Source organism: Hyperolius riggenbachi, chromosome 3 (genome assembly GCF_040937935.1).
Source record: "Hyperolius riggenbachi isolate aHypRig1 chromosome 3, aHypRig1.pri, whole genome shotgun sequence".
Lineage (NCBI taxonomy): Eukaryota > Metazoa > Chordata > Amphibia > Anura > Hyperoliidae > Hyperolius > Hyperolius riggenbachi.
This window is the reverse complement of record NC_090648.1, coordinates 101,309,870-101,596,576: the sequence shown is the minus strand read 5'-3', so window position 1 is coordinate 101,596,576 and position 286,707 is coordinate 101,309,870. Positions and strand designations below refer to the sequence as shown.

The 286,707-nt window shown below is 45.8% G+C and overlaps 2 protein-coding genes across 7 annotated transcripts in view; one reads left to right on the top strand and one right to left on the bottom strand.

Annotated features, from left to right (window-relative positions):
• LOC137562190 (V-type proton ATPase subunit B, brain isoform-like) overlaps positions 1–19,587 on the top strand; it is a 59,923-nt gene extending 40,336 nt beyond the window's left edge. Inside the window, exons 9-13 of the mRNA XM_068273522.1 lie at positions 2,785–2,935; positions 3,042–3,124; positions 3,201–3,305; positions 10,666–10,795; positions 16,070–19,587. Of these exons, the coding sequence (XP_068129623.1) occupies positions 2,785–2,935; positions 3,042–3,124; positions 3,201–3,305; positions 10,666–10,795; positions 16,070–16,212 (612 nt within the window). The 3' untranslated portion in view covers positions 16,213–19,587. The remainder of the gene's footprint in view (positions 1–2,784; positions 2,936–3,041; positions 3,125–3,200; positions 3,306–10,665; positions 10,796–16,069) is intronic.
• Positions 19,588–79,606: 60,019 nt separating this feature from the next.
• On the bottom strand, positions 79,607–195,652 carry LOC137562902 (leucine zipper putative tumor suppressor 1-like). Of its 6 annotated transcripts, none has more exons than XM_068274709.1 (6): positions 195,570–195,652; positions 180,454–180,542; positions 104,960–105,489; positions 98,242–98,868; positions 91,619–92,148; positions 79,607–82,115 (listed from the first exon to the last, which is right to left on the bottom strand). In XM_068274709.1, the coding sequence occupies exons 3-5, from the start codon at positions 105,377–105,379 to the stop codon at positions 91,645–91,647; spliced, it is 1,551 nt and encodes a 516-aa protein (XP_068130810.1). In that variant the 5' UTR covers positions 105,380–105,489; positions 180,454–180,542; positions 195,570–195,652; the 3' UTR covers positions 79,607–82,115; positions 91,619–91,644. The 6 variants fall into 6 exon arrangements, with proteins under 6 accessions (XP_068130810.1, XP_068130809.1, XP_068130812.1 ...); XM_068274708.1 differs by having other exon boundaries at positions 79,607–79,954; XM_068274711.1 differs by lacking the exons at positions 180,454–180,542; positions 195,570–195,652 and adding an exon at positions 161,536–161,586 and having other exon boundaries at positions 79,607–79,954.
• Positions 195,653–286,707: the final 91,055 nt, after the last annotated feature.

The window sequence follows — 286,707 nt, the reverse complement described above, 5'->3', positions numbered from 1 at the left end:
CAGGAGATTCTGATAAAAATGTTCTAATCCTGATAACGTTTTTGATTCAATGTTAATGAATATCTCCTGCACACATTTATGCATGCTTCTATTGATTTAGATGCCTATAGACAAATCATTCCATGTGAGTCAGCAAAGAAGGGTTTTGTTTGAACAAAGGGTTGCACAGCTATCTAGCAACAGGACTTTTTTGTTGGTTTGGGGGCATGTGTAATGGGGGGGGGGGGGGGGAGTGGTCTGCTTTTGAAGGAAACCATAAGGCTATGTTCACAGTGGTGCATTGGAGCATAATGGCTGCTTTAACGTGGCTTGCGACACTGCAATTATCTAATTTATACAGTGCGGCGGGTATGTTGTAGTGGAACGTTGTGCGGCATCTTGCAGTGCGTTACCACAAAATACTCAAGGTGACAGTGAAACATACTCTTCATTGATGGTATGCTTCATTGTAAGCAATGCAACGCGCGGAAAATGAGCAGCACCACTTTTCTGTTACATTGTGTTCTTGCTGTTACAGGGAACACAAAGCTGTATAGACGTTACTAGGACAAGTTGTGAAGTTTTCTGTTAATTGGTCCCTCAGGTATGATGGGTATCTCACATTTCATTCTTTAAAGCTGCAGGGATTACCCTACTGATTATTCATTATGGCTTTAGAGACTGTGCAATAATAGTACAATACAATGGACTGAACAGTGTGTGCAATATGCAAGGACGTCAGACACTGTTTAGAGCAGAGATGCCCAAACTTTTTCGGCTTGTCAGCTACTTTAAAAAAAATTAGCAAGTCAAAATGATCTACCTATCTAAAAGTTTAGGAGCACAATTGTATATACTGAGTTCGGCCTATCTGGACGAGCTTCCTCATCCAGATAGGCACTGCTGCTCCGCCCGCATGGTGCGAGCGATCGGGCGCGCTCCCGCCGCTAGCCCCCCGATCAATGAATGGGAATATAATTCCCATTCACCGATCTAACTTCCCCGCAGAAATACAGCCGCTTTCTATCCAGAGAGCGTGGTATTTCTGCCCCCAGGAAACTTCTTCTCTTCTTTTTAGTTCCTGGATGCGACATTGTTCGCATCCAGGGCTTTTTTGACTGTGGCCATCTTGTGGCCAAATAGTAAACTGCACCCACACAGTTTTAATTAAAGGACTTCAGAGGCCAAAATTAATAAAATCACACTACCTTTTTTTTTTTTTTGCAGAATCCACGGAGGACGTCCTGCCCGTCCTCCGCTCCGGTCCACCATCAATGCAGGTCTTTTCGTTCCCCTAGGGCTCGGCCCGACCCCACCGAACGGGTCGCATCGATGCCACCTCTAACATGGCCGCCGCCTTGCTCCGCGGCTGCGCAGTACGCTTTGTCGCTGACGTACGCTTGGGGAGCATGCCGGGACCTAGTACGCGTCGGGAGGCGGGCAATAGGCTGCGCAGTCGCGCTAGCGACAAAGCGTACTGCGCAGCCGCGGAGCAAGGCGGCGGCCATGTTAGAGGTGGCATCGATGCAACCCGTTCGGTGGGGTCGGGCCGAGCCCTAGGGGAACGAAAAGACCTGCATTGATGGCGGAACGGAGCGGAGGACGGGCAGGACGTCCTCCGTGGATTCTGCAAAAAAAAAGGTATAGTGTGATTTTATTAATTTTGGCCTCCGAAGTCCTTTAAACAATTACATTATCTTACATTTAAAATTAGCAATTTCCCTCCCACACCAAAAATTACACATACACTTTTTATTAAAAAAAAAAAAATTAAAAAAAAATACAATAAAAAACAAAAACCACATAAATAGTTACCCAAGGGTCTGAACTTTTTAAATATGCATGTCAAGAGTGTTATTATAATAATTAAAATTATAAGCTTATAAATAGTGATGGACGCAAATTGAAAAAATGCACCTTTATTTCTAAATTAAATATCGGCACCATAAATTGTGATAGGGACATCGTTTAAACGGTGTAATAACCGGGACAGATGGGCAAATAAAATACATGAGTTTTAATTACGGTAGCGTGTATTAATTTCAAACTATAATGGCCAAAAACTGAGAAATAATGAATTTTTTTTCATTTCTTTCTTAATCTTCCTGTTAAAATAGATTTAGAATTTTTTTTTTAGCAAAATGTACTACCCAAAGAAAGCCTAATTAGTGGCGGAAAAAACAAGATATAGATCAATTCATTGTGATAAGTAGCAATAAAGTTATAGGCGAATGGGAGGTGAACGTTGCTCGGATGCATGAGACTTTCGGACTGCGGTGCTGAACCGGTTAAACCCAACTAACTAGGAAGAGGTTAGGGATAAGGATGTGTCCTATTTGGAGACCTACTGCGACAAACGTGCAAAATCACCTGTAATGTAAGTCTAGGAAACGCACAAATTGGTGTTCGATTAGCAATGTGATTGTATGTGCTTTTTAATATTGCTCAGCCATTTCCTTTCCCCCTACATACTATAAGTGAATTGTGTGTGAATTTGCATACAATCCTTTCCTAGGGAGCCGAAAAGGTAAGTTTTTGTAAAAATCTCGTAATTTTTTTTTCTTTAATACTTATTAAATCTTATACAAAAACACAAATCCAAAAATGCAAACACAGTAACAAACATGCCAGATAACTCAGTTTTCGGCAAGGACTTAGTGGCTTTGTTGTTTTTGTTTTTTTTGGGTTTTGGACATTTTAATGTCTGGGCTTTTCTACAATGAGTGACAGTAATTTGCTGAAACCCCATATGAATAAATCCCATGGAAATGGTATATTAATTGTAATTCTTGTTTCATCCACTAGGTGTCAGCAGCGCGAGAAGAGGTCCCTGGTAGAAGAGGTTTCCCAGGTTACATGTACACTGACTTGGCCACAATCTATGAGCGAGCCGGACGTGTGGAGGGCAGAAATGGATCCATCACACAGATTCCTATCCTTACCATGCCTAACGATGGTTAGTGTTTGGATACCTCTTCATAAGAATACCATAGTGGTGTATCTGTAATCTGTATACAGCAGGTACTGTAGCTCTGTCTGATGGGTTTGGCTGTTTCTTGTAGATATTACTCATCCAATCCCTGACTTGACTGGATACATCACAGAAGGACAGATCTATGTAGAACGACAGCTACACAACAGACAGGTAAGAGGTGGTTAGATATGATCACCTATATGCTCTACGTTTATCGAGCCGATTCTAACACTGCTGTCTGTCTCAGATTTACCCACCCATCAATGTGCTGCCCTCTCTCTCCCGTCTTATGAAGTCTGCTATTGGTGAAGGCATGACCAGGAAGGATCACTCGGATGTCTCTAACCAGCTGGTGAGTCCTATTTGTACTGATGTAGTCTTTAGTATTCCTTGTTTCTGCATTGTACACCATAGCTAGCACTCAATGAGTGGTGTAACCGGGTAGCCAGTTATGTGCAAGGAGAAGCATAGCCAGTGGGATCTTTATAGCAGGCCTGTAGGAACCTGGAAGCCCCGGTACTGAGAACACTCTGCAAAGTAGAGTTTTTGCCTTTAAAGTGGATCTGAGATAAACTTTTACTCATTGTATAATTGTGTTCCTTTCATATAGTTTATAGGGCATTCCTATAGCCAAATACTTTTTTTTTGTTTTAATACTCTAATTCCCTATAACGAAACAAGCCTCACCCACAGCTTCTCCAGAGAGCCTTGGCACTCTGAGCCTTAGTAGCAAAGGCTTATGGGAGCTTAGTCTGGGGAGGAGGTTACTAGCCAGAGATTTCAGAGGCAGAGGGGAAGAAAGAGGAGGAGAGGAGTGAAGTTTTCACAGGCTGAGGGGAGTAGATGCACAGCAGCTTGCCTGTGTGTAATGTGGCAAACAGAACATGGCTGCTCTCATTGTATAACAGGAATAAATAATAAACTGTTGAAGCTGTTTGCAGCTAGATTGACAGTGTAAACGATCTATCTAAACTTTAAATAAAATATATAGACAAGTGATGTCGCTAGCACGACTGTGATTTATGAGGGACAGCAGAGCGCAGGGGGGGCCTGGGGGGGGGGGGGAACAGTATATCAACAGAAGCTGGGCATTATTTGCAAACCCAACCTCTGTGCGCTAATAGAATTGTTAGAACCCACTTTGGGTTCTCTTTAAGGCCTAGTGTACACCAGAGCGGTTCGGCAGCGTTTTCAGATCAGTTTGCGGATGTTGAAACGCTAGAGTAATGTATTTCAATGGGCTGGTGCACACCAGAGCGGGAGGCGTTTTGCAGAAACTCATACTCCCGGGCTGCTGCAGTTTTTGGATTACGGAGGCGTTTCTGCCTCCAATGTAAAGTATAGGAAAAACGCGAACCGCTCTGAAAAACTGCAGTTCAGAGCGGTTTTGCAGGTGTTTTTGTTACAGAAGCTGTTCAGTAACAGCTTTACTGTAACAATATCAGAAATCTACTACACCAAAAACGCTTCACAAAACCGCAAAATGCTAGCTGAAACGCTACAGAAAAATAAGTTTCAAAATCTGCTATCATTTTGCGGATCTGCTAGCGGTTTTTGGTGTGCACCAGGCCTAAGACAATGTGCATATTCAGTAGTATTGCATTGTGGGTAACCACAAATGTTCACTTATAGCTGAATTATTGCAAGTTTCCTTCTGTTTTAAGAAGGCAAATAACACCGAGCATTGACTTCCTAAAATTAATCCACTTCTAAAGTTCATTTCTGCTTTACACTCTGGTCAATAATGCCAAACAGTGGGGGAGACGCTGCTCTAGAAGGGAATGGAGTTGGCATCCTGAAAATTAGCCCATTTACTAATGATCTTTCTGCTTTTAAAGGACAACTGAAGTGAGGGTTTTGGAGGCTGCCATATTTATTTCTTTTTTAAGAAATACCTGTTGACTGGCTGTCCTGCCGATCCTCTGCCTCTAATACTTTTAGCCATAGCCCCTGAACAAGCATGCAGCAGATCAGGTGTTTCTAACATTGTCAGATTTGACGAGATTAGCTTTACTGCATGCGTGGTTCTGGTGGTGTTCAGGCACCACTGCAGCCAAATAGACCAGCAGGGATGCCAGGTGGTAGTTTAAAAAGAAATATATATGGCAGCCACCATATAGCTCTTTGATTCAGTTGACCTTTAAAGTGCCTAACTGCTTAATTTGCGTATTCTTTCAAAGATTTAAAGGGGCAGGGTGGGGAGAGGGGCGTATTATGTACAGGTCAACGCTGAGTATAATTTTAATGCTCTACCTGATAATTTCGACGCTCTGGTGTGCCTTTTTTAGTGTTTTTTTATCCATTATTGCTCCAGGAAAAATCAAATATGGCCGCCGGCTCATATCCCTTCTGCTTCCGGGTTATGAGTTGTTCTGGGTGTGCTGTCTAGGCTATATGAGACTAGGCTGCTATTTAGGCTATATGAGAGAGGCATCTGCAGCCTTTCATCTGTGTGCTTTCATTTTGGTATGATGTGCAGCTGGCTGTAGGAAGTGTCTCTCATAGGAATGAAACTGCAGTCATCATCATTATCTATGCAGACAGAGTGCACACAGATCATATTGCCACACGTGTTTGTTTCAGAGCTTCTCTCTCAGCAGCAGCAGCCCCTCCCATGTCATCACAGCTCTCAGTATGCAAAGCAGGAAATCTGAGCCAGGAGGTGGCAGGCTTGGGCTTGAAAAGACTCCACAGAAGAGTGACTCGGCTATAATGATTCAAACCTAGACTGAGCCAGTCGGGGATTCTTATCACATCTTATAATAGACTAAGCAGATAAGAATGAAACTAAAAGCAGGGTAGGTGTTTACTGTCATGTTCCCACTGATAAATGTAATAAAATACATGAGGGTGCTTCGTCTCTGGTTCTCTTTAAGTGAGTAACTGAGATTTTCCATGATGCATCACTCCCAAATATGCAAATTACCTCTGTCCTTGAAGCCAGGCTCACATCCGGAACTGCTAGTGTATAGCAGGCCTGTAGCTTGCCGGTATACATTTTACAGAACCACATCAACCCAACATGCAGACAGCCTGTTTTGGACTTTTTATGGTCCTCATCCGTGCATGGCAGAGATTGATATGGCTCTATGGCATAGGGCTTGGACCAGTACGCAGAAATACCCAGACAGCTACTGGTGACCCAGAACCACTAGGAAAGTATAGGGATCTAAAATATGCTCGGTGTTGCTTTTATTAGGTGGGCTTTTTGTGTCTTTTAGCCCCTTAGGCCTCATTCACAGTAGGGCCCCATCAGCCCATGTTTCACGGTTTGCTGATCAGCAGTGACCAGCAAAGAGCTGCAGCACAAGCAATTTTATGGGATTACTCACACTGCAGTGATTATGGCACGTTTGCGATTTCTACTGCATTTTCTCGCCGATGGTCACAATTCTCATTCACCGAAATTAGAAATGCATTCGCTGAAAAATCGTGGTAAATAGCAATGCAACATTGCGATTTCCAAGTGTGGATGTGGCAGCCTCCATATTTCTCTCATGTAGTCAGTTCTGCCTGCGCCGTATGCCACGGACAACGTGGGCTTTGACAGCAGCGCTTCACACAGGCGCAGTAAGGACAACCTCGCGGTCGTCCTCTGCACCGCACGGGGACCCTGGGCCGGTGGCTGCGAACGAAGCTGTCAGCGTGGGACAGGCAGATGCAAGGGGCTGGAGAAAGCCCCAGGTAAGTAAATTGGCTTTCCTTTACGTTGTCTGATGACTCCTTCAAGCTACATTGGCACTTACAGAAGAAAAAGGCAGCCTGTCATGATATGCTGTAATTTGCATTCTTAAAAAAGAAGGTATTAGCGATAATTCAGCTTTAAGTGAACAATTGTGGTTTCCCATAATGTATCGCCACTAACGATGCAAATGATCTCTTTATACACTTTGTTATCCTGAAGCCAGGCTCACATCCAGAACCACTGGTATATACAGATGGTCAAAAAGATGCACATAAGTTCTATTTGGATTTTCCTTGACCATCTCTACTGGTGTATAGCAAGCCTATAGCCTATACATTTTACAGAGCCATATCAATATTGGGCCTTGGACCAGTGATACAGAAAATCCAGATAGCTCATGGCGACCCAAAACCACTAGGAAAGTATAGGGGGCTAAAAGAGACCGAAACACTGAGTTTCAGTAGGACGGCTTTACGGTCTAGTGTTAAATACTTACCTGATCCAACATAATCTGCACGTCCTCTTTCCTCCCCACTGACTGGAACTTAGTATCGGCATGTTTCCAAAGTCTTCCACAGTTCTTCACAAGCCTGCGTTGCCATGGCCCGCTCCATCTCAGCATCCACCAATTAGGCCACGGCTGTCGAGTTAGGGAAGACCATGGCAACACTGAAGAGGTTTGAAAAAAAAATCAGTGGCTGCATTTCCTAGGGGGTGGAGCAATCACCTGTTTGGATAAAGTTCAGCTCATCTGGTAAGTATTTTTAACCCTTAACCTCCTGAGCATTACGCCGCTCAGGTTTTGTTACTTTTTGCAAAATTAATACAATTATTGTTCCAAATCAGTGTAAACCATTTAGCTAGCACTAGGCTAGCTAGTAAAGGTTTTGTGCACCCCCCGATCCCCGCAGCTCTTCCGTTTATACATTACCCAGCCTGGATCCAGCGATCGGCGCAGCCTCCCCAGACAGCTCCGCTCTTCACTATGGGGAGGATCGCACATGTCGCCGACGTCATGCGCAAACCCGATCATCCCCATAGACCGGAGCTGTGCAGGGAGGCTGCGCAATCGCTGGATCCAGGGGAGATAATGTATAAACGGGGGGGGGGTCGCAGGGGAAGTGGCGGGTGCCCGACACCTTTGCTAGCTAGCCTAGTGCTAGCTAAATGGTTTACACTGATTTGGAACAATAATTTTATTGAGGGACTCATGGGGTCACAGAGCGGTATGCCCAACAGTGTCGGGCATACCGCTAAGGAAGTTAAAGGGAAGGTCCAGGGAATTAAAAAAAAAAAATCTACCTCGGGCTTCACCCAGCCCCTTGCAGCCGTTTTGTGCCCTCGCCGCAGCTCTGGTGGCTTCTGGTCCCCGCTGGTGCACATGCCGACCTCGCAATGTCGGCATCTTCCTGCGCTTCAGCGTGTCAGCTCAGGGAGGTGCACTGAAATTATCCGGGCTGTATTGCGCAGAACTACTGCACCTGCGCAGTACAGTTCAGATGACGTCAGCGTGACTCTGAGAGCTGCTCGCGCAGTCGGCACCTTCAACCGGAGGGGACTCCAGGCCACCAGCGGTGAGCGGAGCAGTGGTGAGGGCACAGGACAGTTGTAAGGTGCTGGTGGAAGCCCCGTGTAAGATTTTTTTTTTTTTTTTTTTTTTTTTTTTTTTTTTTTTTATAGGAGCTTGAATATGTCCTTACACCACTTCAGCCCGCAGGTGTTTTCACCTTCAGGATGGAAGCAATTTCCCCTGTCAGCGCTCCTCCCATTCATTTGCCAATAACTTTATCACTACTCATCACACGTAAATGATCTATAATTGTTTTTTCGCCACAAATTAAGCTTTTTGAGAGCGATACTGGTTTTCAGTAGTTAATGTTCTATGCATTTTGAAGGTACATACACACACAAAAAAAAGAAAAAATACACTTTCTCCAATTCCACCCCCTATAGTTTTAACCTCCCTGGCGGTAAGCCCGTGCTGAGCACGGGCTATGCCGCCGGGAGGCACCGCTCAGGCCCCGCTGGGCCGATTTGCATAATTTTTTTTTTTTGCTGCACGCAGCTAGCACTTTGCTAGCTGCGTGCAGTGCCCGATCGCCGCCGATCCGCCGCTATACGCGCCGCCGCAGCCGCCCCCCCAGACCCCGTGCGCTGCCTGGCCAATTAGTGCCAGGCAGCGCCGTGGGGTGGATCGGAGTCCCCTTTGACGTCACGACGTCGGTGACGTCATCCCGCCCCGTCGCCATGGCGACGGGGGAAGCCCTCCAGGAGATCCCGTTCTTTGAACGGGATCTCCGATCGCCGGCGGCGATCGGAGGGGCTGGGGGGATGCCGCTGAGCTATCATGTAGCGAGACCTCGTCTCGCTACATGAGAAAATTTTTTTAAAAAAAAAACGTATTTGCTGCCCCCTGGCGGATTTTGCCAAACCGCCAGGAGGGTTAAAATAAGCAATGCTATTCTAAATAGAACCCACCCATTTTATTTGCCCATTAGTCCCGGCTATCACAACATTTAAATTATGTTCTTAGTACAATGTTTGGCTATAATATAATTGGAAACAAAGGTGTATTTTTTTTTCTATGTGGATTTTTTTGTCACAACAATTATAAACCCTTATCTACTAAAATTATTATAATTAAATAGCTTCCAAAGCCCCCTCCCCCAGTTACCAAGCAAACAATTTAAAGCAAAAAACAAAAAAAAAATCCATTAATAGTTGGCTTATGGACTTTTTTTTTAGGATGCATCATGAGGATTTACTGGTGTGTTTTTTTTTTTTTATTAATACAAAATCTGTGCAGGGCAACTTCACTTTTCGCCAGATGGCGATACACTCCTTAGGTTACAAGGAAGTGATTTAAGGCTTTATGAAGTAAAGTTATGAATGGACACGGCCTCTGATCGAGGTAATGTCCTTTCATCACAGGCATTGCGATTGGTTCAGAGAAGCTTTCTTTCTCTTCCCCAATCGCTGACACGAAAAACCGCCGGGAGCCTGCGCACCCTGCAGGTTCTGCTGTTTGCAAACTGGACGAGAATGCTCGTACAGTTTGCCTTTAGCTGCGCCTATCTGGACAAAAATACTTGCCCAGATGGGCTTAAGGTGAACCAGAGACGAAGCACCCTCATGTATTTTAACATGTATATCAGTGGGAACATTAGAGAAAATGCCTACCCTGCTTTGTGTTTCATTCTTCACTGCTCAGCTTGCTTGTTACAGCCCTGATAAAATCCCCGACTGAGCATTGTCTGGCTTTGCTCAGGAATCATTATAGCAGTCTCTTCTGTCTTTTTTCAAGCCCAAGTCTGCCCCCTTCTGGCTCTGCTCAGGAATAATTATAGCTGAGTCACTATAGCAAAGCCAGACTGAATGCTCAGTCGGGGATTTTATCAGGGCTGAGCAGTGAAGGATGAAACACAAAGCAGGGTAGGTGTTTTCTCTAATGTTCCCACTGATGGTAAAATACAAGAGGGTGCTTCGCCTCTGGTTCATTTTAAGTGGTTAAACCTCCTCAGTCCTGTATCAAGACAGTCAGTCTTGACCGGTTCTGTCATTTTTACTTTTAATTTCCTCAGCCAATACGGTTGTCCTTTATTGTTTTGGCCCAATCTAAAGTGTGTACAGGGGTCTCAACATTGCTTGCCTCTCTAGTAATGAGTCATCTGGTTTAAACACATGCTCACTTGCTACAGTAATTTCTCTTTTGTTGTCCTGGAGTTAACACAAGGTTTTGGTGCACATGTAAGCGACAAATAGTATATTTTGCTGCACCAAGGATTGCTGCTTTATCTTTTAATATTTCAGACAGGGACCAGTTATAACATTTATACTCTTAGTTCATAACCTTTAAAACATGGTCAATATCTTGAGCTTACAAGTGCCTTCCTCTAGTTTGCAAGAAATCTGCAAAAATGCCATGAAAAGAAACAATGTTGTCTTTGCCTTAGCTCTTTTATGGAATAACCTTTGTAGAAGCACTTTGTGCTCTGGGAAGTTGAGTGACTTTTCTTTGTTTCCTCAGTACGCCTGTTATGCTATTGGGAAGGACGTTCAGGCTATGAAGGCTGTTGTAGGTGAAGAAGCTCTGACTTCTGATGACCTCCTGTACCTGGAATTCCTGCAGAAGTTTGAGAAGAACTTCATCGCCCAAGGTTAGTGAGGAGATGTGACAGGCACTTGTGGCAAGTCTGGTAGCAGTCAACGTGATTTATTCTGCTATTCACAATTTAGCCACCAGGTGGCATTGCATTACAGGTGCCAAACAAAAGCCGATCGAATTCTCTAATCATCAAAATGGATGTTAATACACTTGCTGCAGAAAAATATGCTAGAGGCAAAGACAAAAGCTAGTTGTCTTTCCTAAAGGTGTACCTAAAGTGAAACAAAGGTGGTCATTTAAACATGCATGGGGCTTCTCCTGGCCCCCTGTAGTCCTTCCGGTCCCTTGCAGTCCTTTTTATCCTGCAGCCGTGCCCTTCTGAAAGCTGGCAGACTGAGCCAGATGCGGACTACTGTGCCTGCACAGCCAGGGCCGCGTGCCTCCTAAGATCGCGCTCCCATAGCGCTTGGCGCATGGCAGTCGCAACTTTAATGATCTGTGCAAATGCCGAACATGATTGAGGCGTGCGGTCCCTGGCCAAGCATGCAGCTTTCAGAGGGGATAGCTGCTGAATGGAGCAGAGCTGAACTGCGAGGGACCAGAAGAATTACAGAGGCTGGAGGAAGCCCCAAGTAAGATTAAATGGTCACCTTTGTTTCACTTTAGAATAAGACAACTCGTTTTTTCCTCTGAGTGTTCCGGCCCAATTCAAGTCTAGATGCATGAAGTATCTTCTGGTGTGCTAACTAGAGTGGGTTGAGTGAGGACCCGTTTTAAAGCGAGAACAAGGAGCAGATTTATCCAAACCAGTGCAAGAGGAATTTCAGGAAATATGGTGCAAAAGTGGAGCAGCTGCTCAGAACAACCAATTACAACCCTTGATCTGTGTATCTGCTTTTTTTTGTGTGTGCTGGTTTTGATAAATCTGCCCTATGGTGCCCATACATGGTACAATTGTTCATTTTTTTAATTAGATCATTTAGTTTGATTATTCTATTAGATTGCATAGAAAGATTTTTTCCAACATGTCTGATCGGATTTTTATAGTAAAAACAGGATAATCATTCATTTTTCTTGATTAAAAAAAAGGTTCTTTTCAACTTTTATTCAATTTGATTGTTTTGGTCGAAGAAAACTGGAAAATCAAATGTTTTTATTGTACTGTGTATGAATACCACTACTGTTGCCATATTAGAACTGGTCTCTGTTCTATCTGAACTGGATTAATTATTAAAACACTTTTTTTTTTCTTGTGTGCAAACTAGTCTAGTCATTTTTAGTGTTTGTTTTTTCTTACAGCTGTCTATGTATTTTTGAGTGCAAAGGGTTAATATTGGTATAGGTTTCACAGGAGGGAATTTAGTATAACCAAGCTAAGATCATGTGAAACTTCCAGATCCAGGTGGACAGACAGATATTGGCCAAATCAACCAGACATGGCTGTAGGATCAGAAGGCATCAGTGGTAATTAATACGGAAGTGTCAAATGACATCTACATCAGGGAAGAATAGTAGGAATAGATGGGTAAAGTGAAAAGCCAGAGTGGTTACTGTGGTGGGGAGGAGCACTTGTGGTGGCGACTCCCAAACTTTGAGGCAGGGAACACACTTGAAAGTTTTCGTACGCGTTTTCTGCACAGAAAAACTGAGAACTCATGTTGATCAATGTGCTAGTGCACACTTACTGTGCTGTTCGCACGCAGAAAAAAAACTGACATTCTGCATGATGACTCTGCACATTTTGGCAGTCTTCTCTATCAACTACATCAGCTGCTGTGAAAAAACGCGCGCGTTTTCCTGCATGGAAACACACTTGGTGTGCAGAAAAAGTATGCAGAAAAACGCGAGCGGAAAACTGAAAGTCAAGTGTTCCCTGCCTGAAGAATTTTAACTGATTCCAGGAACTACACCATAGCTCTTTCTAGAAGAGTGCAGTGCTCCCATGCTTGGGTAGATCTAAGGTATAAGACAGTTTGTGTGTTCTTGTGATTACCTGGATTTCTTCCCTCTTCCGAAAAACACACTAATAGGTTAGCTGGTCTGTCTGAACCTGTTTAAAGTGCTTCTACTCTACCATCAAGTCAATACTATACTTTCCCATCATAGTTTGGTATGTGGGGACCTCTGCGAGTGATGGTTATAAACAGTCATGAAGGCAGCGGATATATTATTCAGCACCCCCCCTCCCGCCACGCTTTCTCTACTCCTCCAGATTGCGTTCCAGGGCTGCCAGAATAGAAAAAAACCCTCTCACCCAGTAACCGATATCTCAATCTTCTACCTTCAGGCTGCTGCTACAGGTCTCTTATCAGGACCACCAGACAGACTCCTTCTACCCCGTCCAGCTCCTCAACCTAGCCCCCCCCCCCCCCCCCCCCCCCTCATCCCTTGTTCTTGTTTCCCCACTTGTGTAGGTGCCTGTCTATGCCACACCCCTGTATACTTCCCTGTCAGTCTTCTCATTTTTGTATTAATGTGCTTGTCTGTACCAAAAATAATTTTTGGTACAAACTGTGCTATAAACCTTTTTCTAATTCTGTCCCCCCAACAAAGATTACTCCGGTAAGGAAACATTTGTGAGCTCCTTTGTGGGACTGTAAGGGCCCTTTTCCACCAGCGCTGGCTGAATCGCAAAAACGCAAACCGCTAGCGATTTTACAATCGCTACGGTTTGCTTTTTAACATAGGAATCGCGGTAGGTAATTTCCACTACCGCGATTCGTTTTTTACTTGATCGCGATCGCGCCGCGGAGCGACTTTTGCCGCGATTTTGCTATGCAGTGCATAGCATAGCAAAATCGCGGCCGCGAACGTCGGGGAATCGCCGCTAATTGCGATTCAGCAATCGCTAGCGTTCAGCGTGAACGCTAGCGATTGCTAGTGGAAAAGGGCCCTAAGATACATTTGTTAAATTGAGTTTGTGAAGACCTGCCAAAGAGGTCTCTCTCAAATTGATTTTGTCAAGCTTTTACTAGTTTGTTAGATCTGAGTGATGCATGTTTTTATTCTTTGGTATTGGGAATGGGACCAGGCAATATCCTCTGTGTGGCTTGCTATTTGTCTTGCACTTACTTCTATGTATTTTATGAAGCTACTCTGTAGTTTTCCTCACTAAGGGCAGCCTGCTACTTTCCAATGTGTTTTTTTTACAGCTACATGTCCCAGCATTCAATGCTGATGGCTTTTAGTTTTTCACCAAGATGGGGAGAGTAGGATAACCTTCTGTTGCATGAATGTGTTAAATCTGTTCATAGTAGACCTGCTATGCTTCTGTCTGGATATATGCAGTGACAAGGCATTGTAATCGGCAGTGAAGGAGTTAGTGTTTGGCAGCGGGGTGTCTCTGGGTGGTCCCGAGCCATCACCCGCTATCAGTGCAGATCCTGCTGTTCAGCCCTCCTTTAAATAGCTTGCAAAGGACTGTCACATGGGGGATGTGTATGCGTGTGGGCGGCAGTCAGTTGCCAAGGTAACGAGTGGCTCGTTAAAGGATAATAGCAGCTTTGGCACACATGGATGGGAGCAGCAAGGGCACCAGGGGGGGTCTGACGTGGCCCGCTATTAACCCCACACATCCTCCGTTACAGCACATGATTGATGCTAGGCCGTTTTAATGGAGTAGGTGGTTAATGTTCCGACAGGTGACCACATGGTGGCAGCAGATTGCAGTCTGAGCGTGTTACGCAATGATGTAGTGGCTGCTTTCATCTACATCCATAATCACGGTTTTAATGTGATCGTGTATTCTCGCTGTGTTCTGGAAGATGCTAGCTCCCTGACTTTAATGCTAATAGTCATTCATTTCTAAATCTCTTGTCTGGTGACTTGACTTTTTTTGATATGCAAGCTTTTCTGAGGTGTAATTTAGAGTACCCCTAAACTGAGTGATGTGAACAGTACCAGTTGCCTGGCAGTCCTGCTGATCTTTGGCTGCAGTAGTGTCTGAAATAAATCACACCTGAAACATGCAGCTAATCATACCTCAGACACCTGATCTGCAAGCTTGGCCCGGTGTATGGATAGTTATTAGAGGCAGAGGATCAGCAGGACAGCCAAGCAATTCTGAGTGTGTTTGTGCGCAGTACAGAGCCACTTGTCCTTGGAAGTACTAGGAGATCCAAGTACTCCCAAACGCCTGTTGAGGAGATCCATTAAAAGGACAACTGAAGTGAGAAATACTAATTTATATATTTCCTTTTATGCAATACCTGGCAGCCTTGCTGCTCTATTAGGATGCAGTAGTGTCTGAATAATGCCAGAAACAAGCATGCAGCTAATCTTTCAGATCTGACAATGTCAGAAACACCTGATCTGCTGCATGCTTGTTCAGGGTCTGTGGCTAAAAGTACAAGCAGGAAAGGGATAAGCAGGATAGCCAGGCAACTGGTATTGCTTAAAAGGAAATAAATATGGCAGCCTCCATCACCCCTTGCTTCAGTTGCCCTTTAAAGTCACTGCTTGTGGTGGAGCTAGGAGACAGAGATCACTGGGAAGTCTCGAAGGCTGTATTCACAATGGTCACGTATGCATAAAGCAAATGTATGAACTGCAATGGAGGCTGGACATAGACTTCAATTCAAAGCCTGCATGCAGCGAACAACAATGTGGTCTGTTACAGTTCAGTACTGCAAACGGCCCCAAAGAATTGTATGGACAGTGAGATGGCATACAGGACTATTCCGCCACGTAACTGAGCACTGTGAACAAGACAAACATTTAGCTTTTGCTTTTCTCCTGGTGGATTCAAAGTACCAGAGCTGCAGTGATGGCTAGCCTTGGCACTCCAGCTGTGGTGGAACTACAAGTCCCATGAGGCATTGCAATACTCTTGACAGCTCTAAGCATAACTCGGGGAGCCAGAGACCTGATGGGATTTGTAGTTTTGTCACAGCTGGAGTGCCAAGGTTAGCCATCACTGCACTAGGGCATGCTCAGTAGGCAATAGCAGTGTTGGGGAGTCTAGCACAAGGACTCCTTGCTAAATAGGTGCTGGCTTACAGGATTTGAGCTGAGATTTGAACCCAGGTCTCATGTGTCAGAGGCAGAGCCCTTAACTATTACACTATTCAGCCCTAAGGGATTCATTGCCTTCCCTGTTACTTTTTTTTAATCTACAATGTCCTTTAAGATAAGAAAATGTCTTTGAAATCTATCTATCCTGGCTTGCATTAGTGCAGTCTTACAATGACTGGCTAGCTTTGTTGTTACTCGGGCTACCTCCCTATCTGTAGGGCATTGCTTCTCTTGTACTATTTCCATATGGTTATATTGGTGTTGCAGACGGTTTTCTCAGTGTGCTCCTCTAATGGCTGCCTTGCTTTCTCAGGTCCATATGATAACCGCACAGTGTTTGAGACGCTGGACATCGGCTGGCAACTGCTTCGAATCTTCCCCAAGGAAATGCTGAAGAGAATCCCTGCAAACACCCTGGCTGAGTTCTACCCCCGAGACTCCTCTGCTAAACACTGAAGTCCTCCGTTGTCCTCTCCCTCCATCATACTGCAGCCGCCCCACTGCCCTCAGTTTACAGTCTTCTACGGACCCCCCTAAAGGAGCAGGGCAGGAGAGGTCTCAGGAATTGTACCTGTTAATTTATAGCAAAGGCAGCCATTTTGTGGGTGAACCAGTGTGTTGCACGTTCTAGCAAATGGCTGGCTATTTGGAAGCACTCACAAAATGTCTCCCTACAGAGTGCCAGGTGCTGGTAATGTGTGTAAAATGGGAAAATGTTACTTAACATTAATTTTCTTCCCTTTTTTTTTTTTTTCCTTTCTGAAGTTCTTTCCATATGGAAGGATAGCAACACTCCTTTAGCTGTATACTTTATACTTTTTTTTTTAAAGTAAACCTGTGAGAAGAGAAAAAGTTAAATTCTTACCAAGATAGAGGGAGTCCTCTGGATGATCCGGAGGCTTCCCATGTTATCTTGGACACCACTGTCTGGGACCCTCTTCTAATTTGAGGCTGCACACCCATTCATGTACGGGCGTGGCCGGCTGCACAAGTGCTGTCTGTGCGGGTGCAGTAGCACAGAGCATAAATCTGTGCATGACCAGCTCCCATACTCCTGCGATGGTACGACTGGCTTAAAGTATACCTTAGCGATAAATATTTTTTCAAAAAGGACAGTGTGCAGATGCTTCCCGCATCCATGCACCGGCGTCTCCCGAAGTTTTCCCGTAATTATCCAAGTTCTATACTTCCTGCCTGTCAGTCAGTGCCCTCTGACCCAGATATACTACCCTGCGGCTGTCCTTGGATCGCAAGACGCCCAAGCAGACATACTGCGCATGCGCAGCGTAGAATGTCTGGGTTGGAAAGCACCGACCACACTGGCCATGAAGAAAAGAACTTGGATAATTACTGGAGAAGGGAGGGAGACGCCGGTGCACAGGAGGTGCGATAAGCATCTGCACAACTCCCCACTCACTAGGCATCCTTTTTGAAAAATATTTAGCACTAAGGTATGCTTTAAACACAGTGTGGCTGTACTCGTACATGGATAGGAGCCCAGCCACAAGAGCTAATCTAACAAACTCTTGATTTGTTTGGAGGGTCGCAGTGCTGAGTAGGGTGGGGTTGAGGACGATAGAAGCATCAGGACTAACCGAGGCTTCCCTCTACTAAGGTAAGTATCTAACTTTGTATTTTTTCCTTCAGGTACACTTTAAGCATTCAGTTGCATTCTACAATGCTGCTTATTATTGCTCAAGCGATGCACCAGCATAGGTAAACCCACCTTCATAGGCATGCTAAGTCTGTATCCTATTAGGAGAAAGTACAGCGCTGCTTCGTGCTTCTGTGCTTGCTTTCCTGTGGTGATGCAGTGACTGGAGCTCTCCCTATTGTGCAGTGCTATGCACATGGTTTTAGTGCAAGTTTCTTAAAGCTTTTTCGATGTCTCTAGTTACTTCCTGTCAGAAGTAATACATCTGCAACTTGGTTACGTCCAAACTGTTACCTCACAAATAAGGTACTAATGATGGACTTGTCAATTGACAAATTTGCAGGAATCTGATTGGTCAGTTACAATCGCACCCCCCTCTCAGGCAGGAAGCGAAAGCAACACATGATTGCAACCAGCCATTCAGAGACTTGGGACTCTTGATAAACTGATCCCATGCCTCTTCATGAATTCTCCTGAAGGAAAATGTTTGAATGTTAGCAGCAGAGAAGATCAAATCATTCTACAGACCAACGTAATAGGTGTTGGTTTTTGCTATGTAGGTGAGAAAGCAGCATGTTTTTCCTGAGCTATTTAATGTTGAGAGAATTGTGGTTGAAATGTCATTCGTGTTTAAAGGCATAGCAGGAAGTCAGCTGCGTAGGAAAATTATTCTCCACAAGCTCAGCTTGCACAATTGCACTGAATACCGTGGCTCACATGTCCGTAGAGATTGTGGTGTGTGAATCATCTTGTGTTAACTGTTTCATGCTATTTAAAGACAGAAGCCCATTGCTGTTTACTGCCTCCTGCTGCTTCTGAATGAAGCTGCATCGTGTAGACCATAGATGGCTACATGTTGCCAGTTTCAGGGTGACCACTTGTGGTCCTGTGCAAGGCTCAGCCAATGATTGCAGTGTAGGTCTACCTGAGGAAAGCAGTAATGGCACCAGTTTATCAAAAACCCAGTACATGGAATTCTGGAACAAACACAACGCAGTTGCTTACAGTAGCCAATCAGATTGAAGCTGTTAAATTTACACAAGGTGGAATTTGACCTAAAAATGCTTGCCTGCTAAGAGGAAAGCCTCTGGATCCTTCAGCGGTTTCCTGTGTCCTTGCTCCTACCATTACTGCTTGCAGCTCGGCTGTACAGCGCTTGCGCTAGTACAGCCGTGCCTGCACAGTATGTCGGAGCTGCTTGTCCACGAGACTCCATGCTACTGGGCAGGCACAGCTATAATCGCGCATGGTGAGACTGGAGGACGCAAACTACACGATGGTCCCGGGCAGTGGTCTGGAGGGCTTGCCTCTTCCTAGGCAAGTATGTTTTCTAGGTCACAACCCCCCTTGGGTTTCGTTAGAAGACTCCTGAAGTGAGAAGAATATGGAGGCTGCCATATTTATTTCCTTTTAAGCAATACCAGTTGCCTGGCAGCCATGCTGATCTGTTTGGCTGCAGTAGTGTCTGAATAACGCCAGAAACAAGCATGCCGCTAATCTTTCGGATCTGACAATATTGTCAAACACCTGATCTGCTGCAGCTTGTTCAGGGTCTATGGCTAAAAGTATTAGAGGCAGAGGATCAATAGGACAGCAAGGGAACTGGTATTGCTTAAAAGGAAATAAACATGGCAGCCTCCGTAGCCCTCTCGCGTCAATTGTCCCTTAAGTATGAAGTCTTAATATTGACCTCAGTGAGTGCTTCTGACTATAGCATGTGCTGAATGTAGCAGCGTCAGTGCAGTGGGACTGATTCTGCCCTCCTCTGAACTAGGAATCCATTTAGGGATACGCCATGGGGGGGATGGGCTGTCTGATGTAATTATTGGAGAGAACTGCCAGTCATGGGCAGCAGCATTCTATGCAGGTACTTGACCAGGAATGTTCCAGGGTTTCCCAGTAGAGGGCAGTGAGGGGACTGCAGCATCACCCCTGGTCATGTGACTGGTATGATTCTACCCTCTGTGATAAATAAACCTTTCTTGCCCACCCCTGTTAATTTATCTTCCTTTTCTGTACCCGGCCTCCTGCCCCACCCACTTCCAGGCGGCTCATCTTCTGCTGTGGGGGCCCATTCGGTATTTGTGAATTTGGTGCAATAGTTGGTCCATTCCATGTGTAAACGTTGTATACATTTATTGAAAAACAGCATATCTAAATAAATATTAATGTTAGGAGCGCTGTGTCTTGGTGTATTCATTGCATAGTGTACATTCAGCACTCAGCAGAGGAATCACGCATTCTGAATAACTGGCATTCTTCTTGAAAATGGACCTGTCAGATGTTGTAGCAAGTTTTTGGTCCAGTTTTCAAGCTGAATACAATTACCATAATTTTTGCATAAATTGAGTTATTTGCATTTCAGTGATGATCACTGGGGAAGCAATCAGTGGGAAGCAAATCATAGGTTTGGTATTCCCTGATCATTTAGCCAGCAGCTAGCTTATTTGTTGGTTTATTGATCATAGGCTATTGACTTTTGATGTAGGCCGGTTTTACACCTGGCCTGTGCATTTGCAGTGTAATGCCCCGCCCCATTGCACCGCAAAGCACAAAATGCCAATCATATGACCCTGCGCCAGAGTGCACCAACAGGGTCATATGCATAATGCCGTCCCTCCCCCTCTCCCTGACGTACTCCCTGCTGGTCAGGAAGTAAGTCACTGGCATTCCTGGGTTTCCCCCGTTGTACTCTCCTCATTCTGCGCATGAGTGGTGCCCCGCTGACACCAACATGTTTAAAAGTCTTGCATTGCCTATTGACTTGCATTACTTCTGGCGTCACTGGTGAAGTGGCCGATAACGCGCTGCTTTCTTTTTTTCGGGTCAGCGGTGGGTTGGGCACTTTGGCGGGATGGCGTAAGTGTGCTAGGCCCCAATGCCTTGCATTGTCATTGCGTTACCCTGCGGCAAAGCATGGTAAGGTAACACAGATTATCAGTGCAAGTGTAAAAGGGGGCCTTACACACTCCTGCTGTGTCCTGTACTATGAGGGTGGGCATTTTCAAATGACGTCATTTCTTTGTTCAACACATCTTGTGACCGAGGAATTGACTGTCTCCAAGTTGCACACAAATCACTCCTATTTACAAACAAGGATGTCACACGCAGAGGAGGCAGGAAAGGGAGGACATAAGATTCAGAGGAAGCTCAATAGGGGGACACAGGATGCTCGGAAGAGGCACAAGGTGACAAAAGGGGCACAAGTGAATGGAAAAATCATCTTTTCCAACTTGCATACAAATTCAACTTAAGAACAAAAGCAACATCTAACAGAATAAGCAGGAGGAAAGCAAACTTTTCACCAGTCTGTTGGTTAATATGAAGAAATGGTTTTTGTTTAGGGGTGCACACCTGCACCTCACTGATTACACCTATGAAAATGACACCTCTTCAGCATGCAGTCCTTGTTGTTTTGGACAGTGGTATTTTTTTGTTTTAAAAAACTCCCTAACCACCTTCCCAGACACAAGTGACTGGGATATGGAGGCTGCTCTAATTCCTGTTAAACAATGCAAATTAAAAACACACGATTGTTTCACACGATGGCCAGGGGCCCCGGACCTCTCTCACTGGCCGGGGCCCCAAGGCCAACACGTGATACCTGGAGGGGAGTGCAGGTGGGCCTGGACCTCTCACACCCAGGCTCTGGACCTCTTACATCCAGAAAACCCACCAACACTGCCTCCATACTGAATGCTAAATGCAACACACAAGCAATAGAACACAGCAGTACATGCATCCAGCTACATTTAAAAGTGGTCAGCAGGTGCTCGTCAGCCAATCAGGATGCACTGTCATACACCCTTTACCTGCCATACCACATCCAGCAGCCATTAGCATTCAGGTGGGGGGCTTCAGTTGGATGCCATCGCAAGATTGTGTCGCTAGCAGGACCGCCTCATGCAGGCATCCCTCCCACAGAGGTCCCTCCCTAACCGCTCACCTGTCCGCCATGTCCTAGAGCTGAAAGAAAACGTTTAAAAACACACGATTGGTTCACACGATGGCCAGGGGCCCCGGACCTCTCTCACTGGCCGGGGCCCCAAGGCCAACACAATGCAAATTGCCTGGCTGTCCTGCTGATTCTCTAGAGGCCTCTAATACTTTCAGCCACAGTTCCTGAACAAGCATGCAGATGAAGTGCTCTGGCTGTAGTCTGAATTACTCACATGCTTGTGTCAGGTGAGTGATTTAGACATTATTGATGCCAGGAAGATCAGAACTTCCAGGCAATTGGTATGGTTAAAAAGTAAAAAAAATATGGCAGCCTTCCTATCCTCACCTTGGGTTCTCTTGAAGTTTGACTGCATTTTTTGCATGCTTGTTTCAGACACTAATCATACATGAAAGATCAGCAGGATTCCAGGTAACTGGTATTGTTAAAAGGAAATAAATATGGCAGACTCCAAATCCCTCTCACTTCTGTTATACTTTAAAGAGAACCTGAGGCAGTGTGAGGGGGTAGATGGGGGACACAGAGGGAATGTCCTCTGCCTCATGACATGGTTTTGTCACCACACCACTGCTCTCTGCCCCACCACTATGGCCCCCTGAAATTAGCGATAATTGTCGTTATTTCGGAGGGTAATGGAAGGAGAGAGATTCCCTGCTTAAAACGCCCACTAGGGGTCTTCTTGCAGGCTTTCACCTGCTATTGGGCAGATGTCTCTCCCTGGCTGCAAACTCAGAGGCGTCTCTCCATAGGGAAGTATATTTTTGTGAACCAGAGCTTGGGGTCAGAAGCTTTCCATATATGGCCTGCAAGCAAGTCAGGCAAAAACTGCCCTGGAAATTTGAGTTCTCAGTCAGTAGTTTGGGTGCTGTTGAGGCAGAGCCCAAATTATGATGAAAACGGCGTAATGAGGCTGCCAGCCATTTGCATCTTACCCCACTTTCCTTGGCTGGTGTTTGCATGCTCTGTATGGCTGCACATTTTATTAAAAAATTATATAAAAATATTTTTTTCCCATAGGTAGAAAGTTGTCATCTCGCAGATCAAGTTTACTTATCTGTTTCATCGTTGTTCATAAAATATGGAGTGATCACCGCTGCAATTGCATGAGCCGATTACGTATAAATTAAGAACACCGGTTCATCGCATCCTCTGTCCTGTTTATATATTTCTCCTAAACTCTAATTGAAAAATGAATTATTTTGCAATTAGATTTTAATACCAGCAAAATATTGGAATTCTAAAGATTTAGATGAACAGGCTGTAACAAAGCAGCTACAGCTGGGAAGTGTGTGCAAATTAACTTGTGTAACACAGCCTACGAGGAACCCACACAAGTCCATACATCATAAGTGACTTCCTGGAAGAGTTCTAGTTTTGGACAGTTGCTGATGGCAAAAGCAAAGCACTATCATGGCCTTTTCTTTGCAACACTTATGTAACTGCATTCAGGTCTATATGGGGGTGCACAATTTTTCACAGCTTTTTTTTTTAAACTGATTCCTGTGTCCTCAAGGACTGATTCCAGTGTTTATGCCAACTTCTACTAGGCAGGAACAAAATAAATGAATCTATGCTGTTGAATAAACATGGGGCTTATTCATCTACATTTTTACCAGCATTCCAGTTTTTAACACTCCTTTTCATAGACACTTGGTGGCCTTTGTCTCTTAAACATGACTATGTTTAGCTTTAGGCCACATTCACAGTGGTGCATTGCGGTGTAATGGCCATTTTGTAATGTGGCTTACTGCACTGTAGTGCACCACCTATGGATTGGCATACAGCCCACGTTTCCCATTATTTAGGAATTTCCCATTATTTAAAAATCAGATCCAGGAAATTATAGACCTGTAAGCTTAACATCAGTTGTATGCAAACTTTGAGGGGTTACTAAGAGATACTATACATGACTTCATAGTAGAAAATAATCTTTTTTCTCAGCATCAACATGGGTATACTAAAGACAGGTCCTGTTTGACTAACATGCTCAGCTTTTATGAGGTAGTGAATGCTAATGTGGATATTGGGAATGCTGTAGATGTGATATACTTGGACTTTGCAAAGGCCTTCGACACTGTTCCCCACAAAAGTCTGGTGCAAAAGTTGATGCAAGGACTGGGGAAGTCTGTGTGCATGGATAGGGAACTGGCTAATGGACAGAAAACAGAGTTGTGGTCAATGGATCGTACTCAAAATGGGAGACTGTTAGCAGTGGGGTCCCACAGGGGTCTGTACTGGGTCCAGTGCTCTTCAATTTATTTATTGACCTAGTAGATTCAGTAGTGAACAATGTTGCTATTTTTGCAGATGATACAAAATTGTGCAGAATCATCAACTCAGGAAGATAGGGACACATTGCAACATGATCTGGATAGGATGGCTATATGGGTACATAAATGGCAGATGAAATTCAATGTTGGAAAATGTAAAGTCATGCATTTTGGTCATATTAATGGTCTAGCACCATACAAAATAAATGGGATACAGTTGGGGACATCAAACTTGGAGAAGGACTTAGGAGTACTCATCGACAAGTTAAAATAATCGCACTCAATGCAGGCAGCTAAAGCTAACAATTTTGGGATGCATTAAAAGGGAAATAAAAACTCGAGATGCTAGCATAATATTGCCCCTGTTTAACTCTCTAGTAAGGCCACATCTGGAATATGGAATTCAGTTCTGGGCACCACATTACAGGAAAGCTATTGCAGTTTTAGAGCAGGTGCAGAGACGAGCTACAAAATTGGTACGTGAGATGGAAGGTCTCACTTACCAAGAAAGGTTAGATAAACTGGGTTTATTTAGTCTAGAGAAAAGACGCCTTAGAGGGGATCTAATTAACATGTATAAATACATCAAGGGCAATATAAAAGCTTGGCGGATAAGCTTTTTGTCCCTAGGCCTTCACAAACGCACCTTGAACCCAAACAGAGGCTCTGCATATACACCAAAGGAAAACTATTAAGTGGGAGCAGCTGACCAGAAATAAATCAATCAAACATAGCAAAGAAATGAACAGCGCTACTTAAAAACAGATGAGTGCTTACCTGCAAAAAAGTGCACACCCCACTCATGGGATTCAAATACACAATGAGCATTACTGGTAGCGCGCCCAGGCTATGCATATGCATAGGTAGAATTTAGTTAGTGTTAGGTCCCCTCCCATGGAGGAAAGACTTCTTCGACAGTGGGAGGGACAAGTACCTAACAAATTGCAAATTGTTAGTGAAACTAACGTCCTCCAAGTGGTAGAAAGGTCATGTGTATGCTCATTGTGTATTTGAATCCCATGAGTGGGGTGTGCACTTTTTTGCAGGTAAGCACTCATCTGTTTTTAAGTAGCGCTGTTCATTTCTTTGCTATGTTTGATTGATTTATTTCTGGTCAGCTGCTCCCACTTAATAGTCTTCCTTTGGTGTATATGCAGAGCCTCTGTTTGGGTTCAAGGTGCGTTTGCAGTTTCTGGGGGGGCTCAGCGCATCTCTGAGCTGAGGCCATTCAGAGGCGGCCTGGTGATGCGCTGATCCCACTTTTTTTGCGCAATTACTAGGTAAGGCCTAATTATGTTGATCCAGGGATTTTATCTGATTGCCATCTGGAGTCGGGAAGGAATTTTTTTCCCTTTTGGGGCTATTTGGACCATGCCTTCTAAGGGTTTTTCGCCTTCCTCTGGATGAACAGGGATATGCGAGGGAGCAGGCTGGTGTTGTACTTTGTTCTTTGGTTGAACTCGATGGATGTATGTCTTTTTTCAACCATAATATCTATGTAACTATGCAACGTTCAGTGTTAAGGGTATAACTGGTTGCAGTATGGTAACTCACTGCATGCAGTACATTACCTCTAAACATTCGTTAACAGGTACAGTGATGCATATTTTTCATTTCCTCTATGCTTCATTGTGTGCAACGCGGCAGTAATGTGCGGTAAGACCTTTTCGTTGCGTTCCTGTTATACAGGAAACACAACTTCCCATTGTGAACGTGGCCTTGCACATTTCGTTTGACATAATTTGTGTTTCCAAATGCAGGATCTGGCATTTGAGCACCAACACTGTAGCATATTCACAGTTGTTCCACAATCTCATATCATCCTGTCAGCTGTGATCTTCTGAGCTCAGGTGTACAATCGTTTGAAGATGTCGGCCATGGCATTTCCTAACCATTGTGATACATTTTGGATGGAGTTCTGCAATTGGACCGCACCCATTCCAGTCTATGCAGGAGGTTACTATTCCCCACTGTAACATCTATTTTTATGTTTACTAAAATGAGGGCCAGTAAAAGTGATAAAATATTGTTTAATATAACGATGTTGTACTACTTCATTCATACAGTAAAAGATCTTTAATCCTTACTGATATTTTACTATAACCTAACCGCTCCCTACTCTCACACAGAACCCTCCCCTGGTGGTGCCTAACCCTTATGCTGCATACACACTTGAGATAAGTCTTTGGAAAAGGCAAAATCACAGACCAATTTTACCCCATTCCATGTAGTATGAGAGCCATACTCTTCACAGTCTATTCTATGGAGCTGCACTCGCCATCAGATAAAATCTTTGCAAGATGCTGCACACAAAGATGCCCGTACACATTCAAAAGATCATTATCTGCAAAAGATCTGTTCCTGCAATAGATCCATTCCTGCAAAATGCATTCATAGTCTATGAGATCTGCAGATCATCATACACACCTTGTTTAACAGGAAATCATCTGCAGATCAGATCCACCAGGATGGATTTTCAGATCTGCAGATGATTGCCAGATATGCAGATGAAGTCTGTTAAACCAGGTGTGTATGAGGATCTGCAGATCTCATAGACTATGAATGCATTTTGCAGGAATGGATCTATTGCAGGAAGAGATCTTTTGCAGATAATGATCTTTTGAATGTGTACGGGCATCTTTGTGTGCAGCATCTTGCAAAGATTTTATCTGATGGGGAGTTCAGCTCCATAGAATAGACTGTGTAGGTATGGCTCTCATACTACATGGAATGGGGTAAAATTGGTCTGTGATCTTGCTTTTTCCAAAGACTTTTATCTCAAGTGTGTATGCAGCATAAGACCCACCCCAAAGTGGTGGTGCCATCTAAACCTAAAGTTCCCCCCCAATGGCTTTAATTACCCATTTTGTTTGCGTAAAATAAATTTGCATATGAGGTTTTTATGGTTTTATCAGAATTAGAAAAAGGTAATTGAGTCAAATGTAAAAATAAACACTTCATATGGGCAGGTAAGTTTGTTTGTTGAAAGACGATAATTTGTAACATAGGTGTAATCGATTAAATTTGATATGGAAATAAAAGTTAGATCGTAAGCAATATGTTAGTTTTATATTTTTGCAAAGGATTTTACAAACCATATAATTATATCTATGCGGGACCCTTTTTATACACCTGACGCCAATAAAGAAAACCTTTGCATTGATGTGAATGAGGTGCCCTTTTTAATAGGCGCCATTATTACGTGATCACAGTATACAAGTAGTCCCCGGGTAACGAACAAGATAGGGACTGTAGATTTGTTCTTAACCTGAATCTTTTCTAAAGTTGGAACATTGTGCCGTCTCTGCCCACTGTACCTCCTCTGTGCCTCCAGTGTTCCACTCGGTGCCCTCACAAGTTTAAAAGACTTTTTTTTTTTGAATTTTTTTAAAATTGATTTTTTTCAATCTACAAGTCAGATTTGATTTTTTTTTTTTTAATTTTTCCCATAGCAACACAGAATCCATGTCATTCATATTGGCAGGTTGTTCGTAAGTCGGGGACTACCTGTAAATGCTTTTGTTTTCTCCTAATGTATTTTTTAAATGTTAGCAATTTTCCTGTGCTCCTTTACTTTTAAGTGCAAAGTATTTGTGCTGTAAATTATAGGATTGTAATGCAATGGTGATGTAAAGTCCCTGAAATGCGACCCGTATAGTGTGACAGTCTACAGACTTGTTTGCACTGTGCCCAGTAACACATGCATTGTTGTGGCACCACAAAATTACCAGTGTAAAAGCCCCAAAGAAAATTATAATTGCATCAGGTTTCGATTCAATTATATTGTCCATTGCAATGCAACTGACAGTGTGTAAAAGGAACCTTTACCGTTTCCCAACTACTGTATCGTGTATCTATGCCCCAGGAAACGTCACTTCAGCACCAGGGGCATAAATACACGTACTTGTTTGTTTACCTTGCTGTGCCTGATCACCGTGCCGCTGCTGCATGTTTTTGTCAGAATCCCACCAATCGGTGATCGGTAAATGGGAACAGCTTGTTTCCAAACTTGTCACCAAGATGCCGGTATGTCATTAACAAAAGTAAACGCTTAGGGCCCGTTTCCACTTGTGCGTTGCGAATCGCCACGGTAAAAATTCGCATGCGGATGCGAATTTCGCATGCGGTTGTATGCTAATTTTCGTGCGAATTCGCATGAAAATTCGCATGGATGACGCTGTATGCGAATTTAACCATGGCAGTGCCGGTGTGCTTTTCCATTGGTTTCCATGCGAATTCGCATGCGAATTCGCATGAAAATTCGCATACCAAAGCCACAGGCGATTTCCCTATTAAATACATTAGCGGCGATTCGCATGCATTCCACACGCAGGCGAATTCTGAGGGCTCTGCCGTGCAGAAAAATCCTGCACAGAAAAACGCTCAGGAAAACTGACAAGTGGAAACAGGCCCATCCACTTGTATTGGCTGTGCGAATCTGCATGCAGGAAACGCATGCAGATTCGCGATAGTGGAAACGGGCCCTAACTTATGTGGAGTAGTGCTGGGCTCACGAGTAGATAACTACTCGAATTTGTGATTCTAATGAGGCTTAATTGCCTCAGGTGTGTACATTGGAGACAGGAAGTTAATAACCCAGATGTCTGGGTGCTTCTATGCGTATCACACTCTCGCATACGTCCAATGGGACGCATTCCATGACTCACTACTGCGCACTTCCGGCTGAAGGAGGAAGTGTGCAGTAGTAATTTACACCTAAAGCAATTAAGCCTCATTACAATCATGAATTAGAGTAGTTATCTACGCGTGAGCCCATCACTACTGCCAAGTACTAACTGTGGCCAAAAAGTACAAATGCACCCCCATACTTTATTATATACTAGCTGACCTAAGCCTAATGGGCTCTAGGTCTGTCACTGCGCGTGCGCGCACTTGTCACGTACCCGCCCGTTGGCCCCGTCCGCCCCTGGAAGCTGCACATCACTCCCCCTCAGTATGTCTGCGCACATGCGCAGTTCGTTATGAGCAGGGACACACACGGACACAGAGACCCTTGGATACCATATAGGATAGAAATACCGGTACATACTTTACATATTTATTTTTTAACCCCTTACCCAATAGTTACCAAAATAAAACACTTGTACAAATAGACACCATTTAATTTTTTTTTTTTTTAAATATAGGTACTATAAGTATGGACTTTTTACTATGTATGTCATGAGGGTATATTACTGTTAATTTTGCAAATAAAGGCTTGTAATTGGTGATATAGTATTAAGTCACTAAACAGAAAAAAAAATCAGATAAAATATTATTGCCATATATTGTACTAGGAACACAATTTAAATGTTGTAATAACCATGACAAATGGGCAAATAAAATGTGTTCTATCCACAGCAGCACATTTTATTTTAAAATTATAATGGCCACAAACTGAGAAGAAATTACTTTTTCATTTTTTCTCATTCCTTTTAAAATGCATATAAAATAAAATAATTCATAGCAGAAAGTACCACCCAAAGAGAAAAAAAACTGTATACATCATTTCAGTGTAATAAGTAACAAAGTTATTGGCACATGAATAGGAGGAGAGTGATGTGACAGATGCTCTGGTTTTTAAGGGAAAAAAAGTTTGGGGCGAACACTGCTATTCCAGCGCAGGAGATTTGGGCGCAGCCGGCGCCACCATAGGAAGTAATAGAAATTACGGCCATAGCTGCACAGTGAGTAACTTTGGTGCTGTCAGTAATTCCCCCACTATCCACGTGGACCTGGGGGGGGGGGGGGGGGTCTGGGGGGAATAGTAATTAACGTCACTTGGAACTTGTGCAGAAGCAGGATAAGCCAATACCGGCTGTATCCTGCACCCAAGTTTCCCGGCGACGATTCCTCTCGTACACGTTTGAATGCATTGTTACCTTTAACCACTTCCCAGTGTAAATCAGGGGTCTCAAACTCGCCGCCCTCGATACAATATTTTGTGACCCTCGCTGGCAAAAGCTTCCTTATAGTTCGCTTCAGTGCTCCCAAGTAATCCGCCGCATCCCCGCCGCTAAACGAGGGCTGCAGAGCCCCCAAATCGCCCGGGGGGCAATCCGCTGGCATTTCCTGGAAGGGGCAGAGCTTTCAGCTTCAGCTCTGCCCCTCCTGACGTCAATCGCCGCACGGATCGCCGCCTCTCCCCGCCCCTCTCTGTGAAGGAAGAGTGAGAGGGGCTGGCAGAGGCGGCAATGCGCCGCGATTGTGAAATTCCTTATGCGGCCCAGCCTTATCCTGACTTTGCCTCCTGCGGCCCCCCAGGTAAATTGAGTTTGAGACCCCTGGTGTAAATAGTCTATTAGGGCCATTTTCCACTGGCTGTGACCCAATTCAAAAAGCGAATCAGTTTTGCCATTTGCTAAATCGCAGTGCCCATTTCCCAATAGTGCGCAACGCTTTTTTCCTGCACACAATCAGTCTTGCGCAATTCTTGCCGCGATTGTGCTCTGTTCCTGACAGCAATACGGGTGTGATCACTTTAGTGGAAAGAACTTATTGTGCGTAGCAGTGGAAAAGGGCCCTTACTCTTTGAGAAAGCAGTCAAATGGCATTTGCTAGATGACTACAGAGTGGAACTGAAGGGGAGTTTACACTGTGCTATCCTCTGTAACATTCAGTAGTACCAGTTGTGATATTATGCAAAACGTTGTATTAATGAATAAATAAAATATACTTTTATTCTTTTATATGGCTAACAGACTTGATTTATGTATTTAATTTATTTTTTTTATTATGTTCTAGTGTTAATGAAAGAAATTATAGGATTTTATTAGGTGAGAAATTATGGACCCAGAATTACCATTTAGTAAAAGAAAAATGATCTATCGTTATTGAAGATCAAATATTAGTAAACAGGCAAGTAAACCAGTTATTCCACAGGATAAGTTACAAGACTGATATTTCAATAGGTTAGTGCAGGTGTTGGAAATAAAGTAGCAAATTTGTAAGCTGCGTATACCTGCTCTTTTGAAGTTGCTGAAAACAAACTATGCATTTGCGATCCAGGCAGGGCTGGATTTGTAATCTTTACCGCCCTAAGCCATTGTCAGCAGCTGCCCCCCTTCAGTGTAGGTGGCAAGATGACCCCCCCCCTTCCCTCTAGTATAGGTAGCCTGATGACCCCCCCCCCCCCCCCCCAGTATAGGTAGCCAGATCACTCCTCCCCTTTCCCTCCAGTATAGGTAGCCAGATGACCCCTTCTCTCTAGTATATGTAGCCAGATGACACCTCCTCCCTTTCCCTCCAGTATAGGTTGCCAGATGACTCCCTTAATCCCTCCTTTTCCCACTCCCCACCTTTCAGTATAGGTAGCCAGCTCGCCTTCACACTGCAGCAGCCATCTGTGCCACTCATTTCTCCGCTCATCTCCAATCCAGAAGCTTCCCCTTCCTTTCCATCTCCAATGCTGCCCAAGTCCATAGGCGCCAGCCACAATGCAAACGTGTACAGAGAGCAAGGTGGCTGCTGTACAGGCAGCTAGCAGCAGAGTACCACGGTCTCCCATCTCCCTGCATTGCAGCATTTGCAAGCTTGCAAATGCTGCACCAGTTTAGACTGCTGCTTTGGTGCCCTTCCTCCTGTGGTGGCCTAGGCCTAAATCCGGCCCTGGATCCAGGGCAAACATCTTCAAATGATTGGTGTACACTGAGCTCAAAAGATTGCAACCGACCGTTCAAGATGGGATTGATGGCTGATATGCTACAGACTTCCTATTTTCCAAGCAGTCATACTTAGTGAGCACATTGTTGTAAATCTCTGTACGCACTGTTTATTACTATCAATTATGTGAGTTATTGCTTGCGGTTTTGCCGAAATTGCTGGGCAAACGCTCAAGTGTGAATGGGCCCTAAGGGTCAGAGCCCACTGACGCAGTTGTCCGCTTTTCAGTTGCACGTCAATGTTACAGATGCTGAAAAGCGGACAGAACTGCGTTAGTGGGCACAGACCCTAACTGACACTTCTCGTGCATTTTAAGCATTGTCTGCTGTTCTTATTGTGGATAATTTGCAGACCTGCCCTTTATTGCTTGTTTTGAGCAACTTCAATCTAGTGTGTATACGTAGATTTACTCTGCAACTCCTGCAGCAAAAGGGGAAGTTTCTAGGCTGTTCACATACCACAAAGAGTACAGATTTCTGGCTGGCAAATGAGGGGAGGTTTCATATTCAGATGGTTTTTTAATTTTATAGCTAGCTGCAGGTTGCATTTGGAAGAGCTCTGTATAATAACATTAACATTTGTTGCTGGATATGGTGACTGTGAGCAGCTGTATAAACTGTTACAAAGACCAGAATTAAATTGATAATGTACTTTATCCATTTAATGACCATTCCAAGTAATGCAAAATTGTGTGCCTGGGGAGACTTGTGATTTTTACACAGATGATATTACTGTGGGACAAATGCAAATACGATAACTTTATGGGCGATAAAGAGTAGAAAAACAATATTACCGATATTCTATTGCTCTACCTAATCTACCTCTCACAATAACCCTTCCTCTATTTACTCCTAACATTAACCCTTCCCCTACCTATGCCTAACAATAACCCTCCCCACCTGTGCTGTTATTGACTTTTCTTTCTTTACACCACTAGTTTGACTAGTTGCTGCCTTGCTCATTTGTATCCTAATGAAGCTGTGTAAACTCAGTGAGTATACATATATTTTTGATCAGCGACCTGTTTTACACCTGTTTATACCCTTACATTATGGATGCATTTAACAATGTGTTGCATTGCCTTTATAACATAAGTTATAATAGCATGGCAACACAAAGCAATGAGTGCATTCACAACAGAGTTGGCACTGTGATGCTTTTGGTGCCATCACAATGCAAGCAGATCTGTGTGCTACCAGACAACACTCACATTACGCACTGGTACAAATGACTGGTGATGAGATACCATGCCAGCAACGCATGCTTTGCCACGAGATGCAGTTTGAACTTGGTGTTTGAGTGCCCAAACCTTTTTATTTTTACACTTTTTCTACATTTCTGAAAAACTTTGGTGTGTCTTAGGGCCTGTTTTCACTACACGCAGATTGGATGCAGAATGGATGCAGAAAAACTGACTCCAATGAATGCCTATGGGTCTGTTTCCACTAAATGCAATTTTTACGATGCAGATTTTCCCATAGGCATTCATTGGAGTCAGTTTTTCTGCATCCAATCTGCATGTAGTGGAAACAGGCCCTAAGGGCCCTTTCACATGAAGTCTGTTATGCTGTGTCTCTATGAACAATATCATGGCATCACAACATGATGCAATGATTTTCCTATGGTGCTTTCACAACAAGCACAGTGCTGGGGGTTCCGACACAGTAATACACAGCATGTTGTGCGTTTACAGTGACAATGAAACAGTACTTATTGTACTGTATGCTTTACTGCACCATTAGTTAGACTTGCAGCAATGCATTGCGATCGTGTGAAAGGGTCCTAAAATGTTGGGTTTGGACTTTGAATGTCTTTTTATGGAGCAGTGTACACATGGCTGTATTTCAGGCAAGGCAACAAAAGCCATGGCCTAAGGCACCAGGAAAGCAGGGGGAGGGCTGTGGGCAGCAATGTGGCAGTAGCAGCCTGCCGAACATTCGTCCTGCTACACAGTTTGCACATAGCGGTGGGCAGCTACAAACAGCCGGATCTGGCACTCAGTGGATGAAGTGGCAGCGAACAGGCACTTAGAGTGATCTCTGAGCTGCCTGTCGCTCACCAAATGTGCCACTCGCCAAGGAGGGATGGATGTTGTCAGGCCAGGGGCAGGAGGTGCTAGTGGGCCTTGGGCAGTAAAAAGTACAAATCCAAGTGTACATCTGCCCTAGGAAGGAAACTGCATATCAGCTTCATGTAGTGGATTTCAGAGAGAGAGAGAGAGACCCGCAGAATGCTGCTAATTCTGCCACCTTGCCATACACCTAGAGGAAGTGACAGTTTAATTATCAGCAGTTATTCTTGCACATTGAAAAACAAAGCTGAAACATTTAACAAAGTGATTAGGGAAACGAGAACGAAGCGAGACTAATTATCCGCTGGTGAGAAGGGAGCAGCCGCTAAATGAATAAGTAAGTTCTGCTAACTCAGAAGAAGGAACATGTACAGGAGTGCTGAGCGTACCTAATGCCCCTGCTGCACTGAAATGTAATGGCCTACTGGAGACTATAGACCACTATAAAACTAGCTTCTTCTATTTATTTAACCCTAAGTGGTAAGCTCTTGGTTCATTGTGTCGGACTACTGGTAGCCATACATCTAGCGACTTGGAATCGAGCGACTAGAGCTATCGACAATACTAAAAATAGTTGGATGATCAAGTGAATCGAGTAATAGGCCACAGATTACAAGCGACATATGGTAGATAAAGTCCCTCTTTGTCGCTCTAATTGGTCGATCGGTTTATTGTACATGCCCCAGTAGCGCAAGCAATTGCGGAAGTGTGTCCGACAGTGATCCTACTTGATTCCACCCCTCACTATTGTTTGGCGACCCACTGTTCTCTTGTACGCGGTAATTTTCTCATTTTACAAGTGGATTTTCAAGTGAGAGGATGTCTCTTGATGAGTAACACTGAGACCGTGCTGTGTGCTTTCCTGTTGGCGGAGGCAATACAGGAGTGGAGGAAGAAGAAGAGAAGATGAATTTGGTGCAAAAATTGGCTTCAGCAAAGGTATACGTTTTCGGATCAAAGCCTTTTGCGTGAATTGCGTGACAACAACCCGTTGGATTATAGGAACTATATGCGGATGTTGGAGGCCAGCTGCTGCTGGGAAAAGTAGCTCTGTACATAACACAAAGCAATACGAAGTTCTGAAAGGCTATTTCGGCCCGAGGAGAGACTTTCCATGACATTGAGGTTCTTGGCTACAGGACCAAGCTATGAGGATCTGAAATTTTCCTCCGCAATTTCTGTGCAGTCTTTGGGCCACATTTTACTGGAAACGTGTCAGGCCATAGTCAATTCAATGCTTGTGAAGTACAGTATATAAAGGTATGTGACTTACTATATTACTTGTCATATTTTTAGGTCTTCGTGCCGTAGTACAACCTGGCTGCAGTGAATCGGGCTGCAATGCACGATTCCCAGACTGATTAATTAAGAAAGTAGATTATTTTTGAACATGTATCTGCCGATCACCATTGCAAGTGGTGGAGGGGAGTACTACCCTCTTTCTTGCTTCATTACTACAGAGAGCTACTTCTTAGCCCTGAGTGAGGACAGGTCTAATCTCCTCACCTGCCTTTATAGTGGTTGCCTGAATGGTAACCCATGTTTGTGAGTATAATTTCTCACACCTAAACATTTGACCAAATCATCTTAACATACTGCACCATATTGGGCTCTCTGTTCTTCTTTTATTTTTCCCATTGCAAGCCGATTCAACCCATGCCACGTGTGTCACAAGCATTCATGGCCTCCCTCATGGACAGGGGTGTGTTGGGTGTCCTAGTGCACTCGCTGTAGATTCTTGCTATTTGCACAGGCATGGTTCTCATTTTGTGTCCCCCACCCTGCAGCCACCTACGACAGCGGCAGAATGAAAAGATGTGGCTCAGCAGTTCCTTGATCTGTGGGACTTTCCTGATTGTGGTGGTGCCATTGACGGGAAATATGTGAGGATCACACAACCCCCAAAGTCAGGATCGTATTACTATAAAATAATTATAAGGGTTACTTCAGCATAGTCCTTATGGCGTTAGTGATCGTTTGCTACGAGTTCATTTTGGTGGATGTCGGGAAAAACCGAAGGATGTCGGATAGAGGTGTGATTGACCACACAGAGTTTGGACGGCATTTGAAAGAACAGTTAAATCTACCAGCCTCTGAGGACACGGTGGCCGGTATGAACTTTGTTTTTTTGGCTGATGAAGCCTTTGGTCTGGGAGAGCACTTGATGAGGCCTTTTCCAATGCATTCCTGCAGTAGAAAACGTAAGATTTACAATTATCGATTGTCATGCGCCGGACATGTGGTGGAGTATGCGTTTGGTATTCTGTCTCAGCGCTTTTGGATTTTCCACAAAAGCAAAAACCTACACCCTGATAAGGTTGAAATGATCATGATGGCAAGTTGCATTTTACATAACTTTCTATGCCGCCAAAATGCTGCAGCTTACATTCGCCGCGGACCATGAAGACTTCACTACTCTCCAATTCATCCCAGGTACTTGGCGTAATGAGCCTAATGCTCTTTTGCAAGTCCAATCAGTGAGTCAACCAGGACCCTGCACACATGCGCAACAGCAGCAAGAACTTTACGTGAACTACCCTCAAGAGAGCGACTGCATGTTGGTGGCATGATAATCTAATACCAATTTGTTTCTTGGATGCTCTTTTATGATATCCCCTTGTGCAAATAAATAATAATTTTAGATGGTTTTTGCTTCCCACACTGCTTGTAATCACTCTATACCCACTGGTTTGCAACTGCCCCCAATTTACCTCCATCTTTTTCTCTTCCAACAGCAAGGTTTGTGGCGTTCGTAGCTTGGTACGCTACCGCACAATGTAACCAATGTGCAATTGCTCAAGCACCGGCAGCTACATTAAACATTAGGGGGGACAGCATGGGAGGGCCCTATATCTTGCAGCATGTACGCCCGGTCAATCCAACTGATTTCGGCATGAAATTGGTTGCATTGTTGCTCGGTCATGCACTTGGCGGATTATATTAATCGCTTCTGATGGTCCGTCGGCCCCCAAGCTGCCTAATGTATGGCCACTTTTAGTTAGCTATGTGTCCATTGCTGGATGCGTTCCACTGCAAATATATGTGATGCTATTGCATCCGCTGTTTCGTTTAGGCACCCTTCTATGAGATTAGCCTTGATGCTGGCAGAGGGGCTTAACCACATGTTGACATGTGGGACCAATAATCTCCTTGGCATATAAAACACTAATGCCTATTGTTGCAAGTCACAGTCTGGGGACCAATACAAAGGAGGCAACAGTCGATTTCACAAGGAATGGGGGACACACTCTGCTGCAGGAAGAGGAGGGTGGGTTGTGGATATTGTGCACAGCACCCCCAAATCACCCGCTTCTCCCATGAGTGTGTCCCCCTTTCCAGATGGGACCAGTCACCAATGTTGTGAGAAATAGGCTGCACCTATAATGTGTATTGTTACTGTCCAAGGTACCAATAAAAGGGAGCCAACTGTCACTTTTGCAAGGAATGGAGGACACTTTCTTTGCAGGAGGAACAGGTGGGTGGGCTGGGGGTGCTGTGCACTGTGCCCACAATCCACCTGTTCATTCCCCCTATACTTGCGAGCGTGTCCCCCATTCCCGGTGAAAGGGACAAGTCAGCCTCTGACTGTTAAATGTAAATGTAAATACTAAATGCCACACAGGCAAGCCCATACAGTGTCAATGTCTCTTGTTGCAAATCCTGATCTGAGGACCTATACAAGGGAGTCAAGTGTCGCTATTGCAAGCAATGGCGAACATACTCTTTGCAGAAGGAAGAGGTGGATGGGTGGTGGGCGCTGTGCACAGCACCCCCAAATTACTTGTTCCTCCTCCCTCGACTCATAAACATGTCCCCCCTTCCAGGTGAAAGGAACAAGTCACCCAGTCACTGATAAATGTCATGAGAAATAAAAGGCTGCACCTATGTGTATTGTCACTGTCCGAGGGACCAATAGAGGGGAGCCAACTGTCACTTTTGCAAGGAATGGAGGACACTCTCTTTTCAGGAGGAACAGGTGGGTGGGTTTTGTGCGCTATGCACAGCACCCCCAAACCATCCATTCCTTCTCCAAGACAGAACTGAAATAGTGAAACTGAACTAGCTGTAGGTCCTGGCAACTGCCTCACAACAACCCCTTCCCCCCAGCAACGTGACAAGGAGTCTAAAATGACAGTGAGTATCCAAACATTACCTGGCAAGTCATTGCCAGGTCTTGTTTGTAAGTCTATGCGGATATTTTGTGCTTCATTTTGGTAATAATAGGAACTTTGGGAATCATGACTGTGCTGGGGTGCCTCAGCAAATGTTTGTCGTGGCTGCACAGGTTGCTGCACTGGTGGCTGCAGTGGATGTAGAACGGCACAGGGATTGTCCATATTTACTTCCCCATGTTCAGCCATGTACAGAACCTCTTGTATAATCATATTTGCAGCTGAAGACTGCTCAGCAGCCACGAGCCGCAACCTGTCCGCATAGGTTTGAGCCATCACATCAAAGCGGACTTTCTGTTTATTATTGAGGAATCTCTCCAACACTGTAGCCATCTCAGCAGTAGCAGCTGCTCCTGTCCGCCTATTCTTCCTGGGGTGACAATGTGTGCTTTCCAGGGGCCCAGTGGAGGCATCTACAGTATCCACTTCGTAGACATCATTGACAATGTACTGCAGCTGCAAACAGAAATAAAGAGTTGGTATTACTTGCATGTATTACGTGACACACCTAAAACACATTGAAGTTGACTGTATTATCTAGCGGTAAAGGTGATATTTGACCACGAGACAGCTCTCTCTCTCTCTCTCTCTGTGACTAATCTAATTGAACAGTAAATGCCAACTGCCCATACAGCGCAGGTCGCAGACAATCTCCCCGGTCACCATCCCTGTGCGGCCCATTGGAGCACACAGTACCCATGAATACTTTACTTGGTGGCCGGCGCCAACGGGTAAAGTATTCATGCAAGGTGCAGGGGGTTGGCTGTGGAGGTTCCTCTGAATTGAGCATTCATTCCAATAATGCACACTGTTAGCGACGGACACCCCCCTCCAAACACGCTGGACCCTCCAATCTGCCTGCCAACCAATAAATAGGGTACACCTTGAAGGCGCCCCCTATACACCTGCTGTACACATTTTACACTGGTTCCAATATTTTGGTGCCAGCCAAGTTTCTAATCAAGCCGTTCCTCCAAATGTCCTGGCTCCCATTCACACTGGTTGTACAACAAAACTGACATGCATAGTCATTAATTATTACACTTACTGAGGTTGCAATGTCATCGTCCACCAATTCTTCTGGCTCTTCAGCCTGTGGTGGTACTTCTTGCAGCACCAGGCTTTCTGAGGAGTTCTTTGGGACCACCTGACCTTCCACAAAGGACAGTAGTGGATAGTATCAGAGTTTAGTTTTATAAACTGTAAGGTACCACTACCTGAGCACTTGGAGGCCTCGACTTTCTTAAATTCTCTGTGGAACACAGTTCTTAAGTTTGCTATTATCTGTTTCACAAAGAGCACATTTGCAGAGGTGTGTAGGGTCCTGCACCATGCTGCCAGCTCTTCGTAGTCCACGTCCCTTCACAAACAGTTTGAATACTCCGGATTATCCACCTTCCATAGGGTTGGCCGCTCCTGATTACTCAATGAAACCCTGTCGCTGTTCGTGTTTGGGTGTGGGGGCCATAGCTTGCGACAGAACCTGTGGAAGAAAAAAAAAATAAACATGTTAGTAAACAGTACCTACTGACCATTACACTGATTTATACAAAAACATTTTAAAATTAATCTATGGCAAGCAGCAATACATACCGCAGATTTTGGGTGATTAGAAGGAAGGAAGAAGGTTCTCCTGTCAGTGTATCTCCAGTAGTCGCCTCTTGTCGTTGGAGGTTCAGTTGTCAGGTGGAATGAGGATCATTTACCTGCATGCTTATTTATAAGACCAAATATCTTATCTGGTAATCATACTGTACTACATGGCACAATTACAGCACTTTTCATACCTTGGTGGGTTTTGAAACCTAGCAACTAACCACTTCTCTTTTGAAGAAGTGTTCAAAAACAAATAGGAGTCAATATATGATTTAATTGGTGTATTTGTGTCTTGAAAACGAACAATGGCAGCACTTTTCAAATCGGCAGGATTTTCACACCTAGCACTAACCCATGGACACTTGTAACAACTTTTCCTTTTAATGTGTTTTTTTTTTTTTTTTTTAGAAATTGAACAATTAAGTTTGCCTTCAGAAACATGGGAGTCAAATATAATTTAATTTGTGGATTTGTGTCTTGAAAATGAACAGCACTTTTCACACGTGCAGGGTTTTCACACCTAGCAATGACCTATGGACACTTGTAACAACTTTTCTTTTGATGCTTTTTTGTAGAATTCCTACAAGACTACAAATACACAGGAGTCAAATGTAATATAATTTGTGTATTGCAATCACAAATCGGACTAAAAAGTCGATCGGCTCCCTCTAAAAGCAGAATAAACCTTTGGGGTTGAATTGGTAATAATTGTAGCTTCACTGTTTGTGCATGTGTGGAATCGGAATGCAATGGCGATTGGCACATAGAAATCTGAAAAAGCAGAATCAACTTTCATGGTAATCGGTGTGGAAATCGTCCGTTTCAGGCCGATTCTCAGCATGCCGCGATGCGTGGACCAATAGAGAGGAGCCTGTCCAGTGCCGTTATGTGGGCAGGAGGGGTGGCAGCGCATGAGGGGAGAGCATTGGCCACCCACAGCAGCGGGGAGGGGGGCATACTCCTCCCCCCTCACCTTGGGCTCTCCCTTCAGCGCTCCCCCATCCAATATTAATCGGTGGTAGAAGCAACAGGCAGTAACGCAGACATACCTCATTCATGCATGTGCCGATCTCTGTAAGCGCCTCACGCTACTTCCTGATTTACAGGAAGTAGGGTCAGACGCTTGCAGAGAACTTCATTTACGTGGAACGCATGAGAGAGGTATGTCCGCGTACCTGCCCGCAGCTCCTACCGCTGATTAATGCTGAAGGGAGAGCCCAAGGTGAGGGAGGTGTCATGCGCTGCCACCCTGCCCCCCAAAACAGCACCTATACCTAGCTATGCTGAGGGACCTATACCTAGCTATAATATGGGCACCTATACCTAGCTATACTGAGGGGACTTATACCTAGCTATAATGCTATATTGAGGGGACCTATACCTAGCTATACTGAGGAAACCTATAATGAAGGCACCTGTACCTGGCTATACTGGACGCACCCATGCCTGGCTATACTGTGGGCACCTACAGTATATCTGGAAATACTGTGGGCACCAAAACCTAGCTATACTGTGGGCACCTATACCTGGCTATACTAGGGCTGGCTATAATGGGGGCACCTATACCTGGCTATAATGGGGGCACCTAAACCTTAGCTATACTGAGGGCACCTATACCTGGCTATACTGGGGATAGGCACCTATACCTGGATATACTGGGGGTACCTATACCAGGCTATCTGTACTGGGGGCATCCGGCGGTGAGCTCTGTGTGCCGAAAACCCCCTGCTTTGGCACCTGTGTGGGTGGGGGCATCCAAATTTTCGCAGGGGGGTCAGTGATTTCTAGTTGCACCCCTGAGGGCAGGGATACATATCTGATTTTTTTTCATTAACAGAGTGATTGCCGTTGATGACACCATCTTTGTTTCTTCATTATTGGATGTTCCAGGGGACTAAGTGAGCTTCTGTGACTACCCACAGTAAGCACCAAGCTTTGTGAGGAAGGAGGATCTGCTGCCCACTTACTAGGCAGGCCACAGATGACAAGCATAGGATTGCTGGTAAAAAGAGCTGGGGGAGAAGGGGGTGCTCTATATCTAGAACGGACACGTTAATATGACTCGCAGGAAAGGGAACTAAACATTCAATAAGGTCTAGTAACCAGAAGTGTACATAGCTTAAGGGCATGCCTAAACACAAGGATGGCTGGTAGCTGCTAGAGACAATCCCATCCAATGTCCTGGCTCTGCAGTTGAGAAGAGGATTGTTGTTTTGATGTTTTCATATTTGATACTCGAGGATGAGCTGTATACAAAATATTCCCAGAAGGAGTAGGGGAAACGGGGCTATTTCTAATCTATTTTGTGCCCCAGTTAAGGCGATCTGTGTCACGCCACCCTTACACATTTACACTCTATGGGCTTGATTCACAAAGCGGTGCTAACTGTTAGCATGCCTGTGAAAACCCCCTTAGCACGTCTAAACAAGCTTTTCGCGCGCAAAACTTTATGTGCGCAAAACTTTATGTGCATAAAACTTTACGCGCGCACTGCACAGAGCGCAGGGCGCACAGCGCGAAGTGCCCATTAAAGCCTATGGGACTTAGCGCGCGCATAAGACTTTGAGCGCGGTACTTAGCGCGCGATCTGATTGAGAAAACCGGTGCTAACATACTTAGCACCCTGGTTAGCGCGCCTAAAGACTTTAGACGTGCTAAGTAGGTTAGCATAGCATAGTGAATCAAGCCCAATGTGTAGAGGGAGCGACGAAGATACAATCTATTGTGGGAACTTAAAGGAATACTGTAGGGGGGTCAGGGGAAAATGAGTTGAACTTACCCGGGGTTTCTAACGGTCCCCCGCAGACATCCTGTGCCCGCGCAGCCACTCCCCGATGCTCCGGCCCCGCCTCCATTTCACTTCTGGAATTTCAGACTTTAAAGTCAGAAAACCACTGCGCCTGCGTTGCCGTGTCCTCGATCCCGCTGATGTCATCAAGAGCGCACAGCGCAGGCCCAGTATGGTCTGTGTCTGCGCAGTACACTCCTGGTGATATCACCGGGAGCGAGGACACGGCAACGCAGGCGCAGTGGTTTTCTGACTTTAAAGTCAGAAATTCCAGAAGTGAACTGGAGGCGGGGCCGGAGCATCGGTGAGTGGCTGCGCCAACACAGGATGTCTGCGGGGGACCATTAGAAGCCCCGGGTAAGTTCAGCTCATTTTCCCCGACCCCCTACAGTATCCCTTTAAATAGCCAAGTTATTCATGCACTGAGTCATCTCTACAAGGAACCAGGGATATATAGTAGATTGCAATCCAACGATTTAGTCTGCTCAAGAGATCAATACACACGGGCAGATGTTAGATAATTATCTAACAATTTTTTTTTATTTATTTCTTCCCACTGCGGTGAGGCAGTGATTGTGGCTGAGAACTTTAGTGTGCTATATTTGCCCTTGCAAGTTTTTTATTAATTTTTTGCTTATTGCATACGCAAAACATTGATCACTATTAAAGATTATTTTTTACCTTTTAGTGCTGTGACTGTCTAGTTAAACTCTTTTTTAATATTTATAATAAGTGGGGAGTGTTTGGGGAAACTCCTTATCTAGATCCAGCTGCTTCAATTATATTATTGGTTCAACGCTGTCTTTTTAATTTTTGGAACTTAAATTGCATCAGCCAAGAATTACAAAAGTGACTGGGATGCCAGATTACACTATAAATGACCCTGGAAAGCTGCAATATGGCACAGGGAAACTGTAAAGCTGGAATATACTTTGCTTTACACTGACGTCTGTCTGATACAGAATTTAATGAATACAGAAGGAGCAGTATTGCACCCTGTACACTATAGGTCTTTGCCTGGACAGTCTGTGCTCAGAAACAGCCCTGGGGGTAAGATTGGAAACAATACCAAGAATAATTATTAGAGAGGGCACAGAGCAAGTAGAAAGAAAAGCAAAAGCCAAATGTATGAGCGCAAAAGGTATGAAAAGGGTCATCAAGTAAAAAGGGCAGCACATGCCATGTTTTCTAGTCACTACAGAATACAATGCAAAAGGTGTCTTTTCTCTTCATTGATTGTGCCTAGGGATACCTTAGCTCTTTCACATCTCTAGCAGCACCCGATTAGCAAACTGTTCTCCTAACCAGCAAATTCCCAGTGACCCACAGAGGGGAAAAAAATTGAGCAAAAAAGGGCAGCAAGTGCCTATCAATTACCTCCCTCCCTGGGTCCGCGTATAATGGCATGTAAAAGATGTTTGGCTCATCGGCACTCCGCCGGATTCCTGGCATAGGGACATTGGCATTCTAACTTTAAAGAGAACCCTAGGTGTGTTTAAAGAATGTTATCTGCATACAGAGGCTGGATCTGCCTATACAGCCCAGCCTCTGTTGCTATCCCAAACCCCACTAAGGTCCCCCTGCACTCTGCAATCCCTCATAAATCACAGCCATGCTGTGAGGCTGTGTTTACATCTGTAGTGTCAGTCTCAGCTGCTCCCCGCCTCCTGCATAGCTCCGGTCCCTGCCCCGTCCCTTCCCTCCAATCAGCAGGGAGGGAAGGGATGCAGGCGGGGACTGGAGTTCTGCAGGAGGCGGGGAGAGCAGCAGACTGACATTATAGATATAAACACAGCCAGCTCTGACAAGCTGTTTGTCAGCAGCGTGGCTGTGATTTATGAGGGATTGCAGAGTGCAGGGGGACCTTAGGGGGGTTTGGGATAGCAACAGAGGCTGGGCTGTATAGGCAGATCCAGCCTCTGTATGCAGATAATATTCTTCAAACCCACCTCGGGTTCTCTTTAAAATGAAAAAGCAGAACCCAGGAAACATTAGTCATCAGTAAAAAGATAAAATGAGACAAACTTAAAATAAACAGCGGCAAGGGCGTCACCACAGCAACAGCAGACCATGCGTTTGTTAGCGGTCCCAGCAGCACTTTGGTACCAGCAGTCTTTTGTTCCATGCTGATTTTCACAGATTGCAAATGTAAAATGCTGTATAAAATGAATATATAAATTGTATGGAAACTTTTGCACGATAAAAAACAAAGATTCAATATGCACTCCTGCTTTTTTTTTCTGCCTTGCCTTTTTATGTTTGAATGCACAGGTCTCAGATGGAAGTCACAAAGCCGGGAACACCACCATGCATATTTATGTGCCTGGCAGGCTTTGCAAAATTTGTTCACCGCCTCCCCACTTGATTTTCTTATTGTATAGAGGATTGCCAGCGGAGGAAGACAGAGGGATGGTACAACATGATCTCAAGAATAACAATAATATGCTTCCGTGTTCCTTTCTCATACATCCTCTATTGACTAGTGTAACCTCTTCCTCCGAGGTCTTCCAACGCCACTGTCATCTTTACAGAACTCTACTGCTCAGCAGGGCCGGCGCTTCCATAGAGGCAAAGGGGGCAGTTGCCCCAGAGCCTGTAGGGGGCCCCCAAGGTGTCTCCGCCCCCAACTTACCTGTGCTCCCCGGGGACCGTGAAGTGGAGCAATGAAGGACTGACAGAGGAGCATGCCTGCCAGCAAAGGCAATACTCTACTCTGCCGAAGACATTGCAGGGGCCCTGGAGAGCACAGTTAAGTTGGGGTGTAATCTGCGGGGAGAGGGGTAGCCAGCTCTGGGGGGAAATTTGGCTGCAACAAAGGGCCCCTAATACTGCTTTGTGGTCGGGTGCCCCATTGTTACTAGAACTGGCCTTGCTGCTCAGCTCATCCATCTCTCACTCTCTGTCCCTCTCTGACCAGTCCCTCCACTGAGATAATCTTCCTCAAATGTCTAACTTAAAGAGAAACCATGACCAAGAATTGAACTTCATCCCAATCAGTAGCTGATACCCCCTTTCCCATGAGAAATCTCTTTTCACAAACGAATCATCAGGGGGCTCTGTATGGCTGATATTGTGGTGAAAACCCTTCCACAGTGTGATGTCAGGACCATGGTCCTGACAGTATCCTGTCTGTGAACCTCATTGCATTGTGGGACATAACAGCTGTTTACAGCTGTGTCCAACTGCCAAAAAAAAAAGCAAGCACCAGCTCCTTCCACTGACATCACCTGCCAGCAGTACAAAATGTCACCATGTTGTAAATGTAAGTCAGGGAAGGGGAAGATTTTACAATGGGAAAACGCTGACTAAATCATTTACCAGTATACACATCTATTGTAAAAATGAAGCACTTTTTTATTACATTATTCTCATTATCTTTAAGCCGCCTAGGCTACCTACTGATTTGGGTCCATGAGGGGCTTATAATTCTGGCTTACCTGCAAATTGTAGGTCGATTGGAAATGGGCCAATCAAGGGGGTAACTACAAATCAAAGGGCCCCCCAGCATGAATTTGTATGGGGACCCTTAATGTTCACAACCCTTCCTTTGCCCCTTTTTGGTGACCGTCACAACACGGGGCCATCTTACAAGGCTCATACAACAAGTGTGTCCATCAGGATCTTCACACCCATAACATGTGTAGCCACAAGAACACCTGATCTGCATTAACAGAGAAAGGGAAGGTTAGTAGATGGGGCCTCTTTACACCTCTTGGCCCTCCTACAGTTGCAGGGACTGTTCCCTCCTAGTTATGCCCCGAGGTCAATCAGATGCACTTCCTGCCGCTTTGGATTGACATTTGCATGGGGGGGGGGGGGGGGGGGGTGGAAGAACGTGGGGTTGGACCTTTCTTTCTCCCTGCCTCTTCTTGTTTTATTTTTCCTTTATTTTCTCGTTCCTGGATGTCTTCTGGTGCTTTCACATACCAGGTCGCATTGTTATGGACACTGTTTAGTGCGCCATCAGGTGGCAAGTCTCTGAACAGTTCACATCTCATCAGATGTGGTGCAACTGATCCCGCTGGTACAGAACATGGATACCTCCCAACTTTTTGAGATGAGAAAAAGGGACACTTAAGCCACGCACCTGCCACACCCCTGACCACGCCCTGTCACACCCCTAGTCACGCATACCATAAAGATTTCCTAAGAAACATATGTTGTTTTAGAATTCAAACTACACTGGTCCTTTCAATCCTGGTTCATTTTCCTTCATAGTAACATTTTAAAATTAGTAATATATCAATTTAAAGGTTGGGAATAAAGTTTAGAGTCAATCAAACACATTTTTAGTATAGAAATATATATAAATTTACATAGAAAGAGGGACAAAGTCCTGAAAGAGGGACAAATGAGGGTGAAAGAGGGACAGAGCTCCCAAAAAGGGACTGTCCCTCCAAAAAAGGGACAGTTGGGAGCTATGAACATGCAGTGCGATGCTGGAATCCAACACATTGACGCACACAATGTTAGTAGTCAGTGTGGATGCACATTGGTCAGCGGCTTCTTTCCCTGCGTTACACTTCTGCAAAAGGTGCTTGTGGTTGTGTTATATAAACGCTACAGAGTAACCCCGGTGTGAAACTAGCCTTAAAGTGTACCAGAGATGAAGTAAATGAAAAGATTTATACTTACCTGGGGCTTCCTCCAGCCCCATCTGCACAGATCGCTCCCACGCCGAAAAAAAGTATGTACACATGTCCAACGACAAGTTGGTCGAAAAAGTTGGACGTGTGTATGTACCTTAGAAGTATTGGAGACAGAGGATCAGTCACATGTTTTCTAGAGTAATGCAGGGAAATAGAATTTTTCCTATGGTCTATTTTGGGAGTTGCATGGTCACTCCTCATTGTCACTGATCCATCCATCAGCTAAATCCAGGCTGGCCAGAAAGCAAGCCGTATTGCAATTCCAAGCAGGGATGCTCGGATGTGCCTCATCCACGAATTCGGCAGTCCGCGTGGTTGCAAAAAAAAATCCGCATTCGGCCCCGCCGCATGCGGATATTCGTCCGCGTCCACGCAACCACGCGGATTTTCTGCCGTGAATGACGTAATCACGCGTGGATTCCCGCCCGGAGGCGGATTTTCTTTTAACGTTAATAACAAAGCCCCCATACATGCTACAATCCCCCAAATTGCATGGATTATCGAGGTGATAAGGGGCAACATAACTTCAACATAAAAAATTCCCCAAATTTTTTTTTTTCTAGAGAAAATGGATTTTAAAGTGAAATCAACACTTTAAATGGGGCTATTAATTGGTAATAAGTGGTTTTAAAAAGGGATATACGCGTTAAGCAGTCAAAGAGGTGAAGGCGAGTTCCAATGGCACTTGGCGGCGAAGGTACCGCTGGAGGAGGATGAGTGGCTGACGCCAAAAAGGCCCCAGAGAGGTTTTTGTAAATTTTTTTTAGTTTTTTTTTTGCAGCAATTAGCAACAGAGTTGTCAGTGGACACGGGCAGTGTGAACGCAGAGTGCAGTGGTGGTAGCGACTGAGTCAGGAGAAGGACTATGCGGGCGGTCAGTTCAGCAGCACAGAAGGACCACGGCAACATACTGGTAGTAGTAGTAGCAGCACAGCGTCATAGTGCTGGCCAAAAAATTACATGCACCCGGTGACCCGGGCAGTGTGAACGCAGACAGAGTACATTGGTGGAAGCGAGTGAGTCAGGAGGAGGAGGACAATGCCGGCGGTCAATTCAGCAGCACAGAAGGACCATGGCAACATACTGGTGGTAGTAGTAGCAGCACAGCGTGATAGTGCTGGCCAAAAAATTAAATGCACCCAGTGACCCGGGCAGTGTGAACGCAGACAGAGTACATTGGTGGTACCGTGGTAGCGACTGAGTCAGGAGGAGGAGGAGGACAAAGCGGGCGTTCAGTTCAGCAGCAGCAGCAGCAGCACAGAAGGACTATGGCAACATACTGGTGGTAGTAGTAGCAGCACAGCGTCATAGTGCTGGCCAAAAAATTAAATGCACCCGGTGACCCGGGCAGTGATAACGCAGACAGAGTGCATTGGTGGTACCGTGGTAGCGACTGAGTCAGGAGGAGGACAAAGCGGGCGTTCAGTTCAGCAGCAGCACAGAAGGACCATGGCAACATACTGGTGGTAGTAGAAGCAGCACAGCGTCATAGTGCTGGGCAAAAAATTAAATGCACCCGGTGACCCGGGCAGTGATAACGCAGACAGAGTACATTGGTGGTACCGTGGTAGCGACTGAGTCAGGAGGAGGAGGAGGACAAAGCGGGCGTTCAGTTCAGCAGCAGCACAGAAGGACCATGGCAACATACTGGTGCTAGTAGTAGCAGCACAGCGTCATAGTGCTGGCCAAAAAATTAAATGCACCCGGTGACCCGGGCAGTGATAACGCAGACAGAGTGCATTGGTGGTACCGTGGTAGCGACTGAGTCAGGAGGAGGAGGAGGACAAAGCGGGCGTTCAGTTCAGCAGCAGCAGCAGCAGCACAGAAGGACCATGGCAACATACTGGTGGTAGTAGTAGCAGCACAGCGTCATAGTGCTGGGCAAAAAATTAAATGCACCCGGTGACCCGGGCAGTGATAACGCAGACAGAGTACATTGGTGGTACCGTGGTAGCGACTGAGTCAGGAGGAGGAGGAGGACAAAGCGGGCGTTCAGTTCAGCAGCAGCACAGAAGGACCATGGCAACATACTGGTGCTAGTAGTAGCAGCACAGCGTCATAGTGCTGGCCAAAAAATTAAATGCACCCGGTGACCCGGGCAGTGTGAACGCAGACAGAGTACATCGGTGGAAGCGACTGAGTCAGGAGGAGGAGGACAGTGGGCACAGCAGTGGGCACTGGATATACAACTAGGTCACTGAAGGATGCAGTGGGCACAGTACAAGGTCACTGAAGGATGCAGTTGGCACAGTACAAGGTCACTGAAGGATGCAGTGGGCACAGCAGTGGGCACTGGATATACAACTAGGTCACTGAAGGATGCAGTGGGCACAGTACAAGGTCACTGAAGGATGCAGTGGGCACAGCAGTGGGCACTGGATATACAACTAGGTCACTGAAGGATGCAGTGGGCACAGTACAAGGTCACTGAAGGATGCAGTGGGCACAGCAGTGGGCACTGGATATACAACTAGGTCACTGAAGGATGCAGTGGGCATAGTACAAGGTCACTGAAGGATGCAGTGGGCACAGCAGTGGGCACTGGATATACAACTAGGTCACTGAAGGATGCAGTGGGCACAGTACAAGGTCACTGAAGGATGCAGTGGGCACAGCAGTGGGCACTGGATATACAACTAGTGTTGGGCGAACATCTAGATGTTCGGGTTCGGGCCGAACAGGCCGAACATGGCCGCGATGTTCGGGTGTTCGACCCGAACTCCGAACATAATGGAAGTCAATGGGGACCCGAACTTTTGTGGTTTGTAAAGCCTCCTTACATGCTACATACCCCAAATTTACAGGGTATGTGCACCTTGGGAGTGGGTACAAGAGGAAAAAAAAAATTAGCAAAAAGAGCTTATAGTTTTTGAGAAAATCGATTTTAAAGTTTCAAAGGGAAAACTGTCTTTTAAATGCGGGAAATGTCTGTTTTCTTTGCACAGGTAACATGCTTTTTGTCGGCATGCAGTCATAAATGTAATACATATAAGAGGTTCCAGGAAAAGGGACCGGTAATGCTAACCCAGCAGCAGCACACGTGATGGAACAGGAGGAGGGTGGCGCAGGAGGAGAAGGCCACGCTTTGAGACACAACAACCCAGGCCTTGCATGAGGACAAGAAGCGTGCGGATAGCATGCTTTGTACCACCATGCAGTCATAAATGTAATAAAGATAAGTGGTTCAATAAACAGGGACCACGCGGCAACGCTAACCCAGCAGCAGCACACGTGATGGAACAGGAGGAGGCGCAGGAGGAGAAGGCCACGCTTTGTGAGACACAACAACCCAGGCCTTGCATGAGGACAAAAAGCGTGCGGATAGCATGCTTTGTACCGCCATGTAGTCATAAATGTAATAAAGATAAGAGGTTCAATAAACAGGGACCACGCGGCAACGGTAACCCAGCAGCAGCAGCAGCAGCAGCAGCACACGTGATGGAACAGGAGGAGGCGCAGGATGAGAAGGCCACGCTTTGTGAGACACAACAACCCAGGCCTTGCATGAGGACAAAAAGCGTGCGGATAGCATGCTTTGTACCGCCATGTAGTCATAAATGTAATAAAGATAAGAGGTTCAATAAACAGGGACCACGCGGCAACGGTAACCCAGCAGCAGCAGCACACGTGATGGAACAGGAGGAGGCGCAGGAGGAGAAGGCCACGCTTTGTGAGACACAACAACCCAGGCCTTGCATGAGGACAAAAAGCGTGCGGATAGCATGCTTTGTACCGCCATGTAGTCATAAATGTAATAAAGATAAGAGGTTCAATAAACAGGGACCACGCGGCAACGGTAACCCAGCAGCAGCAGCAGCAGCAGCAGCACACGTGATGGAACAGGAGGAGGCGCAGGAGGAGAAGGCCACGCTTTGTGAGACACAACAACCCAGGCCTTGCATGAGGACAAAAAGCGTGCGGATAGCATGCTTTGTACCGCCATGTAGTCATAAATGTAATAAAGATAAGAGGTTCCATAAACAGGGACCGGCAACGGTAACCCAGCAGCAGCAGCAGCAGCACACGTGATGGAACAGGAGGAGGCGCAGGAGGAGAAGGCCACGCTTTGTGAGACACAACAACCCAGGCCTTGCATGAGGACAAAAAGCGTGCGGATATAGCAGCAATGCTTTTTGCCGCCATGCAGTCATAAATGTAATACAGATGAGAGGTTCAATAAACAGGGACCGGAAACGCTAAACCATCCCAGATGTTCATCGGTCATGTTACTTGGTTGGGGTCCAGGAGTGTTGCGTAGTCGTTTCCAATCCAGGATTGATTCATTTTAATTTGAGTCAGACGGTCTGCATTTTCTGTGGAGAGGCGGATACGCCGATCTGTGATGATGCCTCCGGCAGCACTGAAACAGCGTTCCGACATAACGCTGGCTGCCGGGCAAGCCAGCACCTCTATTGCGTACATTGCCAGTTCGTGCCAGGTGTCTAGCTTCATGCCCGGTTTCAGGTCCAGCGGTGCCAGCCACAAATCCGTCTGTTCCTTTATTCCCCTCCAAATTTCCTCCCCTGTGTGCTGCTTATCCCCAAGGCAGATCAGCTTCAGCAACGCTTGCTGACGCATGCCAACAGCTGTGCTGCACTGCTTCCACGATCCTACTGCTGCTGGTGCTGGGTTAGCATTTCCGGATGAGGTACAGCTTTGAGATGCGTTGGAGGAGAAGGAGTCAGAGAGGTAGGTGCTGCTGTTGTTATCCAGCTGTTTGCGGCGTGGGCAACACCCGCGCCGTAGCAGGTGAGGAATCGCTGCCAGGCTCCACAAGGTTCACCCAGTGCGCGGTAAGGGAGATGTATCGACCCTGGCCGAACGCACTCGTCCAGGTGTCAGTGGTGAGGTGAACCTTGCAGGCAACGGCATTCTTCAAGCTTCGGGTTATTTAGCTGACCACGTGCTCATGCAACTCAGGCACTGCAGAGCGCGCAAAGTGGTAGCGGCTGGGAACCACGTAACGTGGGATGGCCACTGACATCATGCCCTTGAAGCTGTTTGTCTCCACCACTCGATATGGCAGCATTTCGCAGGCCAGAAGCTTGGCTATGCTGGCTGGCTGTTACTGCCACGGCCCGGGGGTCATTTGCTGGCAATTTCCTCTTGTGCTCAAACATCTCAGAGACAGACAACTCAACCGTAGCGCTGCACACCGAAGGGCTGTTGGTTGTTGTGTTTGATGAACACTGGGAGACCTCAAGAGCACTAGTCCGGAAAGTGACAGTGTCAGCATCGTCTGATGTTTGTGAATGTTGTGAACCACGCAATGGCTGGGCTACTGCTGCTGCTGAGGCGGGTCTGGTGGTGAGTCTGGTGAACCCAAGGGAGGCAGTGTTGCTGGTGGTACCCTGTCCTGCCGCGTTTGCCCACAGAGTGGGATGTTTGGATAGAATGTGGCGGCTCATGCTGGTGGTGGAGAGGTTGTTAATACTTTTCCCCCTGCTCAGGCGGGTCTTGCACACCTTGCAAATCGCCATGGTAACATCCTCAGTGCAGTCTTCAAAGAAAGCCCAGACTTTAACTGGCTGAGGACTCGGACCTCGTGCGTGATGTGCTGGTGCTGCTTAACCCACTGCTGGACGCTTGAGAGGTCATCCAAGTAATTATCTGGTCCTGTTCTTTTGGATCTGTGAGGGTTGTTGTCCTGGACAACATGGGCAGTATTGAGTGGGTTTTCTTGGGTGCTCCCCTGTGGCCTGTACGTGAACCGTCAGGGGAAACACCTCTTCCCTTGCCCCTCCCTCTTTCACCGGATTTCTTTCTCATTTCACTTATCCTTAAAGTACACGCTGACTGGCAGCAGTACAGTGGCAGTACAGAAATGCTATACAGTGGTGGGTGAGCGGTGTACCACTATTGTCAGCAGTGACACAGAGCACAATGCTATACAGTGGCGGGTGAGCGGTGTACTACTGTTCCCAGCAGACACAGAGTGGAAGTAAACACAATGCTATATAGTGTGGCTGAGCCGTGTACACAGAGTGGCATTAAACACAATGCTATATAGTCTGCTATATAGTCACCCCGAACAGGGTGATGTTCTGCAGAACCCGAACAGTGGCAAACACTGTTCGCCCAACACTACTGGGAGGGAACGCAGATTTTAGTACCTAAACACACGATACAACATGTTTTCCGGGGTCGGACTCTGAGGCACATACAGATGGTCCCGATCATCATCCTCATCATACAACTCTTCTCCTGAGTCTGACCCACCCACCACCTCTGCCACCCCAACATCCCCAGACACAGACCCCTCATCGTCCTCAACATTAACTTGGGATGCTGGCCTGAGCCAGACCTCCTCCTCCACATCAGGCCCCATCATCTCCTCAATGGCAGCCCTCATTAATCGCTCTGGCGACGGACTGATGGACACAACGTTCTCCTCCGGGGAGGGCTGCTGCTGACCACTGGCTGCTGGGGTGGATGTTATAGCTTGCGTGGGGCGTTGGCTGTTGCTGTTGTTGGGAGTGCTGCTCACAGCGGAGGTCTCTGGGGAACTCATGTTGAGCTCATATAGTGGTTGACGGTGAGTGGAGTATTACTGATCCCAGCAATATACACACTGACTGGCAGAGTACGCAATGCTATATAGTGTGGCTGAGCGGTGTACACAGAGTGGCAGTAAACACAATGCTATATAGTCTGGCTGAGCGAGCGGTGTACTACTGTTCCCAGCAGAATCAGAGTGGCAGTAAACAATGGTATATAGTCTGGCTGAGCGGTGTACACAGAGTGTCAGTAAACAATGGTATATAGTCTGGCTGAGCGAGCGGTGTACTACTGTTCCCAGCAGAATCAGAGTGGCAGTAAACAATGGTATATAGTCTGGCTGAGCGGTGTACACAGAGTGTCAGTAAACAATGGTATATAGTCTGGCTGAGCGGTGTACACACAATGCTATATAGTCTGCTATATAGTGTCAGTAAACAATGGTATATAGTCTGGCTGAGCGAGCGGTGTACTACTGTTCCCAGCAGAATCAGAGTGGCAGTAAACAATGGTATATAGTCTGGCTGAGCGGTGTACACAGAGTGTCAGTAAACAATGGTATATAGTCTGGCTGAGCGAGCGGTGTACTACTGTTCCCAGCAGAATCAGAGTGGCAGTAAACAATGGTATATAGTCTGGCTGAGCGGTGTACACAGAGTGTCAGTAAACAATGGTATATAGTCTGGCTGAGCGAGCGGTGTACTACTGTTCCCAGCAGAATCAGAGTGGCAGTAAACAATGGTATATAGTCTGGCTGAGCGGTGTACACAGAGTGTCAGTAAACAATGGTATATAGTCTGGCTGAGCGGTGTACACACAATGCTATATAGTCTGCTATATAGTGTCAGTAAACAATGGTATATAGTCTGGCTGAGCGAGCGGTGTACTACTGTTCCCAGCAGAATCAGAGTGGCAGTAAACAATGGTATATAGTCTGGCTGAGCGGTGTACACAGAGTTTCAGTAAACAATGGTATATAGTCTGGCTGAGCGGTGTACACAGAGTGTCAGTAAACAATGGTATATAGTCTGGCTGAGCGGTGTACACAGAGTGGCAGTAAACACAATGCTATATAGTCTGGCTGAGCGAGCGGTGTACTACTGTTCCCAGCAGAATCAGAGTGGCAGTAAACAATGGTATATAGTCTGGCTGAGCGGTGTACACAGAGTGTCAGTAAACAATGGTATATAGTCTGGCTGAGCGGTGTACACAGAGTGTCAGTAAACAATGGTATATAGTCTGGCTGAGCGGTGTACACAGAGTGGCAGTAAACACAATGCTATATACTCTGGCTGAGCGAGCGGTGTACTACTGTTCCCAGCAGACACAGAACAGTGAACAGAATGCTATATAGTGTGGCTGAGCGAGCGGTGTACCACTATTCCCAGCAGACACAGAACAGTGAACAGAATGCTATATAGTGTGGCTGAGCGGGCGGTGTACCACTATTCCCAGCAGACACAGAACAGTGAACAGAATGCTATATAGTGTGGCTGAGCGGGCGGTGTACCACTATTCCCAGCAGACACAGAACAGTGAACAGAATGCTATATAGTGTGGATGAGCGAGCGGTGTACCACTATTCCCAGCAGACACAGAACAGTAAACAGAATGCTATATAGTGTGGCTGAGCGAGCGGTGTACCACTATTCCCAGCAGACACAGAACAGTGAACAGAATGCTATATAGTGTGGCTGAGCGAGCGGTGTACCACTATTCCCAGCAGACACAGAACAGTGCACAGAATGCTATATAGTGTGGCTGAGCGAGCGGTGTACCACTATTCCCAGCAGACACAGAACAGTAAACAGAATGCTATATAGTGTGGCTGAGCGAGCGGTGTACCACTATTCCCAGCAGACACAGAACAGTAAACAGAATGCTATATAGTGTGGCTGAGCGAGCGGTGTACCACTATTCCAAGCAGACACAGAACAGTGAACAGAATGCTATATAGTGTGGCTGAGCGAGCGGTGTACCACTATTCCCAGCAGACACAGAGTGGCAGTAAACAGAATGCTATATAGTGTGGCTGAGCGAGGTACACAGAGTGGCAGTAAACAGAATGCTATATAGTGTGGCTGAGCAAGCGGTGTACTACTATTCCCAGCAGACACAGAGTGGCAGTAAACAGAATGCTATATAGTGTGGCTGAGCGAGGTACACAGAGTGGCAGTAAACAGAATGCTATATAGTGTGGCTGAGCAAGCGGTGTACTACTGTTCCCAGCAGTGACACAATGACAGGGGGGACCCTGGCTAGCGTGGCTGGAGCGCGAACTACCCTGCCTGCCTACCCAAAGCTAAACCCACAGACAAATGGCGGAGATATGACGTGGTTCGGGTATTTATTTACCCGAACCACGTGACCGTTCGGCCAATCAGAGCGCGTTCGGGTCCGAACCACGTGACCCGTTCGGCCAATCACAGCGCTAGCCGAACGTTCGGGGAACGTTCGGCCATGCGCTCTTAGTTCGGCCATATGGCCGAACGGTTTGGCCAAGCACCGTCAGGTGTTCGGCCGAACTCGAACATCACCCGAACAGGGTGATGTTCTGCAGAACCCGAACAGTGGCGAACACTGTTCGCCCAACACTATATACAACTAGGTCACTGAAGGATGCAGTGGGCACAGTACAAGGTCACTGAAGGATGCAGTGGGCACAGCAGTGGGCACTGGATATACAACTAGGTCACTGAAGGATGCAGTGGGCACGGTACAAGGTCACTGAAGGATGCAGTGGGCACAGCAGTGGGCACTGGATATACAACTAGGTCACTGAAGGATGCAGTGGGCACAGTACAAGGTCACTGAAGGATGCAGTGGGCACAGTACAAGGTCACTGAAGGATGCAGTGGGCACAGCAGTGGGCACTGGATATACAACTAGGTCACAGAAGGATGCAGTGGGCACAGTACAAGGTCACTGAAGGATGCAGTGGGCACAGCAGTGGGCACTGGATATACAACTAGGTCACTGAAGGATGCAGTGGGCACAGTACAAGGTCACTGAAGGATGCAGTGGGCACAGCAGTGGGCACTGGATATACAACTAGGTCACTGAAGGATGCAGTGGGCACAGTACAAGGTCACTGAAGGATGCAGTGGGCACAGCAGTGGGCACTGGATATACAACTAGGTCACTGAAGGATGCAGTGGGCACAGTACAAGGTCACTGAAGGATGCAGTGGGCACAGCAGTGGGCACTGGATATACAACTAGGTCACTGAAGGATGCAGTGGGCACAGTACAAGGTCACTGAAGGATGCAGTGGGCACAGCAGTGGGCACTGGATATACAACTAGGTCACTGAAGGATGCAGTGGGCACAGTACAAGGTCACTGAAGGATGCAGTGGGCACAGCAGTGGGCACTGGATATACAACTAGGTCACTGAAGGATGCAGTGGGCACAGTACAAGGTCACTGAAGGATGCAGTGGGCACAGTACAAGGTCACTGAAGGATGCAGTGGGCACAGCAGTGGGCACTGGAAATACAACTAGGTCACAGAAGGATGCAGTGGACACAGTACAAGGTCACTGAAGGATGCAGTGGGCACAGCAGTGGGCACTGGATATACAACTAGGTCACTGAAGGATGCAGTGGGCACAGTACAAGGTCACTGAAGGATGCAGTGGGCACAGCAGTGGGCACTGGATATACAACTAGGTCACTGAAGGATGCAGTGGGCACACAAGGATGTCACACTGTGTAATGAGATGCTCATATGCCAGCGAGCGAGCAGTGGGCACTGGGCACAGCACAAGGTCACTGACAGAATGAATGAACAGCGCTGGCAGAGAGTGGCGGCGCCGGCGGTGTGACTGGCTGCCTGCAAATAGTACAAGTGTATAACTGTCACTGGAATATGCAAGTGAACACTGCAGCTGTACTAACCTGCCTGCCTGCACTACACACAGATAATCCCCACTCCCACTACACTGACTACACTGCAGCACTGAACCTGCCTGCACTACACACAGTTAAATAATCACTAGACTCCCACACTCCCACTACACTACACTGACTACAACTAACTACAGCAATCACTCACTGACTAGCTAACTGTGTACAGTATAAGAGCAGTGTTAGCAAAAAAAAAAACGCTTTGTTTTTAACTCAATAAATGCACTTGCTCAAACAACAATGGCCTGGAGATAATCCTCTCAGCACCACAGTCTAACAAGGACAGAGCTTTTCCATCATGGCCGCCGCTTTATATTCAGGAGGGGAGGGCATAGCTCCCCTCCTGTGATTGGTTGCTAGGGCCTGGCTGGGGCACTCTGATTGGCCTGCAATGTGTCACTTCCGCATAGTTTGACGCATTTCCGCAAACCACGACTTCAGCACCGGGTTTCACGAGCGTGAATGCGGATTTCTGTCCGCATTCACGCGAAGCCGAAGTAGATTTTCGTGGTTGAAAATCTATTCACGGCTTAGCGTGTCCGAGGCGGAATGCGTCAAAATGGTCATGAATCCACGCGTAAGCGTGATCACGACCTGGCGGTGAGCACCACTGATTCCAAGCACATCCAGACCATGAAATGGGTATCCTGTCCAACACTTTGCTTCTGTACACTGCTTCTATCCACTTATTATTGTAGCTGTTAGAATTTGCCTTTTGTTTAGATAGGCATAAATATAGGGTGATTGTGCTACAGTAGTTACCCATCCATGTGGAAATTTACAGCTAAGGGGCATTGCAATATTTTATGTTGACTCTCAGCAGGATGGATAAATACAGATGACAACTGGGTCACACTTGGTTTTAATGAGAGATTGCGGATAGCAGAGGTGCCAGACAAGCCGTGCCTGAGGGAAATGGGATGACGGCTGCCTGACATGCAGGTCACTGAGAAGGGACAGGGCAGAGGTGTGCTTGTTTAACATCTTCTATTCCTGTCTTCCTCTCCCTACCTTCTCCCAGTAATCAGCTCAGTGAGAAGTTTCTCTGTGAAGAACAATTATAGCTCATTAGCATCTTCATCTGTCGTGTGTGGGCTGGTAGAAGCAGCAGAGCACAAGCTGTACACTGATCACAGAGCTTTACTATAGATGTGTCGCACACTGCTATATACAGCAACACTTTCATCTCACTGCTCTATAGAAATGGATGAACTATGTACTGTGTGCACATCATACTTGCAAAAGTTTAAAGGGACTCCGAGCACCTCTCATGGGCATGCCTTTAAGACTCCGACAAGTACTGCAAAGTACTTAAAGATGCATACCTTTCTGTAGCCTGTGCTCTCCTCTTTCATATACACTCTATCTAAACCAAATAGTTTTCGTTCGATTTCAGTTTAAAAATCGCGGCTGCCATCTTGTCTATGTTGTAACTTCCGGGTCACCCCATCTTCTCTATTAGAGAAGTGCATCATTGAATGAAGCAGGAAGAGGAAGTGACACGCATGGCCATTGCAAGAGGCTCCTCCAGAGGGGTCATAGTACAACTTTGTTGGAAGTCGTCTGGCTTAAAGGCATGCCCAAGAGAGGTGCTCGGAGTCCCTTTAATGCAGTTGAGAAAAAGTGCTATAAAGTGAGGTTGTTGTAAACCTAATGCTATCACTATTATTTTTTTTATTATCATTATTTAGTACTAGCTGGACGCCCGGCGTTGCCCGGGTATGTATTTGGCTAGTGTTGGCTCTGCCCACTTTTCCTAACCCTAACACACAATTACTTAATGACCAAGTATGTGAGCTTTGCGGTCTTTGGCATCAATAATTTGCAATGAAATAAAATTAATCTGATTGGATGTGGCTCCACCCCTTTTCTGAATTTGAACCCCAATGGCCAACTGTACCAGGTACAGGTGATTAACAGTGCAAGAATGGCAGCAATTAAATATTCCCCTTAAAAATCAATAGGTGGATTTTGATTGGCTTTTATAGGCTCCACCCACTTTTCTGAATATTAATCCCAGTCACCCAGGGACCAACTGTGCAAAGTTTGAGAACCCTACCATTAACAGTGTAAGAATGGCTGCAGTTTACATTTGCACAATGAAATTTGTATTTTTCTCCACCAACTGATCTCCTAACATTGTTCAGGTATGTATTTGGCTGGTGTTGGCTCCGCCTACTATTTCTAACCCTAACACACAATTACTAAATAACCAAGTTTGTGAGCTTTGCGGTTTTTAGCATCAATAATTTGCATTGAGATTAAACAAATCTGATTGGCTGTTTGTGTCTCTACCCCTTTGTCTAAATTTAACCCCAGTCACCCAATGACCAACAGTACCAGGTTTAAGGCTTGTGCCATTAACAGTGCAAGAATGGTAGCAATTACATATTCCCTCTTGAAAATCAATAGGTGAATTTTGATTGGCTTTCGTAGGCTCCACCCACTTCTCTGAATATTAATCCCAGTCACCCAGTGACCAACTGTGCAAAGTTTGAGAACCCTACCATTAAAAGTGTAAGAATTGCTGCAGTTTACATTTTCTCAGTGAAATTTACATTTGTCTCCGCCTACTGATGACCCGGCATTGCCCGATTATGTATTTTGCAGGTTCTGGCTGCGCCCACTTTTCCTAACCCTAACACACAATTAATCAGTTACTCAATGACCAAGTTTGTGAGCTTTGCTGTCTTTGGCATCAATAACCTGCATTAAAATGAAACAACTCATATTGGCTGTTTGTAGCTCCACCCCCTTTTATAAATGTAAACCCCAGTCACCCAATGATCAACTGTACCAGGTTTGAGGCTTGTGCCATTAACAGTGCAAGAATGGCAGCAATGAAATATTCCCCTGAAAAATCAATAGGTAATTTTTGATTGCCTTTTGTAGGCTCCACCCACTTTTCTGAATATAAACCCCAGTCACCCAGTAACCAACTGTGCAAAGTTTGAGAACCCTGCCATTAACAGTGTAAGAATGGCTGCTGTTTACATTTTCCCAGTAAAAGTTGTATTTGTCTCCGCCCACTTATGACCCAGCGTTGCCCGCTTATGTATTTGGCTGGTGTTGGCTGTGCCCGTTTTTCTAACCCTAACGCACAATTAATCAATTACTCAATAACCAAGTTTGTGAGCTTTGCGGTGTTTGGCATCAATAATTTGCATTGGAATATAACAAATCTAATTGGCTATTTGTGGCTCCACCCCCTTTCTGAAATTGAACCCTAGTCACTCAATGATTAACTGTACCAGGTTTGAGGCTTGTGCCATTAACAGTCCAAGAATGGCAGCAATGTAAATATTCCCCTTGAAAATCAATAGGTTAATTTTGATTGGCTTTTATAGACTCCACCCACCTTTCTGAATATTAATCCCAGTCACCCAGTAACCAACTGTGCAAAGTTTGAGAACCCTACCATTAACAGTGTAAGAATGGCTGCTGTTCACATTTTCCCAGTAAAATTTGTATTTGTCTCCACCCACTTATGACCCGGCATTGCCCATTTATGTATTTGGCTGGTGTTGGCTGTGCCTACTTTTCTAACCCTAACACACAATTAATCAATTACCAAGTTTGTGATCTTTGCGGTGTTTGGCATCAATAATTTGCATTGAAATGAAACAAATTTAATTGGCTATTTGTGGCTCCACCCCCTTTCTGAAATTGAACCCCAGTCACCCAATGATCAACTGTACCAGGTTTGAGGCTTGTGCCATTAATAGTGCAAGAATGGCAGCAATGTAAATATTCCCCTTGAAAATCAATAGGTTAATTTTGATTGGCTTTTATAGACTCCACCCACCTTTCTGAATATTAATCCCAGTCACCCAACGACCAACTGTGCAAAGTTTGAGAACCCTACCATTAACAGTGTAAGAATGGCTGCAGTTTACATTTTCCAGTGAAATTTGTATTTGTCTCCGCCCCCTTTTTGGTTATGGGAATAAAAAGTATCCTATACTTTATTCCAGGTAATGTACTATGTGTGTGCCAAATTTCATTCAAATCCGTTCAGCCATTTTTGCGTGATCGAGTAACAAACATCCAAACATCCAAATATCCAAACATCCGAACTTTCCCATTTATTATATTAGTAGGATTTATATAGCGCTGACGGTTTCTGCAGCGCTGTACAGAGTATAGTCTTGCCACTTAAAGAGACACTGAAGCGAGACTAAATCTCGCTTCAGCTCTCATATATAGCAGGGGCATGTGTGCCCCTGCTAAGACGCCGCTATCCCGCGGCTGCACGAGGGTCCCTGACCCCCCAACCCACCCCCCGCAAACCTTGGTCGCAAGTTGGTCATAGATTTTTGCTTCCTGGAGGCAAGGGCTAACGGCTGCAGCACTGTCTCCCAGCGCGTCTATCAGACGCGCATCGCCGCCTCTCCCCCGCCCCTCTCAGTGAAGGAAGACTGAGAGGGGCGGGGAAGAGGCGGAGATACGCGCTGACAGACGCGCGTGGGGCAGGGCTGCGGCGGTTAGCCCTGCCCCAATGCGGAAGCGCTCCCCCGCATTACGGAGGGGATTTGGGGGGACAGGGACCCCCTTTAAGCCGCGGGATAGCGGCGTTTTAGCAGGGGCACACGTGCCCCTGCTATATATGAGGTCTGAAGCGAGATCTATTCTCGCTTCAGACTCTCTTTAAAGGGAAGGTCCGAGCACCTGAAAAATAAAAAATCCACTTACCTCGGGCTTCCTTCAGCCCCTTGCAGCCGTCCTGTGCCCTCTCCGCAGCTACGGTGGCTCCGGGCCCCTCCGGTGCAGATGCCGACCTCGCCAGGTTGGCATCTGCTTGCGCTTCACCATGTGGCTCACTGAGTCGCACTGATGTCATCTGGACTGTACTGCGCAGGCACAGAACTACTGCGTCTGCAGGGGAAAACCCAGGATTTTCAAAGGGGGGATTCCTGAAAGGTCTCCCTCAGCCACGCACAATGTAGTATATTAATATAGTAGGGCATCATACTGGGTAAACATAATGCAATTTCCCATCCGACTGACAGGATCTGACAATTATTTCCTAAATGTCCAATCTGCTAGAGATCGACGACTGGATCAATCAGGATCAGTTTGGATACAGATAATAATGAGGACAGCTGACATTGCTAATGAAGGGGAAAGTGAAGCCTCCACACAGCAGGGGCACAAGGCTGTGTTCATACCTGGCTATGTGCACTGTAAAGTTCCCCAGTGCTGCTCGATGCTCTGTACACACGCTGCTGCTCCATCCAAAGTCAACTGTAGCAGGGCAAGAAAGGGGGCAGTGCTGTGAGCTGCAGGATGCCTGCAGATATTCTGGTGTCTTAACTTGTGCCTGTCCTCAGACACTGCATCGACTCTGGTCTGAGGGGGGGATTCCGGGCAGCTGTAATCCCCCCCCCTGCGTTTGCCTATGGCGTCTGTGCAGTACAGTCCGGATGATGTCAGTGCGACTCTGAGGGCCGCTCGTGCAGGCGCAGTGCACATCTTGCGCCGGAGGGGACCCCGGGCCACCGGCGTGAAACGGAGCTGCGGCGATAGTACAGGACAGCTGGCAGGAGCTGGAGGAAGCACCAGGTAAGTGGATATTTTTTATTTTTCAGTGCTCGGATGTGTCCTTTAACTGTCCCTCAGTGGAGCTCACAATCTGATTCCTACCATAGTCAAATGTCTATGTACAGTATGTATTGTGTAGTGTATGTATCGTAGTCTAGGCACAATTTTGGGTGAAGCCAATTAACTTACCTGTATGTTTTGGGGATGTGGGGGGAAACCAAAGTGCACAGAGGAAACCCATGCAGACATGGGGAGAACATACAAACTCCATGCAGAGTGCCCTGGCTGGGATTCAAACTAGGGACCCAGCGCTGCAAGGCAAGAGTGCAACCACTACTAAGTGCTAATCACGTAATCAATTTAAAAAAAAAAAACTAAGTAAAAATGCAAGAATGGAAAAAATAAACAAAAGAAAAAGAATATTTGTTGTGATCACCCTTTGATATTAAAGGGCACCTAAACTGAGGGAGGGGGGGGGGGGGGGGGGATCCTGAAACTGCAATATATATTTCCTTTTAAACAATACAAGTTCCCTCTTGCCTGCCACTGGCAGTCCTGTTCATTTCTTTGGCTGCAGTAGTGTCTTCCCCTGCTTCCTTAGTGACCCAGCGCGTTATTACGCAATAACATGCGCTGGATTGCTGAGAAGAGGCAGCTAGCGAGGATGATGAATGAATATACCGGACCAGCGTTGGGACAGGTGAGTTAATAATTTTTTTTGCTACACGCAGCTAGCACTTTGCTAGCTGCGTGTGCACTCCAATCGCCGCCGCTACCTGCCGATTCGCCGCTACCTGCCGCGCCGCCCCCCCCCCCCCCCGACCCAGGGCAACACTGAGGGGTGGATCGGGACTTTCTTTGATGTCACGACGTCGATGACAGCAGTGACGTCATCCTGCTCGTTGCCATGGCGACGGGGGAAGCCCTAATGGAAATACCGTTCAGAACGGGATTTCCGGACAGGCTTGATCGTCGGAAGTGATCGAAGAGGGTGGGGAGATGGCGCTGCACAGCAGCTATGATGTAGCGAGCCCTGGGCTCGCTACATGATTTAAAAAAAATAAAATAAAAAAAAACTGCTGCGCTGCCCCCTGGCGGTTTTTAATAGACCGCCAGGAGGGTTAAACAATAACAGTTGCCTGGCAGTCCCGATGATCCTCTATCTCTAACATTTTTAGCTATAGACCCTGAAGAAGCATGCAGAGCATGTGTTTCTGACTGAAGTCTGACTAGATTAACTGCACGCTTGTTGAAGGTTAGTGATCCAGATACTACTGCAGCCAAATAGATCAGCAGGATGTCAGACAATTGGTATTGTTTAAAAAGAAATAAATATGGCAGCCTCCATGTTCCTCTCAGTTCAGATGTCCTTGAAGTCTTACTGCATCAACAAGCTACTTCAGAGGCAGAAATCTCCAGATTTCCAGTTGTGAAAGTGGAACACATTTCTTCCTTTCTCAGCACATCCTAAATACATGTAAACATACAAATAAGAAGTATGTTTCTTCCAGAGTACGATGAGCCATAAATTACTTTTCTCCTATGTTGCTGTCACTAACAGTAGGTAGTAGAAATCTGACACTACATTTTGGACTAGCCCATCTCTTCATGGGGGGTTCTCAGGGTTTTCTTTATTTTTTAAAAGCACTCAGTGAATGGCAGTTGCTCCGTCCAACTGCCAAATAAGTGTGCAGCGAGCAGGGAAGCTGGCCAACAAGTGACAGCAACATAGGAGAAAAGTAATTTATGGCTCATTTTACTCTTGAAGAAATGTACTTCTTATTTGTATGTGTTTTAAGCTTTAAGATTTTCACGACCGTTCTTCTCTAACCCCCCCAGGACCGCCTCACGCCAAGGGGCGTGGCCGCGGTGGCAGCCCCAGGACCGCCTAATGCCAATTGGCGTCAAGTCCTGGGGCTGCAGTTTGCAGGAGTTTGCGCTCAGGCTGCGCGCACATCTCCTGCTCGGGTGGCGAAGCTCCGCCCCGCCTTCAGTCTCCGAGCAGCGATCGGCATTCGGGAGACTGTTAGACGGTGAAACCGCAGTCTAATTAACATGTACAGTGCTGAGATCAGCAGCAGCCCTGTACTGGGGACAACCCTGGTCTAGAAAATGGTACAATGATGGGTATCTGCTGCAAGCAACCGTGAAACATGGTGGAGATCCTTTACAGCAGAGTTCCCCAACCCTGTCCTCAAGGCCCACCAACAGTGCATGTTTTGTGGAAATCCAGAGAGGTGGTTAATCAGCTCTGCTGAGACACCAATTACCTCACCTGTGATTGTGTGCGGTATCCTGCAAAACATGCACTGTTGGTGGGCCTTGAGGACAGGGTTGGGGAACTATGCTTTACAGGTTTTGTGTTGCATTTCTGCATATGGAGGTGGAGATTTTGTCAGTTGTTAGTCTTCTCAATGTCGGTGAGCAGAAGCAGATACTTGTCTATCTTTCGATGTTATTACATAGGCTACTGAACTATCCCCAAATCATTCTGCAGTAGCCACTGAAGAGAAAAAAGAATTTGTCTTGCACTATAGCTTTAATGCAGTAGTAGCAAGTGTACAAGCATCTGTGGTAGCCACATTCACAAATACATTTTCAAGTGAAGTGTAAAGTACTTATTGTGCTCTGCTGGGGTGAGGGAGGCAGCTGTGGGCGCCAGAGGGTGCACGGCCTTATAACCGTTTCGCAATGGGGTGAGGCTGAGCCTTGCTTCCTCGGAGGCTAACGTGCACCATTCTGCAGTAGAACAATGACCACATAGAATTCCATAAACGCCTATCTTCAGTAAAAAAAAAAAAAATGCCTGGGAAAAAAATGCACGCCAGCATAAATATGGGGGCTAGGGAGCATCCCCCTAGAAGAAAGTAATCCCCCCCTTCCCTCTGGCACCAGAGTCAGATCATCCACAAGGCATTTCTAGGCAGTTGCCTAGGGCCTCTAGAGAGTCTAGGGGCTTGGTGTATGCTAGCCCCCACCAAATATTACTAAAAAAGCCAGGTGACCATCAGCAAGGGGCAAAAATTACTAACTTGCCTAATGCCCCATTTCATCTTAATTAGAGTGACCAGACGTCCCGGATTGCCCGGGACGCGTCCCGGATTCGGGGTCCGCTGTCCCATGCAGCAGGAGGTCCCGGGAAACGTCCCGCTTTTAGCAGCGGGACGTCCCGGCCTCGGGACTCTGGCCACTCTCCTCATGAACTGGCAGCGGCGTCTATAGACGCCGTGCCAGTTCATTGCCCGCAGCCCCGCTCCAGCCTCCTCTTCCGGTGTCTGTTCCGACACCGGCAGGTGAGCAGGGCTACGGCAAGATGGCTGCCGAAGCCCTGTACTGGAAACTATTTGTGTCTCCAGTACAGGGCTTCGGGCGCCATCTTGCCGTAGCCCTGCTCTGCCTGTCAGCGGGGGAGACTTCAGGAGGCAGGTGGTCCCGGGAGCAGCGCACCAGAGGCCGGAGACTTCTGCCAGGTGAGTAAATGCTTTCTTTTTCAGGTGAAAAGTTTGCCCACATTACGGGTTTTTTTTCCAGGTGAAATGTTTGCCCGCATTGCGTTTCTTTTCTGGTGAAATGTTTGCCCGCATTGCGTTTCTTTTCTGGTAAAATGTTTGCCCGGATTGCGTTTTTTTTTTCTAGGTGAAATGTTTGCCCGCATTGCGTTTCTTTTCTGGTGAAATGTTTGCCCGCATTGCGGTTTTTTTTCCAGGTGAAATGTTTGCCCGCATTGCGTTTCTTTTCTGGTGAAATGTTTGCCCGCATTGCGTTTCTTTTCTGGTGAAATGTTTGCCCGCATTGCGTTTCTTTTCTGGTGAAATGTTTGCCCGCATTGCGTTTTTTTTTCCAGGTGAAATGTTTGCCCGCATTGCGTTTCTTTTCTGGTGAAATGTTTGCCCGCATTGCGTTTCTTTTCTGGTGAAATGTTTGCCCGCATTGCGTTTCTTTTCTGGTGAAATTTTTGCCTGCATTGCGTTTCTTTTCTGGTGAAATGTTTGCCCGCATTGCGTTTCTTTTCTGGTAAAATGTTTGCCCGCATTGCGTTAATTTTCTGGTGAAATGTTTGTCCGCATTGTGTTTCTTTTCTGGTGAAATGTTTGCCCGCATTGCGTTTCTTTTCTGGTGAAATGATTGCCCGCAATGCATTTCTTTTCTGGTGAAATGTTTGCCCGCATTGCGTTTCTTTTCTGGTGAAATGTTTGCCCGCATTGCGTTTAATTTTCTGATGGAATGTTTGCCCGCATTGCATTTATTTTGTACTGACATGTTTGCCCGCATTGCGTTTATTTTGTACTGACATGTTGCCCGCATTGCGTTTATTTTGTGCTGACATGTTGCCCCTTGCGCTTATTTTCTGGTGTCCGGGTTAACTGTTACTGCATTTATTATTTAATGGTCATAGATGGCTATGTTTGCTGCATTGTGGTTATGGTATACTATTAGCATCACACAGTTTCTGCACACCCATGATGCAAAGTCTCGTTTGTTCACATCATGGCGTAAACACTGCTTTCTTATGCCTCGCTGTTACATCATTACGTTAGTTCCGCCCATACAATGACATGGCCACGCCCATTTTTCACCGCGCCACGCTGCGCGCGCCGGAGCCCCCTCCCCAGTCTTCGTTGATGCGCGCTCCTCAGTCATCCCCAGTTTTCGCCCCCCCCCCCCCCGCCCCCCCTCCCCGTCCCAGGTGGGACCCACAAAAATCTGGTCACTCTATCTTAATCCATTTCTGCCTGGCACACTCCATGTATGGACCAGCCTAAGGGTGGTGATAAATGGTTCCTTAGTTTCCAGTAAAGCTGTACAGTTTTTTAAATAAAGGATTAAAAATCCACCCCTATCTAAATATGTGGACTTCAAATGGGCAGCATTAAAAGCCACACTAATCTTTCAGCTCCATAGTAGTAAAATAATCAAAGTACACCTGTGGCTGACTTACAGTTTCCCCCACAGGCTTTGTTGATATTGGTCGGTTCTTTAATTCCTGTTATAGCTTCACAAATGAGTTTCCTAACTACATCAAAAACGTTACCTACAACACTCTACGTGTTACTCTGCGAGTTTTCAAACATCGTACGGATGAGCTTGAACTGAATGCCATTCATTTCTTTCTACTGAAATATTAAGCTTACAGATGTAAATAAGGAATCTAATTCCCTTAGCAGAGAGTCATCTGCTTAAACAGTGTCAGTTAACTGTATTTCTAGTGAGAGAAGAGTTGACAACCTTGCCTAAGGCGGCTTCTCTTAAGCCAAACCTTTGTTCACAATAAAAGTGATGCAGCAGAACTGAAAATCTGGCACCGAGAACAGCTGCTGCCCTGAAATGAACATTAAACATGTCATAACATTTTAAGAAAGAAGTGAGTTTGAAAGATAGTTACAGCTAACATAAAATGTCCAAGATATCACATTTTTTCAGACATCTTCCAATTCTTGAGCCTAGATTTCCAAATCATAAAATCAAAAGCATTTTTAATTTTTTTTAAGGACAGAGCATAGTTGACATTTTTGTTTCCAGAGGAAGGCACATGATCAACCTCTTAAAGTGACACTGAAGAAAAAAAACCTTATGATATAATGAATTGTATGTGTAGTATGGATAATTAATATAACATTAGTAGCAAAGAAAAGTCTTATATTTTTATTTTCAGTTACATAGCTTTTTTTTTTATAACATTGCAACATTTTATAATATATGCAGTTTACACATTATCAGCATTTCGAATGATTTCACAGAGCAGTGCTAATGATCTTTTAAACTTTCCTCTGCAGGAGAACCATAAACAAATGAGAAACAATGACAGACATTTTTGATAAGAGCTTCAAAAGACAGTGCTGTCCACAACCTTTTTGGTCCCAGAGCTCAGAGTAGCTCTTTTGCATAGATAACAACTGATGTTTCTTAACTCTTCCTGTACTGGAAACAATATCTGTGCTGCTAATGTTCTAACTCTTCGCTGTACTACACATACAACTCATTTTATCATAAGTTTATTTTCACTTCAGATTCTCTTTAAAGTAAACCTGAGATGAATCAAAAGTAAAAATTCATACATACCTGGGGCTTCCTCCAGCCCTCTATGGTTTGACAGGTCCCTCCTCCTCCTCCTCCTCCTCCTAGGTCCTGCTATGGCTCCTGGTAACTTTGTGAGTCGGGGCTTACTGAACATGCGTGACTTGGCTGCACATGCTTCCCTGTCCCGCTCCTGTGGCCAGGAGCGTACTGCGCTTGCACAGTAGTACTGTGCAGGCACAGAACGCTCCCAGCGAGTGCACATGTGCAGTAAGCCCTGAAGTTGATGGGAGCCATAGCAGAGAATTCAGGAGTTAGAGGATGGCGAGTGACTGATCAGGCCGAAGGGGGCTGGAGGAAGCCCCAGGTATGTATGCATTTTTTCTTTTGATTCATCACAGGTTGACTGTCTGCAGAAAGTATCTACCACAGAGAACATTTATTTCACAAAATTGTGAACTGAGTGGGATATGGAGGATGCCATATTTATTTCCCTTTAAAGAACAAGTGACACCCTTGCTAACCTAGAAATAAAAACACATATATAAGTAGATAAATACTAGTTCTACTTACATAACAAATGTACTGATCTATGTTATGATTCCTGTGAATTTTATAAAGGAAAAGCAGAGAATCCTATTCTAGACAGTTTCCAACTTGGTTAACTTTGAATGAAGCTAATCCTGACATCATTTCCTCCCTCGTTCTTTTTCTATCCTCTTGCTACGGCCCAGTGCACACAAAAAACCTCTAGCAGATCTGCAAAACGCTAGAGGTTTTGGAAGCAGATTTTCAGAGCGATTCTAGGCATGTGGAGAGAGTTTTTCTAAACATGCTTAGCGTTTTTTGGAGCGTTTTTGGGAACTAGTAAAAAAGGGCGCACAGGGATAGTGGACAAAAAGGGCGCCGCCATAGACTGCAATGCAAAATATCGGCTATTCGACGCCCGACAGGAAAAAAGGGCGCACGAGAAATAGCGGTTACAGGGATCGTGTTAACAAAGGTTTTCGTTTACAGGATAAAGTTTATAACAAATATCGTTTACAAGTTCGTTTAGACTTTGTATTATACTTATTTTTTGGTTTGTAAATTTCGCTTATATGGGTTTTAACTAGTTTTTTTTCGTTTTAAAAATGCGCTTATAAAACTATAACAACTAAAATTTCGTTTACACTTCTTTTATCATTTAAAATTCGTTTTCATATGTATAATGCTTAAATAACGTTTTTAAAGCTGATTGTATTAGAAATACATCGCTTATGGTATTAACTTTGTTTTTACACTTCTAATGCGTTGATTATAGTTACTAAAATATCGCTTTAAATATTACTGTTATTTTATTACAAATTACTGTTATTTTAAGATTTCTACGTGATTTTAAGGCTAGTTATTCTATTACAAATATATAAATTATTTTATTCATGTTATTTGGAGTATTACTGTTATTTTAAGATTTCTACGTGATTTTAAGGCTAGTTATACTATTACAAATATATAAATTATTTTATTCATGTTATTTGGAGTGAAGTATTTTAAGGATTAAATATATTATTGTTTATATGTGTTTAGCGTGTTTTGTGCAGTGGGGATGGTTAGGTTTAGGCATTACTAGGGGGTCTAGGGGTTAGGGATAGGTACAGGGAGGGTTAGGACCAGGGTGGTGGTTAGTTTTAGGCACCACCAGGGGGGTCTTAGGTTTAGGCACCAGAAGGGGAGTCTTAGGTTTAGGCACCACCAGGGGAGTCTTAGGTTTAGGCACCAACAGGGGGGTCTTAGGTTTAGGCACCACCAGGGGGGGTCTTAGGTTTAGGCACCACCAGGGGGGTCTTAGGGTTAGGCACCAACAGGGGGGTCTTAGGTTTAGGCACCAACAGGGGGGTCTTAGGTTTAGGCACCACCAGGGGGGGTCTTAGGTTTAGGCACCAACAGGGGGGTCTTAGGTTTAGGCACCAACAGGGGGGTCTTAGGTTTAGGCACCAACAGGGGGGTCTTAGGTTTAGGCACCACCAGGGGAGTCTTAGGTTTAGGCACCACCAGGGGGGTCTTAGGTTTAGGCACCACCAGGGGAGTCTTAGGTTTAGGCACCACCAGGGGGGTCTAGGGGTTAGGGATAGGTACAGGGAGGGCTCTGTATGAGAGTAAGGTTAGGTATAGTTATAGTACAATATATGTAATATATACAATTTATTACATTATGTGTATTTACACAAAGGGGGGTCTAGGTGTGAGGGATAGGGATAAGGAGAGATATCTGTGACCCTAAAGTTAGGTATAATTGTAGTAAAATACCTGTAAAACCTACCATTCTAGTACTATGCTTAATACAAGTGTAAATATCGTTTTTGCTATAGACGCTATTTGACGTTTCATTTCAGAATTCGTTTACTGTTATAGACGGTATTTTGCCATTTCATTTCCGTTTATTTAACGTATTTAGCACTAAATTATCGTTTATAACCTCTTCAACGAAAAATACGGTTTTGCATTCAAACTTCTAATTTCAGCTACACCCCGCGCCCTTTTTTCCAGGCGCCCTTTTTTTGATATACGCGCGTTTTTGTGTAGCAGAGTTCAAATATTGTTACAGTAAAGCTGTTACTGAACAGCTTCTGTAACAAAAAAAACGCCTGGAAAACCGCTCTGATCTAGCATTTTTCAGAGCTGTTTTCCACTTTCCTATACTTTAACATTGAGGCAGAAACGCCTCAGAAATCTAAAAAATGCTGCAGCCCCCGAGTTTGTGTTTGTGGAAAACACGAGCCGCTCTGGTGTGCACCATCCCATTCACTTTCATTAGCCAAGTGGTTTTCCCCCTGCAAGTGTTTTAAAAAACGCTTCAGAACCACTCTGGTGTGCACCAGCCCTAATTGTGTATTTGTTACACACTCTCCTCCCAGAGTCTTCAGACAATCCCAATGAGGTCTTTACTGGGAAGTGCACTTATGTCATTAGAAAGAGGGAGAAATAAAGGGAAAAGGAGGAATATATTATAGAAAAAAAGACCTCCCCCAGCATGCAACTGTTTGGCAATGGCAATTAAAGGGCCATTTAGAAAATTTAGAAAAATTTAGAAAAATTTTAATGCAGGATTAGCATCTTTATCACTTAATACACTCAGACCAGCTGCTGTTGAAATTTGATTTTTATGGGGACAATCCCGCTTTAAAGGGAACATAAAGCGAGAGGGATTTAAAGGTTGCCAGATTTATTTCCTTTTAAACAATGCACATTGCCTGGCTGTTCTGCTGATCCTCTGCCTCTAACACTTTGTCATAGAACCTGTAGTGGCTGGATTGTGTAATGATTAAGTTAAGGGCTCTGCCTCTTGACGCAGGAGACCTGGGTTCGAATCTCGGCTCTGCCTGTTCAGTAAGCCAGCACCTATTAAGTAGGAGACCTGAGGCAAGTCTCCCTTACACTGCTACTGCCTATAGAGCGTGTCCTAGTGGCTGCAGCTCTGGTGCTTTGAGTCTGCGAGCAGAAAAGCACAATATAAATGTTATTTGTCTTGAACAAGCATGCAGATCATATTTGACTTAAAGGATAACTAAAGTGAAAAAAGGAGCAGTTTAAAGAGACACTGAAGCGAACTAATTTTGCCCATTTTACCTTATAATCTACTTCAGTGCTCTAATGCCAAGTAAACCGCCATGTCCCCGCCGCAAAACGAGGGCTGCAGAGCCCCCAAATCCCTCTGCAAATATCCACGAACAACTTGGTCATGGATTTTGCTGCTATGAGAGGCAGAGCTATGAGCTGTAGCTCTGCCTCTCTTGCCGTCAATCGCCGCACTGATCGCCGCCTCTCCCCGCCCCTCTCTGTAAAGGAAGAGTGAGAGGGGCGGGGAGAGGCAGCAATCCGCCGCGATTGACATCAGGAGGGGCAGAGCTGAAGCTGAAAGCTCTGCCCCTTCCAGGAAATGCCGGCTGAATTGTCCCCCGGGGATTTGGGGGCTCTGCAGCCCTCGTTTTGCGGCGGGAACGCGGCGGTTTACTTGTCATGAGAGCACTGAAGCGAATTATAAGGTAAAATGGGCAAAATTAGTTTGCTTCAGTGTCTCTTTAAAGGGAATGTAAATTGAGAATATGAATTTTTCCTTTTAAGATAATACCAGTTGCCTGACCCTCCTGCTGATTCTGTGTCTCTCATACTTTTAGCCACAGACCATGAACAAGCATGCAGATCAGGTGCTCTGACTGAAGTCAGACTGGATTAGCTGCATACTTGTTTCAGGTGTGTGATCCTGCCACTACTGTAGCCAAATAGATCAGCAGGACTGCCAGGCAACTGATATTGTTTAAAAGGAAACATCCATATCCCTCTCAGTTTAGGTTCCCTTTAACTTACCTGGAGTTTCTTTCAGCCCCCTGCAGTCCTTCTGTGTCTTTGCCATAATTCTGTGACCTCTAGTCAGCCGCAGTGCCCCTCTGAAAGCTGGTCATTCACCAGCTACTGCACATGCGCAGCCCCAGACTATGCACCTCCTGATCGCAGTGCCAGACTATGTACCTCCTGATTGCAGTCCCATGGCCAGGACCATTCTATGCACGTGTAGTAGCAATTTTTACACACTGCGCAAGCACAGAGCTTCTTTTTTTTTTTTTTACCACAAGCTTCTTTCACTTTCAGGTGTGTGATTCAAATACCACTACAACCAAAGACATCAGCAGGGCTGCCAGGCAACTGGTATTGTTTAAAAAGGAAATAAATATGGCAGCCTCTATATCCCTCTCAGGTCAGTTGTTCTTTAAAGGAAATGAGAGGAACATGGAGGCTGCCATATTGCTCTCATGTTTAAAAAAAAAAAGGTATTTACATGATATCGATTGAAAAGGGCGCCTGAGCTGCCTGTATGAAAAGGGCGCCGCCATAGACATCAATGTTATTTCTGGAAATATGGGTTACAAGGTGTAGAAAAGGGCGCCCGAGTTTTGATATGGGCTACACCAGGCGCCTTTCTTGTAGCCGAAGTTTATATGGGCTACACCAGGCGCCTTTTTTTGTAGCCGAAGTTTTTATATGGGCTTCAAGCGCTGGAAGCCGAATTATTTCATTCCCCCACTATCCATGGCGGCCTGGAGGGGAAACAGTAATTAACACATCCCAGAGTTTTTTTGTAGCCAAAGTTTATATGGGCTACACCAGGCGCCTTTTTTTTTGTAGCCGAAGTTTATATGGGCTACACCAGGCACCTTTTTTTGTAGCCGAAGTTTATATGGGCTACACCAGGCGCCTTAATTTTTTTTTGTAGCCGAAGTTTATATGGGCTACACCAGGCACCTTTTTTGTAGCCGAAGTTTATATGGGCTACACCAGGCACCTTTTTTGTAGCCAAAGTTTATATGGGCTACACCAGGCACCTTTTTTTGTAGCCGAAGTTTATATGGGCTACACCAGGCACCTTTTTTGTAGCCGAAGTTTATATGGGCTACACCAGGCACCTTTTTTTGTAGCCGAAGTTTATATGGGCTACACCAGGCACCTTTTTTTGTAGCCGAAGTTTATATGGGCTACACCAGGCGCCTTTTTTTTTTGTAGCCGAAGTTTATATGGGCTACACCAGGCACCTTTTTTTGTAGCCGAAGTTTATATGGGCTACACCAGGCGCCTTAATTTTTTTTTGTAGCCGAAGTTTATATGGGCTACACCAGGCACCTTTTTTGTAGCCGAAGTTTATATGGGCTACGCCAGGCACCTTTTTTTGTAGCCGAAGTTTATATGGGCTACAACAGGCACCTTTTTTTGTAGCCGAAGTTTATATGGGCTACACCAGGCGCCTTTTTTTGTAGCCGAAGTTTATATGGGCTACAACAGGCACCTTTTTTTGTAGCCGAAGTTTATATGGGCTACAACAGGCACCTTTTTTTGTAGCCGAAGTTTATATGGGCTACACCAGGCGCCTTTTTTTGTAGCCGAAGTTTATATGGGCTACAACAGGCACCTTTTTTTGTAGCCGAAGTTTATATGGGCTACACCAGGCACCTTTTTTGTAGCCGAAGTTGGTGTATATGGGCTCCACCAGGCGCCCTTTTTTACAGGCGCCCTTTTCATATAAACCCATTTACATTGCTACTATGCACATCACTCAGCTTCAGGGTTAAATAATTATGTAATAACAATTGATATAACCAGGGCTGTTTCTAGAAATTGCTTCCAAGCCGAGGGTATGAACATTGTGCCCCCCCCCCCCCCCCCCACCATGGACTCAGTAATATTATTTGCAATGCAGTATTTAGTCCCCCAGTATAGGTAGAAAGGGATAGGAGCCCCCAGTATAAGTTAGCCAGGTATAGGTGCCCCAGTATAGGTTAGCCAGGTATAGGTGCCCCAGTAAAGGTTAGTCAAGTATAGGTTAGGTGTCCCCAGTATAGGTTAGCCAGGTATAGATTAGCTAGGTATAGGTTCCTTAGTATAGGTTAGCCAGGTATAAGTGCCCCAGTATAGTTTAGCCAGGTATAAGTGCCCCAGTATAGGTTAGCCAGGTATAGGTGCCCCAGTATAGGTTAGCCAGGGATAGGTGCCCCAGTAAAGGTTAGCCAGGTGTAGTTCAGGTGTCCCCAGTATAGGTTACCCAGGTATAGATTATCTAGGTATAGGTTCCCTAGTATAGGTTAGCCAGGTATAAGTGTTCCAGTATAGGTTATCCAGGTATAAGTGCCCCAGTATAGGTATCCAGGTATTGGTGCCTCAGTATAGGTTAGCCAGCTATAGATTAGCCAGGTATCAGTGCCCCCAGTATAGGTAGCCAGGTAAAGGTGCCTCAGTATATGTTAGCCAGGTATAGATGCCCCAGCATATGTTAGGCAGGTATAGGTGAACCCAGTATAAGCAGCCAGGTATAGGTGACCCCCAGTATAGGTTAGCCAGGTATAGATTAGCCAGGTATAGGTGATGGAGGAGGAGCTGCGGGCACACTGGAACTCCCTCCCTCTCCTCAGCCCCCTTCCATGCCCCCCCCCCCCCCCTCCATTGCAGAGTTACAGGCAGCGGGAAGCCTCGAAGGAACAACTCACCTCATTCCAGGCTCCAAGCCTGGTTCCCTCCCTATGTTTCCAGCACCACTCACTACTTCTGCTAATCAGGAAGTACAGTCCATGGTTAAAGTAGAGTCCCCAGTGGCCCTCTAGGGTGCTGGTGCAATTTCAAGCACTGCACGTTCATAACTATAAGATGTAGATGTGCAATGTGTATGATCCAGATACTACTGCAGCCAAAGAGATCAGCAGGACTGCCAGGCATTCAGGCAACTGATATGGTTTTAAAGGAAATAAATATGGTAGCCACCATAACTCTCTCAGTTCAGGTGTCCTTTAAGTCTTCTGAGTTGCCCTTTTGCTATAGAAGAAAAAGCACACCTGGTCTAAAGAGATGTGTACAGCACATTAATAATACAAGAAATTTCAGGATTTTTTCCCCTGTACAAGGCTGGCAAAGAGGTACCATACAGGGGCAAATGGTTGTTTCCTTATTCAGTGAAAAATAGTCATGATGGACAACGATCATTTACCACCCATATGCATCATTACTGTTGAGCAGAAGAAAAAGATACATAAAGTTCTGTGTAGAAAAAATAAGCATATAACTGAGCATTGTTTGAGAGGCGGTTGTGACTATCATTGTGTAAAGATGACAGTTGTCTGAGTCACAAAAGGACTCTATTGCACTGCCATTTTCAAACGAATAGGCAGGAAGCATTTACATACGGCCTGAAATGTGTGTCTTGCTCTAGTCTGAGAGGATTCAGCATTGCAGAGCTGGCAGCAGGAAAGCACAGCTCTTTATGAATAATGGATTATTCTGGTTATTGGCAGATATAGCCATTTAACAGAAACAAAAACCTGTTGTTATGTTTGGCCAACTGCATAAAAGTACAAGCTCCATGGCTACCATGCTGATCCTGGCACCTTTACCGTGTGAGTCACTGACCAGCAACAGGCAAGCAGGGCATAAGTCCGGCCTTTCTTATACTAAATGGCTACATGCTGGTCATCAAAGGGAAATTATGGGTGTGGGAAGCGTGGAAAGCCATCAGAAGCTATTGGGGTTTTTATGAATGTCTGTGCTACCACCGCAGAGATTTTCCTTGAGGCCCTGTTCACAGTGGTCAGTTGCATAATGCACACGTTAAAATGAGACTGAATTGCAGTAATTCTGTATGTCAACTCACCACCCACACACTTCTATGGGCCTGTGCACAGTACTACGTTGAAACAAACAAACAACAAACAAACACAGAAAATTTATATTGCGCTTTTCTCCTGGCGGACTCAAAGCACCAGAGCTGCAGCCACTAGGACGCGCTCTATAGGCAGTAGCAGTGTTAGGGATACTTGCCCAAGGTCTCCTACTGAATAGGTGCTGGCTTACTGAACAGGCAGAGCCAAGATTCGAACCCTGGTGGTCTGTGTCAGAGGCAGAGCCCTTAACTATTACACCATCCAGCCACAGAATAACAGATCATGTTATTCTGTCTCACTTAATGCAGGCTTTCTATTAAAGTCCATGCCCAGTCTCCATTGCAGTTCACACTCATAATGTGTAAGATATGCAACTGACCACTGTGAACCTGGCCCAATACAAAGTCTGTATGCAGCGAGTTAAAATAACACAATCAGTTATAACGCTGTACTGTGAACAGGCTCATAGAATTTTATGAGCAGTGAGCTGACATGCAGAATTTTAATAAATACATTGGAAAGGAAAGGACCTTGCATTAACCCTTGCAGGATCCAATGCTAACATTTTCCCATTTTGAAAATTCCCCTTTTTTTGCTCTCAGAAGCCATTTTCTGCTAGGAAAGTGTTTTATAGTTGCAATGTTTTATCAGTAGGGTCACACTGTAGTCACTTCCTGTCTGAGTCAGGACTGAGTCAGCCACTTACATACCTGATATTTAACTCTTTCAGGCAGAGAAAGAAAAAAGTAACACAGCATAGTTATTTATGTGCTAGGCACTGTACATACCCATGTCTATCTCATCATGCCACATGTCAGTTTGGGTATCTTCTAACCAGTTCTCTATCCACATACACACATTTTCCCCTAGCCCCTGTATCCTCAGCTTCTGCACCAAGCTATTTTGGGGAACAGTGCCAAAGCCTTTGCAAAGTCTAAGTACATACAGTATATGGCTTTCCCACGATCAAACTTTGCATTTGCCACTTCATAAAAACTTGTTAGTGAGGATGTTGGTGAGACAAGACCTGTCTTCACTAAACCCATGGTGCTAAACTGATATTATTTTATTCTCTGCTATGGCATTCTTTAGTATGCCTGCAGGGGCACTGCAATGTTAACCCTATGCGACGTTTACAGTGCAACGTTAAAGTCGCATTGTAAATGTTGCGTTTATTGTAACACATTGCTGATGTGCGTTACCTCTAAATGCAGACGTTACCATATACAGCAAAGCATATTTTTCATTGCCTGTATGCTCCACTGTATCTACTGTATGTGACAGTAACGGACCGTTAAGGTGCGTTGCGACTTTTTTGGTGCATTGTGTTGTAATGCTGTGTTGCGACTTTAACGTCGCATCACAACACAATTTTCCACTGTGAACCTAGCCTCGAACATTTTACACACAACTGATGCTAAGCTCACAGGTCGGAAATGCCAAATCCCGAATACGCCGGTATTCCAAATTCCCCCAGGTAATTCCGCTTTCGGAACGGTTCTGCCATTACATTATAGTCAATACCACTGACTTCTGCGGTTAATTGCAAAGCCCCCATAAATGCATTCTTCACCAAATTTGCCAGGTATCATCGGGAAAATAGTTGGAACAATTAAAAATATTTTTTCCAAAAAGATCCTGTAGTTTTTGAGAATCTATTTTGAATACTTCAAAGAAAAAATGGTTTTTAATCTGGGTAAAATTACAATTTGATTAGTTTTCAAGCACTTTATACACATTTTATAAATTTTAAGAAAACTGACAGCGTGCCCCCTCCCCTCCTCCCAAGTCTCTTTACTCCTTTGTCACCCATGCAGGCTGGGAGAGCCAGATTGCAGAGCCCAGATGGCATGGGGATTCGAACCCTGAGCTATACTGGCACTACATGGTCCATGGTATGGGGGGCTCTGGAAGAGAGGGGAAGCCAAGCCATCCTTCTCCCCTAAAGCCTTTGTCCAATCCATAGACAATGGGCTCTTCCCCACCTCTGGTGCCCAGGAGGAGGTGGGGCGTTGATGCCCAGGGGGTTCATGGTGGCATCAGGGGTTCCTCTTTAACAAGGGGGGCCCATTATGCCTGCCCCTTCCACTGTGAAATGGGCAAGGGGTACTAAAGTACCTCTTACCCATATCCACAAAGGTTCAAATGAAGTAAAAACGTAACAACGAAAAAAGTATTTGAATATTCTTAATTAACCATGCATTGGCTTTCAAAGATGCTCTGCCAGGGCTTGCTATACTTAATATAGCATGTGCCAGCGCTAGGATGGACATGCGTGTTTGCCCCCTTAGTCATTCGTCATGTATCCAAGGATAATAGCATGAGACATTTCCTAGGATACTCACATGGGATTATCCAAAGGTAAGTGTTTATAGTTAATTAATTGAAGAAAATATTTTTTAATCACCTGGTGGTTCCTCCAGCCCACTGTAGTCAATCTGCTCCCTTGATGTCCTCCTGATCAGATCCGCTGTGCTCCTGTGAAGTCTGCAATCCAGCTGGGTTGTGGACCACTGCGCATGCGCTGTTCTATGTTGCACACCTCCTTCTTTGCACACTCTCATAGCTGGGAGTGTTCTGGGCAAGCGCAGTTACTGTAACACTCCCAGCTATGAGAAAATGAACTGAGCATGGGCAGAATGCTTCCTGGCAAGGAAGTGCGCATTGCCGTGACCGCGCATGCGCAGTAATCTGCAACTGAGACATGGCTGCAGAAAATCGAGGGAGCTGATGAACTACAGGGGGCTGAAAGAAGTCCCAGGTAAGTAATAATCCTTTTCTCCCATTAATCTCAGGTACATGTAAAGGAATCAGGGTTCATGGTGGGAAATAACACATCAACACACTGTGCAATATATTTCTTTATTTAAATAATATAAACATCAAATCTCATAGTATTTATTTCCATTAGGCAGCTTCCAGGCTGCACCAGACACAAAGAATTATGGCTTCCCCTTCCCATGTAAGTTATACTGGCCCCCACCCCACCCCAGATATTGACAAAGGGGGTAAGTGGGACAACACCACCCCATATTCACAAAGGCTTAGCATGACAATGGTCACTTAAATCCTTAGATGTGCGTCTACTAGTAGAAGAGACAGATACGGACCTCTTCTGCAATGCAAGAAGTCATCAATGCTTTTTCCTCTTATCCTGATGTATATCTTTAAAGAATCATCCACTCTTAAGAGGGCATCTCATTGGCCCCGCCTTTCACAAACTCATTGTCCAAAGGCTCCATCTGCAAAAGACCAGCACATGATTGTCACATTTTCTCCACCTTCCTCCAGTTATCGGCTACAAGAACGTAACAAGAATCCTCTAGGGTTCCGCACCCCAGTCCATTTAGTTCTTCTGCCCGTCCTGTTAATAGCTGTACTCCTATCATTGCACAGAACACATGGATTGCGTGCGGTACAAACTCCACAACACAGTATTGTGGCAATTTGCACAAAAATGAAAAGGAAACATAAGTACCATATAGGGTAATATATACGAAGGGCTCTCTATATATACAAAATACACTATTTGTACTCTCAGTCCTGCAGACACTCCATAGACTGCACATGGCAGACACACGCACACACACAAAATACAGCCATCCAGTGCCTCCAAGTCTCATGCGATGTCAGTTGTGTATACCGCAATCATGTGCGCACATAATGCACACGAGACATTTTCTATAGGCCTTTTCTACTTTATCACCTATTCTCTCTGTGAATCTCTTAATATCTGTAATATAAAAGTACCAGAATTCCCAAATTAAGTTTTTCATGTTGTCAATAAGTCTAACTGATGGTTTTCCTTTTGGTAGCAGACACATATCAGTTTTACTGCTTGTGCTAGCTATTGATCTGTAATCATTGTCAGACGAGTAATGATGCAATGGAGGTTGCTTTCATAGAAAATGTCATGGTGCTAAATGAAGGTATGTACGTGGGTAGAGATGGATCCCAGGTTACAGACAGCAATACAAAGTCTTTGTAGTATACAGTTGTGTTTATAGGTTAATTCAATGTCTGTCTCAGTAATTACAGAATATGAAAGACTGGTGGAGAGGAGGTGCACTTACTGCCTGGCATGCAAATCTATCCACAATACCTCCCCTTCCTACGTCTCAGATCTCATCTAGAGATACTCCCAAACCCGCTCTCCCTGCTTCTCTAACACTCTGTGGATGTCTACCTCTTGCATCACTTGCTCACTCGTGAGGCTCCAGGACTTCTCCAGAGCAGCCTCTTCCTCGTCAGGTTCACCTCCACGGTCAACTCATTCAAGCAGGCCGTAAAGACCTACCTGTTCGCCATTGCTTACCCACCATCTTCATAGCTCCATCCCCCTCCTCTGAATTTACACCCCCCTTATGTGTCCCTCTCAGGGCTGTTGAGGACCCTCTGCTACTCTTCATCCAGCCCTTTAATACGTTAACACCCCCTTGGAGCTCCTGATGTGGTCACACTTGTTATAGGAGGAGGGAGTTATGGTGGCCACTCTGTCATGGTAGAGGATCATGGTGGCCTCACTTGTTAATGATTCCTTGTGGATGGAACCCCAGGACATGAGGTGAGTGACATGGATGTGAATGTTAGGAGGCCCCATCTAAGTCTTGTTGGCGGGAACCATGATTTGTGTTTATATAACTGTGGGAGATGTTCCCATGTTCTAAAGACATCTGCCTAGTAAGTGACTGGTATATTAGTGGGGGGAAACCAGAAGTGTACTTGTTAATGGTCTGCTATGCATGAATGGTATACCTATGCTTTGATGAGGTTGAGCAGAGCTTATTTCAGACATGTTTTCATGGAATTAGCAGTACAGTCCATCAAGCTATGAGTCAAATCCATGAGAGATTGCTTCAGTTGTGATAGATAATAATGCTAGACGTTCACTTCCCTAGTTGCTGTCTACCATTTTAATTGGTGTTGTCAGGCATTGGTAAAGTTCTTAGAAGTGTTCAGGCTATATAGGACTTTACAGGGATTGTCCACTTCATACCTAGTTCCTGCATTTCCAGCAACCCACCTGAGTGTCCTAGATGAGATGTCCTCCTGAGTTACAGTGACTTTCATGTCCATAAATGACCATATCACTTACTCTGTGGTATGGATAGACTAAATGAAACTGAAGTCTTATTCTATGTCCTGTTCTCCAAAAGTCACAAGTTTCTAGGTTGAGCAAGCACTAATAAAAGCTGACACACCTGTAATAGCACTACACAAGTTGAATAAATGACTCCATATTTCAGGACTATGCTTGTTCCATTAGCCAAAAGTCTTTTCATAGTTCTGATTTGAACTTGCTCCACAGATAATGAAATCACTTACTTGATGACCTAATAGGACCCATAAGCATAAAAAGGATTTATTTTATGCACAATCCAAGATGCTTCCCAGCATTTTTAGCTGCAGATGACACAATATACAGTACATGGATGATAAAGTGCTAGTTGTTCCCCTCAATGCATGATATAATGTATACATATTCCTTTAATATAGATTACAACATCTACGTATATTGCTCCTCACAAGCTCTTAAAGTGTACATAAACTCAGACACTCCGTTGTACATAAAAGCTATTTCTAAGTTCACCTCTCAAACCTAGATCACACACACCTTTTATTTTAGCAGCAGCGGTTTTCATCATGAGAAATTCTTTTATTTCACTGACAAGTTTCCCTGTGAGTCTCCAAGAAGTCAACAGCAATGCCTGAGTGTTTGACCTCCCCCTGACCCTATAGTGTAAACAATCTTCTGACAGGGGACCTCACAGAGGTAGATATGAAAATATAGTGTCTGGAGCAACTGTCAGATGCCATCATGTACATTAGTTCTGCCGGTAAGATTATTTTCAGTGTTTCCCAAAAGGTAGATGGCAATCCCGTAACAAATTTATAGTTAGGTATGTAGTACTGTGTGTAATGTGTTATTCAGGTTATCTTTTAATATGCTGGCCTCGTAGCTTCTGCAGGGCAGTTATTAGGATTAATAATAATAATCCGAACATTTGTATAGCGCTTTTCTCCTGTTAGGCTCAAAGCGCTCAAGAGCTGCAGCCACTGGGACGCACTCAAGAGGCCACCCTGCAGTGTTAGGGAGTCTTGCCTCCTTACCAGTGGCGTAGCTAAGGAGCTGTGGGAGCCGATGCAAGTTTTACAATGGGGCCCCCCAAGCACTCTATACATAACAATTGATACGGCGCACCAAAACCTGCCAAGGACAACCACAGTGTCAGAGGTGCAAGAAAGGGGTGGGGAACAGTTTTTTAATGATTATTATCATTCAAAGTATCTATAGAAGTGATTATTGCCAGCACAGGACCAATAGAGAGCTAATACTATAATTGAGGGAGGGCCCTTCGGGGCCCTGATGCAGTGGCTACCTCTGCACCCCCTATTGCTACGCCCCTGCTCCTTACTGAATAGGTACTGACCCTAGCCAGGATTCAAACCCTGGCTGCTCATGTCAAAGACGGTGCCCTTAACCAGTACACTGTCCAGCCACTATATATCCACAGAAAACTGCCAGCCTTCGTGAATAATCATCTCTCACATTTGACAGCTATACCACATCCTATATTGTCCATTTTGACCTGAATAAAATCTACAGTTGTGTCCAGACACAAATATTACGTTACAAAATATTTTTTTCGAAGGCATCTTGGGTAGCTTTTATATGGGAAGCTCACAACAAAGACTGTAACCTGGGATAAATGGTAACTGCGTGTAAACAATCGTTTTTTTGTGGTCACATGGGACCATCTATTATAAGTATTAAAGGACCACTATCACGAAAAATCTTGTGCAAATGCACACACATGCATTTTACGCTTTACTATTTTTTGCAATAACGGTCCTTTAAAGCGGATCCGAGATAAAAAACTAACTATAAGAAGTAACTTGTCTATATATCTTATCTAAAGTTTAGATGGTTTACACAGCAAATCTAGCTGCAAACAGCTTCAATAGAATATGATTATTTATTACTGTGATACAACAGCAGCCATGTTGTTTGTAAACATTACACAGAGGCAGGCTTATCTGCATCTTGAGCACTCAGCCTAATCCCCTCTCCTCCTCCCTCCTCCCCTCTGCCTCTGGAATCAATGGCTAGTAACACCTCCCCCTCCTCCTGCCCAGACTGAGCTCCCATGAGCCCTTGCTACTGCCAAGACTCTCTGAAAACCTGTGGGCGTGGCTTTTTTAGTTTATAGGGAATTAGAGTATTATAACAAAAACAAAAAAGTATTTGGCTTGAGGAATGCCCTATAAACAATAGGAAAGGAACACAATTATGCAATGTGTAAAAGTTCATCTCGGATCCACTTTAAGCATGTAAATATGAATCTTTGTTTCCTTGGTGTAGATACAACTTTATTATCATGGTCAAGCCTGTATAATGATTGCCTTTATGGTGGTGCAACAACAGCACCAGAATTGTATTATTTTGCAAAAGCAAACTGTTGCCTGTAGTGGTGCCCGTCCATCGATGGAGGTGACAAGTCACAGTAGAACGTGGCTGTTTAGTCTGTGACGCCATCACAGAATCAGAAGACTAATCAGAGCCGAGGCGCATGTGAGGACCTTTGGAGCTGGAAGAAGCAATCAGTGGATGATGATTTTTAGGAACGGGAAAGTGGCTGATGTGATGATAATGAGGAGGAGAAGAATGAGAATGATTGTTTTTTTTCCCCATAAAATACCTGTGTGATGATTTCTGAGCAGACAGTGTGAGAAGGAAAAAATCTGTGCCTTGTCTGGATAGAACTTAAAATATATCTGCAGGCAAAGGGAAAAATAAACTTAAAGGCGAAAACCCCACATTCACATTCCCAGGAGGGCTCTTTTTGATCCTTGGTCCTCTTCACTTTTCAGGTCTTTTACCCCACACACTCATCAGAATATGAGGTGCTATGTGTCCCTCTGCTTCTACTCACAGGAAAGGATAGAAAGTAGCGGCCCCGTCAGTCACAACCCTTTCTCTAGTCACTCCGTGGTCCTCATTACCAGAAAGGGTGGAGAGAAGAGAAGTGCTCTTGTATGAAGATGAATCTAACAAGGTCAGATTTATACTTTTTCTGTCCCAAGGCCAACTTTCTTGCAGCTCCCCTTCTGTGTGCAACATCCCCCTCCAATTCCTTTTGCAGCCCACTATTCCATTCATGTACAGCAGCCCCCTTCAGTTATATACAGATTCCTTGGGCAGCAGCTCCCTATTTCCTATGTTGTTCCTTATTTGCGACCCCTATATTCAATTTGAAACCTCTTGCTCTATGTGCAGCAAACCCTCTTCCATTTCAAGCCGCCCCTTGGCCTGCTGCCACCCAATACCTGGGGGCCTTCGTGGCCTTTCCGGAAATCCGGCCCTGGCATCTAGAGAACTTCACTAATGTCACAGCAGCACCAGAAAGAGAATACAAATACAGATGAAAAGAACTGGGGGCCTTAGCGGAAAGGGGAGCATATTACTCTCTCCCTGCGAGTTACAATTTTTACCCATTCCAGGTGTTCTGCCTAAAGAAGATTTAGACATTACACAGCAGTCATAAGATCTGATGACCATTTGATTATTCTGATGAATGATTGTGGCATTATTATTATTTATTGTATTTATAAAGCGCCAAGATATTACGCAGCGCTGGCATAAACACCATAGATCCTTCCAGCCAGTCCATAAAGAGTAAAATTGAAAAGCAAGAGCAGAAACCAATGCCATTGGCCTTACTGTCAAGAGGGGTATAATCATAACCATCCAGGATAAGCATTCTTATCATTGCTGAGACTGTATGGGCCAGCAGTGTCTGCATCCGTCATGGGCAGGGGCGTAACTACAGAGGAGCAGCCCCTGTGACCGCCTGGGGGCTCAGAGCTGTAAGGGGGCCCTAACTACAACTTTACTTCCTCTGATAAAGGGGTCCATCCTCCAGATCTGGTGTTTTTGTGGCTAAACTTTCTATGGGTGTGAAGATTGTGATGTCCACACTTGTTTTATTGCAAGATGGGCCCCCAGGCAATGAGGGTCACCAAGGATAGGCAAGGGAAAGAGTGTGAACAATGGGGGCTCCATCAAAGTTTTGATGGGGGCCCCATGATTTATAGTTATGGCCCTGGTCATGGGCACTGTACAGAAATCCATTTCTTAGCTGACCATTTTTGATTGGATCAGGAGACAATGGCCTCAATTCACTAAGATCATGCTGGAGATAATAAGGCAAGAGAGTTCCTTAAGTTACCTCCTCTGTAGTTAATTTACCTCCTCTGTAGTTAATTTACCTCCTCTGTAGTTAATTTACCTCCTCTGTAGTTAATTTACCTCCTCTGTAGTTATTTTCACATGCAGTTAATTAACAGCCTGTCTTTAACTCTGGAGTTATTTTAAGGATTGAAGAGTTAACTTAAAGACATAAGAGTTAACTTTAGGTTTGCCTGAGGTAAAAGGTTTCCTGAATACTACATGCCTTATCACCATGGTAACAACTCTAGAAGAGTTATTAAAGACAGGAGATAATCTTAGTGAATTGAGGCCAATGTCTATAGATAGCCCTGGCCTTTGTCTGGACACAATGCCTGTGAGCCAAACATGAATATTCCTCCACATAGAAAAAGATTCCAAGCAGAAGATGCCGATGCACTGCTCAATGCTCGTCAGAGATGTTTAACACAGTTCTGTAGGCAGAACACGATGAAAGCGAGAGGCAGCACCACTGACACCACCTGCGTCATAGACATTGTGGCCTTCTCTTCATACATTGTGACTGGTGAAACAAGCCCTGACATTACCACCCTGACACAAGTGCCACTAGCCTACTAACATAACAACTACTGGCATCAAACACAACAGTTCTAAATTACAAAAAAACCCAATAAATTAAAAAGATGGACACCCCAGAAACACGTTATAGTACAATATTCGATGACTAGGTACTACCTGGACCCTCAGCAATCCCTGAACATAAAAAAAATAGGTATAATGTTGTCCTTGACCTCGCTCTGTGTGCTCACATGAAATCTTCTGCCTGCTTGCTACTCTAGTCTGTTTGGTTAGATGGTCTTTGCAGGAAAACTAGGGGAAAGACACTTTGAGGGTGCTATGCATAAAGTCTCGGTTAATCTATCGATAGGCTCCTTTACCTCAGACAGTTTACCTGTATTCAATGCTATTTGCCATAGGAATGGAGAAGATGTACAGCAGAGCACAATGTCATATTTGGAGATTTGCATATGATGCAGAGACATTAATTTAAATTATTACATTCCTATATCGCCAAAACTGCAGTATTGCTGGCATATGGCAAAATTAGGGTACTCACTCAGGGTAAAGCTATGTAGGACCCCAAAGATGACTTGAATTCTTGATGTATCTGCTACTGGAGAGAACCAGGGCAACACCTACTGATTGTCAGATTCATAAACTGCACTTGCTGACAGTAGGTGGTATTTCGACGCTAACTTATCTACTGATCATCCTACACAAGAAAATCGCTCATAAGTAAAGTGAATAATACTAATTATCTTGACTATCCAGGAACACAGTGGCTTTGTCAAAAGTGGTCGAATGAAGCCTGGCCTGTGACCAGGAGCCCATGGCTCGCTCAATCACATGGGGAGCCCAGGACAATAAACTGGTACTTTAACCATTTCAGCCTGCGGGGATTTCTGTCAGATTAACTACCACCCACAGGGATTGGGCCTCGATCCCTTGGGGGAAATTGCAGGGCCAACACTGTTCAGACATGTTCTGTTGCTATATGGGGGGAAGGGCAGACAAAACTCTGCCCAAGTGTTGTCACGTGAGGGGAGATGTGAAAGGGTAGTGTGATGCTCCTCGGACGGCACACGGCTGAATCGAGCCATTGTCCGAGGTATTGGGTGCGTCTACACACATTCGTTTCTGCAGCCATGTTTCAACTAGCGTGCGTATGAGTCTTAAGTCCCTCAGGTAGAGATTGCTGTTCCATTATCTAGTTGTTTGGAAATATTCTAATGTGCCATCCTCTATACATGGCCAACTCTAGCCCGCAGTGCCAACAAATTTGGTCCATGAGTGGTTTCTCCATATTTCATTATATTTGGTCCACAAGCTCCTTAGCACTAAATGATTAAGTGCTAAAACTATGAAGCCACAGGGAACTGTAAAGGGGGGGGGGGGGGGTACTAGACACCAGGTAGCTGTATAGGGGAGTGAGAGGGGCACAAGACCCCAGGGAACTGTTTAAGGGAGGGTGGGGAAACACTACATAGCAGGTAGCTGTATAGGGGAGTGATGTGGCCACTAGGCATTGAGAATGGCCAGCGCCTAGATTCCAGTTTTTAATTTTGTCCCACTTTGTGTTTGAGTTTGACACCACTGCTGTAACAGAAATAATAAGAAACGGTAGATAAAGGTACTGAACATATGTCAGCTAGAAGACTATGGCTTCTTGCATTTGAGAAAGTGCAGATTGGTTTGTTTAAAAAACATGAAAACTATTAAATGATTTGTTGACTCAAAAAGAAAATATACCTCATTATGGGGCTGACTCATGGACATTTTAGTAAGTAGCAGCAGCACCCTCCACACGTTACCAGCAGGTACCGCAGCTTATGCACTATGACCCAGCGCTGCTCGCTATGTGCTGTGGACTGCTGAGTATATTTGCTCAAAAAGTCTGAAAAATATAAGCATGCCCCATCCCCCGCCACCCCATAAGGCAATAGAGTTTTGATGAATTACTCAGCAATGTGCGCAAATGAAGCCAATGCCTGAATTTACCTGAATAATTTTGTGCTACATGGCTCAGTTCCATAGCTGTTAAATCTTTTTGGAGATTTGATCATTTAAAGGCAGAAAAATCCTTAAAAACAGGATAAACAAGTGTTGAGGTCATAAACGGACTCAACCGATTTGTGTGACAAAGTGCTAGAGTCACTTTAAAGAGGAACTCCAGTGAAAATAATGTAATTAAAAAAGTGCTTAATTTTTACAATAAATATATATATATGATTTAGTCAGTGTTTGCCCATTGTAAACTCTTTTGTTTCCCTGATTTACATTCTGACATTTTTACTGCAGGCAGGTGATGTCAATGGAAGGAGATGCTACTTTTTTGGCAGTTGGAAACAGCTGTTATTTCCCACAATGCAATGAGGCTTCCACAGTGTGATGTCAGTACTTCAGTGCTGTGAGGTGCTGACATCACACTGTGGGAGGGGTTTCACCACAATATCAGCCATACAGAGCCCCCTAATGATCCGTTTGAGAAAAGGAAAATATTTCTCATGGGAAAGGGGGTATTGGCTACTGATTTGGGATGAAGTTCAATTCTTAGTTACCGTTTCTCTTTAACACTAAACAATTCCTAATTTATTATTTGAACTACAGTCTAGATAATACTAACGGTATTTAATGGATGCAATCACATAACCCCAACCGGGAATCGTACACTATCCCAAACCTGATCCTATTATAACCAAACAGCTTAACAGCAACTTGGAGTGTATATGGAAGCTGCCATCTTCAGTCCCTTTTAAACAATGCCAGTTGCCTGGCTGTGATGCTGAGCTTTTGGCCCAGGAGCTTTTGGCCCACAACTGTCTGGGACGATTTCCGTTCGAAGGGATCCGTTTTCATCCCATTTCCATTCCATTGATTCCGTTCGGTTTCCCCATATATCTCCTGGACCCCCACCACCAAAGTAGATTTTTGCTGACTAGAATGGTCCGTTTTCTAGCCAGTGTGATGAAAGGATCTATTTCTTATTGCCCCCAATGCAGCCCTTCAGCATCTGTTTCCATTCTGCTGGGCTCCATGGTGCGGAAAAATTGCTGCAGCACCAAACTAGCGGTCCGTTTGGAGTGTGCGGAACGTATCCATTTTAATGGGCCAATACAAATGGATCCATAGGTTAACATTGGATCCGTTCACATCTGTTACGATCCATTCCATTACGATCCACGAACAGACCATTTTTTTACTGCCAATGTGAACTGGGCCTTAGGCTTTTGTTGTTTTTGAGTCGCACACTTGCAACAAGCATGGAGCCAGTGGAGTCAGACTAGAGCCACCTGTTCTGCATGCTCATTCTGAGCTAGTGACTTAAAGGATGCATGAGGCAAATAAAAAAAATCTGTTTTACTTACCTGGGGCTTCCTTCAGCCCCTAGTAGCCTATGTGTCCCTCACCGCAGCTCCGCTTTCAGCCAGTATCCCGGGGTCCCCTCCGTAGCGGCTACTGACCCGGCTTCTCCAAGCGCATGGTCAGGCCGCTCACCAGGGGTGTTGCTAGAATCTTAGGAGATCAGGGGCACTTTTGGGCACTCCAACGGAAAAATGGGTGTGGCCACTCACCAGATTGTGGGCGTGGTCATGGGTGGAGCCAAATTTACATGAACTTAACAGCAGTCTAAGTAGGCCTGCCCAGCAAAATGTTTGATGGAGCCCCCTCTCCATTAATACAAAAAAAGTAGCATATCACATAAATAGGCATACCCCGATTGATGCACCACAGTACCCAGCATACCCCTGATTGATGCTCCACGGCTCCTAGCATGCCTGCCATTGAGTCACCACAGCTGACTCTGCCTGGGGTACATCTGGGGCACCACAGAAATAGATCCAGGGCACTTGCCACTTATCTTTAGGGCTAGTAATGCCCCAGCCGCTCACGGGCGCTTCTGTGGCCACTAGTGATCTGCACAGAGCAGCACTTCTGCCGGGTCGGCGGCCATTACGTAGGGAACCCTGGGAGACTGGCTGAGAACAGAGCTGCAGCGAGGGACACATATTAGGGCCCGATCTAATTCACTTTTTCTACTAGTTTTCTCCCAGGGGATATTTTCACACCTTATCGATAAAATGCCTTTTCAACCACCAGCAAGCAACATATTCTCAGATTAATTCTGACAGCACTTTTTCACCTTCTTTTTGGTACTTTTTCAGTTGCAGAGTAGTTATTTTTAACAGAAGATGAAAATTATCTCCTAGAAGAAAGCTTAGCAGAAAATTGAATTGGATCGGGCCCATAGGCTCCTACGGGCTGGAGGAAGCCCCAGGTAAGTAAATCTAATTTGGCTCATGAATCCTTTAAAGTATTAGAGGCAAAGCATCAGCACAGACATTGAGCAAGTGGCATTGTTTATTAGCGAATGAAGATGGCAGCCTCCGTATTCCACCCACTTCAGGATCCCTTGAATCCTAAACTACCCTGATCTAAGACACGGAGTCCTCATACTAGTTCCCTGACATCTGGCACTGAGGTGACCTTTTTTGAAAAATTTATACTTTTTTTGCAGTACACATTAGGCGGGCCTTAGAAAAAAAGGAGAAGATTTTTGGGGGGCAATTGCATCTCGATGTTTCTGAAATGTCAATTCACTTTTTGTTGAGATGGACGTATCCTAAAATCAGTTCTTGAAACCTGAGGTTTGTTGCAGCAAAGTTTGGATACTTAACTCAGGAGGGGAAAGCCGCTGGATCCTACTGAGGCTTCCCCCCAGTCCTCCTCAGCTAGACTGGTCCAGTGACGAGAACCCCGAAGTGTGGTTGCACTGCGCCTGCATAGTAGCATGGACCCACTCGGGCTAGGCTTTTTCTGATGGAGCCTGAGCGGGTCCATGCTAATGCTTATGCCTGAACCATCAACAAGCAGCAGCAAGTGGACCCAGTGCTGGAACGGGCCAGTGGAGAAGGACAGGGGAAGCATCCTCAAGATCCAGAGGCTTCGCCCTCCCAAGGTGAGTACCCTGCACAACTTTTCCCTACATGTACACGTTAAGTTAAATTTGTTCTTGTCCACAGTAACCAGTATCATGTTCTCTGGTACTGGAATATGCAAGGAAGATGGCTGATGTGCACTATATAGATTTTCCTTCAGAAACGTTGACACAGTTCACCAAACTTACGCCATTCTCACTTTTGCAGGCTACACTTACACTCAATCTCTCTCCATATATTCTAGTCAGATCTCAGTGGCTAAAATGTCCTGGAAGGAGAGCTCCATGTCAGGCAAAGTCATGATAGGCCCATCATCCAGGTCCTCTCCGCTCAGAGCCCTCAGCCTCTGCTCCAGGGCCTGGCATCGCTGGCACATATGAAGGTAGTTTTGCTGCAGCTGGCGCTGATACCTAATGACCTTTTCCTTCTCATCCCGCCATGTTTTCCTCTCTCTCTGGAAAACATCGGTCATCTGCTCATTGTTCTGCCTCTCTGCCTCCAGCTCTGTGCGCAGAGAGTCCAGCTCGACCTCTGTTGTATCGTCATCCCGATCCTCCCTGTCTGCCTCTATCGCACGTAGCCTTTCCTCTGCCTCCCTTGCCCTCTGCTCCTGACCCTCTGCCCGGCCCTTTGTCTCCCGAAGCTGAGTTTTCAGGCTTAGAATTTCACTGGCACGAAGAGACGACTCCTCTTGGGTTTCTCGTAACTGCTGGCGAAGGGAGGCGATCTCCCCAGATTTCTGGCACACCTGTAAGAAAACAAGCAAAACATTCAAAATCATAATAAATGCTATACATAAAATATTTGTATTGCTTATTTTGGGCATCATATCCTTCAAATATAATAACTTAGTAGTTTGTTAACCACTTAAGGACCACAGGATTTACCCACCCTAGTGACCAGGCTATTTTTCACAAATTAGGCCACTGCAGCTTTAAGGGCTTGCTGCAGGGGCGTACAACTCAGCACACAAGTGATCCCCCCTCCTTTTCTGCCCACCAACAGAGCTTTCTGTTAGTGGAGTCTGATCCCCGTCGGCATGTTTATTTTTTTATGTATTTATGTTTATTTTTTAAATAAATTTCTCTTTTTTTTAATTTCTGTACAAATCCTGCCAGCCAATCACCGCGATCGGCTGTCACAGGCATCAGCCTATGACAGCCGATCGCTTCTGTGGGTCCCAGGGGGACCTAGTACAGCACTGCTGTAGATCGCAGCGCTGTACAATGTAAATAGACAGCGATTTCGCTATCTAACAGTCGCCTAGCTGCGATCGCCACTGGGAGACTGATGACGGAGCGGAGCATCGGCGCACGCAATCTCCTGCAAGACCCCATCCCAGGACTTGACGCCAATTGTCATTAAGTGGTCCTGGGGCTTCCATCGCATCTACGCCACTTGGTGTGGAGTGGTCAGGGCTGGATGTACCATAAGGCACTGTAAGCACGTGCCTACGGGCGCCTGATGATGGAAAGGTGGCTCACTCCCTTCCTCTAGTGCCTCCCTCCCACCTTCCCTATGCAGAGCCCTGATGAGAGTGTAAATGAGAGGTTACTCACCCTGCTCTTAGCATTCCACTGACGAGATTTCCCTTCAGTCGGGGGCACCACCAGCTACTTAATACTGCGAGAAACTCTGGCTAATGCTAAGGGACACCTGTAGCTACCTATGACAGGCAAGGGAACTAAAGGAGAAGTGGCAGCTGGGCCAGACAGAACACTTGTGGTGCAGTTGAGTGGGGGCGTGTAGCTTCATGGAGGGCGAAGTCTAGGGTGCCAGGACATCTGTGCCTATAGGCTCTTGTGATGTAAATCCAGGCCTGGGAGTGGTCATTAAATGGTTAAACAGAGGCGTCAATTTAGAGTAAAATAAGTTAAAACCAGTTAAAAAAAGGGAGGTAGTGGTAGACTTCCCTCCCCGATAAGACGAAACTAGTTCATATTCAGTTGTAAATGTCTTTAAAGGACTTACGAGGCCAAACTATCAAAAAAGTAGCAGTAGCGTGGATCGGGGGGTTGGGCCTAGAGCTGCACAGCCGCACTCGCGGCAGGTGCGGACTGCGCAGCCGCGGCCAGCTCTGGCGGCCATATTGGCAGAGGCAGGAGAGCCTGACCCGGGACCTGCGGTCGTGACCGGCCGGGGGGGGCTATTGAGCGGCGGGGACCTGGCGGAATGACACGGAGGGCGCAGATGACGTCCTCCGTGTCTTTAAAAGAGATGCAGGTACTTAACTTTTTTAACTTTTTTTTTGATAGTTTGGCCTCGTAAGTCCTTTAATCGAAACACTCCAAACAATGCAATGCATTTTACGGGCATTCACCCCCTTCATCAGGCAATAAAAAAAAATTACTTTTTAAACTACAGGAATAGCCTGACACTTTCGGGGGTATGTGTATTTTAAAGGTACCTGTTCATCATTTCCTTTAACCCGAGTGAGGTTGGGTATAATCTCCGCACCTGCATACACACAGTGGCTGCCTTAGCGGTAACCCACCTTTGTGAGTCCCTTTGTTTCCTTTATTTGTCTCCTTAAGCTAATTTGTGCTGATATACTACTGTACACTATCAGGGAATCTCAACTGTTCCTTTTTGTCTCAAATGTAATAAATCAGCAATTGGCTGTTCTTTCTTTTTTTGTAATTGAAGAGGCACTGACGTGACATACAGCAGAATGCAGTAAATTATTCAGGCTACCACTTATAGGATAATGATGTTCCTGGTTTCAGCATCAGAAACACTTTCTACCTCTATATATTGCTGTATATTGGTATGTAGCGCCTCCCACCCAGTGATGCTTTGCCTAGGCTGTTTAGCTTTATGGAATTCTCCTCTTCGAGCCGGGACAAGGTCCTCCAGCACACAAGGCTGAGACACCAAAGTGCGCCCCTCCATCCCTCCCACCTCAACAGTCACACACTGATTGCTATTAGACTAAGAGGTCTACAAACCCCCTCAACACCTACAGGGCCTACAAACCCCCTCAACACCTACAGGGCCTACAAACCCCCTCAACACCTTCATTTCTAGTTATCTGCCTTACAGTCACTGCCATGTATCCCCTTTTCTTATTTCTCTCTGCTTCAAACAGAATCGGGGAATGATAGCTGAGTGAGTTGTGCACCCCCTCCTATACTGCGCCCTGAGGCTGGAGCCTCTCTCGCCTCTGCCTCGGCCCAGCCCTGTTGGGAGACCAGGCATTATTTTTACTGGCTTCAGAATAGGCAAACACTGACTGAATAATTTATAAATGAATATAGTAAAAAAAAAAAAAAAAAAAGCAGTTTTATTCATTACATTATTTCTCCTCTTAGTTTTTAATGCTCAACTTTTTTGTCTGGTTGCAGGAGATGTTTCTATTTGCATTCACCTTCCGACGTGTGCGTAATTTTAGGTTGCCTTTTTACAGCGCTAATCAGAACATTTCTGATTGCTAAAGGGCAACAAGAACAAATATTTTGCACAGATTAAGTGCTAGTTTAGAGGAAAGAAGCAGTTAATATTAAATATAATTAATATTATGTTATGCCCTGTTTGCACAATGCAAAGTCCTAGTTTATCCTCACAGATTTTGCAATTGTTAGTTACCGTATATTCTGGCACATAAGATGACCCCCCCAACTTTTCCAGTTAAAATATAGCGTTTGGGATATATTCGCCGTATAAGACTATCCATCTACCAACACACACCAAATAAAAATGTAAAAAAAAAATCATATACTGGTGCTAATGTATGAACAGATACTGGTGCTGTACTGTATGTGGTACCCAGTATATAACAGTATACAGGCGAGTGACTGGTTGGATTGGTCAACTCTCCGTAAGTGGACTTGTCAGCTCTCCTTGTCTACCTGTTTATCAGAGCGGTAGGGAAGAATAGATCACGCTGTGCCCATAAACCATGCCTCTTTCACCCTTCTGGCCACCCTTGTATCCTATTTACCTCCTTCTCTGCCCCTCAGATCTCGCACATGTGCGCCTGCACTTCACTGCAGTCCTCAGCAGCGACATCTGAGAGGCGGTAACAGGATAGGGCTTATCCCCCGGCATCAATGACACCCGGCTTATAAGACGACCCCTGATTTTCAACGGTTAAAAAGTAGTGTTATATGCCAGATGCTCTTATCTGTAGCATAATTTACAGAAGAGTGATATTATACAGTATATGTAGGCTGCTAGTCTACATGGTAGTTAAAGCAATACTGAAGTTTGCTGCAAAGAATGAGTTAGATACTCAACTATAAAGAAGGAAGACTCTGGATTCCCTAGAGGCTTCCCTGGTCCTCTCTCCATGTCTTCGTTCCACTGCCATTCCCGTTGAATTTCCACGCCTTTGTGACTCCTCGGCAGGCTTTAGAAGCAATCATATCCCCAAGTGCTTCCAATGATGGGCGCATCCGTACTGTGCATGTGTGAGCCTGGACTCTTGCATGCACAGTACAGATCTGCTCATCTTTGGATGTACTCGGGAACGTAGGTGCTTCCAAAGGCTGACCAAGGAGGGCTGAAGATGTATCTATCCAAGCTGGTCGAAGAACTTAACCAAACTCGATGGTGGCACAAGGGGATGGAGAGAGAGGATGGAAAAGGCTCTTTGGAATCCAGAGCCTTCCATCTCCATATCTAACTCATTTTTTGCAGCTTGCTTCAGTATTGCTTTAATCTCCCATGTCATTGTTGCTCAATTTGACTTATGTGTTTGTAAGAACTTTGTTACCTTTCCCCAAGCCAAACCATCTTGGAGGAAGACTCGATCAGCGAGGTTGAAACTCCCCAGAGGATCAGTGTATTTGGAGATCATGGATCAGTGCTCTCCCTCCCTCCTGCACAGGCTTACACACTCAAGCTTGGGAGAACTGACACGGCATGTTTGGGAAAGAATATTTTAGTGGAAAATTGTGCATACTTCTCCATACCCTGTGAATCATGCGTGGTCTCTCTTCCCCTCTCCAACAGAACTGTACAGAACTCAGCCCTGAACTATAGCCTGCAACGACTGAATCTCCATCCCTGCAGGCAACAGCAATCCAGCGTCTATACACAGCTTTAGACTGGATTCGATGAGCTATCTTAGAAGATATTTTCCATGATAACCTAACTGCATCCCCTTAGTACCACTAGATTAATTATGCAGATGTTCATTGTTCTAGTGACAGGGCTGATATGTACACCCTACATAAGGAAGGGATCCTATTTGGAGCTATTGTCAACTGTATAAACTCCTTGACATACAACATCTGGTTACCTTACAAACATCCTTGGCTGGTAGCACTGTGTACCACAGTCCAAACTCAAAGCATTTCACAAGAAGGCAATTTATTTTATTTTAGGGAGAGAAATGTTTATGTGACCAGTGGTTGTGGCATAGGATCACCTCTTGAAGTAAATCCACAAATGAATGAGGATGAAAGGAACGTTTGAACTGGACATCCAAAATGCCACCAAGTGCACTGAAAACCCTCCTTACCTCTCCTGCCAAGAAAGCTGCACTGTTGTCTATCGTACCATCTTCCCTCCCACCCCCTACATGGAAACAGATGCATTGCTTGGCTGTCGCCGAGGGACACTTCTGTATGAAGCTTGTCTAGCAAAGTGTCACCTGAAGGATCAACCTTGATCCTGACTGAGCAAATTCATTGAGCATGTGTGTACATAGCTTAAGAAATATATATACTGTGCACTGGAAGTTCAGCATGGCACCTCATGGCAGATAACTCTCAGAGGATCTTGAACCTGAGCTACAGCACAGTGGCCAAGACCATTTAGTGGTTTAACAGGACAAGTCCCACTCAGGACAGGCCTCGCCATGGTTGACCAAAGAAGTTGAGTACACGTGCTCAGCCTCAAAGTCAAAGGTTGCAAACAGTTTATTGAAGACAGACAGGCTAAGGACATGGATTACTGGAACCATGTCCTGTGGTCTGATGATCAAGATAAACTTATTTGGCCTTATAATGACAGTAAATAACCTTAGCAATGGTAGAACCATCTAGCATGTGTACGAGGCTTTGTCATTGTAGGACTAGTCAAGAACTAGACTTATAAAATCGAACCTTGTTTAAATTGATACTATCTTCCATTTACTTTAGCATGCTGTAGTGGCTGTACTTTCTTATGCCATTTTTTTTTAATACAGGGGCTGGACATCCAGATTCCAGAGCAAGTGTTGTTGAGGCCACACTTGCTATGGGTTGGGGGATCATGGTGGCCACATTTGTCATCCAGTTCGGGCAGATGGGCATCCTGGCTGAAGGGCCACCATAGAGGAATGAGGCACAAACATTGGGGGTGCCCAATCAATTTATTTGGGGGACCACCATGATTTGTATTTACACCCCTACATATTGCCAACAGTGTTATGTGGGTATGTAAAAAGCAGGTGTGTGGTCCAAGTCAGTAACACACATCCAGAAAGGGGTTCATACTTGATTGTGGGTCATGGAAAACTCTTCTTTAAACCACTATTTAATTATGCATTTGTAAATGATATGGCCATAGTGAAATATTACTGTTAATAACATTCATATCCTATACATATTCACAAAAACATATTTTGAATATATTCCTATATTTGAATATATTCCTGTTCTTATCAATATATATTACCATTATATTAAGAGAAGATCATCAACCAATCTAAGAAATTACCTTCTTCTCTGTTGCTGCTAATGGAGGTTTATGCTTCTGATTCCCTTAAAGCATCAAGCTCATAGGTTGTCCTGACTGACTATGCAATTCTATATTACATTTTTCCAGCCTTCTTGAGGTCAAAATTACTAACTTGCTCCATAATATATATATATATATATTGTTTTTCGTGGATTGCTGTCTTTTTTTTCCTCACCTCCCACTGAGTTTCATCCATTGATGGACTAAGAGTGATCTTCTTCTCCTTTTCGTACGCTCGCATCTTGCTTTCCATGGACTCCCTCTCTTGTGCCACCTGGATCTGATGCATGTGTTGGGATCTCTGGCCCCTCTGAGAGCTTTGTCTGGACCTGGAAATTCCTCCTCTATGGCCATCATCTGTATTTTCACCAGGCTCTGCTCTTACCAAATCTTCACAGGATGGAGGAGACCTCAGGCCTGGCTTTGTGGGTACACTGAGTATCTTATTAGCGTTGCCACCATCTGACAGGGACATAGCCCGAAGGCTCAGCATGTTGCTCCGGGAGCTCTGAGTGATGTTATGGGCACTGCCTCCAAAACGCCCTGTTGGCATAAGAAGAGAATCCAGCTGGCATACAGTGCCCAATTTGCTAGGATGAATAGGAAGGCTAGACATGGAGTTCCTGCCAGACTGTGACATTCCATCTGCACAGTGCCCAGCCCGGGTCTCTGCTTCACGGGCCCGATCTGGACGATAGTAAAGAGAAAGTTGTGGCCCACTTTCCATGGCTGGATAACATGTGACTGCCGAGTTTCTGCGCATGCCAGGTTTCAGTGGTGATGGGCGCAGTGCATTCATCTCCTGTGGAAAGAAATGAATATCAGGATTGAATTATATCGTTACGTTGTGCTTTGTTTATATTTATTGTATTACTTTTATTCCTGTAGCTACAAAAAGGTATATGATCCTGAGTCCTTTTTCGCATGGGAAATGTTTTCACATCTATTCAATAAAATACTTTTTCTCTAGTGGTGTGATATTGGTGATAGGATTGGTGGGCAGTGGGCACATGCCTAGTAACAGTTGGGCTGTGGGAGCAGCTTAGCGAGGAAGCAACCGGTGGGCACAATTTACATTCCAAGTCTGAGTCTCGAAATGTAAATTAATAAGTTCACTTTAAAGGTATCCAAGCATCTGTTCATGAAAAACTATAAAATGAACCTCCCCATAAGTGAGGTTTGTGATAGAGTGTGCCGTTTTTGGCATGGTTTGGGGTGATGGATCGGCATTCATTATCTATGGAGGGCATCTCCTCTACCCCTCCATATGGAGTTTTCAGTTTGCACTCTTCCCCAGGCAATGCACACTGGGGGATGTAGTCTATTGATGTGAGATCAGCTCCTGGCTGGGAGTTGTACTCCCATCCATGGACCACGAGTTCTACCATGCATTACGGCGGTCGGTGGTGCATGACACCACCACGGGAGCTTCAAACTGTGGTCACTCCCTGGTGAAGATGGGGAACTCCATACAAACGGAGGGCTAGAGGAGCAGCCTCCTAAATAGACGTAATGCCTATCACCCCAACATCCCCACAACACCACGCTCAATCACTTATCGGGAGGTTCACCTTATATTTTTCCATGAACAGGTGCTTCGGTTCCTTTAACTACTTGCTGACCACTCCACGCCAATTTATTTCAGAAATAATGATAAATAAATTAATAAAAAAAACAATAATCCGCAGCAGAGAGCAGAGCCCACCAACAGAAATCTCTGTTGGTGGGCGGGGGGATCACTTGTGTGCTTAGTTGTATGGCCCTGCAGCAAGCCCTTAAAGCTGCAGTGCAGTGGCCTAATTTGTAAAAAATAGCCTAGTCACTTGGGGGGAGGTAAAGTCTGTGCTTTTCGAGGTGCTGAAAAGGTATTTTGTGGATATTATATATATATATATTATATAAGAAAATATCTCCTGTGAGAAAACTCAAGATAAATGTTTATTGACTCTCTATGTCACACAGGCAATTCTACACTCTCCAATGGCGCACTGCTCTGTCGCTAGCCAAACACTGTTTACATACATACTGTTTATATACATTTGCAATCAATGAAGCACTGTGTTGATTTGTGGATAGGGACACTATGGTAGTGCATAGAGAAACCAATATGTGCATTTTTTGCTGGCAGACAGATCTTTGAATGGGGAATTGCCCATGTGGTATAAACTTAAGTGATACACAGCGAATTGAAGCAGCTATAAATTACCAGCTTCACTTGCTCCTAATGTTGACCAATGCACTTGCTTTGCACAATAGCAGCAATAGGTAGTTCAACTGTAGGCAGTTACAAATCTAAGCTAGAATTTATTTTTCTTAATACTTATACTGTACATCCCAGAGTGTGTGTGTGTGTGTGTGTGTGTGTGTGTGTGTGTGTGTGTGCGTGCGTGCGTGCGTGCGTGCGTGCGTGTGTGTGCGTGCGTGCGTGTGTGTGTGTGTGCGCGTGCACATGTGAATTTTAGTGTGTTAGTGGTGGAGACCAGAATAGACATACTATGGTGTCCGCTGATGCTACAGGGTTGGCCATTTACATGGAGACATCTTAATAAAATGGGAATGGTTGGTGATATTAACTTCCTGTTTGTGGCACATTAGTATATGTGAGTGGGGAAACTTTTCAAGATGGGTGGTGACCATGGCGGCCATTTTGGAATCGGCCAACTTTTGTTTTTTCAATAGGAAGAGGGTCATGTGACACATCAAACTTATTGGGAAGAGTTGGGCAAGAGCAGGACCCACGTAACACAGCTACACCTACAGGTGCGCTACACACCTACAGCAGTATATATGAGTTAGGCGTTAGGAGGTGCCACTTGTAAAAATATTGGCAATTTACATTACTGATATTTTATCATGCGCTTATCCGGTGCTCATTCTTACTTGAACCCTCCCCTCCTAGTGGCTTAAACTAACCCTCCCATCTAATGCCTAACACTAGCCCCCACTTCAAGTGCTTAAAACAAATCTAATCCTAATTCCTAACATTAACTCCGACTCCATAACAGCCGCTAGTTGTAGCTGATCATCTATGTTTGGCTACAACCATTATTTCCTATGCAGTAGAGTAGACGATCGGCTACTACCCACCTCGTGCGCCCAACTCACCGCTCAGATGCCCGATTATCAATAATTAACACAGGTGTCTATTGGGTGCCTGATAAAAAGAAAAAAAATCACTATGCCTTTGATCACTATTGACAAAGCCCCCATTATAGAGTGTGAAACATGTAGGTTTAGTTTGTGTACATGTAGGAGTGAAGGTCAGAAGGAAATGTAACACACAGCCAAAGTACTGGTTACTTTAGTAACTGTCGCAAGAGCATATGAGGCCCTCCTCCTTTACTTTTCATGCTTGGTGTCATTCACTGTTCTGAATTCCAGAACCTGAATTCATTCCAGAACCCGAAATGAAATGATTCCAGGCGGGTCGGTTATTTTATGGCTCTGGCTCCTCCCATTGCCCATCTCCTATGCACAATGCACACAAGCCGTTCGTACAGAGCGGGTGCGGGCAGAAGCAATGTCTGCAGCGTTCCCGCTCTGCTTCCCTGCCACAACGAAGAACTCTGGCTCCACTGCGTGTGTCCCCAGGCTGGCGGCAAAGGGTGGTTGAACTGGGCTTCTGAGTAGCAGAGCTGTAGTAGCTGTCCCGGAGTGCAGCATACTGAGGATCCAATGGATTAACCAGTTGCCGACTGCTCCACGCCAATTGGCTTGAGCAGTGCGGCAGCCCCAAGACCGCTCCACGCCGATTGGCGTGAATGGCTGTTTATGGGGCTGTTAGACGGTATAACCGCCGTCTACTTTGTACAGCGCTGCAATCTGCAGCAGCGCTGTACTGGGGAGAGCCGAGTGACACGTTTGTCCCCTCCAGAGTGTCAGCGGTGATCCGCTGTCAAAGGCTGAAGCCTATGACAGCCAATCACAATGATTGGCTAGCGGGGGGAGGGTTTAGGATAAAAAAAAAAAAACAACAAAATGTATTTAAAAATAATTAATTTAAATATTTGTGAAAAAAAAAAAACATTGTGCGGGGGATCAGACTCCACCAACAGGAAGCTCTGTTGGTGGGGGGAAAATGGGGGTGGAATCACTCGTGTGCTGTTTTGTGCAGCCCTGCAGCTTGGCCTTAAAGCTGCTGTGGCCATTTTAACAAAAAATGTCCTGGTCACTAGGGGGGTTTAGCACTGTGGTCCTCAAGTGGTTAAAGTAGGCGGGAGCCTTTCGTGCAGATCCCAGCCAGCCCGGTAAAAGAATAATTGAGCGGCAAAGAATTGATTATTTTCAGGGCCGCAGTTTGATGGCGACTTTTAGTTTTCAATAGGAGGCGGGCAAGGGGAGGGGCCAGAGCCATAAAAGAATAACCGAGCCGCCTGGAATAATTTCATTTAAGGTACTGGCCACAGTGTGACGGTCACTTCACACCAAAAACACGAATAAATACGAATTAACTGCTTTGCCTGATGGAACTTGTTTCTTTTCTCCAATGATCCATGTTATATACATCTGCTAATAGCATCATGAGCATGCAGTTTCTTTACTCAAGGTGGTGTTTGGATGTCTGCTATCTCCTGCCTCTAGTGATAGGACCTCATGGTGTCGGTAGAACCTACACTCTCCGACTTGATTCAGAAATTTGCTGTGTGTTTATACTCCAGTCACCTCCAAAACCCAGTGGTAGGTTAACTTGCTTCCCCAAAACTGTCCCTATGTGGTGATCTGTTCTCCACTATGGCACAGTCAATCATACGAACTGTTTAATTGAAGCGCTGCAGAAAATGTGTCACCACATTGTGATGCCTGATGATGGATAATGGAAAATGATGATAGTGATCATTATCACCATAACCAGGTAACTTACATACTAGACGTCCTCAAAATAGAGACATAGTCACAGGTCATATTTACAGATATGATTATCTAAGAAAGTACAGAAACTTCCTTCTGTAGGATGGAGGTCCTCGTTAACAGCACTTCAGGACCACCCACAGTAAAATCTACTGACCTAATACGAATGCTAGTTGCTGACACACAGTAGATTTTACTGCAGCAGTCGTGCACGTTCTGACAGCTGACACCTTCTGGAATAAATAAGGGGCTATGCTGATTGGCTTCTGTTCTGATCACATGATCACTATGATCTCATCATTATCACTTTTTCTTTCTTAAGCTGTTAATTACCACCTCGGTTTAGTGCCCCTGCAGTGTATCTAAAAAATAAATATATGGTATAATCCATTTCTGAAAGTTTTACTGCAATTTGAGATATTGGTTGAAAAATTTACAAAATTCACATGTCCCTTTTTTAAGCATACTGTCTTCTAAAACAGAAGCAAATTCTAGATTTATTATAATTAAATGGTATCAGAAGAAGGTACTCCAAGAAAAAATTGAAACCCTGTCTATAGTCTTATGAAAGTGTTATTTTGTGATGGAATCTCAGATTGTTAATATCTGTGCGAGAACAAACCCAAGTAAGTCTTCTTGTCCAAACAGTGGAGCTGGGCGCCGTCATAGCACTAATGTAAGAGTCATTTGGGGATCCGGTGATTGCCAGACCCGGAATTACACCTTCTTCCAAGTTGCTCAGAGGGGGAATAGTATTTAACGCCACTGGGGATTTGAGCAGCAGCAGGGGAACAGTCATTGGGCTCTACATATGGTATATTTGACAATGCCTGTACATATAGTTTATATGGTTCTATTTGCACATGACCACCTGACAGTTCGGGGCGCACATTATGCAAATATCAACCCTCTCAATCTCTGCCTCTTAACTGGTTAATAAGCATTGAGGAATGGGGAAGGGTGTGGATCTAACCTAACCCTACGCTCACACCAAACCCTCCCTCTACCGATGGCTTACCCTAAGACCCCCCTCTTGGTGAAGCAGGTCATTTTGGCATGTGCACTCACTGCCGCATAGCCCCTGACCTGGGCGGCGCCATAGCCGTAATGTTATCACGCCTATAGCAGTGCAGCGGGATTTTAAATGTAATTGTGGTGCCGGCGATAGCTAAAACGTGGAGGGGGAATAGTATTTAACCCCGCACGGAATTTCAGCGGGAGCAGGGTGAGCAGTCATTCAGTTCACCTTGCACCCAACTGACTGGGCAACGGAACCATACGTATTCCTCTGGTGGTGCCTAACTTTGACCCCTCTGGTGCCTAACCTTATACTTAACACCCCCAGTACCTAACCTTAACCCCTAAGGTCCCCTCCACACTAAACACTCCTTCTCCTAACCCCCAATATTTTTGCATCCATAAACGGTAAATAGTGGCTATAAAAGGCTAAATAGCGGCCATAAGTGGCTAAACCAGTAAATAGCAGCTATACCCTGCAGCCTCTGGGCCGTTTATAGCTGGTAATCGCATCTTTTAACATTGCCACCAATGGCGCTGCTGTTTCAATGGTGCCTCGGGCACCCTTTTAACCTGCTTCGGTCAAACATGCTGACACGATTGTAATTTTCATAGATTTCTGGACAAAGGATCTCTCTGAAGAGGGAGACTTGTGAAAGCACTGCGTTTCCATAGATTTTCTGTAGATTTGCCGAAGTCTACTGAATATTTTGTGGTAGTGGGTGGCAGGAATAGCTTCCTCTCTGCTCAGATTCCAGTCATAGCAGGATCTATCTTTTGGGCATGTCAGGTGTCAATCTATTAATGTATGACCACCTCAGTATGACCATTTCGATCTCATAACTGGCTTTGTGAAGTTAGCAATAGCAAACATTTATTGTTACACTTTATGGCAGTAAATCATAATGCAGTTTACAGTTTAGGCTCTACTAATATCCTTATTTCTCAGTTGTTATTCATTGTGTTGATGATAATGGGGTAAAGTCAAATTAAAGTCAAATATTCATGCTACTTTTTCCTGTGCTTACCAGCTCTAGGCGGTTGGGAAAGTGAATCAGACTGGGTGGGTTGCAGGACTTGCTTGTTGGCACTGGATATTCCTGGACTGGTTGGGGTTCTGGCTCAGGGCTGCTCACTCCTCCATGATACTCGTTTCTTTGTCCTATATGATCTCGTGGTCCTACATGGTCTCTTGGTCCTACATGGTCTCGTGGTCCCGCATGCTGCTTCTGACTTACTTTTATGTAGAAGAAGTCTTCACTTCGACCCATCTTAGACCCCCCTCCCTTGTTATGCCCTGACTCCTGAGAAAAACCAAATCTTAAGATGCCATCTGAGCAACGGCTCAGCTTCTTGAGGTGGGGTGGTTTCCTGCCCCGATGTTGAGAACCTCGTCCCTGTTTGCTGCTAAGACCATGCCCAGACAGGAGACTGCCCACACTGCCCATAATGACACTGGAAGGGACGGAGAAGGAGGTCTATTAAGCAAGGAGCCAGAGAAGAAAGAGAGGGGGCTGATGTCATATCCAGGGGTCCGCCATTCTTTGAACAAAAGAACCTGAGAGGAAAAAAAGAACAGTAGAAAGCAAATTATAAAGCAGTAATGAATTATTATTATTATTATTATTATTTATTGTATTTATAAAGCGCCAACATATTACGCAGCGCTGAACATTAATTTAGGTTACAGACAATATTTAGGGGTGACACACAGCAGTAAGACAATACAGGAATACAAGGAATCATAAAATCCTTAAAGAGGAACTGTAGTGAAAATAACATAATGAATACAATCGCTTTTTTTTTTTTTTTACAATATTCATTTACACAATGGTCAGTGCTTGCACTTTGCAAAATCTTTCCTCACCCTGATTTACATTCTGAATTTTAGCACAGATGGTGACATCTTTAGGGCTCTTTCACATCAGGGCAGATTTTCTGCGTTTCAACGCAACGGGTAAAGTTTGCGTTACCCAAGGTGAAATGAAAGTCCATAGACTTTCATTTTAGCTTTCACATATAACGCAGCCTTTTTGTGCGTTGCGTTACACTGCACCCAGGCGCAGTTTTTCGGCCGACGCTAACTTTACGCGTTACAATGTTAGTCAATGTAAAACGCACGCTATGCACGTTTTTAAAACATCAACGCAGGCAATCAGTCCCAGAATGCAACAGAGGAACAATGTAGAAAGTTGAAAACTAAAAAAGAAAAAAAAATTACCTGCATTTTCCTAAGTGCTGTAACGCATTAAAAACGCACACTTACTGCAGTGCAACGCATATCAAAACGCATTAAAACGCACACAACAATACGTATGCGTTGAGCCAGCTCTGATGTGAAAGAGCCCTTAGTGCTGACAAGGTGCATCACTGAGCAAAGGTTGAGTGTTGTGTGTTCTGACTTGAATAGAAAAAACACCTGGTCTCGCCGGATTGCACTGGGAGAAGAAGGGCGCATAGCTAATCAACCTAGGCTTGACATCACTAAGAGGGCGGGGTTACATACAATATACAGCAATATCCAGACATAGGAAGTGTTTCTGATGCTGAAACCAAGATAATTTACATATAAGTGGGTACCCTGAATAATTTACTGCATTCTTCTCTATGAAGTTACGGTTCCTCTTTAATTTGCCTGTTCCAATAGTTGAAAGACTAAAGATAATAAAATTACCATTGGTCTCATTTGATATTGTATAAAGAAAGACTAAATGCATTTTCAAAGTTGATTCCATGAATTAGCATAAAGGTTCCTGTACTAAACATCATCAATGTCCTTGAAAAGAATGAAAAAATGTTCCTAAATGCCTTTATCATGACAGAGGGAGAGAGAAAGAGAGCAGTTATGTGACCAGAAAATCACACAGGCTTGATTAAGGCTTGATTAAGGAACAATAAGAAAACTTTTATTGTTCCCAAACACACAAGTTATGGCATCTGACCATAATAGCCGACGGTCATTTTGACCGAGAGCAGTAAAAACAGTGCAGGAGATTTGGCCGCAGGTGGCGCCACCATAGGCCATAATAGGAATTACAGCTATAGCAGCGCTCATTGAATAATTTGGGCATTGAAACTATGGGCGGCGCCAGGAGGGTGCTGAAGCACCCCCAAATTTTTCCAAACACCCTGTTAGCACCCCCCAAAAAGCAGGTGCTGATTTAAAAAAAATTTAGTTTTTCTGTTTAAATGTATGCTGCTGCTTTAAATGTTTGCCCATCCCCACTGGCAGTGAGTCTGGCACTCACTCATTGCTCAGCCCGCTCCCCCCCCAGCCTCCGGCTCCCTTGCTGCTGGGGAGACATTACTGACGTCAGTCGTTCCATGCGCACGCTGACGTGACGTCTAACTCAGGCAGGATAAAAGTGCGCGTGGTGTTGGCATGGTGGTGGTGGACTCGGAGACGTAGAGAGAGGCGAGGTGGAGCCTGAGAGGAGGAAAGACAAAGGCGAGCAAGCGAGCAAGACACGAGAGGAGAGAGTGGCGCTGCCAAGGCAGCAGGAGTCAGGAGAGGAGAGACGGTCCAATCCAGCAGCAGCCATTTGGTCACTGTCACTGACTGTGAGTCCCTGGCTCCCGCCGGTTCAGTGCCAGTGGGCATCATGAAAGGGGGGGGGGGGGCAGCGAGTCGTCTGATTGGGATTGAGTGGTTTTTCCTGCAGCCTGAATGTCTACAGTTTGTAGTGTGTGGGGCGGGGATGGGCCGGGTGTGTTGTGTAGGCTGTGGCCTGACCGCTGGCGCCATTTTGACTGCACAGACAGATCTGACTGACTGTGCAGTCAGCCAGAGCCTACACAACACATCCAGCACAGAGACAGTGCATAAACACACACCTTATTGGCCACGCCCTTGTTTTGACCACGCCCCCTGTTTGCGGCCCCCCCTACAAAAAATACAGCACCTGCATAGCACCCCCCCCCCCCCCCAAAAAAAAATTCCTGGAGCCACCGCTGCAGAAAACAGAACCCAAATCACTATAAAAACACTGTAATTCGGCTGGAAGTCGAATTACACCTTACCTCCACTATCCACGGCAGCCTGGAGGGGGAGTGGAAATGAACACTACCGGGAGTTGTGCAAGAGCAGGGTAAACCATTTACCGGCCTTACTCTGCGCCCAAATATCCTGGCGGCCGATTCATATGTATGGTACTCCATTTTGGAGCTCCCAAGGTCGCCTTTGTCAAGGCAGAGGCAGACTAACTTGTTAGTCTGCCTATGCCTTTACAAGGGGGACCTTAGTGGCCCCTTAGTACTTAGATACTGGGGCAAATCTAGCTACTTAGACTGGGGAGGGGGGAATTTACCTAACACAGGGGGCACATCTGGCTTCCTCTAATGGGGGGGTGACATCTGCCACCTATACTTGGGGTGAAGTGGGGCTATATATTACTGGGGGCTGTTACGCTCGGTGGTATATTCTCCACAGTCAGCACAACATGCATAACCTGACGTGAAGGAGACACACACGCAAGCACAAGGAACCAGGATATCCCCAGTTGTAGTGGAGGAGAGGACTGACTCCCGTAGGAGATGTGGCGCACAGAGCAGGCGTGGATCCGAGCAACCACAAACAGTATCAAATATACAATGGATATGATATTCCTAGCGTATTAGAATTACAGCTATCAATGAAACTACAAACGACTGACTAACATATGTATATATCGGCGATGAACCGATATATAACATAAGCACTGATGTGATGTGATGTGAACTCTGGTCCCCTACCTTCCGTGTCCTTACCTATTCCTTTAGATTGTAAGACTTTGGGCAGAGTCCTCCTCCCTTTGTGTCCTACCTGATCATGCACCTCCATTACTGTGAACCCATGCTATGGACCTGAGTGAACCTAACTTGCCTAATCTCCATGCTCCCCTCCAGTGACTAAGCATTACCTTGTACTCATACTGTGCTGCATGATCTGGTCTTTCTTGTATTCAGGTATTGTCATTTTGCTGTATGTCACCCCTAAATATTGTATGTATCCCTATTTATTGTCCAGCGCTGCGTAATATGTTGGCGCTTTATAAATACAATAAATAAATAAGCAAGGAACACTAGCTAGGAACTGCAGCAATACAAGGAACAGGACTAGGAAGGATTCGCTACTTCTACGCAGAAGTGAGCGCAATCCACGCAAGGTAACAGGAACAGGACTAGGAAGGATTCGCTACTTCTACGCAGAAGTGAGTGAGCACAATCCACGCAAGGTAACAGGAACAGGACTAGGAAGGATTCGCTACTTCTACACAGAAGTGAGCGCAATCCACGCAAGGCAACAGGAACAGGACTGAACTGACTAAGCACGGGTGATCATGCTAAGCGCAACCTACCGGAACGTGCTGTATACTGACTGACTGAACACAGGATATAAACAGTTCGAGTACGTATATATCAGTGACACTGATGTATTAATGTAACACAAATACAAGGAAAATAACAAACGTGCTAGTATGCGTATATATCGGCGATGAACCAATATATGATGCAAGACAAGCAAAGTAACAAATACAGATAAACAGGAGCAGGACTAGAAGGACTCACTGACTCCTACGCAGGAGATCAGTACAGTCCACATGAATTAACACTAGAACTATGAACACGGTCTGGGGCCAGAGCAGCAGCAAGACAGGCTTATGCTGAAGCTATGATAGCCCGTGGAGCCCTGCAGGAAGCAGATCTTTATGCTGAGGTCATCCAATGGGAGCAGACATGCAGATTCCCACACAGGTGAATGGTAATCATTCAATCCTGAGCTGGCCAGAACTGCAGAGCAACTGCAGATGGAATCAGCAACTAGTTTGAGTGCAAACCAAACTATGCAAGCAAATGCATGTAATGAAATCAGAACTGCTTGGGCTGCAATACAACTGCAGCCAGCAGTACACGCTGCAGAAGCGATCGTGACAGTACCCCCCCCCCCCCCTTCTTAAAGGCAGCCTCCGGACGCCTTTCAAAACTGACATTCCCAGTAAAACAATCTGACTGATAATTCATGATGGCCGGGACAGCCCGACAAGACCAAATTCCAGAATCAATCACCACAAGACTGGACCCATCAGAACCAGAACCTACAGAACCATGCCCATCAGTACTACAAGCCTCAGTGTGATGCCCATCAGAACCGCGATTTCCAGAAAAAAGCCACCCGAAACTCTTTGAGCGATACCCACTGCCCTCCAGGGAATGTCCAAAAATGCCAAAGCCTTTGCAATGCCCACCGGAACTGTCTTTACCAACACAATACCCACAGAACCAGTCCAAGGCACCAGGACAAGTTTCCTCAGAGATCTCTCAGAACACTTTGAAGTTCCATAGAGATCCCAAAAGGTTAGAACGCCCCTTAGGCTCAAATGGAGAACTATCAAGAACCCCTATGGAACCCAGGGCAATTCCAGAGTCAGGGTTACAAGGACAAACATCAAGATCAGGGCTTTCAGGGACCAGAACCATCTCTGGGCATGCAGGCAGACTGGCAAAATCAGAATATGTCTCCACTAGGGAAGCATCTGAGCACGCTAACACGTTAGACACACTTGGGCATTCTGGCACACGCAGCACATCTGGGCACACTGGCACAAGAGAAACTTCTGGGCATGTCAAGGAACTGCGGACCTTAGAGTGAGTCAAGATAGGACAGAAACCAGGACTGGGCAAAAAAAAAATCATCATGACTAGACTTCACAGTTACTGGATTCTCACTAAAGAATGCAGGATCAGACTTAGATGTCGCTGATTCTAGCAGGTTTGTTAACGAATCATGTTCAGGGGCATTTACCAGACAGGACAAATCTGATGTATGCACCGAACTAGGCAAGGGTTTCCATAGTTTCTTCTGGACTGGACAGAGACCCATCTAATACACTGGATTGGAACTCATGAAGGGCTGCAAAACAAGTCAGTATTGCAACAACCCCCACTGAACTAGGCAAAACTGAGGAACTCACTGGACAGGAAGGGAACTCTGGAACTTCTGCCACACCGGCCAGAAAACCAGAATTTTCCAGGATACAGGGCTGGATTTCAGGAACATTCATTAAACCGGACTGAAATTCTGAAATATCTATTTTTTCCAGAGAGCCAGAATTATCCATGTTACAGGGCAAGACTTCTGAAACATTAAGAGGACAAGGCTGAAGTTCCCTGGCTACTGTAATATCAGAGAGGGACTCAACATCATTAGCAAAATCAGACTGTGTACAGGGCAAGGTATCTAAAACGCTTGCTGACAAGGACAATGCTTCAATGGCTTCTGCTTCACTAGGCAGGGATTCATCAAGTTTTACTAGAGCAGACTGTAATTCCAAAACAGCTGCTAAACAAGTGAATATTACTGCAACACCAATTGAAGTAAGCATGGCCTCTGAGTCTTCTGCTCGAGATCTTGAAGCATCTACAATACTGAGTGAAGCATAAGACTCTGTAATTTCAGCTTCACTGGACAGGATCACTAAACAGTCCATATTGCAGGGCAGAACCATGGAAGCACCTGCTGGACAGCATAATGATTCTGTGACCTGAGTTTCATTGGAAAGAACTGAATAATTCATTCCTAGCGTATTATAATTACAGCTATCAATGAAACTACAAACGACTGACTAAAATATGTATACATCGGTGATGAACCGATATATAACATAAGCAAGGAACACTAGCTAGGAACTGGAGCAATACAAGGAACAGGACTAGGAAGGATTCGCTACTTCTACGCAGAAGTGAGCGCAATCCACGCAAGGTAACAGGAACAGGACTAGGAAGGATTCGCTACTTCTACGCAGAAGTGAGCGCAATCCACGCAAGGCAACAGAAACAGGACTGAACTGACTAAGCACCGGTGATCACGCTAAGCACAACCTACCGACACGTGCAGGATACTAACTGACTGAACACAGGATATAAACAGTTCGAGTACGTATATATCATCGACACTGTTGTATTAACGTAACACAATTACAAGGAAAATAAAAAATGTGCTAGTATGCGTATATATCGACGATGAACCAATATATGATGCAAGACAAGAAAAGTAACAAATACAGATAAACAGGAGCAGGACTAGAAGGACTCACTGACTCCTACGCAGGAGATCAGTACAGTACACATGAATTAACACTAGAACTATGAACACGGTCTGGGGCCAGAGCAGCAGCAAGACAGGCTATGCTGAAGCTATGATAGCGTGGAGCCCTGCAGGAAGCAGATATTTATACTGAGGTCATCCAATGGGAGCAGACATGCAGATTCCCACACAGGTGAATGGTAATCATTCAATCCTGAGCTGGCCAGAACTGCAGAGCAACTGCAGATGGAATCAGCAACTAGTTTGAGTGCAAACCAAACTATGCAAGCAAATGCATGTAATGAAATCAGAACTGCTTGGGCTGCAATACAACTGCAGCCATCAGTACACGCTGCAGAAGCGATCGTGACAGGGGCACATCTGTCTATACTGGGGGGAAGAGCATCTACTACCTAAGCTGGGGGCCTCGCTAATACTGGGGGCACATATGGCTTTCCACACTAGGGGGAGGGGGCATGTCTGCAGCCTATACCAAGGGGGTTATGTAATACTTGGGGGTGTGGTCTGTGTCAAGGGGCAGGGTTTAGGGAACCAGAGCACCTGTGCCTACAAGTGGCTGACTTGAAAATTCAGCACTGTGATGATCTGTGCTATGCCTTCTGAGCCTATCCCACAAAACTCTGTATGTGAGTGCATTATTAGCACTGGATGCAGTGAGATGTGAAGCAATCTCTCCCTGGTGGAGATACAGACAGCAATAAAATAATAGCAATAGCCAGCAATCCTCTTTTATTTGTTCAAACCCATTGCATTAATCTGCAGCAGGAGGCACACTGGGGACATCACTTGTGGGTGACGGAGCTCTCAGCTATGGCCCAGCTATTATCTGGTATTATTTTCCTTGTGAAAGGAGTCCAGTATGTCCCTGAAATGTTGAATTTGACCAAATAAAAGGAATTCTGGCTATTGCTTTCAGGAGTATAACAAAGCCCCGCCCCCCGGACTCCCCTGCAAGCAGATAATCATGGGCCCCCTGTAGCACAGCGCAGAGCGCACCCCCCATTCTTCCCCCCCCCCCCCACACACACACACACACACACACACACTTGAATCCTCTAGTTCTGCTGGGACTCCTCTTCTCCCCCCAAGTCCCAGGACTCACCAGCTCTGCTGTATGCACGACTCTTGATGCCTGTCATGTAATCAGAAGCCAGAGGGGGCAGCATAGTGCAAGGAGGAGGAGCTACGACAAGACCAGGTAAATATATTTACACATCGCTCTGCTGCGCTACTGCATGTAGGTGGAAAGGGGGGGAAGAGTGGGCCCCCACAGCCCCGCATGCTATCATTATGTTCTGAATGGTGATGCCCCTCATCTTCTAGACATTGCACCCACATATAATTGACACACTGGTGAAGAGCTTGGTGGCCCAATCGTTTGGATTGGATAACAGATGTTTAGGAGCTAAAAAGCACCTTTATCATGCAGATCCATATATCAATGAATTTTATGGGAAGTGGGAACATATTTACAGCAAGACCCCAGGTATCCAGCACTGTGGGGATCACTTGGTGCCGGATACCGGCTAAAAAAAGCACAAACCTAACCCCCTCCCCAGACCCAGATTTACATTACAGGAGCCTATAGACACAGATGTCCTGGCACCCTAGATTGCCCTCCATGCACCTACAACCCCCATCCAATCTGCATCGCAAGTGTGCTGGCTGGCCCAGCTGTCATTCCTCCCTTACTTCCCTTGCCCATCATAGCTACAGGTGTCCATTAGTATTAGGTAGCCAGAGGTACCCTCAGTATTAAGTAGCTAGTGGTAACTCCTATTGAAGGGAGATCTTGTCAGTGGAATGCTGAGAGCCAGATGTGTAACCTCTCATTAACTTCTGCATAGGGAAGGAGGAAGGGAGGCGCATGGGGAGGGCAGTGAGCCTCCTTACCATCATCAGGCGCCTGTAAATCCGGCCCTGCCCCTCCCCCTTGCAGCATAAAATATTTAGGCGTCCTCCTGGCAGTGTCATCTACCCATCCAGTAGCTTCTACTGGCTTTCCGGCGTCCTCCGTGTACAGCTTCTGGCATGTGACCTGACCCACATCGAGTCACGTGACAGGCTTGGAGCCGTGCATGACGCCGTTAAGCCTCTAGGAGCTACAGGAAAGGTAGAAGATGGTGCCCAGAGGCTCAGTAAGTATTTTGTGCCCTGCCAACCCCCAAAAGCACTGTCCCATTATCCCCTCACGCATGTCGGTTAGTTGAGACTTCTGGTTAAAGTGAACCTCCAGACTGAAAATGTACTCAGCAGAACTGGAAAGGCTTGGTGTTTCTTTAACAGTTTCACAGCATCAGAACTTTCTTACCAAAGCATCATTTTAGCTGCATTTTTAGCTAAGCTCCACCCATCAAAGAAAACTGCCGGGCGGTTTTTCCCTGATGCTGTGTAAAGCATGATGGGATTTCCTATGTTGTTATTCACGTTGCCTAGCAACTGGGAAGGGTGATCAGCACACAGGACAGTTGGAACTGTGTCTCATGCTCCCTGTCACCTCCTTTCAACCAAAAAGATGGCTGCCATCATGAAATCAAACATTTGCCTATTCTTTTAAAACAGGGTGGGTAAGAGAATATATTACCTATCTATTTTAATTAACATAACTAAAGTAACTTAATGACAGTGTGTTTGTTTAGGCTGGAGTTCCTCTTTAATGTAGACTTTGCTGTATTATGTATATTATATTCTAAATAAAATGATATAGGATGCTATACTGTAACAAGTTATACTGCAATCATAATGATAAAAGGGGAGGGGGGGAAATAACACAAATCCACATGTAACCGTTACACGTGACACTGAATTGGTAATAGCACAGAAAAGCAAGCATTTAAATGATATAATAATGATATCCTGTGAACGAATACAATGGAATAGTTTGTCAATCACAAAGGCCACAGTAAAAATACACACACTGTACACCGAGTTCCAAGCAGCAGACTCTCAGTCTCCTTGGCAACAGGAAGTCTGACGCCTGCTGAAGTGAGCAGTACAAAAGGCTCTGCAAAGAGCAGGGAAAGGGTTAAATTGCCATGGTTGGCAATGTCTCTGCAGAGCTGACAGAGAGGTAAATATAGCAAAGTGCAGGGTCTTCATTCCAGAAGGTAATAGATTAAGGTGGGCAGCCAATTAAGAAAAACTGGATCCAAGTTGGCCTTGGACAGGAAATAGCACTCTTGACATCTGGCCATGTTTGTTTGGATTGTTTGGCTACCTCCTGTCTGTGGGTAACTTGCTGATGTCGTTGGCTGAGCGTTACAACTGGGAAGGTAATTGGGAACGTTAAATAATGTCTGGACTCGGCTGTTTTTAGATATAGGCAAATTAGGCAGATGCATAGGTATATACCTGCAGAGCTATCCTTAGGACACTGCTTTATGGAATTCTTATACACAACTGTTAGTTTCATTAACTGCTTCCGGACCATGGTAATTGAAATCTACACCCTGTTTGGGACCTATTATCCCTGCCAGGGCATAGTTTTCAGTTACCAAACCACATGTTACCGCCAATATCACCGCTTTCCTGTCACTACAGCCCACTCGCTCTGCTTTCAGTATGACAGCAGAGCTCTGTGAGCCAGTCAGGAGCCAAATTCATTGGCTCCTGACCCTTTGATCACTGTGATTAGCTCACAGTGATTACAAGGTCAGGAGTCGATGAAATCTGCTTGTGACCGCCTCACAGAGCTCTGCTGTTGTAGCGCCAGCAGAGCGAGTGGGCTGCCATGACGACAGAACGGTGCGAATGGCAAGAGAGGTGGCTTTGTGCGGCGTGACGTTGGTGAGACCCTTTTTTGTACCAGAAAGTCTCTGGTCCCTAAAGGGCCAGAGACTTCTGGTACTTAAAGTATGCCAGAACTGAATAAAAGAAAACGTTTTCTACATACCTGGGGCTTCCTCCAGCTCCATCCACTCGGATCACTTCCACACCGCCGTCCTCCGCTGTCTACAGCTCCGGTACCAGGTCCTGTCACTTCAGCCAGTTGGGGCCAGTCTACGCAGGAGAAGTGCGCCCTCTATGTATCTCTCCAGCGGCTGCTGGAGAGATACGCAAAGAGCGCACTTCTTTTACGTCAAACTGTAGCTGCTACTGACAGAAGTGACAGGACCCGGTGCCGGAGCTGCAGACAGTGGAGGATGGCGGCGTGGGAGCATTCCGAGCAGATGGGGCTGGAGGAAGCCCCGGGTATGTAGAAAACTATTTCTTTTATTCAGCTCTGATTCAGTTAAGAAAGGTCTGAATGGTAATGTTAACACCTACTGTTTGCAAAGCATGCCTGAAAGCAAAACAATGGCCTCAATTCACTAAGGTTATGCTGGAGATAATAAGGCAAGAGATAACTTGCCACCACACAGTGAGAGAGTTATCTTATCTCTTCATCTCCTAAGTTACCTCCTCTGTAGTTAAGTTACCTCCTCTGTAGTTAAGTTACCTCCTCTGTAGTTATTTTCACACACAGTTAAAGTTAGACTTCTGGAGTTATTTTAAGGACTGAAGAGTTAACTTAAGGACTGAAGAGTTAACTTTAGGTTTGCCTGAGGTAAAATGTTTCCTGAATACAACATGCCTCATCACCATGGTGATAGCTGTAGAAACATTATTAAAGACAGGAGATAAGCTTAGTGAATTGAGGCCATTGATTTGGCAGGAGGTATTAATGTGCTAATTAAGTTGTAATTGTTTTATATTTGGTCTGTATTGTTTATTGCTAAGGATGAGCTCCAATTTTCTGCAACATTATTTTCACTTCGAAATTTACATTTTTGCTCTGAAAATTACATTTTCACCTTACTCCAATTTTTTGATTGAATATAATTTTCACAAGAACTTTGGCAGCCAGAATTATCCACTGCTCCCATCGCTCCACCATGGCGGATCCCCTCCTTGAATCCCTCCACTCGCTTCCTATCCAGTCCAGAATCAGATTCAAGATACTGTGTCTGACCTACAAATCTGTCCACAAAACTTGTCCAACCTACATTTCCGATCTTACTCAGAGGTGCACACCTAGCCGCTCACTCCGCTCTTCCAATGAACTTCGCCTGACCATCCCCCGCATCACCCAGTCCCATGCACGCCTCCAGGACTTCTCAAGAGCTGCTCCAACATTATGGAACTCCCTACCTCCACCCATTAGGGCAGCCCCCTCCTTCAACATCCTAAAGAAAGCCCTCAAAACTCACCTTTTCACTCTGGCCTACTACCCCTCACAAGTGCTTTAAACCCACAGCTGAACTCTGGTCTCCTACCTCTCGTGTCCCTACCTCTCCCTTTAGATTGTAAGCCTTTGGGCAGGGTCCTCCTCCTTTTGTGTCCTACCTGATCATGCACCTCCATTACTGTACACCCATGTGCTATGATTAAGGGCTGTATGGCCCGAAACATGTCAGCCTTGTACTTTTTTTAATTGCTGTGAGGATACGTCCTAAATAAACTACAACACTGTGGAGAGACTTGTTGCGGACCGCATCTTTCTTCTTTACTACTGTACACCCATGCTATGCATGTGAGTGAACCTAACTTGCCTAATCTCCATGCTCCCCTCCAGTGACTGACTAAGCATTCCCTTGTACTCATACTGTGCTGTGTGATCTGGTCCTTCTTGTATTCCTGTATTGTCTTATTGCTGTTTGTCACCCCTAAATATTGTCTGTAACCTAAATTAATGTACAGCGCTGCGTAATATGTTGGCGCTTTATAAATACAATAAATAAATAAATAAAAGGTGTTTACTTATGCCAATGCATTTTGCGAAAATGTGTTTTTGCGTCTATTTTTTTTCATAAATATTTGAATTTGTGTAAAAATCACTTTTTTCAACTGCATTGTCTCAAATGCAGTTGGTGAAAATGTTTTTTCCCATACCCATATTTTTGGTGCATATTTTTATTAATGCAAAAATGTATTTTCCCATGGCCATGTATTTTCGTGAACATTTTGGTTTGTGCAAAAAATGTAACTTTCTCGTGAACATTTGGGAGAAAGGAAAATGGCCATATTCACCTGTGACTAGTTCTTGCAATTCTTTTGGATTTCCATCAGGAGGCTACACACCCCTAATAACAATTATACACAGGGTTCAGTGAGTTTGGGCCAGTCAAGTGCATCTGGTCAAGTACTAATTTGTGCCCTCTATAGACTTATTTTGACAAACAACAATATTTCTGTATATGTTTATGAGTGCCTAAAAACTAACAAAAATAGGCTATGACCTTACGAACTTTCCATACAAAAAATATAAAGGGCGGGGAATCATGGACAGTTGGATTAACTGTCAGATTAAGCTCTGATTACCATGACAATGGGCAAAAATAATCCATCCTAATGCTAGTTACACACGATGAGATTTCCCGTTCGATTTGCGGATCGATTCGATTATTTCAAACATGTTCGATTGGATTTCGATCGTTTTTCCCGTCGATTTTGCATTCCTATCATGAAAAAAACGATCGAAATCCAATCGAACATGTTTGAAATAATCGAATCGATCCGCAAATCGAACGGGAAATCTCATCGTGTCGTGTGTACCCAGCATTACAGGTCTTTCAACTGATCACATGCTTCTCCATACATTCTGTAACACAAAGGAAACAGTATCTGTAAGTGCCCCTCCCATCACATCCCTCCTGACCACTGATAATTGTGCCAGACAGTACCAAGACTAGGCAGATGTCAGTTGGGGAGGGGGGAAGTTGAGACATAGCTGAAATATGATTAATCTATGGAAACTCGCAAGTGGTCAGGATAGCCTCATTTATAACAGCAGCTAGAATGCCTGTGGGAGAGGGAAGTCGTGACTTACTAGAGGGTGACTAATTAAATGGATAAATGGTTTAAATGATGAATTTTATGTTTTTCTAAAAGTTATCTTTAAAGTGGTCTGAAACTCAGCATTTCTACTTTGCTCTAAAATATTCCTTACAGCTTTAAAACTACTATCCCAGAAAAAAATTGTAGTTGAACATCATTGAAATGGTTAAACACAGAACTTTGTCCTGCTATGGAAAGGCTATTCAGCTTCAAATCCGCATCCAGACTGGAGATAACAGTATCTTTGTTTACATTCCAATCTTGTTACATTTGTGTGTAACAACTGAAAACACTCTCTGAGAAGCTGTCTCTGCTTCAGGCAGGCACACACAGTTCAGAACAGGCCACTAGAAGTTTTTAATATATAATAAAAAGCACCTGGAATAAAATGCAATGGCAGCTTTCAGGGCAAGATAAACTACACTTTGGAAACTTATAATTTGTAGACAGACAATATTGCTTGTGCACAAAAGCAAATATGATAACTGTATGAGTAATGAAAAGACGAAAACACATTTTTATAGAATGTTATGTCAGAGTTTCACACCATTTTAAAGGATAAGTGTACTTATATTGTGACGGTTCTGATTTAAAAAACACACTACAAATATAACTTATATACACAATGAAAATGGCATGACTTGAGAGGTGCGGATACAGCCCTGAAGTAAGGCATCTATATCAATTAAAACAATTTTTATTAAATACAATATAAAACACTCCTCTAAGAGGCGTAAATAAATGACCTATATTAGTGACTAACCACAAAACTAAACAAACACAGATAAGAACGTGTCCTCAGTAATGACTAGCCAAATACAAATCACAGTTTTTTTGCTTCTTCTCCTACTATCCACTTTAACGACCCAGTAAGAAACAATAACCTGACATGTTTCGCTCCCTAATAGGGGGGCTTCGTCAGGGGTGAAGGAAAAGTGCTAGTGCAGATTCAAGCAAACATAAATTAAATCAATATATTGTCCTAGTCCATCACACATAATCATAGCATGTATGTCCTGACTTTCCAATGAGAGAACATGTCAATATTCCTGCCCTCTCACCAGCTGCGATTGACGGCTTGGGAAATTAGTGGGCAGGGCTTGTAATCAACAAGAGCGCAGTCTTGTGTGTAATGTCTGTGGCTCCATGCATTTAAACAGAATTTAAACTTTACATTTTAATGATTACCTTGCCCAGAAATTCTGGTGTTAAAAAGGTAAACTGACTGTTTTTATTCTATTTAATAAATATCCTAGTGCTAGTGATGAGAAAAAAATGATCTTAAGATGTAATATTCCACTAATGCAGAAAGGGAAAGAAACTGAGCTAATCAATGCCAACGACTGTGTTTCAGTTACCCAGAACCTGGTTAATTAAAGGGGCACTATGGTGAAAAATTGTACAATTTAAAATATGTGCAAACATATACAATGAAAAAGTATGTTTTTTCCAGAGTAAAATGAGCCATAAATTACTTTTCTCCTATGTTGCTGTAACTTACAGTAGGTAGTAGAAATGTGACAGAAGCGACAGGTTTTGGACTAGTCCATCTCTTCATAGGGGATTCTCAGCAAGGCTTTTATTCTTTATAAAGATATTCCCTAAAAAGGATTTAAAAAATGATGCTGGCCAGCTTATCTGCTCGCTACGCAGTTTTGTGGCAGTTGGACAGAGCAACTGTCATTCACTAAGTGCTTTTGAAAATAAATAAATCCCTGAGAATCCTCTATGAAGAGATGGACTAGTCCAAAACCTGTCGCTTCTGTCGGATTTCTACTATCTACTGTAAATGACAGCAACATACGAGAAAGGTAATTTATGGCTCATTTTACTCTGGAAAAAACATACTTATTTGTATATGTTTGCACATATTTTATATTTTAAAATTTTTCGCCATAGTGCCCCTTTAATTAACCAGCAGCTAGACTAATTTGTTGGCTAAATTCCTTCCCTTGGTTAATGCATATCAGTCATGAGCTTGGGCAGATAGACAATACACAATTAAGGATGGAAACAATGTACCTATTCACCTAAGAAAATGTACTGTATTCCCTTAAAGGACAACTGTAACGAGAGATAAGGAGGCTGCCATGTTTATTTCCTTTTAAGCAATACCAGATCCTCTGCCTGTAATACTTTTAGGCTTCTTGCACACCAAGACGTTGCATTAGGTGGCACGTTAAGGTCGCATAACGTGCACCTAACACAACGTATGGTGCTGCAAGAGCCGACGGTAGAGTGAGCCGCGTTAGGCGGCTCGAGTCCTATAATGTCTCCCAGAGTGGCGCTGATTGGCCAGCGGGACCACGTGATGCGGAGCGAGACACTCCGCATCACGTGGTCCCGCCGGCCAATCAGCGCCCGCCAGTGCAGTGAATATTAAGTAGCCATGTGCGCGGCTACTGTAGCTGGCTCTCCCCGCCTCCTCTCCGCCCCCCACTGCGCATGTGCAAACAGTCTAACGCGGCTATAGCCGCTCCAACGGTGTAGCATGCTGCACTTTGCACAGAACGTGCAGCGTTACATGTAACGCAACGTGGGCTGTGTGAACAGCCCACTTGTGTTACATTGCTGTGCGTTGGGGGAGCGTTACAGGCGCACTAACGTGCGCCTGTAACGTCTTGGTGTGTAAGCAGCCTAAGCCATAGACTCTGAACAAGCATGCAGCAGATCAGAAGGGCTGCCAAGTAAATTATATTGTTTAACTACTTAAAGACTGCCCCATGCCAATGGGCGTGGTCGCGGCAGCAGCCCCACGACCTCCTAACGCCGATTGGCGTCAAGTCCTGGGGCTGCATTTTGCAGGCGATCACACATGGGCTGCGCACGCATCTCCTGCTCAGGGGGCGGAGCTCCAGCCCGCCTTCAGTCTCCGATCGGCGATTGCCGTTTGGAAGACTGTTAGACACCGTCTTTTCTGTTAGTACAGCACTGCGATCTCTTGTCCCTTAGGGGACAAGAGAGCGATCGGCTCTCATAGGCAGAAGCCTATGACAGCCGATCGTAGGATTGGCTGGCTGGTGGGGAGGGGGGGGCAGCCCCGTTTCTATGGGCGTGCGATACGTGCAACTGCCCGGGGCCCTGGATTGATGCGGCAGGAGCTGGGCGCAGAGGTAGTGGGAGCGGATATAATAATAATAACTCCCCTTCGTTCAGCCGATCCCACGCTGCTTCAATGTACTTCCTTTCCCGGAATCTATCTCAGTAACAGCGCCCCCTGTGATGATGTTCCGTATGTCAACACAGTAGGTGCTGTTACTGAGACAGATGTCGGGAAAGGAAGTACATTGAAGCAGCGTGAGATCGGCTATTCTGCTGAAGAAAGGTGAGTTAATACTATTATGCCCGCTCCCACCACCACTGCAGCACCTACCTATCTAAGCTATACTGCAGCACCTACCTACCTACCTACCTAATCTATACTGCCGCACCTACCTACCTACCTACCTAATCTATACTGCAGCACCGTCCTACCTACCTAATCTATACTGCAGCACCTACCTACCTAATCTATACTGCAGCACCTACCTACCTACCTAATCTATACTGCAGCACCTACCTACCTACCTAATCTATACTGCAGCACCTTCCTACCTACCTAATCTATACTGCAGCTCCTACCTACCTAATCTATACTGCAACACCTACCTACCTACCTAATCTATACTGCAGCACCTACCTACCTACCTAATCTATACTGCAGCACCTACCTACCTACCTAACCTATACTGCAGCACCTACATATCTAAGATATACTGCAGCACCTACCTACCTAATCTATACTGCAGCACCTACCTAATCTATACTGCAGCACCTACCTACCTAATCTATACTGCAGCACCTACCTACCTAATCTATACTGCAGCACCTACCTAATCTATACTGCAGCACCTACCTACCTACCTAATCTATACTGCAGCACCTACCTACCTAACCTATACTGCAGCACCTACCTACCTACCTAACCTATACTGCAGCACCTACCTACCTACCTAACCTATACTGCAGCACCTACCTACCTACCTAATCTATACTGCAGCACCTACCTATTCTATACTGCAGCACCTACCTACCTAATCTATACTGCAGCACCTACCTACCTACCTAATCTATACTGCAGCACCTACCTACCTAATCTATACTGCAGCACCTACCTAATCTATACTGCAGCACCTACCTACCTAATCTATACTGCAGCACCTACCTACCTACCTACCTAATCTATACTGCAGCACCTACCTACCTACCTACCTAATCTATACTGCAGCACCTACCTACCTACCTAACCTATACTGCAGCACCTACCTACCTACCTAACCTATACTGCAGCACCTACCTACCTACCTAATCTATACTGCAGGCACCTACCTATCTAACCTATACTGGCACCTACCTATCTAAGCTATACTGCAGTCACCTTCCTAATAAACTATACTGCAATCACTTACCTACCTAACCTATACAGCAGTCACTTACCTACCTAACCTATACTGCAGTCACTTACCTACCTAACCTATACAGCAGGCACCTACTTATCTAAGCTATACTGCAATCACTTACCTACCTAACCTATACTGCAGTCACCTACCTAACCTATACTGGCACCTACCTATCTAAGCTGTACTGCAGTCACCTACCTATCTAACCTGTACAGCAGTCACTTACCTACCTAACCTATACTGCAGTCACGTACCTATCTAACCTATACTGCAGTCACTTACCTACCTAAACTATACTGCAGTCACCTACCTATCTAAATTATACTGCAGTCACCTACCTATCTAACCTATACTGGCACCTACCTATCTAACCTATACTGCAGTCACTTACCTACCTTACCTATGCAGCAGACAGCTACCTATCTAACCTATACTGGGGGCATCTACCTATCTAACCTATACTGCAGGCACCTAGCTAATTAACACATACTGGTAGCTAATCTATACTGTGGGCACCTATACCTGGCTCCACGTGTGTGTGTGGGGGGGAGGGGGTGACGATTTTTACACCCTCGCCCTGGGTGAAATTTAGCCTAGAAACTGCCCTGGGGAGGGGTTTACAAAACAAACAAAAAAACGAGGTATAGTTGAAAAAAAAACCAAAAAAACACTAACATAAATATTTAATTAAAAAAAAAAATCAACACAAGAGAGCTCTGTTGTTGGGGATAAAAGGGGGGAATCACTTGTGTGCTGTGTTGTGCGGCCCTGCAGCTTGGCCTTAAAGCTGCAGTGGCCAATTAACAATAAAAAGGCCTGGTCTTTAGGGGGGTTTAACACTGCGGTCCTCAAGTGGTTGAAAGGAAATAAATACGGCAGCTTCCATATTTTTCTCACTACAGTTGTTCTTTAATCGATAAACTATCCACATTAAATATATTTTCCAAATTGCTATTTAGGTGGAATACTGCTCATTTGTCTCCACACTTCTGAATTTTGAGCTATGGCTTTTATTCAGCTATTTGATTGGGTGTCTAGTCTGTCAGCAGACACTCATTTCCATACTGCTATTTATATTTTTCCCTATGCAGTACTTATGTGTGTGCTGCTCTATAGTTATTCCTATCTGGGTTAATGAGCTTTTTGCCCATTCTTTCTTCTTATTAGATAAGCCAGCAGTGGTATTAACTCAAGCATGACTGTACTGTTCAAAGTGCAGGGACTCTACAGCTTGATATTTGCAAGCACTGTGACTTCTCTAAGCACCACTTGGGACAAGAGGGCTGTGCCGGGAATAGCTACCAGGCACTTGTAAGGACTGGCTGCTCTCATTATTGTACAGGGAACCATTCTAACAGGAAATCTCTGTGGACCCTTCATGATTGCCCCTACATCAGACCCTACATCTGTACATCTGTACACCTGCTAGGAAGGGCCGGCACATCGGGTCCCAGTAGGTTATGGTTCCAGCAAGAAATAGCCACACCATTCAGTGAGAGAAAATTTCCTGCATGGCCAGATAAACAGACAGGACAATAAAATATAATGGATGGAATCAGGAAATTTGTGCTCTGGAAGCGCTGCAGAAGTTTGGGCGCCACCATGGGCATCCATAGTAGTTTCTGCTATAATGGGCACTGGGGTTAATTCATTGGGTTTCTTGGGCACCCAAATTTCCCCCTGTAGCCAAAATGACTATGGGCGCATGTAGCAGTGGGAGAACATCTGCGGTGCACGATATTTTTCGTTTTTATGTAGCACATATATTGGTGGGTTTGTGGCAGGTGTACATGTCATTTCGATGGCGGGGCTTTTTGGTGCAGGGTGAGCTGCACGAATTTAGGGGTATGTTAAATACTATTCTTCCCCCCTTTGAGTCGTCGTAACTCAGAGGGAGAAGTAATTTGGGGTCTGGCAATCCCCGGAATTACTCGTGCATTAAACATCAGGGGGGTTGTTAGGACTAGGCAATGGCAGCGAGGGTGGGTATTTAGGGTTAGGCATCGGGGGCGGGAGGTAGGGTTAGGTATTGGAGGGGCTAGGGTTAGGCATCAGTAGAGGGTGGACTCTGTGTGGGAATAAACTTAGTTTTAGCTGTAGGAAAATGTTGGCAATATTTACTGATATTCTACTGTCAGAATTAGCACTGCAAATAAGTAAAATATCTATAAAAACACTGATATGCTACTAGAGGCTGTTTCTTTCACCCATGTTTCTGGGTGCCCTTTAGGTGTGTACACCTAATGGATTCCTATGGGCTGTTGTACTATACATATACACAGACATACCATGCCAGGTGACTGACTTGCAGGCTATATGAGCGCCCAGAGTCATTCAATAATCCTTCAGCTATACAAGGCAATGCAAAATAATTATTTTCTCTTTGTGGGTCTAGTACTTGTGGAGTTCAGATCAGGAAGAATTGTGGAGAGTGAAATAATTTTGAAGCTTTAAAGAGATAGAAACTTGTATAGTCAGTGGTGTAACTATAGAAAGTCTGAATATGCCAACTGTACATCTATCCAAAGGGCTTGACTGCTGAATGTAGTAACCTATTTGCAGTCAAATAGTAGTAATTTGCAGTCAGCACACCAGTTTATAGAAAGTCCCATGTGCTTTATTCCATCAAATGCACAATAGTAGTAGACCAACAATTGTTTCGGGACCGCAAAGCATCCCATTGTCAAGATACTTATGAACAAGACAGGTCTAATGTAATGATGAACAATGCAGGGTCCAATGTAAAGACAAGACAGGGTCCAAGGACCTGATGACAAATGCAGGGTCCAAGGACTTGATGAAGATATTCCTATCTAGTTCAGTGGTGGGTTTGCGTCGAAATGCGCAATTACGCATCGTAATCGTAATGTGAAATTTCAGAGAAAATTGTAATTAATTTCATATGTAAAAGTAGCATTTCAAAATTTTGCATAATTGTTTGTGTCGACTTTAGAGGTTAATAGCAAAGCCCCCATACATGCTTTTGCTACCAACATTGCTACCTATGTTAAGCAGAACAGTGGGTATAAGTCACAAAAATAATTTTTCAAAAAGACCTTGTAGTTTTTGAAAAACTCGATTTTAAAAATGCAAAGAAAAATGGTTTTTAAACTGTCATTTTTTTCTAAGTTTAAAAACCATTTTTTACTTGCCTTTTTAAACATCTAGTTTCTCAAACACTATAAGGTCTTTTTGCAAAATAATTTTTTTGACTTGTAGCCACGATTCTCCTTTTGGTGTCAATAGCATGTATTGGGGCTTTGCTATTCACTGCTAAAGTCGGCCAGAAATTACGCGAAATCAATTGAATTTGCAAATTGTAATTACGTATAAGGGTAGGTAATTGCGAAAATTTACACAAAATTTAGCGAAATCGTAATTTGTTGATTACGATCATCACTAATCTAGTTCATCAGCACCTTGACAAATGGGACTATTTGGCATAGCAGTAGGGAAAGCAGATGTTGTGGCTGCTTCTGGGATCCTGGGCCAGAGGAGACCACCAGAGTCCTCCTCCAACCACTGGGTTAGCTCCTTGTTGGTGTTATGCTGGTAATGATGACTACCTCTGTATGTGCTATGAATAGTGGTATCATCAACAAACTGTTCCATTCCCTGCTTTCACCTCTCTGAGACTGTGACTTTGATGAACAGAGGCACCAGAAGAATAAAAGCAAATAATTAAAAGTTTTAAAATATGCTGGGGAGGCAGTGGTGGACTTACCTTCGAAAGAAGACTAGACTACTTGTCTGACATAAATAAACACTTTATTAGTACCCCAATAGGTGCAACGCGTTTCGCAGGACCAAGCCCGCTTCATCAGGCAATAAAACAGGGGACAAAACAGTAGCTCTCAGGTAGCACATATGGCGACAGAGGCGCTATATATGTGCTACCTGAGAGCTACTGTTTTGTCCCCTGTTTTATTGCCTGATGAAGCGGGCTTGGTCCTGCGAAACGCGTTGCATCTATTGGGGTACTAATAAAGTGTTTATTTATGTCAGACAAGTAGTCTAGTCTGCTATTGGAGGTAAGTCCACCACTGCCTCCCCAGCATATTTTAAAACTTTTAATTATTTGTTTTTATTCTGCTGGTGCCTCTGTTCATCAAAGTCATTATAGTGTCCACCCTTGGTGGAAGGGGGACCCACCCCTACCTTTCTTCTATCTACAGAGAGCGACTTCTTAACCCTGAGTGAGGACAGGTCTCATCTCCTCAACTGCAATCACAGTGGTTGCCTCAGCGGTAACCCTTGTTTGTGAGTATAACCTTCTCACATTACATTATTCACTATTGTCCTGAGCATACTACACCATATTGGGCTCTCGGTGTCTTTTTCTTATTCTCTTCTCTCTGAGACTGTGGCTGTCCTTGGCAGGTTTAGGTACTCCATATCCATATGCATGGAATGCTTAAAGCGGTATAAAACCCTGACATAATATTCAATAAAAACATGTTTTCCTACTTTTTTGCCATACGGTTATCATATTTGCATTTGTGCATAAATATTATTATTCATTTATAAATTATACATTCCCAAAAGTACAGTTTTTTGCTTTGTTAGCTGACTTTATTCATTATGTATTGAAGGCAGAAATGCTTTGAGTGTGTGTCTGTGTCCAGGAGCTTCTGCACAGTCAGAGAATGTGTCACATTCCTCACTTGATACAATTAAGTAAACACAAGATAACATTATCTACACTTCAGATGCATCCACATTTCTCTGCACTGAACTTTCTAGCCCTGTGTGTAACCGTTTGAATGCTGGTCTAGTAAAAAAAAAATTGTGGTTGTATATAATATGCTGTAAATATTTTTTTAGAGCAAAGAAGGAATGCTGGGTTTTATTCCGCTTTAAGGAAGCTCAATGTAAAACTTGTACTGGGGTCCATTGCTCCTTAGCTACACCATTGGGTATGTTTGTGATTTTACAAGAGCAGTTAGTGTTGCAAGTCAGTTGCACCTTGGGACTGTAAGCCTACCTTGTTGTAGTCAGTTGATTTTAATTTCTGTTTTTCTATTTATTATTATAAAATTATTTTTTTCCCCTTTGCCTCTCTTTTTATATTTCTACTTTCTTTTAATTGATTTTATGTGAATTTGCCAGGTTTTACTTGTTATCTTACTGTTTCTACTAAAATGTCATGTCTCTGGTGTACAGTATACTGTATATTCAGTAAACCTTTTTATCTTCCCATGAGATATTACTGCACCTTTTAGCTCTCCGCACACAAAAGAGTAGCCAAATAAATTGCCCTAAGCTGGCTAAAGTTATGTATTATCTTCCTTACCTACATTTTTGTAGTTTTTTTCACTTGCTGTTTTTTGTAGATAAGTATAATAATACAAATAAGTTTACAAAAAATCACTTATGCCTGAATTTATAAATAGTTTTTAAAAAAGTATGTGCTGCTCTCTACCAACCCCATCCATTTTTGGCATAACAATAGATCCAGTACGTACAGTAACTGTCAGGGTCAGTGCTTCCGTAGGGTCAAACTGGGCAATTGCTCCTTAGGGGTTCCACAAGTGAGGGACTGTAGAGGTCACAACTCACAAGTTTATGGCCAGTACAGTGTGACATTTTACTGAAATCCATCCCTGACCATTAAAGGCAATTTCAAGCCCACTACATTTCTTAAAACCTTTCCCATCAGCTCTGGTGCATATTCCTTATTTCCTGGATTTTGCTAATCACTTCTGCTTTGTTTTTGTTTTTTTACTGAGTGACCTCCATCAGTAGCAGCGATTGAAGAGAAGTCTTACAAGGGATAATTACAGCGCTGAGCATTCTATCAATGTGTGAAATCAGATTGGCAGGCATCATGGATTGATTAAATTAAAATTTCATGCTTACAATGCTGGTTACTTTGCAGGGTAAATGCTGAATGTGCGCAAACTATTGAGGCTCAACTATTTAAAGACTGGCCATGGTCACATGGGACTTTGGTCACATTCCAACGTCCAAGTGCCAATCATAAGTCTGACTTGGAATTACTCCAAGAGAACTGACCAGGGAATTGGTACAAAATGGGACAACCACAACATTTTTCTGCTTCTACAATGAGGGGGAAGGAGGCTACGGTATATTCTGCAATATTTTGGTTTCCCTCCTAGGTTTCTGCAGACAAAAGAAAATGAGTACCGGTAAATGTTTTCCACTAATTGCTGCATTTTGTATGGGCTATCCCATTGCATCATTTACTACCATCCTTACTTCTGTGTATAGCTGTCAATTAATCAGCTAAGTTCTCTGCAGTGCTTCCTAAGTGCACTGATCTAAATTGCTGCAGTATTGATCTGCGGTAACCTGGTAAGCCCTGTTTATGTATCAATGGAAGTTACTTGAGAGCTCTATAGTGATAATAATTTAAAATTCAAAAAAACTTTATTTAGGTCTTGTTCAGACTGAGAGCAATTTAGCTCTTTTTTAGCGCTAGCGATTTCAAAAATCACCTTAAAAGCACTCATGCAATGTTCGCTTATGTGAGTGTTCTCACATAAGTGATGAGCTTTCTATCCAATCGCAAACTCGATTGTGCTCCTGCACCATTTTCAAGATAAATACTACAGAGCCAACACTAGCCAAATACATACCCGGGCAATGCCGGGTGATCAGCTAGTATGAAATATGGGGGTCCGTTAAAAATGGCGCCAGTTATCGTAGTTAAAAAACGGCGCCCCATAGAGAACCACTATCGCTAGTTATTTTTCGTTTTTGACAGCTAAAAAATGGCGCCGGCTTTAAAAACGATATTTATCGTTTATATTTATATTTTTATTGCTCCCAAACGATATTTATCGTTTTAACCCTTGCTTTGCTGCCGTTTGGAAAATATCTGCCCGACGGCTTTAATGTTTAATAGCAAAGCCCCCTTAAAAGCTACAAACACCAAATTTTCAGGGAATGTTAAGAAGAAAATTGTGAACAAGAGGAAAAATTTTTTTTTCAAAAAGACCTTATATTTTTTGAGAAAATCGATTTTGAATATTCTTCTTCTGACCGTGGGAAAATTAAACGCCCACCGACTTTAGCGGTTAATAGCAAAGCCCCTTTAAATGCCAGAAACACCAAATGTGTAGGGAATGTTAAGAAGGATAGTGGGAACACGAAGAAAAAAAATTGTTCAAAAAGACCTTATAGTTTTTGAGAAAATCGAGTTTAAATCTTCAAAGAGGAAATGTATCTATTTAAATCGCTGACATTTCCGTGGAAACTTTTTCCGCCGACTTTAGCAGTTAATAGCAAAGTCCCCTTAAATCCTAGCAACACCAAATTTGCAGGATATGTTAAAAAGATACTGGAAAACAATATTTAAAAAAAAAATGAAAACATTTTATTTATTTTTTTTTTTAAATTAAAATTTGTGGGTTATGTGGGGATAGCCAGAATGCGGGGCCCCGGCCGACTGGGGCTTCGCACCCTGAGCTATACCAGCCCGCATGGTCCATGGTATGGGGGGTCTTCGGGGGGGAGGGGCGGCCAAGCCTTCCCCTCCCCCCCGGAGCCCTTGTCCAATCCATGGACAAGGGGCTCTTCCCCACCTCCGGTGCCCCAGGAGGAGGTGGGGGCGACGACTCCCTGGGGGGGGTTCATGGTGGCATCTGGGAGTCCCCTTTAAGAAGGGGACCCCCAGATGCCCACCCCCCTCCCAGGAGAAATGAGTATAGGGCTACTTTGTACCCCTTACCCATTTCCACAAAGGGTTAAATGAAATAAAAACACAACAACGAGAAAAGTCCTTTAATGTTCTAAATTAACCAGAAATACTTACCTGTACCTTTAAGAAAAAAATCCCACGCCAATCAGGTCCCACGACAGTATCCTCCATCTTGCGATCTTCTGATACATCTTGATTGAAGATCTCCGCCGCCCCGATGCCACACACGCCGCCTCCGCCGCACTGCTCTCAGCTATACTAAGTATAGCTGAGAGTTGCGTCTATGCGTCTATATAGACGTATTAGCTCTAGCTGCCGCTGCCCTCCCTGCCTCCCCCCACCTGTCACCCTCACCCATGCTGACACCTAATGCACCCATGGGTGCCAGTATACAACAAAAGTGGATTCACATGAGAAATGACCTCTTATCTGGAATCTACGTCCACTAGAGGGATGTGTAAATGTATCTCCCTTAATTATACTATTACACATATGACAGTGCAGACACGGGTACGTCCCATTCCTACCTGTCACTGTGTTCTCCCCCTTATAAGTATGGACAACTTTGTCTCTAATTGTTGGTGGCCTACGAAAAGACAAAAGAGGTGGGTACCTAAACTCTTGTACCTGTGGAAAGGAGTCAGAGAGAATTCTCCAATGTTTTCGTATTATTTGGCCAATCTGCTGACTCTGGCTATTATATGTACTAATAAATGGAATTCTAGTACCATTAGTGATCTTATTGTCTACCTTACCTTTCTCCTTTCTCCTCTCAAGTAGTCTATCAGGGTACCCCCTCCTCTTAAACTTAGTTCTCATTTGTTCCACTCTATGCTGACATATTTCTGGGTCTGCCACTATTCTCTCCACTCTCATCATCTGTCCCGAGGGGATATTATTCTTGATATGTTGTGGATGAAAACTACCAAATTCCAACACCGAATTACGATCGGTGGGTTTGGTGTACAGGTCTGTGAGCAAACGCCCCCCAGACCTGTACACCATAGTATCCAAGAATGGAACCCTATCAGGGTCAACATGGGCCGTCAAAACAATAGCCGGACACTTGTCTCTCAGTTGAGTTATCTCTAATCCTCCGGGGGCGCTGTCCTCCTGACAACGTGGAGGGTGAGTGTGAGCGAGACTCAATGTCCCTCTCTTTGTTACTTTTAAGCTGGCTGCCGGAGCTCTGTAGGTGGGCGGGGTGTAATTCCCAGCACGACCAGAGCGTTTGGTTGCCAGGATACACATGGACGCGATTGCCGCTGAGTTGATGCGGAAGCGGCGTCGCGTCATACTACACGTGATGGATCACGTGAGTTTGTTTAGAGAGGAAGACGGAGGGTGTCGCCGCATCCATCCTATTGCGTGTCGGATGACAGCGTAAGTTTCCCGCATTGATGCGGAGGGAGTTGGCTTTAGTTGTACACACCCTTTGAGGGGTGGGGATAGTGCTGAATTTAAATATTGGGCCGGTAGTTCTCCACCAGGTCCGTCTGTGGCCCCATGCTTCTGATTGGCTGTATCCTGATCACCTGATTTATGTGTTTGGTATAAAATGGAGTCTGTACTAGTCTGTATTGTGGATGACATGCTTAACAGCTTGAAAAAGGGCAGTTTGCCCGAAACAGCGGAGCTGTCGCTGGTTGCTTGATCCTCCTGCTTTTATGATGATCTGAAACCTTAATAAAAGAGCTATATTTATGGAAGACGGTGCTTACTCATTGGATTCACAATTTTCTTCTTAACATTTCCTGCAAATTTGGTGTTTGTAGCTTTTAAGGGGGCTTTGCTATTAAACATTAAAGCCAGCGGGCAGATATTTTCCAAACGGCAGCAAAGCAAGGGTTAAAACGATAAATATCGTTCAGGCACGAAAAAAAAAGTTTTAAAACGATAAATTTCGTTCAAAAGGTCTGCACTATTTTAACCTTTAAAACGATAAATATCGTTTTAAACATATATCGGGCAGAAGGGGGCGCCATTTTTTTGCCGGCGCCATTTTTAACTAGACGCTGAAATATGTTTTGTGAACAAACCCCAAGGTGTGACATTATTTGAGCAATTTGTAGAGATGAGATGAGATAATTACCTATTTCTCCACAAAGGTAGAATTTCATTTAAAAAAAAAAAAAAAAATCCTTAACGCATACCTGCAAACTTTAAAAAAAAAAGTTACACACTTACGTTGCTATTTTTCTGCAAACCCTCTTCAACCTTGCGGTTGCCAGTTGCATACCCTTCTGTGTCAGTGGGCTCGTGCCTGTGCAGTAGCATGGAGCTGCTCGTACACAGAGAGAAAAGTGGTGCGCAAGCAGCTCCTTTGTACTGGGCAGGTGCAGGCCATATTTTGCGCCTGTGCAGTGCAACTGCACTTGTACACCAAGGGGAGCACAGCAGTGAGCATTTTTCGACGGCAGCCCTCCTTGCTATTTTATGTGGCCCTCAAGAGCTTCATATGTGCATTGTGAGCAGTTAAAACAAAAATATACTGTCTTCCCATCCAGAGGATGACTGTGTTTCTGGTTAAAACATTGTCAGTTTGAGTCTGGGTGCAGCAACATCCCACGGGACCCCCCTGCAAAATTAGCATATGCGCCCCCCTCCTTGGATTATCCCTGGTTTAGAGGGTCCTAACGTAGAGTGACCAGATGTCCCGGATTGCCCGGGACGCGTCCCGGATTCGGGGTCCGCTGTCCCAGGCTGCATGAGGTCCCGGAAAACGTCCCGCTTTTAGCAGCGGGACGTCCCGGCCTCAGGACTCTGGTCACTTTATTGCATGAACTGGCAGCGGTGTCTATAGACGCCGTGCCAGTTCATTGCCCGCAGCCCTGCTCCAGCCTCTTTACTATCTTCCGGTGTTCCGACACCGGCAGGCGAGCAGGGCTATGGCAAGATGGCTGCCGAAGCCCTGTACTGGAGACTATTTATGTCTCCAGTACAGGGCTTCGGGCGCCATCTTTCCGTAGCCCCACTCTGCCTGTCAGCGCGGGAGACTTCAGGAGTATCCTCCGGGGGAGATGCGCGCCAGAGGAGTCTTCTGCCAGGTGAGTAAATGCTTTTTTTTCCAGGTGAACTTTGCCCGCAGTGAGTTTATTTTCTGGTGGCATGTGTGCCCGCAGTGAGTTTATTTTCTGGTGACGTGTGCCCGCAGTGCGTTTATTTTCTGGTGACATGTTTGCCAGCAGTGCATTTATTTTCTGGTGACATGAGTGCCCGCAGTGCGTTTATTTTCTGGTGACATGTGTGCCTGCAGTGCGTTTATTTTCTGGTGACATGTGTGCCCGCAGTGCGTTTATTTTCTGGTGACATGTGTGCCTGCAGTGCGTTTATTTTCTGGTGACATGTGTGCCCGCAGTGCGTTTATTTTCTGGTGACATGTTTGCCCGCAGTGCATTTATTTTCTGGTGAAATGTTTGCCCGCAGTGCGTTTTTTTTCTGGTGAAATGTTTGCCCGCAGTGCGTTTATTTTGTGGTGACATGTTACCCGCAGTGCATTTATTTTGTGGTGACGTGTTTGCCCGCAGTGCGTTTATTTTGTGCTGACATGTTTGCCCGCAGTGCGTTTATTTTGTACTGACGTTGCCCACATTGCATTTATTTTGTGCTGACATGTTGCCCACAGTGCGTTTATTTTGTACTGACATGTTGCCCACATTGCATGTAGTTTGTACTGACGTTGCCCACAGTGCGTTTATTTTGTGCTGACAGGTTTGCCCGCAGTGCGTTTATTTTGTGCCCGCAATCCGTTTATTTTGTGCTGACATGTTGCCCACAATGCGTTTATTTTGTGCTGACATGTTGCCCATTGTGTTTATTTTGTGCTGACACATGTTGCCCACAATGCGTTTACCGTATATACTCGCAAGCAAGCCGAATTTTTGACCCCCCAAAAGTGGGCCAAAAGTTGGGGGGTCGGCTTGCTTGCGAGTCATGGGTGGGTGGGTGTATAGGTGCTGTCCCTCCCCGCTCCCCCCGCGGCCGCCGCTGCTATTACCTTAGGCGGCGCCACTTCCTATATCCCCGTCCTCCTCCGGTAACTCATTCACAGCAGCGCACCCCCCGCTGCTGTGATGACGCAGGAAACCATAGAGAGCGGTTCCCATAGTAACGGCATCGCCGCTACAGGAAGCCGCTCTCTATGGTTTCCTCGTCATCACAGCAGCGAGAGGCGCGCTGCTGTGAATGAGTTACCGGAGGAGGACGGGGATAGAGGAAGCGGCGCCGCCTAAGGTAATAGCAGCGGTGGCCGCGGGGGAGCGGGGAGGGACAGCACCTACCCACCCGCCTACCCACCCATACTGGGGCACTATGCTAGCTATATGGGGCACTATACAAGCTATAATGGGGCACTATACTAGCTATAATGGGGCACTATACTAGCTATAATGGGGGCACTATACTAGCTATAATGGGGCACTATACTAGCTATACTGAGCACTATACTAGCTATACTGAGCACTATACTGGCTATACTGAGCACTATACTGGCTATACTGGGCACTATACTGGCTATACTGGGCACTATACTGGCTATACTGAGCACTATACTAGCTATACTGAGCACTATACTAGCTATACTGAGCACTATACTAGCTTTAACGAGCACTATACTAGCTATAATGAGCACTATACTAGCTATACTGTGCACTATACTAGCTATACTGGGGCATTTTACTAGCTATACTGAGCACTACCTACCTATACTGGGCACTATACTAGCTATACTGGGACATACTGGGGGGATCACGCGGCCAGCATTTCCTACCCCCGACTTACATGAGGGTCAATCATTTTTTCCTGTTTTTTGGGGTAAAAGTGGGGGGGTCGGCTTACATGCGGGTCGGCTTGCTTGCGAGTATATACGGTATTTTGTTCTGACATGTTGCCCATTGCATTTATTTTGTGCTGAAATTTTGCCCACATTGCGTTTATTTTGTGGTGTCTGGGGTAACTGTTGCTGCATTTATTATTTAATGGTCATAGTTGGCTATGTTTGCTGCTTTGGGGTTACGGTATACTATTAAATAGCATCACACAGTTTCTGCACACCCATTATGCGAAACCACGTCTGACCACATCATGGCGTAAACACTGCTTTCTTATGCCTCACTGTTACATCATTATGTTAGCTCCTCCCATACAACGCCACACCCATTTTTCGTGCGGCGCGCTATACGCACCGTATCCCCCATTTGCGGCGCCCCTTCCCCCTCCCCTCAACTATTTCAGGCTACCTATACTGGGGCAACTATTCCAGGCTACCTATACTGAGGGCAACTATTTCAGGTTACCTATACTGGGGCAACTATACCTAGCATTACCCGCTGTGGTGTTCTTAGCACAGACACCACACTCACACCTTTCCTTGTTTTTGGGTGGGGGGGTGTCATTTAATACCCAGCACCGGCTGTCAAATGCCCTAGGTATGCCACTGACCAGCAGTACTAACAGTGGTGAAGGCCAACTTCTTAGGCTTTTTGTGGGCTCTACCATGCTTAAAGCCTGGGTTCCATAGCTCCCCCAAGGTTAATATACTTTCAATTACTGTATTTTAACATTTAGTACAGAGTTCATGGTTATAGTACTGTATTAGGTAGGCCTGTTTTTGACATTGAGTCTCAAGCAACCAGAGTGCACAGTGCACCCTTATCCAGCATCAGCCGACCCTGTCCGTGCCGGATAACCAGGACTCTACTGTACATAACTGGATGAAACTGACAATAGTTTCCCTCTAAGCATATACAGTAGAGTCCCGGTTATTCGGAACTCAACTGACCAGCAGTCTCAACTCTCAACCAACCAGCACAAATCCCAGCCAGTACTCACAGTGGTGAAGGCCAACTTAGGCTGTTTGTGGGCTCTTGCTCTGGTGTGCTTAGACTGGGTTCCACAGCTTCCCCAAAGCTTAATATACTTTGTTACCATATTGTAACATTTGATTTAGAGTTCATTGTATGTACAGTATATAGAGTGGGGTTTAGTTCTGTATTACCGAGGCCTATTTTTAACATTGAGTCTCAAGTAACAAGAAAGTAAGCTTATCCGGCATCAGCCAATCCCCATCAGTGCAGGATAACTTAAACTCTACTGTACTTAACTGGCTGAACCTGACAATAGTTTCCCTTTAAGCAGATATACTGTTAGCATCTCTGCCGTCTCCTTTGACCTGCCCTTTTTGCAGAAGCCGGTGCTGAGGGTAATGCGCAAGGATGAGAGGGAACGGCAATAAGGGAGCGAGGTTCAGACACTTCCAAGCAGCGAGCTCCCACACACTCCTCTGGTAAGCCCTAAGAAAGTCTCCTTGTCCCTGATTTTTCAGCTGCATAGTGCTAGAGGTAGCGAGCTTCCCACGCACACTCTGTGCAGCATGAGTCAGGCTGGAGCAACCGTCAGGGACAGCAGCCTCTACCAGATCATGTCAAATTCTGACAGAATCCTATGGCAACAGACCCACACACTCAATGAAGAAAAAAGAAACACCCCCCAACATTTGCAAGGTCTCCCCCAGCTGCTATGTAAAGCTCATCAGTCAATACCATAAATAAAGAACCTGCTAGAGAAAAACAACACAAACAGCCCACAACTTAACATAGCAAGACAAGATGTGTAATAGCGGATATCAAAGCAGAAAACAAGAGCATTACCATTAATGGTAATAAAAATGAATCAATAGCATCAAGCAATTTATGTATCCTCTGACGATAATGACATAGTGGCAAGGAGGGGAGAGTTATAAGACTGGGAATGAGATTGTAAAGCTTCAGAATCACTGTTTTGCTTTTTGCTTTTTTGTATTTGGGTTTAAGGACCTGTTCACGCTATGGGTTTGATTCACTAACCGGTGCTAAGTCATAGCGCCGGAGTGAAAAGCCACTTAGTGCTGGAAAAGTAGCTTTGCAGGCACTAATAGCCGCGCAAAGCTACATCGCGCACAGCCCAGCGTAGTGCGTGCGCAGCCGTTAATAGTGTGCGGTGCGACGATAATGTCGCACCCGCTGCCCTGTAAACGTGACGAAAATGGCACATCAGGTGTCCCCGAAATGGCGCATTAGTGCGCCACTTCGGGGTCACCCGATGTGATGTTTACAGGGCAGCGGGTGCGACATTATCGTCGCACCGCGCACTATTAATGGCTGCGCGCGCACTACGCTGGGCTGTGCACGATGTATGGGCGCAAACTCCATGGTTTGCGCCCACTAGGTATTAAGGCACACTAACCAGCTTAGTGCTGGTTAGTGAATCAGGGCCTATGAGTGTTTGCAAAAAATTTTTAAGCACTGGCAATTTTGAAAATCGCCCTAAAAGTGCTTTTGCAATGATTTCCTATGAGAGTGTTTACATATGAGCGTTTCGATTGCTTTCCGATCGCAAAAGCGCTACCTGTACCATTTTTTGGCTATAATGGAAGGTATAGGGCAATCGCAGAGCGCTTAAAAAAGCACTTTGCATTGCGATTTCCCAAGCGCTTTTATGAATAAATACATTGTATTTATTCATTTCCAGGTCAAAGAGTTCACTTCCTGACTGACGTCAGGAAGTGTCTAAATGAATCTCTAAGCAAAAGCACTTAGAACAGTGCTTACAAAAGTGCTTTTCTAAGCACCAATCGCAGGGAAAAGAGCTTTGAAAGTGCTCTATAAATCGCTCAGCGCTTGCGATAGTGCTGGGGATTTATAATGTGAACAAGGCCTAAAAGGGTTTAGTACAAAGGCTCAGTACAGATTGGGCCGGATTGACATCTCCTAAAAGCACAAAAGTTCTGGTGCCCTGAATGGCCACCTCTGAGGAAGCATAAAGAGCTGAATGGTTGGGCTGAATCCAGCCCTCTATGCTCCAGGGGCGTTGACATCATTGCTCCAGGATGGTGAGCGCAGGTTCACAAACCTATTAGCCACCTCACAGCACACTGGCGCCTCTACACTCGAGTCCAGTGTGCCTAATGCTAACTACAGCCATAAACTGCACAGGGACATGGAGATAAAACCTATTTGTCTTGAGGGTTTGGGGCCTTTTCACATGGATGGTTGTGGAGTAAGTGTTTTCCTAGCAGTTGTGTAAAAATAAGGGATGCAAAAGTTGTGACTACACCAGGACCTTGGACTTGAGAGGCCCACCAAGGGCCGTCCTTTGACCACTGCATTAGCTCGTCATGGGTGCTATGCTGGTAATGATTACCTCTAAATGCTCTCAAAACTATGGAGATGATAATAGACTTTAGGAGATCCCCCCCCAGCACTTCCCCTTAACCATAAATGGATCCACAATAACCCAAGTAGAGTCATTCAAGTTTCTTGGGTCCACGATCTCAAACGACTTAAAATGGGACAACAACACTGCCACTATTGTCAAGAAAGCAGAACAGAGAATGTACCATCTACGGCAGCTGAAAAAGTATGGCCTACCTCAAAATCTAATGGTGCAGTTCTACACTGCAATCATAGAATCCACCATAACATCATCCATGACTGTATGGTTCGGCTCCTGCTCAGCATTAGAAAAGGGGAGGCTGCAGCGCATCATCCGATCAGCAGAAAGGATAATTGGCTGTAGCTTACCTCCCCTGCAGGATCTTTACACTAGCAGGTGCAGAAAGAGAGCGACCAAAATTGCCTCTGACCCCTCTCACCCAGCTCACTCCATCTTCCAGCGCATGCCTTCAGGAGCAAGATTCCGGTCAATCGCTACCAAAACCTCTAGACACAGGAACAGCTTTTTTTCCTCAAGCGGTAGCCAGACTTAATGCTGAACCACGTTAGAGCTGCTAGGACTGAAAGTAATCAGCACAGAACTAAACATGAACAATTCTCACATTGCTTACTGCCACTATACTTATAATGTCCTTGACTTGTAATATACACACTGTCTGTCCTTGTATTGTCTTTGTTTGTGTTTGTTAAGCAACTGCCAAGACAAATTCCTTGTAGGTGCAAACTTACTTGGCGAAAATAAATTGATTCTGATTCTGATTCTATACAGTGGCGTAGCAGTGGGGGGTGCAGAGGTTGCAACTACATCGGGAGCCTTGGGCCAGAGGTGCCCCGAGGGGCCCTCCCTCCATCGCAGTAGTAGCTCTTTATTGGTCCTGTGCTGGTAATAATCACTTCTATAGAGGCTTTAAAATAGTAGTAATCACTAACAAATTGTTCCCCATCCCCTTCTTACACCTCTGACACTGTGGTTGTCTTTGGCAGGTTTTGGTGCGCGGCGCCGTATGAATGTTATACATAGAGTGCTTTGGGGACCCCATGTACAACTTGCACCGGGGTCCATTGCTCCTTAACTACGCCACTGCCTCCATATATACTTTGATATTGCTAATAGTTAAAGGAAATCTGAAGTGAAAATGAATTGTATGCGTAGTACAGCCAAGGAATAGAACTTTAGTAGCACAGATATGAGTCTCATATTGTTTCCAGTACAGGAAGGGTTAAGAAACTTTACTTGTTATCTATGCAAAAGAGCTTCTCTGAGCTCTCTGACCAGTTCCGTTGGCTACAGTGCTATTTTCTGAAGCACTTATACTTCAAAGAAACAGTGACAGGCAGCTTCAGATAAGATTTTTTTACTGCAAGGAAGTTTAAAAGTTCAATAAACACTCACATTACTTTTATGAAAAGGAATCCCATAACAGTCTATGGGAACGTTGGATACACATGGCCATTCATTACAGTGCCCTTTTGCCATCCTAATTACCTGGAGGTAAAGAAGCATCACAATGTATATCTCAGGGACAACAGACATGTCTAAATGCTGCTTAAGAGCAAACAATCAGTGATTTGAGTTTTTTTAGGCATTCAGGAGGCATAGCTTTAGTGGTAATACTTGCCCTGCCTCTCAATCCTTTAAACTCCTCCCCCTGGCATGTGGTTAAATTTAAGGGTCCTTTCACACTGCGCACATTGTGATACCATTCGGGGAAGCATACAGTATAATAAAAGTATGCTTCGCTGCCACTGTTCTCTGGTAAACTCACAACATGCTGTGCGTTATTCCGATGATACCTGACACCCTGCAGCCTATGTGAACGTACAATGGAAATATTATTGCATCACATTGGGATGCAATGAAATTGTCCATCGTGACGGAATTCAGTGTGAAAGGACCCTAAAGCTTCTGTAGAGCCCACATGATCACAAGATGATCCTTCTCTAAAGCGACATATGCTACCCCCTTGGTGAGTAACTTCCTTCTCAGTTAGAAGATGAGATTACTTTCCTCTGACTGGTCCACTTAATTTATGAACACACCAAAGCCACTCGTGAGGAGGAAGCATCTGCAGTAGTAATTGCTGGTAGAAATCCGGCACCTGTTGTACAGAAGAAATGGCCAAGGCCTCCTTCAAATCTAGGAAGACCTCCTCACTCTTAGATGTCCATTTTGCCATTAGGCTATTTTTTTTATTCAGGTCAGGTCATTCAGGGGCTTAGCCAGGTCACTATAGTTTGTCACAAAATCCCTGTGGTAAAAGGCTGTCTCTAGAATTTGAAACAATATGGCCAGCTTTTTGATCTGAGAGGTAGTCCAAGCTGTGGTAGCTTCAGCCTTCTCAATCTCAGGTCGTATGTCACCTCCTCATACCTGACCCATTCCCAAATACTGTACTTCAATAATGCCTATTTGACACTTGCTTGGCTATCAGATGAAGCTTGTCCAGGGCCTGTTACGTGTGTTTGAGGTGTTCTTTCTGTAAAAGGCTGAATGTGGCAATGTCATCCCGGACAACTTTATCCTTTTCAGTGTGTCATTTATGGCTTTCTGAAAGGTGGCTGGTATAGCCTTTATTCCAAATGGCACTGCAAGCTGAATCTTTCCTGGCTTCCCTATAAAAGTGTTATGTGTCACCATCACTAGCTGAGCTCTCTGCATGGGTGAGAGTTCGGAGATGATGTTGAGGTTTCTTGTTCCGCATGTCACCTAAAAAAATCTATCAGCCTGTAATGATCTGGTCAGCTGCCTGTGCAGGCAGGCAGCTTTTTGACCATTGTTTAGGTTTGCATGCTGCAGGACTCTGGAAAGGAGAGCTTCTGTCAGTTTTGCAGCTTGTGCTTGCTGAGGAATTTGCATACGTTGTCATGCAAATTGCCTGGCCACATTCATTGGAGGCGTGTACTATAAGTACTATGTGTTTCCCACAATGCTTGGCTGGTCATAAGGATTCCTTCCTGTGAAACACTCCTGGAGGAGTATCAGCCTTAGGCCCCGTTCACACTGCACGCGTTTCCAGCCGCGTTTTGGAAACGCGTGCAGGTGGCCGACACGCACGACATCAGACATTACATAGAGTGCAATGTCTGATGTTCACACTGCATGCGTTCCGGACCTGTGCGGTCCGGGAACGCATGCTGCATGCATTTTTTGTAAAAACGCATGGCTGTCCCATTCACTTTTCAGTGATGGGATCAGCCACGCAACGCATACGAATGCGGATGGCGTGCGTTCGTATGCGTTGCGGTCCGCATGCGTTGCGGTCTGCGTTCTGCAGTCTGAACGGGGCCTTACTCTTTGTTTGAAGTTCAGCTTAGAGTAATTTCTGAAACTGCGCTAGGCAGGTTCCCCTAGTGCAGTTAGGATTGCTTATCTGTTTTGTTTGTTCTGTTGCGATTGTCCTGTCCCAGCGGTGGTCGACAGGAAATCGTTCTGATCTCTGTTCTTGGAGTATAGCTGGTGCAGCGGTTGCTACCAGCTATCTCTTCTGATCTGTCTCACTTGGATCGCACTAGCATCTTGCGCTAGCGCTGTGGATCCTTCTGTTCTGTCTCCTTAGATCGCGCTAGCCACTTTCCGCTAGTGCTGTGGATCCTTCTGTTCTGCTACTCTGTACCTGGATCGCGCTAGCCACTTTCACTAGTGCTGTGGATCCTTCTGTTCTGCTACTCTGTCTGCCTGGATCGCACTCGCCTAGCGCTAGTGCTGTGGATCCTTCTGTTCTGCTACTCTGTACCTGGATCGCACTAGCATCCTGCGCTAGTACTGTGGATCCTTCTGTTATTTCTTCCTGGATCGCGCTAGCCACTTTCGCTAGTGCTGTGGATCCTATCTCTCGCTTGTCCCTGTTTTCGTGTGTCGGTCTTGTCTGCTACGAACGCTTGCTGGAGGATCGGTGAGGTAACCATTAAGCAAGCGCTCGCGTCCTCTGTTTCATGTTTGTCTGTCAGTGGTTAGTTAGGCGTGCTTGTCTCTATTGTGCTTATCACGTGGAGACCGCGCATGAACGTGTGCACTGTTGCGAATGAGTGCGGTGTTCGCGTTCAGTTAGCGTTTGTTATTTTCTGTATCTCCTCATTGTATGATTTGCTGTGCCTTTGCTATCCTCGTATTCTGTTCTGATCTGCCTTGTGTCACTTTTGGCAATCGCCTTTCTTGCGGTTGCGTTTCTGTTTCGTATCTGCTGTTGTGTGTGTGCTGTCTCGGGGTGGCGACTAGATTGGCGCACACACATACAACCTGTCCCTTTGCTCGTTCTTATTCGCAATCGCTTCTCTTGCGATTGCGTTCTGCGCTTCGTACAATTCCTGTCTGGCATTTGTGGAGGTACAGAGGATTGGTTCCTCTGCACTCCTCAGCGCCATCTGCCGACAGGAATTTCCCTCTACGGGTGCGTAGCACCTTTTGCTGGGTTCCTGCAATTATACGCTTGTGGAGGATTTCCGCCGTATCAGCGCACGCGTTGTGCGCCGATCACGGAGAAAGTTCCACAATCGTTACAGTATGACCAGCCCAACCAAAATTCCCAGTGTAGAGGGAATTTTCGATTTGTACGATTTTGTCGAGTATGGCTCTAGTACCTTTAAGAGATTAAAAAATCTTGAACCTGAGTCAGCAGACGAGTTTTTGTCTGAGTGCACTAAACTTTTGGCGAACCCTGAATTCCAATGCACCCCAGTGTCTACCTGGGCCTCCCAAATGGTCTACATTCTGTTGGGGGGCGAAATGTCAATGTGGGCTTATGATGTGTTAGATCATACCACTCTGAGTCAAAGACCCCTGGAATTCTTGGCCTTTTTAATTCACATAGCAAGGAAATGAGCAGCGCTACTTAAAAACAGACCAGTGCCTACCTGCAAAAGAGTGCAAGCCCCACTCGTGGGGTCGAATACACACCGAGCATACACATGACCTGTCTACCACTAGAGGAGGATGTTGGTTTCTATTAACAGCTTGCATGCAACCTATTAAGTACTCGTCCCTCCCACTGCGAAGTCAATCCTCCATTCAATCCTCCTTCTTCGCAGTGGGAGGGACGAGTACTTAATAGGTTGCATGCAAGCTGTTAATGGAAACCAACATCCTCCTCTAGTGGTAGACAGGTCATGTGTATGCTCGGTGTGTATTCGACCCCACGAGTGGGGCTTGCACTCTTTTGCAGGTAGGCACTGGTCTGTTTTTAAGTAGCGCTGCTCATTTCCTTGCTATGTACTAATGTAATTCGTTTCTGGTCAGCTGCTCCCACTTAATAGCCATGCTTTTGGTGTATATGCAGAGCTTCTGTTTGGGTTCAAGGTGCGTTTGTAGTTCCTGGGGGGGCTCAGCGCATCTCTGATGGAGGCCATTCGGAGGCGGCCTGGTGTTGCGCTGATCCACCTTTTGCGCTTTTTAATTCACAATTGGCTGAGATTACCTCAATTACCATACCCCCTTAAAGAGTTGTTGTCAGCAGCTCAATCAGCTGTTCCATCTACTCTTTCATCCAAAAAGCAGCCATCCAGAGCTGCTAAGTCTAAACGTAAAAGATCTAGGAAGACTTCTCAGCGGAAAAATCCATTGCCCATAGCAACTACAAATAAAGAAATTAGTTCTGTAAACTCTGAAGTAGGGAAAGCACTTGAATGTGATGATTTCAGAGAGACTTCTCAGTCTCAGGGTTCGTTGCCCCAATCCAAAGCTTATGTGGATCCTAGTATAGGTAGGATCGCACACTATATTACAGTAGTTAAAAAATCTGTTCTTGTTCCTGATCTCCACCCATATGGAGATTTTCTGGATATTGGCCTGTTTGAACCCCCATTTGCGTCCTGGGATGTTGGGGCCTTGCTGGAGGAATTTGATTTTGATTGGAAAGCCTTTTGCGATTTTTACATCGCAAAAAGCGAAGATGTCTTGAATGCTTGTCTCGATTCTATGTACCTTCCGATTGATTCCGATGAATGTGACAAGGATGATGTGGATCTGGTGATCTATGTATGGCAAACCATTTTAGAAGAGTTGCACACACACCAACCGATTGATTCCAATAAAAAGACATCGGTCTCGGATGATTGTTCCTGCCTTTCTGGGGTAAAGCATGTGAGTCTTGACTTTGTGTAATCTGAAATGAATGAGTGTGCCGCTATGGTTGATTTCTGTGCGAATCCTGAAGGATTCGCTCCTGACAGTGTGCAGTTTGATCTGTGCGATCTGATGCCTGTTTCTCGGATGTTCCTGCAGATTGTGATCGGCATGAGTCTGCCGGTTTCCTCAAGGATGTGTGGGGTCCTTTGCCATTTAGAAACAGATCTTTGAGATCTTCCGTCTGTGACCCTGCTATGGGGAAAATTTCTCGACTATGCAGCATCAAAAGTAAAATTAATATGCCTAATAAAGTTTATCCTGTTGATGTTGCTATTTCTTCTGCAGATGAGTCTCTGTCTCACCCTGTTCACACCTGTAAGGGCCCGTTGCCTGGTGACAGTTGCCCCAGTGTTTCTGTCCTGAACACCTTACAGTCTGCACCGCAGATCGTGGAGGTTTGCGCTATGGAAGCATCAGTTTCACAACCTAAGGTGATTTTTGATTCGCAGGTTTTGCGTTCTGACTCCTCGGATTCGACATTGTTAGCCGAATCTAAGAGTTAGAAAGCGCTTCGGTTTTGCGAATCTGATGCTGAACCTTATTTGCCTTGTTCAGAGATGCTTTCTCTGAACCTGCCCTGTACCATGAATGAAAACATGTTTTCCTTTCACACTGACGTTTGTGAGCCCCTTTCTTGCTTTGAGGGAAGTGCTGATTCTGCACCCTGTACTCTGGATGAGTCAATGTGGCCTTGCTTAGAATCCCCTGCAGTGTCCCTAGAGGCTCGTCTAGGTATTGCCACTATACTCACCTGTTTTTCTGCAGTTTTGGAGTTACAAGCTAGTTTGACTGCCACACATAATTCTGGGTACAGTGAGAATGAAGTTAGGGAGTTAGTGTGTGTTCCAGTAAATATTCCTGTACATCCCGCTAATTATGATGAAGTTCAGTCTCAGGTTATGGTGGAACCATTCCTGGGACATCTGCCCTGCCTGCAGGAGGTATTTAATGTTCAGCTCTGTAACATGGATAGTTCAGAATCCTTCTTAGAAAACCTGGAAAATGATGTTCCTGAGGACTTGTTTGATGTTCTGGAGGTCTATGAGCTCCTCCCAAAGGGTGCAGAACTTGTAGGAGATGTCTCCTGCCCCCCAAGTCCTTCTGAGGTGTTGTCCTCTTCCGTAGGCATTGCTGCCTTGCTGGCTACCTTTTCAGCTCTGGTGGAGTTTCAGTCATGGGTAGTCAATGATGAATTTCTGTCAGATACCATTACAATCATTGAGATCTCTAAGCCTGAGACCGAGTCTTCTTTTGAAATACCAGTACCTGTGACCTCTACTCGTGAGGATTTTCTGCCCGGTCCTAGTTTTGGTCTGGTCGTGCCGGACTCTGAGGTTGGCAGTTCCCCGACATGTCCTGAGGTTTCTCCTGTGCTGGTGTACCCCAGTGTGCTCTGTGACCCAGAAAGCCCAAGTGTGCCTCGGTTACCAGCGTATTCAGATGCTTCCTCGGTGGATACATGTTCTGATTTAGCCTGCCTGCTTGCATGCCCAGAAGTGGTCTCTGAAAGTCCTGATCTTGATGGGTGTCCTGCTAATTCTGAATCTGGAACTGTCATAGGTTCCATGGGGGTGCTTGGTAGCTCTCCATGTGGGCCTGGTGAGCGTTCTGGCTTCTTGGAATCTCTGCGGAGCTTCAAGGCGTTCTGGGAGATTCCGAGAGAAGTTTTGCTTGGTACCCTGAATACGATCAACAGCGGCTTTTGTTTTGAAAGAGACACTTCAAACAGGTTTTGTGGCAGATTTGGTATTTTCGGACGCTCCTTGGAAGGTGGTGGGTATTGTCTGGAGGGTGTCGATGGCTTCTTCTCTGGTATCCACAGTCCTGATGGGTGTTACACTGAGACTTGTAGTGCTGATGGGCATGTTTCGGTGGCTTCTGTTTCCGATGAGGTCGGTTTCGGGTGGAATGACTCTGGAATTGGACCTTGTCGGGCTGTCCAGACCTTCATGAGTCTTCGCTTGGAGTCTTTTGCTAATAGCAGTTTTGAGGGTCGTCTGGAATTCGACCCTGGAGGGGGGGGGGGGGGGGTACTGTAATGATCTGCTGAGCTGCCTGTGCAGGCAGGCAGCTTTTTGACCATTGTTTAGGTTTGCATGCTGCAGGACTCTGGAAAGGAGAGCTTCTGTCAGTTTTGCAGCTTGTGCTTGCTGAGGAATTTGCATACGTTGTCATGCAAATTGCCTGGCCACATTCATTGGAGGCGTGTACTATAAGTACTATGTGTTTCCCACAATGCTTGGCTGGTCATAAGGATCCCTTCCTGTGAAACACTCCTGGAGGAGTGTCAGCCTTACTCTTTGTTTGAAGTTCAGCTTAGAGTAATTTCTGAAACTGCGCTAGGCAGGTTCCCCTAGTGCAGTTAGGATTGCTTATCTGTTTTGTTTGTTCTGTTGCGATTGTCCTGTCCCAGCGGTGGTCGACAGGAAATCGTTCTGATCTCTGTTCTTGGAGTATAGCTGGTGCAGCGGTTGCTACCAGCTATCTCTTCTGATCTGTCTCACTTGGATCGCACTAGCATCTTGCGCTAGCGCTGTGGATCCTTCTTTTCTGTCTCCTTGGATCGCGCTAGCCGCTTTCCGCTAGTGCTGTGGATCCTTCTGTTCTGCTACTCTGTACCTGGATCGCGCTAGCCACTTTCACTAGTGCTGTGGTTCCTTCTGTTCTGCTACTCTGTCTGCCTGGATCGCACTCGCCTAGCGCTAGTGCTGTGGATCCTTCTGTTCTGCTACTCTGTCTGCCTGGATCGCACTCACCTAGCGCTAGTGCTGTGGATCCTTCTGTTCTGCTACTCTGTACCTGGATCGCACTAGCATCCTGCTCTAGTACTGTGGATCCTTCTGTTATGTCTTCCTGGATCGCGCTAGCCACTTTCGCTAGTGCTGTGGATCCTATCTCTCGCTTGTCCCTGTTTTCGTGTGTCTGTCTTGTCTGCTACGAACGCTTGCTGGAGGCTCGGTGAGGTAACCGTTAAGCAAGCGCTCGCATCCTCTGTTTCATGTTTGTCTGTCAGTGGTTAGTTAGGCGTGCTTGTCTCTATTGTGCTTATCACGTGGAGACCGCGCATGAACGCGTGCACTGTTGCGAATGAGTGCGGTGTTCGCGTTCAGTTAGCGTTTGTTATTTTCCGTATCTCCTCATTGTATGATTTGCTGTGCCTTTGCTATCCTCGTATTCTGTTCTGATCTGCCTTGTGTCACTTTTGGCAATCGCCTTTCTTGCGGTTGCGTTTCTGTTTCATATCTGCTGTTGTGTGTGCGCTGTCGCGGGGTGGCAACTAGATTGGCGCACACACATACAACCTGTCCCTTTGCTCGTTCTCATTCGCAATCGCTTCTCTTGCGATTGCGTTCTGTGCTTCGTACAATTCCTGTCTGGCATTTGTGGAGGTACAGACAGGAGGTACAGAAATTCCTGCCGACAGGAATTTCCCTCTACGAGTGCGTAGCACCTTTTGCTGGGTTCCTGCAATTATACACTTGTGGAGGATTTCCGCCGTATCAGCGCACGCGTTGTGCGCCGATCACGGAGAAAGTTCCACAATCGTTACACAGCCCCTTTCTGCTCAGGATGAATCACATAGGTTGTTATTTTGTGGCATACCTTAAACATGTTCACATGAAAGTCTTTCTGTCTCCTACCTCCTTATCAAAAACTTATGACAAATGTGACATCATTCTGTGATTTAGTAAGGACCTTCCAATGATGCCTGCAGATTGCTTTGCTGCATGGTATCTACCACATACATTTTTTGACCCACATTTTCAACCACTCCCGGACCCTGCATTTGTTCGAACACTTTTGTATGGACCATAACCTCTTCTAACCAATGTCTCCATTTAATCTTGCAACGTGAAGAAGTAATCAACAACAGAAACTCTGCACCATCTACGGTACTTTATCCTCCCATGTCTCATGGGTTAGGTGTAAGGGTTTTTTCATAGTTAGTTTTGTTGAAAAAAGACATGCATCCATCAAGTTCAACCAAAATAGATCAATGGGCAGTGGGCTTTTGAGGGTTACGATCTGCATGGTGGGACAAATATTGTTCCCAGTTCTTCCCCTATGACTGTAAAATGTCCTCAATATTTGTTTCAAAGTACCATTGCAACTTTTATATTGACAAATCACAGACACAGCTTAAAAACGGCTGACATGTTTTGGATCATAACTTTCAGGCTGGATTCACAATGTAAACCGGTAGCAGCCATGTGGTGCGCTGCTTCCGCCGCACAGCATCGCTCTGCCAAAAACAGGCCTTCGGGGAATATTGCGTTACTACGAGGCCTTCCTCATCTGGCGTTGGGCCAAGCAGGAAGTGATGTACACTTCCTGCTTTGGGGTATGGGGAAGTGCACAGGCGTATTGTAAAAATACACTTCCGTGCATGCTTGCTGCAACGTCGCATCGTTAATTCATTAAATATCCCCGCGTTACCATAGACTACCATGAATTCCGGGTGGATGCAGATCGCTGCAGCTCGCCGCAGAAGATGTGCGTTAACGTAGTACAATGAGCTCCCTTTTGACCACTTCCTGTGGCCAGTACTTCATATTTCCATGTACCTTTCCATTGTAAACCTTGTATTCCATTCCCTTTACTGGAGGCCTCTGACTGAGGTGCTTCATATCTGGTCCATATTTTCTTCATTCTTTAGGAAGTGTTAAAAGATGTCATTATCCAATTTTCCAGCTTTGTCTCCAACATAAAAAAATCATGCGTAATCAGAACAAAACTTACTTCAAACAGCTGTTCCTGAGCAAAGAAAGGCCTCAAAGGCCCTATCAAAACTTTACAAATGACAGCTGGCCACAGAATCAGTAACAAATAGTAAAATTAAAAACAAGAGGGAGATTTGAGTCGGAGATTAATATTAGCAATCTAGCCTAGAAAAGAACTGTTAGGTACATTTGGTAGCCACAGAACATACCAGCTGCTTGATCCAGTATAAATCCTTGATGAAATGTTATTTGGCCTCCTGTTTTGAGCACCAGTTTTGGCACCACTTGCCATCGGAGTGTTGGCGGTGTGTGCAGGTGGCAGAGAACTATGGTCATATATTGGTGGTCTTGCCGTCTTCTCCAGGAACTCTGGAAGGAAATTGAGGCAGTCCTGAATCGGGCTGCATTAGAGGGCTTCACATTAAAGGACCATATTACCCTTCTTGGTGTAGAAATCACTTAACCATTAATCCGGATCTCCTTTAGATTTGCTGTTTGGCAGCTATAAAAAATAATAATTAGGGAAGAGAAGCAGTCACGAATGCTGAGGAGCGGAGAAACAGCTGTTCAGAACTTCTAGAAACTGAAATTAATTACCCGGTCCCTGTCGATGCTGGGAATATATTAAAAATATTTGGGATAGAATAAAAATTAACTATAAGTAAAACTAGCCATGCTTGATTTGAAGCAAGTCATCTTTTCCTCTCTCCTCCATTCCTACTTTTATTTCTCCTTTTTCCCTCCTTTTTCCCCTCCTTTTCCCCTCCTTTTAGCTGGATAGTGTACTGGTGAAGGACTCTGCCTTAGACACAGGAGACCTGGGTTCAAGTCTCGGCTCTTCCTGTTCAGTAAGCCAGCACCTATTCCGTAAGGAGTCCTTGGGCTAGACTTCATAACACTGCTACTGCCTACTGAGCGTGCCCTATTGGCTGCAGCTCTGGCGCTCCCATCCCCAGTTAATGTGAACCTTTTCTTGAGAAACATGCCAGCAAGTGTAGCCATCTCCAGTGAAGGTGGGGTACTCCACTAGGATGATGCCTTTTGTGTTGACCAGGTTAGGGGTTATAGTTGCCCTTGATGATCAGCTGTGGTTTGCTAAAGTTGCAATAGATGTTGAACAAAGAAGAAGGGTTGTTAGACAGCGACCTAGGTTAAGTCATCTGCTTCTGCTAAGGTGGTGGTCGGGTTTCTGGGCTTGCTACCATTAGAACACATGCAGGTTGGCTGCTTGGTACCAAAAGCCCCAGATACTGGTCTCTTGGAGACCTCACAAGGGTAAGGGGGATTTCACTGGTATTATCCCTCCCTCTGGCCACTAGGGGAGGGGGGGGGGCACTTGCAGCTGTTTTAGGTGTCTGATTCAGGCACTTTTGAAGCCTGCAGGATAGCTATTAGGAATTGGCATTGATTTGAAGGGAAGAAATATGGCAGTTTCCATTTTCTTGTCACTACAGGGTCATTTTAGAAAATAAGATAAAAAATGGACAATGGTATGGGCACTGTTGCTATCTGTCGCTATATAAAAAAAGCGCTGTCTTTTGTCCTTATTTATCAACTCCATATGATATGAGTGCTGCTTGCAACTTAGCTGGCCATAGCAACTCACGGCACTTACATTGTTCTCAGACGTGACGCAGATTCCAAATACCGGTATTTATAATGCATGGGGTCGCACTGTGTATGTGCAAAATTGCATGTAGTCATGCATCCCATTACCACGCTGAATTGCAATGAATGGTTGGAAACATCATGTGACAGTGGAGTCTATGCACTTCTAATGTCACACCCACATTAGTGAAAGCTCAACCTGCAATGCACAAGTAGGTATGTGGTCTAAGAATGTTTTCTCAGAGGTTAAAGAGCAACTCTTTAACCTCCGCCAGGTATTAAATACAGATATTTTACTATAGCTAAACCTATCTAAGCCTACTCTCACACAGAACACCCTCCCCCAATGCCTAACCCTATCCTGGCCCCCCCCCCTGCACAAACACCCCACCTGTCGCCTAACCTTACCCCCCCTCCTATGCCTAACTTATTTTCGGGTGGTGACGTAGGTAGTGGCAATGGGGGGGGGTTTAGTAACTTGGGCACCTGTGGCGCTAGTCCCAGCGCCTGCTATTTAAAAGTGTGAGAGGAGCCCCCCCCCCCCGGCCATTGTCATGCCCCTGGACACAGACATTGTTTGTAGGCAGGGTTAGCAATCTGCAGGAAGTTCCTGTGTGTGCATGTGTGTATGGGAGGGGGTTGGGAGAAACTACATACCCACACTCACTACATAAAACTACATGAACAGTAACACTTCAGGGAGACAAGATTCCTTAGTTCTAGCTAGAACATTCAGAGATTCAGCTTAACAATTTGTTTAACACCAAAAAGTGCATTATTAGTAAAATCATATGTTAGCAGCCAGGATAATGTTTTACAAAAAGACAGACCAGTATATTAGCATGTACTAATGAATCATTTCATATACAGTTTTCGGGGGTTTTCATTTTCTTAGAAAACCCTTACGTGTATTTGGGAGGGCAACTTGACCTACCCATGAAGTGGACCATCAAGCTCCTGCCCCCATCACTTGGAAATATTATTATAAATAATTTATATTGTGCCATCATCCTCTTTAATGCTACACAGACTGTCCTGATGTAGCCCCAGACACTGCCTCACTTGCATATGGAGCAACAGGAGGTGGGCGGAGGAGCAGGCTGGCCCCACTCCTTTCCCACAGCCTTCCTCATCACATCTCATAAAACCTGGAACCCCAAAATTGGTAGCCAGTGGTGTCCTCAATTTTAGGTAGCCAGAGGTGTCCCTAGTATTAGTTAGCTAGAGGAAGCCCCCGGTATAGGTGGCTAGAGGTTCCCCCAATATTTATATAGAGAGATGCCTCCCCTCCCACACACTATTAGGAAATTAGAGTTGTCCCTACTCTTAGGTAGCTATAGATGCCACAGTATTAGGTAGCAATTGGTAGTCCCCCGGTACAGGTAGCCAGATGTGGCCCTGCAGTATAGGTAGCCAGAGGTAGCCCCCAGTATAGATAGCCAGGTATAGTCCTGCAGTACAGGTAGCCACCCAGTACAGGTAGCCAGATGTAGCCCTGCAGTATAGGTAGCCAGAGGTAGCCCCCAGTATAGGTAGCCAGGTATAGTCCTGCAGTACAGGTAGCCACCCAGTATAGGTAGCCAGATGTGGCCCTGCAGTATAGGTAGCCAGAGGTAGCCCCCAGTATAGGTAGCCAGGTATAGTCCTGCAGTACAGGTAGCCACCCAGTATAGGTGGCCAGATGTAGCCCTGCAGTATAGGTAGCCAAAGGGAACCCCCAGTATACAGAGTTGCTTCCCATGCATAATGGAGCAGAGGGGAGAAGGAACTTATCTCTCCAGGTTCTTGTGATGATTCACCTTCCTTCACAGACCTTGTCTCTAAGACCTGAGTGGTGTCTCTCATCATGTAACGTGATGAGAGAGGCTGCTGGAGCCATTGAGATGGGACACCTGGAAGGAAGGGGGGGTCACTGGAGAGGGGAGTTACTTCTCCCCTCTTTGCTCATCATTCTGCACTTCAGGCAACTTGCCGCAGGTCTCCAAGAGGGCTACCTTATGTCTCCATGAGGCCCGTGACGTACCATCTAACCACTGTCCACTGAGACCAGGCCTCCTTGGCTATGGGACCCATAGCAGCAGCAACAGCAGCTATGGCTGCTATGGTGATCTCTACATCACTGTTTTTATGCAATCTTTTCCTTAAGCAGAGGAAAATGAATGGTTTGCTAATGATTACCACTATTCAAAATATAAAGGCAATTATTAATACCAATACAGCACCAATAAAGAGCTCATGCAGTTACTGGAAGAGGCCCCATGCTGGGCACTCTGGTCCAGGGACCTGATGTGATCATATGTTCGCATCTCCTATTGCCGCGATCTATGTAGGTTCCCTCCTAGAGAAACTGTGCTTTATCGCTGCTATGTACCTGGTTTGGAGAACATTCTGCTGAAGGAGAAAGGAGCTGTTGCTATAGCCACCAAGCAGATTCCATGTATAATTTTTCTATTGCAAGTTACATAATGAAAGCTACAACCTGTCTGGCTGCTAAGGGCAACTGCATAGTTTTCCACTTCTCCAGGGTTCATAAGCCTGTCCAATCAGTGGCGTAACTACAGGGGGGCAGCCCTTGCAACTGCAGGGGGGCCCAGAGGTGGGGAGCCCTGCCCCTGACTACTAACCTTCCCTCCCTCCAATACTAAACATCAAGTGTTTTTGTGGCTACACATGTTATGGGTGTGAAGATCCCGATGGCTACACTTGTTTTATGACCTTTTCAAGGCAACAAGCAATGATATGTGCAGAGTACGGTAACCCATAGCAACTAACCATTCACTATCCTCCCTTGAGCTGGGTAACCTAAGCTGTTGAAAGGTGAATCTGGTTGCTATGGGTTACTGCATGCATACCACTGCTCTCTCCCACAGCTTATTAATTCAGCCCATGCATGCAATTAATAATTCGTCTTTAGACATCACTTCACGCCGACTGACGAAAATTAAATAGGTAGCTAAAGAAATTATACTTTATTAACTCTACTGAGAAACCAGTGCCAGCGAGGCTGGGGCACTGTGCAATTAGCTGCTTTTTACCAGGGAATTTAACCCCCAGCCCCCCTTCCCATTTTCACAGCTGCCTCAGTTGAAATCAGTGTATTGTAAATGAAGCAATTTGTCAAATCCCTTGCTAACGTGCAATTAAAATCTCGCACGCAGTTTTTCTAAAGCCCCCAAGTGAGACGCTTAGAGCAGAAGCATATTAGCTGCTCGCCCCTCCAAGACCACACAAGGTTTCCTGGTTCTTCCACACCCCCAGAACAGAAGCTCCTTCAGTGCATCAGATTATTAATTCCCCTCCCCAGCATAACCTGCCCATTGTACCTCTTTTATCCCTATTGCCCTATGGCAGACTCATTATTCCAGAGCTGTAAATAAACCTGCGCAGGGGGTCTTTCGTTGTCAGCCTTCCCTTCTCTGCTAGTACTGTGAGTGCTTCATACCACCAAGATGTCAGGTAAGTTGGCACCTACCTACTCCTAATCCCTCACTCTGCAGAACATTCCTCTGTTTAGATGTATGCTATTAGACTGCTAGATACTGTAGAATATCACTCTACTATCATTCACCGCCAGAGCAGAGCATCAGTTCCTCCCACCTCTTCCACCGGCCAACTCAGAACATTTTTCAGTTATCACCATAAAACATTAGATACTACAAACCACTGCTCTATTATCACCTTTACTATGTACACTGCAGAGCACTACCCCGATTTCACCTCCACTGCCAAGTTCACTGCACCACCAGAGGTGTAGTTAGGGTTTGCAGCACCCTCACAGTACTGCGCCGGGGACACATGTTCCCCCTGCCCACCCATAGCTATGCCTCTGTGCTTCACCCCCAATAGTAATCACTGCAGAGCATTGCTGTGTTGTTGTCACTCCAACCACCAGCTCCTTCAGATCATTGCTCCATTTTCACCCCTACTACTAAATGCTGCTCTGGAATAAGCCCAACACCCTTTTCTGCAGACCATTGTTATTTTATAATCTTTATAATGCCACCCCCACCACCAGAGGTCATAGCTAGAGATTATGGGGCCCTCAGACCTAGGCACTCAAGAGCAATGCCACCTGCTACTATCACATAATATATGTGGTAAGTTGACTGGCTAATGTACATTCCTATGTAATGTACACTGCAAACAGTCTATGAGCCCTGAGATAAAGTTAGAGCTTCGAGAAAAACAGGAAAATACATAGTGAACACATTACCGCTTGGACTCCCTTTGCTTCAGGGCCCCATAGCAGTTGCTATGGCTTTTGCTATGCCCCTGCCCACCACCAGTCATTGTAGAACATTGCTCCACTACCACCTCTTTCACCAGATGCAGCCAGAGCCGGTTCTCTCTTGAAGCAAGGTGAAACATTTGCATTGGCGCAGAGATTACAGGGCATATTTGTACTGTGTTTACACTAACAGCATGCAGTCCGAGTAGGAGAAGAAGCGAGAGCAGAGCGAGCAAGGTAAAGAGCTCAGCAATGGGGAAAAGCAGCTTGTTGTGCTGTGTGAGGAGTCTGACAGTGAGTAAGGAGGGGGAAGGCAGGGGAGCAGCAGTGTTTTTTTGACTTGCACAGCAGAAGGGAGGAGGTGACACTGCTGTCCTGACTCAGGAGGAATGGAGTGGCTGAGGGTGATCAGTTTGTTTGTCACAGACTCACAGCCAGCCAGTGTGCTATTGTGTTGAGCTGCAGCATGTCATGTGAGAACGTTAAATGAAGCAAAGTAAATTGTCGGTTGCTGTGTGATGATTCCAAATCGGAGTTTGTGTGCAGGGGGGCATCCTCACAAGTTTGCCTCAGGCAGCAAAATGTCTAGAACCGGCCCTGGATGCATTGAACATTGCTCCCCTACCACCACCATCACCAGATGCAGAACATTGCTCCCCTACCACCACCATCACCAGATGCAGAACATTGCTCCACTACCACCACCATCACCAGATGCAGAACATTGATCCACTACCACCTCCATCACCAGATGCAGAACATTGCTCCATTACCACCTCCATCACCAGATGCAGAACATTTCTCCATTACCACCTCCATCACCAGATGCAGAACATTGCTCCACTACCACCTCCATCACCAGATGCAGAACATTGCTCCCTTACCAAGTACATCACCAGATACATAACAAAACTACACTACCACCTTTATCACCAGATACAGAACATTGCTCCACTACCACCACCAGATGCAGAACATTGCTCCCCTACCACCACCATCACCAGATGCAGAACATTGCGCAACTACCACTACCATCACCAGATGCAGAACATTGCTCCCCTACCACCACCATCACCAGATGCAGAACATTGCTCCCCTACCACCACCATCACCAGATGCAGAACATTGCGCAACTACCACTACCATCACCAGATGCAGAACATTGCTCCCCTACCACCACCATCACCAGATGCAGAACATTGCTCCCCTACCACCACCATCACCAGATGCAGAACATTGCGCAACTACCACCAAAATCACCAGATGCAGAATATTGCTCCACTACCACCACCAGATGCAGAACATTGCTCCCCTAACACCACCATAACCAGATGCAGAACATTGCGCAACTACCACCACCATCACCAGATGCAGAACATTGCGCAACTACCACCACCATCACCAGATGCAGAACATTGCTCCACTACCACCACCAGATGCAGAACATTGCTCCCCTACCACCACCATCACCAGATGCAGAACATTGCGCAACTACCACCAAAATCACCAGATGCAGAATATTGCTCCACTACCACCACCAGATGCAGAACATTGCTCCCCTACCACCACCATCACCAGATGCAGAACATTGCGCAACTACCACCACTATCACCAGATGCAGAATATTGCTCCACTACCACCACCAGATGCAGAACATTGCACAACTACCACCACCATCACCAGATGCAGAGCATTGCGCAACTACCACCACCATCACCAGATGCAGAACATTGCGCAACTACCACCACCATCACCAGATGCAGAACATTGCTCCACTACCACCACCAGATGCAGAACATTGCTCCCCTACCACCACCATCACCAGATGCAGAACATTGCTCCCCTACCACCACCATCACCAGATGCAGAACATTGCGCAACTACCACTACCATCACCAGATGCAGAACATTGCTCCCCTACCACCACCATCACCAGATGCAGAACATTGCTCCCCTACCACCACCACCACCAGATGCAGAACATTGCTCCCCTACCACCACCATCACCAGATGCAGAACATTGCGCAACTACCACCAAAATCACCAGATGCAGAATATTGCTCCACTACCACCACCAGATGCAGAACATTGCTCCCCTACCACCACCATCACCAGATGCAGAACATTGCGCAACTACCACCACTATCACCAGATGCAGAATATTGCTCCACTACCACCACCAGATGCAGAACATTGCACAACTACCACCACCATCACCAGATGCAGAGCATTGCGCAACTACCACCACCATCACCAGATGCAGAACATTGCGCAACTACCACCACCATCACCAGATGCAGAACATTGCTCCACTACCACCACCAGATGCAGAACATTGCTCCCCTACCACCACCATCACCAGATGCAGAACATTGCTCCCCTACCACCACCATCACCAGATGCAGAACATTGCGCAACTACCACTACCATCACCAGATGCAGAACATTGCTCCCCTACCACCACCATCACCAGATGCAGAACATTGCTCCCCTACCACCACCATCACCAGATGCAGAACATTGCGCAACTACCACCAAAATCACCAGATGCAGAATATTGCTCCACTACCACCACCAGATGCAGAACATTGCTCCCCTAACACCACCATAACCAGATGCAGAACATTGCGCAACTACCACCACCATCACCAGATGCAGAACATTGCGCAACTACCACCACCATCACCAGATGCAGAACATTGCTCCACTACCACCACCAGATGCAGAACATTGCTCCCCTACCACCACCATCACCAGATGCAGAACATTGCGCAACTACCACCAAAATCACCAGATGCAGAATATTGCTCCACTACCACCACCAGATGCAGAACATTGCTCCCCTACCACCACCATCACCAGATGCAGAACATTGCGCAACTACCACCACTATCACCAGATGCAGAATATTGCTCCACTACCACCACCAGATGCAGAACATTGCACAACTACCACCACCATCACCAGATGCAGAGCATTGCGCAACTACCACCACCATCACCAGATGCAGAACATTGCGCAACTACCACCACCATCACCAGATGCAGAACATTGCTCCACTACCACCACCAGATGCAGAACATTGCTCCCCTACCACCACCATCACCAGATGCAGAACATTGCGCAACTACCACCAAAATCACCAGATGCAGAATATTGCTCCACTACCACCACCAGATGCAGAACATTGCTCCCCTACCACCACCATCACCAGATGCAGAACATTGCGCAACTACCACCAAAATCACCAGATGCAGAACATTGCTCCCCTACCACTACCACCACCAGATGCAGAACATTGCGCCACTGCCACCACCAGATGCAGAACATTGCTCCCCTACCACCCCCATCACCAGATGCAGAACATTGCGCAACTACCACCACCAGATGCAGAACATTGCGCAACTACCACCACCTAATGCAGAACATTGCTCCACTACTACCTCTATCACCAGATGCAGAACATTGCTCCCCTACCACCACCATCACCAGATAGAATGTAGCAGATTGCACCGTCACTTTCCTCTAATAAGGACCACCAAGTTATTGAAGTTTACCATGCTGCCAAGAAAGACATGCAGCCCATCTTTCCACTCTCAGCAGCATCAGCAGGCGATAATAACTCATAGCTGAAATAACTGAAATAATGAGATGTCGGCCCACTTATAAATCTACCAGCAGAACCTTCTCCCCCACAGCAGGTGAAAGCTCTCTACAGAATATCTCCTCAACACCATCTCTATCGCTTTCTGCAGAACATCGCGCTTATACAACCTGGTGCTAACAGACTTGCAGAATCCTGCTCCTTATTAACTTATCCTACAGCTCATTCTCTCTCTCTGTCTCCAGCTCATATTTCATTTTCTCCGGTCTAAGACTCTTAATTATGTAGTGTTCGTCATCATCATTCTGACATCTCAATTATTTACAACAAGAAGACGCCGCAGAACTGTCTGGTGTCATCTTTAAGGTGGCCAATAATGATACAATTTGCCAAATGATCGATCGCAATTCTGCTTATTAACGATCGGAAATAATTGTTTGGAACCGCTAATGGACAAAAATCTCCTAACCAATCCGATCAGGTTGACGGGATCGAACCAAAATTTGGATCGATTTCATTAATCTGATCGGATTGGTTAGGAGATTTTTGTCCATTGCTGGTCCCAAACGATCATTTCCGATCGTTCATAAGAAGAATTGTTCCTAATCGATCGTTAGGCAAATTGTATCATTAGTGGCCACATTAATATTCCTGGACTTTACCTGTTGCTATTCAGTAGTATCAGTGGTGTGGAAGTACAAATCGCAGCATGCCTTCATTTATATACATCCTAGTGGATGCTGCTGGGAGTTTTAGTTCATCAGCTTCACGCCCACCACTTGGCTATTCTTGTTTGAAGGCGTGCAGCGCATTGTTTTATGAACTTGCACCCACCTCCCCCTGTCCGTAAAGGAACTTATCTGGCACTTGCAGACTATTACTCCTTCCAGTTCCTTGCAGTACATCACTGCCTCCACCCTCTTCCCTAAATAGCAATCCCCCCATCCTCCACACTTGCAGAGCATTGCGTACTCCCCCTCATGTATGCAGATTATCAACCAGTTCCCATCAATTGCTCAGCAGAGCAGCTCTTGTAATTAGTTTTTTATTAGTTTCGAATCTTTGTTTTTTGCAGAATTCAATGCTTTTCATTTCGCCATGTAAAGTTACATAAAACAGAGAAACAATCGCAAGCACACCTCCTTGAGAAATACCATTGTCAACTATTTCAGTCCTTCCTATTTAATACAATAAAAACAAACATACAATCATCCTTAACAATCTATCACCACTGCTGTAATATTTTCTGACTTCAAAATAACAATATATATATATATATATATGAAATATGGTTGCTACCGGTTACTGCCCTTTGCACATGCAATGCATAATTCATTTCTTCCTAAGCATCCATCAAATCTATTTTTGCCACCGATGCCCCCCTGGCGAACCGGGCAAAGTGTTTGCCACTCACCTGCTCCCATTTAACGCCTGTCAGTTAGAGGCCAGACCTGTAGCTCAGAGGATTCGATTATCCACTGACAGCTGAGTCTGGTAGCCAAACTGGCAAGCAATGAAGGGCTGGAATAGAATTCATTCTCCCCTCTGATTGGCCACAGAAAAAGGCAGTATTTACATAAAACTCTATCTGACTCCCACACACTTTGCTGCTGTTCTCCTCCCTCATACAGCCATTCCAATATCCTGACATTTTTTTTCTTTTTTTTGTACTTAATTATGCTTGCCTGCTCCAAGCACCCACTTAAAATGCATTTGTTTTGTGTTTCATTATATTAGTCATTTTTATAAGCTTACTTTATTATGCACACGTTCCTCAATCTATCGTGTCTTTCTTGCTCAAATACTAAATGCCTTATTCTTTTAAAGCAAGCGATTAAAGCAGCCTTAACAGACCAGTAACTTCTTTCATACGCTTTCATCCTAGCACAATGAGGGTTGCCCATTGTCTGTGCTTCTTGCAGTTAGCAGATTTGGCTATGAAACCGTGAAATCTGTTTCCTTACTGCCATGGCCAATGACAAGTTAATCTGACAGTTAGCAAATATGCCAGTAAATAAGAAAATCAGCATAACTTGGTTGGCAAGTTCATCTTGGCATTTCTTCTAGGAGTTAAAGTGCATATAAACTGTTGACTACGTAGTAGTTTATACCTGTGGGCAGTTGTCCGTACTATCAGATGATGTTTCTTAAAATGTCGCTCTGGGGAAGAGAAGATACTTAAAGCAGCAGGAACAGCCATACTATCCCAGGAAAAAAACATGTATAAGTAGATAAATACTTGTTCTACTTACATATGTATTGTATTGCCCACAATTTGATTTAATTAAATTATATATAGTAAATAAAGAGAAAACTGTTCCAGGCATTTTCCATCTTTACTGGCTCTGACTGAAGCCAATCCTGATGTAGTTTCCTCCCTACTCTTTTTTTTTCCTCCTGCCTGAAATGGTATATGCAATGCATTGCCAGACCTCTTCCCCACTGAGCTCTGTATTAAAAACTGCACAGTCATATCTAGCTTGCTTTGTAAACACATGTAAACATAATATAGCTCGTATTTCAGCTTCTGTAGAGGTTTGCGGTTCCCTTCTCAGCCGCACAGAACTGTTCTCTGTCAATCAGTGAGGAACAGGAAAGTGGGAGGGTAGATAACAAGCTTTCCTCTTCCTAGAAATGTACCAGAATAGAGCCATTTAAGATTATACTGGAATGCTTTCAATGCAGACTGCATGTAGACTACATAATAAACACAGAGCAGTGGGTAAATGGAATACGATTTTATGTCTGAATCCCCTTAACCATTTCAGCCCGCTGGGATTTTTCACCTTATGCATCAGAGCAATTTTCACCTCCCATTCATTCGCTAATAACGTTATCACTACTTATCACAATTTATTGATCTATATCTTGTTTTTTCCACCACTAATTAGGCTTTCTTTAGGTGATACATTTTGCTAAGTATTATTTTTTTTATAAATGAATTGTAACAGGATTAATAAGAAAAAATTGAAAAAAATCATTATTTCTCGGCCATTATAACAGTTTTCGGCCATTATATCTTTAAAATAATCCACGCTACCATAATTAAAACCTATGTATTTTATTTGCCCGTTTGTCTCGGTTATGACACCATTTAAATTTTGTCCCTATCACAATGTATGGCGCCAATATTTTATTTGGAAATAAAGGTGCATTGTTTCCGTTTTGCGTCCATCACTATTTACAAGATTATAATTAAAAAAATGTTTGTAGTATACCTCCTTCAAATGCATATTTAAAAAGTTCAAATCCTTAGGTAACTATTTATGTCTTTTTTTTTTTTTAATTGTAATTTTTTTTCCATTAAAAATGTTTTTTGGGTAATATTTTGGTGTGGGAAATAAACAGTTAATTTTTAATGTTATTATATGTGTAAATTGTAATGTAAAAAATATGTAGATGTAGTTTTACTATTTGGACACAAGATGGCCACCTTGAGTTTATTTTTTTCTCTTTGTGCTTCTTGCTAAGTGGAAGCACAAGGGGGATACGGAAATTTTTACGTGCAGAAAGACTGAAGCCTCTAGTAAGAGCGCTTCGGTTTTTCTGCTGGGGACACGGATCGGTGATCGGAAACCATGTTCCCGTTCACTGATCCCAGGGCTACCGGGGGACAGCAGGGAGCACAGGGGCGCGCGGGAGCGCGGCACCGCAGCAGAGCAGCCGCCCGGACGTGAGCTTCACATCCGGGCGGCAGAAATGGTTAAACACATTAGGAAAGCTCCACCAGACTACACACTTCTTCTTTACTTTCCTATTGTCTCCTCCCCTCTCTCCGCTGAAAGGTGGTCACTGAGTACCTTTGTCCTCCAGTTAACCTACTGCTTCCGATAGGACAGATAACTGGGTAGAAGTTTTGCCAATCAAATCCACTCCCCTTACCTTCTCATGCTACTCGATACTGGTAGAAACAGAATGAAAGGACTGCACATAGGGTCGCAGTACACATAGGAATACTATGGACCTAACTAGTTTAGTGTGATCAGGCCTTGTTTTCCAGCTGTTCTTTTTTGTATTTCAGGTCAGGATGAAGAGTCTCCTCATCTTCCAGAAGATGCTGTTGCTGGGAGATGCTGCAAGAGGGAGAGCTATCGTGGTAGCTGAAAAGTGGTGATTACCTGTGATGGGGGTGATCTAATTTTCCCCCCAGAAGTGCTCTTCCAATAAGCCCTCTACCATCTGCCTAGTGGTACAGAGCAGCCCTTGCCTTCCCATTATTTACTTACTTTGACCTGTTCACTCATTTCATGGAGCTTTGTCACGGGCTTGTACTTATAACATCTCACACTAATGTGTTGGGTAATGTTTCCCACTGAAGTGCGAGGATTGTGATGGGGAATTTTTTGATGGTAACTTATGGTGGTTGCTTGAGTCATGTGACCAAGCACTTGGTGGGAAGTTCATGGTTGGTGAGTATTGATTTATTTTATTCTGGTCCATGTTTGGTAAATCCCCAATATAGATGGCAAACAGGTGACGGTGTCTTTAACCTGTTGGGGACCAGGTACGTTGAATCAACATCCAGCAGGTGGTGCTAACGTTCTAACCGGACGTTGATTCAACGTCCGCGCTAACGAACCATCCCGACGTGATGGTGTGCACCGGAGAGGGGAGATTAAGCTGTCATATGACAGCTGGCATCTCCCCTCAGTGATCAGTAGCCATCGCGTATGGCTGCTGATCACTACGATCGCCGTGGGATTGTAGTGATCAATTTGACTGCGGCCAGCAGGGACTGATCAAGACCAAGTTGCGCCTGGGGCAAGGTTAGGTTTTGGCGCCTAAAGATCAGGTTTTGCCGCCTAAAGGTCAGGTTTTGGCGCCTAAACTGCCATTCATTTTGCTGCCTTTTTAAGAATTCAACAAACTGCACCTGGGGCAAGATACCCGCCTGTCCCCCCCTAGATCCGTCCCTGGCGGCCAGGCACGTGCACAGGAGGGTGCTCTGGGTGCCCAGGCACCCCCCTTTTTAAAATCTTCAAAAAAGGCCCCTCTCGCCGCACAAAATAAGCTCCGCCCCCGACCTTTGATAAGCCCCGCCCGCGGGAAGCTCCGCCCCCCGCCTGGGAGACTTTCAAGTGAAAAGGCCCAGACAGGAATGCTAGTGTGGCATAGTGACCTCTCCCTCCACCTAGGACCCATACTGACCTCTACCTCCCCCAGCATCCATAGTGACCTCTCCCTCCACCTAGTACCCAGTGACCACTCCCCTAGGACTCAGTGACCTCTACGTCCACCTAGGACCCATACTGACCTCTCCCTCCCCAGCACCCAGAGTGACCTCTCCCTTCACCTAGCACCCACAGTGACCTCTCCCTTACCCAGCACCCACAGTGACCTCTCCCTCCATCTAGCACCCACAGTGACCTCTCCCTCCCCAGCACCCACAGTGACCTCTCCCTTCACCTAGCACCCACAGTGACCTCTCCCTTACCCAGCACCCACAGTGACCTCTCCCTCCATCTAGCACCCACAGTGACCTCTCCCTCCCCCAGCACCCACAGTGACCTCTCCCTTCACCTAGCACCCACAGTGACCTCTCCCTCCCCAGCTCTAGCAGTGATCTTGCCTACCCCAGCAGCCACACTGACCTATCCCTCCCCCAGCACCCATGGTGACCCCCCCCAGTGGCTACCCTCCTGTCCCCTGCAGCACCCACAGGGAACTCCCATCCCAAAAGCAGCACCTACAGTGACCTCTCCCAACACCCAGCATCCACTCCCTCCTCCAGTAACCACACTGATTTCTCCCAGCACCCACAGTGACCTCCCCTTCCTCCAGCACCCATACTGATCTCTTCCTTCCACAGCACCCACAGTGGCCTACCCTTCCCCCAGCACCCACACTGACCTCTACCTCCCTTAGCAGCAACTATGCGATTCATAGCAGCACCCATAGTGACCTGACCTCCCGAGACCCACAGTGACCTCCCCCAAAGGACCCACAGTGACCCCCCTTTCCTCCAGCACCCATACTGACCTCTACCTCCCAAGACCCACAGTGACCTCCCCCAAAGGACCCACAGTGACCCCTCCATTCCTCCATGCACCCATACTGACCTCTACCTTCCACAGCACTCACAGTTACTTCTCCCCCCAGCACCCACAGTGACCTACCCTTCCCCCAGCAACCACACTGACCTCAACCTCCCCTAGCAGCAACTATGCCATTCATAGCAGTACCCACAGTGATCTCCCACCCCCTGCACCCACAGCAATCCCACCAATATTTTGCACCCAAATTACACTCAACCAGTAACCCCCACTATAACAAGCACCCAGTACTTGCACCCAGCACCCTGCACCCAATACTCACATCCGGCCTCAATATGGCACTTAGTACTTGTATCAAACAGTCACGTGTCACCCAATACCTGCATCCCTTCACCCTATAGCTGGCACCCAGTACTCGCACCTACATGGCACAGTACTTGCAACCAGCCCCAACATGGCACTCACTATTCACACCTGCACACCGCCTTCACATGGCGCCCACTATCTGCACTCACATAATTAGTACTAGCACCCAGAGTACCTGCACTCAGAATCCACATGACACACAATGCCCACCCATAGCTAGCACCCAGTGCAGGCATGGCACCAAGTATTTGCACCTACGCTATGTGATACCCAGTACCTACACCCAACACCCACATGTTTCATCTGCAGTAGTTCCAGTTGCACTAAGCCTCCACTTGGTGCCCAGCACCCACACCAAGCACTCACATATGACATCCAGTACTTGCACCCAGAACTCACAAGGGACTGAGTACCTGCAATCAACACCTACATGATGGTTGATACCCACCCATACTGCCAGAATCCGCATTACACCCTGTGCCAGCATCCAGAACCCACATGGCACCCAGCATCTGCCTCATGACAACAAATACCCCACTAGCCAGCACCCAGCACCCATATGTCACCATGTACACACTCCCAGTACCCAAATGGTGCTCAGTATTTGCAATTAAGACCCACATACCCCATAATCAACACCCACAGTACTCACATGTCACCAAGTTCCAAAGCCATTATATGCACCTAGTACCCGTCCAGGGCCAGCACCCAAATAGCACCCAGTACCCATCCTTGGTCCGAACCCATATGAGACTCAGTACTCTCCCATGGCACACATCCAGACCGCACATGGCACTCCCTACTCACTCATCTCCAACACTCACATGGCTCCCTGTAACAATTAGCACTCACATGGCACCCACTAAGACTGCCTTATGCTTTCTGGAGGTATTATATACACAATTTAGCACGATTTATCGATTTCACATTTGAGCACCACACCCTTAAGGATCCTCTGCATGGCCCTGTCCCTTCCTGCAGCACCCACACTGACCTCTTCTTTTCCCAGCAGCCACCCCTTACCCTAATAGCTGGCACCCAGTACTCACACTCACTTGACACCAAGTACCTGCACCCAGGCCTAAAATTGCACCCAGTACTCACACCTGCACACAGCTTCCACATGCCCCCCACTATCTGCACCCACTTAACCCGTACCCGCACCCAAAGTACCTGCATTCAAAACCCATGTGATGCCCAAAACCCACCCATAGCCAGCACCCAGTACAGGCATGGCGCCAAGAATTCGCACCCATGTCACATCCAGTACGTGTACCCAGCACCCACATGACATCGAGGACATGCACCCAGATCTTACATGGCACGAAGTATTTGTAATCAACACCCGCATGGCACTCGATACCCAACCATAGCCAGAACCCACATGACACTCAGCACTTACACCCAAAACCCACATGGCACCCAGCATCTGCATTCAGCAGCATGACAATCAATAACCCCCTAGCCAGAAACGAGGTGGGGGGGGGGGGGGGGGCATGCAGGAGAAGGCATTGCCAGGCCCCTTTTTTAAATTTGAGCACCCCCCACTCAAGGACCCTCTGCACGGAGGGAAAGAAGAGGATCCACTCACCTCCCTGCCGTTCCCGCGACGATCGGCGCCCCCCACCGCTCTTACCGGCATCTCTGCTCCTTCTGACGTCAGCACCGGGTCCCGGCTTGATGACGTCATCAAGCCGCGACCCGGAACTAAGCGGCAGTAGGAGCTGAGATGTTGGCATGAGCGGAGGGATCCGCTGCTGCTCGTCGCTGGAGCCTGGAAGGTGAGTGATTGCTGCTGCACACATGGGGGACACCTGGCCATTATGGGGGGGACACTGCCCTGCCAGACCCTGCAGGGATCCGGCTGCCTGCTGACCCCCCAAACGCGCCCCCCCCCCTTTCTGCAAAAATGCCTGGTCCTGAAGGGGGGTTAGGCGGCCGGTCCCGAAAGGGTTAATTTTAGAATCTTAAGTGTTGTTATTTGCATTATGAAGTGTACACATGCATTCCCATGTTGTGGCTTGTTTGGAAGACATGGCTGGATACTGTCAGGTTTTGTTTCCACGGGTACTCCAGGAAATATTATTCATACTAAGGAGCACTTGGCAAGCACAGGATTTCATAAAAGGGTACAAAAGAGAAAGCGAAGCCGGCACCATCAATGTATTTATGCTCTTTTAATCAGGTAAAAACATGCAAACAGCCAATATGCGACGTTTCGAGGAGACACCCTCTTTTTCAAGCTGAACTGTGCATGACCAAACATATAATGGCAAATCAATCCTATTTATACACGACATAGACACATGGCAGCCTATCAGCACTATGCTTACTCATTAGCCAATAAGATCAGGTCCTACCAAGTGGACCTGATGGGGAACTCAAGGGCTGCCTACCTGATAGGATCATTTGAAAATGGAGTCAAACCGCCTCCCCATCTAAGCCAGTTCCAGGTGGAGGCAAACGGCTACTCTTTGCTGGGCAGAGCTATGCGGAAACGTACCCCCGCCAGGCCACGCCCACTGGCGGACCTGGGAGGAAACAACCCGCACTGCGTGTGGGAGAGGGCGGCTACCAGCCGTCCGCTCCCCTTCTGCCCAGCAACGCGTGACGTATGCGGAAGAAATTCCGCTATACGCCATGCAGATGTAAACAGAGAGCCTGAGTGTCCGCCCCCTCCGGAGACTAGAGCGTGTGTCAGTTGCCTAGCAACGTCATCGCTCGTGTTCAGTGTGTCGTATATGACACTATGTACAATAGATAGTAGCTGTTTATATGCAACTGATAGTCATATGGAAATGACAGCAATTAGTAATCATGACATAGGGATATTATATAAGGATAAATATAAGGAAAGAGGGGGGGGGGGGGGGGGAGGGGGGGGAAAATGATTGATGGGCACTTGCTCCATGGTGCACAGCCTCAGTGAGACATATGTAGAGATGAGCCGAAATTTTCGAAATTTCGAACTGCTTTTATTACGAATGCGAAATTTAACATTACGACCCAAATTCGTAATTTCGTAATTAATTTTCAAATCGTAATCGAAATTTCACTCCCGTAATAACGAATTTCGTGTCTCCAACCGAAATTTTACTTTTTCAGGTTTGTAAGGGTTTCTATCCCTCTAGATGCCTAAAATGAATAGCACAGCCTCTCTCTCTCTCTCTCTCTCTCTCTCTCTCTCTCTCTCTCTCTCTCTCTCTCTCTCTCTCTCTCTCTCTCTCTCTCTCTCTCTCTCTCTCTCTCCAGAGATCTGTAGTATTTCAAAACCATACTCACATTCATGACATGTCCAGGGATCAAACCCAGGCCAACCACATGGAAGACAGCTATGCTCACCACCATACCACCAAACACACACTAAATAGACTGCTAACCTAAATCTTACTTGTAGACAGTCATATGAGACACATGCTGGGTGCAGGGCTTTGTGATTGGACCATGGACCATGCGATAGAGTGAGGTGCAAAAATGAAATCATGCCTAGCAGAGGATGGTTTCACAATGCTAAATGCTAGGCTGGCTGTGGTGCAATTGGTTAGTGCGTCTGGCTGGTAACAGCAAGGTTACAGGTTTGATTCCATCCAGGCATGTCTTTTCCTTTTGCGTTCAACAGTTGTCCAAACAGAGCCAACAGAGCCCCAGATAGCCATGTAGAGTTAGGTCACAGCTAGTGTTGGGCGAACAGTGTTCGCCACTGTTCGGGTTCTGCAGAACATCACCCTGTTCGGGTGATGTTCGAGTTCGGCCGAACACCTGACGGTGCTCGGCCAAACCGTTCGGCCATATGGCCGAACTAAGAGCGCATGGCCGAACGTTCCCCGAACGTTCGGCTAGCGCTGTGATTGGCCGAACGGGTCACGTGGTTCGGACCCGAACGCGCTCTGATTGGCCGAACTGTCACGTGGTTCGGGTAAATAAATACCCGAACCACGTCATATCTCCGCCATTTGTCTGTGGGTTTAGCTTTGGGTAGGCAGGCAGGGTAGTTCGCGCTCCAGCCACGCTAGCCAGGGTCCCCCCCAGTCATTGTGTGTCGCTGCTGGGAATAGTAGTACACCGCTCGCTCAGCATTCTGTTTACTGCCACTCTGTGTACCTCGCTCAGCCACACTATATAGCATTCTGTTTACTGCCACTCTGTGTCTGCTGGGAATAGTAGTACACCGCTTGCACAGCCACACTATATAGCATTCTGTTTACTGCCACTCTGTGTACCTCGCTCAGCCACACTATATAGCATTCTGTTTACTGCCACTCTGTGTCTGCTGGGAATAGTGGTACACCGCTCGCTCAGCCACACTATATAGCATTCTGTTCACTGTTCTGTGTCTGCTTGGAATAGTGGTACACCGCTCGTTCAGCCACACTATATAGCATTCTGTGTACTGTTCTGTGTCTGCTGGGAACAGTAGTACACCGCTCGTTCAGCCACACTATATAGCATTCTGTGTACTGTTCTGTGTCTGCTGGGAACAGTAGTACACCGCTCGCTCAGCCACACTATATAGCATTCTGTTCACTGTTCTGTGTCTGCTGGGAATAGTGGTACACCGCTCGCTCAGCCACACTATATAGCATTCTGTTCACTGTTCTGTGTCTGCTGGGAATAGTGGTACACCGCTCGCTCAGCCACACTATATAGCATTCTGTTTACTGTTCTGTGTCTGCTGGGAATAGTGGTACACCGCTCGCTCATCCACACTATATAGCATTCTGTTCACTGTTCTGTGTCTGCTGGGAATAGTGGTACACCGCTCGCTCAGCCACACTATATAGCATTCTGTTCACTGTTCTGTGTCTGCTGGGAATAGTGGTACACCGCTCGCTCAGCCACACTATATAGCATTCTGTTTACTGCCACTCTGTGTACCTCGCTCAGCCACACTATATAGCATTCTGTTTACTGCCACTCTGTGTCTGCTGGGAATAGTGGTACACCGCTCGCTCAGCCACACTATATAGCATTCTGTTCACTGTTCTGTGTCTGCTTGGAATAGTGGTACACCGCTCGCTCAGCCACACTATATAGCATTCTGTTTACTGTTCTGTGTCTGCTGGGAATAGTGGTACACCGCTCGCTCAGCCACACTATATAGCATTCTGTTCACTGTTCTGTGTCTGCTGGGAATAGTGGTACACCGCTCGCTCAGCCACACTATATAGCATTCTGTTTACTGTTCTGTGTCTGCTGGGAACAGTAGTACACCGCTCGCTCAGCCAGAGTATATAGCATTGTGTTTACTGCCACTCTGTGTACACCGCTCAGCCAGACTATATACCATTGTTTACTGACACTCTGTGTACACCACTCAGCCACACTATATACCATTGTTTACTGACACTCTGTGTACACCGCTCAGCCAGACTATATACCATTGTTTACTGCCACTCTGATTCTGCTGGGAACAGTAGTACACCGCTCGCTCAGCCAGACTATATACCATTGTTTACTGACACTCTGTGTACACCGCTCAGCCAGACTATATACCATTGTTTACTGACACTCTGTGTACACCACTCAGCCACACTATATACCATTGTTTACTGACACTCTGTGTACACCGCTCAGCCAGACTATATACCATTGTTTACTGCCACTCTGATTCTGCTGGGAACAGTAGTACACCGCTCGCTCAGCCAGACTATATACCATTGTTTACTGACACTATATAGCAGACTATATAGCATTGTGTGTACACCGCTCAGCCAGACTATATACCATTGTTTACTGACACTCTGTGTACACCGCTCAGCCAGACTATATACCATTGTTTACTGCCACTCTGATTCTGCTGGGAACAGTAGTACACCGCTCGCTCAGCCAGACTATATACCATTGTTTACTGACACTCTATGTACACCGCTCAGCCAGACTATATACCATTGTTTACTGCCACTCTGATTCTGCTGGGAACAGTAGTACACCGCTCGCTCAGCCAGACTATATACCATTGTTTACTGACACTCTATGTACACCGCTCAGCCAGACTATATACCATTGTTTACTGCCACTCTGATTCTGCTGGGAACAGTAGTACACCGCTCGCTCAGCCAGACTATATACCATTGTTTACTGACACTCTATGTACACCGCTCAGCCAGACTATATACCATTGTTTACTGCCACTCTGATTCTGCTGGGAACAGTAGTACACCGCTCGCTCAGCCAGACTATATAGCATTGTGTTTACTGCCACTCTGTGTACACCGCTCAGCCACACTATATAGCATTGCGTACTCTGCCAGTCAGTGTGTATATTGCTGGGATCAGTAATACTCCACTCACCGTCAACCACTATATGAGCTCAACATGAGTTCCCCAGAGACCTCCGCTGTGAGCAGCACTCCCAACAACAGCAACAGCCAACGCCCCACGCAAGCTATAACATCCACCCCAGCAGCCAGTGGTCAGCAGCAGCCCTCCCCGGAGGAGAACGTTGTGTCCATCAGTCCGTCGCCAGAGCGATTAATGAGGGCTGCCATTGAGGAGATGATGGGGCCTGATGTGGAGGAGGAGGTCTGGCTCAGGCCAGCATCCCAAGTTAATGTTGAGGACGATGAGGGGTCTGTGTCTGGGGATGTTGGGGTGGCAGAGGTGGTGGGTGGGTCAGACTCAGGAGAAGAGTTGTATGATGAGGATGATGATCGGGACCATCTGTATGTGCCTCAGAGTCCGACCCCGGAAAACATGTTGTATCGTGTGTTTAGGTACTAAAATCTGCGTTCCCTCCCAGTAGTGTTGGGCGAACAGTGTTTGCCACTGTTCGGGTTCTGCAGAACATCACCCTGTTCGGGGTGACTATATAGCAGACTATATAGCATTGTGTTTAATGCCACTCTGTGTACACGGCTCAGCCACACTATATAGCATTGTGTTTACTTCCACTCTGTGTCTGCTGGGAACAGTAGTACACCGCTCACCCGCCACTGTATAGCATTGTGCTCTGTGTCACTGCTGACAATAGTGGTACACCGCTCACCCACCACTGTATAGCATTTCTGTACTGCCACTGTACTGCTGCCAGTCAGCGTGTACTTTAAGGATAAGTGAAATGAGGAAGAAATCCGGTGAAAGAGGGAGGGGCAAGGGAAGAGGTGTTTCCCCTGACGGTTCACGTACAGGCCACAGGGGAGCACCCAAGAAAACCCACTCAATACTGCCCATGTTGTCCAGGACAACAACCCTCACAGATCCAAAAGAACAGGACCAGATAATTACTTGGATGACCTCTCAAGCGTCCAGCAGTGGGTTAAGCAGCACCAGCACATCACGCACGAGGTCCGAGTCCTCAGCCAGTTAAAGTCTGGGCTTTCTTTGAAGACTGCACTGAGGATGTTACCATGGCGATTTGCAAGGTGTGCAAGACCCGCCTGAGCAGGGGGAAAAGTATTAACAACCTCTCCACCACCAGCATGAGCCGCCACATTCTATCCAAACATCCCACTCTGTGGGCAAACGCGGCAGGACAGGGTACCACCAGCAACACTGCCTCCCTTGGGTTCACCAGACTCACCACCAGACCCGCCTCAGCAGCAGCAGTAGCCCAGCCATTGCGTGGTTCACAACATTCACAAACATCAGACGATGCTGACACTGTCACTTTCCGGACTAGTGCTCTTGAGGTCTCCCAGTGTTCATCAAACACAACAACCAACAGCCCTTCGGTGTGCAGCGCTACGGTTGAGTTGTCTGTTTCTGAGATGTTTGAGCACAAGAGGAAATTGCCAGCAAATGACCCCCGGGCCGTGGCAGTAACAGCCAGCCAGCATAGCCAAGCTTCTGGCCTGCGAAATGCTGCCATATCGAGTGGTGGAGACAAACAGCTTCAAGGGCATGATGTCAGTGGCCATCCCACGTTACGTGGTTCCCAGCCGCTACCACTTTGCGCGCTCTGCAGTGCCTGAGTTGCATGAGCACGTGGTCAGCTAAATAACCCGAAGCTTGAAGAATGCCGTTGCCTGCAAGGTTCACCTCACCACTGACACCTGGACGAGTGCGTTCGGCCAGGGTCGATACATCTCCCTTACCGCGCACTGGGTGAACCTTGTGGAGCCTGGCAGCGATTCCTCACCTGCTACGGCGCGGGTGTTGCCCACGCCGCAAACAGCTGGATAACAACAGCAGCACCTACCTCTCTGACTCCTTCTCCTCCAACGCATCTCAAAGCTGTACCTCATCCGGAAATGCTAACCCAGCACCAGCAGCAGTAGGATCGTGGAAGCAGTGCAGCACAGCTGTTGGCATGCGTCAGCAAGCGTTGCTGAAGCTGATCTGCCTTGGGGATAAGCAGCACACAGGGGAGGAAATTTGGAGGGGAATAAAGGAACAGACGGATTTGTGGCTGGCACCGCTGGACCTGAAACCGGGCATGAAGCTAGACACCTGGCACGAACTGGCAATGTACGCAATAGAGGTGCTGGCTTGCCCGGCAGCCAGCGTTATGTCGGAACGCTGTTTCAGTGCTGCCGGAGGCATCATCACAGATCGGCGTATCCGCCTCTCCACAGAAAATGCAGACCGTCTGACTCAAATTAAAATGAATCAATCCTGGATTGGAAACGACTACGCAACACTCCTGGACCCCAACCAAGTAACATGACCGATGAACATCTGGGATGGTTTAGCGTTTCCGGTCCCTGTTTATTGAACCTCTCATCTGTATTACATTTATGACTGCATGGCGGCAAAAAGCATTGCTGCTATATCCGCACGCTTTTTGTCCTCATGCAAGGCCTGGGTTGTTGTGTCTCACAAAGCGTGGCCTTCTCCTCCTGCGCCTCCTCCTGTTCCATCACGTGTGCTGCTGCTGCTGCTGGGTTACCGTTGCCGCGTGGTCCCTGTTTATTGAACCTCTTATCTTTATTACATTTATGACTACATGGCGGTACAAAGCATGCTATCCGCACGCTTTTTGTCCTCATGCAAGGCCTGGGTTGTTGTGTCTCACAAAGCGTGGCCTTCTCCTCCTGCGCCTCCTCCTGTTCCATCACGTGTGCTGCTGCTGCTGCTGCTGGGTTACCGTTGCCGCGTGGTCCCTGTTTATTGAACCTCTTATCTTTATTACATTTATGACTACATGGCGGTACAAAGCATGCTATCCGCACGCTTTTTGTCCTCATGCAAGGCCTGGGTTGTTGTGTCTCACAAAGCGTGGCCTTCTCCTCCTGCGCCTCCTCCTGTTCCATCACGTGTGCTGCTGCTGCTGCTGCTGCTGGGTTAGCGTTGCCGCGTGGTCCCTGTTTATTGAACCTCTTATCTTTATTACATTTATGACTACATGGCGGTACAAAGCATGCTATCCGCACGCTTTTTGTCCTCATGCAAGGCCTGGGTTGTTGTGTCTCACAAAGCGTGGCCTTCTCCTCCTGCGCCTCCTCCTGTTCCATCACGTGTGCTGCTGCTGGGTTAGCGTTGCCGCGTGGTCCCTGTTTATTGAACCACTTATCTTTATTACATTTATGACTGCATGGTGGTACAAAGCATGCTATCCGCACGCTTCTTGTCCTCATGCAAGGCCTGGGTTGTTGTGTCTCAAAGCGTGGCCTTCTCCTCCTGCGCCACCCTCCTCCTGTTCCATCACGTGTGCTGCTGCTGGGTTAGCATTACCGGTCCCTTTTCCTGGAACCTCTTATATGTATTACATTTATGACTGCATGCCGACAAAAAGCATGTTACCTGTGCAAAGAAAACAGACATTTCCCGCATTTAAAAGACAGTTTTCCCTTTGAAACTTTAAAATCGATTTTCTCAAAAACTATAAGCTCTTTTTGCTAAATTTTTTTTTCCTCTTGTACCCACTCCCAAGGTGCACATACCCTGTAAATTTGGGGTATGTAGCATATAAGGAGGCTTTACAAAGCACAAAAGTTCGGGTCCCCATTGACTTCCATTATGTTCGGAGTTCGGGTCGAACACCCGAACATCGCGGCCATGTTCGGCCTGTTCGGCCCGAACCCGAACATCTAGATGTTCGCCCAACACTAGTCACAGCTAGCCTGGCTGTGGTGCAATTGGTTAGTGTGTCTGGCTGGTAACAGCAAGGTTACAGGTTCGATTCCATCCAGGCATGTCTTTTCCTTTTGCGTTCAACAGTTGTCCAAACAGAGCCAACAGAGCCCCAGATAGCCATGTAGAGTTAGGTCACAGCTAGCCTGGCTGTGGTGCAATTGGTTGGTGTGTCTGGCTGGTAACAGTAAGGTTACAGGTTCGATTCCATCCAGGCATGTCTTTTCCTTTTGCGTTCAACAGTTGTCCAAACAGAGCCAACAGAGCCCCAGATAGCCATGTAGAGTTAGGTCACAGCTAGCCTGGCTGTGGTGCAATTGGTTAGTGTGTCTGGCTGGTAACAGCAAGGTTACAGGTTCGATTCCATCCAGGCATGTCTTTTCCTTTTGCGTTCAACAGTTGTCCAAACAGAGCCAACAGAGCCCCAGATAGCCATGTAGAGTTAGGTCACAGCTAGCCTGGCTGTGGTGCAATTGGTTGGTGTGTCTGGCTGGTAACAGTAAGGTTACAGGTTCGATTCCATCCAGGCATGTCTTTTCCTTTTGCGTTCAACAGTTGTCCAAACAGAGCCAACAGAGCCCCAGATAGCCATGTAGAGTTAGGTCACAGCTAGCCTGGCTGTGGTGCAATTGGTTAGTGTGTCTGGCTGGTAACAGCAAGGTTACAGGTTCGATTCCATCCAGGCATGTCTTTTCCTTTTGAGTTCAACAGTTGTCCAAACAGAGCCAACAGAGCCCCAGATAGCCATGTAGAGTTAGGTCACAGCTAGCCTGGCTGTGGTGCAATTGGTTAGTGTGTCTGGCTGGTAACAGTAAGGTTACAGGTTCGATTCCATCCAGGCATGTCTTTTCCTTTTGCGTTCAACAGTTGTCCAAACAGAGCCAACAGAGCCCCAGATAGCCATGTAGAGTTAGGTCACAGCTAGCCTGGCTGTGGTGCAATTGGTTAGTGTGTCTGGCTGGTAACAGCAAGGTTACAGGTTCGATTCCATCCAGGCATGTCTTTTCCTTTTGAGTTCAACAGTTGTCCAAACACCGAGCACAAAGTTTTGCATGCGTAAAGTTTTACGCACGCAAAATACCCCATGGGGTTCAATGGCGCAGCGCGCGCACGCAAAAGGAAAAGACATGCCTGGATGGAATCAAACCTGTAACCTTGCTGTTACCAGCCAGACACACTAACCAATTGCACCACAGCCAGGCTAGCTGTGACCTAACTCTACATGGCTATCTGGGGCTCTGTTGGCTCTGTTTGGACAACTGTTGAACGCAAAAGGAAAAGACATGCCTGGATGGAATTGAACCTGTAACCTTGCTGTTACCAGCCAGACGCACTAACCAATTGCACCACAGCCAGCCTAGCATTTAGCATTGTGAAACCATCCTCTGCTAGGCATGATTTCATTTTTGCACCTCACTCTATCGCATGGTCCATGGTCCAATCACAAAGCCCTGCACCCAGCATGTGTCTCATATGACTGTCTACAAGTAAGATTTAGGTTAGCAGTCTATTTAGTGTGTGTTTGGTGGTATGGTGGTGAGCATAGCTGTCTTCCATGTGGTTGGCCTGGGTTTGATCCCTGGACATGTCATGAATGTGAGTATGGTTTTGAAATACTACAGATCTCTGGAGAGAGAGAGAGAGAGAGAGAGAGAGAGAGAGAGAGAGAGAGAGAGAGAGAGAGGAGGAGGAGGAGGAGGAGGAGGTTGGTTATTCATTTTAGGCATCTAGAGGGATAGAAACCTTTGCAAACTTTAAAATACTAAATTTCGTAATCGTAATTACGAAAATTTGCGTAATTTGCGAAAATTACGAAATTTCGATTACTGTTAAAATCGTAATTGTAGTAATTTCGCGAAATTTCGGAAATTCGTAATTAGGTCAATACGCTCATCCCTAGACATATGTACAGATTCGTAATATGTGTATTTAACATTTATTAGTCTTTTCCAGTGGAACCCCGAGACGCCGCCTTTTGTCCATCTCTCCTTCCCTCCTCCCTATTTTTATTTTTATTTTTATCTTTATTTCAGATGCTTTCTAGTGTTTCTCTTCTGTTTTGTCCTTATCCCTCCTTGCTAGGCAACTGACACACGCTCTAGTCTCCGGAGGGGGCGGACACTCAGGCTCTCTGTTTACATCTGCATGGCGTATAGCGGAATTTCTTCCGCATACGTCACGCGTTGCTGGGCAGAAGGGGAGCGGACGGCTGGTAGCCGCCCTCTCCCACACGCAGTGCGGGTTGTTTCCTCCCAGGTCCGCCAGTGGGCGTGGCCTGGCGGGGGTACGTTTCCGCATAGCTCTGCCCAGCAAAGAGTAGCCGTTTGCCTCCACCTGGAACTGGCTTAGATGGGGAGGCGGTTTGACTCCATTTTCAAATGATCCTACCAGGTAGGCAGCCCTTGAGTTCCCCATCAGGTCCACTTGGTAGGACCTGATCTTATTGGCTAATGAGTAAGCATAGTGCTGATAGGCTGCCATGTGTCTATGTCGTGTATAAATAGGATTGATTTGCCATTATATGTTTGGTCATGCACAGTTCAGCTTGAAAAAGAGGGTGTCTCCTCGAAACGTCGCATATTGGCTGTTTGCATGTTTTTACCTGATTAAAAGAGCATAAATACATTGATGGTGCCGGCTTCGCTTTCTCTTCTGCTGTCAAGATTCTGGAGTGTTGCCAGGATAGCCGAGGCACATCGCTGTTTGTACCTAGGGGAGCGCTCCACCCATTTCTTCGACATAAAAGGGTACAAACAAATATAATGTTGAGAAATTGCCTTAGGCCCGGTTCACATTAGCGGTCGCCGTCCGGAATCGCCGTGCCGGAGCCGGACCGCATGCGGAACGGACGGAACGGACGCACGGCATAGCAATGAAAGTCTATGCGTCCGTTCACATGCGTCCGTTTCGTCCGGACCGGATCCGGACCGGATCCGGACTCCGGCATAAGACCCAACATGCGCTATTTTTTGGTCCGGCTCCTCCGGCAGACGTATCCGGAGCGGAGCCGGACTGCACCATCCGGCCAATACAAACCAATGAGAACCGGAGAGCGCACAACACACTGGCTATAAAATCCGGATGTTCTACCCCACTTCCTATGCGTATTGTAGCGGCGATTTTGGATGGGGACACATGGGCAAGCATTTTGGAGTGGAGCAGCAGTGACGTTTAACGTGTTGGAGATGTTGGCAGTATGTCGGAGGTGGAGGTGAGTTCTAAACAGCGGAGGGCCTGATTCCACAGGTCCACCTTCTGCTAACCTCCCAGACCCCAACATTTTTATTTTATTTCTACTCTCTTTTGCCAAACGGATCCGGATCGCATCCTGATGCACACCTGATGCAACCTGACCGGATCCAGATCGGATCAGAACCGTACGGTTTCTGATCCGGATCCGGTCCGGATCCGGTCAGGTCATCCGGTCCGTTTGGCAGAGAACCGCAAGTGTGAACCGGGCCTTAGTCTGATGTTTTTTACTCCAATGGAACATGAGAGTAATCCTAATAGAAACAAGACCATCCATCTTCTAACCCACCCAAATGCACAAATGCGTCCCAATGGAATAAAGGCGTCACATGGGTTGTTAAGCCTAATTTTAATTTAGAAATGGGAAGATAAGATAATTTCCCCCAAATTTACAAGGTTCAAGTCACAAGCATTGCCTATGGCTGAAATTATTTGGTATCTGCTAAATTCCTGGTCATCTATTATATGTATCTGTTATATGGCTGAAGGCTGGAAAACCTGAAGATCTTCCAGAGAAGGGGGAAAGCACAGAAGAAACCAGTTGCCCCTGTTAGTGTAGTAAGTCAATACAATGATAGAGGTGAAAGTAAATGAACATGGTACTCGCAAACCTTGGTTGTGGAGCTGTCAACCACAGTAAAAGGCTTGGATGTGGTGGGTCCGACCACCATGGCCCGTATGCAATTGACTTTTTCTCTTGAGTTTTCTCCTAGGAGATAATTATTTTATCTTGTCTTTAAAATATCTTTTCAGCACTTTGAAATTGAAAAAGTACCAAAAAGTAGATGAAAAGTACTATCAGTATTATTTGGATTGTGTTTTCTTCCTTGCTGGTGGCTTAAAGGGCATTTTATTGAGAAGTTGTGAAATTTTCATTTGTTAGTAATTGGTAAAATGGTAATTGCATTTGAGCCCAGGGGCCCATATGCAATTCACTTTTTCACCTGAGTTTTCTCCCAGGAGATCATTTTTCATCTTTAAATTAAAATAACTTTCCAGCACTTTTCATCTAAAAAAGTACCAAAAAGTAAATAAAAAAGGACCATCAAAAATATTTTGAGCATTTTCTTGCTTTCTGCATGCATTTTATTGACAAATTTAAAAGAATCACCTAGGGAGAAAAGTCAGGAGAAAAAGTGAATTGCATATGGGCACATGTGTCCTAGTAGGTTCAGGAGCTCTTCGGAAGAAAGAAAAAAAAAAAAAAGACTGCAATTGCCTAAAGCTAAAAGCACCGTAATTGAAATGTAGAAGGGGAGGGAAGGAGGTGCCCAAAAATTTAAATTTCTAAAAACAATTTCAAAGGTAAGAAATACCTTAAAAATGACGCTTAGTTGGAGTAAAATAAATAAAATATAATAAAATTACTACATTTTATACTTAGCTATGCTTCATGCAAGTTTTTCTTACCTTTTAAGCGGTTTTCAGATTTCCAATGATCTGTTACATTACTGCATAGTCCTTAGGTGATACTGGACGTCCAAAGACACTTGTAGGTTCTAAAAAGAAAAACATTAACATTAATAGACAATAGGTTTATTAGACCAAATAATGACTCAATTACATAACTATAAACATTCACTATTCAAAATATAGAATATAAGGTAGATTATATAGATTTTTTTTATTATTATTCTTTAATGTTATTTATTATTTAGATGTTGTCATCTGCATCATGGTATAAATATATAGCCATCCTGCCAACATGGCTATTCAGTACCTGTACAAAGTATATTCTCACAGAGGTGCCTGGCTCTTCTTTGACCACACATGCTATTGCTCCGTTGTTATTGCCTGATGAAGCGGGATCAAACCTGCGAAACGTGCTGCATATTTGGATCTCATAAATAAAATATATTGACTGTCTTTACTACAGTCGTTGTGTGTCTACTTGGAGGAGGTAAGTCCACCACTACCGCCTCTATTTACCAAGAATTTGGTTTTTTAAGCTCATTTAGCTTCCTTTTATCCATTTGGCACCTCTGTTCTCCTGCAAAGTATATTCTCTGTGTTATCATATTGGGGATTTGTGGTTCTATGAAATCGGCTCTGAAATGGTTGATTGCTAAATAGTTTGCATAGTTTGGTGTGCTTGCACTTTCCCTCTTACATCTAGGTGGAGAATGCCTGTCATGAATAGGAGAGCAGCTTTTATACTTTGGAGGTTTGTAGCCAATGAGAGAAAGTCTAAGCTCAGAGAAGAAGGAATGTGCTAGAAACTGGGTGGAATGAGCCTGCAGAGAGAGAAGTGTGTGGAGACCTGAAGGAGAGAACTAGAAGTTCTGGAGAGAGAAAGAAAAATGCCTGATAGAGATCTGAAGAGCTGAGCTGTCTGTGAGGTGAAATCCATTCTCTACAGTGACTGCATCCTATCTGAACAGGAGTGCTTACAGGCCACTATACATGTGACTGTTTCTTCCTGCCTCATCTGAAGGAACTGTAAGCAACCTGTGTTATTACTACAGTAATCAGCTGATAGTGAATCCAGTTTATTAGTATGTCTTATCATCTGCCTGCATTGCAGCCCTGCAGATTCACAGAGCCAGCTTTGAGTGAGCGATTCTTGTTGGATTGTGACTTTCACATGGTCAGGCCTCCCAGGGTCTTATGCAACACAGTTTCTAGTTAGGACTAGAGACAACTGTCATATTGGCCTATCAATAGAGATGGGCCGAACGGTTCGCCTGCGAACGGTTCCAGGCGAACTTTGGGGGTTCGCGTTCGCCTGCATCAGGCGAACTTTTGCGGAAGTTCGATTCGCCCCATAATGCTGTATTGAGCAAAATGTTTACCCTCCATTTCACTGTCAGCAGACATGTTATTGTCAAACACACTGCTTTCAGTGCTAGAGAACCCGCCCACCCTCCCTTCAAGCTAGGTCTTTTATACCATTTGACTCAGTTGTCTGCCTACACTAATTAGTTATGGGACAGCTGCTACACACTCTGCTAGGGAGATTTTAATTGGCCTCCTCCCTCCTTCCACCTCCCTCCTCCCACCTCCCACCTCCCTCCTCCCACCTCCCTCCTCCCACCTCCCTCCTCCCTCCTCCCACCTCCCTCCTCCCACCTCCCTCCTCCCACCTCCCACCACCCTCCTCCCTCCTCCCACCTCTCTCCTCCCACCTCCCTCCTCCCACCTCCCTCCTCCCTCCTCCTTCCTCCCTCCTCCCACCTCCCTCCTCTCACCTCCCTCCTCCCACCTCCCTCCTCCCACCTCCCTCCTCCCACCTCCCTCCTCCCTCCTCCCACCTCCCTCCTCCCACCTCCCTCCTCCCTCCTCCCACCTCCCTCCTCCTCCCACCTCCCTCCTCCCACCTCCCTCCTCCCACCTCCCTCCTCCCTCCTCCCACCTCCCACCTCCCTCCTCCCACCTCCCACCTCCCTCCTCCCACCTCCCACCTCCCCTCCTCCCACCTCCCTCCTCCCACCTCCCTCCTCCCACCTCCCTCCTCCCACCTCCCACCTCCCTCCTCCCACCTCCCTCCTCCCACCTCCCTCCTCCCTCCTCCCTCCTCCCACCTCCCTCCCCGGTAAATAGTAGGCCCAATGAAAGCCTATGGGGGATTTTACCAATTTTGGACCCCTGTAACTCTGGTTTGCAGAGATGTAGGGACCCCATCTTTGGAATCCAAGTCTAACAATATGTTGACATACCTGCATGAGACATTTCGTGAAATTCAGACGTTGCTAACGGCCATAGCTGAGATTTATGTACGTCACCATCACTACCATTGAAATAGCCCAAATAAACAGGTTTTTGTGACCCTAGGCTATGACCTCTTTGGCCTAGGGGCCCGAAACTCACCAGTCATGTTCCCCCTAAGGGTCCCTACAATGCTAGAAAATTTGGTACTGCTGAGCCATTGCCCTTTGAAAAGATGTGAGATTTTGGAAAGTGAAATAGGGAGGCAATGAAAGTCTATGGGGGATTTTACCAATTTTGGACCCCTGTAACTCTGGTTTGCAGAGATGTAGGGACCCCATCTTTGGAATCCAAGTCTAACAATATGTCTTCTACCTGCATGAGACATTTCGTGAAATTCAGATGTTGCTAACTGCCATGGCTGAGATTTATGTACGTCACCATCACTACCATTGAAATAGCCCAAATAAACAGGTTTTTGTGACCCTAGGCTATGACCTCTTCGGCCTAGGACTGCATTGAACGCGACCCACGCATTGTGCGCATTCTGGACAACACCAATTACTGGGTTTATACCCTCCTGGATCCACGGTACAAACACAATGTTCCAAAACTGCTTGAAGAAAGAGTCCGACAGGTCAAAATGGAAGAATACCAGCAGGCCCTTGTGGAGACTTTAAAGAGGAGATTGACATCCTCCCCCTCCTCTAGCCAGTTGTTCGCCGACAGACTGACTTCCGCAAACCCAGGACGACCAGGAGGGCAGCAAACAACACAAGCCGCAGCTAGTGCCCAAAAGGGAATGGTATCGGCAGTGTCCTTGGAGTGGGAAAATTTTCTGACACCCATGCAGCAGCACACAGAACAGCAAGCGTGCAGATCCACCTCCAACACCGATCGCCTGGAGAAGATGGTCAAGGACTACATGTCAGATGGCATAGCTGTGTTGAACAATCCATCTGCACCCTTCAACTATTGGGTATCGAAGCTAGACACCTGGCACAAACTGGCAATGTACGCAATAGAGGTGCTGGCTTGCCCGGCAGCCAGCGTTATGTCGGAACGCTGTTTCAGTGCTGCCGGAGGCATTGTCACAGATCGACGTATCCGCCTCTCCACAGAAAATGCAGACCGTCTGACTCAAATTAAAATGAATCAATCCTGGATTGGAAACGACTACGCAACACTCCCGGACCCCAACCAAGTAACATGAACAATGAACATCTGTGATGGGTTAGCGTTTCCGGTCCCTGTTTATTGAACTCATCTGTATTACATTTATGACTGCATGGCGACAAAACGCAAATTGCTATCCGCACGCTTCTTGTCCTCATGCAAGGCCTGGGTTGTTGTGTCTCAAAGCGTGGCCTTCTCCTCCTGCGCCACCCTCCTCCTGTTCCATCACGTGTGCTGCTGCTGGGTTAGCGATACCGGTCCCTTTTCCTGGAACCTCTTATATGTATTACATTTATGACTGCATGCCGACAAAAAGCATGTTACCTGTGCAAAGAAAACAGACATTTCACGCATTTAAAAGACAGTTTTCCCTTTGAAACTTTAAAATCGATTTTCTCAAAAACTATAAGCTCTTTTTGCTAAAAAAAATTTCCTCTTGTACCCACTCCCAAGGTGCATATACCCTGTACATTTGGGGTATGTAGCATATAAGGAGGCTTTACAAAGCACGAAAGTTCGGGTCCCCATTGACTTCCATTATGTTCGGAGTTCGGCTCGAACACCCGAACATCGCGGCCATGTTCGACCCGAACCCGAACATCTAGATGTTCGCCCAACACTACACGTGACCCTTTCGGCCAATCACAGCGCTAGCCGAACGTTCGGGTAACGTTTGGCCATGCGCTCTTAGTTCGGCCATATGGCCGAACAGTTTGGCCGAACACCATCAGGTGTTCGGCCGAACTCAAACATCACCCGAACAGGGTGATGTTCTGCAGAACCAGAACAGTGGCGAACACTGTTCGCCCAACACTACTGCCTATAGAGCATGCCCTAGTGGCTGCAGCTCTGGTCCTTTGAGTCCGCCAGGAGAAAAGTGTGATATAAATGTTATTTGTCTTGTCTACTTTTTCTCTTGTATTGAGCATAAATAGTAAATTTTAGGCCAGCAATTTCAGGCCAGCAATTTCAGGCCAGCTTCAGTTGGTATAGTGGTTAGTGTGCTTGTCCACCATACAGTGAGACCCAGGTTCAAATCCCAGCCAATGTGAGTTGGCTTTTATGCTACAAATCCTTAAAGGGAACCTAAACGGAGAAGGATATGGATTTTTCCTTTTAAAATAATACCAGTTGCCTGAATCGCCTGCTGATCCAGTGTCTCTAATACTTTTAGCCACAGCCCCTGAACAAGCATGCAGATCAGGTGCTCTGACTGAAGTCAGACTGGATTAGCTGCATGCTTGTTTCAGGGTGTGATTCAGCCACTATTGCAGTCACAAAGATCAGCTGGACTGCCAGGCAACTGGTATTGTTTACAGGAAACATCCATATCATTCTCAGTTAAGGTTCCCTTTAAAGGAGAACTGTAGTGAAAGGTATATGGAGGCTACCATATTGATTTCCTTTTAAGCAATACCAGTTACCTGGCTATCCTGCAGATCCTCTGCCTCCAATACTTTTAGCCCTAGACCCTGAACAAGCATGCAGCAGATCTGGTGTTTGACATTTTTGTAAGATCTGACAAGATTAGCTGCATGCTTGTTTCTGGTGTGATTCACACTACAGTGGCTGGATAGTGTACTGGTTAAGGGCTCTGCCTTTGACATGGGAGACCAGGGTTTGAATCCTGGCTAGGTCAAGTACCTATTCAGTAAGGAGTTCAAGGCAAGACTCCCTAACACTGCAGGGTGGCCTCTTGAGTGCGTCCCTGTGGCTTACAGCTCTTGAGCGCTTTGAGTCCGACAGGAGAAAAGCACTATACAAATGTTTGGATTATTATTATTACTGCAGCCAAATAGATCAGCAGGGCTGCCAGGCAACTGGTATAGCTTAAAAGGAAATCAATATAGCAGCCTCCATATACCTCTCACTACAGTTCTCCTTTAAGCAACCTAATGGTTCTATTGCATTGAGCATAAATGTTAAATTTTAGGCTAGATTCACTTACTTCTGTAGTGGTACAGTGCTTAGGGTGATGTGCCCACCACACAGTGAGATCTGGGTTCGATTCCCAGCCATGGTATGATGTATACTCATGTATGTATTCCCAGCTATGGTATGAAGTATACTGGTTTTTAAAATAGTATAATTCCCTGGCAGAAGAGACCCTCCTCCCTCCGGCAGGAGGGAGGAGGGAATAGGCAGAAGGGTAGGCGGGAGGTGGGTGGAGGGAAATTAAAATTTCCCTAGCAGAGTGTGTAGCAGCTGTCCCATAACTAATTAGTGTAGGCAGGCAAATGGTATAAAGGACCTTGCTTGGAAGGAGGGTGGGTGGGTCCTCTAGCAGTGATGTGTATTTCACTGAATTAGGTGGGGCTCCAGGTATTAGAGCTTTTGAAACATGTTTTCTATCATTTTTCCAGTTGATAGAATTTTTTAAAACTTTGAAAGTTCGCCTCCCCATTGAAGTCTATTGCGGTTCGCGAACTTTTTCGCGAACCGAACCTTTCGCGGAAGTTCGCGAACCTAAAATCGGAGGTTCGGCCCATCTCTACCTATCAATCTGCTCTGGGGTGTCTAGGCCTATCAGAAGAGGATCATTCATATATATCTAATAATCCAGCTTGTGTCACCTTCCAAATCCTGCTGCTGTTCTCCTTGTGAAGCTCCTTGTAGATTACAAATTATGTTTTATATATTTATTTATTTAAGTATTTATATAGCGCCGACATATTACGCAGCGCTGTACAGAGTATATTGTCTTGTCACTAACTGTCCCTCAGAGGGGCTCACAATCTAGTCCATGAGCTCCACCTGCTGACCTACTACTTAGATTAACACTGACCATACTACTTAGATTAACACTGACCAGTGTTAGGGCCCTTTTCCACTAGCAGTCGCTAGCGTTCGCGCTGAACGCTAGCGATTGCTGAATCGCAATTTCGCCGTTTTCCCGACGTTTGCGGCCGCGATTTTGCCATGCTATGCACTGCATAGCAAAATCGCGGCAAAAGTCGCTCCGCGCCGCGATCGCGATCAAGTAAAAAACGAATCGCGGTAGTGGAAATGACCTACCGCGATTCCTATGTTAAAAAGCAAACCGTAGCGATTGTAAAATCGCTAGCGGTTTGCGTTTTTGCGATTCAGCTAGCGCAAACGCGCTAGTGGAAAAGGGCCCTTAGGGGAAATAAGCTTAAATGTTTATCTGATTTTGGTTATAGCAGACTGTTTATACATTTGCCATTTAAAGTGCACTTAATAATTTACTGTGATTTGTGGGATTTGACATCTCTGGATTTTCTGGTGCTTCTTTGGGTCAAACCCTTTACAGGGACTTTGACGGTGTCATTCTCTGTTGCATTCCTTTGCAAGCAACTGTTGGTATTCCATTATTGCCAAAACTGAGTTCAGATGCTATGACTTATCTGTTAGAAGGTAAATTGTTAATGTTATCTTTATTACTGGGTCTCCGGATCCAATAAAATTGCTTAGCATTATACTGCTGGTTTATGTGTATCACTGGAGGTTGTGGGTGTCACCTGAGTTGGAAACGTGCAGGATCCATTTAACATAGCTACACTTACGGATGCGCTACAAATATATCAGTTGGTGTAACAGCAATGTGTTTATAGCAAGACAGGAACCTCCATGGACTCTCCATCCTCTGGGCCAGTGATCTGCAAACTTGGCTCTCTACAAGTCCCACAATGCATTTGCCTTTATGAACATGACTGTGGCTGTCAGACTCCCACAATGCATTGTGGAACTTGTAGTTCCTTAACAGCTGGAGAGCCAAGTTTGCAGATCACTGCTCTGGGCAGTCAGTGGGAGAAGGTCCTGCCCACCAGTACTGAGAGCTGTCTGATCACATGCAAATGAACTGGGAATGGGTGGGGCAGATGGTTGACCAATGGTAAGTGAGGGATTGACACAGTGGCGTAGCAATAGGGATGCAGAGGTTGTGACTGCATTGGGGCTTTTGGGCCAGAGGGGCCCTCCAGTAACCACAGTATTAGCCCTTTATTGGTCCTGTGCTGGTAATAATCACTTCTACAGATGCTTTGAATAGTAGTGATCATTAACAAACTGTTAACATCCCCTTCTTGCACCTCTTACATTGTGGCAGGTTTTGGTGCGCCGTATAAATTGTTATTTATATGGTGCTTGGGGGGCCCAATGTAAAACTTGCACTGGGGCCCATAACTTCCCCAATGGACTGACAGCAACTGTCTCCTCCCTGCATACTGCCCAGTTTACAGTTAATCCTGTTCAAGTAAACCAAGCTTTAGCACCAATGCCACATTAACGTGGTACGTAATTTATTTAATTCATAACTAAATTCTTAACCAACTATAGACTTTATTTTGTCTAATTACCAGCAGTTTCCATTTGTGAGATAGTCCTCTTTTCTGTAGATCCTGGGTAGTAAAGCATCCATGACCTACATTAGTCTGACATCGATTTAGCGCTCTAGGCCATCCTGCAAGATCGCCTCTGGGTGCTTTGTGTGAGCTTGTTACCAGTTACATCGGATTACAGAACAGCCACTTACAGAGAGATTATTATTCCCAATGAGCTGCACCTTCCTGCCATCCAGTCCATTTCACATTATCCACTTTGCCACATTTTTCCTAGACAGACTATATTTAAAAATGTAGTGAGAGAATTCCCACATGGTTAGAAGCCTTTTCTCCTATGTTGCTGTCACTTACAGTAGCTAGTAGCAATCTGACAGAACCGACAGGTTTTGGAGTAGCCCATCTTCTCACGGGGGGTTCTCAGGGTTTTCTTTCTTTTCAAAAGCACCTAGCGAATAATGGTTAGTCTGTCCAACTGTCAAAAAAGTGTGAAGCCAGCAGGGAGGGTGGCCATCATCTTTGTACAAATCCTTTTCAGGCAGTGTCTTTATAAAAAATAAAGACCATGTTGAGAATCCCCCATGAAGAGATGGACGAGCCCAAAACCTGTTGCTTCTGTCAGATTTCTACTACCTACTGTAAGTGACAGCAACATAGGAAAAAAGTAATTTATGGCTCATTTTACTCTGGAAGAAATGTACTTCTTATTTGTATGTGTTGACATGTATTTTAAATTCTAAATTTTTTATTACAATAGTGGTCCTTGAAAAACGGTTGTAAGTGCAGGCTAACCTCTCACAGATGATGCACACCATAATTATGTGGCAAATTTATTAGCACAGCAAACACACGCCTTTCAGAAACAGATCTCCATTTTCAGTTTTAGATGTTAAGTGGTACAGAGGTCCATTGGACCCCTTTCCAGTTCACTATTCTGCTCTAAAAATAGATATGCTATGCTCTGAGCTTTTGCTGCCAAATAGGTGGAGATATTGGCAGTTGCTATTAGGAGGCTACCATCAGGCTACCATGCTGGCTTAATACAATGCAAGTGAACCGTGAAGGAATGCCCTTTAGTCTGGGAGATCGGTCACCGACACCGTTGCTAGCACCACCCACATTGCCTAGGTAATCTGCTTTACTAACATTACTAGTGTAGGGCGCACTACACTAGTAGCATAGCAAACATTGCCCTAGCAACGTGTACATTACATAGATAATGTGGATTTCTCTATTTGAGCAAAACAGTAAAAGTCCCAGTAAAATTGCTGTGTGCTACTTGCAAATGGAAATTTTATTGTTGAGGTGGCCACTAACGAACGATCCAATTTCTAGCGAAAAATTGTTTGCGCGATCAGAAATTCTGATCGGAAGTGAAATTGTTCACTACACCATCAACGAACCACTCTTTGCTTCCTATCTATCACAGCCGACAAGAAAATCCAAATTTTGGTTAAGGTGGCCACTAACTGTCCAATTTATATTCAAAAATCGTTAGAGTGATCACAAATTCTGATCTAATTGGTTGTAAATAATCTCAGTTGATGGGCACAATAGATTACAAACGATTATAAAAGTAGTCATCCGATTGGATTTTCCTCAAATCAAAATTTGTATTTTCTTGTTGGTTGTGATAGATAGGAAGCAAAGATCGGTTCGTTGATCGTGTAGTGAACGATTTTTCTTCTGACCAGAATTTTCTGATCACTAGAACAATTTTTTGCTAGAAGTTGGATCGTTAATGGCCACCTTTAGACGACAATCCAATTGAGCGACTGATTTTATAATTGCATGTAATCGTATCAATGGAGATTATTTACAACCAATCCGATCAGAATTTCTGATCGCTCGTACGAATTTTCGCTACAAATTGGACCGTTAGTGGCCACCATTAGTGAGTAAATATGCACCTACCTATCTACACAAATAATCTCCTCTGTGGCTGGATAATGGTTAAGGACTCCGCCACTGACACAGTTGAAATGGGTTTGAACCTTGGCTCTTCTGTTCAGTAAGCCTGCACCTATTCAGGAAGTTGTCCTTGGGCAAGACTAACATTGCCACTGCCCACCAGGCGCGCCCTTGTGGCTGCAGCTCAAGCGTTTTGAGTCTCCCAGGAGAAAAGTGCAATATAAATGTTATTTGTCTTGTCCTCTGATTCGCTTTTCAACATGTCTTCTTCTATCCTTGTCCTCCCATACGCCTTCACTAGTTCACTTTGCTGTATTCACTCCCTTTTTCTTGCAGACGTTTGCCGCACCCTATGTATTTCCTAACAACCTGTATATGAAGGGAAATTGCTGAGACTCTCTGCTGTCTGTGAGCTTCTTTGTAAGACAGACATACAATTATCTGTCAGAAAGACATGCATACACACACATACACGGCTATCTGCCATACAGCGTCACACATACAGCTATTAGTGCTTTGCACACAGCACTCCAGCAGTCACACATAACAGTACCTTCTAGATTGCAGCTGAACAATAGTACAGGCATCTGTCAATGAGACGCCTACAAAGCTCTCACTAAAACACACTGCTGCCAGTTATTCAGCACAGCATTTATATATGTCAGTATACATGCGGCTCTCACTCTACAAAAGACTGGCGCAATCTAAGCTAAGCACACATACGTATTACTGATGAACTGACGAACATACAGGCTAAAGCATAAAGGTACACTAATATATGCAAAACGTGCAACCCATAACAGCCACTCCAGTTTCAGTAGAGAGCAGTTGCTTTCCTGTGCATACCACACCATTTTCAAATTGAAAAACAGGACTTGATCACACTGTGGGCGGAGTCAGATTTATATTCCCCCAAATCCTTGTGTTTACTAGGGATGGTCTATGAGATGCAAATAATTTTGAATTGATGCAGGATTATGCAAAATGTGCATGCTAAATTATGCAGCTTGAAACTGGACCATTCAATTCATTTTACCGCAGCAGGATTTAATTGGTTCAGCTTCAAGCTGCATACATTTGCATACAAAATTTACATAATGCTGCACTAACTCGATATTATTTGCATTTCATCATTTCCACTTAAAGGGAACCTGAGATGGCCATCAGGGGTGTATTTATACATACCTGGGGCTTCCTCCAGCCCCATGAGGTTCGTGGGCTCGCCGTCCTCTTCGTTCACTAGGTTCACTTGCTATCCGCCCCAATTACTTTGGCTGGCCATGCCCATCTGCGCATGCCCAGCTCAGCTGTGTGCGCAACCTCTGTCACGCTCCAGCGGCAGGGCGCAGGAGTGCACAACTGGCTGTGGCTGGGCAGCTTACCAGGGGGCATAGCAAGTGAACCGAGCGGATGGAGATGATGGTGAGGGAACTCCCAAGCCTCAAGGTACTGGAGGAAGCCCCAGGTATGTATAGATACATCCATGATGGCCATCTCAGGTACACTTTCAATGGAGAATTCTCATTGGCCCAACATGAACCAATGAGAATTCTCCCTATTGCTGAGGATTCCCATTGGTCTGCTGAAGCTCAATGGACAATCCCCAACCACCATGCTGTTCAGATGGGACTGAGCGGCGGCGATGGGTGGAGAGACACTTGAGCATTACGTCACAGCCGCGGCGTAGTTGCAAGGAAGCGTGGATGTGGTGACTAGCCTAGTGAGAACGGATAGTGTGCGGTGCTTTCATTGGGCACTTTTTCCCTTCCAGTCCGTAAAAAAGTGCAATGTTTGGACTCTATGTTCTGTCTTGCGTTCCACGGTACATGGATCTGTGTTTTTAACAAATTGAAGCGAGTCCTATTTTTAACATAGGATCCGCTTCCTACGCTTTCGAGGAACTTTAAAAACGTATCTCACGGATACATTTTTTAAGTAAGTGTGAACCGAGCCTTAGAAGTGTAAACCGAGCCTTAGAACAGAGAGATAGCTTATGTCGATGGTTCCTGTGATTATAACAACCTCAGGTCCATCTAAAAGACAAAAGGAGACCAGGAGCCCAATGGTGCCGAATCGTGTAAGATTCAGAAAAGCAAATTCCTAAGGATGTACAGTATATACTCACAAAGGTGGGCTGCAAATCCTTGCAACCAACGTCAGAGCAGGCAGGAAATTAACATTTCCCACTCGGTTTTCCAGGTCTGTGACAGGAACTGGGTGGTCGCACTCCAGAAGTTCTTTAGGACATCTAAGAAACTATCAACTCTAAAAAAACTGTTTTTTTTCACTGACCTCAATTTTATGTGGTCGAATAAAAGACCCTTTTTTAATAAACTGGTCCAAATTCTTCAAGAGAGGTAAGATTACAGAGAATACAGGAAATAACAAACCCATAAAGATCACCATCAGATTTTACACACCGTGACATCTTGTGGTTGTTTTACTGTACTGCAGTTTAAGGTAATGATGTTGTCAATCTCTAGCAATTTTAGCTTGTCGTAAGTGGGTAGCTTTGCGGATTTGTGGAAGGTCGAAGGTGGTCTTTAGGATGCTGCATTTTACATTATTGATCAAGCATAGCACACAGCTACACGTCATGCCATTTTCTCAATTCTTTGCTTTCTTTCTACTTCATCTTCTGCACGATTAAATGTGATGATGAATCATTAGAAATAATAATTAGCAGTATTGGCTGTTATGTAACCAAAGCTCCCACCCCTCCCTGCCGCACACAATATATAAATACATACAAACAGCTACTTCTCCTATCCACATGAAAACATGTCTTATTGATTCTCAGCATACTTACGTAAGGTGCACAAACAAAGTCTTATTTCTTCCAGCACAAGCTCTCATTACAGACACATAAAGGAGCATACTCTGTACACTACACACTCTGTTCTCATGTCAGTGATTCAATGCATCTCTTGTGTGTAGAGGGGGTATGTAAAATCCTGACTACGAGACACACAAACTGCTCAGGGAGTTCATATCCTATTCTTATGTTGTTTACAGTATTACATGAAAATGAATCTCTCCTGTATACCTTAGCTTGGGGAAGCAAAAGAGATCATGTGATGAACTGCGTTTGGCTGAGACATAACTAAAAAAGATTGGTCCCATATACAGATTTTGAGAGCACCCCAACCAGGGGTAACTAGAAGTAAGCGGAGCCACCTGCAAAACCCTCTTCACCCTACCCTCACCCTTCTTCTTTCACCCCTTCTTCATAGTAGTGCATTACCGTCTCTCAGATCAGCAGCATTTGAAGAGAGGAGAGTGCTTGTGCTCAGTACCCTTGTGGCACACTTCACATGCAGGTAGTGACCAATGATTTCACTTCCGCATCTAACATGCTGCAGTTACTGTGCACACTCTCCTCTCTTCGATCTCTGCTGAACTGAGGTCTGTGAGTATTAATAGAGAGGCAGCATTGATGTCACAGCATGGGGGCAGGTATGGTGCCCATCCTGCTTTGGCGCCAGGGCCAGATTTACTAGAAGGAATTGTAGGCACGTGCCTACAGGCACCTGATGATAGAAAGGCAGCGGAGTGTAAATGAGAGGTTACACACCCTGCTCTTGGAATTCCTCTGACAAGATCTCCATTCAGCCATGGGCACCTCTAGCTACTTAATACTGAGGATAAGGGGCACCTGTAGATACCTACGATGGCCAAGGTTAGTAAGGGAGAGGTGACAGCTGGGCCAGTTAGCACACTTGAAGTGCAGTTCGGCAGGTGTTTGTTGCTTTATGTAGGGCGAAGTCTAGGGTGCCAGGACATCTGTGCCTATATGCTCTTGCGATGTAAATCTGGGCCTGTGTGGCGCCCATGGCACAATCCATTCCTGCACCCCTCTAGATACGCCTCTGCCAATTCCTGCCCCCCCAAGTATTGAGGAGACCGGAGTAATAGTTTATTTTTTCCCAGCAAGTGGACAGATCCTCTCATCCCTGTAGCTGCTGCACAGCCAATCTCCCCGTGACTTCCAACTCTACAGGTCACTAGTGATGTCGCAAACCTCCGATTTTCGGCTCGCGAACTTCCGCGGAAGGTTCGGTTCGCGTAAAAGTTCGCGAACCGCAATAGACTTCAATGGGGATGCGAACTTTGAAAAATAGAAGAAATTATGCTGGCCACAAAAGTGATGGAAAAGATGTTTCAAGTGGTCTAACACCTGGAGGGGGGCATGGCGCAGTGGGATACATGCCCAAAGTCCCGGGGAAAAATCTGGATGTGACGCAAAGCAGCGTTTTAAGGGCAGAAATCACACTGAATGCTAAATTGCAGGCCTAAAGTGCTTTCACCTCAGAATAAGCTACATATGGAAGAGGAACCCCTTCCACATGAACCTCAGTGGTACACAGGGTAATCTTTTCTAAACAAGAGTCTTGACAAGCTGGGGACCAGGCCAACAATTGCCCAGTGTTCCAGTCAATCTGAGGTGAGTGTTGACGTAACCACGGGAGCCCCAGAACAATCATAGAAGATGAAATTTTTACCACATAATATTGCTATTCCTCTCTATGCAGGACTCCAATACGACAGGTGAGGAGAGGAGTTTATGAGAGAGGTTGCTTGTTCTGTAGTGGAGAATCATCTATGGCGGTAACATAGAACTGTCTCTCCATGGGAAGAATGGGAATTTCCCACTTAGAGGCTAGATCTGAATCAATAAAGTTTGCTGCGGAGCCTTAATCAATGAAGGCCTGAGTGCAGAAAACTTGATCCTTCCACGTAATAGAACACAGCAAACAACATTTTAGAAATCTTTGGATTTGTAAAACAGGTTCGCCTAGGGTAGTACCTCCAACTACACCTAGGCAGAGAAGTTTTCCACCTTCTTACTGCAATTCTGAATGAGATGACCTTTCTCCCCACAGTACAAACAGAGGCCCTCTTTCCTTCTCCTGGTCTTTTCAGACTCTGACAGTTTCGAATGGCCGATCTGCATTGGCTCATCCGAAGTAGTCGTGATTGAAGGAGTGGAAAAAACTGTTCTGGAAGTAGTACGCAACCTGCCCTGTTTATGATATCGTACCCTGCTATCTATCTTAACAGCCAATGCAATAGCTTCATCTAAGGTCTTAGGTTCAGGATGACTGATCATAATGTCTGAAACTGACTCTGATAACCCCGAGAGGAAACAATCAAGTAAGGCGTAATGTTCCCATCGGGAGAAGACTGCCCACTTTCTAAACTCTGAGGCATAATCTTCCGAAGTGCCATGCCCATGGCGGAGTCTTTTTAAATTTCTTTCTGCCATGGCGGCAATGTCCGGGTCATCATAAATTACCGCCATGGCCTCACAGAAAGCATGAACAGACCCTAAGGCTTCGTGACCATTGGGCAGATTATAGGCCCAAGTTTGTGAATCCCCATTTAACAGGGTCTTAATCAGGGTTACCCGCTGCAATTCAGAGCCTAATGAAATGGGCCTCATTTCAAAGTATGACATACACTTGTTTCTGAAATTTCTAAAATCTGACTTATGACCTGAAAACTTCTCAGGAAGTGCCATCTTAGGTTCACGAACATGTGAGGGAGGCGATGATGATGCAGATCTCTGTGGGCTGTTTACAGCCTCAGTCAGGAGATTTAACTGAGCCTGCTGAGATGCAACAGTAGTAGTTAACTGCTCGACAGCTACAGTTAACGCCTGAACTAAAGCCTCCATAGTCATTTTGGTCTGCTGTTATGTAATGGTCAGTGGTATATCTGATAATCAGAACCAGCTCTATCAGCACAGTAGTCAGTATTTTATTCAGAGTGTGGTCACACGTGTTTTAGTGCACAGTAACACAGGAGTACTCCTATGTGATAGCCCTTAGCGGTAGGGACTATCACTAGATACAGAGTGGTCGTGCAGGCAATGTCGGCAACAGGTCAGTCAGGCAGCGGTACAGAAACGTCAGGCAAAATCGTAGTGAGTAAACAGGCTGAGGTCGGTAACAGATCAGATGGGCGAAAGTACAGAATCAGAAGGCTAAATCAGAGTCAGGTCGGGCTGAGGTCGGCAGCAGATCAGATGGGCAAAGTACAGAATCGAGATGCAGAGAGAGTAATCAGAGGTTCAGGCAAAAGGTCATACACAATAAACAAATATACAATAATATGTTTTTTCCTAAGATAAGTGTGAATCCCCGGGGTCCTGCCGGATCAAGCACACACGGATCTGACTAAGGTCTGAGAGCTTTCACTGCAAAGTTTCAGCAACAGCAGACAACGAGCCACTGACAGCCCATGGCTTAAAGAGAACCTGTACTGAGTAAAAATATTTAAAATAAACACATGAGGTAACTTCAAATGAACATTACATAGTTACCTTGCCATCAGTTCCTCTCAGAAGCTCACCATTTTCTTCTTACAATAATCCCCTCCAGTTCTGACAATATTTTGTCAGAACTGAAATATATCAGTTACTGTCAGTAAAATATCAGTTGCTGTCAGTTATAGCTGAGTGGACAACTGATGTGTCCATGTTTTCCTATGGCTCAAGTGGGCGATGTTACAGTTTAACTGTGTGCTGACCAGAAAGCTGTTATGGGGTAATGGCCATTTTCAAAATGGAGGACAGAGAATTCCCTTGATCACAGTGAACAAACAGGACGTGGGACAGGAGAAAGACACTGAGGATTAGACTACATGGAAGGTAAGTATGACTTGTGTATGCTTATTTTGACTTTTAATGTTCAGTTCAGGTTTTCTTTAAATACAGACAGGCAATTCCAAATACTCCGCCCAGTGAGCCCTGGCCAATCAGCGGCGAGAGTCAGACCACCGCTGTCAGCTGACCGGCAGGTCAGCTGACACGCCTCCTCAGCGCATAAAGGTCCTGTCTCCTGGTGCGCGCATGCGCTACTCTGCTCTGATACAACCTGGAGAGGCCTGTTCTGCCGGAAGGAGATGACTGAGAGGACGCGCCGAGATCCGCGGTGACGTCAGACGCGGGAGCGGCGGCCACACCGCTCTTGACTGCAGAGGTAACTACCTGACTCCTAACAATTCCCCTTGAAAATTAATAGGTGAATTTTGATTGGCTCTTGTAGACTCCACCTACTTTTCCAAATGTTAATCACAGTCACCGAGTGACCAACTGTTTCAAGTTTGAGTACCCTGCCATTAACAGTGTAAGAATAGCTGCAGTTTATATTTTCCCATGTTAGAAATTAGTTGTTTTTGGCTCCGCCCACTTTTTCTAACCTTGACATACATTCACTTAATGACCAAGTTTATGATCTGTGGGGTCTTTGGCATCAATAAGTTGCATTTTACCATTGAAATTAAACAAATCTGATTGGCTGTTTTTGGCCTGCTTCCTTTTCAGAATTTAAACCCCAGTCTCCCAGTGACTGACTGTACCAGATTTAAGGCCTTTGCCATTAAGAGTGTATGAATGGCAGCAATGTAAATATTCCCCTTGAAAAACAAAAGGTGAATTTTGATTGGCTGCTGTACGCGTCACCCACTTTCCTCAATATTAGCACTTTACAACTGTGTCAAGTTTGAGAACCCAGGATATATACGTGGATTAGGACCCTCTGAATGTGAAAGTGGACATTTTTGTATGTTTTTAGGCTGAATAAAAGGTTTATGTGTCTATCGAAAACCTCTAAGAGGATGCCTCTCTGATTTAACTCGTTGCACTTAGAGTATATACACGGGGGAAGGAACCACTGCAGAGGGGCTTGCCAAGTGGATGGTGTTTCTGTTAGTGAAGACCTTTGTTATCATGCAGGCATGAGGAAAAATGGGTGTGGGGTGAAGATTAAATCTTAATAAACGATAAAGATCATTTTCAACTGGGTGCAAAGTGAAGCCAAAAACATATACAGTAAATGATAAGTAACGTTTTAAAACAGATGGGAAATTAAAACGGAAAGATATTTACTTTAAAAACCATTTCCCAATTCAAAAATACAGCGTCACCTAATCCTTCTCTCACACAGAACCCTCCCCTGATGTGCCTAACCCTAAGACCCCCTTCTGGTGGGGCCTAACCCTAAGACCCCCCCCCCCCCCCCCACGGTGGTGTCTAACCCTAAGACCCCCCTGGTGGTGCCTAACCCTAACCACTCCGCCTACACAAACACCCTTACAGACGTAGAAAAGATAACATATTTGATAACGTAAAATTTGTACATACAAACAAAATAATATGACACAAACTATAACCTTGCAAGTTTCAAAACCATAACATATTTCAAAAACTTTAATGTTCTAATGTTGAAAACAATATTTATCCAGGGCCCAAATTTCTGCTTTGGGAGCCGTATAGACGATATTTGCATTAGCGCCTATGAGGCACCCAAATCATCCACTAGCCGTCGACGCCCACATTTCCTGCTTTCCTTTGGTATTGGCCTTGGTTACTGTGAGAAAACGCAGAGAAGCCAGCGCGTGTACTGGCGGCAAGGCGGCTGATTCCGCGTCCAGCGCGGCGGTTTTCGTGCAGCAACGCATGTCTGGGTCGGCTGGGATCTCTAGTGCACCTGGATGGAGAGCTACGCATGCGCGAGCCAGAAGTCAGGACCTTTATGCCAGCAGGAGATGTGTCAGCTGATCAGGACGATCAGCTGATTCCTGCTGGACTCCTGATTGGCTGAGTGGCTTGGGCGGGGCGGCAACAATATATACAGCTTGCTTGTCAGTTGCTGGTGGTCTGCCGTTGCGAACACTTACGTGGAAGCACTCAGACCTTAGTCAGATCCAACAGTGTGTTAGAACCAGGAGGACCTGGGAATTCACACTGAGCCAGATTACCTCTGTTACAATTGTGTTATCATTCTGTTATACTTCAGACTAGTTCCAGGGTGTCGAGACCACGGACCTCACACCCAAGACTAGGGACTCTGTGTTATCATTCTGTTATACTTCAGACTAGTTCCAGGGTGTAGAGACCACGGACCTCACACCCAAGACTAGAGACTTTGTGTTATCATTCTGTTATACTCCAGACTAGTTCCAGGGTGTCGAGACCACGGACCTCACACCCAAGTCTAGGAATACTTTGTGCCATCATATTATACTTCAGACTAGTTCCAGGGTGTAGAGACCACGGACCTCACACCCAAGACTAGGCATTGTTTGATATCTGTTATGACCTATTGCTTTCCTGACTACCTCTCCGCTCGCTGATTCGGTACCACACATATCTGATCATCCGTTGCCAACCCTGCCTGCCTTGGATACCGAATCAGTCTTCTGTCTTTGTACTTTGTCTGTCTGTGTGTTGCCGACCTAGCTTGCCCGACCTCGAGAGCTATCTCTCTCCTTTAGGAGATAGTCTCCAGACCAGCAAGTGACATCCACCTTCAGGTGTCACTCACTCACTCACTGGTCCTTCCTATCTTCAGCCTGAGACTCCACCCCTTGGAAGATCTCAGGCTGCTGAAAGGTTCTCGTACTTCTCAAAAGAGCAGTGTTGCCCACACTGCCAAGGACCACCTGCTCATCAGGTGGATTACGCAAAGTATTACTGTTGCACCAAACACTCACACTATAAAGGTGTCCAGAGGTTAGTTATACTTGGATTATCGGTGATTCTGCAGATCATCAATAATCAGGTATAATCTGTATTCTTGGTGATACTGCAGATCACCAATAATCAGTTTCTCTCTGTGTGCTGACACCGATCGTTACAGAACGGCAGACCAAAACCAAATGGACGCACTGTATAGTCATGTTGAAGTCCTGACCGCCGCAGTAAACAAGCTTTCCGGGGTAGTTTTGAACCAACAGACACAGATCAGCCAGCTATTTGGGGCTATTCAGGAACTTCAATCAGCTATAAATTCAGTGCGATCTCCTCTAGTCACGGACATCCGTATGTCCGTACCTGAAAGGTTTTCTGGCCATAGATCTGACTTTCAGAATTTTAGAAATAGAGTGTTATCATACTTTGAGTTGAGGCCTAATTTGTCTGGAACCCAGGCACAGAGAATTAAGTTTATTAAGACTCTGTTGTCAGGGGATTCCCAGACCTGGGCGTATAGTCTCCCGACAGGGCATGAGGCCCTAGCCTCGGTTGAGGAATTTTTTAAAGCAATAGCTATAATTTATGATGATCCGGACATTGCTTCTACCGCTGAGCGGAAGCTCAAGACATTGCGGCAGGGCAAGGGTCCGGTTGAAAATTACGCTGCTGAGTTCAGGAAATGGGCAGTATCTGCGAGATGGGGGTCATTTGCACTATTAGACTGTTTTTTGGCAGGATTGTCAGATGCAATCCATGACGTAATGATAGGACATCCGGGGCCCAAATCTGTAGATGAGGCAATTTCTTTGGCCGTGCAGATAGATCGCCGTTTGCACTACCAGAAACAGATTCGTGGTAGGAATGCTGTAAGGTCTATCTCAGACGACTCTTCTCGATCTTCGTCACCCTCTGACGAGCCGATGCAAATCGGATATTCAGGGCTGAGTCAGGTGAAGAAGAGTCACGGAAGGCCAAGAAAACACGATCTATATGGTGCTAAGGGGCCAGGAGAATGCTGCCGTCTGGGGTGGGTCAACACCATAGGCGACCAGTCGTTACCTCTAAACATTGATCATCTGCTCCTTCTCTGCTCTATTACATGGGAGGGTCAGACTAGTTCCGCAGAAGCCGTTGTGGACTCCGGTTCTGCAACAAACCTCATAGATTACGATTTCGTAAAAAAAATTGGGGATACCCCTGGTCCCATTAGACCGGCAGATTCTGGTCACTGCAGTGGATGACTCTCCGTTGCAGAGTGGTCAGACTCTCTTCCAAACCCCCTGGTTGTCATGTTGTTTAGGGGCGTTACATGAAGAGAGATTACAGTTCCTGGTAATGCCCATGGCAACCTCCACCATTGTTCTTGGTATGCCCTGGTTGCAAATCCATTCCCCACAGATTGACTGGGCTTCAGGATAGTTACTGAAATGGTCAGCCCATTGTCATCGGCATTGGTTGGGGAGAGTTGGGGTTGGTGCTACCAAGATATAGGTCGGAGAAGTGGCAGTGCAGGTCAAAGCCGAAGCTTTAATTAAATGCTCTGAGCCTGTGACCGGCCTACCTCGGAAGGTGGTCAGGGCACCTGCGGAGACGGTGGAGGACTGGATGCCTAATCTGGGCCCTTGCCAGCGAGACATTCTAGAGGGTAAAACATCTAGTTAGACCTCACCGGGTACATTACAACATTTACCAGTGTCAAGGAAACCCCGGACTCAGAAAAATCAGACTAGTAAGAGAAAGTCTGTAGAGTGGGAGTTTTCCCCTGGGGACATGGTGTACGTATCCTCTCGGCATGAGGCCCTGAAGCGAGCATCACCCAAACTGGGTCCTACATTCATAGGACCATTCCCAGTGACCAGGAAAGTTAATTTTGTCACCAATGCTGTCGATCTCCCAGCCAGTATGAGAGGTGTAAGATCAGTCCATGTGTCTCTGTTGAAGCCAGCAGTGCACGTGGATTCCCCTCCCTCCCTGTGATGGTAAAAAACCAATCGGAATGTGAGACCGAAAAGATTCTAGACCCACATCCTGGAAAGCCTGGTGGGAAGTGTCCAGAGTCCACTCCTCAGGGGGGGTACTGTGAGAAAACGCGGAGAAGCCGCCGCGTGTACTGGCGGCAAGGCGGCTGATTCCGCGTCCAGCGCGGCGGTTTTCGCGCAGCAACACATGTCTGGGTCGGCTGGGATCTCTAGTGCACCTGGATGGAGAGCTACGCACGCGCGCGCCAGAAGTCAGGACCTTCGTGTCAGCTGATCAGGACGATCAGCTGATTCCTGCTGGACTCCTGATTGGCTGAGTGGCTCGGGCGGGGCGGCAGAGTCCTGCAACTATATATACAGCTTGCTTGTCAGTTGCTGGTGGTCTGCCATTGCGAACACTTACGTGAAAGCACTCAGACCTTAGTCAGATCCAACAGTGTGTTAGAACCAGGAGGACCTGGGAATTCACACTAAGCCAGATTACCTCTGTTACAATTGTGTTATCATTCTGTTATACTTCAGACTAGTTCCAGGGTGTCGAGACCACGGACCTCACACCCAAGACTAGGGACTCTGTGTTATCATTCTGTTATACTTCAGACTAGTTCCAGGGTGTAGAGACCACGGACCTCACACCCAAGACTAGGCATTGTTTGATATCTGTTATGACCTATTGCTTTCCTGACTACCTCTCCGCTCGCTGGTTCGGTACCATGCATATCTGATCATCCGTTGCCAACCCTGCCTGCCTTGGATACCGAATCAGTCTTCTGTTTTTGTACTTTGTCTGTCTGTGTGTTGCCGACCTGGCTTGCCTGACCTCGAGAGCTATCTCTCTCCTTTAGGAGATAGTCTCCAGACCAGCTAGTGACATCCACCTTCAGGTGTCACTCACTCACTCACTGGTCCTTCCTACCTTCAGCCTGAGACTCTACCCCTTGGAAGATCTCAGGCTGCTGAAAGGTTCTCGTACTTCTCAAAAGAGCAGTGTTGCCCACACTGCCAAGGACCACCTGCTTATCAGGTGGATTACTCAAAGTAATACTGTTGCACCAAACACTCACACTATAAAGGTGTCCAGAGGTTAGTTATACTTAGATTATCGGTGATTCTGCAGATCATCAATAATCAGGTATAATCTGTATTCTTGGTGATACTGCAGATCACCAATAATCAGATTCTCTCTGTGTGCTGACACCGATCGTTACAGTTACTCCATATTGCGCCGCAGTATACAAACTTTGTCACTTGTGAAATGTCCACTCAGCTGGCGGGTAATTTGCAACAAGAAGAAGCCAGGTAGTTCACCTCATTGTGAGTGGACTAATGACAGATTAGACTCGTATAAGAGCTTTGCAATGAGAATAAGGTTCGAAGCTTACTCTCAGCTGCCAAATACCCCCGTACAGAACATTATTTATTTCTGTGGCTCCAAACAAGGTTCCATGATTGGTTATTTTGTAATTAAGCAGCATAGAATGTTGCTAATGCCTCTCAGCACAACTCTCACAAAGCTACGAGTACGTGTTCTATTGTGCTCTTCCCAGGAATAATAAAGAAGAAGCCTGGTAGAATCAGGAAGAGAAACAAGAGTACAAAACACACACTGGAGAGGACCATTGTGTGTCGGAGCATACAACAGGCAAAGCGTGACTCAGCATGCTACTAGCGACCTTATAGATCATAATGGAGCCCATATTATATTCGAGTGAATGTGTGGGGTAGGCGTGAGTTGGAGGAGCTGAAGGTAAATGAGAGCAGAAGGCATGTGCTGTGATTTCCTGCTGGAGCCGAGCAGAATCTTGCTCTAAGTTGACCGCATTTGTACAGTGATCTTAATTTCTTACAACGAGAATGTACTGTGTCCAATTATCGAGGGCTAAATACTGTAAAACTCCCCCAGGTACTGACACAGCGTGGACCGGAGGCAGGAGGGTTGTTGTAAGGGTTGCACACCATGGAACAGCAGTGCTTCAGGAAATTCCACAGCACGGCATGCTTTTTCCAGCTTATGGAGCAGCAGCTAGATTGCTGCTTTTCCCCCGAACAATGCAAACAGTAACACCACAGTGTGCCCTGCAGAGGTACTCCTTCGTAGGCTTCATTAAACCCTAATAGCAGCACACAGGTGGCCCCATCTACGTTTTGCTGCTCTTCACAGTTAAAGCAGAAGATTCACCATTGCTGAGCAAGAACTCCTGCAGCTCTATGTTAAATGGTACCTATATTGCCACACAGGGCCGCCTTAAAGGGAAGGTTCAGGGAACTCTTGAAAAAAATAAAAATCCCTATCCACTTACCTGGGGCTTCCTCCAGCCCGTGGCAGGCAGGAGGTGCCCTCGCCGCCGCTCCAGAGGCTTCCGGTCGTCTTCGGTGGCCGACCCGACCTGGCCAGGCCGGCTGCCAGGTCGGGCTCTTCTGCGCTCCATGGCCGGGCTCTTCTGCGTCCCACGCCGGCGCGCTGACGTCATCGGACGTCCTCCGGGCTGTACTGCGCAGGCGCAGAACTACTGCGCCTGCGCAGTACAGCCCGGAGGACGTCCGATGACGTCAGCGCGCCGGCGTGGGACGCAGAAGAGCCCGGCCATGGAGCGCAGAAGAGCCCGACCTGGCAGCCGGCTTGGCCAGGTCGGGTTAAGGGCAGATTGTAGGCCCGATACGCGTTAGCACTTTCTGTCTTTTTATTGCACTGTTTGTGGAATTTTTCAAATAAAATTTTTTCAGCCTTTTTCATCTACCTGGTCTGGTCTGCGGATCCTTCTTCACACATTTACTCACCTGGCAGAAGTCTCCGGCCTCTGGCGCGCTGCTCCTGGGACCGTCTTACTTCTCCTGCAGTCTCCCGCGCTGACAGGGCTACGGCAAGATGGCGCCCGAAGCCCTATACTGGAGACACAAACAGCCATCTTGCCGTAGCCCTGCTCACCTGCCGGTGTCGGAAACAGACACCGGAAAAGGAGGCTGGAGCGGGGCTGCGGGCAATGAACTGGCACGGCGTCTATAGACGCCGCTGCCAGTTCATTGAGGAGAGAGTGGCCAGAGTCCCGAGGCCGGGACGTCCCGGACGTTTCCCGGGACCTCATGCTGCCTGGGACAACGGACCCCGAATCCGGGACGTGTCCCGGGCAATCCGGGACGTCTGGTCACTCTACCTCAGGATATCTAATATATTCCGGAGGAATCTGTGGTGTGCAACATCGCTGGAGAAACGACACCATTTGAAAGTTCTGCGGACCATCTATCAAACTCGTTTACAACCTTATAATGTGGGTTGGTGGAATCTGGTAAGCCTTGCTTCTTTACCTTTTTGTTTGAAGATCCTGTATACCAGAAAATGACGAAAGCTGTATTACTATAGACCTGCGCTGACTTTATATATTCATTGCTTGTGTGGACTTTTGGATATTGTCCTTCTCGACTGCGGTCGCCTTCTGCCTTGGCGCTGACACTTGTTGTTTAATATACTGTAAATAATGTTTTAGAGCAAAGTTGAAATGCAGGGTTATATTCCGCTTTAAGGGCATCGCAGGAGGGACTTGCTCTCACTACTTCCTGATTAGCAGGAAGTAGTGGAGTAAGCTATGCTGCAAACAGAGGAGCCCAGCGGTAAGTGATCATTGCATGGTGCCCGTAAGGAGGTGAGTTGTTTCTACAGGCTTCCCGCTGCGCTCACTCTGCAGTGGAGGAGGGCCCTGAGGAGAAGCAGGGAGCGAGAAGGCAGGTCCCCCTCCCCGCTGCAGAGTTTCAGTGTGGCCACGACTCCGCCCTCCATCACTGCACCTCCTCTCCCTCCCTGCTCCGCGGGCGGACACCCGCCTCATCCGCCCCTAGAAACAAGGTCGATTCTACCAATGGAAGCATATTTTTTACAGATCCCATAGTAAAGAGCCCTTTCTCCAGCTGTAGGTGCACTGGATGCAACCTAAATGCATTGCCCAATATATACATAATAATGGTAAATACCCCAACATACAGTACCTGCTATTCTCTGATGATAGCTGTGAGAGTGACTGTCTCATTCTCACCCTGTACATGGATTTCCCAGCATGCAGTATATTTATCTAAGTATCAGCCAGCTGTGAGGAACATGACATCATAGGCAATACCATCTAGACTCCCCTCCTCCCCCCAAACACTTACACTGATATATGTGATTTTCAGTGGAACAAGACCCACACATTAGATCACCAGTGTAGCTCTGATTCTGACCCTTTAAAGAGAAACCGTAACCAAGAACTTAACTTCATCCCAATCAGTAGAAGTTGATACCCCCTTTCCCATGAGAAATCTTTTCCTTTTCTCAAACGGATTATCAGGGGCCAGGGGGTCTGTATGGCTGATATTGTGGTAAAACCCCTCCCACAGTGTGATGTCAAGACCATGGTCCTGACAGTTTCCTGTCTTCTGTTGTTCTGCTGTTTCCAACTGCCAAAAAAGCAAGCAGCATCTCCTTCCACCAGGGGCGTAACTACTGTATGTCTACTCTGGGCATGCCAGGATTTACATCACAGGAGCCTATAGGCACAGATGTCCTGGCACCTTAGACTTCACCCTCCATGAACCTACAAACCTCCGCTGAACTGCACCGCAAGTGTGCCAGAATGACCAAGCTGTCTCTTCCCCTTTACTTCTTTAGCCCGTCATAGGTAGCTACAGGTGCTCCTTAGTGTTGGGTAGCCAGAAGCACCCTCAATATTAAGTAGCTAGATGTGCCCCCAAGCATTAGATAGCTAGAGGAACCTCGGTATTAAGTAGGTAGAGGTGCCCCTAGCTCAAGGGAGATCTCGTCAGTGGAATGGCAAGAGCTCTGTGAGTAATCTCTCATTTATGCTTTGCTCAGGACTCTGCAAATGAGGAGGAGGGAGGGAGGCGCTCAGGGAGGGCAGAGATCCACCTTTCCATCATCAGGTGCCTGTAGGCATGTGCCTTCAGTGCCTTATGGTAAATCTGGTCCTGATGATGGGTATTGCTACACCCCAGGCTGAACTGGAGAAAACAGAACTGAGCCAGAAAACCTGGCTTGGATCTAAAATGTAAAAAAAAAATAATCCTGGGTCATTACAAACCAGCTGAGTGGTGAATTTGAGATAATGCTGCTGAAATCACATGCAGCACCCATGGCACAAACGTATTTCTGAAGCTGCAAGCAGGGACAGATCTAAGGGGGGGGGAGGGGGGGGGTGCAGACGGGTCTCTTGCCCCAGGCGCAGTTTGTTGAATTGTTAAAAAGGCGTCAAAATTTGGATGGGAAATGGCAGTTTAGGCGCCAAAACCTGATCTTTAGGCACCAGAACCTGACCTTTAGGCGCCAAAACTGGATGGGGAATGGCAGTTTAGACGCCAAAACCTGACCTTTAGGCGCCAAAACATGACCTTGCCCCAGGCGCAAATTGGTCTAGATCCGTCCCTGGCTGCAAGTGACTCCCAGCTGTGGATGCACTAAACTTGCAGCAGTCATCTCTGTGTTCTGATATGACCCAGTTAAGGACTGCAATCTTTTGCCACTTAATAGCAGGCAACCTTTTAACTATGGCACGCTGGGTTTGCTGGATCACCTATATTCTCCATTATTTTCTACTGTAACAGCTCCACATCACATATAGTAACTCAGCAACAAACTCATGAAATTAGATCAACATGTGGGCAATTGTGGTATGCATGACAGGTCCTCTTCAAAAAAAGTGAGATAAGACAAGCGAGAGGAAAGTACATATGAATGAATGCGTCTTGAGCAGGATGTAATGAGCAGGGGGATGCAGGCTCAGTGAATGTGAATTGCTTGAAGTAAGTGGGGGCCTCCTCAGGTACTATCTTGTTAAAATACATTCCAAACTTCCTCAACTGTTATAGCCTCGAGTTGGGAACAAAATGTCTGGAACTTTCTGCTTCACCACCAGGAGGAAGCCTCGCAGCCCTCCAAGTTCCACATTTAGTTCACTGCCACAGGCCATTCCTTATCCCAATCAAGTCTGTTTCTCAACTATACAAACTGGAGCCTGACCTGGAGAGAAAATATTTGTTCACCACTGCCATCTACAGGGCACAATTGTTAGCACATATAATAGAAATGATTCACTTCTATCAAGAAGACACTCAAGTCATCATGCTCATTCCATGTACAGTATTATCATATATAGTTTTATTTATTTATTGTATTTATAAAGCGCCAACACATTACGCAGTGCTGGGCATTAGTTTAGGTTACAGACAATATTTAGGGGTGACATACAGCAATATGACAATACAGGAATACAAAAAACTCCGATCACACAGCACAGTATGAGTACAAGGTAAAGCTTAGTCAGTCACTGAATGGGAGCATGGAGATTAGGCAAGTTGAGTTCACTCAAATGCATAGCATGGGTGCACAGTAATGGAGGTGCACGATCAGGTAGGACACAAAAGGAGGAGGACCCTGCCCAAAGGCTTACAATCTAGAGGGGGAGGTAGGGACACGAAAGGTTGGGGACCAGAGTTCAGTTTCGAGGAATTTGTTAGGGGATGATAGGTCAGAGTGAAAAAGTGAGTTTTGAGGGCCTTATTGAAGGTGTTGAAGGAGGGGGCTGCCCTAATGCGTGGAGGTAGGGAGTTCCATAGTGTTGGAGCGGCTCTTGAGAAGTCCTGGAGGCGTGCATGGTTAGAGCACCTGCAAGCGAGTTCCAAGGGCTCCGGTATCATTATTGCTTTTAGGCATTTCAACAGGTGCCCAGGCTTGGCTAATATATAGCTGAGCTCTAGATATTAGTTTTAGAGCTATTTTAATGGGATTGGTTATAATATAACTAGATTACCAGATAGGACAACAGGGTTTGAAGTGAAGGTTAGGATTAGTTTTAGCAAGGTTAGTGTTAGGGGATATGGTAGGGGAGGATAGGGAAACATTTAAAAATAACACCAGTAATGACATCTTGTTACTAACGTTATTTAGGACATTTCTAAAACGTTAAATAACAAGATGTAATTACCGGCATCTACCATTATTATACATTGCCTGGTCCTGGCGATCACCTCTCCTCCATTTCCTGGTTAGTTTGCAGGAGACCTGCAACGAGCCAATCAGGACCAGGTAATGTATAGGTGGTGTACACTGTCTATACTCACACTGACCCTCTACCTATGCCTAGCCCCCCCCCCCCCCTCCACTGCCTAACCCTAACCACTCAACCCCCACCACCTAAACCTAACATTCCTTGCCTAATTTTAGCAGCTTCCTGCTGCCACAGGTGGCTATAGTAAAAGCTGCCAGTATGGGTTGGCAGATCCATGCATAGGAAGCCAGCTTCCCTTCCACCAATACAGGTAGACTAATGCACCACACACACACAAACACCCATACAAGTAGCCAGATGACCCCCTCACCCCCAGTATAAGTAGCCTGATATCCCTCCCTCAAGTATAAATAGCGCTAACCTTGCTGGTTGGTGGCCAGAGGCTGGGGCCTCCCGAGCCTTTGCCTTGGCCCAGGTCTGAAGGTAGCACTATGTTATGACTTTAAAGTTTCATTATGATGAAGAAAGATCCTTTAACAGTTCTTGCTTAGAGTTGTATTCAGAAAGCCTGTCTGTCCTTGGTATGGTTTCCAATGCCGCTTTCTTTGAAAGAAATAGAATATTTCCTAAATCTGTAACAAAGTTGGAGACCTGTCTGAAAGGATGTCATAGTATTCAATAAAAGCTGTCAGTGCTTGCGGGTGAACAAGCCTAATAACAGAACTGCTGTGAGAAGGAATGTCGGGGGAGAAGAAGACTGTTATCTGTTATTACGTTATCTTTTTATAACATAACACAAGTCAAATTTGCTGACATGAAAGAGCATTAGAAGCTGACACAGAGATGCAAGTATTAGAAACTGCAACTCCTCAGAAATTATCTAACAAAAGCATGTTAGGAAAAGAAGGATTCCCAATTGCTGACATCCCATCTCCTGAAGAAGGAAAATCATGGTAACGGAAGATCAGAATATGGGAGGGGCACATTTTGGTACTTAAATCCCATCCCTGGGGAAAATGGAAAATGTAACCTGTTGGGAGAAAACATTATAGTCACCTGGGTAGTGAGTGCCCCTCAGGTTCCTGGTCCTTCTCAGGGCCCGATCTCTGGAAAGGCCACAAAGGCCCTGGCCTTGGGCGGCAGCAACCCAAAGGGGCACCTGGACATGAAAGAGGGGTTGCTACATATGAAAGAGCAGGCTGAAAATGGGGAGCAACACATAAAAAAGGGAAAATGATGTTCAAAGGAGAACAAAGGGGCTGCTGTACATGGTTGATACACATGGAAGAGGGGCTGCACATGGAATGGGAGGGGCGCTGCTGCACAAGAAAGAAGAAAGGGGAGCCACAGCATACTTGGCCTGGGGCACAAAAGTGTAATTCCGGCCTTGGTCCTTCTCTACTCTCTACTACTTTGCTTGTATCCTCCCCAAACACCTGTCACCCTCCAACCTGTGACAGAAGGTGTAAGGATTCGGCAGACTGCCGCTGGCGGCACTGCTGCTTACTCACATTTATTGCCCTCCCTGCCACTGACTCACGTGCGGTGCAGGGCGGCAGGCGGATGACGCGTCTCGGTGCGCGCTCTGCCTATGTAACAGTAGCCCTGTGTCTGCCTGCATGTCAGCTAATCAGCTGACATGCTGAGCTCTGATTGGTCAGGCCTTGTATTTGAACCTGATGAGCGCTCCAGTCTTTGCCCGTGATAGCCTATGCTGGGCTTGCTGCTGAGACTGCACTCACACCTAGTTGCTTTTCTTGCTACCGACTTATGTCTGTCTCTTGACTAAGCTTCTTTCAGATTGCCTTATCGTTGCAAACCTCTGCCTGTACCTGACTATGCTTCTCTATTGGATTACCCCTTGCTGACTCAGCTTGTACCCGGATTCCCCTGTCTTCTGGCTGGACCGACCCCTGCTTGTTAAAGGACTTCCATGAACTCTGCCTGGACTGACTCTGGCCTGTTTGACCACGCATCTGTCTAGTGATTATACTTCAGCCGCAGCCAGGGGCGTAACTAGAAATCACTGGGCCCCCCTGCGAATATTTGGATGGGCCCCCCCCCCCATAGGTGCCAAATAATCGTAATGGGGCAGCGTTTCACTGTAAAATAATTGTAAAGTGGGCAGCATTTTACCAGACAATCGTAATGTGGGCCAGAAAATCGTAATGTGGGCAGAGTTCACCAGAAAATCGTAATGTGGGCCTTTAGAAAATCATAATGTGGGCAGAGTTCACCAGAAAATCGTAATGTGGGCACCAGTCACCAGAAAATTGTAACGTGGACAGCATTCACCAGACAATCGTAATGTGGGCAGCGTTCACCAGAAAATCATAATGTGGGCAGAGTTCACCAGAAAATCATAATGTGGGCAGAGTTCACCAGAAAATCGTAATGTGGGCACCAGTCACCAGAAAATCGTAACGTGAGCAGCAGTCACCAGAAAATTGTAACGTGGACAGCATTCACCAGACAATTGTAATGTGGGCAGCGTTCACCAGAATATCGTAATGTGGGACAGAAAATCGTAATGTGGGCAGAGTTCACCAGAAAATCGCAATGTGGGCAGCAGTCACCAGAAAATCGCCATGTGGGCAGCAGTCACCAGAAAATCGCCATGTGGGCAGCAGTCACCAGAAAATCGCAATGTGGGCATCAGTCACCAGAAAATCCTAATGTGGGCAGCAGTCACCAGAAAATCCTTATGTGGGCAGCAGTCACCAGAAAATCGCAATGTGGGCAGCAGTCACCAGAAAATCGCAATGTGGGCAACAGTCACCAGAAAATCGCAATGTGGGCAGCAGTCACCAGAAAATCCTAATGTGGGCAGCATACACCAGAAAATCGTAATGTGGGCAGCAGACACCTGAAAATCGTAATGTGGGCAGCAGACACCTGAAAATCGTAATGTGGGCAGCAGACACCTGAAAATCGTAATGTGGGCAGCAGGCAGCTGAAAATCGCAATGTGGGCAGCAGACACCTGAAAATCGCAATGTGGGCAGCAGACACCTGAAAATCGCAATGTGGGCAGCAGACACCTGAAAATCGTAATGTGGGCAGCAGACACCAGAAAATCGCAATGTGGGCAGCAGTGACCAGAAAATCGTAATGTGGGCAGCAGACACCAGAAAATCCTAATGTGGGCAGCAGTCACCAGAAAATCGCAATGTGGGCAGCAGTGACCAGAAAATCGTAATGTGGGCAGCAGACACCTGAAAATCGCAATGTGGGCAGCAGACACCTGAAAATCGCAATGTGGGCAGCAGACACCTGAAAATCGTAATGTGGGCAGCAGACACCTGAAAATCGCAATGTGGGCAGCAGACACCAGAAAATCGTAATGTGGGCAGCAGACACCAGAAAATCGCAATGTGGGCAGCAGACACCAGAAAATCGTAATGTGGGCAGCAGACACCTGAAAATCGTAATGTGGGCAGCAGACACCTGAAAATCGTAATGTGGGCAGCAGACACCTGAAAATCGCAATGTGGGCAGCAGTGACCAGAAAATCGTAATGTGGGCAGCAGACACCTGAAAATCACAATGTGGGCAGCAGACACCTGAAAATCGCAATGTGGGCAGCAGTGACCAGAAAATCGCAATGTGGGCAGCAGACACCTGAAAATCGCAATGTGGGCAGCAGACACCAGAAAATCCTAATGTGGGCAGCAGACACCAGAAAATCATAAAGTGGGCAGCAGACACCTGAAAATCGTAATGTGGGCAGCAGACACCTGAAAATCGTAATGTGGGCAGCAGACACCTGAAAATCGTAATATGGGCAGCAGACACCTGAAAATCGTAATGTGGGCAGCAGACACCTGAAAATCGTAATGTGGGCAGCAGACACCTGAAAATCACAATGTGGGTAGCAGTGACCAGAAAATCGTAATATGGGCAGCAGACACCTGAAATTCGTAATGTGGGCAGCAGACACCTGAAAATCCCCCTGCAGTGACGTCAGCGGCGGCGGGATACATACCTTCTTCCTTGCGTTCCATCGCCGCCTTCTCGCTCTAGCGGCTGACGTCACTTCCGCTTCCGGAAGTGACGTCAGCCGCTAGAGCGAGAAGGCGGCGATGGAACGCAAGGAAGAAGGTATGTATCCCGCCGCCGCTGCTGCCCGCTGCCCACACACATTCACTAGCTGGAGGGGGGCACAGAGGGGAGAGCCCCGAGGTGAGGGAGAGGGGGGAACTTCCCCTCTCCCCGCCGACTGTGGGCAAGGCTTTCCCCTCATGCTGCCACCCCTCCAGCCCCCAAAAAACGGCCCCGAGCGGGCCCCAGGGGGGGGCCGGGCCCCCCCGCGGGCGCAGGCGCTGCAGGGCCTATTGCTACGCCCCTGGCCGCAGCCTGCCATCTTGTCATCATCTGGATTGCCTCAGCCTATAGGCCTCAGGTGACTTTTAAGTATACAGTGTTTGCATTGCTCATTGTTGTGTTTGGTGATTGCTGTCAGTCAGTTTGTATGCTACATCTGCTTGCAGGGTATTGTAGTTTGTATTAGGCAGGAGTTTCTGCAGGCGTTAGGGCTGGGCTGTGGGTCAGTCGTATGGGCATACAGTCTGACTCATAGCAGGTGACCAGACAAGCCTGACATAAGGTCTGTAGAGACATCTGCTTTTAGAATATTTTAGACACTGTTCTAGTACTTATGCAGCAATCCTACCAATCCATGTGGTTTCCATTACCATCCCAGAATTTTCGGAGCCTGGTGCCTGGAGGTGGAGCGCAGTGATCATCTTGAAAATGTACCCTACAATGGAGATTTGCATGTTAGGAGTTACCCAGTGCTTTCTCCTTTACATCTCATTCCATTGCACTCAGAATGGTGAGAAGGTGGGTGGAAGTACTACTGGAGCAGCTTTTTGATGAAATATGTGCATGAAACAAAGGGGCACAAGGAAAAATGAGCACCGGGTGAAGCCAATATAAGTCTAAATGATAAATAAATGGGCACCAGGTGAAGCTGATATAAGTCTACATTATAAATATCATTGTGGATTGGGCACAAAATAAAGAAGAAAACATATTTACAGTGGTAATGACGTAAATGTTACTCGTTAATGCTACTGATATTTTACTACAACTAAACCTAACCCTACTCTCACACGGAATCCTCCCCACTCCAATGCCTAACCCTAATAACCCCTCTTCCTGACACTTAAATACAAATGACAAAAAAATATCCAAAAATCCAAAAACTACAGTATAACGTTCTAATCCCCCCCCCTCCACCCCCCCCCCCCCCCCCCCGTGCCCCCGCAAAAACAAAACAAAGCAAATGGAATGGAATGGCTGAAGGTGAGCAGTTTATTTGTCACAGACTCACAGCCAGCCACTGTGCTATTATCAAGCTGCAGCATGTCATGTGAGAACATTAAATGAAGCACAGTAAATTGTTAAGGGGGAGGGGGGAAGTGCATCATCACAATTTTGCCTCAGGCAGTAAAAAGTCTAGAACCGGCCCTGATCACATGCTGCACATTTCCACATGTATGTGTGCTCCCTGCTGAGGAAAAAAAGTTTGTTGGGTATTGCATTGCAGGCAGGGATGCTCGGATGTGCCTCATCCACGAATTCGGCAATCCGCGTGGTTGCAAAAAAAAATCCGCATTCGGCCCCGCCGCATGCGGATTTTCGTCCGCGTCCATGCAACCACGCGGATTTTCTGCCGTGAATGGCGTAATCACGCGTGGATTCCCGCCCGGAGGCGGATTTTCTTTTAACGTTAATAACAAAGCCCCCATACATGCTACAATCCCCCAAATTGCATGGATTATCGAGGTGATAAGGGGCAACATAACTTCAACATAAAAAATTCCAAATTTTTTTTTTTCTAGAGAAAATGGATTTTAAAGTGAAATCAACACTTTAAATGGGGCTATTAATTGGTAATAAGTGGTTTTAAAAAGGGATATACGCGTTAAGCAGTCAAAGAGGTGAAGGCGAGTTCCAATGGCACTTGGCGGCGAAGGTACCGCTGGAGGAGGATGAGTGGCTGACGCCAAAAGGCCCCAGAGAGGTTTTTGTAAATTTTTTTTTGTTTTTTCTGCAGCAATTAGCAATGACATCGCAGCAGAGTTGTCAGTGGACACGGGCGGTGTGAACGCAGAGTGCAGTGGTGGTAGCGACTGAGTCAGGAGAAGGACTATGCGGGCGGTCAGTTCAGCAGCACAGAAGGACCACGGCAACATACTGGTAGTAGTAGTAGCAGCACAGCGTCATAGTGCTGGCCAAAAAATTAAATGCACCCGGTGATCCGGGCAGTGTGAACGCAGACAGAGTACATTGGTGGAAGCGAGTGAGTCAGGAGGAGGAGGACAATGCCGGCGGTCAATTCAGCAGCACAGAAGGACCATGGCAACATACTGGTAGTAGTAGTAGCAGCACAGCGTCATAGTGCTGGCCAAAAAATTAAATGCACCCGGTGACCCGGGCAGTGTGAACGCAGACAGAGTACATTGGTGGAAGCGACTGAGTCAGGAGGAGGAGGACAATGCGGGTGGTCAGTTCAGCAGCAGCAGCACAGAAGGACCATGCCAACATACTGGTGGTAGTAGTAGTAGCACAGTGTCATAGTGCTGGCCAAAAAATTAAATGCATCCGGTGACCCGGGCCGTGATAACGCAGACAGAGTGCATTGGTGGTACCGTGGTAGCGACTGAGTCAGGAGGAGGAGGAGGACAAAGCGGGCGTTCAGTTCAGCAGCAGCAGCAGCAGCACAGAAGGACCATGGCAACATACTGGTGGTAGTAGTAGCAGCACAGCGTCATAGTGCTGGCCAAAAAATTAAATGCACCCAGTGACCCGGGCAGTGTGAACGCAGAGTGCAGCAACGGGAAGCGACTGAGTCAGGAGGAGGAGGACAATGCGGGCGGTCAGTTCAGCAGCAGCAACACAGAAGGACCATGCCAACATACTGGTGGTAGTAGTAGTAGCACAGTGTCATAGTGCTGGCCAAAAAATTAAATGCACCCGGTGACCCGGGCCGTGATAACGCAGACAGAGTGCATTGGTGGTACCGTGGTAGCGACTGAGTCAGGAGGAGGAGGAGGACAAAGCGGGCGTTCAGTTCAGCAGCAGCAGCACAGAAGGACCATGGCAACATACTGGTGCTAGTAGTAGCAGCACAGCATCATAGTGCTGGCCAAAAAATTAAATGCACCCGGTGACCCGGGCAGTGATAACGCAGACAGAGTGCATTGGTGGTACCGTGGTAGCGACTGAGTCAGGAGGAGGACAAAGCGGGCGTTCAGTTCAGCAGCAGCAGCAGCACAGAAGGACCATGGCAACATACTGGTGGTAGTAGTAGCAGCACAGCGTCATAGTGCTGGCCAAAAAATTAAATGCACCCGGTGACCCGGGCAGTGATAACGCAGACAGAGTACATTGGTGGAAGCGACTGAGTCAGGAGGAGGAGGACAATGCGGGCGGTCAGTTCAGCAGCACAGAAGGACCATGGCAACATACTGGTGGTAGTAGTAGTAGCACAGCGTCATAGTGCTGGCCAAAAAATTAAATGCACCCAGTGACCCGGGCAGTGTGAACGCAGAGTGTAGTAGCGACTGAGTCAGTAGGACAAAGCGGGCGGTCAGTTCAGCAGCTCAGAAGGAGGACCATGGCAACTTACTGGTAGTAGTACCATAACACCAAAAAATTAACCAAGGTAGGCACTAGGCAGGTAGTAACTGTCTTTATAAAGGCAGGCATAGTTAACAACAGCACATGCAGCAGCCACTTCATGTCCCCCTGTGTCCGACAATAGGGGCCAGGAACTCACCTTCCACCCAAGCCTGGTTGATTTTCAGGAAGGTGAGTTTGTCCACAGAGGCGTGGGAGAGCCGAGAGCGCTTCTCTGTGACCACGCCACCGGCCGCACTAAAGCATCTCTCTGAGAGGACACTGGAAGGAGGGCAGGATAGGAGTTCCAGGGCGTACTGGGAAAGCTCGCTCCAGATGTCCAGTCTCTTGACCCAGTACTCCAAGGGGTCCAAGGGGGCTGTCGGTGTCATTGAGCCCGCTGGATGACCCCATATAGTCAGACACCATGGTGGTCATTCATTGCTTGTGCTGGTTGGTGGTGGATGCTGTGGCGGGCACCTCTGTTCTGGGCTGCTGTACTGCATACAGGCTCTTGCTTAGGCTCTTCAGGTCTCCGGGGCGCCAGTTGCTGCTGCTGCTGCTGGTGGTTGTTGTTGTGCTGCTAGTGGCAATGGCAGGCACCTCTTGCTGGCTTGGCAGAGCAGTTACAGTGGGGGTGGAAGGCTGGGGGAATGCTTCCAGTAGTCTGCGCACAAGGGCCTCCTTCAACTCCCTTGTGCGTTGCTCGGTGGTGGATGGCGTCATTAAGTCTCCCAGCTTCCCCTTCAGACGGGGATCAAGCATCAAGGTAATCCAGATGTCCTCCCTTGAACGCATCTGGATCACCCGGGGGTCCCTGCGAAGGCAGCGCAACATGTGCACAGCCATGGGAAACAAGTGGGCCCTGCCAGCAAGATCTTCCTCGTCCTCGCCATTGTCCCATAACGCATGCCTGTCCTCTTCCTGTGCCATGTCGTTGTCCTCCTCAAACCGCCATCCACGTACAACGCCTGCTGCACTCTGCTCCTCCTCCTCCTCCTCATTCAGGTTAGGGACCTCCAACTTTTCCACTACCTGCTGTGAGCCCTCCTCTGAGCTGGACTGTGCTGCCATCTGCTCCTGTTCTTCCAACTGCCTCAGGGCTTCATCCCCACGCTCAATTAAATTGTCCATTGCCTGCTCCAGTAGACAAACCAAGGGCACCCACTGGCACACAGAGGCCCGCTCCTCACTGACCATCTTGGTTGCCTCCAGGAAGGGACTCAGCACCAGGCATACTTGCTGCATCAGTGTCCACTGAGTGGCAGTAATCATGGGGACTTGCTGGTTGCTGGGGAGACTTGGGTCTAGCATGTAGGCCCTAAGAGCCAGCCTGTGCTGACACAGCCGCTCCAACATGGCCAGAGTCGAATTCCAGCGAACTGGCATGTCGATGATCATCCGGTGTTGTGGCCTTCCATACTGCTGCTGTAAGGTGGACAAGAGTGCAGAGGCAGTGGCTGACAGGCGGAAAAAGCGTACCACCGCCCTGGGCACCACACGGGGACCAGAAATTTTAAAATATTTGGACAATGGCGTCCGCTGACTCGGCCCAGGCTTTGCTGCCCCCCTTTCTGCTGCATCACGACCACGTACAGCTGGGCGTCCTCTCCCTGGACGTGGCGCAGTCCCAGAAGTAGCTGAGGCAATTGAACTCCCTTTCCTCTCACCCCGCAAAACCCTGCCAGACATGTTGCTAGTAATGAATCACTGGATGCAGTGGGCACAGTACAAGGTCACTGAAGGATGCACCAGGCACAGTACAACGGCACTGAAGGATGCAGTGGGCACAGTACAAGGTCACTGAAGGATGCAGTGGGCACAGCAGTGGGCACTGGATATACAACTAGGTCACTGAAGGATGCAGTGGGCACAGTACAAGGTCACTGAAGGATGCAGTGGGCACAGCAGTGGGCACTGGATATACAACTAGGTCACTGAAGGATGCAGTGGGCACAGTACAAGGTCACTGAAGGATGCAGTGGGCACAGCAGTGGGCACTGGATATACAACTAGGTCACTGAAGGATGCAGTGGGCACAGTACAAGGTCACTGAAGGATGCAGTGGGCACAGCAGTGGGCACTGGATATACAACTAGGTCACTGAAGGATGCAGTGGGCACAGTACAAGCAGTGGCGTAGCTAAGGAGCTGTGGGCCCCGATGCAAGTTTTACAATGGGGCCCCCCAAGCACTCTATACATAACAATTGATACGGTGCACCAAAACCTGCCAATGGCAACTACAGAGTCAGAGGTGCAGGAAGGGGATGGGGAACAGTCTGTTAATGATTACCACTATTCAAAGTATCTATAGAAGTGATTATTATGAGCACAGGACCAATAGAGAGCTAATACTGTAGTTGAGGGAGGGCCCTTCGGGGGCCCCTCTGGCCCAAGGGCCCCGATGCGGTCGCTACCGCTGCACCCCCTATTGCTACGCCCCTGAGTACAAGGTCACTGAAGGATGCAGTGGGCACAGCAGTGGGCACTGGATATACAACTAGGTCACTGAAGGATGCAGTGGGCACAGTACAAGGTCACTGAAGGATGCAGTGGGCACAGCAGTAGGCACTGGATATACAACTAGGTCACTGAAGGATGCAGTGGGCACAGTACAAGGTCACTGAAGGATGCAATGGGCACAGCAGTGGACACTGGATATACAACTAGGTCACTGAAGGATGCAGTGGGCACAGTACAAGGTCACTGAAGGATGCAGTGGGCACAGCAGTGGGCACTGGATATACAACTAGGTCACTGAAGGATGCAGTGGGCACAGTACAAGGTCACTGATGGATGCAGTGGCCACAGCAGTGGGCACTGGATATACAACTAGGTCACTGAAGGATGCAGTGGGCACAGTACAAGGTCACTGAAGGATGCAGTGGGCACAGCAGTGGGCACTGGATATACAACTAGGTCACTGAAGGATGCAGTGGGCACACAAGGATGTCACACTGTGTAATGAGATGCTCATATGCCAGCGAGCGAGCAGTGGGCACTGGGCACGGCACAAGGTCACTGACAGAATGAATGAACAGCGCTGGCAGAGAGTGGCGGCGCCGGCGGTGTGACTGGCTGCCTGCAAAATAGTACAAGTGTATAACTGTCACTGGAATATGCAAGTGAACACTGCAGCTGCACTAACCTGCCTGCCTGCACTACACACAGATAATCCCCACTCCCACTACACTGACTACACTGCAGCACTGAACCTGCCTGCACTACACACAGTTAAATAATCACTAGACTCCCACACTCCCTCCCACTACACTACACTGACTACAACTAACTACAGCAATCACTCACTGACTAGCTAACTGTGTACAGTATAAGAGCAGTGTTAGCAAAAAAAAACGCTTTGTTTTTAACACAATAAATGCACTTGCTCAAACAACAATGGCCTGGAGATAATCCTCTCAGCACCACAGTCTAGCAAGGACAGAGCTTTTCCATCATGGCCGCCGCTTTATATTCAGGAGGGGAGGGCATAGCTCCCCTCCTGTGATTGGTTGCTAGGGCCTGGCTGGGGCACTCTGATTGGCCTGCAATGTGTCACTTCCGCATAGTTTGACGCATTTTCGCAAACCACGACTTCAGCACCGGGTTTCACGAGCGTGAATGCGGATTTCTGTCCGCATTCACGCGAAGCCGAAGTAGATTTTCGTGGTTGAAAATCTATTCACGGCTTAGCGTGTCCGAGGCGGAATGCGTCAAAATGGTCATGAATCCACGCGTAAGCGTGATCACGACCTGGCGGTGAGCACCACTGATTGCAGGCTCTCGGCACCTTTATCTAAATTTTACCAGTATTCTTGCACAGCACACAATGAAAAGTCTTTCATTACACATATAGTTGCTGAAGAAGTTCACTTCTATGTGTTATGTGCTTGTTTAGCCAGATCAAAGTGTCTTCTTAGTTCTAATCAGCAGCTGTGAATATACTTCAGGACCACACAGCTGATTGTCTCCCCATACAGTTAACACTGAAGATTAACCCTTTCAGTGCTCCCTGGAAAGTAAAACCATGTTAAAACCAGGGGCGTCGCTAGCCCTATTTTGGGGGGCACGTGCCCCCAATCTGTCCTGGGGTGCCCCCGATCTCTTTCCCAGGGGTGCCCGGCACTGCCCGCTGGTTGCCCGCTGATCGAGGTCTGACGCTCTGGCTGCGGGGACAGCCGGGGAGGGGGGGGTCCCTGTCACTCACTATCTAACAGGGGTCCCTGTCACTCACTACCTAACTGGGGTCCCTGTCACTCACTAACCTGGTGGTCCCTGTCACTCACTATCTAACCTGGTGGCCCCTGTCACTCACTATCTAACCTGGGGGTCCCTGTCACTCACTATCTAACCTGGGGGTCCCTGTCACTCACTATCTAACCTGGGGTCCCTGTCACTCACAATCTAACCTGGGGGTCCCTGTCACTCACTACATAACCTGGGGGGCGCCTGTCACTCACTACCTAACCTGGGGGGCGCCTGTCACTCACTAGCTAACCTGGGGGTCCCTGTCACTCACTACCTAACCTGGGGGGCGCCTGTCGCTACCTAAACTGGGGGACTCCTGGCGCTACCTTAACTAGGGGGCACCTGTCACTACCTAAACTATCCAGGCCAGCCAGCCCTTTATCACCACCAGCCAACCAGCCCAGAATCACTGTCAAAAAGGCCACAGCATCACCACCAGTCAGGCCAGCATTTACTTCAACAGCCTAGCATTACCGCTAGCCAGGTCACAGCATCACCGCCAGCCAACCCAGCCACAGCAACGGCCACAGCATCACTGCCAGGCCTTTCAGCCCACACATCACCCCTAATCCAGCCAAAAACAGTATTGCCAGGCACAGCAGCCAGTAGAGGAGAATTCAGAAGCCAGGTGAGAGGTGTCTACCATATTAAGGGAGCATTCTGCCTATTTATGTGAAATGCTGTCTATTTATGTGCCTCATGACTGCTGAATTTGTCTTGTTGGGAGCCTCATGATTTGTTGGGGGCCTCAAGATTGCTGAATTTGTCTTGTTGGGTGCCTCATGATTTGTTGGGGGCCTCATGATTGCTGAATTTGTCTTGTTGGGGGCCTCATGATTTGTTGGAGGCCTCATGATTGCTAAATTTGTCTTGTTGGTGGCCTCATGATTTGTTGGGGGCCTCATGATTGCTGAATTTGTCTTGTTGAGGGCCTTACGATTGCTGAATTTGTCATGTCAGGGGCCTCACGATTGCTGAATTTGTCATGTCGGGGGCCTCACAATTGCTGAATTTTTCTTGTTGGGGGCATCATGATTGCTGAATTTGTCTTGTTGGGGGTCACATGATTGCTAACTGCAAGACTATGGGAAAAGCTGAATCCTTATCATATGAGATAATAGCATTAAACCTACTTTTTTAGCTTTTTAAAACAGAAAATAATACTGGGAGGTTCTAAAAAAATAAGTGCGCCGCACAACGTGATCCTCATATTTTTGGCACGCTAGCTGCAGTGTGCTGAATTCTGCTGCCTACAGTATGTACAGTATACGCTGTTCTCTAGTGCCTCACTGTGTGCTGATCTACCTCCAGTGTGTACAGTGTAAGGTGTTATTCTGTGCCTTTACTGATTGTAAACCAGCTGTATTGTATGCTGATCCCTGCTACTTTCAGTATGTACAGTATTAGCTGTAAGCCTGGTACACACATACAATTTTGATTAGCTAATTTTAGCTCTGTTCATCAAATTCATTGTCTGTTGGCCCACTTACTGCACGGGGGGTGGTAAAATTGGTCAGTGATTGACCAATCAAAATTGGATGTGCGTATACATCTTTGATCTATGCCTATACTGATTGTAAATTATCTAACTAAAGGACAGGGGGCTCCATCCAATATTTCGATGGGCAGGCCCGTTATCTGTAGCTTACACCGCTGCTAAGTTCATGTAAATTTGGCCCCACCCATGGCCACGCCCACTCACCTCATGGCCACGCCCATTTTTTGTCCATATGCCTCCCCACCTAGTGCCCACAGGTGCCCCCGGTCTCCAAGGACCCTAGAAACGCCCCTGGTTAAAACTGTACAGTTTTTTAGGATTTCCATAAATTGTAATGAGAATTATTTTCAAGATTATCATGCTGGGGCTAATCTTTTAGAGCAGAAAGGAAGTTCTCACTTTAGTTCCACTGTAATAAATAGCGTGTGCAGCTGGCCAGCCAAGCAGTGCATTGAATTATGATTAATAGGAAATGTGTGGAAAGCTGCACAATGTGGTTGGGTGAGCACCTATGTGCAGGGCCGGATTTAGGCCTAGGCCACCTAGGCCATGGCCTAGGGCACCAAAGGAGCAAGGGCACCAAAGCAGCAGAATAACCTGATGCAGCATTTGCAAGCTTGAAAATGCTGCAATGCAGGGAGATCAGGTGAGTGCCTGACCGCGAGTACTCTGCTGCCAGCTATCTGTGCAGCGGCCGCCATGCTCTCTGTGCATGTTGGCATTGTGGCGGACAGCTACGGACTTTGGCAGCATTGGAGACGGAGGGGAAGAGAAAGCTTCTTCACTGAAGATAAGCAGAGAAGTGAGTGACACTGATGGCTGCTGCGGTGTGGAGGCAAGCTGTACTGAAAGGGGGGAGTGGGAAAGGAAGGGATTCAGGGAGTAATCTGGCTATCTATACTGGAGGGGGAGGAGAAGGGGTCATCAGGTTACCTATACTAGAGGGAAAGAGGGGTGGGGTCATCTGGCTACCAATTCTGGAGGGAAGGGTTATCTTGCTACCTATACTGAAAGGGGGCGGCTGGTGACATTGGCCTTGGGCGGTAAAAAGTACAAATCCGGCCCTGCCTATGTGGGATGTCCTCCTGGCACTCATGGCAACAAAAGGTGTACTGATCACAAACTGCCATTCTTCCACTTAGTAAATCACTCTCTGCATCTTCACAAGGTGTGTGTTATTGTATGTCTCCAAATTCTAGTATCCTTAAAGGGGCACTATGGCGAAAAATTATGTTTTATAGCCACTGTACTATGCCTAGCTGTTTGTAGAGCATAATGGCTTACATGTAGTGAGGCACAGGGGCTTTTTTTTTAAACACTGACATCACCTTGTGTACATTATCAGTCACGTCGGCAGAAGTACCTTTCCGACGCCACTTAGCCTGTTCCATGTAGTTGTAGGGAGGCAACTTTCCCTGTTGCTGTAACTGACGTTACAGTTTTCCCCTCTCTGCAGCACTGGAAGGTTTGTTCTAAATTTCAACTGCACGATCGTGCAGTTATAGTGATCCCCCATGAGCCGTAAAGAGTAGTAGCTGATGTGCTGTGAGGGGAGTGGAACGCACCCTCCCTCTTACGTGAGACGCAACTGCATGTGAGGAGGACTGTGGAGGAACGCATCATCATTACTGATGACGCTGCCCGGCTAGGACCCCTGTAGCTAAAGCTGGCTGGCATGTGCTGCGCAGACAGAGCGGCAGCTTGCAGAGCAGACACAAGCGCTGTAGCTGTGTCCTGCTAATTGTACAGTAGTTGTGATTGTTGTTTTTTTTGTGGTGAATTTTTTTTTTTACCCAATAGTTTTTTTAGTATTTTTTTTCTAAAGCAAATTGCAGGTAGTTATTCAGCCAGAGTAATAAAAAAAAAAAAATGAATAACTACCTGCAATTTGCTTTAGAAAAAAAAATACTGAAAAAACGATTGGGTAAAAAAAAAATTCACCACAAAAAAAACAACAATCACAACTACTGTACAATTAGCAGGACACAGCTACAGCGCTTGTGTCTGCTCTGCAAGCTGCCGCTCTGTCTGCGCAGCACATGCCAGCCAGCTTTAGCTACAGGGGTCCTAGCCGGGCAGCGTCATCAGTAATGATGATGCGTTCCTCCACAGTCCTCACATGCAGTTGCGTCTCACGTAAGAGGGAGGGTGCGTTCCACTCCCCTCACAGCACATAAGCTGCTAATCTTTACGGCTCATGGGGGATCACTATAACTGCACGATCGTGCAGTTGAAATTTAGAACAAACCTTCCAGCGCTGCAGAGAGGGGAAAACTGTAACGTCAGTTACAGCAACAGGGAAAGTTGCCTCCCTACAACTACATGGAACAGGCTAAGTGGCGTCGGAAAGGTACTTCTGCCGACGTGACTGATAATGTATACAAGGTGATGTCAGTGTTTAAAAAAAAAGCCCCTGTGCCTCACTACATGTAAGCTACTATGCTCTACAAACAGCTAGGCATAGTACAGTGGCTATAAAACATAATTTTTCGCCATAGTGCCCCTTTAAAGGCAGGGCCGTGCCTGGGCGGGTGCTGCGGGTGCATTGCACCCAGGCGCCGGCCTGTGACAGGTACCGGCGGGTCGTCCGCGGCCGCCTATCTCATTCTCATCTCCCCGGGTGCTGGACAGGACAGTGACACACTCAGGGCGGCTGTGCCTGACGTCACATGTAGACGTCGGCGCAGCCCAATGGGGAAACAGGCAGGCAGCCCACCCACCTGACCTCATGTCACGTTTGACGGGGGGAGGAGCCCGAGCCTCAGCCTCAACGTGTGAGACTACCGCGGCTTCCCGCCCGACCCGACCCGTGGTGCGTGCAGCCTGCGTGGAAAGAGAGCAAGCCGGAGAGCTACTAGCAGCGGCGCCAGGCCGCCAGCACAGACGCAGTGACTGCCCGCCCCGCAGCCCGGCCTGCGCCTCCTAGTGCCGCCCGCCACCGTCCGGAAAGAGAGCGAGCCAGAGAGAGCTACTATCAGCTGCGCCAGGCCAGCCGCCAGCACAGACGCAGTGACTGCCCGCCTGCAGCCCGGCGCCTCGTAGTGCCACCGTGACCCGCCACCATCCGGAAAGAGAGCGAGCCAGACCAGAGAGAGCTACTAGCAGCGGCGCCAGGCCAGCCGCCAGCACAGACGCAGTGACTGCCCGCCTGCAGCCCGGCCTGCGCCTCCTAGTGTCACCGGCCGTGGTCACAGTCAGCTGCAGCCGCCCGCAGAGCCACTGCCTGCCTATATGCTCCTCCACCCAGACCCAGCCAGAGGTGAGTGAATTGCTGCCAATAAGATTGCATTTGTCATGTGGTGGGGGAAATGAAATCTGTTGCCATTAAGATTGCATTTGTGGGGAAATATGCTGCGATTAAGATTGCAGTTGTGTGGGTAAATCTGGCTGCCGATAAGATTGCATTTGTGGGGAAATCTGGCTGCCGTAAAGATTGCATCTGTGGGGAAATCTGGCTGCCGTAAAGATTGCATCTGTGGGGAAATCTGGCTGCCGTAAAGATTGAATCTGTGGGGAAATCTGGCTGCCATAAAGATTGCATCTGTGAGGAAATCTGGCTGCCGTAAAGATTGCATCTGTGGGGAAATCTGGCTGCCGTAAAGATTGCATCTGTGGGGAAATCTGGCTGCCGTAAAGATTGTATCTGTGGGGAAATCTGGCTGCCGTAAAGATTGCATCTGTGGGGAAATCTGGCTGCCGTAAAGATTGCATTTGTGGGGAAATCTGGCTGCCGTTAAGATTGCATTTGTGGGGAAATCTGGCTGCCGTTAAGATTGCATTTGTGGGGAAATATGCTGCGATTAAGATTGCAGTTGTGTGGGTAAATCTGGCTGCCGTTAAGATTGCATTTGTGGGGAAATCTGGCTGCCGTTAAGATTGCATTTGTGGGGAAATCTGGCTGCCGTTAAGATTGCATTTGTGGGGAAATCTGGCTGCCATTAAGATTGCATCTGTGGAGAAATCTGCTGCCAATAATATTGCATTTGTGGGAAAATCTGCTGCCAATAAGATTGCATTTTGTGGTCGGCCGGCCCTCCACCATGTGGACTATTGTGCGCATGTGGGGAAATCGACTGCTGCCAATAAGATTGCATTTGTGGGGAAATCTGCTGCCATTAAGATTGCATTTGTGGGTAAATCTGCTGCCAATTCTCATTGCATTCGTGGAGAAATCTGCTGCCAATAAGATTGCATTTGTGGGGAAATCGACTGCTGCCAATAAGATTGCATTTGTGGGGAAATTGACTGCTGCCAATAAGATTGCATTTGTGGGGAAATCGACTGCTGCCAATAAGATTGCATTTGTATGGAAATCTGATGCCAATTCTCATTGCATTTGTGGAGAAATCTGCTGCCAATAATATTGCATTTGTGGGGAAATCTGCTGCCAATAAGATTGCATTTTGTGGTCGGCCGGCCCTCCACCATGTGGACTATTGTGCGCCACTGCCCTCAATACGATATCCCCGGTGCACCGGTATGTATCTTTAGATTGGAAAATGGATTGAGTCATTGCTATGCATGAAAGAGGGGTAGGAATGGGGTATCACATGCATGCATAAAGAGGTGGAAGGTGTGGGTGTGATTAGGCAGGACATGGGTGTGGTTATGTGGTTGGGCGCGGTTAATTTAACCACTCCCATAGGCGCCAGAGAAAATCTTGCACCCAGGTGCCAGGCACCCCAGGCTCACCCCTGCTTAAAGGACATACAAGGTGAAAATAATCTGATGAGAAAAACAATTCTATCTGTCCTCCCTCTCCTAAAAATGATTTTTTTAGATATCCCACAATTTTATTTTATATTTAAATCTAGTTTTTAAGTTTTTACTGCTTCATGGTCTCTGCTCAATGACACCTTCATTGAAGTATGCCAGAGCCCAAATCTATGAGTTATTGACACTTCTTTATCTCTTTCCTGCTCTCAAAAGCCATTTACTGACAGGAAAGTGTTTTATGGCTGTAATTACTTATTATTGAGGGTTATGCTATAGTCTGAAGCAGTCCGACCCAAACAGTCACTTACATACCTAATATTTAACTATTTCTGGCAGAGAAAGAAAAAAAGTAACACAGCCCAGTTTTTTGTGTGCTTGGCACTGTACATACACGTCTATCTCATCATATCACATGTCACCTCGTGTGTCAGAGATTGCAGAATATTACCATGATAATCGGAATACCACAGACATTTTAGGCCAATCACAAGACTCAGGAATTCTCAGAAGTATCCGAGTCTTATAATTGGTCCAAAAGTACCGTGGCAATCCGATTTTCACAGAAAAATTCTGCATTCTCTGATCGGTCCAATGCTTCCGAGTTCTGTCATTGAGCTAAATTTACTGAGCTGCTGTAAACCGGATAGCCGATTTCCACCAGGGCCGGATTACCGACCAGGCAACAAAAGCAGTCGCTTGGGGCCCCATTCAGAGTCAAAGGGGCCCCATTAGCACATAAACCAGCCCTTGCCATCCTGTCAGCGGTGGCTGGATGGTATAATGGTTAAAGGGACTCTGGGCAGTGCAGTAACTATGGAAAGATGCATATCATTTTAAAGCTCTCTTTCTCCTCTTTCCAATGATATATAAACAGCTGCTCTATGCCTTTTAGTTTTCGATATTTTCGCGATCGAAATCGTGGCCACAGGATGACTTTTCTCCAAAGTCAGAGGTGGCTGGCTGGTATAATGTTTAAAGGGACTCTGAGCAGCGCAGTAACTATGGAAAGATGCATATCATTTTAAAGCTCTTTTTCTCCTCTTTCCAATGATATATAAACGGCTGCTCTATGCCTTTTAGTTTTCGATATTTTCGCGATCGAAATCACGGCCACAGGACGACTTTTCTCCAAAGTCAGTGGTGGCTGGATGGTATAATGGTTAAAGGGACTCTGAGCAGTGCAGTAACTATGGAAAGATGCATATCATTTTAAAGCTCTTTTTCTCCTCTTTCCAATGATATATAAACGGCTGCTCTATGCCTTTCAGTTTTTGATATTTTCGCGATCGAAATCACGGCCACAGGACGACTTTTCTCCAAAGTTGGCAGCTCGATTCAGCACAATGCAATGAAATATAAGGAACCCAGGGGGATATAATTACAAACATCATGCTGGTAGGTATGAGGATGTAATGAATTAGTTGTGGGTATGCTTAAAGGCATATCCACAGGCACTGCTTGGAGTCCCTTTAAGGGCTCTGCCGCTGACACAGGAGACCAGGGTTCGAATGTCAGCTCTGCCTGTTCAGTAAGCCAGCACCTAGTATTCAGTAGGAGACCGTAGGCAAGTCTCTCTAACACTGCTACTGCCTATAGGGCGCGTCCTAGTGGCTGCAGCTCTGGCGCTTTGAGTCCACCAGGAGAAAAGCGCGATATAAATGTTATTTGTCTTGTCTTGTCAAATGATGCCGTGCGCTGCTGATTGTCTTCAGAGCCAGGCTCTCCTCCTAGGTCCCCCTCCTGCTACTGTGCGCTCTGCCGCTGCCCACTCCACCCTCCCTTCCCACAGAGAACCACAGCTGCAGCAAGATAGATAGCAGCAGATGGCAAACGCTCACTCACCTATCCATGATCCAAGCAATAGAGATCCCGTCATCTGAAACCCATCTGTCTCTTCTACAGTGCAGCCACTCGCTCTGAACTTCCTGATTCTCAGATCAGACAGGAAGTAGGAAGTAGTAATAGTAGTAGTAACAGAGCGGCAGCACTCTAGAGGAGACAGATGGGCTCCGGATGACGGGACCTCTATTGCTTGGATCGCAATAGGTGAATGTGATTCATCTGGTGCTGTCATTCTCCCCCACTGCGGCTGCCTTCTCTGCTGGACTATCGTATTCACTGGGATGGAGGCTGCATGGTGGCTGTCTAGTTTGGGAGGAAATTGGTTGTTCGATGGTGGGAGTGGTTATGTAATTCTGTCTGGGGAACGGCTTCCGGTTTGGCGGTGTCCAGAGCTTTCTGCTATTGCCAGGCTGGAGATGCAGGGGGAAAGTGCTGCTGCTGTGATATCTGGTGCCCTCTTCACAGGGGTGCCCCAGCCCCTGAGTGCAAATCTCCCAGCCATTCATCTCTCACTCTGCATTTTGCCGCTGCTATTCCCTGCATTGTGCACCCACAGAGAAAAGCGTGCTGTTGCCCATAGCAACCAGTAGCTCGGCTGCCCGGTGTGTGCGGCATATTGCTGTGCAGCTGCATCTTCTGATTCTATTACGACATGATGGGGGGGCCCAAATCAGTTACTTTGCTTAGGGCCCCATTTAGCCTTAATCCGGCTCTGATTTCCACGTTTTAGCCAGAAATGCAGATTTCCGATTGGAAATTTCAATTCTGTGGAATCCAAATGAGCATCCCTAGCGGCAGTATGGTATTACATCCTCCCATGCACCAGGTCACGGCGGAGGGGTGCCCCTGGAAGGATGAAGAGGGGGGTGCACAGAACCATAGAATGACAGAAGGCCACACCTGCTGGCATAGCTAAGGCCTTCTCTGCCGAGAGACATTGCACAGGCCCCAAGGAGCAGTTAAAGAGGAACTCCAGTGAAAATAATGTAAAAAAAAGTGCTTCATTTTTACAATAATGTATAAATAATTTAGTCAATGTTTTCCCATTGTAAAATCTTTCCTCTCCCTGATTTACATTCTGACATGTATCACATGGTGACCTTTTTACTGCTGGCAAGTGTGGAAGGAGATGCTGCTTGCTGTTTTGGCAGTTGGAAACAGCTGTACACAGATGTTATTTCCCACAATACAACAAGGCTCCCACAGCGTGATGTCAGAAACATGGGAGGGGTTCACCACAATATCAGCCATACAGAGGCCCCTGATGATCCGTTTGGGAAAAGGAAAAGATTTCTCATGGGAAAGGGTCTATCAGCTACTGATTGGGATGAAGTTCAATTCTTGGTTACAGTTTATCTTTAAGTTGAAAGTGTGACCTGGGAGGGCGGGGCAGCTGGCTCAGGGCCCTGAGGTAATTGCCCAGGTTGCCCAGATGGTGAGAAATACTCAACAATAAGCAGTGGGGCCTGCATTACATCATTGTTATCAGGAAGGTCAGGAAGTAGTGCAGGAGTTTTTTTCGGTAGCATTGTGGATCTTTAAGTCCTAAATGTCCCTGTAGAGAACTCACACTGTGAGCCAGACTGTCACCACTTCTCAGAACACGAGCTTTCATGAAAAAATAGCAAAAATAAAAAAGTCATTTTCACCACCAAACTGATTTCCTATGAGAAATGAGGTCATCTCTGTTTGCCACATGCTTATGGACTGCGTTTATGAAATAAAGCGACTGGCCGGGGTTCAGCTATTTGAGATTAAATTTGCCGTTAGGAAATGACTGTAAATGAACAATGCTGTCAGTAGAATGTTAACAGAGGCATCTTCAGCATGCAGACATCCCACCAACACTGTGTGTCTCTGGGACTCATCAAGCCTAGTGGGATGACATTTGTGATACATATTGGTTCTTTGCCAAGGCCAGCCAGTGACATTCTCAGTCCTATGTAACATACCCAAGCCAAGGCCAAATTTATACTTTTTGTGCCCCTAGGCCAAGTATGTTTCGGCTCCCATTTATTTTGCAGCAATGTCTACCCCATGCCATGTGCAGCCCCTTCTATGTGTATAATCCATGTACAGCAGCCCCTTTCTTTCATGAACAGCTCCCTTGAGCTTCAGTTTCCCTTTGTCATGCATTACTCCCCATTTTCAGCCTCCTCCTACATATGTAGCAACCCTTCTTTCATGTCCAGGTGCCCTCTTGGGCTGCTGCCACCCAAGGCAGTTCTAGCTACAATAGGGCTCAGGGCAAAAGTAGCCTGGGGGCCCCAATTGACACCCACCCCTCTTCCCCCAGTATAGTAGTCAGATGTGCCCTTAACGACTCCCACAAGTTAAATAGCCAGATTTCTTCCCTATGTCCTCCTCCCTTACCAGTATAGTAGTTAGATGTGCCCCCCTTCCTTCCCCCAGTCCCCCCAGTATAGTACTTGTTAATCCAAAATACAGCTATATTGTAGATATTATTGGTTCCATCACCCCAATCAGAAATATGGCGGAAGGCTAAACCCCTATGTTACATAAATCAATTAAAATAAAGGAAATTAGGATCGCATAAGCCTTCTAATGTATACCAAAATTCACCTTTATTTAATAAATAACCACAAACGTCCCCCATGAATACAACAATTATCAATATATTACCCCAGACAATTTAAAATCACCATTTGCGGAGCATTCACAGCTTGATGCCTGTGAACTATGAAGCAATGCAATTATATGTAAGCTGTAGTTTACCCTGGCCAGGAAATAACACTATAACAGCATCACATACATCCGCGCATACTCACTCCTCTCATACTTGTGCCATATGTGGAACAGCGTTGGGGGGGCCCCTAAAGTAATGCAACACCATCCGATAATCTATATTCAAACTGGATACAGTTCCGTCAATTGTATGCAAAACATCTGCCGCTGTGTGTAGTTTGTCAGTATTGGTTGGTCTCACCCATCTTGCTGTGCCACTGTTCCCTTCGATGAATCCCTGGGTTTTGGTAATATGGCCGCTCTAGTCCTGCTCAGGGGTGCATTGGAGTAAACCATCAAACTCCTCACAGCATTATGCCCCGGCAAACTGAGGACGCCAGCCCGGGATCCCGTAGGCAGCGTGTATGGAGGAGTGCTGCGTCACACGCATCAGCGTTAGCTCCGCCCACCGACGCGTTTCAGGTCCTCATTGGACGTTTCATCAGGGTGTGTCTATGACTGCTATAGTTCCATCCTTTGTATCTTCCTTGGCCCCACCTCCCTCTCTGTCGCCCTGTCAGTCTACGCCATAGAGGCGATCCCTTTGGAGGGTGGGCCATATGCAGATTATTACTGTCTGGTAGATGCTGCTTTACACGGCCATACATCGGGCAGTTTCACTGTGTATTTGAGGTAGAGATGGGAAGTTCGGATCTTTTCAATGATCCGGATGATTCGAATCGGATCATTGAAAAGATCCGGATCTTTGATTCGAATCTCGGATCATTTTACTACGGAAGCATTCGGGGTGAAATGACTAGCAGGACAGGAGAAGGGGAGGGAGGTGGACACACAGAGAAGGGGAGAAGATGGACAGAGGGCAGGGAGTGGACAGAGAAGGGAGGAGGGACGAGCAGGGAGCAGAAATGTTTGTTTGCACACAATACCCACATGCTGCAATCATTATGCTTTACATATATTTCACTTATATGTTCATCTGTATACTCTGAATGCAAACGTCACACAGTGAATGAAAGCATTCCCCAAAGTATTCCCAGAAGATAAATGCAGCTGTTTAGTGCCGAGTGCAGGAGGATCATATTGCACAGCAATCACAGTGCCTGCAAAGTTACTGAGCTGTGCTGAGCCAAAAGCTTCCAATGTGTTCACTGTGCACAGCTACGAACAGGCAGCCTATAATGAGCAGCACGTTATAGCCAGTATGTGTGCTCTACACATATCTGGCAGTGGCACCCATGTCCCCTCTCTCTCATCTACCTGTCTCCCTGCAAGGCTGCCTCCCCTCCAACAGAGCGATCCATCTCTGCTCTGCTTCCAGGACCCCGCAGCCCGCTGAGAGGGGGCGTGTCGCTCCTGGCACCGCCCCTTTTGTGATCCAAATCGCTCATTTTGATGATTCGGATGATTCGACTCACAAAAGAGATTCGGATCAAAGATCTGAATCGTTCATGATCCGGACAACACTAATTTGAGGCATTTTGCAAGCGTTAGTGGCAAAGCAACTAGATAGTTCATTCAGAGAGCAGACATTCTAGATCACTGTAAAGCACAAGGAGAGTGCAACTTTCGCATAGAGCAACATTCTTGCTAGTAGTTGCATTTCCCATTATAAACCATCCAATATATTATCCATCATGATTCCAAATTGTCCCACCAGATTTTCACCATTCATTTGTAACTCATAGGTCATATGGCTATATGTCCATCATTTGCAACATGTCATGAACGCACTCTTAAAGGCACATCCACATATTTATTTTTATGACACAATACAGCCACTGCGGGTCCATACGTTTCTCATGCTTTACCCATATATTCAGTGCCGGCTCCAGGATTTTTTTTTAGGGGGTGCTATGCAGGTGCTGGACCAATTCCCGGGGGAGCTGACGACCTGCGGCACGCGAAGCGCGGCGCGGCAAAAAAAGGGTGTGGCTACAACCTGCGGCGCGGTCATGACCGGATGAAGGCGGGGCTAACTGTAATTTAAAGTGAACCCAGGGTGAGAGTGATATGGTGGCTGCCATATTTATTTCCTTTTAAACAATTTTAGTTGCCTGGCAGCCCTGCTGATCTATTTGGCTGCAGTAGTGAACTGAATTACACCAGAAACAAGCATGCAGCTAATCTTGTCAGTTCTGACAATATTGTCAGAAACCCCTGACCTGCTGCATGCTTGTTCAGGGTCTATGGTTGAAAGAATTAGAGGCAGAGGACCAACATGGCAGCTAGGCAGCTGGTACTACTTAAAAGGAGATAAATATGGCAGCCTCAATATTATTCTCACCTCGGGTTCCCTCTAAAAGTGCAACGCAGAGACAGAGGGCCCAAGTTTTGGTGACCCTTTCCCCAGAAAATTCACATAATTGTGCAGGTTTTCTCAAGAAAATACATGTGCTGTGAGCAGATTTGAACAAAAAACACGTTCAATGACCCCAATATATGCACAATCATTATCAGATATGACCCCAATATGCACAATCATTATCAGATATGACCCCAATATATGCACAATCGTTATCTGATATGACCCCAATATGCACAATCGTTATCAGATATGACCCCAATATGCACAACCGTTATCAGATATGACCCCAATATGCACAATCGTTATCAGATATGACCCCAATATATGCACAACCGTTATCAGATATGACCCCAATATGCACAACCGTTATCAGATCTGACCCCAATATGCACAATCGTTATCAGATATGACCCCAATATGCACAATCGTTATCAGATATGACCCCAATATGCACAACCGTTATCAGATATGACCCCAATATGCACAACCGTTATCAGATATGACCCCAATATGCACAATCGTTATCAGATATGACCCCAATATGCACAACCGTTATCAGATATGAACCCAAGATGCACAATCGTTATCAGATATGACCTCAATATGCACAACCGTTATCAGATATGACCCCAATATGCACAATCGTTATCAGATATGACCCCAATATGCACAATCGTTATAAGATATGACCCCAATATGCACAACCGTTATCAGATATGACCCCAATATGCACAACCGTTATCAGATCTGACCCTAATATGTACAATCCTTATCAGATCTGACCCCAATATGCACAATCCTTATCAGATCTGACCCCAATATGCACAATCCTTATCAGATCTGACCCCAATATGCACAATCCTTATCAGATCTGACCCCAATCAGCAGCACCACCTGAAAAAGAAAAGAAAAACCCATTTACTCACCTAGTCAGAAGATCTCCTGTTCCGACCTCCTCCTCTTCCGACCTCCTTGTGGCGCGCAGCTCAGCTCCCACGATCCTCTTCCTTCCTGGAGCAGCCTGCATCCGGCGAGCAGGGCTACGGGAAAATGGCCGCCCGAAGCCCTGCCACTGCAGACTCCAAGTCTGCAGAGCAGGGCTTCGGGCGGCCATCTTACCGTAGCCCTGCCTGCTGCTCCGGGCTGCTGCTGTGAACTGACTCGGCGTCTCTTAGACGCCTGAAGTCAGTTCATGCCAGAGGGTGCTTTGGGGGTGCTTGGACAAATTTAGGGGGTGCTTGAGCACCCCCAAGCACCCCCCTGGCGCCGCCACTGCATATATTATACCTATCTATATCATTTCATATCATCACCTTTCCTCAAGGGCCCCAGCGAGGGGAATTACCCTCAGCCGTATTTATTGATCTTAAGAAAGGGGGATAGGTCCAGTTCTGCATTGAGTCCACCCAGAGATACACTCCCGAGTTTGAAGATCCACATAGCCTCTTTGCAGTAAAGGACCTCATCAAAGTCACCCCGTCTCCCCGAGATTTTTAAATTATAAATTCCCTTTGCAGAGGACCCTTTCATTCTGTTTCTATTCTGATGGTGGTCCCTATAGTGGTCATAGATAACACCTGCTGCCTTCCCCCCCTGTAATTTTGCCAAAATGCTCCAACACTCTTTCTTTTAGAGCTCTTTTGGTTTTACCGATGTATTTCAGACCGCACGGGCATTGTATCATATATACTACTTTTTTGGTGTCACAATTTATAAATGATCTGATAGTGTATTCCTTTTCTCCCCTGCAGTCATAAAATACACCCCCAGTATAGTAGCCTGATGTGCCCTCCCTCCCCCAGTATAGTTTGATATGCCCCCCTCTTCCCCAATATAATAGCCAGATGTATGCTCACCCCACTAGTATACTGGCCAGTTGCGTCCCCTAATGACCAACCCCCCATCCCGAGTGCTACAAAGAGCAGTGGGGAGAAGCAGCACTCATCTCCTCCAAGTTCCAGGCATTGCACATCTGTCTGTCTCCCCTGTAGTGTTGTTGCTCTGTGCTTCCTACTTCTCATATCGGGCACTAGAGCCCAAATAGAGAAACAGGAAGTGGAGTGCCACACCACTACAGGGAAGAAAGATGGACATGCAATGCCTGTAACTAGGAAGAGGTGAGCGTGTGCCTGTCTAAACCATCTTCGTAACGCTGCTGGGGGGGAGGGACGGGGGGGGGGGGGAGGTGTAGGGAAGGGGGCCTCTGGCCGGCGGCTACGTGATTTAGTAGGGTTATGGTGAAGACTGGGGGGCCCCTATGGATGTGGGGGCCCTGGGGCAATTTTCCCCTTCACCCTTATGGTAGTGCCGGCCCTGCTGCCGCCGAAGGCCCGGGCATTTGTGGCCATTCCATAAATCCAGCCCTGACCCAAGCTAAAAACCACTGCATAGTAACAAAACTCACTCACTCTGATATGTAGTATTACTCTAATGCCACAAGAGTGCACTGCCTGCCTGAGCCAGACACACATTTGTGGGACACAGAAAAGGGCGAAAGTGCAGCCAGCAATTAGAATTCATTCCCTGGAAACATTAAGTAAAATAGCATTATTATACTAGATTGAATACTCATTGTCTTCTGTATAAAGTGGGTAATTGTGCATTTGGCACCAGAGCCATACTAAAGATAGGTCTGGTAACTTTCATTTTCTCATGCTTGTTCTGTTGAAGGGAAGTGAAGCATTTTTTTCAGTGGCAGCATCTAGCAGGGAATGTGACTGGCAGAAACAATGTGCTGATGGAAGGGCATATTGATTGAATAAGTGTAATCAAAGCACTGTCATCATCATGTACAGCTCTGCTTCTACATTTGGGAACCGATTGCTGTAGTCCTGACAGCAACATTTCTCTTATTCTTGCCTGATAGAAGATTTAATCTTGACAGATCAGGGTCTCTTTTGCTGCATCTGGACAAGATAGATTCCACAGTGGGCCCCCCCCCCAAAAAAAAAAAAATTGTGCGTGGACCCAGTATACATAGCATATGTGTCCTCGGTATAGGTGTCCCCCCACCCCCCAGTATAGGTAGCCAGATGTGCCCTCAGTAATAGGTAGGTCCATCCCAGTATAGGTATACAGATGTGCCATCAGTACATCAGTAATTGGTAGGTCCCCCCAAAATAGGTAGCCAGATATGCCATCAGTGATAGGTAGCCCCCCCCCCCCCAGTATAGATATAAAGATGTGCCCTCAGTAATAGGTAGGTCTCCCAGTATAGGTATCCAGATGTGAGTACAGTAATAGGTAGCCCCCCCAAAATAGGTAGCCAGTTGTGCCCTCAGTATTAGGTAGCCCATCTCTCCTCAGTATAGATAGCAGATGTGCCCCAGTATCAGATAGGTTTGCCTCCCCCAGTATAGGTAGCCAGATGTGCCCCCAGTATCAGATAGGTTTCCCTCCCCAGTATAGGTAGCCAGATGTGCCCCCAGACAGTATCAGAAAGGTTTCCCTCCCCCAGTATAGGTAGCCAGATGTGCCCCTCAGTATCAGATAGGTTTCCCTCCCCCAGTATAGGTAGCAAGAGGTGCCCCCAGTATCAGATGGGTTTCCCTCCCCCAGTATAGGGAGCCAGATGTGCCCCCAGTATCAGAAAGGTTTCCCTCCCCCAGTATAGGTAGCCAGATGTGCCCCCAGTATCAGATAGGTTTCCCTCCCCCAGTATAGGTAGCCAGAGGTGCCCTTAGTATTAAGTAGCCCCTCTCTCCTCAGTATAGATAGCAGATGTGCCCTCAGTATCAGATATATTTCCCTCCCCCAGTGTAGGTAGCCAGAGGTGCCCTCAGTATTAGGTAACCCCTCTCTCCTCAGTATAGATAGCAGATGTGCCCCCAGGCCAGTATCAGATAGGTTTCCCTCCCACAGTATAGGTAGCCAGATGTGCCCCCAGCGCTGGATTTGAATTTTTCACCACCCATAGCCCACTCTTTTACTAATGCAGAGTGATGCTCATCAAGACCTCGTGATCACGGAATAGCGTGAGTCACGAGCATATTTTCACTATCCGACATCGTGATCTGAATAGTTTACAGGGACCCTTAGCACTAAAAAAAAAAAATGAAACTGGTACTTACCTGGGGTTTCCTCCAGCCCACCGTAGTCCGTGAGGTCCCCCAGAGGTCCCTAATTGTGTATTAGTTAGAATGGAATAATGGGAACAGCATGTGGACTTATGTATTTTTTATTCGTTTTTATTGTATAATTACTTCTATTATTGGAATTGTGCTTGTGCTAATAAAGTTTTATGGTGGATAGTGTGGGCTTCCGGGCTCCGGGACGCACGATGCGGAGGGGATGCGTCTGGCGGGGCGGAGCTAGTGTTGGGCGAACATCTAGATGTTCGGGTTCGGGCCGAACAGGCCGAACATGGCCGCGATGTTCGGGTGTTCGACCCGAACTCCGAACATAATGGAAGTCAATGGGGACCCGAACTTTTGTGCTTTGTAAAGCCTCCTTACATGCTACATACCCCAAATTTACAGGGTATGTGCACCTTGGGAGTGGGTACAAGAGGGAAAAAAATTTAGCAAAAAGAGCTTATAGTTTTTGAGAAAATTGATTGTAAAGTTTCAAAGGAAAAATTGTCTTTTAAATGCTGAAAATGTCATGTTTCTTTGCACAGGTAACATGGTTTTTACCGCCAGGCAGTCATAAATGTAATAAAGAGAAGAGGTTCCATAAACAGGGACCGGTAACGCTAACCCAGCAGCAGCAGCAGCACACGTGATGGAACAGGAGGAGGCGCAGGAGGAGAAGGCCACGCTTTTTGAGACACAACAACCCAGGCCTTGCATGAGGACAAGAAGCGTGCGGATAGCATGCTTTTTACCGCCATGCAGTCATAAATGTAATAAAGATAAGAGGTTCAATAAACAGGGACCGGTAACGCTAACCCAGCAGCAGCAGCAGCACACGTGATGGAACAGGAGGAGGCGCAGGAGGAGAAGGCCACGCTTTTTGAGACACAACAACCCAGGCCTTGCATGAGGACAAGAAGCGTGCGGATATAGCAGCAATGCTTTTTGCCGCCATGCAGTCATAAATGTAATAAAGAGAAGAGGCTCAATAAACAGGGACCGGTAACGCTAACCCAGCAGCAGCAGCAGCACAGAGCACACGTGACGGAACAGGAGGAGGCGCAGGAGGAGAAGGCCACGCTTTGAGACACAACAACCCAGGCCTTGCATGAGGACAAGAAGCGTGCAGATAGCATGCTTTTTACCGCCATGCAGTCATAAATGTAATAAAGATAAGAGGTTCAATAAACAGGGACCGGTAACGCTAACCCAGCAGCAGCAGCAGCAGCACAGAGCACACATGATGGAACAGGAGGAGGCGCAGGAGGAGAAGGCTACGCTTTGAGACACAACAACCCAGGCCTTGCATGAGGACAAGAAGCGTGCGGATATAGCAATGCTTTTTGCCGCCATGCAGTCATAAATGTAATACAGATGAGAGGTTCAATAAACAGGGACCGGTAACGCTAACCCAGCAGCAGCAGCAGCACAGAGCACACGTGATGGAACAGGAGGAGGCGCAGGAGGAGAAGGCCACGCTTTTTGAGACGCAACCCAGGCCTTGCATGAGGACAAAAAGCGTGCGGATATAGCAATGCTTTTTGCCGCCATGCAGTCATAAATGTAATACAGATGAGAGGTTCAATAAACAGGGACCGGTAACGCTAACCCAGCAGCAGCAGCAGCACAGAGCACACGTGATGGAACAGGAGGAGGCGCAGGAGGAGAAGGCCACGCTTTTTGAGACGCAACCCAGGCCTTGCATGAGGACAAAAAGCGTGCGGATATAGCAATGCTTTTTGCCGCCATGCAGTCATAAATGTAATACAGATGAGAGGTTCCATAAACAGGGACCGGAAACGCTAACCCAGCAGCAGCAGCACACGTGATGGAACAGGAGCAGGCGCAGGAGGAGAAGGCCATGCTTTTTGAGACACAACAACCCAGGCCTTGCATGAGGACAAAAAGCGTGCGGATATAGCAGCAATGCTTTTTGCCGCCATGCAGTCATAAATGTAATACAGATGAGAGGTTCAATAAACAGGGACCGGAAACGCTAAACCATCCCAGATGTTCATTGGTCATGTTACTTGGTTGGGGTCCTGGAGTGTTGCGTAGTCATTTCCAATCCAGGATTGATTCATTTTAATTTGAGTCAGACGGTCTGCATTTTCTGTGGAGAGGCGGATACGTGAACCTTGCAGGCAACGGCATTCTTCAAGCTTCGGGTTATTTTGCTGACCACGTGCTCATGCAACTCAGGCACTGCAGAGCGCGCAAAGTGGTAGCGGCTGGGAACCACGTAACGTGGGATGGCCACTGACATCATGCCCTTGAAGCTGTTTGTCTCCACCACTCGATATGGCAGCATTTCGCAGGCCAGAAGCTTGGCTATGCTGGCTCTTACTGCCACGGCCCGGGGGTCATTTGCTGGCAATTTCCTCTTGCGCTCAAACATCTCCGAGACAGACAACTGAACCGTAGGGCTGCACAACGAAGGGCTGTTGGTTGTTGTGTTTGATGAACACTGGGAGACCTCAAGAGCACTACTCCGGAAAGTGACAGTGTCAGCGTCATCTGATTTTTTGGAATGTTTTGAACCACGCAATGGCTGGGCTACTGCTGCTGCTGAGGCGGGTCTGGTGGTGAGTCTGGTGAACCCAAGGGAGGCAGTGTTGCTGGTGGTACCCTGTCCTGCCGCGTTTGCCCACAGAGTGGGATGTTTGGATAGCATGTGGCGGCTCATGCTGGTGGTGGAGAGGTTGTTAATACTTTTCCCCCTGCTCAGGCGGGTCTTGCACACCTTGCAAATCGCCATGGTAACATCCTCAGTGCAGTCTTCAAAGAAAGCCCAGAATTTGGAGCACCTGCCTTGCTGGCGATTTCTGTTTGCGCCTCTTTTGCCTCTCACTTGAACTTCCACGCTTGTGGTGCCTGAAATTGCGCGCCGCCTACCTTGTGGCACAAGGCGAACTCGTGCAGCAGTGGGTTCTTCAACAGACTCATCTGTGCTGCTGCTACGACGGCGATGTTCTCGTTCACAAACAAAATCTGGGTCTATGTCCACATTGTCCATACCCTCCTCTTCCATCTCCTCAAACTCGTCATATGTCATTGTGGGGGGCCGCCGCCGTGGAGTACAGCTCCCCAGCACAACCGTCAGGGGAAACACCTCTTCCCTTGCCCCTCCCTCTTTCACCGGATTTCTTCCTCATTTCACTTATCCTTACAGTACACGCTGACTGGCAGCAGTACAGTGGCAGTACAGAAATGCTATACAGTGGTGGGTGAGCGGTGTACCACTATTGCCAGCAGCGACACAGAGCACAATGCTATACAGTGGCGGGTGAGCGGTGTACTACTGTTCCCAGCAGACAAAGAGTGGCAGTAAACACAATGCTATATAGTGTGGCTGAGCCGTGTACACAGAGTGGCAGTAAACACAATGCTATATAGTCTGCTATATAGTCACCCCGAACGGGGTGATGTTCTGCAGCACCCGAACAGTGGCGAACACTGTTCGCCCAACACTACTGGGAACGCAGATTTTAGTACCTAAACACACGATACAACATGTTTTCCGGGGTCGGACTCTGAGGCACATACAGATGGTCCCGATCATCATCCTCATCATACAACTCTTCTCCTGAGTCTGACCCACCCACCACCTCTGCCACCCCAACATCCCCAGACACAGTCACAGACCCCTCATCGTCCTCAACATTAACTTGGGATGCTGGCCTGAGCCCGACCTCCTCCTCCACATCAGGCCCCATCATCCCCTCAATGGCAGCCCTCATTAATCGCTCTGGCGCCGGACCGATGGACACAACGTTCTCCTCCGGGGAGGGCTGCTGCTGACCACTGGCTGCTGGGGTGGATGTTATAGCTTGCGTGGGGCGTTGGCTGTTGCTGTTGTTGGGAGTGCTGCTCACAGCGGAGGTCTCTGAGGAACTCATGGTGAGCTCATATAGTGGTTGACGGTGAGTGGAGTATTACTGATCCCAGCAATATACACACTGACTGGCAGAGTACGCAATGCTATATAGTCTGGCTGAGCCGTGTACACAGAGTGGCAGTGAACAATGCTATATAGTCTGGCTGAGCGGTGTACACAGAGTGGCAGTACACACAATGCTATATAGTCTGGCTGAGCCATGTACACAGAGTGGCAGTAAACAATGGTATATAGTCTGGCTGAGCGGTGTACACAGAGTGTCAGTAAACAATGGTATATAGTCTGGCTGAGCGGTGTACACAGAGTGTCAGTAAACAATGGTATATAGTCTGGCTGAGCGGTGTACACAGAGTGTCAGTAAACAATGGTATATAGTCTGGCTGAGCGGTGTACACCGAGTGTCAGTAAACAATGGTATATAGTCTGGCTGAGCGGTGTACACAGAGTGTCAGTAAACAATGGTATATAGTCTGGCTGAGCGGTGTACACAGAGTGTCAGTAAACAATGGTATATAGTCTGGCTGAGCGGTGTACACAGAGTGTCAGTAAACAATGGTATATAGTCTGGCTGAGCGGTGTACACAGAGTGTCAGTAAACAATGGTATATAGTCTGGCTGAGCGGTGTACACAGAGTGTCAGTAAACAATGGTATATAGTCTGGCTGAGCGGTGTACACCGAGTGTCAGTAAACAATGGTATATAGTCTGGCTGAGCGGTGTACACAGAGTGTCAGTAAACAATGGTATATAGTCTGGCTGAGCGGTGTACACAGAGTGTCAGTAAACAATGGTATATAGTCTGGCTGAGCGGTGTACACAGAGTGTCAGTAAACAATGGTATATAGTCTGGCTGAGCGGTGTACACAGAGTGTCAGTAAACAATGGTATATAGTCTGGCTGAGCGGTGTACACAGAGTGTCAGTAAACAATGGTATATAGTCTGGCTGAGCGGTGTACACAGAGTGGCAGTACACACAATGCTATATAGTCTGGCTGAGCGGTGTACACAGAGTGGCAGTACACACAATGCTATAGAGTCTGGCTGAGCGGTGTACACAGAGTGGCAGTACACACAATGCTATGTAGTCTGGCTGAGCGGTGTACACAGAGTGGCAGTAAACACAATGCTATATATAGCGTGGCTGAGCGAGGTGCACAGTGGCAGTACACACAATGCTATATAGTCAGGCTGAGCCGTGTACACAGAGTGGCAGTACACACAATGCTATATAGTGTGGCTGAGCGAGCGGTGTACTACTATTCCCAGCAGACACAGAACAGTAAACACAATGCTATATAGTGTGGGTGAGCGAGCGGTGTACCACTATTCCCAGCAGACACAGAACAGTAAACAGAATGCTATATAGTGTGGCTGAACGAGCGGTGTACCACTATTCCCAGCAGACACAGAACAGTAAACAGAATGCTATATAGTGTGGCTGAGCGAGCGGTGTACCACTATTCCCAGCAGACACAGAACAGTGAACAGAATGCTATATAGTGTGGCTGAGCGAGCGGTGTACTACTATTCCCAGCAGACACAGAACAGTAAACAGAATGCTATATAGTGTGGCTGAGCGAGGTACACAGAGTGGCAGTAAACAGAATGCTATATAGTGTGGCTGAGCGAGCGGTGTACTACTGTTCCCAGCAGCGACACACAATGACTGGGGGGGACCCTGGCTAGCGTGGCTGGAGAGCGAACTACCCTGCCTGCCTACCCAAAGCTAAACCCACAGAGAAATGGCGGAGATATGACGTGGTTCGGGTATTTATTTACCCGAACCACGTGACCGTTCGGCCAATCAGAGCGCGTTCGGGCCCGAACCACGTGACCCGTTCGGCCAATCACAGCGCTAGCCGAACGTTCGGGGAACGTTCGGCCATGCGCTCTTAGTTCGGCCATGTGGCCGAACGGTTTGGCCGAGCACCGTCAGGTGTTCGGCCGAACTCGAACATCACCCGAACAGGGTGATGTTCTGCAGAACCCGAACAGTGGCGAACACTGTTCGCCCATCACTAGGCGGAGCTGAGCGCACTGGATATAAGCGTAACACCGCATGAAGGCTCCATCCCCTGAATGAGTCACGTGACGTGACAAAACTAGTTGGGAGGAGCCACATGCGGAAGGAGTCTCGCGTCTAGCGGAGGGAGGCTGGCGGTGGAAGCGAACGCGCACCCTAATTAACAACTACACGGCGGTCAGCCCGGGAGACTGCACGGGGGGGAGCCCGTTAATAACTCCACATGCTTGACCAAACCCTGCTAAATGTGAGTGTAACATCGGAATAAAGTACATTGTTTTTTAACTATACTGCGCAATGAAAGCGGTTTATTGTCATTGAGGTATATGTCTATGGAAATATATGCTGCTGAGTATTGAAGAAAAGTGAGGTGATGGTGTTTTAAGAAGAGGAGAATTTGAGGGCGTGGGGAGCCTGTTAATGCCCCAGAAGTGTGAAAGGCCACTGTAATATATGGCCCACCATATCTAGTGGGTTTGGATCACACAGGGTGTTCCTGGTGGAGGTGTAGATGACCATGACAGTTTGCTGAAGAAGGAGGTCACACAGCAAAAGAAGGAAGCGCTTAGCTGATTTTGAGTGTATATCTGAAGGGGGGAATTAACTCATTCCTAGGAGCAGCAGCGTACCTTTTGTCTGGGACTTTGATACTAGGTCTTTTGGATGATAATTGGTCACGACTCCCAGGACTTTTGTTTTTTGGAAATATATAGACCACATTGGCCGATTTAGTTAATCATATTGATTTTTGTGCATTCATTTAATCTTAAACCATATTGGTAGTGGTTAATTATCCTAAGCGCTGTGTGTTTTGTGTATACGATTTTATCCTGTGGGTTTGATATACAGCAGCTGGGAAATGGATGTATTTGAATATAGAAGAACTAGGCACATAAATGTGGATGATGCTCTGGGGAATCAAGTGAATGCACAAGAAAACACCTTAGAAGATAATTTTAGGAAATTGCAGCATAATATGACCAAGGAACAAACCACTTGGTGGGACATTGCTATATTGAATAAATATGCATCAAAAGGGTATGTCCCAAAAAAATACAGGTGGGACATATTACCAGATGATGGGGAGGAGAATGAAAGTAACAATAAAGAATGGGAGGACAACCTGACTCAGTGCGGGCTACTCATGGTCAAATTGAGCATTAAGAGGAAGACAGCCAGATTAGAGAGGATAGCGAAAGAGATTGAGGAGATAAAAATCAAAGTAGATCCTTATAAAGAAACAGAAGAATATAAGAAATTTTCGCAGAAACTCTGTGATTCCCTAACCCACTCTGAAAAAAGTATTATTGTTGACAGAAAATTCAGATATGAGAAAGATGTGGAAGCATTTGCAAATAAAACGGCATATAGATGCCAAAACCTTAAAAAGAAGGAGGTAGTAATCCAAGAACCCCCCACTTATGATGGAGTGCAGGAGGAACCCCCAAAATATTATGCACCCAGAACTCCAAATAAATACCATAACCCCAGAACACCAAGGGGAAACCCACGTACCCCACCCAATAAATATTGGGGACCCCCAAACCCCCCCCCCCAAATTATAGGAGAAGTGGTTATAATCAGCACCCACAAAGAGGTGAGTATAACAGGAAGAATGTCCCTACACATAATAGATATGATCCAATCAGAAACGAACAACGGTACCAGCCTTTTTTAGAGGAAGGTTGGAGGGGGAGGAGATCGCCCCAAAGGTGGAGAGCCCAGCAGGGGGAGGGGGGGAGGGGGGGAGGGAGAGAGACCAGATTTGGGAACCCCCAGGGGAGACAGGAAAAGAGGTGCAGACGAGGATCCAGGGGAGGAAGGAGAATACAAAAGAAGAAGGTTTTAGGAGGAGAGGGTATCTACAACCTTAGTGGGACGGTGCTAGGGAGAGGAGATAAGACTACTTGATAAAGAACTGAAGTATGCCCCTAAAAATGGACTTCATAAGTTCAATACTTATATAGATTTACAGAGGTTCACTCGAAAGCTCAATATAAAGAAATATTTTGCCCAGCGGGAGGGTCCTAATAGCAGGGCCAATGTAATCGATGTATATCAACATTCAGGGTTGAGAAATCCATCTACTTTTAACCCACAGACTAACAGTAAATCCATTGATATCTTTAAAAAGATGGTGGAGGCTGACATTAGAAAGATACCTGAGGGAAAATATAACCGGGAGAGGGAGATAGCAAGAGATCTATTGGAGGAAAAAAAATTGGTTGTCAGAGCAGCTGATAAGGGAGGAGGGGTGGTTGTCCTTAATAAGGACCAATACATGAAGGAACTGGATAGGCTGGTAAATGACACAAGTACATATAAAAAGCTAAGAGGAAACCCCACTCAAGAGCACCTGGAAGAACTAAGGAAAATATTGAAAGGGGGTCTCGATGAGGGGATCCTCAATGATCAGGAGTTTTCATATCTAATTCCCACAGCACCGAGAGTACCAATTATCTACCAGGTACCTAAAATCCACAAAAATAGGACAGAGCCACCTGGAAGGCCAAAAATTAGTGGGCTGGGGTCTGTGACTCATAAAGTGGGGAAATACCTCAATCACTTTTTACAGCCATTGGTAGATCAATTGCCCCATGTTATTAAAGACACTAAACACATGTTGAATAAAATTGAAAGGATGATACCAACGGAAAATACCATATTGGTAACAGGGGATGTCTCATCCCTGTATACGTACGAACATCCCTCACCGTCTGGCCCTTGAGGCGGTTGAACACTACTTCAGGAAGAATGATGAGATGCCAAACAAATAAATACTACAGTGGTGTGAAAAACTATTTGCCCCCTTCCTGATTTCTTATTCTTTTGCATGTTTGTCACACTTAAATGTTTCTGCTCATCAAAAACCGTTAACCATTAGTTAAAGATAACATAATTGAACACAAAATGCAGTTTTAAATGATGTTTTTTTATTATTTAGTGAGAAAAAAACTCAAAACCTACATGGCCCTGTGTGAAAAAGAAATTGCCCCCTGAACCTAATAACTTGTTGGGCCACCCTTAGCAGCAATAACTGCAATCAAGCGTTTGCGATAACTTGCAACAAGACTTTTACAGCGCTCTGGAGGAATTTTGGCCCACTCATCTTTGCAGAATTGTTGTAATTCAGCTTTATTTGAGGGTTTTCTAGCATGAACTGCCTTTTTAAGGTCATGCCACAACATCTTAATAGGATTCAGGTCAGGGCTTTGACTAGGCCACTCCAAAGTCTTCATTTTGTTTTTCTTCAGCCATTCAGAGGTGGATTTGCTGGTGTCTTTTGGGTCATTGTCCTGCTGCAGCACCCAAGATCGCTTCAGCTTGAGTTGACGAACAGATGGCCGGACATTCTCCTTCAGGATTTTTTGGTAGACAGTAGAATTCAGGGTTCCATCTATCACAGCAAGCCTTCCAGGTCCTGAAGCAGCAAAACAACCCCAGACCATCACACTACCACCACCATATTTTACTGTTGGTATGATGTTCTTTTGCTGAAATGCTGTGTTACTTCTACGACAGATTTAACAGGACACGCACCTTCCAAAAAGTTCAACTTTTGTCTCGGCGGTCCACAAGGTATTTTCCCACAAGTCTTGGCAATCATTGAGATGTTTTTTTAGCAAAATTGAGACGAGCCTTAATGTTCTTTTTGCTTAAAAGTGGTTTGCGCCTTGGATATCTGCCATGCAGGCCGTTTTTGCCCAGTCTCTTTCTTATGGTGGAGTTGTGAACACTGACCTTAATTGAGGCAAGTGAGGCCTGCAGTTCTTTAGATGTTGTCCTGGGGTCTTTTGTGGCCTCTCGGATGAGTTTTCTCTGCGCTCTTGGGGTAATTTTGGTCAGCCAGCCACTCCTGGGAAGGTTCATCACTGTTCCATGTTTTTGCCATTTGTGGATAATGGCTCTCACTGTGGTTTGCTGGAGTCCCAAAGCTTTAGAAATGGCTTTATAACCTTTACCAGACTGATAGATCTCAATTACAGTACTTTTGTTCTCATTTGTTCCTGAATTCCTTTGGATCTTGGCATGATGTCTAGCTTTTGAGGTGCTTTTGGTCTACTTCTCTGTGTCAGATAGCTCCTATTTAAGTGATTTCTTGATTGAAACAGGTGTGGCAGTAATCAGGCCTGGGGGTGACTACAGAAATTGAACTCAGGTGTGATAAACCACAGTTAAGTTATTTTTTAACAAGGGGAGCAATCACTTTTTCACACAGGGCCATGTAGGTTTTGACTTTTTTTCCTCACTAAATAATAAAAACCATCATTTAAAACTGCATTTTGTGTTCAATTATGTTATCTTTGACTAATAGTTAATGGTTTTTGATGAGCAGAAACATTTAAGTGTGACGAACATGCAAAAGAATAAGAAATCAGGAAGGGGGCAAATAGTTTTTCACACCACTGTATTTATTTTAGAATTATTTTAGAATTATTTTTGGCACCAGGGGGAGTATTATATACAAATTAGGGGTTGTGCCATGGGGGCGGGATTTGCCCCGTGTCTGGCAAACCTATTCATGGCACATTGGGAAGAAGGCATAATTGAACACAAGCGCACACCACTCTTCTCACACTGGTCAAGATACATAGATGACCTGTTTTGGTTGTGGGAGGGTGGTGTGGAAGGAGCTGGGAAAAAAGGGCGCATGCCGCTAGTGGACAAAAAGGGCGCCGCCATTCACTCCCATAATAAATAGCGTTTAATGGGCGCCGAGTAGGAAAAAAGGGCGCCGGAGCTAAATAAAGTTTATAAACGGCGCCAGGAGCTAAATAAAGTTTACAAACGGCGCCCGGCGATGTTTAATGATTTATAACTGAACTTGTGGTGATTTACGTTTATAAAATGCACCCGTGCCGAATAACGTTTATGAAAATAATAAACATATTTATCTTATTTAAATAATTAAAACATTATTTAAAGTTTTATCTCTTACTGTTTGTAAAACATTATTATTCACAAAATAAAGCGATCAGTACGTAACGTAAATTGCAAATTTTTTTTTGAATCCACAATTAGTAAAACATTATTATCCACATAATAAAGGGGGGTCTTAGGTTTAGGCACCAACAGGGGGGTCTTAGGTTTAGGCACCAATAGGGGGGTCTAGGGGTTAGGGGTAGGTACAGGGAGGGGTACTTAGGCAACAACAGGGGGGGGTCTTAGGTTTAGGCACCAACAGGGGGGTCTTAGGTTTAGGCACCAACAGGGGGGTCTTAGGTTTAGGCACCAACAGGGGGGTCTTAGGTTTAGGCACCAACAGGGGGGTCTTAGGTTTAGGCACCAACAGGGGGGTCTTAGGTTTAGGCACCAACAGGGGGGTCTTAGGTTTAGGCACCAACAGGGGAGTCTAGGGGTTAGGGATAGGTACAGGTAGGGTTCTGTGTAAGAGTAGGCTTAGGTATAGTTTTAGTAAAATTTTAGTAATAATTACTAATGTATTACAACATTTATTACGAACGTAGTTATATTTATATCATCTTTATAAACAATATTTTCAAATTTTATTATAACAACAAACCATAAATGACGGTTATTCACAATAATATACAATTATAACAATTAAACATATATTATTGGTTTTTTTATAAACGTAATTATAAGTTTAACTTTTGAAACAGGGAAGATTAACGTTTTCACAATTTCCGATTTCATAAACATTATTTAATGATTTATAATTTTGTTAAACATTATTTGTAAACGAAATATAGCACACTATATTTATAAACCCTATTAATGATTAATTATTATTTAGAGTTTACACCCCGCGCCCTTTTTGTCCAGGCGCCCTTTTTGTACGTACGCGGTGTGGAATCACTGAATGAGTTTATCACTAAGTTAAATAATAACTCATGGAATATTGAGCTTAACGTCATTTTTGATAACAAAGAAATAACTTTTTTGGATTTGAATATTAGGAAAATGGGTAATCGATTAATCACTAAAAGTCACTTTAAAGACACCGATAGAAATGGGTATATACCCACAGAAAGCAATCATCACCCAAAATGGATTGGTGGAATAGCGAGGGGCCAGATGGTGAGGATGAGGAGAAACTGTAGTGAACTGAAGGACTATACTGAGCAATCACAGACTTTGATAAATAGATTTTGTGATAAGGGGTATGATGAGGTAGAATTACAAAGAACTATGATGGAAGTGGGAAGGAGGGATACTAGGGCCTTGGTGGAAAGTGGCTCTAGAGAAAGGGGGAATGAAAACTACCATACAGCCTTTATTACGGATTTTAGTGGCCAATTTCGCATAATAGAGAAAATCATGAATAAACATTGGGGAATTCTGCTGGAAGACAACACGCTTAAAAGTGTGCTGCCAGAGAGACCAAAAATGATTTATAGAAAGGCCCATAACCTTAAATCTTTGGTTGCACCCAGTTGTGTTAATCCACCCCGTACACCTGATTTAGCACCCTGGCAGAGAAAAGGTTTCTTCCCATGTGGTGGATGTCTCCCATGTAGGGAGGCAAAAGGAGAAAGGACGGAAAATGTTGTATCTTATCACAATGGGAAATCATTTAAGATTCATCAAAATATCACATGTCACACAAGGGGGGTGGTGTACTTATTGTGGTGTGAGTGTGGCATACAGTACATTGGAAGAACAAAAAGAACTGTACATGAAAGGATGGGGGGACATGTTAGGAATATTAGGAAGGGGGTAAGGGGACATAGCGTATCAGAACATTTTAGGAGGGTGCATAATTGCAATCCGGCTGGACTTCATTTTTGTGGGATTGAGAAGGTTAATGTGCCATGGAGAAGGGGAAATAGGATTAGAATATTATCGAGACAAGAAACAAAATGGATCTTCAATATGGAGACCCTACAACCTAAGGGAATGAATATAGAGGTAGACCTCAATTGCTTTATAGATGATAGTTAACAACATAATACTTATCCCAATGTATGTTTAGGGGTGGAGATTTTATGAAGTGGGGATCTTGGTTTTGGAGTGTGGTTATGACTGGGGAGCTGGACTCTGAGCTTTTTTTAATTCTAACCAATATGGGATTAACCACTTGCCGACCAGGGGATTTTTCACTGATCGGTGCTGCGGGGGCTCTACAGCCCGCAGCACCGATCAGGAGTGCAGCACGGCGATCAGACTACCCCCCTTTTTTCCACACTAGGGGGATGTCCTGCTGGGGGGGTCTGATCGCCGCTGGCCATCTGCGTTTTGCGGGGGGGGCTTCTCAAAGCCCCCCTCCGCAGCCATTTCCGCCCTCTGCCTCCTTACCTCCCTCCCTCCCTCTCTCCGTAATGCGCAGGACGGAGTTCCGTCCTGCGCATTGAAGGATAGACTTCAGCCTCTCATATGCCGGCGATCCCCGGCCAATCAGAGGCCGGGGATCGCCGATCTGCCTTACGGCGCTGCTGCGCAGCAGCGCCGTATGGTGTAAACAGCGGGGATTTCTTCCCCGCCTGTTTACATTTTGCCGGAGAGCCGCGATCGGCGGCTCTCCGGCTGTTCACGGAGACACCCTCCGTGAACTGACATGGAAAGGCCGCTCGATCGAGCGGCCGTTTCCATGGTAACCCGCAGACGACCAGTTTACGCCAATCGGCGTTAGCTGGTCGTCAAGAGGGGGGTGGATGCTATTGATGGGGAATATTGCTATGTTCTATGATGATTAGAGTAATATAGATTGGTAAGGGAAGTCCTGCTCATCATGTCTGGCTATACATTGAATATAATGCCAAACCTTATGATAACATGTTGGTCCCAACATTGTGTATTAGTTAGAATGGAATAATGGGAACAGCATGTGGACTTATGTATTTTTTATTCGTTTTTATTGTATAATTACTTCTATTATTGGAATTGTGCTTGTGCTAATAAAGTTTTATGGTGGATAGTGTGGGCTTCCGGGCTCCGGGACAAACGATGCGGAGGGGATGCGTCTGGCGGGGCGGAGCTGAGCGCACTGGATATAAGCGTAACACCGCATGAAGGCTCCATCCCCTGAATGAGTCACGTGACGTGACGAAACTAGTTGGGAGGAGCCACATGCGGAAGGAGTCTCGCGTCTAGCGGAGGGAGGCTGGCGGTGGAAGCGAACGCGCACCCTAATTAACAACTACACGGCGGTCAGCCCGGGAGACTGCACGGGGGGGGGGGGAGGGAGGGGGGGAGCCCGTTAATAACTCCACATGCTTGACCAAACCCTGCTAAATGTGAGTGTAACATCGGAATAAAGTACATTGTTTTTTAACTATACTGCGCAATGAAAGCGTTTTATTGTCATTGAGGTATATGTCTATGGAAATATATGCCGCTGAGTATTGAAGAAAAGTGAGGTGATGGTGTTTTAAGAAGAGGAGAATTAGAGGGCGTGGGGAGCCTGTTAATGCCCCAGAAGTGTGAAAGGCCACTGTAATATATGGCCCACCATATCTGGTGAGTTTGGATCACACAGGGTGTTCCTGGTGGAGGTGTAGATGACCATGACAGTTTGCTGAAGAAGGAGGTCACACAGCAAAAAAAGGAAGCGCTTAGCTGATTTTGAGTGTATACCCCCAGTGACCTCCTGGCTCCTCTCCTGGTCTTCTCCTCTCCTCCGTTACCGCCGACTTTCGTGCTGAGGGTCGGCCGGTTCTTACTGAACGGAGATGCTCCACGTCATCATGCCAGCCGCTATGTGTCATCACGCCAGCTGATGTGACAGTCCTGCGCGTACGCGGTTCAGAGTTAGAAAACCGCGCATGTGCAGGACTGCCAGGCCGGCCGGCACAATGATTCGCAGTGGCTAGCATGTTGATGTGGAGCATCTCCGTTCAGGAAGAACCGGCCGACCTTCAGCCCAAAAGTCGCCAGTAACGGAGGTGCCAGCGGGACCGGAAGAGAAGCCAGGAGGATGTCGGGGGACCTCGAGACCTACGGTGGGCTGGAGGAGGCCCCAGGTAAGTACCAGTTTCATTTTTTTTTTTGTGCTCAGGGTCCCTTTAAGGCCTAGTGCAGGTGTGGCGGAGGGATTTGGGAAGGGGGGGGGGGGGGAGGGGAGGGTTGAATGAATGGTAGTATTGAGAGGGAAAGCGTTAGACCACTTGTTATATTTTTAGCTGTTCGTCACATTCGATCCCTGCTGGACTACAAGGATATTGGATTAGTGTGATAGTGAAAAAACGTGAGGTGGCTTTCGTAATAGTATAGAGGATTTTGCCGCTAAGACATGCATCAGGAGATATCTGACACGTTGGTAACAGAATGTCTATGTACTAATAGAGAGCAGGGGAATGCCTAGGATTACTATTTTTTATATTTATTGTATGCCTTCTTAATACTTTCTCTATCACCTGTTGACCAGCCTCCCTTACTTTTTTTCCATCACTAAATATATTCCTGCCCCCAACATCCTTGCTACTTCTCTTCTATTTATTACCTGTCCACATCATGATTTGTTTGGCCACAAGATGGCACCACAATACAGTTTATGAAGATAATTATACTATCCAAAAGTCCTAATTTCTTCATCATCCATATATACAGAAGTGCTTTGAAGTTTGTGAATCCTTTACATTTCTCTGTATACATGAGTGGCAATACACTGGAGGAAAACTGGGGCACTGGCAACCCTTGTGAATCACTGTGCCCATCTACCCCCCCCCCCCCCTCCCGAGTGCTGCCTCCCTGTTAGCAACAAAAAGTTAACTGTTTACAGGCTCCAGCAGCGTGCAGGTAGTTCTCGGTTAACGAACGAGATAGGGACTGTGGTTCGTTCTTAACCTGAATCCGTCCTTAAGTCGGGACGCTGTGCCAGCCACCTTTGCCCCCATTCTACAAGCAGAGTGGGCGCAGCAGAAAGCAGATAGGGGACATCTCACCTGTTCCACGGCGGTAGAAGGTCCCAGCGTGCAGCACGGAAGCTGCGCGGCCCGTCCTCTCTCTTCATTCACTGTCCCCCGGTCGGCTTCTCATGCGTCGCATAATGACGCATCAGGAGGCACCACCACAAGGGGTCTTTTCCTGATTGCGTCATTATGCGACACATGTGAACCCGCCGGGGGGACAGTTAACGAAGACAGAGGACGGGCCGCGCAGCTTCCGGGCAGCACTCTGGGACCTTACACCATCGTGGAACAGGTGAGATGTCCCCTATCTGCCTTACGCTGCGCCTACTCTGCTTTAAAAACGGCAGCAGAAGAGGTAGTCCCCGGTTGTGTGACGTTATCGCGGCGGGTCGGCGGCCGTTCGTATCGGTGGGTCATTGGTAAGTTGGGCGTTCGTAAACCAGGAACTACCTGTACAGTGAACAGGATAGGTCTGTAAAAAAAACCTCTCCATCTCGCAGGCATTATGTAAACCAAAGATTTGTATTTATTTGCCACAAATACCTCACAATTCTTGCAAGATTTCTTGTAATTAATGTATGTGGATGACACTTATATTTTTATTAACTTTTATTTAATAACAGCACCATCATTTGGCCAATCTGCTCTCCTCAAAAGCGTCTGATTTCTGTTTATGATGTTTACATTTGATTCCCTTCATTGCTGAACTATTTAGCCTTAATTTTATGTTAGGCAAAAAATATCTAAAGCCCCACCAGCCAGCCATCGTTGTGCCCCCCCCAAATTTGAAGCTGGAGCCCCCCATTTTCTGTACAGCTCTATTAAAACATTATCTAATTTTAAAATATTTCTTAAAAGGAGATGAAGAAAACCTAATAAAATTATGAAACAAAAATTATTATAGTTTTCACTAGTAGACCTAAGCCCGTTTAAAAACAGACTCTAGCTCTCTCTCACCGCCACATGTCCGCACGCGCTCACCTGCCCACCTCGTGTGCACATGCTGTCAGGATCTGAGCCTCTGTTGTCCTGCTGGTGGCATCATTAGTGAACTTTGCTGTGAACTTCCACTGTCAACCAGCAGATGTCTCCTTTGTTGCTGAGAACTGTGCACTTCCCCGGATCACCAGCAGGTGGAACTATAATGTCAGGATCTGAGGCTCTGTTGTCCTATTGGTGACGTCACTAGTGAACTTTGCTGTGAACTTCCACTGTCAACCAGCAGATGTCTCCCTTGTTGTTGAGAACTGTGCAGTTCCCCAGATCACCAGCAGATGGAACTATAAGAACTTTCTGAGAGATCACCAGATCAATGTGCTGCTATTTTAAGGGGAACTGAAGTAAGAGGTATACGGAGGTTGCCATATTTATTTCCTTTTAATCAATACCAGTTGCCTGGCAGCCCTGCTGGCAGGCTCGTAATGAGCCACCAAAGTGCGGATGTCCCATCGGTGGGCCCCGGCCGCCCCGCCTCCTGGGGGCCCCAATGCTGAAAAGGAGGGGGGCTAGCGCAGGAAGGGGGAAAGTGGGCACAGAGCGGCGGGGAGGGGAGGAAGCCTCCCTCACCTAGGGCCCCCCCAGCCAGCGGCAGCAGCAGGGAATAGTTTACCCACTGAGAGTCAAATCCATAGCTCTGCGTGCCGCTGGCTGGTCTGGGCTTCTGCACTGACTGTCCAATCACGCTCTCACAGTACTTCCTGTGAGAGCGTGATTGGACAGTGCAGTGCAGGAGGCCAGACCAGCCAGCGGCACGCAGAGCTATGGATCTGACTCTCGAATGGTAAGTGATTCCTGCGCTCGCTGCCGCTGCTGGCTGCTATTTTGGAGGGAGGGGGAGTGCGGAAGGGGGGGCCCCTTGGTGAGGTCGGGGAGGCTTCCCTGCCAACCTGTGCCTGCTGCCCCCCTTCCAAACTGGGGGGGAACTTGCATTTTGTGGGGGTATCTGCCACCAACCTGATTGCATTTTGTGGGGGTACGTGACACCAACCTGATTGCAATTTGTGGGGGTATCTGCCACCAACCTGATTGCATTTTGTGGGGGTAACTGCCACCAACCTGATTGCATTTTGTGGGGGTATCTGCCACCAACCTGATTGCATTTTGTGGGGGTATCTGCCACCAACCTGATTGCATTTTGTGTTGGTATCTGCCACCAACCTGATTGCATTTTGTGGGGGTATCTGCCACCAACCTGATTGCATTTTGTGGGGGTATCTGCCACCAACCTGATTGCATTTTGTGGGGGTATCTGCCACCAACCTGATTGCATTTTGTGGGGGTATCTGCCACCAACCTGATTGCATTTTGTGGGGGTATCTGCCACCAACCTGATTGCATTTTGTGGGGGTATCCGCCACCAACCTGATTGCATTTTGTGGGGGTATCCGCCACCAACCTGATTGCAATTTGTGGGGGTATCTGCCACCAACCTGATTGCATTTTGTGGGGGTATCTGCCACCAACCTGATTGCATTTTGTGGGGGTATCTGCCACCAACCTGATTGCATTTTGTGGGGGTATCCGCCACCAACCTGATTGCATTTTGTGGGGGTATTTGCCACCAACCTGATTGCAATTTGTGGGGGTATCTGCCGCCAAACTGATTGCATTTTGTGTGAAAATCTGCATTTGACTACTTGATAATTTATCATGAGGCATGTAACTACTTGAATATTTTATCTAAAATGTATCTGGTCAGACCTAATCTCTGTGAATAACACCGCTACTTATTTTGTGTCTTGTTTTTTTTTTTTTTTAAGTCTGCCCATGACTCATCATGACCACGCTGATGTTCCAGTGCGTGGTGACACCTATTTATTTTTGCTGCGCGCATGTGGACATATTACTGTTGGAGACTGTCCTCAGAAGTGCTCACAATCTATTCCCTACCATAAAGTCATGCAAAATGTGTAGAGTACATGTGTATGTGAGCCCAAAATGGGGGGGGGGGGAGGAGAGGGGATGGAGGAGGGGAGGAGGAGGATAGGGGGTGGGCCCCAGGCTGAAACTTCCTTGGTGGGCCCTTAGGGCCCTTTTCCACTAGCGGTCGCTAGCGTTCGCTCTGAACGCTAGCGATTGCTGAATCGCAATTCCGCCGTTTTCCCAACGTTTGCGGCCTCGATTTTGCTATGCTATGCACTGCATAGCAAAATGGCGGCAAAAGTCGCTCCGCGGCGCGATCGCGATCAAGTAAAAAACGAATCGCGGTAGTGGAAATGACCTACCGCGATTCCTATGTTAAAAAGCAAACCGTAGCGATTGTAAAATCGCTAGCGGTTTGCGGTTTTGCGATTCAGCTAGCGCAAACGCGCTAGTGGAAAAGGGCCCTTAGTGTCCCAGTCCGACCCTGCCTGCTGGTCTATTTCTCTGCAGTAGTATCTGAATAACACCAGAAACAAGCATGCAGCTAGTCTTGTCAGATCTGACTTTAACCTATTTTGGTTCCTGGACGTAGAAACTACGTCCAGGAACCATGCGCGCTACCGCACGCTCCTGCGGCCGATCGCGCGTGCACGCGCGCTCCCGGCCCGCGGTTCGTTAGCCAGGCAATCAGTGAATCGGGCTATGGTGCCCGATCACTGATTCCTCTCCCCCCGCTGAAAAAGCAACAGCTTCTCTCGGAAGCTGCGCCTTTTCTGGCTGTTACCTCCCCCATGCGTCTCTCTAAGCGTATGTTACGCTTAGAGTGACATCATGTAAACAAACTCATGGCCGCCATCTTGTGGCCAAAAAGTAATACTACAACTACAAGTAAAAAAAAATAAAGATCAACACACATTTACATTATAAACCTATTGTTTACATCCCACCCTCTCAAAACTACCCAAATTATTATTATTATTTATTGTATTTATAAAGCGCCAACATATTACGCAGCGCTGCACAATAGATAAATGGGTTAACATACAGGTAACATACAGGTAGAACATACGGAAACTCACAACAAAACAAGATCAAGATCAAGAAATGATTTGATAACAATACAGTGTCATAGGTCAAAATAGAGACTGTTTGAGTGTACAAGAGGGGTGGTTGTGAGTAAGATTGCATAATCAAGCTGTATACATTAGGGAGGAGAGCCCTGCCAGAGGCTTACAATCTAAAGGGTGGGGTGGAGACAATAGGTGCTTCTTTTGAGAGGGGGTCTAACAGAACATATTATGGTGCTGGTGTAGGGGGGTATGCGAGCGTGAAGAGGTGAGTCTTGAGAGCTTGTTTGAAGGTATTAAAGGTGGGGGCAAGTCTGACGGCTGGTGGGAGAGAGTTCCAGAGAGTAGGGGCAGCCCTGGTGAAGTCCTGCAATCGTGCGTGTGACTGAGTTATGCGTGGTGCGACTAGGCGCAGGTCATTGGAGGATCGGAGGGCGCGGGCTGGTATGTGCCTGTGGACCAGATCAGAGATGTAGGTCGGGCAGGTCTTATGCACTGATTTGTAGGCCAAGCACAGGATTTTGAAATTGATCCTAAAGCTGATGGGGAGCCAGTGTAGTGCTTTACAGAGCGGAGTTGTAGAGGTGCTGCGGTGAGAAGAATGTATCAGTCTGGCTGCCGCATTCATTACCAATTTAAGATTATGGAGGCATGTATTATTTTAAAACTATAATGGCTGAAAACTGAGAAATAATCAATTTTTTCCATTTTTTTCTTATTCTTCCTGTTAAAATGCATTTACAGTAAAGTGGCTCTTAGCAAAATGTACCCCCCAAAGAAAGCCTAATTGGTGGTGGAAAAAACAAGATATAGATCAGTTCATTGTGATAAGTAGTGATAAAGTTATAGACTAATGAATGGGAGGTGAACATTTCTCAAGTGAAAACGACGGAACGTGAATGGGTTAAAGTCTAAAACACCTGTGCTGCATGCTTGTTCAGGGGCTATGGCTAATAGTATTAGAGGCAGAGGATCAGCAGGGCTGCCAGGCAACTGGTATTGCTTAAAAGGAAATAAACATGGCAGCCTCCATATAGCTCTCTCTTCAGTTCCCCTTTAAGACCAGACTGTCTAGCAGCACATTGTTAGGTCATTCTGTTTGCTTGTGTAGTATTGTGACTCTGGCCATTGATCCTGTGTTCCCCGTTTCCTGCCTTGCCTAATTACTGTGAATTCCCGGTATCGATTCTTGCTAGCCTGACCTTTCTCTGCCTGATTTTATTGCCTGATCCTAATTTCCTGGTTTAACTTTTGCTTGTATGACTTCCCTTTGTGTATGCTGATTCGGATTATTCATTGCTGTATATATTCTGATATTTTGTGTGTTACTACTGTATATATTCTGTATAAGATAGATAGATAGCTAGGGGTTCTGGTATTGTGCTGCACCACGTATTGCTTGATTGTATGTGTATGGTAGATGTATATTTGAATTGCTGCACCGTTGTAAATAAAACAAGTTTTTCACCTTTAAATCCAACCTGTGCAGACCTCAGTATTTTCATATATGTGATTTCTTGCTCTTGCAATGTCTTGATAAGAATCTGCATGTGCAGATCATTACACACGCACCCGCCTGCCGCCCTCCACCCGCACCCCCTGGCCCTGTCCTCCAGTCCCAATGGCTACACATGACGCAGTGACAGTAGTTTTTTTTTAAAAAAACATACGATGCTTAAATCTATCAGGAATTGGCCTGCAGTGTGTGGGCAGGCAACAGGTATCTCTCCAATCACAGAGAGATCTGCCTCTTGGTCGATCTGCCCATACAACGTCTGATGGGTGGGCACCTTTAAAGAGACTCTGTAACATTCAAAAGATCCCCTGGGGGGTACTCACCTCGGGTGGGGGAAGCCTCCGGATCCTAATGAGGCTTCCCACGCCGTCCTCTGTCCCACGGGGGTCTCGCCGCAGCCCTCCGAACAGCCGGCGACTGTGCCGACTGTCATTTCAATATTTACCTTTGCTGGCTCCAGCGGGGGCGCTGTGGCGGCTTTCCATTCCGAACTACACGGAAATACCCGATCTCATTCGGGTCCGCTCTACTGCGCAGGCGCAGGAAACTTGCGCCTGCGCAGTAGAGCGGACCCGACGGCGATCGGGTATTTCCGTATAGTTCGGAGCCGACAGCCGTCAGAGCGCCTGCGCAGGAGCCAGGAAGGTAAATATTGACGTCACCGCTGCCCGGACTCCACGGAGGGCTGCAGCGAGACCCCTGACGGATGGAGGACGGCGTGGGAAGCCTCATTAGGATCCGGAGGCTTCCCCCACCCGAGGTGAGTACCCCCCAGGGGATCTTTTCATGTTACAGTTCCTCTTTAAGAAAACAGTTCTCTGTGGTGGTGACACACGATTCAAACAAATTGATCGATTTTCCTGTTTTGTTTTTGTCTTTTTTTCAATAAAAATGATCACTTGTCGTTTTCCCCTAGCTAGACATTTTCTTCAAGCTCCTAGTGGGTAAGTGAGTTACACCTTTCCTGATTGGTTGATGACTGTGGGACTTCTCTCCCTTATCATCACCTTGTTCCCCTGTTGTTTGGTGTAGGGACACCTATATACTCTTCTCTATGGCTAGCCCACAAGGCAGTAATAAGATGGCAGATCATTAACCACCTTGGCGGTAATGACGAGCTCAGCTCGTCCATTACTGCCACGGTTGATTTCTTAGGCTCTGCTGGGACGATTTTCACATTTTTTTTAACACGCAGCTAGCACTTTAGCACCCCCCCCCCCCCTCCCGAGACCCCTGCGCAGCCTGGCCAATCAGTGCCAGGCAGCGCTGAGGGGTAGATTGGGACTCCCTCTGACGTCACAACGTCGATGATGTCATCACGATCGTCACCAAGGCGACGGGGGAAGCCAAACAGGAAATCCCGTTCTGAACGGGATTTCCTGTTTGCTCTGATCGCCGGAGGCGATCGGAAGGGGCGGGGGGATGCCGCTGCTCAGCGACTATCATGTAGCTAGCACTATGCTAGCTCCATGATTTAACAAAAAAATAAAATAAAATAAATAGTGCTGCACAGCCACTCTGGCACAATCAATAGAACGCCAGGATGGTTAAGCTATCTTCTCAAGTTAATTGGCTTAAATATGCCACCTGCTGCTATTTGGAAAGGAAGCTCTCTAATCCAACTATGCTTAATTGCCAATCTCCTTTCTTATTTCTGAAAAAAAAAAACAGATTTCTGATGTAAATATACTGCTAAGGTTCTTAAAATGTTCAAGTCTTTATTTAATACTGACCCATTTGATTTCAGGCTTACATTTTCAAGCACTTTTAAGTGACAATGAAGCGAAAAAAAACCAATTAATTGGTTGTGTAGTACAGATAATTAATAGAACATTAGTAGCAAAGAAAATAATGTCTTTTTATATAACATTGCATCATTCTCTAATAATTGCAGTTTCCACAATCCACTCAGCATTTTAAATGATTTTACAGAGCAGGCTAGTGAACTTTTGAATTTTTCTCTGCAGAAAAACCATAAACAAAGAATAAACAATGAGAGTTGAGATACGAGCTTCAAAAGACAGTGCTGCCCACCACTTTATAAAGTTGCAGAGCTCACAGAAGCTCTTTTGCATAGATAACAACTGAAGTTTCTTAACTCTTCCTGTACTGGAAACAATATGAGACTCATATCTGTGCTAATTTCTTAGCAGTATTACACATACAAATCATTATATCCTACATTTATTTTCACTTCAGATTCCCTATAAGGCCCCTTTTACACTTGCCTCATCAAAAGGTGGCCATACATCTGTAGAGTTGTTGGCGGCTGACTACCGGCATATAGCATGTGGGGAGCGTGTGTGACATCACACGTGTCCCAAGTGCTATATAACACCAGCAACTACATGGGGCGCAATTGCGGAAGTACAATGAGAACACTCAGCGCAGACGGTGGACAGGTAAAGTATAACTGAATGGGCAACGGATGGGGGAAGGGGGCCGTAAAACATTAGAGAGACAGCGGCCGGGGGTGGTGTGGTGGCATGATGGCCTCCTAAGGCTAATTGCCAAGATAGTTCATGCTGCAATTGAACGGGAAACAACCTGCGGTTTGTGGCAGCCATTACTTCCTGTTCCTGATAGTTATAAATCTTTTAAAACTCACAAGGCTTATCTATGAACTGCTTAAAGACAATGGAATTGATTGTTTTGAGCCATGAGAATAAATAACAGACTTTGATAAAGGACAGGCAAACTTTACCAGCATGAGGAGCAGCTTAGTTGTCATCCAATGCCACTTTTTCTCTGCAGACATGTGTCAGCTGAAGCAGTCTCTGTAACTTTACTTCAGTTGCACAGCAGCATAGCCAGCCTTTCACCGGAGCGGTCGCTCAGGGCGCCGGCTTCCAATGGGGCGCCTATAGCTGGTTACCTATACTGGAGACACCTACACCTGATTTCCTATACTGGGGCACCTATAGCTGGCTACCATTACTGAGGGCACCAATACCTGGCTACCTATGGGAGGATGGAGACCTTCAACTGACTTCCTATACTGGGGGCACCTATGCTTGGCAACCTATATTGAGGGCACCTACACATGAGATCCTATACTGGGGGCACCTATACCTGGCTACCTACCTGTACTGAGTCTGAGGGTGTTTTTTTTTGGGGGGGGGAGGGGGACGCACTGCGGCTATAACGCGTGGTGCAAATTGTCGGTGCTGTACTATCATTCTAAGGGGGGGGGGGTGAGGGGGCTGCTAACTGTCCCACTGATTGTTTTTATTATTATTCCTGAAAGGTTCTAGCCTTCATTTTTAAAGCGGTTTAAAACTCTGACATAATTTTCAACAAAAATGTCTTTTCCTACTTTTTATAACCCATACAATTATCATATTTGCTTTTGTGCACAAGTATTAATATTCATTTACACATTATAACTTCCCAAAGTTCAGTTAATTTATTTTTAAAGCTGCTGGTGCATTTTATTCATAACTGTTGTGATTCTGTTGTGAATGCAGCCACCAGTGATTTCTGACCTGTGTTTCACCCCAGGACTCATCAGCTGAAGTCCTGCACAGCCAGAGAATCTTTACATAAATGTATCAAGTAAAGAATGTGTACACAAGATAAGCTTAACAGCAGTTGGGATGCCGGTTCTCCCTGCAGAAGAAAGAGTCAGCCCTGTGATGTAACCCTTTGAATGCTGTTTTACTAAAAATAAAAACCTTTGTGTTAGTATATTGTAACAATTGGGTGCTGCAACTCAGACGTCTGATCATTGGTGATCTGCAGAATCACCAATAATACAGACGCTATACCTGATTATGTGGTGATCTGCAGTATCACAAATAATACTAGTATAGCTAGCTCAGAGTAAGGTGTGGTGTTTGGTGCAACAGTAGAATAAATGGATAGATCTCACCATAGGAGCTGGTGAGTACTATCTGCAACAACAGTGCTAGACCTCACCAGCTGAGCTGGTGGGTACTAGCTGCAACAGTATAGACTTCTCCAGAGAAGCTGGAGGGTCTATCAACACAATTAACACTACCTTTACCAGAGGAGCTGGGAAAGTACTAATAATGAAAGAACTAAAGAAGTTTGGCTAAACCTTACCAGAGGAGCTGGTAAGGTACTGACAGTACATATGACTGAATAGTTGAACTAGACCTTTCCAGTGGAGCTGGGAAGGTAATAACAGCACAAGTGACTGAATAGTTTAGCAAGACCTTGTCAGAGGAGCTGGCAAGGTACTAACAGTTACTGGAGCTTATACAAGTGAGTCTGAACCTCACCAGAGGGGCTGGTGGGTTCTAATGGCTAGAGCACCTCACCAGTGGCTAGGGCTCACTGGTGAGTAGAGTAGTCAGACAGGCAAAGTACGATAACAGGCAGGCAGAGACAGTACCAAAATGGCAGGCAAGAGAGTAGTTAATATCAGGCAGAGGTTCAGCAACTAAAGTCAGAAAGGCAGAGATACAGAATTGTTTAGCAATAGCAAGGTCAGAGAGTAGCCAGAATCATACACAGGTTATCAGAAATACAATGTAATAATAACTAACTATAGATAGATGTATATCGCAAACACTGCATATACATCTATCATCAACTGGAACCTCACTAGGTCTGAGCGCTAACACGAGTGTATTTGCAACAGCAGACGAGTTGCCAATGAACAGTGAAGGCTTAAGAAGCCGAGGAAAGCCCATCGCCACGCCCCCTAGCAATCAGCCAATCCTAGCGGCGCAAGTCACTACTGACGTCAGCCGACGCGCCTTCTTCCAGCATAAAGGTCCTGTCTCCGTGCACGCCCGCGCGATACAGAGACCCTATGAGCCAGAGACAATACCGTTCCCGGCGTGCTGGACGCCGCCGGGACGGATGAGGCCTGTGAACAAGGAACAAAGGCGGCTGCGGATCTATCCTGTGCATCCGCAGCCGCCACAGTTTCAGACGTTACATATATTATATGCTGTAAATAATCTTTTAGAGCAAAGAAGAAATTATGGGTTATGTTCCACTTTAAGTATATTCAGGATAATGCACTCTTTCCTCCATTCGTGGTTTTTAGTATTTTTTCTACTACACATATGTTATGTGTCGCAGAGATCTGAGCATTTGGCGTGATGTGTCACAACATCAAAAAGGTTGGGAACCACTATCCTAGGAGAGATCTCAGGAGAAAAGGTGAATTGCATATGAGCCTGTGTGTGCGCGTGTGTGTGCGCGTACGCGATAAAAGGATGAAGGGGGGCACAAAAACCAGGTTGCGCTCAGGGTGTTGTGAATCCTAAGGCCGGCCCTGCACAGCGGTAACTGAAAGAGCAGTGGGTTATATCGCTAGATAGCTCAAACCTGTGAAGAAAGGATTTGACACACGTATCAGGTATTTGATGGGAGTTCATCATGCAGGAACAATTTAATGAGCACATTGTGGGTTTAACAAGATCATTCTGGGGACTGCTCTTTGCACATTAAGACTTCTGCTTGATAAAACATGTGCCAGGTGCATTTAATCAGCATTTCAGTCATTGGTTGCTGTACTGTCACCAAACAGATTCAGGTTGGTCACACAGCCAAAAATGTGTGTCTACAATTGATGGAATATCAGGAACAAAAACATTTTTTTGTGAGTTTTAACAGACTTTTAGGCTAGGAAACCCACTAGGAATCGCTGCAACACTTTAAAATCGACGCAGCACTGTGTGCAGCAATTCCTGGGACATTTGTCGTCGCAATTGCCCAACGCTTGGAAGCGCTGTACAGTACACTGTGAAGTGCTTCTGATTTGTGATTCGCAGGTTTTCTTTGTATAAAATGTTATTATACTTAACAGGCGACCTTTTTCCATTCGTAGGAACAGGTTGTAGGTGCTTCTCTATTAATAATCAGAAAAATGGAAGGAAGAAGGAAATACAGAGACCTGGTAAGTATAATAACTTTTTTTAAAAGTTCTGCTGGGTCCCCCAAAGCGCTGCATAAACGCTCTGATAAGCAATTTAGGCAACGCTTATATACTTTGCATACTACATGCTACATGTCTTGTGATTGCTTGATTATTCTTAATCGCAATAATGGGTTCCCCCACCCACTTTCATTGGCAAAGTGTTTTTGGGGATCGATGAGACTAGCCTAGCATTTAGGTTGAGAAAATTGATGATGTTCTGTTTTAGCTGGTTCTGGATATCAAGTTGGAGGAAAGTAAGATCCCATATTGTGATCTGGCAATTCTGAACATGGTTACACATCTCAGCATAATGCTAGGTACACACGATGCGTTTTTTGGTCTATTTTCTGTTCGATCGATTTTCAATTTGTTTTTCCTCTTGATTTCCCACTCGATTCCCTTATCTTTCTTATCAATTTCCATTTACTTCTGAGAAATCGACCAGAAAAGCGATCGAAAATAATATTGGGCATGACGGACATTAACTATTGAATCGTCTATCTTAAGCTCAACACACACCATACAATCTTGGTTGTTCAATCTTACCACTTTTCAATCTGTTGGCCCTTATACTACATAGATTTGGTAAATCTGTACAACCAAGATTGTATGGTGTGTGTGTTGAGCCTAACACAAAATTGTATGGTGTGTACCTAGCATAAAAGTCCAACACGTTGTTCTGCTCAGATGTCTGAACAACTGAACTTCAATCTATTAACAGCGTTAGAAGTTGAAGTCCCTTGGCTTTCTCTTTTGATTCATTTTGGATAACTTGTTCTGTGGACTATTCGCCACTTTGGAAAGGATATTTCAAACAAAGCACTGGTCTGCAAGGATACTGTGTATCCAGGTCATTTATTCAGGGACCTTTTGGGAACCTTCTCTCAATTTTTTCTTTAGAAATGTGCCATCTCCATTTCATCTTTCATAGAGATACTTCCTAGAGTAGAAATGCAATATCATTATCAGTCTTGCTTGCAAAATTTTGCCAGTCATTTTTGCAATGTGGTCAAAAGAAATGTTTGTTTTCCAACCCGAAAAATTTGCAAAATGTGAAACATCACACCTTTTAACAAGAAAACCGCAAAAACACCAGAAATCACAAAGTATTGCAAAATAATTTTCGAAGGCTTCTTCACTCCAAAAATTCGAATTCTACATTATTTCACAAAAATTAATGCAAAAAGAAAATCACCATTTTTGATCATCTCAATGGCAGAAAAAATTATACTGATTAGCATGTACCCATATTTTCTGATGTGTACGGGCACTGCTCACAGAATTCAAGAGATCTTTGTATCAGGGATAGTCAGAAAAGCAGATTTCCGATTCCGCCAAAATTCCAATTCCTGAAATACTGTAACATTCCAACAGATTTCCGATTTCCTCAGAAAGTGTTCTTTTTTTTTGCCATTTTTGTTAATAAAGATAGCCTGACTCAGAAATTCTGGGTAGTATCGAACCAATCAGATAATGCAACTCTTTACCAGAGAAATCAGAAAACCACAGAAATTTTAATTCAATCACAAGACTTGGAAGAACTCGGTAGTATTCGAGTCTTGTGATTGGTCTAAAATTACAGCAGAAATCTGATTTGGATGGAAAAATTCTGCATTCTCTGATTGGTCCAATGCTTCTGAGTTCTGTGATTGGCCTAAAATTTCCCAGTTGCGGTAATGCTGCATTACAATTTTCACGTTACTGCTGTGGAAAGCCAATTTCTGATCGTAAACTCGGAAATTGGCATTCCACTGGAATTTTCTGACCATCTCTACTTTGTATCTGCCTAAATGAATCAAGAATATCGAAAGGATAATCCCAGTCACATTGCCGTGGTCCTGCTTCCCAAAACGTTTTGATCATCACCTGAGTAAAATGATCAAATTTTTAATGTCAAAGTTTTTATATGCAGGATGCTGCATGTGGCATAACTACAACTATTCTCTTGCAGTAACTGTAAACAGGTAGAACTTGCTTTTGCTTCCTTCTGTGGTCCAGACAAAGATGTGGAAAAAGCAAGCTGCATTTTCCTAATAGTCAGCCACACAAAAGGAGCATACTGTACGGTAGTTGAGCTTTGAGGACTTCTAATGCCCATCAGGACAACCCAAGTATCGCCTTTGTCCAATAACATTTTTGCAGTCTTCATTGTAATAGTCCTGGTCAGTCTAACCAGAGGATTGAGTTTGATGTGGCACATAAAATTACTGATGCATATCCAAATTGCTACATACTGCATAATTTTACCTGTAAAATGGCTTCCAAATATGAAAATTGCACTTGATTCGCCAGAGCCCCACAAGTTGTTAAAGCGTCATCTTTGCATAAGATCTGTGCAAAAAATTTCAACCCATTTTGGAAAAAAACTTCACCAGGAACCAATGTGTTTTTGAAATTACATTTTTAAACAGTTACAGATATGATCTAAAATTAAAGTCATCAAGTTGTTAGGTGCATATAATATAACAACATTGAATGTAATGGGAACTTTAATTTAACCACTTCAGGACCAAATTAATTTTCACATATCAGCACTACTCTCATTCATTCACCAATACCTTTATTACTACTAATCACACCTAAATGATCTATATATTGGTTTTTTTTTCAGGACAAATTAGGCTTTTAGTGTGTGATAATTTTGTTTAGTAATTACTTTATTTTCAATGCATTTTAAAGGGAAAAGTAGAGAAAAAAAAAACTGAAAAACACACTATTTCTCCATTTACATCCATTATAGTTTTATAATATACAGTGCTAACTATAAGTTAAACCCACTAATTTTATTTGCTTATTCATCCTGGTTATAACAACATTTAGATTATGTTCCTAGCACAATGTATGGTGACAATATTGTATTTGAAAATAAAGGTGTCTTTTTTTTCTGTTTGTTTCGTTTTTTGTTTTTTCATTGTACACTATTGATGATTATAAGACCTTATTTGCAAAAATAAGAGTATTATACCCTCATGGCATACATATTTAAAAAGCCAAATTTCTAAGGTAACAATATATGTTGTTTCTTTCATATTCTGTCATTTTGTTTTCATTTTACAAGTCTTTTATTTTGGTAAAGCATATGCAAAAATTGAATTGCCTTTGATTCAGTTTGCAACTAAAAAGAATACACAAGACATGGGCCTCAACCCTCGGGGCCCGATTCCACTTGTGCCGTGCGAAATCGTTGCTGATTCTCCGCTGACGAAATTGCATGTGGGTGTGATTCCGCATGCGTATTTTACCGCGATTTTGCATGCGATTTTGCATAGGTTAGTATTTATGCGATTTTAACCATGTCACTGCCTGTGTGATTTAACATTAATTTCTATGTTAAATCGCATGCGAAATCGCGGTAAAATACTCATGCCAAAATCGCATGCGATTTTCCTATTAAATACATTAGTGGCGATTCGCATAGCGGTGTCCGGGGTGCGAATTCTGAGGGCTCTTCCGTGCAGATTTCTCCCACACAGAAAAACGCTCAGGATTACTGACAAGTGGAAACAGGGCCATCCACTTGTATTGGCTATGCGAATCCGCATGCGGACTCGCAATAGTGGAAACGGGCCCTAAAACTTTTTCAACTCTATTCTACTACTTATCACAGTTAAAATGTTACTACATATGTCTCTTGTAGTTTTGCTAAAACTTTCCCGAATTTGATCATAATTAACAAATTTTTTATGTTGGATTGAGTTTGTCCGTACCTCTTTTTTAGGTGATGTGTGTCCAAGCTTTAAAACACACCAAAACTTATTCTACATCTTGTCTTGGTTATAAATGATACCATGGGCCATATGCAATTCACTTTTTCTCCTAAGTTTTCTCCTAGGAGATAATTTTGCATCTTCGATTTAGAATAACTTTTTAGCACTGTGTAATAGAAAAAGTATGGAAAAGGAGGTGAAAAAGTACTATGAAAATTATTTTGAGTATTTGTTTGCTTGCTGATAGTTTAAAAGGCATTTTATTGACAAGTTTGAACATTTCACCTAGGTGAAAACTCAGGTGAAAAAATGAATTGCATATGGGCTATATGTGCCTCATTTAATAACAAAGTGATGGTGCACTCTCCACAAATACACTGGACGTTTATAAACGTCCAGTTGTCATTAAGTGGTTAATTGACTACTTTTTTGTATGTTGTGAAAACTGAAAGAAATGAGTCCTCTGTAGGGTCTGAAAATATTTTTCTTGAATGGATAGGCATAGAAAGCATACGATTAAAAGTATAGTAAGAATCAGATATTGGGCTACTCATACAATGGTCAATATTTTGCCTGGATCCTGAAAGCCTTATACAAGTTACTATGTAGTAATGAGGATGAAATAGGCTAAGTAATTGGGGGCCCCCTGAACACAGGCCCCCCATTGCAGCAATAAGGACTGCGCCTCCTATAGCTATGCCTCTGGAAAACAAGCCCTTATAAGTCAGTGTGAAATAACAGAAGGAATTTTAGGGGGCGCTGGAACTATTAGAAGTATTGCTAATAGTATGGTTAGCAGTACTTTGAAATCAGAATTGGAAACAGCAGGTTTAATTAGTAGGAAGAGTTTAAAGGCTCAAAGAAACTTAAATCTAATCTTGGAGAACATGGTAATCAAAACCACTTTTACTTTAGTACCTTCAGCAGCACATTTACAAGATGTTGCCTCAACCTATATTAATAGTAAGCAACCATTTCATGTAGCAAGGGCACGATTAGGAATCCAAACAGAAAACTCTACTCATTTCAAGATTATGGCTCAAGCTTTCCAAGGTTTTATAACTCCCCCCGGAGTCCTACAGAGTTTAATTAGTGAATATGAATTTGCTTTAAATCACATTGATTTGTGAGTGAGCAAATGCTTGGGAGGTAATTGCAGAAATGTATTGGTACTTTTAGAATTCCAGTTGTTGGTAATGAACAAGTGCTAGTTCTGGTTATTGTTTTAGGAAGAGATCATGTCTGGATTAAAAACAGTTTTTCTTTCCCTTGATGGTTCATGCAAACAAGTGCACCTGTGGGAGAAAGTTCCCAAATTAGATACTTACCCCCTCAAGCTCGCTGTTCCAGTGTTGAGACCCTCTGAAAGTATCAGACAAAGGCTTGTCGAATAGATTTGCAAGGTCACGCTCCCATCCGTGTACAAGCGGGGCAGCACTGCTTAGGCGCACGGCGGCTCATGTTGCGTAGTAGCTCAAAGCCACTCATGCATGGCTTTTTCCAAGGTGCATGAGCGGCTCCCTGTCCATCAGTGTGCCTGCGCAATGCAGCAACGCTTGTTAATGGAGGACCCGGGTAGCGGCATTCTGTAGGAGAACGTAGGAAGCAGTGTTGCTTGTGAGTTTTCGCCGATGTTGTTTTCACATTGCACGAAGTTTTAAATCAGAATGATACCATTTATTCAATGCTTGTGTGGTATAGGCGCTCCTCTCTATACTCTTAAAAACCGTAGCGAATAGAACAATGGGACTCCACCCTAGTAGATCGCTATGTACGCTGGCGTCTCTGCTGCCGCCGCACCTGAGGCCACGCCCTACCGGTTTCGTCAATGATGACTCATCAGGGCCTCAGGTGCGGCGGCAGCAGAGACGCAGATGGGAGAGAGCGGCCGAGGATTTTACACTTTGATATGCGCATGATCTTTTTACACTTGTGAGTGCAATTTTATCTTTTTATATGTCCTAATAAAACGGAGTTATGCTATGGAGGCATTTGTTCTGAGTTTTTAAGGAAGGAAAAAGCTGGTGGAAAGTGGAAGTCCGTATGGCGGTATCTGAATGACACCCAAGCGCCTTTGCTGATCTGGAAACAGTCAGCTTTTGAATCTGGTGAGCGTTTAGATGTTCTGTGTTGGTGGTGTGTATACTAGCACAGTGTGCTGGCACAGAGGTGCTCACTGGTGGAGGGTGTCACTCGATAGCATTGCCTTAATTGGATTACACTATGTGCTTTCTTTTTGTACTGTTTGAGTCCAATATAGAGTGAAGCTGATGAGGAGAGCTAATGCCTGGATCTGTAATAAGCGTGATTGCTGATATTATGATACCATTTATTGGCTAACTAAAAATGAATAAGAATAAACCATTGAAAATACACTTTTCGACTTCTAAAATATATTCGGAAAAATACATTGTATTCTTCTCACAATGTGAATTTTAGCAAAAAAAAAAATGTACTAACATTTTTGCCTAAATTGTCAGATTTTATGTCTAAATTGCCATTCATGAGTTAAGAGCAAATCACCTTCTAAAGCTAAAAATAGGCAGGAAAAAGTCCTAGAAAAATCACATTTTTTTAAAGTGAAAAATCGGTAAAAGCGTGAAAAATCTTAAATGTATTACAAATTGATTTTCAAAGACATTTTCGCATGAAAGTCGAATTTTTTATTTTCCCAAAAATGAACGCAAAAAGAATATCAGCATCTTTGCTTATCACTGGTGGGAAGCCTCTGGAGGTAAGTATCTGTATTTTTCCTCTAAAGTCACAGGTTTGCTTTAATTCAAAGTTTGGTTTACTGTATATTAAAGGAGATAAATGATGAGTACAGTATACTAATACAAGTTAATATCACTCCTATTCGTACTAGATAATATAATGTTATACAAATACATAAAAATCAAATGCATGAAATTCCATAGAGAATGTGGATAAAGGAAATCCTGAACGATAAAGGGTTGTTGTCAGCCAGCTGGTATACCTGAGCATGAGGGTGATTCACAACACTTATTTCATGGATTATCTCACTTTATTTACTATTTAATCTGTCTTCAAGGGAGACTTTGTTGTAAATCAGTGTGTCTCAACATTTTTTTGATATGTACCCCTTTTAAAACCCTGTACTCCCTAGCATAGTAGACATTATCACAAGTATCCCTTGACACATATATATTAATATATATATCTAATCGTAAAACATGATAATTGGTTCTAAACAATTTCCAAGCATTTACTATTGCTGTTAATTAACTAAAATACTAATTTGGTATTGTTTAACTACCTGCGGACCGAGCGAGTGCGAATCTATGTCGGGCAGGGGGCGCTGCGGTCCTGACCGGACGTAAACTCTACGTCCCATTGACCGCGCGCCCCTGCCCGTCTCCGCCGCTCGGTCCGCTCTGCCCCCGCCGCTCGTTGCTGCCCTGCCGCCTCTATGATGGTAGAGCACTGTGAGCCGGGCAGGAGCCGTTTTCATTGGCTCCTGGCCCTGTCATTCATGTAAGCCACTCTCATTGGCTTACATGGAGTGACGGCAGAGAGAGCAGCCTGTGGCGGGGACAGAGCGGCATGTTCGTCGGGAGCGGCGGATCATTGCGGCGATTCGTCGGGAAGCGGCGATTTACGGGACCAGCACCCTCTGGTCCTTAAGGGGGCAGAGGGTGCTGGTCCAGAAAGGGTTAAATAAAATTTGTTATTCTTGGTGAGTATATCAAGCCCGAGTACCCCCTGGAACCATCAGAAGTACCGCCCAGGGTACGCGTACCACATGTTGAGAACCTAGGCTGTAAATAACTTAATCTCAATGTTATAAATAGCCTTTTTTGTTTTCTTTACAATAATCATTTTTATGCTTTTTTAACCACTTGAGGACCTAGGGCTTTCTACCCCTTAAGGACCGGCCACTTTTTTTCCATTCAGACCACTGCAGCTTTCACGGTTTATTGCTCGCTCATACAACCTACCACCTAAATGAATTTTGGCTCCTTTTCTTGTCACTAATACAGCTTTCTTTTGGGGCTATTTGATTGCTCCTGCGATTTTTACTTTTTATTATATTCATCAAAAAAGACATGAATTTTGGCAAAAAAATGATTTTTTTAACTTTCTGTGCAGACATTTTTCAAATAAAGTAAAATTTCTGTATACATGCAGCGCGAAAAATGTGGACAAACATGTTTTTGATAAAAAAAAACCCATTCAGTGTATATTTATTGGTTTGGGTAAAAGTTATAGCGTTTACAAACTATGGTGCAAAAAGTGAATTTTCCCATTTTCAAGCATCTCTGACTTTTCTGACCCCCTGTCATGTTTCATGAGGGGCTAGAATTCCAGGATAGTATAAATACCCCCCAAATGACCCCATTTTGGAAAGAAGACATCCCAAAGTATTCACTGAGAGGCATAGTGAGTTCATAGAAGATATTATTTTTTGTCACAAGTAAGCGGAAAATGACACTTTGTGAGAAAAAAAAAAAAAAAAGTTTCCATTTCTTCTAACTTGCGACAAAAAAAAATGAAATCTGCCACGGACTCACCATGCCCCTCTCTGAATACCTTGAAGGGTCTACTTTCCAAAATGGGATCATTTGTGGGGTGTGTTTACTGTCCTGACATTTTGGGGGGTGCTAAATTGTAAGCACCCCTGTAAAGCCTAAAGGTGCTCATTGGACTTTGGACCCCTTAGCGCAGTTAGGCTGCAAAAAAGTGCCACACATGTGGTATTGCCATACTCAGGAGAAGTAGTATAATGTGTTTTGGGGTGTATTTTTACACATACCCATGCTGGGTGGGAGAAATATCTCTGTAAATGACAATTTGTTAATTTTTTTTACACACAATTGTCCATTTACAGAGATATTTCTCCCACTCAGCATGGGTATGTGTAAAAATACACCACAAAACACATTATACTACTTCTCCTGAGTACGGCGATACCACATGTGTGGCACTTTTTTGCACCCTAACTGCGCTAAAGGGCCCAAAGTCCAATGAGTACCTTTAAGATTTCACAGGTCATTTTGAGAAATTTCGTTTCAAGACTACTCCTCACGGTTTAGGGCCCCTAAAATGCCAGGGCAGTATAGGAACCCCACAAATGACCCCATTTTAGAAAGAAGACACCCCAAGGTATTCCGTTAGTAGTATGGCGAGTTCATAGAAGATTTTATTTTTTGTCACAAGTTAGCGGAAAATGACACTTTGTGAAAAAACACAATTAAAATCAATTTCCGCTAACTTTTGACAAAAAATAAAAACTTCTATGAACTCACCATACTCCTAACGGAATACCTTGCGGTGTCTTCTTTCTAAAATGGGGTCATTTGTGGGGTTCCTATACTGCCCTGGCATTTTAGGGGCCCTAAACCGTGAGGAGTAGTCTTGAAACGAAATTTCTCAAAATGACCTGTGAAATCCTAAAGGTACTCATTGGACTTTGGGCCCTTTAGCGCAGTTAGGGTGCAAAAAAGTGCCACACATGTGGTATCGCCATACTCGGGAGAAGCAGTACAATGTGTTTTGAGGTGTATTTTTACACATACCCATGCTGGGTGGGAGAAATACCTCTGTAAATGGACAATTGTGTGTAAAAAAATCAAAAGATTGTCATTTACAGAGGTATTTCTCCCACCCAGCATGGGTATGTGTAAAAATACACCTCAAAACACATTGTACTACTTCTCCCGAGTACGGCGATACCACATGTGTGGCACTTTTTTGCACCCTAACTGCACTAAGGGGCATAAAGTCCAATGAGTACCTTTAGGATTTCACAGGTCATTTTTGTTTCAAGACTACTCCTCACGGTTTAGGGCCCCTAAAATGCCAGGGCAGTATAGGAACCCCACTAATGACCCCATTTTAGAAAGAAGACACCCCAAGGTATTCCGTTAGGAGTATGGTGAGTTCATAGAAGTTTTTATTTTTTTGTCACAAGTTAGCGGAAATTGATTTTAATAGTTTTTTTTCACAAAGTGTCATTTTCCGCTAACTTGTGACAAAAAATAAAATCTTCTATGAACTCACCATACTCCGTACGGAATACCTTTGGGTGTCTTCTTTCTAGAATGGGGTCATTTGTGGGGTTCCTATACTGCCCTGGCATTTTAGGGGCCCTAAACCGTGAGGAGTAGTCTTGAAACCAAGTGTCGCAAAATGACCTGTGAAATCCTAAAGGTACTCATTGGACTTTGGGCCCCTTAGCGTACTTAGGGTGTAAAAAAGTGCCACACATGTGGTACCGCTGTACTCAGGAGAAGTAGTATAATGCGTTTTGGGGTGTATTTTTACACATACCCATGCTAAGTGGGAGAAATATCTCTGTAAATGACAATTGTTTTATTTTTTTACACACAATTGTCCATTTACATAGAAATTTCTCCCACCCAGCATGGGTATGTGTAAAAATACACCCCAAAACACATTATACTACTTTTCCTGAGTACGGCGGTACCACATGTGTGACACTTTTTTGCAGCCTAGGTGCGCTAAGGGGCCCAACGTCCTATTCACAGGTCATTTTGAAGCATTTGTTTTCTAGACTACTCCTCGCGGTTTAGGGCCCCTAAAATGCCAGGGCAGTATAGGAACCCCACAAGTGACCCCATTTTAGAAAGAAGACACCCCAAGGTATTCCGTTAGGTGTATGGCAAGTTCATAGAAGATTTTATTTTTTGTCACAAGTTAGTGAAAAATGACACTTTGTGAAAAAAAACCAATAAAAATTATTTTCCGCTAACTTTTGACAAAAAATAAAATCTTCTATGAACTCGTCATACACCTAACATAATACCTTGGGGTGTCTTTTTTTTCTAAAATGGGGTCACTTGTGGGGTTCCTATACCGCCCTGGCATTTTACAGGCCCAAAACCGTGAGTAGTCTGGAAACCAAATGTCTCAAAATGACTGTTCAGGGGTATAAGCATCTGCAAATTTTGATGACAGGTGGTCTATGAGGGGGTGAATTTTGTGGAACCGGTCATAAGCAGGGTGGCCTTTTAGATGACAGGTTGTATTGGGCCTGATCTGATGGATAGGAGTGCTAGGGGGGTGACAGGAGGTGATTGATGGGTGTCTCAGGGGGTGGTTAGAGGGGAAAATAGATGCAATCAATGCACTGGGGAGGTGATCGGAAGGGGGTCTGAGGGTTTGGCCGAGTGATCAGGAGCCCACACGGGGCAAATTGGGGCCTGATCTGATGGGTAGGTGTGCTAGGGGGTGACAGGAGGTGATTGATGGGTGTCTCAAGGTGTGATTAGAGGGGAGAATAGATGCAAGCAATGCACTGGCGAGGTGATCAGGGCTGGGGTCTGAGGGCATTCTGAGGGTGTGGGCGGGTGATTGAGTGCCCTAGGGGCAGATAGGGGTCTAATCTGATAGGTAGCAGTGACAGGGGGTGATTGATGGGTAATAGTGGGTGTTTAGGGTAGAGAATAGATGGAAACACTGCGCTTGGGTGGTGATCTGTTGTCGGATCTGCGGGCGATCTATTGGTGTGGGTGGGTGATCAGTTTGCCCACAAGGGGCAGGTTAGGGGCTGATTGATGGGTGGCAGTGACAGCGGGTGATTGATGGGTGTCAGTGACAGGGGGTGATTGATGGGTGATTGATAGGTGATTGACAGGTAATCAGTGGGTTATTACAGGGGAGAACAGATGTAAATATTGCACTGGCGAATTGATAAGGGGGGGTCTGAGGGCAATCTGAGATTGTAGGCGGGCGATTGGGTGCCCGCAAGGGGCAGATTAGGGTCTGATCTGATGGGTAACAGTGACAGGTGGTGATAGGGGGTGATTGATGGGTAATTAGTGGGTGTTTAGAGGAGAGAATAGATGGAAACACTGCGCTTGGGTGGTGATCTGATGTCGGATCTGCGGGCGATCTATTGGTGTGGGTGGGTGATCAGTTTGCCCGCAAGGGGCAGGTTAGGGGCTGATTGTTGGGTGGCAGTGACAGGGGGTGATTGATGGGTGATAGGTGATTGGCAGGTGATTGACAGGTGATCAGTGGGTTATTACAGGGAAGGACAGATGTAATTAATGCACTGGCGAATTGATAAGGGGGGGGGGGGGGGTCAGAGGGCAATCTGAGCGTGTGGGCGGGTGATTGGGTGCCCGCAAGGGGCAGATTAGGGTCTGATCTGATAGGTAAAAGTGACAGGTGGTGATAGGGGGTGATTGATGGGTGATTGATGGGTAATTAGTGGGTGTTTAGAGAAGATAACAGATGTAAACGATACATTTGGGAGGTAATCTGACGGCGGGTTTGCGGGCGATCTAATGGTGTGGGTGGGTGATCAGATTGCCCGCAAGGGGCAGGTTAGGGGCTGATTGATGGGTGGCAGTGACAGGGGGTGATTGATGGGTGATAGGTGATTGGCAGGTGATTGACAGGTGATCAGTGGGTTATTACAGGGAAGAACAGATGTAATTAATGCACTGGCGAATTGATAAGGGGGGGTCTGAGGGCAATCTGAGCGTGTAGGCAGGTGATTGGGTGCCCGCAAGGGGCAGATTAGGGTCTGATCTGATAGGTAACAGTGACAGGTGGTGATAGGGGGTGATTGATGGGTGATTGATGGGTAATTAGTGGGTGTTTAGAGGAGAGAATAGATGTAAACAATGGATTTGGGAGGTGATCTGATGTCGGATCTGTGGGCGATCTATTGGTGTGGGGGGGGTGATCAGATTGCCCGCAAGGGGCAGGTTAGGGGCTGATTGATGGGTGGCAGTGACAGGGGGTGATTGACGGGTGATTGACGGGTGATTGACGGGTGATTGACGGGTGATTGACAGGTGATTGACAGGTGATCAGGGGGATAGATGCATACAGTAAACAGGGGGGGGTGGTCTGGGGGGGGGGGTCTGGGGAGAATCTGAGGGGTGGGGGGTGATCAGGAGGGGGCAGGGAGCAGGGGGGGGGATAAAAAAAAAAATAGCGTTGACAGATAGTGACAGGGAGTGATTGATGGGTGATTAGGGGGGTGATTGGGTGCAAACAGGGGTCTGGGGGGTGGGCAGGGGGGGGGGGGGTCTGATGGGTGCTGTGGGCGATCTGGGGCAGGGGAGGGAGAAATCAGTGTGCTTGGGTGCAGACTAGGGTGGCTGCAGCCTGCCCTGGTGGTCCCTCGGACACTGGGACCACCAGGGCAGGAGGCAGCCTGTATAATACACTTTGTAAACATTACAAAGTGTATTATACACTTTGTATGCGGCGATCGCGGGGTTAACATCCCGCCGGCGCTTCCGTATAGCCGGCGGGATGTTGCGGCGAGCGAGCGGTGACAGGCGCCGGCGGAGGATCGCGTCACGGATGACGCGATCGCTCCGCCCATGCCCTTAAATGGACCGCCGCCTCTGTGGGTGAGGCCGTCCTGCAGGGCTCCACTTCCCCGCCGCCCCTGTGTAGTGGGCGGTCGGGAAGTGGTTAATCAGTGTTTTCCAGTTGTAAAATCTTAGCTTTCCCCTGATTTACATTCCTAAATGTATTACAGGTGCTGGCATCCTTACTGAATCGCTGTGGAATGTTTTGTCTCCCTGGCCCGTATGCAATTAACTTTTACTCCCGAGTTTTCTCCTAGGTGATATTTTTAAACTTAAAATAAAATAAAATGACTTTTAAGCCACCAGCTAAGAAGAAAATACTAAAAATAATTTTGATAGTACTATTTCACCTACTTTTTAGTACTTTTTTGATTGCAAAATGCTGAAAATCTATTTTAAAAAGACCTTGAAAAATGATCTCCTTGGAGAAAATTCAGGTGAAAAAGTGAATTGCATATGGCCCCCTCTGTGAACAGGAATATCATATGGGCCCATATGCAATTAACTTTTTCTCCTGAGGTTTCTCCTACAAGATAATTTTTCATGTATTATTTAAAATATTTCTTCAGCACTTTGTAACTGAAAAAGTACCAAAAAGTAGTTTAAAAATGTACTATCAAAATTATGTTGAGTGTTTTCTTACTTGTTGGTTTAAAAGGCATTTTATTAATATGTTTGAAAATATCGCCTAGGTGGAAAGTCAGCAGAGAAAGTTAATTGCATATGGGCCATGATCTCCCAGAGTGCTCTGGGGAGGAGACTGTGTGACATCAAGTCTAGGCTAAAGATTACTAGGTATGCAGGTTTACATAATCTATGCAGCAATATATCGGTATTAAAAGCCCTAATGATATTGAAACCCTGGGCTCATATGCAATTCACTTTTTCCTCTGAGTTTTCTCTCAGGTGATATTTTCACAACTTGTAAATAAAATGCCTTTTAACCACTTCTCAACCACAGGGTTTTTTTTCCCTAAAAATTAATTAATGGTCTTAATGGGAGGTATAATTTATAGGAAAAAAAACCTTCACTGATGCTGATCACTCACTAAGGCCCGGTTCACATTAGCGTTCCCTGTCCGGATTCGCCGGGCCGGATCCGGACCATATACTGTACAAACGGAACGTATGTTCCGCATAGCAATGCAAAGGCTATGCGGACGTTCACACATGTCTGTTCCGTACAGTACGGAGCCGGACCGTATCCGGACTCCGGACACTTTTCCAACATGCGCTATTTTTTGGGTCCGGATCTCCGGCCCACGCACCTGGACCGGAGCCTGACAGCACCATCCGGAACACAGAAACCAATGGGAAACGGAAGGCACAGAACACACTGCCTACAAACACCCCACTTCCTATGCGTATCCAAGCGGCCATTTCGGATGGGGTCACATGGGCCAAGCATGTCTGGAGTGGAGCAGCAGTGACAGACGTGCTGGAGCTGTTTGGCAGAATGTCGGAGGTGGAGGTGAGGCCTACAGCGGAGGAACCTGATTCTACAGGTGCACCAGGTGCACCTTCTGCTGACCCCAACATTTTTTTATTTAAATTTCGCTATTTTTTGCCCACGGATCCGGATGGCAGCCTGATGCATGCCTGATGCAAACGGACCGGATCCGGATCGGATCCGGATCAGGTCCTGATCCGATCAGGATCTGGTCCGTTTGCATGGCAAAATGCAAGTGTGAACAGGGCCTAATGCTGTTCTAGTTATCTGAGATCCTCTAACGAGCGATCTCAGTAACTGTAACAGCATAGTGACTGATGCAATCTTTATAAACATTCTGAATGAATGAGCACTGCCATTGGCTTTGGCAGCGCTCATTCAAACGTGCAAGCACTTTGATTGGCTTTATGAACACATGCTCACATCAGCCAATCACAAATCAGAGGGTGCCCGACGCGTACGTGCATGCGTGTGCACGCAATCACGCACAGTGGGGAAATAAACAGGAGTCACTTATCTACACCCCTGTGACTTAAGTGAATTTTAAAGGGGCATAGATAAGTGTGGCAGAGGTTGCCAAGTGGTTAAACCACCAACAAACAAATACTCAAAACAATTTCGACAGTACTTTTTCACCTACTCTATCCATTGTAAAGTTCTAAAAAGTTATTTTAGCCTCTTTGGCCTTCAGGTTGTTTTCACCTTAAAAAAGTATTAAACTCTGACATAATATTCAATAAAAATGTGTTTTCCTACTTTTTTAGAAACCCATACAGTTATCCTATTTGCGTTTGTGCACAAGTATTATTATTCATTTAGAAATTACAAGTTCCCAAAGTACAGTTTATTTGCTCTGAAAGCTGCCATTGCATGTTATTCATAGCTACAGTATTGCTATATTGTAATGTACCCAGTAATCATTTCTGAGCTGACTGCTGATCTGCACATGTTAAGAGTTTCAGCACTGCCACGGAATGTTTACATTACTCTCTTGTTGCAATTAAGTAAACAAGATAATGATATCACATCTTCAGATTTGGATCTCACTGCAGGGAACTTTCTTTTGAAAAAGTAAGTCCTGTGTTTAACTGTTTGAATGCTGTTCTGGTAAAAAAAAAATGTGGTAGCATATTATATGCTGTAAATAATCAAAGAAGAAATTCTGGATTTCATACCGCTTTTAGGGCAGAAGCAATTTTCCTCTGTCAGCGCTCCTCCCATTCATTCACCAATAATTTGACCATACTTAAATTATCTATATCTTGTTTTTGGGTTGGGTTAATATGGTTTTATAAACATGTTAAATATTAAATTTATGGTGGCGCTATACACTATCCTTGAATTTATCAGGAAGTGTTCAGTCGTTTTTTTACTACACTTTCTACTTTCACTTTTATGAATCAACATGCCTCGTGATTTGAGGCATGTTTATTCATTCACAGGCTATTTGATTGGCTCGGGAACACGTTTCCCTTCGCTAATCGCCTCCATGTAAATCGCTATGTGAACTAGCAACCGGAGCATGCGCATGTGCACAGACCTGCCGCAGCAACACTGGATGTGTATACGAGTCCAGATAGAGTGTCCAGATAGAAGGGGGGAAATGTTATAACTTGGGGGAGAAGGGCTTGATTCCTAGGAAGAGGCCCCCTAAGTTCTAGCTACGCCTCTGAATGTAATGTTATTAAAACTATATTTTCATATATTTAGTCTGAAGACAGTGATGATTGTGCTGAATTGTGCTACCTTGAGCTATGACAACAGCCCAGTGTTTTTGGATGGAATGGAACAGTTCCTTGTTTTCATTTTTAGATCAACTTGTCCTTCTCCAGTAAGTGTATTATTCATACAGATGAGATTGTTCAAATCTAGAATTATGTTATAATGACAAATGTCTCTTCAGAGCCCAAGTGCAGCCCAACCACTATTTGGTTTCCTGCCTATACATTTGTGCACCAGCTGAGACAAACAAAGTAAAAAAGGTAAGTTGTTTTAGAAATGCGTATTGAAACCTTAGCGGGACATAAACAGTAAATGCCCTTAAAGCAAACCTGAACTGAAAATTAAGAGTCAAAATAAACATACACACGTCATACTTACCTCCCGTGTCATACACTCATCAATCTCTTTCTCCTCTCCCGCGTCCTGTTTGTGCACTGTGATCAATGGAATTCTCCGTCCTCCTTTTTGAAAATGGCCTTTACCCCATAACTGCTTCCAAAACAGCACACTGGTAAACTGTAATATCGCCCACTTAGCCATAGGGAAACATGGACATTACCTTGCTTATCAGTTGTCCTTTCAGTTATAACTGAAAGCAACTGATATATTTCAGTTCTGACACAATCTTATCAGAACTGGAAACGTGTTTTTTGTTGTAAGAAAATGGTGAGCTTCTGAGAGGAACTGACGGCGAGATAAGTATGTAATATTCATTTGCAGGTACATCACTTGCATCACAATGCACTTTTAATTTTGATGTAAGGGCATTTTTACACATGTTTGGACTGTTGCCTACAACATTAACAGGCTTTTGCTTGCCTCACTGAATAGTTCTATATACAGCTCGATGGCGCATACCTGTAACGTACTGATACTGTCTTATAAGCTTGGCCTTCCATATAAAAAATAACTGATTTCCTAAGAGCACACACAGTCACTGTGTAGGTGGACTACGTATGTTAGTCACACTGCCCTGTCATTAAGCTTCGCTGTTCATGTTCAAGACATCGCGTTACCACCTTGTCACACACTGTCCTTCACTTAATGCTTCAAGATGACTGGTGACCTTTAAATGTCACCTAAATGACATGCTGATGAGGTGACAAGCGCGACCTTTGAGTGATCTTTTTCTGGTTCTGTGGCAATGAGCAGGTTAACTGGCCAATGGCCTGCAGAGTGCATTTAATGGTGAGATTCATTGCTGTGAATGCAGGGTGGTTGGAGAGGGATAGAGAGGTATGATAGGCAGGGTCAATGACGGATACTGTGCTATACCTTATATATGTTATGGCCAAAACCAGAAATCAGCCAGTTCTAGAATTGGCCGGCCGTTTCTAGAACTGGCCGATTTGACGTCGGCCAAAGTCCAAAATGCTGAGAATTTCTGACATTGGCCGACCAGTTTGCAAAATGGCCAAAGTCAGTTGGCCAAAGCCCAAAACGCACAAATCCCAGAACATCCCGCGTCCTGTCCAGCACCATGAATGGCACTGGGAACTTCCTCTCTGCTCTGAAAGATACACAACAACATAATAACCTTTACAGAAAAACATTTCTTTGTTAAAGCTGATGCAAATCCTGTACCAAATCAGAGTGTCTACTTCCTGATTTTGTGGAAGCAGACATCTTAACATCCTGTGCTTTCAAAATAGCTGCTCTTCCGTGGCTGTCAAGTGAGACAGGGGAGAGATCAAATTACAGTGGTGATTAGTCTTAGATGAGGGGGAATTAGACAGGCTTAACTTTCTAAATACCTACAGGGTGCATTTTCGCTATGATTTCCTTCTGTTCTATGCACACTTTAATGAGGCAGCCGGGAGTGGGAGCAGCCAAAGTAGTGATAAGTCATTTATGAGAAATATTGTCACCCCATATGTCACCTGAAGGCTGGAGTCCTGGGTCCTGTGTCACCTCGTTCTCTATATGCAGCCCCGGGTCCTGGAAAAATAAGGAGAAAGCAGCCGGCAGCATTTAGGCAGCCCAGGGTCCTTGCACAAGAGCAGCGATGAAAGGCAGCCTTGGGTCCTTTCAAGCCTATCATAGGACCTGGCTGCTGGAACGGCGGTGGGGACAGTGTGACTTTCGGCAGCGGGACTTGCGACAGTGGGGAGAGCCAGTGGGGAGAGCTCGTGACATGCAGCTGCGGGGAGAGCTCAGCGTGGCTTTCGGCGGCAGATAAATCTACACAGAACTTGTGACAGTGAGGAGAGCGGCAGCAGGGAGAGGTGAGCGACACTTCGGGACTTGGCCGGCCACACATAGCCACAACGCGTTCTGGCCGGCCAAAGTCCACAATTACAGTATATTTCTAACATTGGCCGCATCAGCCGGCCACTTCTTGTTTTGACCGGCCAGAACCCGAAGTGGCCAGACTTCGGGTTCTGGCCGAAACATATACACATGATGAGGTATAATGTTCTGCCTGTCTCATGTATAACGTATGCTGCATCTATAAGGCATGGTATTGACCGATAAGAGACTAACCCGATCAACCCCCCCACTGTCACAGCATAACAAAATATTGTATCACTAAACTTGAAACATTCAGGAAAGTAGAAGGATGCGGAAAGGCCCACTTTTCCGTGTTTAATTCGGGTGCATAACCATGGATGATAACAAAGTTCAAGTAGTAGGAAAGATTGGTTAGCACTCCAGCTAGCTTCTCAATGAGCATAATTTATTTTCCAATCACATGTCAACACTATGGTTAACAATTGTTTCGGGGACACTCAGGGTCCCCTTCTTCAGAACAGTGCAAACAAACAGTGTTACAGATAATGCACCAACATACTGTATGTACGTATCTGTATATATGTTGGTGCATTATCTGTAACACTGTTTGTCTGCACTGTTCTGAAGATGAGGACCCTGAGTGGCCCCGAAACAATTGTCAACCATAGTGTTGACATGTGATTGGAAAATAAATTATGCTCATTGAAAAGCTGGAGTGCTAACCAATTTTTTCTTCTACTTAAACTTGAAACATACTGTATATATACTTGCGTATAAGCCTAATATTTCAGCACAAAAATGTGCTGGAAAGTTACCATCTCAGCTTATATGCGAGTCAGTGGGGCAGAACGGATGGTGGAGCAGGTTTTGTTACTGGCAGAGGAGCTTAAGGAGTGTGTACTAGTGATCCTGCTCTTACCAGCTGGCTCCCTGCTGTGTCCGTGCCCCCCATCCTCTGCAACATGGTGTGCAGAGTGCACTGCTCAAGACTACCTGTGGCTTGTGAATCGGAGTGTGCAAGCAACGTGTCAGTGATGCAATAATCAGGGATTCTTCCTGTGTGGCAATCGCTGTCTCTCATATTTATGACGCCATCTAATGGCGTCTTAAAGAGAACCAGAGACAAAGCACCCTCATGTATTTTACCATATATATTAATGGGAACATGACAGTAAACACCTACTCTGCTCTTTGTTTCATTTATCTCTGCTAAATCTGCCTGTTATCAGCTCTAATAAGCATCCCCATCTGAGCATTCAGTTTAGTTTTGCCCCAGAATGTTATAGCTGAGTCGGTTTTCTGTGATGTCTTTTCAAGCCCCAATCTGCCCTCTTGTGGCTCTGCATTCCTGCTATGTATCCTCTTAGCAGGAAAGCAGAGCCAGGAGGGGGCAGGCTTGGGCTTGAAAAGACATCACACAAGACTGACTGAGCAATAACATTCCGGGCAAAGCTAGACTGAATGCTCAGTCGGGGACTCTTATCAGAGCTGATAACAGGCAGATTTAGCAGAGAAGAAAGAAACAAAGAGCAGAGTAGGTGTTTACTGTCATATTCCCATTTATATATATGGTAAAGTACATGAGGGTGCTTCGTCTCTGGTTCTCTTTAAAGCAAACCTAGCAGGAGTCCAAAACCATCGAGTCAATGGCCTCAATTCACTAAGCTTATCCCCTGTCTTTAATAACATTTGTAGAGTTGTTACCGTGGTGATAAGGCATGTAGTATTCAGGAAACATTTTACCTCAGGCAAACTTAGGCCTCAATTCACTAAGATCATGCTAGAGATAATAAGGCAAGAGAAAACTTACCTCCACACGTGAGAGAGTTATCTTACCTCTTCATTCCTTAAGTTACCTCTCCTGTAGTTAAGATACCTCTCCTGTAGTTAATTTACCTCCTCTGTAGTTAATTTACCTCCTCTGTAGTTATTTTCACATGCAGCTAATTAACAGCCTGTCTTTAACTCTGGAGTTATTTTAAGGATTGGAGAGTTAATTTAACCAGTTCGGCCTATCTGGACGAGCTTCCTCGTCCAGATAGGCACTGGTGCTGCCGCCGGCTCGTGCGCGCGATCGGGCGCGCCCCCGCGCGCGTTCCCGCTGCCCGCCGCTAGCCCCCCGATCAGGTGAATGGGAATATAATTCCCATTCACCGATCTAACTTCCCCGCAGAAATACCGACGCTTTCTCTCCAGAGAGCGCGGTATTTCTGCCCCCAGGAAACAACTCCTCAGCATTTTAGTTCCTAGATGCGAGCTGGTTCGCATCTAGGACTTTTTTCACTGTGGCCATCTTGTGGCCAAATAGTAAACTGCACCCACATACATTTTTGATTAAAAAAAAACATTATTTTACATTTAAAATTAGCAGTTTCCCTCCCACACCAAAAATTACCCACATACACTTTTTTTATTAAAAAAAAAAAAAAAAAACAATTAAAAAAACAAACAAAAACAACATAAATAGTTACCAAGGGTCTGAACTTTTTAAATATGCATGTCAAGAGAATATGTTATTATATTATTTAAAATTATAAGCTTATAAATAGTGATGGACGCAAATTGAAAAAATGCACCTTATTTCTAAATGCAGAAGAAGATGAAGCCGGCACCATCTAAATATTCATGCTCTTTTATTGCAGTGTAAAGATAGCAGGCTGTCACACAAAGTGCGACGTTTCGGGGGGATCCCCCTTTATTAAGCGGATGACAGACTGACAAATATACAAAACATGCAGCTTTTATATATATCCACCCACATATTACCCAATCACAGGTCAGAGCATCCCGACCAATCACAGGTCCTAGTGCAACATGCGGACCTGATGGGAAACAGTTAAGGCAAAAAAGGGGGGCCAATAGGATCATAGGGCACTCACCCAGACTCTGAAGAGGCTTCCCACCGCCGCGTCCCACCACCAGCGTACTGGACGCCATGGAGCGGAAGGCTCCGCCCATCCAAGGCGGGCCGAGCCTCCGCAATGGTACGCAAGCGAGGACGGAGCGACGCGAGCGGCCAGGGGAGTGGCCGGACGCGTACGGAGAGGCGGCTGGAACGCAAGGCGAACGCACGCACGTCAGGAAGCGGCGTGCACGCGTTTCGTCAAAGCGGCCAGACGTTCCCCACAGACTCCACCCCGTCGCGCACCCTAGGCGACCAGCCGCCTAAGGGGCGGGGCGCAGCGGAGAGGGCCCAATCAGAGTGGAGGAGAGGTCAAACTGAAAAGAAAAAAGGCAACATCAAGATAGTTATATCCAAATAGATGACATAGAGCGCCTGAAATGGCATTTTACATAAAAAGAAGGGGAGAAATCTAACTGTATGATAACAACATAAAAAATATAATAAGCAAACAAAGGATAAATTATATCAGCTCCACAGGTTGGGGTGCCAGAACAGCAAGGGCATTATAGTAAAGGTGTAAGGGTCATATTCCATATTGAGGCCCCTTGATCAAGGCAATCAAGTGTCCTGATCCAAAAGGCCTCCCTATAAAGGAGTCTTTTAATTCTGCTACCCCCTCTAGTCATAGGGGGAATACCTTCAATTATCTGGCATCGAAGTTGGTTAACACTATGTCCAAATTTTACAAAGTGTAAAGGGACAGCCTGTTCTATTACTTTATTACGGATTGCTGACTTATGGGCAGATAATCTAACCTTAAATTTAG

Excerpts from the sequence above, each read along its gene's own strand:
- LOC137562902 (XM_068274709.1), bottom strand. The coding sequence starts at position 105,379 with ATGGGCAGTGTGGGCAGTCTCCTGTCTGGGCATGGTCTTAGCAGCAAA. Across the intron at positions 98,869-104,959 it reads TTCCCAACCGCCTAGAGCTG|GAGATGAATGCACTGCGCCC; the intron begins GTAAGCACAGGA and ends TTCTTTCCACAG. Across the intron at positions 92,149-98,241 it reads TGGATGAAACTCAGTGGGAG|GTGTGCCAGAAATCTGGGGA; the intron begins GTGAGGAAAAAA and ends GTTTTCTTACAG.